Source organism: Poecile atricapillus, chromosome 7, assembly GCF_030490865.1.
Source record: "Poecile atricapillus isolate bPoeAtr1 chromosome 7, bPoeAtr1.hap1, whole genome shotgun sequence".
NCBI classification, from domain to species: Eukaryota; Metazoa; Chordata; class Aves; order Passeriformes; family Paridae; genus Poecile; species Poecile atricapillus.
Window position 1 is genome coordinate 32,756,015 of NC_081255.1, and position 243,486 is coordinate 32,999,500.

The 243,486-nt window shown below is 49.5% G+C and overlaps 3 protein-coding genes across 7 annotated transcripts; 2 read left to right on the forward strand and 1 right to left on the reverse strand.

The window, feature by feature from the left end:
• Positions 1-22,961: 22,961 nt before the first annotated feature.
• PDE4B (phosphodiesterase 4B) lies at positions 22,962-175,701 on the forward strand. Of its 5 annotated transcripts, XM_058842626.1 has the most exons (16): positions 22,962-23,056; positions 24,883-25,118; positions 112,591-112,785; positions 114,513-114,549; positions 114,636-114,706; positions 118,965-119,014; positions 145,616-145,728; positions 163,295-163,388; positions 167,057-167,235; positions 167,575-167,673; positions 167,789-167,953; positions 168,197-168,296; positions 168,926-169,080; positions 169,172-169,294; positions 170,670-170,852; positions 173,628-175,701. In XM_058842626.1, exons 1-16 carry the CDS (start codon positions 23,015-23,017, stop codon positions 173,988-173,990), a joined length of 2,205 nt encoding a protein of 734 aa, XP_058698609.1. In that variant the 5' UTR covers positions 22,962-23,014; the 3' UTR covers positions 173,991-175,701. The 5 variants fall into 5 exon arrangements, with proteins under 5 accessions (XP_058698609.1, XP_058698610.1, XP_058698611.1 ...); XM_058842627.1 differs by lacking the exons at positions 22,962-23,056; positions 24,883-25,118 and adding an exon at positions 40,916-41,166; XM_058842628.1 differs by lacking the exons at positions 22,962-23,056; positions 24,883-25,118 and adding an exon at positions 87,390-87,580.
• On the reverse strand, positions 150,756-156,528 carry LOC131580898 (uncharacterized). Its single transcript, XM_058842631.1, has 3 exons — positions 155,068-156,528; positions 154,243-154,283; positions 150,756-154,183 (listed from the first exon to the last, which is right to left on the reverse strand). The coding sequence occupies exons 1-3, from the start codon at positions 155,428-155,430 to the stop codon at positions 153,565-153,567; spliced, it is 1,023 nt and encodes a 340-aa protein (XP_058698614.1). The 5' UTR covers positions 155,431-156,528; the 3' UTR covers positions 150,756-153,564.
• Positions 175,702-185,893: 10,192 nt separating the features above from the next.
• Positions 185,894-237,088, forward strand: SGIP1 (SH3GL interacting endocytic adaptor 1). The gene is made up of 25 exons (XM_058842720.1): positions 185,894-185,947; positions 198,545-198,608; positions 202,114-202,138; positions 204,832-204,909; positions 205,803-205,859; positions 206,258-206,312; positions 207,162-207,337; positions 209,073-209,084; positions 209,561-209,572; positions 210,653-210,677; positions 211,018-211,069; positions 211,887-211,972; positions 214,471-214,563; positions 215,446-215,520; positions 218,763-219,197; positions 222,244-222,365; positions 223,150-223,276; positions 226,675-226,734; positions 231,501-231,612; positions 232,471-232,626; positions 233,956-234,088; positions 234,399-234,601; positions 235,287-235,351; positions 236,253-236,417; positions 237,066-237,088. Exons 1-25 carry the CDS (start codon positions 185,938-185,940, stop codon positions 237,086-237,088), a joined length of 2,421 nt encoding a protein of 806 aa, XP_058698703.1. The 5' UTR covers positions 185,894-185,937.
• The last annotated feature ends 6,398 nt before the right edge of the window (positions 237,089-243,486 follow it).

Below are 243,486 nucleotides of genomic sequence, written 5' to 3' on the forward strand. Positions count from 1 at the left end.
GCTGCCCAGCATTTTCAAAGGAATAAAAAGCTTCAGTGGTTCCTGCCCTTTTCCTGGGAAGGCTGGTTGGTCTATTTTAGGGAAGCCACGCTGTTTATCCATTCCCATGCAGGATTTGGGAATCTACAGCAGCCTCCTCAGCCACTCCTGAGAGTGAAAAACCTCCTGCACGCCTCCCAATGGGATTTTTGGAGAGGTGGGAAGCACATCCTTCACTGCACAGCTGCTGCTCCACGCACTTCTCCCAAATAAATCCCTAATAAAGCTGCAGGAAGCAAAGGAGGGATGGAATGCCCTGCACCCATCCCCTCCTTGCTCAGCTTCTCTGTCCCTCTTGATATCAAACCCAACAATTCTTCTACTCCTGGTATGAAATGGGGAGGGGAAGTTCCACTGCCTGATTCCAGCATCTGTTACATCCCTTTTAATTCCTGTTTATTTGATATCCATGATCTTCTTCAGCTCCTTCAGCTGGAAGGACAGAGAAGGGAGCACAAGCACTCATTAATTCTGCCCAATTAATTCATTAATTCACGGATCCCTTACAGTATCCAGGGTATTTGTTTCCTTTCCCTGTTTCCATCCTGTCCCAGTAATCTCCCAAATACCTGCAGCCTCCCTCAGTTTTCACCTGAATCCCTTTTCCTGGCACCGAGCTCTTCATGGAAGAGGGAAGATGACAAAGACATTTGGGATTGATGAGCTGAGGGCACAGAGGGGAAAAAATCCTGTGGGGAGCCGCTGGCTTTGCTTGGTGTGGGCAGTGCCAAGAAATCTCCCAATCCACCTTTAAAAGAGGGATTTTGGAGGAGGGGAAGAGGGCAGAAAGTCCAGAGTAAAGCCAGAAAATGATGGAAAATGGTCTCAGTGGAGGTTGTGAGGCTGCCCTGGAGGTGCTGGAGGGCACAGGAACCAGGACCCTGTTCTGTTTATATCAGCCATTCTCATTCCAAACACATTTCCTGCTGCTCCCTTCCTGCTTTTATGGGAAATGTATCCTTTGACAGGACCTCACCGAATCCATTTATCCTGTTCTGTTCCAGCTCTCCTGCCACATTTATCACCCAAGGATCTGAGTGCATTCAACACAACCACAGACATCTGCCAGCTTATTTCTTTTTTTTTTCCCCTCTCAGACTCCTCAGGAGAAAAACTGAAATGAGTGCAACAGTTTTCTTATTTTAGGAGGTTGGACTTTTCCCCCAGCCTCTCTCCCACAAACATTGCTGTCGTTTTTTTCTAGTAGAGAAAACAAATCCCCACAGGATCCACATCCTCAGGTCTGATCCTGAGACTGTTTTACTTTCCAGAAACAAAGCTGGACCATCCCTCCACTGCTCAGCTCTAGGGAAGGGCTCAGGAATATCGGGAATACTCTTCCTCTCACCAGCCAGCTTTTTTTTTTGGCTGGAGGATTGGGAATGTGGAAATCTTGCACCATAATGGGACAGCAATGGTCACAAATCACAGGGAAATGGGGAAAAACATCACCTGGACTGGTGAAAACTCTGTTTCAACAATGAATCCCGAAAATCCTCCTGAGTTACTGCCCAAAGTGATCCCTGTGTATCATCTCTGTGGTGTTGGCACTTAAAAAAAAAAATCATGGAATGGTTTGGGTTGGGAGGGACCTTAACCCCACTTAATTCCAAACTCTGCCATGGCAGGGACAGCTCCCACTGTCCCAGGCTGCTCCAAACCCATCCAGCCTGGCCTTGGGCACTGCCAGGGATCCAGGGACAGCCCCAGCTGCTCTGGGAATTCCATCCCAGGGTCTGCCCACCCTCCCAGCCAGGAATTCCTCCCCAATATCCCATCCAGCCCTGCCCTCTGGAAATCATTCCCTGTGTCCTGGCACTCCAGAGCTCTGGAACACGAAGCTTCACCTACAGATGTTCATTCCCTGCCTGGTTTTGGGACCTTGCCAGGAGAGGAACACGGAGAAAGGAATGTTCCCCTTCAGGGAGCAGCCTCAGCCTCGTTGTGCATTATCCTGGGAATTCCCGTGTGGAAGGCAGCGGGATCCCAGGGTAAAAGTTGGGAAGAGGGAGGAGGTGCCTCGCTGCCGCCTGCTGAGGGAGCTGTCCAGTTCCTGACTGCCCGCACAATTCCTGCATCCCCCTTTGGCCCCAAATTGTGCTGTCAGAGATGCTCCTGCCTTCGGGCAGCTTCCCTGAGGAGTCTCCCAGGAATGGGAGATTTGGCCAGGAAGAGAAGCTGGATAACCAAAAATCTCCAGGATTTCACAGAATCACGGAACGGTTTGGGTTGAAAAGGACCTTAAAGAAGACATCAAGCACGACCTCGGAGCTCCTGCGCGCGACTGCTGCGTGTTTGAGAGCTCAGAGCCGTGGGAAGGACAAAGGCAGGGAGTGCACTTTGTGCAAAGTGACCTTTCCCCAAAAAGGATTTATGGATATCAAATCCTTTGGGATGGCCAGAGCTTCTCGATAGTGAAAAAACCGGTGCCTGTGAATTACATTTGGTAACTGCAGCAGGGCAGGGAGTGCTGCAGCTCTCGGGATTCACTTTGGTGTGGATCAGGAGTGCTCAGGACCTCTGGAATATCTCAGTGCCAGGAATTACTCCTTGGAGTTGGCTTGGCAGACTCAGCAGGGGGAGAGAAGCGTAACGCGAGCCCACGAGCTCTGAGGAGTTCCTTCATTCCATCCTCCCGCTCTCAGCATTCCCTCCCAGCATCCAAACATTCCAGGAGAATGTCCGGGAAGAGAGGAGGAACCCTGGGAGCTGCAAACAGCCCCGTCCTTCCCAGCAGGGCGAAGAACTGCTGCTGTTCCCGGCTGCTGGAATTGCATCCGTGGCTCTGAAATTCGCTGCCTGAATCAGGATTGCTGATCTCTCCTGTTGCCAGGGAGTTGAGAAGCTTGGATGTGCTGCCTGAAGGCTGGGAATGACCAAGAGCAGCGTTTGGATTTCCCTGCCCTTGTAGCCTGGAAGAGCAGAGTTTCTTTCAGGTGTTTGGGAATTCTGTATCCTCCTCTAATTTCTGTTCAGTGCTTATAAATAAGAGACAACTCCTAAATATTCCAAAGATTTTCTTGAGCCTAAACCACAGGGTTTACGCCTGGAATCCAGGGAAGGATTGCAGCGACGATTTCTCTGTGGAGTTTCACAGAGTTTAACAAGTTTAACACCTTTGCACACCAAACTCTGGACCAGATTCCTGGTCCAAGGCAGCAGAGAAGGACAAAAATTCACCTCGGTTCTCCTCACTGCAGCCCAAATTTTGTCAAACGACATTTGCATGTTGAAACTTGATAGATAATTACTTTTACATTTTAAAATAAACTCCTGTATGTTATAGAAATCTCTCCATAAATTATTAACTCTTAATTTTACTGAGTTGGACAGACAATCTTTTCTCCTCTGTATGATGAGGTGGCACAGAACTTTCATTCAATATTGTTCTTTTGTCAAATAAAGAGTGTTTTATCGAGATCTGCTGTGGTCTGTTCTGTGGGTCTGTGGGATATTGAGCCACGGGACGGGACTTGAGCAAGAATCCCAACACTGCAGCCTTCTGTGCACTTTTCAGAGGCTGCAGTCATGAATCCCTGGAAAAAAATCAAAGGGTTGTGTGTCATCCACAAATAACCAGTTTAACTCTTCATTTAGAAGGTTTTATCATGAATAGATTTTATTTTTCCCTGCTGGACTCTGAGGTTTTGGGGAATCGATGTGGGTTCTTTAAACCTTTCAAATGCTGCTCCTCAGCGCTGAAGACCAGAAAATTCCTCTTTTACCACGTGAGCCAAGTCTTCGTGTTTTCCTCCAGAAACTTGGCCTTTGATGGGGACATCAAACACCCAAAGATCTCATGTTTAGGATGAAACAGACGTGACAAACCATATAAAGAGAATTACCCTTTATCTGCTGGGTGTTTGGGGTTGTGTGACATTTGACATTAAACCTTCGAGCTGAGCAGCTCCTGTTTGCCAGGGCCTCCCCAAAATCCCATCCCAGCCTGGTCCAGCTGTGCCCCGTGGTTTGTTCCTTCTGCTTCCCCCGGCTGTGGAGTGTCCTCTGCTCCAGCCAACATTCCCTGGGGAGACTTCTGCTTTCCCCTCTCCTTCTCTGCCCCTATGGATGCACCGATCCCGATCAATTTGTGTTTGACTCATTGGAATCCCAGGCCGGTTTGGGTTGGGAGGGACCACAGCTCTCCCCTCATCCCACCCCTTCCACGGGCAAACGATGCCACGCACTAGCCCAGGCTGCTCCCAGCCCCATCCAGGCTGGAATTTGGCTGGATTTGCTGCAGAGCTGCTCCCGGAGCTCGCCTTGGCTCAAAGCCGGCCGGGGGGGACCCGGGGCCGGGGCTGCGGCGGGGGAGGGACGGACGGAGCGGGGCGGGACGGACGGAGCCGTGAGGGGAGAGCGGAGCCGTGAGGGGAGAGCGGAGCCGTGAGGGGAGAGCGGAGCCGTGAGGGGGAGGAAGGAGCACACCGGAGAGGGAAGGGAAGGAGAGGAGCAGGCAGGGAAGGAGAGGGAAAGGAAGGGGCGGAAAGGCAAAGGAAAGGAAGGAAGGGGAAAGGAAGGGAAGGAGAGGAGCGGGGAGCGAAGGGAAGGCGGGCGAGCAGCCGAGCCGAGCCGCCGGCGCTCCCCGCGGGGCCGGCCCCGCTCGCTCCGCAGCGCCGGGGAAGCGCGGCCGCCGCTCCGCCGCCAGCACCGGGGCCATGGAGCGCTGAGGGGCTGCGGGAGCCTGAGGAGAACCGGAGGAGAACCGGAGGAGAACCGGAGGAGAACCGGAGGAGAACCGGAGGAGAACCTGCGGGAGCCCCCAGAGCCGCCGCCGAAGGTAAGCGCTGCCCGGCTGTGGGGCCGCGGCCGCCGCCCGGGGCCGGGGCTGAGGCGGCTCCGGGCTGTGAGGGGACCCGGCCCTGCCCGGCCCTCAGGGGGTCCCGGTGGGTCCCGGTGGGTCCCGCTCCGTGCCCGGGGCCGATGGAGCCCAAGCACCGATTCACTTGTGGGGTGTTTGCGTGGCCCCAGTTAAGTTTTGTCGTGGGCAATCACATGGCCTTAAAAGAAAAAAAATAAAAAAAAAATAAAAAATCCCGAACAAACAAGGGTCGTGGTTTGCCAGACAGCGGATATACACTTTAATCGGTTTTTAAAAATGACTTGATTTCTGCGCTCTCTGCACCTTGCAGGCTTTCTGTGTATATGTTTATTTCACCTCTGTTTTTGCCTGTATTTTTTCTGCCCCGGGTTTCTGCTGGGATCGCTCATTTTCTCCCGGCCGTGCTGAGGCGGCCGTGTGGCAGCACCGTGTTCCACACAACCGCATTCCCGGGATTTGCGCCTTCCCAGCGCCGTGGGATGGGGGCTGCCCTGCCGGATTCCCCTTCCCAGCCAGCCCAGCCCCATCCCAAACAGCTCGGGAGCGATCTGCAGCCTGGATCCTCGGAACTCCGGGTGGGATGAGCCCTCCCGGTGCTCCTCTGCCGGAGACATTTCCTCTGCATCATTTCCCTGCCATGTGCTTTGAGTCAGTTTGTTTTTCCTGAGCCTCCTTTTCCCAGTTCCGAGCCTGGTGGGAGCTGCGAGTTCCGAGAGGATCTGGGAGCTGTTCCCTCGGTGTGGCTCCACAAAGAGGAGCTTTTCCCCCTCCTCAGGTGGAGGTTGATGAGTTAAAAATCAATTCTGCTGAGGAACGAGGTGTTCGCTGTGATCTCTGGGGCTGGGATGGAGCCACGAGGGCACTGAGTTGTTTTGTGTGATGCTCAGCATCTGTTGCTACAGGAAACATCCCAAGAGATCCTCCACTAAAGAGAGAATTCCCGGTAGATCTCTCTTGTGTGAGACTCTTTCCAGCAGAATCCATACAATACCTTTTATTTTACCTCTGGAATCCTGGTATCCATAAGAAGCAGCAGTGAATAAACTGAATAATTGCGTTTGCAGGTCATAAATCCAGGGGAACAGGAACTTTTTAGGCCACCATGAGAAAGATGCTCGTTTGTAGTGTCCCTCATTATCAGCTCTGGAGAGGGAACTGATGGTTAAAGAGGTTATGAAGAAATCTGTGATCTATAAATCATCTGGAATAAAAGCTTGTTAGCACAACAAGTGCTTTCCTGGCAGATTATTCATTGGAATTCTCCTTTTCTCTTGTCATCTCATCTATTTTAATGTTTCCTTGTGCCTGCTCAGGTGCTCCAGGAACAGCTGTATCCTACTTTATTCTCGGATTTGGACATTTTAGATTCCAGGAAATAAATTTTAGTGCAGTGCTTTAATCTGAAGCTGAAACAAAGGATGATATTAAACCTTTTTGGCTGTTTTTTCCAAAAATATATTCAGGTTTTTTCTCCACCACTTCTGTATTTACTTCCCAGCTCTTCCCACGTCACATGGAAACCTCTCCTTATTCAGCATTCAAATCCTGATTTATCCATCAGGAAGCTTAACCCAGATTAGCTGAGTAATCGTCTCTGGGAACACAAGGCTCCTTTAAAAAGTCATTCCAATCAAATCCCTGGAATTTCCATATTTGAAATGGATAGCCACGGATAGAGCTGGAAAACCCTGCCTAAAATGGCAGTTTTTAATTGGAGTGGTTTGTTTTACCCAAACATCCTTTCCTTGGAATGATCCACATGGAGATGTCCCTGGGGAAATGTGGGAAATTTTAAACATTTGGGAAAAATAGTGAGAAAGCAGTGCTTGGAAACACCTTTATTTCTTTAAATTAAGTGCCTGTCTTTCCAATTTTCAAGCTTTATATGGTTCCCTCTGCAAATAAAATTGGATAATTATGGGAGTGGGATAAATACAGACTTGGCAGATGGAAAAAAAAAAGTGAAGGTGTAGGACAAATAATGAGGTGAAAAAACTCCCTTAAACTTGATGCCTGTTGCAAACAAATGAGTGGATATTTATATGAAATATTGCTTTGAAGGAGAAGGATTTTAACCTGATGTTATTACTCATGCTCTGGGTTTTTTTTTTTTTTTCCCTTTTTCCCCTTAGTTTTAAGAATGAAAATAATTTGTCAGCCTCACTTTGGGCTCCTTGCTGCAGCAGAGCTTTGGTTTCAGGTGATGCAGGGCGATGCTTGAGCTGGGCTAGGTGAATTTCAGTGGAATTTCTGTAATTCTGAAAAGAGCTCTCAGCTTCTTTTTTGGTTTTTACCAAAAAAAAAGAACAAATTGTTACCATCCTGTTGCTGCTAAAACATGCAGGGAAAGCCAGGCTGTGCTTCCCTGAGTGTTCCATTCATCTGTGAGCCCTTCCTATCCCAAATAATTCAAGGATATTGCCATTATTCAGGTTAAAATATTAGAAAGAGCTTGATGAATGGTACAGAGAAAATAAATGAAGAACTTTTCTCTTGGTTATGCAGCTAAATTGAAAAATCCAAGCCTTTGAGTTTAATTTTTAACTTCATTTTTCATTAGATGTCTAATTAGACCGAGGACCCATTTGCCAGAGTGTTCTTGAAACACAAAACTTACCAAAATAATTCCTGTCAATCACAGGAGAAACTTTGCAAAGGGAAAAAAAGGCAATTTTTAGAGAACAATAAAGATAAAATGGTTTATCCTTTGTTTTTTAGAGCAGTCTGAGAGCTGAGGGAACTTCCTGGGAGAGCAAATTATTCCATGTTTGCCTCCCGTGGAATTCCTGCACTTTCTGCTGCAGCATCTGGCACTGCTGGCAGTGATGAGAAAATAGATTAGAGGATGAGGCTGGATTAGATCCGTGCTTATTCAGGTACTTAAAAAATGTCATTTTGTACACCCTGAGTTCAGCTTTTCCTCATGTTTGGCCACTTAAGGATACACTTTGTGTATAAATAACTCAGGGGAGAAAAAGTCAGAAAATTCCCCTTTTATTTTATGCCTTTGTTTCTCCCTTTTCCCTCTGTCCATGTGGAGTTTTGTGTGTGGATTGTGGGATTTTTTTTCCTTTCCTCCATCCATTTTCTCTCCTGAATTTCTCTCCTCTCTGGAAGCCAAGCAAAGAGGGTTGTGGATATTTTTACCGATGAGGATGAAGTGGAACCAAGGCAGATCCAGGGTCTGGGAGAAGTTAAGGACAACCTTGGCAGTGCTGAAAATATAGGTTGGGAATTGGGACAGTGTGGAGCAAAGATACTGCATGGAGTGAGAGATTTTATAGAGCAAAATTGGAGAAAAAAATTGCTTATTTGGGCTAAAATGATAAAACTTGGTACCTTCAGGGCTGGACACCAGAAAAATGCTGAATTTTGGTCTGTAAACTCCCAGGGGTTTTGTGTTCTGTGGGAGAGCTGAGTTCTGCTCCGATGGGTGGTTTTGGAGGAATATTTGGAATATTCCTTTGCACACAGCTGTTGAGAACGTTCCTCTGAGCTGTTCAAGAGTTAACTCAGCCTCGTTTGCTCTCTAATTAATTTGCTGGGGGATAATTCCCCACGTTTGACCTGATTTTGGCAGCAGATTTGGTGGGAGCAGCTGCTGATCCTGGCACGGGCTTTGCCTCCCGTGCAGGAGGTGTTGGGGAGCAGCTCAGGACCACGATGAAGGCACCAAACGCTCCTCCAGGTGCTGCTCCCCTCCTCATCCTCATTCCCGGCCTGCAGGAAGTAGGACAGGGAATGTTGGCAATAAAAGGATGTTTTTTTTCACCATTTCAAGGCAGATCTTGTGGAACAACGGGCAGAGCTCGCTGTGCTACAAGAGAAAGTGTAGGAAGAGAGAAGAGGGGAAAGGGAGGTCAGCTAAAATAAATCCAAGGAAACAACCCAGCCTTGGAGACTGCAGAGAGCCAGGGAAGCACAGCAGAGAGGGAACAGCCAATAAACTGATGCCAGGGGGGGTTGTAAACCAGAGAATTCACCTGAGCTCTCCTAAATGCAAAGGGAATCTCCTGCTGTAGGAACAACCACCCCTGGGTGTTTGTGGCACAGGGGAGCTGAGTGGAGCTGCCAGAGGATTTGCTCCTCGGGATTTTTGGGATGATGTGCTTTTATTTCAGTGGTTCTGAAGCTGGAAACAAGGAGTTGACCCTTTGCTGGAGTAAATAACCAGCAGATTTTCAGTTCTGTTTCTGCCTGGGCTGCTCTGTGAGCACATCCAAGGAATTGTGTTTCTTCTGGGAGCTGAGGCAAATAAAGGCACTGCCTGGAGCTTAGAAGGAACCGGAGACCCATTGGAATTTTCTTCAATGTGCAGGAATCAGCTTTGGTGCTTAAAATCTGAAATGTAAAGAGAAAAAGGGATAAATTTCCCTTGATGGAAGAGAACCTTCCCTAACCTTGTTGCTAAACAAAGCTCAGCTTCTGAGTCACTCCCATGGATCTGGGTTGAATATTTGCAGCTTGCAGGATGGGCACTGAGGGATAAAAATCCCTCCTGAGCTTTGGGGAAGGATTAGGGCTGTGCTCCGATGGAAAAATAAATTCTTGCCATTGATTTTTGTCCCATTCATGCTTTTGTAATTCAGCAATTGCTGGAGGAAGCCACAGACAGGATCCCACTGGAATAAACAGCACAGAAAATCTGGGATTGCCAGAGCTCTCGGGAAACGTGGGGGATAAATCTGGAGAGGAGCTCCTTACAACAGGGACACTTCCAAGGGTGCAGGAATAAATATAAATACTGGGGGCAGGAACTTGGGGAAGAGAGGAATCCAAAAGGATGAATCCTCGGGATCACCGTTCCTGAGAGCAGCAGCTGAAATGATCCAGCAGCGCTGGAGCTCTCGAGGAGGAGATCAGAGTGAGATATTTGGAAACCCTCAGGGTTTCTGTTTGATGGGATTGTGCCCAAGGAACAGCAGATTCTCGGGATGCACAGCGTGCTCGGGAATACTGATCAGGAATCCCCCAGGGTCGGTGGTACCGGGGTCAGCCCACTCCTCCCTGGAGGAAAAACCATCCCATTTAACACTGGAAAAGTGTCCCTGGAGCTGCACAGGATTCCCCGGGAATTCCATCTGGGAATGGCTGCTGGTGGTTGAGTTCCCAGGAACACCAGCTGGGGCAGGAGCAGAGCAGGATGTGGGATGTTCTTGGAGAGCCTGGATTCCCAGCACTGCTCCTGCCTGAGGTGCTGCTCTTCCCACTGGAAAACTCTGTGTGGATCTTTTGGGATCCTGGGAAGAGCACGAAGTTTGTCCCACATTATCCTTGGAGAGAGGCCCCTCCAGGATCTCAGCGATGAGGGACAGGGCAGGAAAAGCAGAGCAGGATATGGGATGTTCTTGGAGACTTGGATTCCCAGCTCCTTCCCGAGGTGCTGCTCTTCCCGCTGGAAAACTCTGTGTGGATATTTTGGGATCCTCAGAGGAAAGCAGGGAGCTTGTCCCAGATTATCCTTGGAGAGAGGAGCAGAGCTCCTTTGGGGCAGGAGGAGCAGAGCTGGGGTTCCATGGGGGGAACTGCTGATCCCAAGGATTCCATGGCAGGCTCTTGTCAGGACAATTCCAAAAGAGGCTCCTCATGGCAAACTCCAGGAAAAGTGTCTCCCCCTGCCATGATTATTCATCCAAAAGAATTGTTGGGATGCCCTTTCCCACTGGTTCTTCCCAAGCTGGGGGAAAGGAATATTCCTCTGTTGTTTCTGTGGGCTTTTCCTTTCCCTTCTTTCTTTCCTCTGCATTCAATTCTCAATTCTGCATTTCCTTTCTGGAATTCATCCCAAAATTCCTATTCCAATCCCCTTTCCCTGCACTTTCCTAAAGAATCCATGAAATCTCTTCCTGTTCTTGCATTGTTTGATGTGTTATTGGTGTGTGTCCAGTTCTGGGGAGAGCTGGGCCCTTGCTTTTCCCGTTTTCCTTATTCCTGCAGGAGCCACAGGAACATCGTAGGATTTTTGTGGGCCACTGATGAATCAATTCCATAAAAAATGGAAGTTTTTCCATGCCTTTTTCCCAGAAAAGCAGGAACAAGGCAGTGTTCAAATCAAGTCAGGCAGAAAGAACTATAAACATTTATTTCACCTCATTTTTCATTTCCTTCTGGAGCCATATTCCCAGAAATCCAGTTATTTAAAATAAAAAAAAAAAAAAAGAAAAATAATCCACAGGCACTGAAAGGAAATAGAAAAATATTTTTTTTTTCATCTTTCCTTGTTTTTCTATCATCCACTCTCAGCATAAATATATTTAGTGCAAGACTCCTGTCATGTAAAATAATTGTAATTAATTCCTTGAGTCAGGACTGTGTAGGAAAATTCAGGAGGAATTTCCTAAGCACAGGATAAGGGATTTATTTAGACTCATGGAAAACCAGAGAAGCTTTATGATTAAGAAATGATGATTTACCTTTGAGTAGACTCTTCCTGACTTTTAGGAAGCTTTGGTGAGTTTTCCTGGATGAAATATCGGATTTTTTTCCATGATTTCAGGTGTGTTCCTGGTGTGGATTTTGCTGGAGAAACGGAGGCGGCATTTTTGGGGTTGTTTGTTTACAAAACAGGAACAAGCAGGAGAAATCTCCCCAAATCCTCTCATGGAATGGCAGCCAATCCCCAAAAATTCCCTTTTCCCTTCCCATATTCACTGGATGATCAAGCTGGAATATTCTTGGCTATTCTGGAATATTCCTGGCTATTTCTTTTCCCATTTTACTCATCAGAATTGTTGAATTATTCCTTTTTTTTGGTCCATCCTCTGCTGTCTCATGGATCCAACACCAATTTGGTGCTGCCCATTTGCTTCCCACTACAGCAATTCCTACATTTTTTACTTGGATAAACCAGAATCTCTTTAACTTTCCAGGAAACCAAAGCTATTTTGGTTTTTATTCTTGATATTGTGCAAGCCTGGATGGATGCTGGGAATCCTGCAGCTGCTTGGGTTTGAATTTCAGATCCACACTTCCATGAATTTTATTTTTTTTTGGAATTGTGCTTGCACTGATGGGTTTTTAAAGGGTATTTGTAGGTGTGTAACAACTGCTCTTTAATCAGAGGGATGAAATTCATGGAAATTTGTCATTTGAAATGGGAAAAAAAATTGGAGGCAGCACAAAAATATTCCTCCTGTGTTTATCTGTGACTTGGTGACTAAAGCAGTGAGGGTTTTCACACTGGAAATAGAATCAAATCGTCATTTCCATGATTTTTTGAAGTCTGAAATATCTGGAGAGGGCTTCTTTCCCAGTTGGAATTCTGTGGGCTCGGATCCTCTTCCCTTTTCCTGCAGAGGAGGGGGAAAGGAGTGTTCTCCATCTGGCTGGGGGTTAAAAATGATCCTGCAGATGAGTTTGGTTCTGCATTCCAGGCCTAAAACTGGGGAATTCTGTGGAGAAAAGAGCAGGAATGTTTCATTCCAGAGCCATCCCAGCTGCAGGAAGTCCAGGTTCTGCACTGCACCCAGTGGTTTCCATCTTTTGGGGCTGGAATTTGAAGTGGGACTTTATTTTCTTTCAGAGAGCAGGAGACACATTCCTAAAAATAAATGGATCAAGTGATATTGGAATTTTCATTTGTAAATTCTCTGGGTATCTGCCAAAATTTCCATCAGAGACCTGCAGTCATTTGTGAGGAGGCACAGGCTGTTCCCAAGCTGAGGAAATTCAGGTGGGAGGGATTTGGTGAGGGGGAGAAATTCCTTACTGAGGGGAAAGTTGAGGCTTTCCAGAGGATCTTTGGCTGTCCCTGGATCCCTGGCAGTGCCCAAGGCCAGGCTGGATGGGTTTGGAGCAGCCTGGGACAGTGGGAGCTGTCCTTGCCATGGCAGGGTGGGATGGGATTTAAGGTCCTTCCCAACCCAAAGCAGTCTGGAATTGTGGGATTCTGTGGGGTCAGTGCTGTTTGATCCCTGTGGGAATGGAGCAGGAAATGCCCTCGTCCCCTGTTCCCCTTCCCTGTTCCCCTTCCCTGTTCCCCTTCCCTGTTCCCCTTCCCTGTTCCCCTTCCCTGTTCCCCTTCCCTGCTCTCCAGGCTGAGGAAATGTTTCCATTTTCCCCATCCCATCCTATGGGAAAAGGGAAGGGAAGGGAAGGGAAGGGAAGGGAAGGGAAGGGAAGGGAAGGGAAGGGAAGGGAAGGGAAGGGAAGGGAAGGGAAGGGAAAGGGAAAGGGAAAGGGAAAGGGAAAGGGAAAGGGAAAGGGAAAGGGAAAGGGAAAGGGAAAGGGAAAGGAAAAGGAAAAGGAAAAGGAAAAGGAAAAGGAAAAGGAAAAGGAAAAGGAAAAGGAAAAGGAAAAGGAAAAGGAAATTAAAGGAAAGAAAAGGGAATCCCTCTGCTCTCTTGGGTAGAGCTGTCCCTTCAGCCCTCCAGCTCCAAAGCTGATCCAGAGGAAAACAACAGGGACACGCTGTGCTCACTGCAGCACCTCGGGACTGGCCTGGAGCCGCCCTTTGCTGCCTTTTCCAGCAGCAGAGGTTTCCCTCTCACAGCCGAGGATGTGCAGCTCAGCCCCAATAAATCACATTCCAGCTGCTCCGGCTCTGCTCCCAGCTCTGCTCCCAGAGGGCTCATTCCCTCCCTGCTGGGGTGGATTATATTCCAAGCTGTTCCCTGCTCCACATTTGCTGCGGGAAAACAGCTGAGGGCCCAGATTTTGCAGTTTTATTTCGGGCAGCTTGTTTGTTTTGAGGAAAAAACCCATTTCCTTCTATTCTGAGTTTTCAAAGGAAGGAATATCAGCATTTCCTTATCTCTGTGGCAGCAGATCCATGAGGGAAGCACCTGAATGTGGGAGCGAGCTGGGAATGAAAAACCTTTGGGAGAAGGGAGAAGGGAAAAGGGAAAAGGGAAAAGGGAAAAGGGAAGAGGGAGAAGGGAGAAGGGAGAAGGGAGAAGGGAGGAGAAGGGAGAAGGGAAAAGGGAGAAGGGAGGAGAAGGGAGAAGGGAAAACAGGAAAGGGAGAAGGGAGAAGGAAGGAGAAGGGAAAACAGGAAAGGGAGAAGGGAGGAGAAGGGAGAAGGGAGAAGGGAGAAGGGAGAAGGGAGGAGAAGGGAGAAGGGAGAAGGGAGGAGAAGGGAGAAGGGAGAAGGGAGGAGAAGGGAGAAGGGAGAAGGGAAGCTCTCCTGGGGTTCCTGATCCTGGAGCAGCCGATTAGGGCTGAGTGTAATTAATAAAGAGAAGAAATCCATGAAGTTGTTATAGTAACTGGGAAGTGAGGTTGGAATTTGTGATCCGAGTGACTCAGCTCTGGGGGAAGGGATCTGGGAGTCCATGGAGGAAGAGCTGGAGCTTCCCTTTCCCTGCTCCCTGCTCTTCCCATTCCCAGAAAACTCTGCAACAGGCCTGGACAAAGAATCTTCCAAACCCTCAGCAGGAAAACCAACTCGTGCCATCCCTCTTGTCTCTCTGCATGTCTTGTGATCCTGGAAAAGTTGGGAAAACTCTCCCCAAATAATCCATGTAGGAATTAAATCCTGCTGTTTGTTTTTTTTCCCTAGGAATACAAGAATGTCCTTTAGTTTTCCAGCAAAGTAATGTCAAATAATGAGACCTGTAAAACTCCTCTCCTGTTTCTCTTTTGGGAATTCAGGGAGCTGGGTGGGGATTTCAGGATCTGGGAGTTGTGCATCCTCTTAATCTGCGTTTTTTTTTGTCCAAGGAAAACACATCCTAATGATAAAATGGGAAAACCTGTGGAGCAGTTGGGTTGTTCCTGTGACTTGGAGAATTTTTGTGTTATACTTTTATATTTGCAGCACTAAAGAAAATATTTGGGTGTTGTTGGGATATTGTTCTTTCCAAGTATCCTCCAGTTTAGGTGGAAAAATATCCTGGATTAGCTTGAAATCCTTTTTATGCCTCAAGGCCTCAGCCTGGAAAATCCCAGAATTCCAGACTGGATTGGGTTGGAAGGGAAATAAAAAATCCTCAAATCCCCACCATCCCAAACTGCTCCAACCTGGCCTTGGACACTTCCAGGGATCCAGGGGCAGCCACAGCTGCTCTGGAAATTCTATTCCAAGCTCTCCCCACCCTCCCAGCCGGGAATTCCTTCCCTATATCCCACAGAATTCCATCCTCTGGCAGCTTTTTCCATTTTCAGTCCCTGTCATTCCCCAGAATTGGGATTTTCCTGGTAAGGCTGGACAGATCCAGGTTGGGATTCCTCATGGAACCCCCTGGCACGCTCCTACATCCCAATATTTCAAAATTCCCACTTCAATTCCCTCTGCAACCTCAGCATGGAATAATTGGACCAGAAGAGGCAGATTTTTATATGGGATGGCACACAAGGACCCTGACCTGGAGCTGATCCCTGGGAAATGAGAATTCCTTGCAGGAAGCGCTGGGATTTTGGGAGCAGGGGTTACTGAACAAAGCTCTCCTGGTTAATTGCAGCCTTTGAAGTGATGGAATTGGATAAAAACTTCCCAAAATGTTCAGCAAGAGGCAGCACAAGGATCACTTCACGTAATTAAAGGAATTTTTTGATAACTGGGAAAGAAATTACCGGGAGAAATTGGGAGAAAATGCTGGAATTGCCCCTTTCACCTCACTTCAGAGCACTTTATTTGGGAAAAAAATCACAGAATGAGCTAAATCACTTTTTCATTAAAAACCAAAAATGCTGATTGTTCAGCCTGGCATGGAAAAAAATGCAAATATTTACCCAAGAAGCAAAATATCAGATCCAGAAGGAAAGAAAACAACCCCAGTCTAAGGAAACAGGAACATCTGCTTCATCTCCGAGGAAAAATCCTGGAATAAGAGAGCTAAAACGTCCCTCTAAATCTGTTTTTTTCCCTTTAATCTCCCGTTATAAATTAGTGCTGTCCAAGATGCCACTTCAAATATCCAAAATAAAATATGGAAGCGTTTGCTGGAAAACACGGGAGCATTTCCAGAATGCCAAATGCTTTTCCTTTAATCTTAATTTCCTTTTTTTTTTTTTTTCTTTTTTTTTTATTGGATGGGCAGACAAGAATTTCAGTCTGGAAATTGCTGATATGGAAAAAAACAAACCCTGGGATAAATCAGATTTGGAGTTGACCACTGTGCTGTCATGTCTTGTTTAATATTCCTAAAGTCAGGTTTTGCAGTTTTGGGTGAATATTGAGGAAAATGTAATTTCTCTGCTTCAGAATCCTTTTCCTGGGAAGGACACAGAGGGCAGGATTTAAATTTGTTGTGCCACAAATCCTCATTTTCCCTTTTTATTTGGATTTTGCGTGTGCTTACGGTCAGAAAAGCTGGAAAAATCGGTCTGGAAGTGTTTGTTCTAATTAACCATGGAATGAGTTTTTCCTCAGGAACTGGAATTGTTGCGTTTGGGAATCTGGGATGTGGGAAAAGCAAGATTATCTTGGAATAAAAAAAACCAGGATGCTCCATCCTGAAGAGCCCTTTTCCCATTGTCGGCTCCCATTTTCTGGGTGTAAATCCTGGAATGATTTGAGTTGGAAGAGACCTTAAAACTCATTTTTTCCCAACTTCCTCCAAACCCTTTCCTTACAGGTCTCAGCTTTCCCTTGGTTTTCCAAGGTTCTCCTAAAAAAAAGTGGATTTAAAAGCCTGAAAAAAGGGGGTTTGGTGGCAATTTTTGGCTCTGCAAAGATGGAATTTTGGGTTTAAGGACTTTGAAGTTTCAGCCTGGAATTCCATGATGGAATTCTGATGTTCTTGTGGTGTTCCCAAGGGGTGTTGAGCTTGGCAAGCCCATAAAGAGGAGATTAAAAAGCCCAAAAAAAGTGGATTTTAGGGCAATATTTGTCTCTGTAGAAGCGGAATTTTGGGATTGAGGGGGTTGGAGATTCATCCTGGAATTCCATGATGGAATTCTGATGTTCTTGTGGTGTTCCCAAGGGACTTTGAGCTTGGAAAACACCAAAAAAAGTGGATTTAAAAGCCTAAAAATGAACTTGCTGCTCTAATTTTGGATTTCATCCTTCCCCACTATTCTTAGTGGTTTTTCCATCAGGAAAAATGGGCGAGGTTTGGAATATCTCTGTTTTCCAAGATTCTGGAGAACAAGGGTGGGCTCTGTGGGCTCAGGTCTGTCCTGAGGTTCTTGGGGTCATTGCGTGGCTTTGCTGCTCAGCTCTAAAATAACATTTCAAAGGAAAAAAAGGGAAAAATTCCTTCTTTTCAGACAATTTGGCTCTTCCCAGAAAAACTCTTGGAGAAGGAGATCTGGGGATTTTCAAATATTTTCTTTTGGAGAAAAAGTTCTAAAACTTAATCTGTGGGAGAGTTTAGGGAGGGAAGAAATAAATGAGGGACAGGAACCTTTTATTTTTATGTTTTATTTCTCCAGTGTTTATCCCATAATAATCCCAAGCCCAGCAAAGCTTAGGGATGATGCTTCTTTCCCAATAAAAACACAGAGGGAACATCAAGAAAAAAATCAGCCTAAAAATCTACATTACTACTATTATTATTATTATTATTATTATTATTATTATTATTATTATTATTATTATTATTATTATTATTATTATTATTATTATTATTATTATATTTTATTTTATTTTATTTTATTTTATTTTTATCATTATTATTATCTATATTATCTATATTATCATTATCATTATAATCCTTATTATATTTATATTTATAAGTATAATATTTATATTTATATTTATATTTATATTTATATTTATATTTATATTTATATTTATATTTATATTTATATTTATATTTATATTTATATTTATATTTATATTTATATTTATATTTATCTTATTTATAATAATGATAATAATAAATTATAAGCAGTAATAATAAAAAAATTGAAAATAATAAATTAAAAATAAGATAAAATAAAAATTTAAATAATAATATATTAAATTAATAAATGTATTTATAATAGAGGTTTTATGTATGATATATAATAAAATAATAATTAAATTTATAAAATAATAATAATAATAATAATAATAATAATAATAATAATAATAATAATTCTGATCTCTGAGAGCTGCTCAGCCACTCTAAAGAGTGGGAGGCTCTGCAAATAATTTGCTCAAGGAACAAGAAGGAGAAAAATTGCATCTTTTAATAGTCTGTCTCATTTTTCCCTGTAATTACCTTGGAAATCCTGATGTGGGGAACACTTGAACCGAATCCTTTGGAGCTGTCAGAGCTGATTTCTAATTTCACTTCATTTGTGCACAACAGGAGATGAGCTTTTCACAAAGAGATAAGATTAAAATTCCCTGCCATAATCAGGAAAATGGAGTTGTTTTTCTGCTCAAGCTGTGAATATTTGTCTGGAAGTTTCCAGTGAAAATTCCAGGAAAACAAATCCAAGAAAATTTCTGAAAATTTCCCTCCCAAAAATGGTGAAAATTTATAAATTGTGTTTTGTGGTGATTTGCAGAGCACATCAGCCCTAAAGACAACAAAATATGGATTTTTTTTTTAATTGGTACTGAAAGAAATGAAGAGAAATGACAACCAGGTCATCTCCTCTGCTGGAAATCCAGGAATTCCTGGAATTTCTGGGACAGACTGACTGGGATATTCCCAGCTTTAAAGCTTGGATTGACTCCAGAGAAAGAGGAATCCTTGCAATCCTCTTAATCTTGCTGATATCCCGGGAAAGTGCCTCCTAATTAAAGTTGATGCCCAGTTTTAATCATGATTAATTATTTAAAGGTATTTTTTTTGGCCATTCCCAACTTGCTTGGAATTTTCTCAAGCATCTACAAGGATTATCCCACCTTTAATGTTTTTTTACTGGTAGGAAAATTGGTTGGATTTATTCTTGGAGATGAATTTGTGGCTTTATCCCGTTGCCTGATGCCTTAAAGCAGCAAATTTGGGATTTAAACTCAGCCTGGCAATTAGGATAAAGCTCAGGGCAGCCTCGGGAGAGGCCAAACCGCAGGAATTCCTTCTCCAGAACCTTGGGAGACACAAAAGTGGGAAATTCCCTTCTCCAGAGCCTTGGGAGAAGCCAAACTGGAGGAATTCCTTCTCCAGAGCCCTGGGAGACACAAATGTGGGAAAATCCCTTCTCCAGAACTTTTGGAGAGGCCAAACCACAGGAATTCCTTCTCCAGAACCTTGGGAGACACGAAAGTAGGAAAATCCCTTCTCCAGAACCTTGGGAGACACAAAAGTGGGAAAATCCCTTTCCCAGAGCCTTGGGAGAAGCCAAACTGGAGAAATTCCTTCTCCAGAACCTTGGGAGACACAAAAGTGGGAAAATCCCTTCTCCAGAGCCTTGGGAGAGGTCAAACTGGAGGAATTCCTTCTCCAGAACCTTGGGAGACACAAAAGTAGGAAAATCCCTTCTCCAGAACCTTGGGAGACACAAAAGTGGGAAATTCCCTTCTCCAGAGCCTTGGGAGAGGTCAAACTGGAGGAATTCCTTCTCCAGAGCCCTGGAAGAAGCCAAAGTGAGAAAATCCCTTCTCCAGAACCTTTGGAGAGGTCAAACCACAGGAATTCCTTCTCCAGAGCCTCAGGAAAGGCCAAAGTGGGAAAATCCCTTCTCCAGAGCCTCGGGAAAGGCCACAGTGGCCAATCCCGTCTCCAGTTGGGTGATTACTCTCAATTAGCAAAGCTGTTAAGATCGGAATGGCAGTGATAGGAAATAAAGGCTGTGACAGCTCTGAGGGAAAATCCAGCTCATGGAATGCAGCAGAGGAGAAATGTGGAGCTGTTGGGAGGAATCCAGAGGCTGGAAATCCCAAACTTGCACGTGAAGATGTGTTTTAGGAATTTCTGTGAATGGTGGATTTCACAGCGGATGAGCTGGGCAGCTGTTTGCTGACCACTGGGCAGGAAAATGAGGCTGCATCCCGTGAATCCATGGGATTTTATCCTCCCTCTCCAGGATAATCCGAGGGATGGAGCAGCTCTGCTGGGAGGAAAGGCTGGGAGAGCTGGGAATGTTCACCTGGAGAGGAGAAGCTTTGGGATGATCTCATTGTGGCCTTGCAGGACCTCAGGGAGCTGCAGGAAAGATGGAGACAGACTTTGGACAAGGGATGGGGAGACAGGAAACAGGGAGTGGCTCCCAGAGGACAGGGCTGGATGGGATATTCCAGGGAATTGCTCCCTGTGAGGGTGGGGAGGGGCTGGGATGGAATTCCCAGAGCAGCTGTGGCTGCCCCGGGATCTCTGGAAGTGTCCAAGGCCAGGCTTGGAGCAGCCTGGGACAGGGGAGGGAGGTGTCCCATGGCAGGAGTTAGAACTGGATGAGCTTTAAGATTCCTCCCATCCCAAACCATTCCACGATTCCATGAAATCCCTCATTTCTGAGTGGCTTTTCCCAAGTTCCAGCCACTGGTTCTAATAGATGCCCTTGCTTGTATTCTGCAGAGCTCTGTGAAATCTTCCCAGCTTTTGCTGGAAATGGGAACAGCTTGGGTTTTCTGAGGAGGAGGGAATTTCTCGCAGCTGCCAGAAGCTCTGCAGAGCACTTGAGCTGTTGCTGCTCACAAGAAATGGGAAAAGGTCATGGAAAAGAACAACATTTTCCTCAGCAAATAAGTAATAAAAAGAGGAAATTCTTAGGGATGTGTCCAAGGAGGGCTGGAGCAGCTGAGGGACCTGGGAAGGGTCTGGAGAATCCCTGAGGGAGCTGGGAAGGGGCTGGAGAATCCCTGAGGGAGCTGGGAAGGGGCTGGAGAATCCCTGAGGGAGCTGGGAAAGCTCAGGCTGGAGCAAAGGAGGCTCAGGGGGAATTTCTGGCTCTGCACAAGTCCCTGGCAAGAGGGGACAGCCGGGGGGATTTGGGATCTGCTCCCAGGAACAGGGACAGGAGGAGAGGGAACGGCCCCACAGGAGGTTCAGGTTGGATACTGGAAAACAGATTTTCCCTGGAAGGGTGGTGAGACATTGGGAAAAGTTGCTCAGGGAGGTGTTGGAGTAACTCTGTCTGGAGCCTTTCCCTCCTTTCTCATTGCCCAGAGCAGCTGAGGCTGCCCCTGGATCCCTGGAATTGTCCCAGGCCAGGTTGGAGCAGCCTGGGATAGTGGGAGGTGTCCCTGCCCACGGCAGGGGTGGAACAGGATGAGTTTAAATCTCTCTTCCAATCCCAAGCATTCCATGATTTGATGGGAAGCAGGAGCCCATCTGTTCCTCCTGGGAGAGCCAGACCTGAGATTGTCACTTTTTTTTGGTGGCTGTCACCTTGTCTGAGTCGCTGCCTCTCCCTGTGAAGTTCTCATGGATTTTAAGGAGAATCCAGTTTGAATCCCAGCTCACCAATGATGCAATTCCCTGTGAGATCTGATCATCTCCTCCATCCCTTTCCTTAGAAAAGCTTCTCCAGTAATTCACAATTCAGGTGCCTGGGGTTTATCTCTGAGCATTTTCAGGGTCAGGATTTTGTTGAGAGGAAAAATCCTGCTCCAGGAACGCTGTGGAAGTGAGGGAGAAGCAGGTGTGGGACTGTGGGATGTGCCACATTGGAATTTCACTGGGATTTGTTGCTGTTTTTCACTCTGTGTTTGTGTCCTGCCTCCGTGAAAAGTGGGAGGAACTGGATTTGGAGCCTGAGAGGAGCTGGATAAACAGCTCTGCTTCCCAAACCTGCTGTTCATCCTGGGAATGGAAAAACGGGATTCTGACCCAGCCTTGGCTGTGTTTTGTGGGAATGGGGAATCTTTAGGGGTGAGGGGATCAATCTGCTCCTCACATCCCCCCGGAGCTTTAATCCTGCCCACGGAGAAGCCCAAAGGGGTGGGAAAACACACGATGGAATGTGGGTGCATATCCCAAACCTTCCCCAGCCTGCAGGTGAGGATGTGCTTTAGGAATTTCTGTCAATATTTCACACGGGATGAGCTGGGCAGCTGTTTTTTAACCAGTTGGAAAATCAGGAAAAGCAGTGCATCCATGGGATTTTACTGATAAATAAATTCATACCTTTAATTCATACCCTGCCTGGATCCCTCTGGAGTTGCTGGAGTGTTTTCCCACCAGTTTTGAAACACACGGACGTGGAACACAAAAACCTTCAGGTGGAAGCTTGGTGTGAAAAAAAATTCCTATTCCGTGTGGGATATATTCCAGGAAAATGGATCAAACACAACCGTGATTTTTCATCACAATTTATTAACAAGTGCAAAGCTTTGCTGCTGTTCAGCATTCCCTGATCCCAGACCCAAATGATCCTCTGGGATACAGAGATTTTTGGAGGATTTGGGTGCTGGAAATGTAATGTCTGCATCAATGAGAAAATGTTTATCAGGAAAAAATTCCCAGGAAGCCACTTTGGAGTGTTCTGCTCTGGTTGATTCTCCCCTGAAATGTTCATCCCAGGTGTCAGATTTTTCTGGGAAGGCACAGGAAAGGATGAGTCAGATTTGAGTGGTAATTTAGTCATGGCTAAAGGAAAAATTGGAATTTCTTCAGGCTTTGGAACCTCAATTCCCACAGAACAAAAGCTGGATTTGATCATTATCACTATTCTTCTACAAATGAATAAATAGCTCTAAAATTCTGCTGTGAGAGGAGTCAGATTTTCACAGAAAGGATCTTCTGGCTCAATCCTCCACATCCCATTTCCAGCCTGGTCCTGGAGTTCCACAAAATTCAGGAATTATTCCTAAACTCTCCTTCCTTTCGATTTTTTTCCCAAAGAATGTGTGGATTGAGGTTTAGTGGAGAATATGGAGGTGGTGCTGGTTAAAACTGGTGATTTTAAAGGTCTTTTCCTGGCCTTTATGACCACCAATATTATTTATATAATAATCCTCATTAGCATATAATTATTCATATAATTAATATAATATATAAATATATAATTATTATAATAATATATACCATTGAATATATCATTTTATATAATAAGATATAATTTATTACATATAATTACATAGATAATTATAATTCATTATAATTACATATAATTTATTATATCTTTATATACATAATTATATATTATATATAATTTTATCTAAATAATTACTACATATTCATATATATGAATTTTAAGTTTATAATCAATATATAATTGCATATAATTTATATACATAATTATATAATATGTATTTAAATATAATTATATAAATATACAGTTTAGATGTGTTTATAAAGAAAAATATGTAACAATTTTTTTTCTTTCAGGTTACCCCTCTGAAGAAATTTTATTTACCAGCAGTTTTTTATCCCTGGCTGCACTTGAATCTCGATAATGAAGAAAAGCAGAAGTGTCATGACAGTGACTGCAGATGAGGTGAGTTCCTGCTGAAAGTTTATTTTTCCTTCTTTTTCTTTCCTATTCCTTTTTTTTTTACATTGTGAAAACGAGCTAAAAAGTTGATTTTGTCTTCTTTGGTAAATATAAATAATATGGTTATAAATAAAGATGTAAATATTAATAAATATATAAATATAAATGAATAGATAAATAAATAGATAAATAAATATGTAAATATTAATATATAAATATAAATAATATACAATAAACATATAAATATAAATAAATATGGTTTGGCTTTGCTGATGGAACATCTCAGAGGATTTTTAGACAAGAAGCAGAAAATAAGAGCAGCACATTAAAAAATGAACAACTCAACTCCTGGGAAAGGTTTGGAGGAGTTTATCCAGGTTTTTTTGCTCTGGTGGTTTTTGGTCAGTGTACTGTGGGCAGGGAGCAGGGAATCTTGCTGGGATTTATGGAATATTTGCTCTGGATTCCACCTTTTTTTATGTGCAAAAATCTCAGTGCTCAACACCTGCTGTGGTGATGCATTTTTTATTTCATTATTACCCTAATAATCACCGTAATTCCCTAATAATTAACCTCCAGTTCCCATTCCCTGGGGAATTGTCTCCATTTGGAATGATGGAATTAACTGGCTGGTTTCTCCTTGGTCTCCCAAAAAAATGGGAAATCACTTGGAATGTGTAAGAAGAGTGGAAAATAAGAGTTTGGGTATCCAGGGGCACTTTTCCAATAAATAAATGTTGTTTTCCACTCTTATCCCAAGTTTTGCACAGCTCCATGGGCTTATTGACCTTGGAGGTCATTCCTGACCTGTGATTTTCTGATAATGGAGCACCACTCACCAGAGTGAGAATTTTCCTGCTTTCAGGGATGATAAAATAAAAAACAATCAGGCTGTGCCAGCTTCTGGAGTTGTGGAGTTCTCATCTCCCAGGATAGTTCTGGCTGGAGAATTGAGTTTTATCCTCGTGGAGGAAATCCTTTGTTTGCAGGATTTAGTTCTGGATTTGTGGAGTTTTCATCTCCTGGGATAGTTCTGGCTGGAGAATTGAATGTGTTTTATCCTCATGAAGGAAATCCTTTGTAGAATTTAGTTCTGAGATAGTTCTGGCTGGAGAATTGAGTGTGGTTTATCCTCATGGAGAAAATAATCTGTAGAATTTAGTTCTGGAGATGTGGAGCTCTCATTTCCTGGGATACTCTGGCTGGAGAATTGAATGTGGTTTATCCTCATGGAGGAAATCCTTTGTTTGCAGGATTTAGTTCTGGATTTGTGGAGTTCTCATCTCCTGGGATAGTTCTGGCTGGAGAATTGAGTTTTACCCTCATGGAGGAAATAATTTGTTTGCAGGATTTAGTTCTGGATTTGTGAACTAAATTCTGCAAACAAATTATTTCCTCCATGAGGGTTAGGGTTAAGGTTCTGGATTTGTGGAGCTCTCATCTCCTGGGATAGCTCTGGCTGGAGAATTGAATGTGGTTTATCCTCATGGAGGAAATCCTCTGTTTGCAGGATTTAGTTCTGGACTTGTGGAGTTCTCATCTCTCAGGATAGCTCTGGCTGGAAAATTGTGGTTTATCTTCATGGAGGAAATCCTTTGTTTCCAGAATTTAGTTCTGGATTTGTGGAGCTCTCATCTCCTGGGATAGTTCTGGCTGCAGAATTGTGGCTTATCCTCATGGAGGAAATCCTTTGTTTGCAGGATTTAGTTCTGGATTTGTGGAGTTCTCATCTCTCAGGTTAGCTCTGGCTGGAGAATTGAGTGTGGTTTACCCTCATGAAGGAAATCCTTTGCAGAATTGGGGAATTTCAGAGGTCTCTCTGTTTTCAGAACTCCCTGGATTACCTGGAATGTGGGCTCAGCAAATCCTTCAGCACCTCCAGCCACACGCTGGGCATTGACCTGTGGAGAGGCCGCAGGTGCTGCTCGGGGAACCTGCAGCTGCCACCGCTGGCCCAGCGGCAGACGGAGCGGGCCAGGACCCCCGAGAGGGACACGGTGTGCAGACCCACCACCCTGCCCCTGCTGCCCCCTCCCAGCATCGCCATCACCACCTACCACGACTGGTGAGCCTCCTTTCATTCTGCTTTTAGTCGTTCATTCCTTGCTTTCTTCCTGTTCTGCTTTCAAATTGGGGTTTTCTCCTTCTTTTTTTGTATTATAAACACACATCTAATTAGCTTCTATCTGATTAATCAGCCTCTAGCAGTTGTTGTAGCACGGATATAAGTTTATAAAACAAATTATTTTTATATTTTTTTGAAATTCTGGTTTGGTCAAAACCTCTCCTAAAATTTCTGATTCTGGTCTGAACCAGAAGATTTGTGTTCCTAACTTTGCACCCACACGAGTTCAGGGTGGTGCTAAACTCTCCCACAAAGGATTGAGGAAAAGGCTTTGACTCTCTGGATGTTTCCATCCCTGTGTGAGGAAAAAGGCCTGGAAAAACCCCTTTGGGATCCAAAGTTAAGCTCGAGATAAATCCCCAAGAAAACATCAGAGAGCTGAGTGAATTCCAGAATTGGAACTGGGGTGAGATGCCAAAAGAAGGGAATGAATCCAGAGAGAGAGAAGAGTTTTCCTGTGCTGGAATTGGATCTTATGGCAAAATGAGGATGTGTGTCCTGCCTGTCACAGGAATATTGAGGTGACATTAGTGTGACCTTAAATTCTGTGCTCTTAACACCGGGTTTAGAGTCAGTTTTAGGTTCTAGTCTATAAACACTGCACTCTCAGCTACATTTGATGATGTTCCCATCATTATTCCAAGCTGGAATCCAGGTTTCTGTTAAGCTCAGCACTCTCTGCATCTGAGCAACTGCGGAGGATCCCATAAACTCGAGATAAATCCCAAAGAAACCATCAGAGAACTCATTACAAGGGGGTTCCTCCGAGGTGAGACCCAAAATTGGAACTGGTGTCAAGTGCCAAAGCAAGGGAATGAATCCAGAGGGAGAGGTGGAAGGCAAAGCTTTGGGTGCTCTGTGCTGGGATTTTATGGCAAAATAAGGATGTGTGTCCTGCTTTTCATGGGAATATTGAGGTTGTATTAATTGCACCTTAAATTCTGCGATCACACTTGGGTTTAGGACTGGTTTTAGCTTCTAAACTTTCCTCTCTTGGCTCCATTTGCTGCTTCATGTTCCCATCATTATTCCAAGTTGGAATCAGCACTATCCATTTAAACAGCTCTAGAGGACATCCCAAATCCGTTTGTTAAAGTCCTTTGGAAAGAGTTTTCCTGCTGAAAATAGGATTTCTAAACTACCCTGGAATAGCTGAGGCAGAGGAATTGCAGGAGCTTTTGTCCAGGTTTTGTGATTCATTGCTGGGATAAATGCAACCAAACGAGTTCCCTAGTTTTAGATGGATTGGGAATTTTGGCAATAAAAGTGTTGGTTCACCTTTGTGGGCATTGTGGGGGTGGGAATTTGCATTCCTGACAGCGGGAGCCTTTCCATAGGGTGGGCTTGGAAGGATGGATTCGCTCTGAGCTTGGAATGCGCCTCTGTCCATGGTTTGGGAGAAACGCAAGGAATTGCCATGGATTTGTGATGGATTTATCTCTTGGAACACAAGAGGGCATCGCTGCTCCTCGTTCCCACTCAGCAGAATCCGTGGATGTGGATTTTCCTGGAGCGGCGTGTGCGGTCACAGCGGACCTGACAGCGCTGCTCAGGTTGCTGCTGCTTCTGTAGTGCTGTAAAATTCCCGGTTTTCCATAGGAACTGGGAGCTGCTGGTGTGACTGGGATGCAGCGCTGTCCCGGCAGCTCTTTCTGCTCCTCCTTTCCTCCCTGAGCACTTACACTGGCTGATCCTACAAAAACTGCGCTGAACATTCCCATTTTTTATTTCCATCCTAATCCTCACCTCCCTGACCGCTTATATCAGCTGATCCTATAAAACCGGGCTGAACATTCCCATTTTTTATTGAAGTTTCATGCATCGAGGGGTTCTGGACCAGGTTAGAACTGAGCTCTACCCCATTCCAGGCAGTTCTTCCCTACGGAATTCCCAGGGCCTGCCCACCCTCTCAGGGAGCACAGCCATGGAATCATGGAATGTTAAGGTTGGACAAGGTCATGGATTCAGGATAGAAATCCAACAGAGCTGCAAGCTCAGTGCTTATTTATGATCCAAAAACCACATTAATCGAAGATATAAAGGGGAAAAAATAGTGGATAAAACATGGAAGATGTTTCTAGAGACAGCCAAAAAATAAGGGAGGCTGATCCCAAAGCAGTAATTCCAAACCAGGGAAAGGAATCACACAAACCAGGTGGGATGTAATAATATTTTCTGTGGAAAAGGAAGGGAATATTCCCACAAAACAGCTTTTTATGGAAGGCAGAAGGGATAGAGATCTGGAATGGAGAAGCCTTCCAAGCTTCTTTTCCACAATTTTTGTCCCTATATTTTCATCCAAGTCGTTCAAATGCTTCCCCAATCCTGCTCTATATTTTCTAACTCCAGCTTTGTGATGAGAAATCCAGGCAGGAGGGAAGAGCGAGGGTGTGAGGAATAAATTTGTAGCTACACTTGGAGCATCCAAAAGAATTCTTTTCCCAATTTTTTTTTTTTTGCTCCTTAGCATCTCCTGGCTTAGATTTGGCAGCTGGCCGCTCATTCCCACCATTTCTCCACGTTTCCCTCAGGTGTGTGGGGTGTATTTGGATATTTTGAAGGGTTGGAAGGAAATTTTGCTGTTGAAATAAAAATGAGATTTTTATTTCATTGGATTTGGAATCCTAAATCGTGAGGAAATCAAGGCTTTAAGAATTCCATGAGGAGTTGATCTGGTTTAATATTAAATATTGGAATGCACTTCTTCAGGGATTAGAGAGGCTGATAAATATTTAGGATATGGCAATAAATACTTTATTAAAATATAGATTTGCTGCCTTATTATCCCTCATTTATGGCTTTTTTCTTCTGGAATCATTTTATTGTGGAGCCTGAAGATGAGAATCTGTAAGGAAAATATGAAGGGATTGATCCTATTCCCCACATTCACCTGGAAACCTTCCTGGAATTGGGATAAATCCACTCAGTCTCTACTCCTGTAGTACTCCCGTTGTTCTCCAGATGGTGGTGGTGGGCAGCAAACTAAAAACAGCCTTAAAAGCGAAATCAAACCGAAATTCAGGATAATTTTGGGCTCTGAGTTACTCCAAACCTTCCTCGGGAATTCTGGATTCAGCCAGAGCCGGCTCAGCCTCCCTGGGAAGCTGTTGGGAATTAATTGAGGGATTGATAAATGGGAATTAATTGAGGGATTGATAAATGGGAATTAATTGAGGGATTAATAAGTGGGGATTAATTGAGGGGTAGATAAGGAAAGTGAGGATGATAAAGGGGATGAGATTTGCATGGAGAATTAAGGATAACAAAGCTGGAACCAGGCTGGGAAAGCAAGCCGATGTTCCTTCCATATCCCATGGATGAAAGGAAATATTTGGGAAGCTTTAACAGAAATTGTTGGATGAATCCCAGAAATTCAGAAGGAGCCGATGTTTTGAAGAAATTTGTTTTTTAAAAAAATTTTCTTTTGTTTTTTCAATGTTGTTCCAGACCTTGTGATAATTGGATAAATTGGAGTTCTATTTCTTAAATAATTTCAAATTCCAGGAGATAAAACCTGAAGGAATGTGCTGCAAGCTTGGAATAAGAAAACAAAAAAATCGACAAGCTGACTTCCCATGTGGTGTGAAAAATAAAAATCCTGAAGGAAAAAAATACTTAAAACCAGGGGTTTAATTTTTATACTGATAATTAAAATTATTTAAATCACAGAATGGACATCAGCTGGTTCAAAATATGGATAATTTCCATAAATCCCATCAGTTTTTGTGCTAATGAGCGGGATCAATTATTCTGATTGAACATCATTCCCGGATTTCAAAAGCCTGTCCCACATTTCCAGGGGGCATTTCCTTACCTTGGAAAATGAGGTCAGTGGTGTTCCTCACAACATCCCATAATCTGCAGGAAAAAGAGGTTTTAAGTATTCCTTGCTGATTCTGGGAAATGTCTGTGGAAACTTAATCCTGAAATTCGGAATTCCTGGGATTTTTCTGAAGTTTCCTAACAATATCAGAGATATTTTGGAGAAATCTTGGAACAGACATGGAGGATTTTCTGCTCTGGGCTTTGTTTTTAGTCGGTGGAAATATTTCCTGGTCTGTTTATGGCTTTTTCCTGGGAATGAATTTGGGATTTGGTGGGATCTTGGAGAGCTGAGATCCCTCAAAACAGCGGGAAAAGCTGAGAATGTTATTGGGAGATGAGAGCCCTTGGATTGACTGCAGGTGGATCATAAAAATTAGAGATTAAATCCGTTTCAAATCCCCAAATAAAATAAAGTGGGAAGAACGGGCCTTGTTTGGTGTGGAAACAGGAAATTCCTTGGATTTCAGCCTCGTTGGCGCCATTTTAACTCCTCACAGAGACCTGGAGAAGGAAATGGCAGTGGAGAATTTAGGGAAACAACTTCCATAAAATTGAATGTTTCCTCATGTTGTGAAGTGCTCCCACAGGGAATATCCCACATTCCTGATGTGGTTGGGATGGGTTATTCCCAAGTGTTCCCACAGGGAATATCCCATGTTCCTGATGTGGTTGGGATGGGTTATTCCCAAATATTCCCATAGGGAATATCCCACATTCCTGGCGTGGCTGGGATGGATTATTCCCAGTGTTGTGAAGTGTTCCCACAGGGAATAGTCTTGATTGGGACAGGTTATTCCCAATATTTTGTAGTGTTCCCACAGGGAATATCCCACATCCCTAGCATGGTTGGGATGGGTTATTCCAAAGTGTTCCCACAGGAAATATCCCACATTCCTGGCATGGTTGGGATGGGTTATTCCCAAGTGTTCCCATAGGGAATATCCCACATTCCTGGTGTTGTTGGGATGGGTTATTCCCAAATATTCCCATAGGGAATATCCCACATTCCTGGAGTGGTTGGGATGGATTATTCCTGAGTATTCCCACAGGGAATATCCCACATTCCTGGCATGGCTGGGATGGATTATTCCCAGTGTTGTGAAGTGTTCCCACAGGGAATAGCCTTGATTGGGACAGGTTATTCCCAATATTTTGTAGAGTTCCCACAGGGAATATCCCACATTCCTGGCATGGTTGGGATGGGTTATTCCCAAGTGTTCCCACAGGGAATATCCCACATTCCTGGCATGGTTGGGACAGGTTATTCCCAAGTGTTCCCACGGGGAATATCCCACATTCCTCATGTGGTTGGGATGGGTTATTCCCAAGTGTTCCCACAGGGAATATCCCACATTCCTGATGTGGTTGGGATGGGTTATTCCCAAGTGTTCCCATAGGGAATATCTCACATTCCTGGCATGGTTGGGATGGGTTATTCCCAAGTGTTCCCACAGGGAATATCCCACATTCCTGGCACGGTTGGGACAGGTTATTCCCATATGGAATCGAGGCTCAGAGCAATAACCCCAAGCCGTGGCAGCGTGTGGCACTCCGGGGTTTGAGGGGTCACATCCAACATCCCACCCCAAATCCTGGAAATCTTCTATCAAAACAAATCCCAAAAATCCTTTCTATCCAACAAAACGTGGGCAGGCTGAACATCCCGAGGCCACCGCTGCCGTGTCATTCCAAATGCCAACCTATCCCAAAAATCCTGGGGAATAAAGGTAATTTTGCTCTCTCTGGCTTAACTCTGCTGTTATTTCTCAGCCAAAAATACCCAGAGAAGTGTTTTGTCTGCCTATATTTAGATTTTGGCTGGTGCCATCCGTTTCTGAAGCTCTTGCAGCTTCAAAAACCTTGATTTTTATGTTTTCTTGGAGGTCTAAATAAAAGAACGATGATTAATATGAGGTGGAGTTACCCAGAGGAATTTTAAGATGGATTAATCATAGGTCAGGAATTAAAATGATGGTTATTTTCAAAATCACTTTTTGTCCACAACTTTTATTTTATTGCTGCCACTTAATCTTTTAATTCCTTTCCATTTATTGAATTAATTGAATTTGACTCAAAATACTCCAGACAACATCCCCTTTTTGTGTGAATTGCAAGGCAATCCCAATAATTTTATTAAGGATGAGCCTGGAAATTTGGATCTGCGGGGTTTTGCCTGGAGATACAAGTGGTTGAAAACAGAAACGTGCAAAAAAAAAAAGAAAAAAGGCTTTTAATGATTCAATTTTAATTATACACCTCAATGTTGAGTGCAAAAAGACAGCTTGGGATGCGTGTGGAAGGGGAAGAAATGAGTCACCGTTAATCAGCACAAGACAACGAAGCTTCTGAAATATTTTCTTCCAACTTCACCCTCGCTAGAAGAGAAAAGAAATGAAAATTATGGAAATAGAATTGATGGAAAAGCTGAATCAGACACGAGCTTGGCAGGATTTTCTGAGTAATGATAAATCATCTGTGAGGAGAGAGCGAAGCTGGTTTGTTTTTACCTGGAGACTCTGCTGGAGCTCGGCTGCTCCAGGACCTTCATCCCTGGCAGTGTCCGAGCCTGGAATTGGGAGGGAGCTGAGCTCAAAGGGCCCTCCCAACCCAACTCTTCCACAATTCCATGAATCCCTTGGTTTCATTCAGGATTTGGTTGGTTTTGTTCAGGATTTGGTGATTTTGTTCAGGATTTGGTTGGTTTTGTTCAGGATTTGGTTGGTTTAGTTCAGATTTTGGTTGGTTTTGTTCAGGATTTGGTTGGTTTTGTTCAAGATTTGGTTGGTTTAGTTCAGATTTTGGTTGGTTTTGTTCAGGATTTGGTTGGTTTTATTCAGTTTTTGGTGGGTTTTGTTCAGGATTTGGTTGGTTTAGTTCAGGATTTGGTGATTTTGTTCAGGATTTGGTTGGTTTTGTTCAGGATTTGGTTGGTTTAGTTCAGATTTTGGTTGGTTTTGTTCAGGATTTGGTTGGTTTAGTTCAGGATTTGACTGGTTTAGTTGAGGATTTGGTGATTTTGTTCACAATTTGGTTGGTTTAGTTCAGATTTTGGTTGGTTTTGTTCAGGATTTGGTTGGTTTTGTTCAGTTTTTGGTGGGTTTTGTTCAGGATTTGGTTGGTTTTATTCAGTTTTTGGTGGGTTTTGTTCAGGATTTGGTTGGTTTAGTTCAGGATTTGGTGATTTTGTTCATGGTTTTGGTTGGTTTTGTTCAGTTTTTGGGTTTTTTTTCAGTTTTTGGTAGGTTTTGTTCGGGATTTGGTGGTTTTGTTCAGGTTTTCATGGGTTTTGTTCAGGATTTGGTGGTTTTGTTCAGCTTTTTGGTTGGTTTTGTTCAGGATTTGTTGGCTTTGTTCAGGATTTGGTGGTTTTGTTCAGGATTTGGTTGGTTTTGTTCAGGATTTGATGGTTTTATTCAGTTTTTGGTTGGTTTAGTTCAGGTTTTGGTTGGTTTTGTTCAGCTTTTGGTTGGTTTCCTTCACTTTTTGATTGGTTTTGTTCAGTTTTTGGTTGGTTTTGTTCAGGATTTGGTGGTTTTGTTCAGGATTTGATGGTTTCATTCATATTTTGATTGCTTTTGTTCAGTTTTTGGTTGTTTTCTTCAGATTCTGACTATTTTGGTTGAGGATTTGTGGGGACACAGCGATGGACATGGAGGTAGTGCTGGCTGAGGGTTGAACTTGCTGATCCTAAAATTCTTTTCCAACCTTAATGATTCTGTGATTCCATGATTTTGTAATTTCCCAAGCAAAACTCCCCCAAATCCACCTATAAATCCCATTTTTAAACATTCATGGCCACGTTGCTCCCTCAGCTTCCCAAACTCCTCATGGAGGCTCCAATGCCTTTGGATCTTTCCTGATGAGTTCTCAGTACCTACATTTGGAATATTTCCAGATTTACCTTTTGTGGCAATTCCCTGCTGGAATATTTTGAACAGAGGCCTGGATAACCCTGGGAATGCCACTGGAATGAAGCAGAGGATTGGGAACACAGGATTGTCCCGTGCTGCTGTTCTCACCCCAAATGCAGCTCCAGAGGCTTTTTACTCATCACTGGAGACTTTTTATCCCTTAAAAAATCATGGAATTTTTTATTTACTTGGACAGGCCACAGCCACCTCCTCCCTGACTCTGTTTGTGTTGGCAGTGGCACCGAGCTGCTCTCGAGGATTTTTTCCTGTGGATTTATTCCTTCAATTAAGCCATAATGGACAAAGATTTCTGGGAATTCTGACAACAAATCCTGCTCTTTCCCTGCTCCAAAACACGAGGCAGTGGCAAAGCTGGAGTTGTTGAATGGGGAATGTTGTGAGTTTTGCCTGGAATTCCTTAGGGAAAAACAGCTCTAAAAAAATCCAAATTATCAACCTGATTCTGGTTCATCTGAGGGAGCTGATAAGGGAGAGACGATCTGAGACACAAAGAAATCAAATAACTGGAATAAAACGGGAATTATGTTCTGTAAATCAACTAAGAAGTCTGGAAAAGCAGGAGGAAAATACAGAATTTGGGATTAATGGTGGGGTTTTCTGTTCTTCAGCCATTGTGGGAGCAATATTAGAGAAATTTTTGGTTTGTGAAGATGATTTCAATCATTTTGGGTGCTCCAAGATTCCTTTTTGTCCCTTTTTTGGGGCAGTTTTCCGTGGCAATCCATGCCAGGATGCAGAAATGGTGCCTGGATTAGATCCATGGGATTTTTTGGGAGTACCAAGAAGTGACAGAGCAATATTTGGGTTTCTTTTTTTTGTATTTGTCATTTTATTAAAAAATCATGGAATTGTTTAGGCTGGAAAAGTTTCTGAGCTCATCAAATCCATCCATGTCCCCATGAGCCACATCCACACAGCTCTTAAATCCCTCCAGGAATGGAGATTCCACCACTTCCAGAAAACACTTTCCAGAAAGGAATTTTCCTTTTCTCATCAAGATATACAAAATTTTCAGATGTTTTTCCATCAGCTTCTCCTTTCTCCAGAGTCATCCTGGAGGTCTCTGCCTGTGAGGAATAAATTGAATTTATTCAATAATATATTACAAATATCTTCTCAAATTAATTTGTAATCCATACCTGTGAGATGAGGAAATAATCACAATTAATACAGATTGCTCTGCCATATGGGATTACTCACTCTGGATATATAGAAGGCATTTCAGTGTTCTCTGGGAATAAATCAGGCACAATCCCAAGTTGCTAAGCAAATTCCCTTCTTACATCACGCCCTGGTGGCTTATATAATTTGATAATAAAAGTCTAAATGATATAAATTTACAATGAATTTATAAATATCAATTGATTCCCAGTTACTAAGAGGGAACAGCAGAAATACCTGTGAGAAAAAAAAAAAAAGGGCATGGCAGCGTGGTTTCAAAATTGTATTTTTTGGCAGATAAATTGTGTTTTGTGGGGGATTTAATATGGAAAAACCTGTTCCAAATCCAGTTTAGGATAAATGGGAAGGGAAAGGCACCAGGTTTGCTGTTATTGCCAAATCCTTCATGCGTGTTCTGAATGCAAATAATTTCCTTGTGCCAGGGAACACCTTGTAAAGCTCAGCTCAAACAGAAGCAGGGCATTAATTCAGGGTGAGCAGATGAGCATCCAAACCACTCCAACCTCCCAGGGAATATTTCCTAAAGATGGAATTGATTTTTTTGGGACTGATCTGGGAATTATTCTGGGCCTTCTTAGCCTTGTTGTGAACCTGGGTGTTTTAGTACCGGAAAACTCAAGGTTTAGTTCGGTTTTTGGTTGGTTTTGTTCTGTTTTTGGTTGGTTTTGTTCTGTTTTTGGTTGGTTTCCCAACCAAAAATCCTTTTCCCAAAAATTCCAGGAGCCCCTAAATCTGTGGGAATAGAGATGCAAACTGTAATTTTAAACTATTAAATATAGAACAACCTTATCTCCCAACAGGAATCTAAATAACAGTGGATTGTTATTAATTTTTTTTTTTTTTTTTTTTTTTGCCGCTCAAACATGGGGAATTTGTCATATAAACCTATAATTAGGGATGGATTCCTGCTTCTCATGCAGCAGGAAACATTCAGAGAAGGAGAAGGAAAATCCTTAAACATGTAATTTCCAGTTTTCTGTGGTGGAGCCATCCTTCAGGAGCTCTGCTGTGAGGCAGCAGATGCAAAGGCAGGTGTTTTTTTGGGATTTTTTCCTTAAAAATTGACCAGCTGAACATAATGAAACCTTCTGCTTTTGGGCTGGAAAGATTTTCCTGGGATTTCTTCAGCCTTCTATTAAAAAGAGATGATTAAGGGAGGGTTGAATAATTTTTTTTATTATTATTATTTGGAATTCCAGACTGGTTTGGGTTGGAAGGGATTTTAAGGATCATCCCATTCCCAGCCCTGCCATGGGCAGGGACACCTTCCAGAATTCCAGGTTGCTCCAAGTTCCATCCAACCTGACCTTGGGCACTTCCAGGGATCCAGGAACATCCAGGGACATCCCCATTATCTTTGGGAAACACCATCAGCATCTCTTCCCAGATTAAGGGATGATGCTCCCAAAAATTCCTTCGCTGTTCCCTTTTTATTCCTGTTAAACCCTGGAGTTCTGTTGTGTGCTCTGGAAGAGGGGATTTGCTTTCCTGCCTTGCAGGGGGATGTGGCTGATCCAAATTCCAATGATGAATTCCTATTTTTCAGGTGAAATCACCATTTTTACCCCCCAGGATGATTAAAATGCCAGTGGGGTGTTTAGGTCGAGCCTAAAATTTGCTGCTACTCTGAGGGAGCCGAATCAAACTGGGACTAGGATGGGGTGGGATTAACTGGGACTGCTCTGTCCCTGATGGAATTAGTGGCAGTCACCTGGGATGGACACAGGGCATCTCTTGGATGGGATGGAAGGGAAATAAGGGAAAATTGAATTCTATTTTGATTCATTTCCTCTCATGCTGGTCCCTTCCCTGCTCCTCTCCTGTCTTTTCCCTTTTTCCCCACTCCTGTTGTGTTTCCAGAACTGTTCCATCCCTGCAGAGGTTCCAGCTCTGTGTCACAAACACATCCTTCCCTGCAGCTTTGGGTTTCCTGGGAATATTTTCCAGCTTTTCCAGTGCTGCTCCCAGCTCTCCTTTTCCACATCCCTGCCACCTTCTCCTCCCGTGCTCCAAGCCTTGCCTGTCATTCCTTCTCCCGACATTTTCATCCACTTCCAGCTCCATTCCCTGGCTTTTCTTCTCCTGGCTGCTCCCCTTCTCCATCTTCCCATTCCTTGATGTTTTCCTTGTCTTGCTCCAGACATTTCTCTCTTTGATTCTTTTTCTTCCTCTCTCCTGTCTCCCGTTCCCGGGGTTGCTGTGATTTATTCCCGGCTCATCCTGGCAGCTCCAGCTGCTGCCTCAGGGGCTGAGCTCAGGATCACATCCCCGTCTCTCCTGTGACATTTCCATCGCAAATTTATTCCGTGCTCTGCTGCTGGCTCTGGACCCGAGTTCTTTTCCAGTACAAATGACAATTCCCGTATTCTCTGCTCTCTCATTCCTTCTCATTCCCTCTTTTTTCTCTCCTGTCACTGTGTGTTGGTTTAATCCAAGAAAACGTCGTTGTTTTATAGGGTTTGCTTTTCCTCAAAATCTCATTTTCCCACCCTTTCCCAATCCCAGACATTCCTCTTTTCCTTTTATTTCCTACTGGGAATGTGCTTTGGCTGATTTCCCTGTCTCCTCTTCAGGCTCATGTTGATCTCCCCCAGAGCTAATGGAGCTGGTTGGCTCCTGGAGTTTCTCTCCTGGAAATCCATCACGGATCCTTTCCCAACCCATTTGGCAGAAATCTCCCTTAACCAGGGACGGTGCTGTGAAATTCCATCATGTCCTGGCCCAATAATGGTTTTTTTTTCCCATCAAATGCGGTCTAATTTTAGTCTAAAAGGGATTTTATGGGTTTGAATCCTTCCCTTGTGCATCCTCAGCTTTAATAAATGTTCTGGAATTGTCCATCTCTCCTGACCTTTCCAATCCTGGGCCTGATTTAAGCCAAGGAAACCCTGCTGTGGGTGAGGAACCTTCCAAGTAATTCCAGAACTAATGAAGGAACAGCCCCTGTTACTCCAGGAGTGCACGGATATTCCATGAATTAAACAAAAAATCACTGACCAGCAATTAAAACACGCAGAGGAGATCTGTGGCTTTTATTTTCTAAAGAAAAATCTTCATTTTCACATTGTTTGGAAGTTTAATGAAGATTTTATTTTTCCTGTTAAAGAGGGAATTCTATCAGCCAGGATTTCTGGGAAGGAGACTTTGCACTTGATTAAAAATATGAGTTTCCTTGCTTGGAAAAAGAAGCCCAAAGTAACATCAGCAAAACACAATCCCTTGAAATAATTTCTCAAATTAATTTTCTGTGGGGTTGGTGGAATCCTTTTGGGATACCCTTGGGATGGATGGAACAGAAATAAGAGAGGAGAATTCCTGCCTGCTTTTACCTAAATGTGCTCTGAGGAAGAATTCTCCAATTTCTCTTCCCCTGGCTGAAAGTGCTGGGAAAATCCAACTAAAAGCTTTTCCTTTGCTACTGGAGCGTGTAGGACACTTCAGAATTCCCTTTTCCCTGGTGTTTTTCCTCCCTCCCGGCTGTTAGGACTCGGGAACAGGTAAATAATGGTGCTGCTAAAGAAAAGAGATGTCTCCTGTTGCTTAGCAATTGCTCTCAGCACGCTCCAGATCAGCTTTTGATGAGGAGTTGCAGGCTTGGAAATGTTGTTTCCCAGCCTATCAGTTATTTTAATCAAATATAATAAAACTTCCAGCACTTCCAGACTCTTCAGTGAGTTGGGAAGCGGGGATGGAATCTCACCCATTTCACTTCTGAAAGTTTCCTTAATTGTTTTTTTTCATCCAAGTGGTCTCATTTTCCTGCCAGGCACTTCCCTTCAATCGTCTTCTCTGCCTCCTCAACAATTCCTTGGTATTTCTGGTCCCTTTTCCAATGGAATCGTTATCCTGGGCTGAACAATAATCCGTGGGTGGACAGATCAGTGCAGCTCCTGGGGTGTTCAGGGAACAGGGATTTGCCTGGGAATCACTTTCATTTATAAACCTGGCCCTGCTCTCCCAGGGTCAATCCAGGCTTGGGATGAACGGATGGAAAACAGCCCTGGGAGAGGATTGGGAGCGATGCTGGGTGAGGCTGGGCTGGATCCTGCCCCACACAGGTGAGACCCCACCTGCAGAGCTGCCCCAGCCCTGGGGAGGACCTGGAGCTGCTGGAGAGATTCCAGAGGAGCCCCTGGAGCTGCTCCAGGGCTGGAGCCCCTCTGGAGCCAGGCTGGGAGAGCTGGGGGTGCTCACCTGGAGAGGAGAAGCTCCAGGGAGAGCTCAGAGCCCCTTGCAGGGCCTGAAGGGGCTCCAGGAGAGCTGGAGAGGGACTGGGGACAAGGGATGGAGGGACAGGACACAGGGAATGGCTCCCAGTGCCAGAGGGCAGGGCTGGATGGGTTCTTGGGATTGCAGGAATTGTTCCCTGGAATAGAATTCCCAGAGCAGCTGGGGCTGTCCCTGGATCCCTGGCAGTGCCCAAGGCCAGGCTGGATGGGTTTGGAGCAGCCTGGGACAGTGGGAGCTGTCCCTGCCATGGCAGGGCTGGGATGAGATGGGATTTAAGGTCCTTTCCATCCCAAACCATTCCAGGATTCCATGAACCCCCACCAGAAACTCTGATGCCCTGGGTGCTCTCTATTCCCTGCAAACACAGGGAATTCCTGCCAGGATTTCCCGATCCCAGCTTTCCTGCCAGTCAGCTCCAGTGTCTGGTTCTCACCTCCTCTTGGCTCGTCCTGGAGTGAAGCAGCGTGTCTGGCCAAGAATTCCAAGCTCTGAATCCATGGAGAATTCGGAGCTATTGGCTGCAGGGTCCTGTGTGTGTGTGTGGAAGTTGGCAGCGTGAGGGGTGGGAGCTACAGCTCCTGGGACCTTTCCCAGGGAATTTTGTCAGGGAACTGTGGATCCATTGCCACCAGGAGCTGGAAGGTGCTGGAAAACTTTCCCGTGCTCAGGATCAGCCTTTAGAGTGCTCCAAGCAACCTCATCTTGGAGGAGCTCCTGCATTCCAGCACTTCACATCCCTCCTTCCCTGTTTTCCCTGGGGAATGGAGCCTTTCCTCCTCCCCCAGGCTCCTCTCCCTCCTGATCAGGAGGGAAAAGCTTTAGGAAAAGGCACGGCAATTTCTCTAACACCGGATGTATCCTCACAAACCCCCTCCAATATCCCATTCGAGTTAGAAAGTTCACTTTTATTTCTGTTTGGAATTCCATTTTTTGTTTCTGTCTGGAATTCCAGATTTTATTTCTGTTGGGAATTCCAGCTCCAAAGCTTTTGTGTGGATTTGATTCCCCCTTCAGTTCCCAGGCTCCCCTTTGTGCCTCCCTGCCTTTGATTGGAGTATCACATCCCAGCCTACCATGTCAAAATTCCTGAATCATCCAATATTCCCATTCTGCTGCTGCCTGAACCTCTCAGGATTAAATCCCACTGCATTTCCCCTGTCTTTAAGCGAGGCTTGGGCAGATCTTTTGGTTTCTTTTGGTTTTTAAGGACTGGGAATAGGGCCCGGGGCAGCTTGGGTGGGATGTCTGGGAGCTGCTCTGAAGGGAACTTCTCTATGGAAAGGCTTGGCTGGTGCTCCTGTCAAGCGTTTTGGGATATTTGATGGAAAACCCGCTGGGATGGACAGGGATTTGCTCTGGAATTGATGCAACAGAGGCACTTTCCCTGTCTCCTCCTTCTTTAAAATCATTTATTGTGTTTGCATTTTTGGCCACCTCATTTTATCCAATTTAAAAACAGCTCCTCCCTCAGGGATTTCTTGTGCTCCTTCCCTCAGCTCCTTGGCTTTAACTTTCTTACCCGAATGTTGCTTTGTATCCTTGGAAAAGCAGAATTTGTTTTCACGGCGTTTTTATCCAGAGATAAAATTCCTGGGGGTTTATTCCGTTTTAAATAGATAGACTGTAAAAATTATTGGAATTAACTTGGCAGGGAGCTGGCAGCTCCCCCATCCTTTGATTTGGCTGAGGTTTGACCCTTCGGCTCTGCATCCCAGGAACCTTTCCGTGGAGCAGGAACCCCTGCAGAATAAAATCCCTTCCCTTTTAGCCTTTATCTCCGCTCTCAGCGCCCTCCCATCCCTCCCAGAGCCGGGCAGTGCCCGGGAGCAATATCGGGATGTTGCACGGGTCCTTCAAATTCCCTGGGAATTTTACAACGGAGTCCGGTCGTCAAAACAACCCCGAACCAATGAGCGCGGCTTGGGAGGAGCCACGGCGGTGCGGGCAAAACTAATTCTCAATGGAAGGTTGGCCTGGCAGAGCCGGGCGGAGCGGGGCGCGCCGCTCCCCATCCCCGCAGCTCCCCGTTCCTTCCCGCAGCCCATCCCGCCCGGACACAGCGGGATGCTGGAGCACAGCCACATGAATTTTTCATGAGCGGCCGCAATAACCCCGGGAGCATCTTGCCAGGGAGAATCGGGCAGATCCTCCTCCTCCCGCGGATGCTCCGGGCGGGATTTGCCTCCGGAGCGCGGTGAGCGAGCGGGGGCAGCTCCGCGGTGCCAGCACCGGGGCTCGGAGGATGCGCTCCCGTGGCCATCCCTGAGCGGGGACAGCTCGCCCAGCTCCGGGGCTCGGGGGATGCGCTCCCGTGGCCATCCCTGAGCGCTCCCGTGGCCATCCCTGAGCGGGGACAGCTCGCCCAGCTCCGGGGCTCGGGGGATGCGCTCCCGTGGCCATCCCTGAGCGGGGACAGCTCGCCCAGCTCCGGGGCTCGGGGGATGCGCTCCCGTGGCCATCCCTGAGCGCTCCCGTGGCCATCCCTGAGCGCTCCCGTGGCCACCCCTGAGCTCTCCCGTGGCCATCCCTGATGCGCTCCCGTGGCCACCCCTGAGCGCTCACAGCTCGCCCAGCGCCGCAGCGATGACGGCCAGGGAACCTTCCCGGGAAATCGCCGCTCCCGAGGCCGAGGTTTATATCAGGACTTTCAAGGAGCAGATGCACCTGGAGCTGGAGCTGCCCAAGCTGCCCGGGAACAGACCCACCTCGCCAAAGATTTCTCCTCGCAGCTCGCCCAGGAACTCTCCCTGCTTTTTCAGAAAGTTGCTGGTGAATAAAAGCATCCGCCAGCGCCGTCGCTTCACGGTGGCACACACATGGTAAGCTCTGCCGGCTTTCAAGCGCCTTTAAAGCGGGTTTCAAAGCAGTGCAGCTGTGGTTTGAAGTGGGGAGAAGGAGCGCGGATGCTCCGCGGGTTCTCCGGGCGGCGAACGGAGCAGAAATGAAAGCAGCCGGGGGATGTTTAATGCGAGGCCTCCTTCAGCCGCCGTTCTCCGGGAGAAATCCAACCCTTTATTCCCGGGAACAAAGGCAGCAGCCGGCAACTTTCCCAGGAGCGGTGTGCTTGTGTGGGAGAGCCGGGATTTCGTTGCAGAGCCCAGGAATTGGTTGCAGAGCCCAGGAATTCATTTCATGACCTGTGAATTTATTCCGAAGCCCATTAGTTCATTCTAGAACCGATGGAATAATTTCAGAACTCATTAATTCATTGCAGAACCCAGGAATTCATTTCAGAGCCCATTAATTCATTTCAGAACCCAGGAATTCATCCTAGAACACATTTCAGAACCCAGGAATTAATTTCAGAACCCAGGAATTCATTTCAAAGCCCATCAATTCATCTCAGAGCCCAGGAATTCATCTCAGAGCCTTCAGGACACATTTTTTTTCTTCACTCTCTCAGCTCAGGGTGGTTTGGGCACTCCCAGAGTTAAAAGGCTTTGAGACAGTTTTTGCTGGCTACAAATCTCCCTCTTTTCCACCTTTTTTTCCAAGGGAATCCTGGCTGAGAAGCTTCTTTTCCCTCCCCACAAACCTCTAACCCCAAACAATCAATTTGGGTGCCATTACAGCTGACTGGAGCTGAGGGTCACTTATCCTGCTTAAACCATAAAGAGCCATCAAAAGATAAAATAAAATCCAGGAAAATCCATGAGGATCTCACTGGTTCATTTCCTAAATTTCCTCTGGATGTGCCCTGCAGGATCCACCTTTAAATCCCAAAACATGCACCAGTTGAGTGTGGGAATTGAAGCAGAAAACTTTGAGTAATGTGAATTTTTGTAATCCCTCCTCACACAGTCATGTATCCATTACTTTCCCATTCCTTTAGAATTCTGGAATCCTGAAGATTGCCTGCTTTTTTTTTTGTTGTTGTTGTTTTTTTGTTATTTTTTTATTTAAATCCAAGCAGTAATAACAACCTCAAGCTGGTCATGAGCTGTAACAGCTCCAGAGAGTTCTTGGGGATTTTAATTGCTTGGTGTTTGGGGTTATTCACATTAATTCCCTGGAACATCTGTCATGGAGCTCATCTGATCCCAGCAGCCTATCCAGAGAAATGAGGGAAAGATGATCCAGCTGGGAATTAGGGGAGCAGGATGGGACCACACTCAGCATCTGTGATGTTTGGTGAACAAAAAAATTCAAATATTTCATTTGGAGATGGAACTTGGATCAACTTGTAAAGGAGGTGGGATCCCTCTAAATGGAAAAAAGGGAAGGTTTGCAACTCAGTTTTCAGAAGTTTTTAATATCAGGTGATATTAAGCTGGTTTAAGCTCAGATAAGAAAGAAAGAAATATAAAGCAGAAAGAAAAATAGACATATATATATAAGAAAGAAATATAGATAAGAAAGAAATATAGATAAGAAAGAAATATAGATAAGAAATAAATATATATATATATAAGAAAGAAATATAGATAGAAAGAAATATAGATAAGAAATAAATATATATATATAAGAAAGAAATATAGATAGAAAGAAATATAGATAAGAAAGAAATAAATATAGAAATTAAGAAAATCACTCTTAAAAGGTTCCAAGAATGTTTGAGTGTGAGCACACTCTCAACACAAACTGCACCTAAATGTCATTTAAATGAAATTATTAATTAAATAAATACATTCAATAAAAAGAAAATAAATTAAAACATTAAATTAATAATTAAAATATCTAAATTTTAAATATTTCCCTCTGCTCCAGCATTTCCTTGGAATGTCTGGAGGGTTTTCCACGTGTGCTGGGGAATTTTGGGATTGGGATGCAGGGTGTGGAGCAGCCTCACCTGTGCCCAGGGAAATGCCACTTATGTAACGTGCCCTTTGTGGGAGCTGGGATTGCCTCGGGAATAAATGGGCAGAGAACACATGGATGCCAAGCCAGGGAATTCATCCATGCCGGATTTTATGGAATCTGTAACTTTTCCAGCTTCCTGACCAAGGAACTTCCTCCCTCTGGGCGTAGAAAATCAGCATTTTCACCATGTTGATGCCATTGGTTGAGGAATCTTCTGCTCCCTTTCCTTATTTCCAGTTTTCTGCCTTCCCTCATTCCTCCTTCTCTTTGGAATAATGGCCTTTTCCAGGTCTTTTCCTGCTTTTCTGACAATACATGGTAACTTCCCTCTCCTGCTGCTGCTGATGGAATCTGTGTCACCACAGATCTTGCCCAGAAAAAAAAAGGAAAGCAAATGTTGAAGGTTTTTTTAAAGAATGAGGTCATGATTCAAGTGTTTCCATGATCCAAATGATTCTTTTCCTCAGGGAAAGGCCGTTCCCACTGGCCACGATCCACATGTCACCACAGTGACCCCCAGACCTGTGGCAGTCTCATCCCTGCCTGCTCCAAAGCCTGGATCCCATCTCCAAATGCCTCATTCCCATAAAAGAACAGCACAAAACCTCCGGAGCTTTGGGATTTTCCTCCACCTGAATCCACCAGGCTCGTTCCTGTCTTGTGTCTGAGAGTTTTGCCTCAGAGATCCCGGAATTCCACACGTTCCTTCTTCCTTTGATAATTCCCATTGTGTCCCTTGCTGCATTTTGGGGAGATTTTGTGGGGGAAAAAGCCATGGAAATTTTGGGCATGGGGAGTTTCCTCTGGAGGGCCTGGAGAGGGAACAGCATCTCCTGGAGATGGTCCTCAGCTCTTTTCTCCTGCCAGCCCAATCCCAGCACATTCCCATTCCACATCCCACAATCCGCTCTCCCTCACCCCATCCGTACCTTGATGATTCCAAAGGAATCATTTAAAAAATATCTTTGATTTTTACACCTCTTCCATCTTATTTTTGCCAAGCAGGAACTCTAAAGCATCCATTTTACCCCCACAGGAAGGTCTTTGCCAGCAATGTCTTGGAAGATCCCAAAATTCAGCGTTTTCCAAGTGCACTCTGCAATTTATAACACAATTCCTTCATTTTGCTGGATTTAGCCTCAAAATTTTCAATAGTTCTTCAAGGCCAAGGCTTGGAGCCAGCTGGGATAGTGGGAAGGGTCCCTGCCCATGGGAATGGGATGAGGTCTGAAATCCCTTTGAACCCAAACCATCCTGGAATTCCGTGAATATTTCTCCAACCTAAATAATTTATTCAGTTTTCATTTATTCAGGCTCTGCTGAGCTTTTAAAGAAAGGATTTCCACAGTATGATGTTGATTGGCTTTTCTGAATTAAGATTTTTATGGATTTTTCCCAAATTAATTCACGTTCAGCTTCATTAATTTAATAATTTTACCTCATGGATGAAGAAAATACAGGACAGAACAGAAATTAAATCTTAGCAAATTCTCCTCTGATTTTTCTCTTGGTTATCCCTCAGTGAAGCTAAAACACAGCCAGCAATTCACTTTTCAAAATATAACCCCAAATATAAACAATTTGATTTTATATCCATAATTTTTATTTCTTTTTTTTGGAAAACACTCTCTGTTTTCATGGCACAACAATTTCCCACGGAGGAATTCAGGCAGTTAAATTAAGATGGAACAATCCAGTTGAGATTTTTCCAAGCCTGGTGAGTAATAATGGAGCTCTTGAATTCCTGGGAGCTGTAAAAAATTCCATGGAGGTGAATGGAAATGACCAAATTATTGTGCTGGGTTTTGGTTTGTGATCATGGAGCCCAACATGAAAGAATTCAGTGGGATGGTGCTTCGGAAAGATGGAATTTTGGAGAGTATTTCCTTGGAATTGCTGAGGAGAACAGGAACTGATAAAATCCATGAATTTCCTGGTGGTTTGGTGCTGGTAGAATTGATCAGATCCATGAATTTCTCCCATGGTTTGGTGCTGATGGAATTGATCAGATCCATGGATTTCTCCAGAGGTTTGGTGGTGGTGTTGGAGGAGCTCAGATGTTCCTGATGGGTCCCTGGGATTGATCATATCCATGAATTTCTCTCGAGGGTTTGGTGCTTGTGTTCGAGAAGGTCAGGTGCTCTTGGTGGGTCCCTGGAATGGATAAAGATCCATGAATTTCCTGGTGGTTTGGAGCTGGTGGAGTTGGTCAGTTCCATGAATTTCTACAGAGGTTTGGTGGTGGTGGAGTTGATCAGATCCATGGATTTCCCAGTGGTTTGGTGCTGATGGAGTTGATCAGACCCATGGATTTCCCAGTGGTTTGGAGCTGGTGGAGTTGATCAGATCCATGGATTTCCCAGTGGTTTGGTGCTGATGGAATTGATCAGATCCATGAATTTCTCCAGAGGTTTGGAGCTGGTGGAGTTGATCAGATCCATGGATTTCCCAGTGGTTTGGAGCTGGTGGAGTTGATCAGATCCATGGATTTCCCAGTGGTTTGGTGCTGGTGGAGTTGATCAGATCCATGGATTTCCCAGTGGTTTGGTGTTAGTGGAGTTGATCAGATCCATGGATTTCCCAGTGGTTTGGAGCTGGTGGAGTTGGTCAGATCCATGGATTTCCCAGTGGTTTGGAGCTGGTGGAGTTGGTCAGATCCATGGATTTCCCAGTGGTTTGGAGCTGGTGGAGGAGCTCAGGTGCTGCTGGTGGCTCCCTGTGCCAACCCTGCGTGTCCTGCTCAGCTGAGGTGGCCCTGCCCAGCTCTGGCATTCCAGAACCCCAAATCCAAGCTCTCCTGGCCACCTTCTCCCAGGATTTGGCCTGGAGGAGCCGATTCCTGCATTTGGGACAAACCCAGCACCCATCACTCGTGCTGGGTGATCTCAGAGGTCTTTTCCAACCTCGCTGATTCTGGGATTCTCCAGGATGTGCTGCTGGAGCCGTTTCCACTCCTCTCCATATTTAGCAGGATGCATTCCCGTATCCCAGTGTTGGAAACACCCTCGGCTGTGCTTTGATGAGCTGCTCTGCTTGTGTTTCTCACCCTCTGTTGATGTGATTTCTTTTCCCAGTTTGGAAAAAAGCATTCCCGTGTTTCCTGCAGTTCCTCTTCCAGGCTGGGGCTGGGATTGGAGACGCTGTGTTGCTCAGCTCTCCACGGAAAGTTCCAGGAGAAACAAACTGAAGGGAGTAGGGAAAAGGATGGGGGGGAAACCAGAAGGTTCCTCACTTTTTCTCAGCTGAGCGTGTTCTCCCATCTGTCTCCATCTCCAAAGAGAATTCCTCAGTGCTTGGAGGAGGGATTGCGAAGGACACGGAGGTGAGGAGGAGACAGAAACAAGCCCACACAACAACCACAGAACCAGCTGTGCCATCCCTACATCTGCTCTCTCCAGGGAAATTGGCTCCCAGCCCTGGCTGAATCCATGGAAAACAGAAAGGAGCAACTTCCTTCATCCCCCAGGCACATATGTAGGGAAAGATGGTGTTAAAATAGTGCCCAGCTGTTCAAAATTCCAGCAAAACACAACAGATCCTTGGATTAATAATTGGAGTTTGATGGATTCAGCCATTCCCCGGCAAGGGGAGAGAGAGGAAAGGAGCAGATTCCTTCTCATAGAAATTATTTCTGGGGTTTTAATACCTTTAAATAGCTTTTAATGCCTTTAAATAAGTTTTAATCCCTTTAAATAAGTTTTTTCTAATGTTTGCAGTGTCCAAATCCCTGTGGAATAAACATTCCCAGAGGATCTGTGGTGGCTTGAGAATCCCTGGCTTCCAACCCTCGCACGTGGGCTTAACTGAAGTGAAATTTTCTCTGGCAAACATGTTTTTTCCAGGAGGTTTTCCTGCTGGATTTGGCTTTGTTGGAAGTGTTGATGTGTGGAGCTTCCCTCGTGGCAGCATCCCCACGTTTGGGCTGGGTGTTTTTGGGATGAGCACTTGGCTCATCCCGGGTGCCAGGACAGACTGTGGCAGACACGTTCCTGGTCTGGCGTCATTTAGGCACCGTGGGTTGGCTTCTCTGCAGATCTCGACATTCCTTAATCCTTTTGGGGCTTTTTTGGGTTGTTTTTTAAGCTTTTTTGGTTCTGAAGAACCCCAGTGTTTTATTTGGGTTGTCTGGCGTCGCCTCAGGGGTTCCATAGGGATCAGGGGATCGTGGAATTGTAAAACCAGGATGGTTTGGAATGAGAGGGACCTTAAAAATCGTCCCATCCGCTCCCTGCCTTCCACCAAGGACACCTTCCACCACCCCAGGTGGCTTCAGGCCCTGTCTCCGCTGCCCTGGGCAGCCTTTTCCGACCCATCACAGGTCTTTCCATGAAAAAATTACCCGGATATCCAACCTAAACATCAGCCTGAGGCTGTTCCCTCTCCTCCTGTCCCTGTTTCTGGGAGCAGATCCCAAATCCCCCCGGCTGTCCCCTCCTGGCAGAGCCAGAAATTCCCCCTGAGCCTCCTTTTCTCTCCCTGTTTTTTTTATTTTCCCTAGGATTTTCTGTGTATTCCTGACATGTTTTGTGCTGCAGCTCCATTTCCAAAAGCTTTCATCACCCCTGCAGGTAAAAACTGCAGAATGATGGACAACTTCATTTGGTGAAAGTTGCCTTCCCTAACAATAAGGGAAAATCAGCTTTTCCATGTTATTGGATCCGTTATTCCTGAGCTAACTGGAGAGGCTGAGCCTGAAAAAGCATTTCAGAGCTCATCCCACAAAAACGAGGCTTAAGGGAACTCAGCAACGTCCAAAGGCATCCAGGCCTTGTAGGTTCAAAGGTATTTTCAGATTTTGGTCCTTTAAAACGTCATAGGAAATCAAATTCTGTGTTTTTAATTAGAGTTGTTGATGCAGCAAGCCTTGGGAATGTGGACAGGCTGGAATTCTGGGGGGTTTGTGCAGGGCTGGGGGTTGGACTGGATGATCCCTGTGGGTCCCTTCCCACTCAGGGTATCCTTGGATTTTATCCTGCTTGGATAAACAGCTCCTCTTGCTTATCTTATTGGATATTATTATATTATTTTATTTATTGCAGTCTTTTATTCTCTGGGTTGTTTTATTTTTCTGAGGAAGGTGGAGAAAGAATGGAAAAGCATCAAATATGAAATGTGAGATTTTGGGAAGGGGTTGACAAGGAGCATGGGACAAGGCAAAGAGAGAAAGGGAGAAGGGCATGGAAATCCAGGTCTGGTGCTGTTCATCCATCCTAAAATTTTGGGAAAATAAGGAAAATTCACAGCATGAGAAACTTGTGTTCTTCATCCTGCCTTATCTCCAAAACCTGGGAATTTATCCTGGAATTGTGCTGGGTATTGGAGTGCTGGACAGCATTTTATGTTTTATATTTGAGTTTTTCCTTAGTGGCTGACTGAAGGAGAAAAGCACTGAAAGCAAATGGTAATTATAGAACTGGGATCACCATAAATTAATGATGGCAAGAGCTGAGTATCCGACTGTTTTCCAAAGCTTTCTCTTGTCCTTAGGGAATGTGTCCTTTTAAATCTGGATCAGCAGACTGGCTCCTCTTAGACTGTTCTGTGAGGCTGCTGGAGGTCAGGGCTGGGACGGGAGGACAAATGGCCCTGGTGTCATCTCCCCCAGGACCCAGCTCCTTCCAGCTGCTGCTGGCTCAGGGCTCCCCATTCCCAGGAGTTTCCAGCTGGATGGAACCCCTGGATCCGTTTGTAAACGAGCTCACGGGGAGGTCACAGCGCGTTCCTGAACGATGGCTTTGGGTTTGATATCAATTTCATCTGGAGCCTCCCTCAGCTCCATGGGAGATGGATAAAAGCAGCAAATGGATTTCTGAGGCAGAGCCAGGGACAGCGTTTATGGATTTGCTTTTCCTCTTAAAGACAGCTGGGAACAAAGGAGGAATTATATCCTCACCACAAAAAACCCCACAAAAACCTCAGACAGCTCCATTGTTGTGTAAGTGATACTTGGCAGACCCATAAATTTTGAGAGGAATCCATGAGGAGCAATCCCACTGTCTCAGGAGGTTTCTGTTGGCTCCGAGATCCAGGTGATCCCGTTGGGATAATGGCAAAGAGGGAACAAGAGGGAGGAGGTGGGACAAGATGCACATGGAACGAGAGCTGGGCTGATGAGCAGCTCCCACTCTGTACAAACCTGATCTGGAAGAGTTTCCCTGGAATCCAGTGGCTTGGCAAGCTCCAGTCTGGGATCCAGACTCGGCTGCTGCCGTTTTTTCCAGCTTTTTCTTCCCTAGAAACACAAAGTTCTCTTCTCCCACCCTGCCTCCAACAACAGCACCTTCCCCAATCACCCAGACTTCAGACTTTGGTTTTTCAAGCAGAGGTTGACGGAATCTGCTCCGCTGCACTTCCAAGCTGCCTCCAGAAGGAAGGAGAAAAATCCTGAAATGTCAGCCTTTGCTATTTTTGCAGCCTTTCCCAGGAAGCAGCTCCGGCTTTGCCGTCTGCATCCCAGTCGGGATCCGCCGGAGCCGATTATCCCTGTTTGCCTTGGCCTTGTCAGTTGTTGTTTAACAGGGAAAAAAGCTGCTGTAGCAACTTGGAAATGTCTCACTTGGTCAGCCCAGGGGGAACGGAACGGGAATAATCCTCAGCCGTGCTTGGAATGCATCGGGAGGTTTGGGGAACTGCCTTGAAGCTTTGGATTGGGATTTTGTGTCAATTACAGAATCCTGGAATGGTTTGGGTTGGGAAGGACCTTAAAACCCATTCCATGGGCAGGACAACCTCAGGTATCTCAGGGTGCTCATCCAGCCTATCCTTGAACAATTCCATGGGGAATCCACGGCACTGGGATTCCTTGGCAACAAGAACCAGGTCTCCAAGGGAGGTTAAGGAAAAAACATCAGGGCTCTGTGGGATGGAAATCCCTCCTGGGAAGTCGTTTGGTGGTGTTTTGTTGGGAATTCACGTTTCCTCACTAACAACCTGTGACAGGGAACGCTTGGAAGCCGCCTCCAGCCGGGCTTGAGGTGGGCTCAGATCAGCTACAATTCATTAAAAATACTTAAATTGATGTTAATCACAAAGAGAAACTTGAAAAATATCGTGACTTAAGCTCACAGATCTATTGTGTAATAACAGATGGAAAAACAAAGAATTCTCCTCATGGGCTGGGCCGACAGTTGGATTGGTCAGAGAATTCCTGTCCATCCCAATCTGGATCACTCATCCCCATCACTTCTGTCACTGGACATCATTCACACTCAAATACCATTCACACCCACATTTCAGACCAGTCTTTTTATTAATTTTGCTCTTAATGAACTTATTTTTGCTTATTATTTAATCTCAAAAGCGCAATTAAGTGGAAAACCAGGATTTGCTTCAGTGCTGGAAGGTGGGAGAGGAACATCAATAGTGGGATTTGATCTTAGAGGTCTTTCCCAACATTTCTGGTTCTGGGATTTTAAGGAGCAGGAAATAATCAAGCACAATAATTAGAGTCTCTTTATTAACGGTGTAAATAATGAGGACGGAAGCGAGCTCAGAAATATTTGGGGTTGAAGTTTTAAACACTCATTTAGAGTTTTGTGCGTGGCAATATGAGGGAAATATTCACAAACCTCAAAGAGATGGGATTTATGAGTTCAAATTTCCAAAACCAGTGACTGGACAGTCAGAACTGGTGTGAACTGGGGGGAACTGGAGAGGTCAAGCTGGAGATTCAAATCTCAGCCATTTCCTTGTGTTTTGCCTGGGTTTTATATTTATTTAATGCTTCCCACTGTATTTTATTGTTTAAAATCTAATTTTTGAGTCATTCAGGATAAATTGCTCTCCTAAACCAGGTCTTGGCTTATTTCCCATTTCTCTTAATGAAAGCAAAGAGAAAAAAAATCAAATTATTTCAACGCTTCAAAACAAACACTCCCTGTGCAATCAACACCCGGGGTTGGTTCCTTCAGATGTGATTCCCTGTGGGAATGAGTGGCAGCAGCCAATGTCACATCCCAATTCCCCCTTTGGGAAGGGAATGGGGCCGGGAAGCAGTGACACAAACCAGGAATGGCATCACCCGAGGCAAATCAGCCCGACTGGATTGTGCAAAGATAACAAGCTGAGCTCCAATTTTGCTTTCACTTCCATTCATGGCTCAAGGAAAAGGAAAAGAAGAAACTGAAGCAGATTATTAAATGTGCCTTTTAGCCCGGGATCACTCCAGGCAAAAGTTGGGATGCCTTAAGGAATCTCTGGGAAAAAAAAAAATGCGGTGCTTAGAGAGAAAAATAGAATATTTAATGCGGTTTTGTTCAGTTTAAAAGGACTGGGGGCTTGGGGAGAGCATTTGGCTAAATAGCTAATGAATAATTCAGGGCTACTAATTTAGAAACTCTGTCTTATAGATGAAAATCCAGTGGTTTTGGCTGTAAACAAAGAGAATAAACACCCAGCATTTAACTAAACAACAAATTCAGGGGTTGAAGCCTGTGGACCTTTGAAGGGCACGAGCTCTTGGCTGAGAGAGGGACAATTTAATTAGCATGGATTTTTTTTTAGTAGTCAATATTAAAATCTCTCCCCAGAAGCTGTAATTCTAATTCCATAAGATTATATTCCTAAAGCTCCAGGATTTATGGGGAGAAAAGTTTGGATCCAAGCACAGAAAGGGAACTTCAGGAGCTTCTCTCCCATGGAATTGTTTTGTAGATCCAAATATCTGAGACATTTTTGATGCTGTCTTTTGCCAGGCCTGATCTGGAGCTGAAAAACAAAGGGGAGAAATATTCCCTGGTGAGCTGGAAGCCTTAATTAGCACAATTAACAAATACAATTACCACAGAGAAAGGTTAAAAAGAGATAGGAGAGATAAAAGCAAATCTCCAAGAGGGACAAGAATGAAAGCAGGGATATTAATGTTCAATCCCAGGAACACCAACCACGGATCCAGATGCTTTTCCCAGCTCCAAGTGCTCCATTTTCATCCTGGATCTCTTGAGCTGCATTTGCAGGAATTGAAATGCTGCATTTCAGAGGAAGAATTCCTGAAACTTGGAAAACAGAGGATTGTAACAGTCACCTTTCCAGGCAGACACAGTTCTGAGGCATTTGGGATTTACAGGGGTGCAGAAACCTCCAGAAAATGTTTGTTATACTTGGGAATAACCCTTTAGTTCCCATTCCAGTCTGATCCCAATGTAGGGAATTTCCTGATGTTCCTGTTGACAAATAACCCTTTATTTACCAATCCTTTATTTATCATTACCTTTTTAGTTACTTATTTGTTGACAAATAACCCTTTATTTCCCATTCCTGTCTTATTCCAATGCAGGGAATTTCCTGATGTTCCCATTGACAAATAACCCTTTATTTCCCATTCCAGGGTAGGGAATTTCCTGATATTCCCATTTGCCATTCCCCTAGGTTGGGAATCCTGTAGTTGTAAGAGTTGAGTGGATGCTCCTGCTCCAAGAGAGAACAGCTCTAAAAAATCCCAGCTAATTTTACCTGAGACAAAAAAAAACAGCAATTCCTTAGAATTTCAGAGCTGTCCCTTTTTTTTTGGGACAGATGTCTCCTTCAAATCCCTTTTTCCTTGATTTTAGCTGCTCCAGCGGTGCCTTTGGGATATAATTTTATTAATTTGTTTATTTAGATGGTGTTGGTTTTTTTTTCCTGTGGCACTGCTCTTCCACAGGGTTTTCCTGCGGATCTGGGAGCTGGGTTGGGAGGATTTTGTGGTGCAGAATCGATGGGTGCAGCTCCACGCTCTGAATTCAATTGATGTGAGAACTGTGACTGGTTTTGTCACCAGTAATTCCTGCCTCGAGCAGGATATTAGAGAGGACAAATGAATTCAAAACAAAACCACCACCAAACACACATTTCTTATTTGACTTCCTGAATGTTCAATTAATTGTTGACAGAGATTTTTTTGGGGGGGGGTAGGTTGGGTTGGGGCTGTACTTTAAATGAAGTTTTTATGGATTGATTTTGCATGCAGGGAAGATCCTGCCCGATTTTTGAAAAGGTCACCACCGTTAATCATTTCAGGAAGGCGAGCAAATATTCGAGTAATGACTCAACTGAAAGGAATAAACGAGATGAAAAGCTTCTTAGTGCTTAATAAGTGTGATCTTGATTAATTCATGTTTTTGTGAGAAAGGTTCGATTCTCAAGCTGAAAAATAGCATTTTTTTTGTGGGTGGTATTTGGTTTTAGGGTTTTTGGCTTAATTCCACAATTAAAAAATTGGGGATTGATGAGAAGAAGGAATAACAGGTACCAGATGCAGCCATTCCTGATCTGGGATTGTCACAAATGTATTTTCCAGGAGATCATTTGGGGATGGAAAAATGGTCCCAGGTCTCACAGGAACGAGATCCCATTTTCATTCTCAGGCTGCTTTATTTGCCAGTGCTTTTAGTCATCCTTTCAGCACCACCAAGTGATTCTTGAAAATGATCCATCAGATTTCCACAGAGCTTGGGATTTATGTTAAATAGGATGTATGGATATAATTCAAATAGAGAATTAACCGTCTTTGAAGGAATTCAGAGTTACTTGTTCTTGTTTTCCTTCCCCTCACCTCAAACTCTGGGATTGCTGGCTAAATACTGAAGCATTTATCATCATAATATTCATTCACTGTATTTTTTATCATCTACCCTGTGTTTAAATGTATTTTTAATACACCAAATGATCAGGACTATTCATATTTAGTAAATACAGTGGCCTAGAAGTTGTTTTTTTTTAATAATCCACACTTCTATTCTGTATTTCATTCCATTATTCCTGGTAATACTTTTATCTTTTACCACTCTAAGATGATTTTTTTTTCTTCTTTTTTTTTGGTATTAATACCTGCAAACAAATGTTGACAATCAACATAACTATTTTAGCTAAAAGAGGGCTGTTTTCTTATCTTAATCCTTCTATATTCTAATCCCATGGGGGTTTTCTGCCAGTTTTTTATTTCCTTTCAATCCCATCCCGTTTCTCACACACATTTCAGGTGTGAGCGTTGAATTTCCGTGCTTGGAGTGTCCATATTGTTCTAATTTCTCTTGATAAACAAGGGAATTTGGAATGCTTCAGACACATGATCCAAAGAATCCAATTTCATCCGAGTGTCCTGCTGCTCTTGCATCTCTCTAATGCATTTTCCTGTAGACAATTTGTTTAGCTGAGGATTTAATCAGCTGGAACATCTATTTTTGATCCTGCTTTTACCAGGCCGGGCCTCACAGGGAGTGGATGAATTTGCACTCAAGCTGAGGTGGAAAATGTCACATTTCTAATCTTGCATTCAGTTTTTACAATTATGAAGTGCATCTTCATATTTTTCAATATTTTTAAGGCCCTGGGTTGAGCTTTTAAAGCATTTTCCCTCGTTGTGCTGCTCTAATCCTCGGCTGAACTGGTTTGGATTGGTGAGACACGTGTGGGCTCCCGCTGCTATCCTTGGATTTACGTTCCCTGCGCAAGATTAATCTCCAGGTCATCAACTTGGAGTCTCCTGAGGACAGAGCAGGAGTTTTCTGGATGTTTCTGGATTTCAGGGGCTTCACCACCATCCAGGGGTGGCTGTTCCTGTTCCTGTTCCTGTTCCTGTTCCTGTTCCTGTTCCTGTTCCTGTTCCCGTTCCCGTTCCCGTTCCCGTTCCTGTTCCTGTTCCCTTTCCTGTTCCTGTTCCTGTTCCTTTTCCTGTTCCCGTTTCTGTTCCTGTTCCTGTTCCCGTTCCTGTTCCCTTTCCTGTTCCTGTTCCTGTTCCTTTTCCTGTTCCCATTCCCGTTCCTTTTCCTGTTCCCATTCCAGTTCCTGTTCCTGTTCCCATTCCTGTTCCTGTTCCTGTTCTTGTTCCCATTCCTGTTCCTGTTCCTGTTCCTTTTCCCGTTCCTGTTCCTTTTCCCGTTCCTGTTTCTGTTCCTGTTCCTGTTCCTGTTCCTGTTCCTGTTCCCTTTCCCGTTCCTGTTCCTTTTCCTGTTCCTGTTCCTGTTCCTGTTCCTGTTCCTGTTCCCGTTCCTGTTCCTGTTCCCTTTCCCAAGGTGTGAGTGCCCAGGGAAAGGGACAGCGCTGTCCTGGTGATGCCTTAGGGTTTTATCTTTTTTATTTCTCATGTATCTGTAATCCTGCAGTTCTTTAGTGCACAGCTCCAAACTCCACGTTCCACCTTCAGCTGCTTCCCCACTTTGGTCAGACACAGCAATTCCTCTCCAGGCCTGGGCATCAAGGACTCCTCACTGCCTCAGGCCTGGGAGATGGAAACAAAAGGGAGTTGGGGGCAGCAAACTGGGGCTAAATGACTTCATGAGCTGGAGCTGGAATTGGGAAATGAACCCCCAGTATGGAAATGGAGCAGATTTATCAAAGTGTAAAAGCCGTGGTTCATTTTGGGTGCAGCCCCTGGGGGCTTTGTGTGCCCGAGAGGCACCTGAAGGCCCTTCAATAAATAGAGCAGCTTTTTATTCCCTGAACTCTGCCTGCCCTCTGCTTTTAGGTGGCCCCAAAAAGGCACCAGTGGTGTCCCAGTGAGGTGGTGGCACTGCTCTGGGGGCTGGAAGCGGCTCTGGACTCCTGTGGGATTTCATTCCACAGCCTGAGGCATCACTCAGGTCCAGGATTTGATATTTGGGACTTTGGGAACGAGCCCTGAGGTCACTCTGGATCTGGGAGAGGAGCAGCTCCAGAGGAGTTTGTGTGCAGAGGGACAACAGGAGAGGAGATGGAGCAGGAAAGGGAGGCTGAGGGAAGGAGCCACACCTTAAATATGATTGAAATGTGATTGAAACATGATACAATTTTAAACTGCCAGAATGAAAGAGGGTGGGGAGTCTCTGGAATAGAATTCTGGAGAAGCTGTGGCTGCCCCAGGATCCCTGGAAGTGGCCAAGGCCAGGCTGGAGCACCCTGGGATGGTGGGAGGTGTCCCTGCCATGATGGGCTGGCACTGGAGGAGTTTTAAGCTCCTCACTTAGCCCAGGTTGTGTTTGTCAGGTTTTTTTTGGGTTTTCTTTTCCTGGCAAACCAATATTCCAGGGCACCACGCTGTGTTTGAAGCAGGAACAGACCCAATCCAGTAATTATACCCAAAAATGTTTAGGTTCATCTCCTGTTTTTAATTGGGTTTTGGTCCCTTAGTAAGGCCCCTGTGGATAATTCTGTGGAAAAGTGCAGTGTGATCACTTTATTTCTTCATTCTCAAAATGTCTTGGGTAAACCTGGGATTCCTGGCAGTGTTTTGGATTTTAGAGAGCTGGATTTTATGAGTTTGGGGAAACAATTTCCAATTTCCTTCAATTAATACATTAAATTTGAATGGCTGAAAATATCCATAGAGTGTCCTGACAGAGTACAAGTGAAAACTGGTCCTGTTTTGTTGTTGAAATAAGAATCAGAAATTTAGCCACCAAACTTTGCATCATTGTGTGGTTTTATCTCTGATGAAAACGAGGTTGAAACCCAGGAATTTCCTACATAAATCCCAATTCCCTGTTTTGCTTCCAGCACAAACTGGCCAAGGGTTCTTTTCCGTGCCTATGGATGAGTTTTGAACTCAGCGCAGCACGAGGGGAACCTGCACTTCCCACAAAATGTTTCATTTTTAAGTTCCTTTATTATGGATGTTCACAGTCATCCCATTCATTATTTTTGGGATTTTGGTAGTTTTTCCCTGATGGAATTGATAATACTGGAGATGATTTGTATCTGTGGGAGTTTGGTGAATGGTGTGGTCAGGATTTATGGGCACTGAGTGTACCTGGCTCGTTGTTTTCCACTCAAAACCACGGAGAAAATGTTTGTGGATCTCTCTTTGATCTAACCACAATTACCAGGCTCTGGTGGAAATTATGATGGGAAAAAAAAGAGGGAAAGAATATGAAATTTGGAGATTTCTGCCTCCTTTTGGCTGCTGATCCTACCCAGAGTGGGGAATTTCCTCTTCTTGGAGGAGCGACCATCGCGTTGTTGTTTTCCGTGGGATTTTGGGATTCTCTGCAGACACCTGCCAGGTGAAGCTGCTTCTGTGCCACATCCCAGCGACCACCTGGAAGCTGTGGGGAATTCTGGGAGCCGGGAATCACGAGAGATTGATTTTCCCCCATTATTTCAGCACTTTCATGGCTGATTTTTCCCTTTGAGGAGCATGACTGTTCCGATGATTCACGGCTGCTTTCTCGGAGGCATTCCAGCAAGGAATCACAATCACAGCGCTCCTGTTGCTGCTTGTTTACCGCAGCAAACATCCACAACACAAATTGGGATTCATTAATCTGGCTGCATCTAACCAATTATAATTGTTAAATTAATTTTTGGGGGTTTTGAGCCAATTTCATGGGGATGATCTCCGTGTGCACATCACACTTCACCACTGGCCTTGTGCTGAAAGCTGAGCTGCTTTAATACTGAAATCTTGATTTTAGGCCAGCAGAGAGGATTGATATTTTTGCTTCCAGCGCTAAAAAAGAATTGTTTTGTGCTTTGTAATCTGTTACAACAACAATTTGCTTCTTCTTGCAATACATCTTTTTATTTGGCTGGCTGAGCAATATTTTCATTTGTAACCTCTGTGTCCAGAATGGAAAATGTAACACCAGAGCAGCCTGAGGAAACACCCTCGGAGCAAATAATTTGCATTTTCACAGATTAATTTTAGGAGATGCTACAGAATTTTGCTGTGAAGAAAGTGTGGCAGACAGGAAGAAGCAAAGTAAGATTTTTGTCAGAAAAGAAAAAGACAGAAATAGCAAAACATCAGGGGAGATTTAAAAATTGCTATTATTTACTCTGCAGGCAGCTTTTTTCTCTTAGTTCCATGAAAATTGCAGGAGAAGGAAACTTCTTCCCATTTAGGGCAAGGAACAATTACAAAACCTGCAGCAAGGGATAATAATCAGGATTTGGGCACTTGGAAAAGCTTCAGGGGGAGGATGGAGAGGGCCTGAGCTCCATTCCCTGGGCAGGCAGGGAGATCTTGAGCCTGAATCCTTTGTTGAGGGAGGCTGGAAAGTTTTGGATTAATTAGGACCAGCTTTGGATGGTGGGAAGAGATCAGAACATTCTGGAAATGCTCCTCACAGGGGTGGTTTTCTGCTCACAGTGGGAATTCCAGGGAACTTGTGTGGGGAACTGAAGGAATTCATGAAGCAGATCGGGTTGGGATGGATCTCAGGGATTGTCCATGGGCAGGGACAGCTCCCACTGTCCCAGGCTGCTCCAAACCCATCCAGCCTGGCCTTGGGCACTGCCAGGGATCCAGGGACAGCCCCAGCTGCTCTGGGAATTCCATCCCAGCCCCTCCCCACCCTCACAGCCAGGAATTCCTTCCCAATATCCATCTAAATCGGCCCTTTTCCAGCTTACAGCCATTCCCTGTGTCCTGTCCCTCCATCCCTTATCCCAAACCCCTCTCCAGCTTTCTTGGATCCCCTTCAGGCCCTGGAAATCCACCCCATAACCATGTAGTACAAATAGTAAAACAACAGCTCTGAACATAAAAGAACATTTCTCTTAAAAACCATTACTCATTTATCTATTTAAAGACTTTTTTTTAATGCAGTTGAGTGTAAATCTCATTGTACTCCATAAATCCAGGGAAAAGGAGCCTCTGGCAGCAGCGCTCCCACTCCCACCTCTGCCTCTCCAGGCTTTGTTGGCCCACATGGATAACAGGAATAAAAGCTGGATCCTCCCTAAAGCAGAGCTGGAGAGGGTTAGAGTGCACTGGGAAGGGAGGGTTGGAGCAGTCACATCCCTGCTTTGCCTGGAGGGTTTTTTTTTCTGTAAAAACCCATGGTTTTGGTGAATTTGTCGTGTCAGAGCTGCCTTGCACGGGCTGATTAGTTGCTGTAATTAAAGCCTGAACCTCCCTGGGAAGGCAGAAGTGCCCTCAGCTCCGCGTGCGCTGTTTGAGCTGTGGGGAGGGAAATGATCGCTGGCAAATTGATGGATCCCACTCTGCTCATTCCTGAATTCTCCAACACGGCAGGAACGGCAGCAGGGAGCAGCAGGAGAGGGGGAATTCTGCTCCTCTGCCCCTGTGCTCAGGTGAGGCTGCACCTGCAGAGCTGCCCCAGCCCTGGGGAGAACCTGGAGCTGCTGGAGAGATTCCAGAGGAGCCCCTGGAGCTGCTCCAGGGCTGGAGCCCCTCTGGAGCCAGGCTGGGAGAGCTGGGGGTGCTCACCTGGAGAGGAGAAGCTCCAGGGAGAGCTCAGAGCCCCTTGCAGGGCCTGAAGGGGCTCCAGGAGAGCTGGAGAGGGACTGGGGACAAGGGATGGAGGGACAGGACACAGGGAATGGCTTTAAGCTGGAAGTGGATAGGTTTAGATGGATATTGGGAAGGAATTCCTGGCTGGCAGGGTGAGGAGAGGTTGGGATGGAATTCCCAGAGCAGCTGGGGCTGTCCCTGGATCCCTGGCAGTGCCCAAGGCCAGGCTGGATGGGTTTGGAGCAGCCTGGGACAGTGGGAGCTGTCCCTGCCATGGCAGGGCTGGGATTTAAGATCCAACCCAAACCATTCCAAGATTCTTTGCTCCTACAACATTCCCATCCTCACTGTGACTGTTCCCAGCAGATTCTTCAATTCCATGAAGACTCAAACCCTCCAGGTCTCCTCAGTAAACTCATTTTATTTATAGGATTTTTTCCTGTTTTTTCCTGGATCAGCAGCTGTGTGTCCCTGGCCTCCCTTCTCCAAATATTCATACCTGGATTGCTGGAAAAGTTGGATTCCATTAATTCCTTCTATTGTGGACATCTCCTCTCCCTATGGGATCAAATCCCTCTCTCCAGATGGGTGGTGCTGCCACCTTTGCATTCCCCCAAGCAGGAAATTTCCCTGAAAGTCTTGTCCCTCTAAGTTATATCCATGATTTTATGGAACAGGAATGGAATTTTTTTTAAAAAAAATCCATCAGGACTGTGTCTTGTCCAGCACTGGGTTTGCTTTATTCCAATTATTGAAATGAGTGGTCTGGGGAATCCAGGAAATTCTTATTTAATTCCTTTTTTTTTTTTAATTGAATTGAAGAACTGGCGAATGGTGCAGCTCTCCCAGAGGAATTTTCACCTGGTTCCAGTGCTGGGAAATGGTTCCAGTTACTGCCTGTGTCCCCAAATTCTGTGTATCCAACTCTGTGATGCCAAAACCCAGCAGGATTTTCCTGGGCAGGATTTAATTTTGTATTTCTTCCTTACTAAAGTATAAATCTTTGTGTTGTTAATCCAATTCTTTGGTCTCTGAATAGAATAAAAGCAGCCCTTTATGTTAGGCAGGACCTGGATCCAAGGTTAATTCAAATTTTATGGATAATCCCTCACTCTGTTCTGGACACAATTGGATAGACCTTCCCAGAATTTGAACATCACCTCCTTAATAAGGTTTGATTTTGTTTAGAAAGCGTTTTAGTGGCAATGGGTGAATGTTCCCTCTCAGGTATCACCTCAGGAGTTTATTCCTTGATTGTTTTATTTGTCATTTCTTAGGACATTGTCTCCTTTGCTCCCTGGGACACTTTGTCCCTTCCCCCAGGAGTTCACCCCGTGAGGTGAAGCCATGGAATTCTCAATAAACAAATAGAAATCTGATTTTTATTTATTCTCTTATGCAAATTACTGCCCATTTCCAGGGATTCCAACAAAGCTGATTTCTTTTTGCTGTTTGCTTCTGTAATTAAATCCCTTTAAATGTCCTTTATATTGTAGGGATATCATGGAATGGGTTGGGGTAGAACTGGATGAGCTTTAAGGCCCCTCCCCAACTCAAACCAGCCTGGAATTCCTGAATTCATCATGAGATGATGAAATGAATTTAGGAATGGAGTGAATTCTGTTCCTGGGAATTTCTGTTTCCTTCCTGCTGGAATTTACCCCTCTCTGCTTGCTGCTGCGGATGCAAATCCTTCTTTTTAAACAAATTCCCTCATTCCCAGATTGGCAGGACCCCGTTGCCTGCACATGGAGCAAAGTTCAGCGCCAACAAATCCAGAGCAAGAGGAAATGATTGGATAATTCCCCAGGTCAGCAATAATGGGAACTAATTCAGGGTTATTTTGGAGATTCAATTAGGATTTGAAGTGGATCCTTTATTAAGAGCAATTTCTGAGGGTCCCCTTCTCCATCAAGCAATAATTCTTAGGGAAAAATGTTCCTGACACCTAAAACCGGACACACAAAATGGGATTTTTGAACAGGGAGCACTGGGAGTTTTGACCTTTAAAAAGACACTTTTTTTTTTTTGCCTCTTTGATATTTAAATTAAACAGGATTTTTTCTTTCTTGTGTCAAGTGTAACACTCATTAAAGGAGTTTCCAGCACCCAGGTCCTGTTCAGTTGTAAATAAATCAGAAATAAATACTGGTTTTGGGTTGAATTACCCCAAAGAGGGAATTGAATGCAGAAAAAATATCCTTTATTTTAGGAGAATGGAATCAGCAGAGCCTAATAAAAGAAATAAATGCCTACACTAAAATAATTCCTTATTTTAAGCATTTCCATGGGTGGAAATTTCCATTCTGTCCTGCAGTTGGATGTGTTTGAGTTTGATTTTGAGGTGACTTTGTGAAATGCTGGATGTTATTCCAGCCCTGGAAGAAGCAGGAGCTGCTCCTCTTTAATCACCAGGAATCAATGGATTTTACTGAAAATCCAGCAATATTCATTTCTGACAGGGGTTTTCCATAGGATCTCCTGCTTGGAATTGCTCTTAGAGGTTTCTTCCAATCAAAACAATTCCGCTGGAATCTTAAAACCTGTTTTTGTAGGAACTTTAAACCTTTAAAATTGAGGACCGTGGATGTTGTAGCAGTTTTGGGATGTTTTTCCAAGGAATTTTATTTCAGTGGAAGCTTTGCCTCCCCTCATTTACTGAGAATGGTTCCATCGGTGTCAAAACTCGGGAATTCAAGCAGATTTCACCAGAAATTAAGGAGGTTTTAACTGAATTTAATTTAAATTTTTAATTCAATCATGCCAAAGACTGAACATCTTTTACTGCAGACACATCCCAGGCATTCAGCTGACGATTAAAACCCAAATAAAAGGTGGAAAGGGCAAAAAAACCCGGCTGAAAACAGCAAGATTTGGGGTTTGGCCTTTTCAAATTTGTTTTAATTGGTTTGAACTCCGTGGCAGGGAGTGGCCTGGAGTAGGTTCAGCCCCAAATCCTTCGCTGTCACCGCCAGTTCCCCGTGACATTTAACGTCTGTCACTCGCTCATCACTTTCAAAACAGAGGTGGAGGGGGGAAAAACCGGGAAATAATGGGAAAAGCAACGGTTGTGTCAAGAAAAAACTTGAAATGCTGCGCTTTAATTATCGCCTTGTGCCGTGAAAGGCACGGGTGGGAGCCATTAACTCCAAAATAACCCCCAAAATAAAAAACAACCCGCCCCAAAGCAGCCTCCTCCAAACAGATCATGGGGAAATTGCAGGTGAATTCAGCAAGGAGAAAAATGGGAAAATTGCATAAGAAGGGGAAGATTGACTGCAGGGAAATTTTGCTGGGGAAGGACCGACAGGGAACAGAAAAATGGGGAATGTTTGGAAATTCCAGTGGAGATTTCAAATCGCGCACGAGATGCGAGGAAATGTTGTGGGGCCGACTGTGGAGATTCCTGCCTGGAAAAGTCTCTTATCTGCACTCCAGAGATGGTTTTGGGGGGTCTTAATCCAAGGAATGTTTGGGAATTCTAACAGAGCTTTGGAATTGCACACAAAGCCTGAGATATGAGCAAATATGATGGGAAAAGCGCAGGAAAGCCCAGCTGTGGGAATTCCTCCCTGGAAAAAGTCTCTTATCTGCACTCCAGAGCTGTTACTGGGGTCTTATTCCAAGGAATGTTTGGGAATTCCAATGGAGATTTCAAATTATGAGCAAATATTGTGAGGGGAAAAGCACTGGAAAGCCCAATTGTGGAAATTCCTGCCTGGAAAAGGGTGTTTTTCCTGCCCTCCAGAGCTGGGTTTGGGGGATTAATCCCAGGAATGTTTGGGAATTCCCATGAAGATTTAGACTTGCACACAAGGCCCGAGATACGAGAAAATATTGTGAGGGAAAATCCACTGCAGAACACAGGGCTGGAGATTCCTGCCTGGAAAAGGGGCTTTTATCTGCACCCCAAAACTGCTTTTTGGGCCTTAATCTCAGGAATATTTCGGCAAGATGGGAAATGAGCAGCTTTGGAAATGAGGGAAAATAGGATGAAGAACAGGCTGGAATTTCACTCCGCAGGAAAAAAGGTTCCAGGAGCTCTCCTGGAGCTTCCAGGGGTTGCTGAGTCCAGCCAGGAACATCGCTGGTTGATTTTTGTGGTGTGGAATGGGGACTGTGAGCAGTGACAGAATAATCAGGAGAGCTCGGAGCCAGCTCAGGAGCCTCTGGAAGTGCTGAGTCATTTTTTAATAATCCAATCCATTAAAATTTAATGGGATGTGGGGGGTGGGGTTAATCCTGGCTTGTCTTGGCTCATCCCCCTGTATGGGGGAAAATTTCCTTTGGATTCTTCCCGGGATATTAAAAATCAACTGCTCCCTCTATAATTCCCCCCTGGATGTGGGATCTGGACTAGGGAAGGGAAATTTCCCCTGGATTCTTCCTGGGATATTAAAAATCTGACTGTCCTCTCCAAACCCCTCCTCCTGGATGTGGGAGGTAGGGAAGGGACATTTCCCCTGGATTCTTCCCAGGGTATTAAAACACTGAGTGCCCCATCCCAAACCCCCCTGGATGTGGAATCTGGGCTGGGGAAGGGAAATTTCCCTTGGATTCTTCCTGGGATATTAAAAATCCGACTGTCCCCTCCAAACCCCCCCCCACCTGGATGTGGGATCCAGGGTTGGGAACAGAAATTTCCCTTGGATTCTTCCCGGGATATTAAAAACCCGACTGTCCCCTCCAAACCCCCCTGGATGTGGAATCTAAGGTGGGGGAGAGAAATTTCCCTTGGATTTTTCCTGGAATATTAAATCACCCTCCAAACCTCCCTGGATGTGGGATCCGGGCTGGGGAGAGAAATTTCCCTTGGATTCTTCCCGGGTTATTAAATCAATGAGTGCCCCCTCCAAACCCCCCTGGATGTGGGATCCAGGGTTGGGAACAGAAATTTCCCTTGGATTCTTCCTGGGATATTAAATCAATGAGTGCCCCATCCCAAACCCCCCTGGATGTGGAATCCGGGCTGGGGAAGGGAAATTTCCCCTGGATTCTTCCTGGGATATTAAAAATCTGACTGTCCCCTCCAAACCCCCTGGATGTGGAATCTAAGGTGGGGGAGAGAAATTTCCCTTGGATTTTTCCTGGAATATTAAATCACCTTCCAAACCCCCCTGGATGTGGGATCCAGGGCTGGGAACAGAAATTTCCCTTGGATTCTTCCCGGGTTATTAAATGAATGAGTGCCCCCTCCAAACCCCCCTGGATGTGGGATCCAGGGTTGGGAACAGAAATTTCCCTTGGATTCTTCCTGGGATATTAAAAACCCGACTGTCCCCTCCAAACCCCTCCTCCTGGATGTGGGATCTGGGCTGGGGAAGGGAAATTTCCCTTGGATTCTTCCCGGGTTATTAAATGAATGAGTGCCCCCTCCAAACCCCCCTGGATGTGGGATCCAGGGTTGGGAACAGAAATTTCCCTTGGATTCTTCCCGGGATATTAAATCAATGAGTGCCCCCTCCAAACCCCCCTGGATGTGGGATCCAGGGATCTGTGCACGGCTCAGCTGTTGCCGAGCGAGAGGCGAGGGATGCTTCCTGCGGCATTGTTGTAACCATGACTCCACGGACGTCATCCCGGGAAAATAGCGCCGGGAACATTTGTGGAACAAAGCTGAGGGTCCTCGGCGGAGCGCTGCCATATGCACGCCGCTCATTTGCATATAGATGAACTCTCCAAAATTGCAATTGGAGCCGCAGCCTGAGCCGCGGGAATCGCTGCAGGATCCAGGAAAGTGATTCCAGAGGGATGTTGGGATGGGGATGGAGCAGGTTCATTCCCAGTGATGCTCTGGCTCTGCTGATTCAGCAGCTTTGGTCCTGCCCTCTCTGGAATCATCCTGGTGGGAATTGGGATGGAGAAGCATCAGGAATGCTGCTGAAGCCGTTTTTACGGCTCTGCTGGACCTCGAGTGACCCTGCAAATAAAAACGTTGGGAAAGGGGGGGAAACACGGAAAACAGAGAGGGATGAAGGAATGCCGGTGCAGAGGGAATGGCCTGGATGGGAAGGACCAAGGGGACGGAGGCTGGAGGAGGAATGAGGATGGATGGAGGGACCCAAGGCAGGGCAGGGGTCAGCGGCGCTCAGACACCACAGCCCGACCTCCCTCCTCTTCCCCATCCCACCAAATTCCCTTCTGCTCCCTGGTTTTGTGTCCAAAAGCCGGGAAGGGGGCAGGAACCGAGCTCTGGGAGCATGTACAGGTCCTCTCTGGATCCGCATGGATCCTCTGCTCCTGGGAATGTGGGGCATCCCTCGGCCCTGCTGCTCTGCTGGAGGCACATTCCCTCTCCTTCCCAACCGCTCCGTGCCAGCTTTGGGATATTTCCCACCTGGAAGAGCCTAACAAGGTACAGGGATTGTACCTGAGGGCTCCTGTGTGCTGGTGCCTTCGGATTTATCATAAAAACCCTTAAAATTGAGTTTTTTGGGGTTTTTTTGTTTATTCCAAGGCCTCCCAGTTCTGTTCCAGTTTTCCCTGGAGTGGAATGAAAACAAATAACGGGATTGTACAGGAATGATCCCATTGGAAATTCCCAGAAAGTAAATCCCTCCTCGTTTGCAGCAGAGTTGTTTGGCAGGAGGTCAGAGCAACAAGAAATCATTCCAGGGAGATTCCCAGGGGTCCTTCCAAGCTAGAAATCATTCCAAGGAAATTCCAAGGTGTCCTTCCAAGGTCTTCCTGGAAATTTGCAGCCCACCTCCAAGGAACAGATTTTTTTTCCCTCCTTGAAGATTGAAAGTTTACCAAAAATTCCCAATTCTTTTTCCATGAAAACTGAAAGTTTACTGATAATTAACAAAAGAAATCAGCAGGAAGATTAATTATTATTTTGGATATTTGATCATTTAAAAAAGACGGAGTTATCCATGTTTGTGGATAAATATTGTTGTCAGAGCTCTTTGGTGCATAAAATAAATTGTCAGGAAATAAATTGATATGAAACAATTTTATCTTTTGCTGTCGTGAGAGGAAAAGGAAATTTTGAATACATTCCCAGATTATTTTTTTTTTGTGCTGCTCGGAGAATTCCAGGAAAAATTTACTTCAGAGAATAAATTCAGCAGAAACCCTGGAGAAATTAAGATTTCATTTCATTCCTGAGGGCTTTTCCAGTCTAAAAACTGGACATCACTTTTCCAGTCAGGAATATTCCTGTGCCCAGGTGACTTTCCTGCTCTCTTTTAAGCAAAAAGTGCATTTTTTTCCCCAGTAACAAAATCCCAATAAATCCTAAAGTAGTTATAATCCATACCATATTCCACGAGGGTGCTGCTGGTGGGATTCTCCCGGCTGGAAGGAGAATTTGGGAAGTTTTTCCCAGTGTATTGAGAGCTTCCAGATCATCTCCCATAGATCAAAGTCCCTCTTCATGGAGTGATGGGTCTGACTCATCTTCGGCTGAGTCATCCCTAATATTGAACCATCCTTCAAAGGAAGGAAATCTTGGAAAACTTTTCACTCCTGGCAACCCCCACAACAGAGACTCGAGTCAATAAATCCAGCACAAAGGAGGTGACATCAAAAGATTCCAAGTTTTCTTTGGTAAAACACATCCCAGCATGAGAAGAAAGGTAAATCCCTTCCCAGTTGTGCCAAAATCGTGGATCATCTGCGTCAAAGGGGCCGTGTCCCGGGATCAAAGCTTCCCCTCTCCATAATTTATCCTTGCTGGGAATCGCTGTTGAGTTTTCCGTAATTCTCTGGTGCTCTGCAAATCCCTGAAGGTGGAGTTTGGAGGCAGCCACGGGAGGGAGCAGGAAGAGAGGATGGGTGGGATGGGCTCACCCAGAAAGTTGGGAGTGAAGGAAGTGGCTGCTGCGGTGATTCCCTGCTGGGGATCGGCCGGATGCATCCCTGGATTGTGCCGGGTGTCGTTGGCCAAAGAGATTCCTGCCAGCCTGGAAGGAGGCGTTGGAGTGAGGAACAACCTGGGTGCAGCTCAAACATGGAATCTGGGAATGGTTTGGGTGGAAGGGCCCTAAATCCCATCCCATTCCACCCCAGCCATGGCAGGGACAGCTCCCACTGTCCCAGGCTGCTCCAAACCCATCCAGCCTGGCCTTGGGCACTGCCAGGGATCCAGGGACAGCCCCAGCTGCTCTGGGAATTCTATTCCAGGGCTTCCCCATCTTCCCAGCCAGGAATTCCTTCCCAATATCCATCTAAATCTATCCATTTCCAGCTTAAAGCCATTCCCTGTGTCCTGTCCCTCCATCCCTTGTCCCCAGTCCCTCTCCAGCTCTCCTGGAGCCCCTTCAGGCCCTGCAAGGGGCTCTGAGCTCTCCCTGGAGCTTCTCCTCTCCAGGTGAGCACCCCCAGCTCTCCCAGCCTGGCTCCAGAGGGGCTCCAGACCTGGAGCAGCTCCAGGGCTCCTCTGGAATCTCTCCAGCAGCTCCACATCCTCCTGATCCCATATTCCTGGTGCCTACAGCTTTAAAACGGAGCTGGAGTGAGTCAATCCCTTCCCAGGGATGTGTGGAAGTGGGATTTGTACTACTCCATCTGCTACCTGAGGAGGAGGGCGAGAAACGCCCTTTAATGAGGAGAACGTTGGGAAGACAAACATATGGACTTGGGAATTTGATGGATTCTTTTTTAATAGTTTGGAGCTCTCCAAGGGTGGCTGAAAGCATTATAATTCCCAGGAAAAAGGCACAGGGAACAGCTCCTTAATTGGCCTGAACAAGAGGATGTGAGTGGAAAACAGGGAGTACTGAAATAGCTTCCCGTGGTAGATTCTCCATCAGGGAAGTGGAGTTTTGCAGTTCTTCCTTCCTAAATCAACAATTTAGGATAAAAAAGCCAAGAATTTCTCAGCTGGAATTTGAAGTGTAACAGGATTGTAGAAATTTGGGGAAAATGGAACAGCTGGGGACTTCCAGCACGGTTACAAAACTCACGCTGAGCTATTTTTATTCAATATCCCAGCGAAGTGAGGTGGAATTATAGGGAAGGAGTTTGGAAACAGAACAGATCCATCAGGAATATTTATTTGCCATTTGTAGTTTTCCCCTGGCTTCCACCTTTCCTAAAAAAATTCCCTTTGGATGGGAGGTCACACCCAGCAAAGTTGCATTCCCACCTCCTGATTCTTCTGCTTCCCACCTCAAATTTTCCAGGTTTTCCCCTTTCCTTTTCTGGCTTTCCCCCAGAAATTTCTGAACTTCTTTAAACCAAAATTTTCATTAAATGCAAATAAAGCAGAGGGGTTTTTTTAAATTTAGATTTTAAGAATTCATGGAGTATTCATTCCAAACTTAGGGAATACCGCAGTGGTGGTGCCACAGAATTCCAGTGGTGCTTTCTATCCATTTATCTTCTTCCAGACCTGTATTTTTAAGGATTCTGATCCACAGGCACTAAGAGAGCTAAAATTCAATGTTTTGTTCTCTTCGAGGATTTTAACAACTTTGGCAAAGAGCTTTGCCAGGAATTATTCAATTAATAAATATATTTGGGAATCAAGGTTGGATGGGACTTGGAGCAACCTGGGATAGTGGGAGGTGTCCCTGTCCATGGCAGGAAGTGGAATGGGATGGGATTTAAGCTCCTCTCCATCCCAAACCACTCCACAAAACACAGATTTTATCTTTCCATACTAAATGTGAAATCCATGCTTTTATTGACTTGATAGATTTAGGATTTTTCCCAAATTTTTTACATTTATGGAGAGGTTCTTAATTGCCAACCACAGGATTAGATGGTTTCCTTGAGTTTCTTCCCAAAGAAGTCTGGGAAAATATAGGATAATAATTAGGTGCTATTTTCTTATCTAAAGATATAAAAAAATACACTTAAATAGATTAATATGGATGTAAAATCCTGGAATGACAAACACATCCCCAGCCAGGATGCAGCCATTCGGGAAAAACATCCCTCAGTCATGGGAAAAATGAGGAAAACGAATCCTGTGCCGTTTTTAGGCCGTCTCCAGAGAAGGGCTCATCAAATCTGCATGAATTCCATCCCAGAAAAGGCTCCCAGCTCTCCCTGTGTCCGTGTTTTTTCTGGAATGTCGTGTTCTGCACTTCCAGGCGGGGTTCAGGAGGGTCAGCGCTCCCGGCCGCCTCTGATGGATTGGGCCTGGCAGCTCCGCGGCCCCAGGGCTTCCTCGGGAGCTTCCTCGGAAAGAGGGATTAGCCTTTTGTGTCCCTCCTGCAGTTTTCCCCTGGATGTTTCCCTTTATTTATTTATTTTTTGGGTTTTTTTTTTTGCATTTTTATGGATTAGTTGGTGATTTAAGACATCCATGGGAAAGGTGGAGCTCCTGTGGGGAGCCCAGGGCTCCTTTGGCTCGTCCAGGTTGGATTTATTCCAATGGGATCCCACCAGAGAGAGCTGGGAATTGTCACAGCTGGGGGACCTGAGGGAATGGGAATGATGCTGAGAGCTGCTGTCACCATCTCTGGCACCAGAGATTCCACAGGGATTAAACCTCTGGATGGAGAGGAGCAGGATCCAGGGAGAGCTCAGAGCCCTTCCAGGGCCTGAAGGAGAGAGCCTGGGACAAGGAATGACAGGACACAGGGAATGTATTCCCAGTGACAAAGGTTAGATGGGATATTGGGAAGGAATTCGTGGCTGGGAGGGTGGGGAAGCCCTGGGATAGAATTCCCAGAGCAGCTGGGGCTGCCCCTGGATCCCTGGCAGTGCCCAACCCAGGGATGGGTTTGGAGCAGCCCGGGACAGTGGGAGCTGTCCCTGCCATGGCTGGGGTGGGATGAGATGGGATTGAAGGTCCCTCTAAAGCCAAACCATTCCCAGATTCCACTGCAGCTAAAGCAGGGAGTGCCACATTCCACATCTTTTCTGTTTTTTTTACCTTGAAAACAAATGTGAGCTTTACAACAGGTGGGGATGGATCCCGGAGTTCCCGAGCTGCTGCCTTTTCCTGGCAGAGGTTTGCTGGGAGCTGCCGTGGGATCAGCACTCCTGGGATACTTTTCAATCTCCCCTAATCAAATCCATCATCAACATAATGAATTCCCATCCTCTTCCTCTCCTGCTTCTCATGGAAAACCACCCAAAACTGCTCAAACACTCCTAATCCAGGATTTTCCCGAAGCATTCCAAGTAATTCTCTTTTGATCCAGGTGTTAGTTGCTAATTTTGATGGTGTTTTTTTTTTACTTGGAATTACCTTTTCCCAAAATGTGGGAAAGCTTTGGCAGGGAGTTCTCTTGGCATAAATTTAAACCCAGGAAAGGATTTCCCTGAACATGGAACTTTTCCTGGTTGTGTTGGAATTTTTCCACAACCGACTGTGGCTGGAATTTCACGTGAAGGGTGAACTTTGCATTCTCATTGGATTTGATGATTTTAGTTGAATGCTAATGAACCTTTAATTATCATTTCTGAAAGTTAATGACTGAGCTAATGGGCTCGGGGCTGTTCCCTGTGGTGCTCCATGGGGAATATCCAGATTCCTGCACATCCTTGGGATGAGCAGCTCCAGGCTGGGATAAACCCTGCGTTCCCCAGCTCTGGTTGGTTGAGGAGGAACGGAGGGGCAGGTGCCAATCTTTCCTCTCCATGACCAGGGACGGGATCCAGGGAATGGCTGGAGCTGGGAAAGTTTAGCTTGGATATTGGGAAAAGGGGGATCCTGAGGGAATGGTCCCATTCCCAAGGCTGCCAGAGCTCCAGGAGCGTTTGGAAAACAGGCCCAGGATGGGATTGTTGGGGTGTCTGTGCAGGGCCAGGAGCTGGAGCAGTGATCCCAGTGGATCCCTTCCAGCTGAGCACATTCCATGAGATCAGGATGGCAACATTCCCTTCTCCTCTGTCCTGGCCCCACCTCCTTCCCGTTCCTCTCCACCCCTCCGTGCTTTTCCTGAACGTGGAAGCACAGGATTGATCCCGGTGCTGGCCAAACCCAACTCCCCATCCTCATCCTCACATTCCCCATTTGTGAAACTTCCCAAAAACTGGGAGAATCAACCCCAAATTTGGAATTCTTTTCCTCCAGATCCCGGAGCTCGTTGTGCTGTCGCTCTCCTTCCCCAAGTTGTTTTCTTGTTGCTTTTCTATGGAAAAAGAGGATTATTCTGGTTGCAATTTCCATGGAAACAATTACCATAAAGTATTGATCGCCCAGGATAGATTGGGAAGCATGAAAGGATAGAGGTTGTCTCCATGGAAACATGGACATTTCGAGCTTTTTATTCCTTAAGAAAAGAATTCTTCTGGCTTTCTTTTAAACAAGTTTCTGGTCCAGTTGAAAATATTTGGGTAGTTTTAATTAAAATTGTTGGTGTAATCAAGAATCTGTTTTAATAGCATTCCCATATCGCAAGGAAAAGTCTGGAATAGCATTTTCCTAAAAAAAAATCAAGGATTTGCATCATTTGCACAGCATTTTTCACGTTGTAAAGTAGCTGAGTCACAATCATGAATTGTCCATGAAAAACAGGTCAAAAATTGGCCTTTTCCTTCTGGAATTTTGGAATTTTTTGGTAGGATTTTAGCATTTTCTAGGATTTTAATGAATTGATAAAGGAATCACCAACCTGGCACAGCTCCAGGTGGCACAGGGAGTTCAGCTCCTCAGGTTGGATTTGGTTCAGGAAGAGCTGAAGTTGGAATTCTTCTGATTTCAAATCTTTTATTCCTCATCCTAGAACCTGCTGGGGGATCTTTTAGGAACTTCAGAAATTCCTCCAGGGAAATGACGGGAGAATGGATCCTCTGGTGTTTCAGGAATGGTTGGGATGCTCAAACCTCAGATCCCAGAATCCCAGGCTGGTTTGGGTTGGAAGGAACCCTGAAGCCCATCTTGTCCCCACCTGGACATCTCCCCCTGTCCCAGGCTGCTCCCAGCCCTGCCCATCCCGGCCTTGGACATTCCAGGGATGCCTCTCCGGCTGAAAAATCCCCAAATTCACCAAGAACCCATCCCAACAGTCTGGAAACCATTCCAAGCTTTTCCCTGGATGGTTTGGTACCAGTGGAGACTTTACAGGAGCCTTTAAATGGATTTAAAAATCTGATGGAATAAATGGCCCAGAGGAAAACCCTTGGAACATCCAAATGCCCATGGAGGAGTCTGGGTTTGGAAGGAGATGGGCTGGAAGGTCCCTTCCAACACGGAATCATGGAATGGTTTGGGTGGAAGGGACCTTCCAGCCCATCCAGCCCCACCCCTGCCATGGGAATGGATTTTTTCTGTTTCCAGCTAAATACTCTTACAAGCTGATTTTTGCTTTTGTGCCTTTCTGACCGTTTTTCTGTACCAGACTCCAGTGAATATTTCATAATTCCCTTTTTCAAATCAAACCTTCAGAGCTGGCCTCACTTCCAGATCCTGCTCCACATCATTCCTTACATTTAGATCTCAATTATTCCCAGCAAATCCAATCTTTTTCCTGTTTTATCCTCCAAACCTTTGCTTTCTGTGCAGCCTTTGTGCTCTGGTTCCCTTCACTGGCACGAGAGCTGTTAAATATTTCTTGTGATATAAAAAAGTGCCTCAAATCCACATTAAACATTCCATCAATTAAAATTCCTGCTAATTGAAGGCAAAACTTGTCAGTCTGAAGGCAAAGAAGTCCATTAAGGCAGGGAAAATGGCATTTAAGAAGGAATGGGATTGTTTTGACAGCTCCAAAACAATTGCAGCTTTTTCAGACTATGTATCATTATTTTCTACTCTTTTTAAGCTTTTTTCCATGCAAATTGAGGGTGAGACCTTGCTGGGGATTTGGGAATTCCATAAAGGGGAATGTGCAAACTCCTCCTTTTCAGCAGGAAACAATCAGGCTGTGCAGGCAAAACAAAGATTTTTTTTTATATCTATTTTTTTTTTTCATTCCAAGATATTTTCTTTCCCCCCCTTTTTGGTGGTATCAGGAATGTCTGGTTTTTGTAACCTGGATTCAAATTGTTTCTGTTTGTACTCAGATTTATGGAGTTAATCCCTGACTGGAATCAAAGAATCCTGGAATGTTTTGGGCTGGGAAGGAGCTTGAGGATGATCCCAGGACAGTGACACCTTCCCACTATCCCAGACTGCTCCAAGCCCCATCCAACCTCATCTAAAACCGGGAAAACTCCGTGTTTAATTTTAGAAATGAGGGGAAAACGGGAATTACTACATAGCAGATCTGCTGGAGCAAGAGGAAGGGGGAAGTGATAGGATCCAGGAAAAGTTGAGGATGACGGAGCAGAGGAAAAGCAGGAGCTGGAAGATCCACGAGTGTGTGGGCTGGCAGAAAATGTGGATCAGCAGGAGACGGAGCAGTCTGGGATGTCAGCAGGGGTGGAGGGATGACAAGGCAGGTATTGAAAGCTGAAACCTGCCACTGGAACTGGGATTTGCTTCCCAAATTCCTGGTTTAATCCAGAGCTGGCAGCTGCTGACGTGGGGCTGAAGGCAGAGTTTGTCCTGGAGATCTGCAGGGAAAGTCAGAGTTTGTGGTGGAGACCTGGAGTGAAGGACCTGGAGATGCCAGGAAAAATCCTAACGAGTCAAACATTCCCTTTTTGTGTCCTTTTCCTGGAAAAATGCAAACAAACGGATTATGGGGAGGGCACAAAGGATTTCCCGTGCTGGGATATGAGGGGGATTTGGGCTGATGAAGTCAGGGAAGGGATCAGCCTTGGAATTTGGGATGTTCCTGCTGCTCCTTGATGCTGAGCCCACGTGGATGAGTTCCCCAAAACAGGAGCAGCAGGATCTCAACCTCTGCCCTGAAATGGGAGGAGCACTGGGAAATCTCCAGCTGGGAATTCCCGCTGGGATCACCAGCGCTGCCCTGTGGGAGCAGGAGCTGCTTGGGAAGGAGCCTCTTCAGAACCACTCATTGATCCCTAATTGAGGCAGGCTTTTCTGACAAGTTTTTCCCAATTTTTATGGAATTCTTGGTGGCTTGGGAAGTTTTTTCTCAGACTCCAGTCTGGCATTTGGTGCTGTTGGAGATTTTTCCACCCCAGACTGCTTTGGATTGGGAAGAACCTTAAAGCTCATCCCATCCATGGGCAGGGACACCTTCCATAGACCAGGCTGCTCCAGCCTGGCCTTGGACACTTCCAGGGATCCAGGGACAGCCACAGCTGCTCTGGGAATTCCATCCCAGCCAGGAATTCCATCCCAAGATCCCATCCAGCCCTGCCCTCTGGCACTGGGAGCCATTCCCTGTGTCCTGTCCCTCCATCCCTTGTCCCCAGTCCCTCTCCAGCTCTCCCTGATTTTAATCATTTGGTCCCATTTCCAGACAAAACAGTTTCCAGTTTCTTTCCCAATCCCCAGAAAATTAAACATTCCCTGGCCTTCCCAGTTTTTATGTCTAAACACATCAATATTTCTGCCTGGAATTTTCTCCTCATGTGGAAAACTTGGGAATAAAAATGAGGCTCAGGCCAAGTTTTTGTTCTCCTAAATTCAGGAATAATTCTGCAGCTGAGTCTGCTCCCCCCTGGAATTGCTCCTTGGAGGTTTCCGAGCTTCCCACTGGAGATTTTGGGGGAGTTGTTGGAAAATTTGGGTGGTGTCCATGTGGAACACGTGCGAGCACCATGAAATCATGGAATATCCTGAGCTGAAGGGCAGCCAAGGATCATTGATCCAACTCCAAAATCCCACCCTGTGCATCCCTGAGAGCGTTCCTGGAGCTCTGGGAGGTTTGGGAATGTGCCCATTCCCTGGGGAGCTGTTCAGTGCCTGACACCCTCTGGGGAAGGAATTTTTCCTGATATTTCCAAGGGAATCAACTCCAGTGGCGGAAGCGAGACAAACTGATCCTGGTTTTGTTCTTCCATGACCCGCATTTCCCTTCCCTGCACATCCACGATTTCATCTGACTCCCAGCCCTCCTTGTCACGCAGCTGGAGTCATCCACGGCACAACAGATCCTGCTATTCCCTGAAACCCACGGGAATTCCCCACAGGCAGCTCAGCATCCCCACCTTCACAAAAAATGTAAAAAACCCCCAGAATTTCAGTAAAATTTGATATTTTCTAATGGTCATTCCAGATTTGACTCCTCTCAGTAGCTGGGATGGTTCCCAGGGCATTTCTTTGGTGATGGAGAGATTAAAACTCTGTTTTAACAAGAAATTTAAGATCATTTTTTCAGCATCTTTATCCAGAAAAGCTGGAAAATTCCCTGCCCTGCGCTTCACCTCAACTGCTCCAACTCAAAAGTGTCAGGACACTTCCTTGCATTGAAAATTCCTCTATTTATGGTGGAAAAAAAACACCCTAAAATGCAATGTTTAATCCAAAAACGTGACAGGCAGAGGATAAATCTTCCTCATTTCCAAACATTTATACAAGGAAAAGGAAAATCCATTCAAATCCAAAGGAAGAATCTCCAGAGAACAAATAAAACTTTTGGGGATGTGGAAGAATTTCACTCCCAGGTTGTTTTTTTTTTTTGCTGTGTGAAACAGAAAGTTATGATTTTGTAACTCTTGTTTTTAAGATCTGTTTTTTAATTTGATAAATTTGTTTTGAATGTTTTATTTCCCCGAGTGGCCCAAGAGTCAAATTAACAGAAATGTTTGATGATCTGCTCAGTGCACAGCAAAAATACCCTGGAATTTCCAAAAAGATCCAAGGATCAAACCCAGACTCAAAATTACAGATTTAGAGAAGAAATAATTTCACAATTTTTGATATTTCTTCTTTGGACAAAACAGCAACTTCACAGTAGAATTTCAGAGTGAATTCTTTTAAATTTGAGTGAATTCTTTTAAATCAAATTTCAAATTAAAGTAAATTCTTTTAAATTTCACATTGAATTCTTTTAAATTTCAGGGTCAATTCTTTAAATTTGAGTGAATTCTTTTAAAGTCCAGGGTAAATTCTTTTACATTCCAGGGTCAATTCTTAAAAATTCCAGGGTCAATTCTTTTAAATTCCAGGGTCAATTCTTTTAAATTCCAGGGTCAATTCTTATAAATTTCAGGGTCAATTCTTTTAAATTTCAGGGTCAATTCTTTTAAATTTGAGTGAATTATTTTAAATTTCAGGATGGATTCTTCCAAATTGATCTTTTCAGGTGATTTTTAAATAGAATTCCATTGGCATCTCTTTATTGGCAGAGATTTTCTCCAGGAAAACCACCAAGGTATCATCAGCACAATGGGATTGGCCATTATATTTTCAATTAAACTCTCCAATTCCTTGATGTAATTCCGTTATCCCAGAGTTATTAGGGTTGGAAAAGAGCTCCAGGATCAATTTTCCCTCCTGATTTTTCAGGTTTGCCACCTGAAGGTTTTCTTTGATTCTCTCAGGTTTGTCACCTCATGTTTTTTTCCTTTTAACCCTGGCTCAGAGCATCCCAAATTTTCCAATTTCTTTTCCTTTCCAAAAGGCCAAGCAATTCTTTTCCTCAGCCCAATTCCGTGGGTTTATTGTTTGGGTGGATACAAAGATTTCCTCCTCCAATAATGGAGATAAGTGTGTTTTCCTTGGGATCTATTCCTAATAAAACAGTTGGGATTTCACATCTCAGGGGCTAAAAATAACCAGGCCTCGGGTTTAATTACAGAGTTTTCTTTTCCCGAGGATTGTGTGCGCTGCAGGTTGGAAGGGTTTTGTTTCCAAGGAAACAAATGCTCGGCGCTCACCGTGCATCCATCCCATGGCTCCCGCAGGGAAACGCCATTCCCGGCAGAGGGGGAGCTGGGAGGGGGCTCGGACACACCTGGATTCCCATTTTCTGGGGATTGGGAGGGTTTGGCTCCAGTTTCTGCTGGAATTGCACAGAATTCCCATTTTCCAGGGACTGGGAGGGTTTGGCTCCAGTTGCTGCTGGAATTGCACAGAATTCCCATTTTCCAGGACTGGGAGGGTTTGGCTCCAGTTGCTGCTGGAATTTAATAGAATTCCCATTTTCCAGGACTGGGAGGGTTTGGCTCCAGTTGCTGCTGGAATTTAATAGTATTCCCATTTTCCAGGACCAGGAGGGTTTGGCTCCAGTTGCTGCTGGAATTGCACAGAATTCCCATTTTCTGGAGACTGGGAGGGTTTGGCTCCAGTTGCTGCTGGAATTGCACAGAATTCCCATTTTCTGGGGACTGGGAGGGTTTGGCTCCAGTTGCTGTTGGAATTTAACAGAATTCCCATTTTCCAGGACTGGGAGGGTTTGGCTCCAGTTGCTGCTGGAATTTAATAGTATTCCCATTTTCCAGGACTGGGAGGGTTTGGCTCCAGTTGCTGCTGGAATTGCACAGAATTCCCATTTTCTGGGGATTGGGAGGGTTTGGCTCCAGTTGCTGCTGGAATTGCACAGAATTCCCATTTTCCAGGACTGGGAGGGTTTGGCTCCAGTTGCTGCTGGAATTGCACAGAATTCCCATTTTCTGGAGACTGGGAGGGTTTGGCTCCAGTTACTGCTGGAATTACACAGAATTCCCATTTTCTGGAGACTGGGAGGGTTTGGCTCCAGTTGCTGCTGGAATTGCACAGAATTCCCATTTTCCAGACAATGGGAGGGTTTGGCTCCAGTTACTGCTGGAATTTAACAGAATTCCCATTTTCCAGGACTGGGAGGGTTTGGCTCCAGTTGCTGCTGGAATTGCACAGAATTCCCATTTTCCAGGACTGGGAGGGTTTGGCTCCAGTTGCTGCTGGAATTGCACAGAATTCCCATTTTCCAGACAATGGGAGGGTTTGGCTCCAGTTACTGCTGGAATTGCACAGAATTCCCATTTTCCAGGACTGGGAGGGTTTGGCTCCAGTTACTGCTGGAATTGCACAGAATTCCCATTTTCTGGGGACTGGGAGGGTTTGGCTCCAGTTGCTGCTGGAATTTAACAGAATTCCCATTTTCTGGGGACTGGGAGGGTTTGGCTCCAGTTGCTGTTGGAATTTAACAGAATTCCCATTTTCCAGGACTGGGAGGGTTTGGCTCCAGTTGCTGTTGGAATTTAACAGAATTCCCATTTTCCAGGACTGGGAGGGTTTGGCTCCAGTTGCTGCTGGAATTTAACAGAATTCCCATTTTCCAGGGACTGGGAGGGTTTGGCTCCAGTTGCTGCTGGAATTTAACAGAATTCCCATTTTCCAGGGACTGGGAGGGTTTGGCTCCAGTTGCTGCTGGAATTTAACAGAATTCCCATTTTCCAGGACTGGGAGGGTTTGGCTCCAGTTGCTGCTGGAATTGCACAGAATTCCCATTTTCCAGACAATGGGAGGGTTTGGCTCCAGTTGCTGCTGGAATTTAACAGAATTCCCATTTTCCAGACAATGGGAGGGTTTGGCTCCAGTTACTGCTGGAATTGCACAGAATTCCCATTTTCTGGGGACTGGGAGGGTTTGGCTCCAGTTGCTGTTGGAATTGCACAGAATTCCCATTCGCTGGGGATTGGGAGGGTTTGGCTCCAGTTGCTGCTGGAATTTAACAGAATTCCCATTTTCCAGGACTGGGAGGGTTTGGCTCCAGTTGCTGCTGGAATTTAACAGAATTCCCATTTTCCAGGACTGGGAGGGTTTGGCTCCAGTTGCTGCTGGAATTTAACAGAATTCCCATTTTCCAGGGACTGGGAGGGTTTGGTTCCAGTTGCTGTTGGAATTTAACAGAATTCCCATTTTCCAGGGACTGGGAGGGTTTGACTCCAGTTTCTGCTGGAATTGCAGGGAAGGGCTGGTGGCCCCATCCCAGCTCCATGGGGTCACTCTGCTCCAAGGGCTCTCGGAAGATGTGGAGCTGCAGGAGCAGCGTTTGCAGCTGGAATGACACCCCTGGGATGAACTCCAGCTCTGCTTTCTCACGGAATGTTCAATTCCATGGGAAATAAGGAAGCCAGAGTGGTTTTATGCTTTTACAGGGTGAGAGGGCACAGGGAATGGCTTCCCACTGCCAGAGGGAAGGATGGGATTTTGGGAAGGAATTCCTCTCTGTCAGGGTGGGGAGGCCTTGGGATGGATTTCCCAGAGGAGCTGTGGCTGCCCCCGGATCCCTGGAATTGTCCTGGACAGGGCTTGGAGCAGCCTGGGATAGTGGGAGGTGTCCCTTGCCAGTGGCAGGGGTGGAAGGGGATCATCTTTAAGATCCCTCCCATTCCCAAACCATTCCAGGATTTTGGGAATAGTTTAGGAATCCTTTTATTTGCTGCAGGTGTGATGTGGGGAAGGGCAGAGCAGTGCCAGGGGGAGAGGCTTCCCAATTCCATCCCCATTCCCCTGAAAATTAGGGAAAGGGGAGCAATAAAAACTGTCTGAAAATCACAGGAATGGCCAAAAAACTTGGGAAGAGTCCAGATGCTGGAGTCCAAATGCTTTTGTGTGAGTGGAGGGGTTTTTTTGGGAAAACTTTGGGAAGAGCCTCTCTTCTCCCTGTTCCAAGATAAGGATATTTAGAGGGTAGGGAATGTAAGGGATGAGGAATTACAAATTCCTGGATTCACCATGTGTGGATGTGTGACGTGGAATATTCTGGGAATCGGGATGAAATTCCTCCAAGGACTTGAACCTCTCCCTGAAAACTGCTCTGGGAGCAGCTGATCCAGAGGGGCTCCCGGAGAGCTGCAGAGCCACTTCCCAAAGCCCTCATTTTGTATTTTGGAAGCTTATTGTTGATCCTCCTTGGAGAACAGGTGCACCCAGGTGGAATTTGAAGGGATATCCACTTTCATTCCCAACAGAGCAGATCCAAGGCTCTATTTTTCCATACCAGGCTCTGCATAACAAAGCTCAGCTTAACTGAGTGCAGCTAACTCTGGGAAACGTTCTGGCGCATCCACTCTTCCCAAATTATTTAAAAATTAGTGCGTTATGAATGTTCACAGTTTCCAAAAATCTCCAGGCTCAGCTGAGTGCACGGAGAAAGGAATATTAATGTGCTGCTGGGGGCTGGAATGGGAGCTGTTTTCCATGGAAAAATAACTGCTGTCAAGAGGAGAGGTGCAATTGAGAGGGGAGCTCCTTCCCTTCCCTTCCCTTCCCTTCCCTTCCCTTCCCTTCCCTTCCCTTCCCTTCCCTTCCCTTCCCTTCCCTTCCCTTCCCTTCCCTTCCCTTCCCTTCCCTTCCCTTCCCTTCCCTTCCCTTCCCTTCCCTTCCCTTCCCTTCCCTTCCCTTCCCTTCCCTTCCCTTCCCTTCCCTTCCCTTCCCTTCCCTTCCCTTCCCTTCCCTTCCCTTCCCTTCCCTTCCCTTCCCTTCCCTTCCCTTCCCTTCCCTTCCCTTCCCTTCCCTTCCCTTCCCTTCCCTTCCCTTCCCTTCCCTTCCCTTCCCTTCCCTTCCCTTCCCTTCCCTTCCCTTCCCTTCCCTTCCCTTCCCTTCCCTTCCCTTCCCTTCCCTTCCCTTCCCTTCCCTTCCCTTCCCTTCCCTTCCCTTCCCTTCCCTTCCCTTCCCTTCCTTTGTTGGTTTTCCAATGTTTTTGCTCCTTTACCTGTCAGAAAGGGTTTGGGAAACTGAAGATTCCCAACTTTTCTGTTTTAGAGTGAGAATCAGGGCTTGGAGTGTTTGTTAAAGGGGGATGAAGATCTTTATCCTTCCGTCTGTCCTGCTCCACGGCTCCTCGTATTCCCGGCTTTCCTTTGGATGCTTTAGGGATGTGACGCCTGGAGACGGGACCGTGGTGATGCCAGGCAGCTGCTGGTGGCCTTTTGCAAAGATTTGGAATCTTCTCCTCCTGGGATTCACCTGGGATCACCACGGCCAGGGTGGGTGTGGAGCTTTAAGTGACAAAACCTGTGGAAAATGGGATTAAACTTCCCTGGCTGCCCACAAAACCCAGGAGAACGGGAAATGTTGTAAAACCTTTCCACGCAGATGGATTTGTGTTCCCAGGAACTTGAGGGATGATGGGAATGAACATTAGGGGAGAGGAGAAAGGAGCAATCCGAGGAAAGCGCTGCTTTCCCTGGCTCCTGGCAGGAAATCGCTCCTTAAGTGGCGCTCCCGAATTGTCAGCTGCTTGTTTTAACACGAAACGTGTAAAAATCCAGCCCTGCTTCCAGGAGATGGGAAAGCTCTGGAGAGCTGCAGCTTCAGGGCTCGGAGACACGGGAAAAAGCTGTGGGGGTTAGAAGTCATAATATTATGACCTATTCCAGAGGCAGAGATTTTATTCCCAGATAAATCAGCGCTGTGGAGGAGGTGCAGGAAAACCGGGAAGGTTTGGGGGTGCTCGGATCCTTCCCAGCCCCATCCTGCTCCTTGTTCCACAGCTGGAGATCCGGATCTTTGTGTGGGGATCCAAATCCAGCTTTGGATGCTCCGGGCTGGAAATGCCACGTGGGGGTTTTTTACTCACCCAGGAACATCCAGGGGCTCGGTTTCCCTCCTGGACTGGAAGAGGGAAGAGAATTCCAGCGCTGGACATTCCTTTGGCAGCTGCTTTTGCTTTTCCAGAGGGTTTTCCTGGTGGAGAGGGACTTGGAGTCAGAGCTTGGAGATCTCAGGGAGCCTCAGGATGCTGGATAGGAGAGATGGCTCATCCCGGATCATCCCGTGCCCACACGGGTCCTGATCCACAGGGAATTTGCAGCTGGAGCAAAGGAGGCTCAGGAGGGCCCCTCTGGCTCTGCACAATTCCCAGGCAGGAGGAGCCAGCTGGGGACGGGCTCTGCTCCCAGGGAACAGCGACAGGAGAAGCAGGAAGGAAGGGTCAGTCAGGCTGGACATCAACAGGAATTTCCCCATGGAAAGGGTGGTCAGGCATTGGAAAGGGCTGGACTCCCCATCCCAGAGGTGTCCAAGGAATTCCTGGGCATGGCACTCGGTGCTCTGGGCTGGGCTCAGAGGCAGGGATTTGGCTCAGCTTGGACTCGGTGACCTTGAAGGGCTTTTCCAACCTCAGTGATTCCATGAATTCCAGAACTTTTCCCCTATTGTTTCATTCAGTTTCATCCAGAGAACAGCCAGCACTGCTGCTTCCCTAACCGAGGGAAAATCTGCATTCCAAAGTCCTGGAGCACCACAGAAATTTCACTTTAGGCCCAAAGTTGGTGGCGGTTTCTGCCCCTGGAATCCCTTCCCTGCTGGGATCCCACATCCCTGCAAACTGAGAACGCTCCAGAGGCTGGAAGGAGCCAAAGTGGAACATAAAATCCCAGCTCCCTGAAGATGCAATCAAACGGGAGGTCAGGATTTAATCCAGATGGGAACCTGGGAATGTGCCGGGAGCACGCGCTGCTCATTCCCAGCTCCCGGGGCTCGCCGTGCTCCGTCAGGGAGTGCTGGAAGGATGTCAGCGGAGCTGGTGTTGATGGAAAATAGATCCAAACATTCATTAATTGCCAGCTCAGCGAGCCCCAGACCCCTTTCCACGAAGCAGCTGCCGTCGTTGAGTCATTTGGTTGGAAACTCTTCAGGAACTTTGCAGGGATGAGATGATTTTCCATAATTTTATTTTTTTTTTCCCGTGTTTTCATTCCCTCTGCTGCTGGTACAGCTTTTCCTGTCTCTGCCCCGCTCCCTCCCCTCCCAGGCTGGTGGTTCTGGCTCTCAGTTTGGTCCCTCTGGGTGAAGGGTTTCCTTGGAAAAATTCCTGTTCCACACAGAATTCCTGGGATCCAGCGCTACCCGCCAGAAAATGGGATTTAATTTTTGGGAAGATGGGAAGTGTTGGTGAGAAGGATGGAGGTGATGTGTCTGCCTGGGGAAGGTGAAAGCTCCTGGGGGAGCTTTGGGGTTGTATTTGTGCAGCACAGGTCGGGGCTGGATTGAGAGCAGTGCCCCAGAAATGGCAAAATAATGGAAATGGAAATGGCAAATTCCCACTGAAAAATGACTTTCAGGGATCCCGTGTTTGGAAAACGTCAAATGCTGGTGCCATCTCCTGAGTGTTTGAATCCAGAGCTCTGGAAACTGAGAGGAACTTTCTGGAGAGATTCCAGAGGAGCCCCTGGAGCTGCTCCAGGGCTGGAGCCCCTCTGGAGCCAGGCTGGGAGAGCTGGGGGTGCTCACCTGGAGAGGAGAAGCTCCAGGGAGAGCTCAGAGCCCCTTGCAGGGCCTGAAGGGGCTCCAGGAGAGCTGGAGAGGGACTGGGGACAAGGGATGGAGGGACAGGACACAGGGAATGGCTTTAAGCTGGAAAAGGGGGGATTTATTTGGGATTTTGGGAAGGAATTCCTGGCTGGGAAGATGGGGAGGCCCTGGAATAGAATTCCCAGAGCAGCTGGGGCTGTCCCTGGATCCCTGGCAGTGCCCAAGGCCAGGCTGGATGGGTTTGGAGCAGCCTGGGACAGTGGGAGGTGTCCCTGGAAGGTGGCACTGGATGGGATTTAAGTTCCCTTCCATCCCAAACCATCCCAGGGTTCCATGATTTAAGGATGCAGCACCTGGCTCACCAAACCTCCTGCGGGTTTCAAGACACCCCACTGTTGGTACAGCTCATTATTCACCTGGTAAAATTCCCAAATTTCTGAAAAAAAAAATAGATTATCTGAAAATGAGGGTTTATGAGCTAATTATTGTGAGTGGATCTGAAATAAGTGCATTTTTCAGGACTTGGTGGAGAACGGTGGCGTTTATCCTAAGGGTTGGCAAAATAATATTCCTGGAGCTCTTGGGCAGCCTGTTCAGGAAGGAGAAGGGAATTAGAATTGCAAATCAGGATTTCATCATCCTCAATCAGCGTGGCCAGCAAGGAGGGATGAATGAAAAGCTGCTCAGGAGCCCCAGCAATCGCAGCCTTCCCAAATCAATAAATGGCTTTCTGCTCCCCGGAGTGCCACCAGCATGTGGCAAAAATCCCCAGGGATTTCACTCCTTGGGAAAGGGTCGATGCTGCTGAGAAAAACACACAATAAAATGCCAGGAGTGATGTGGGGGAAGCTCCTTTTGGGGTGGTTTTGGATGATCAGCTGGGGTGGTTGTGTTTTATCCCGATTATTCCATAATTAGCAATGAGGGGGAAGAAAAACATCCCTGAGAACATAATTAGGATTTATTTATTTGGGGTGAAAACCCCAATATTGCACCAGCATAGGAATTTAATCCGAGAAGACAGAGCACGGAAGAAACTCATTTTTTATTTCCTGTGCTTCTGGTTTGTCTCAAAATTCCCAAAATATCCTCTGCTGTTTTTCAGGCTGCTGTGGGAACAGGGAACATTCCTGATCCTCCACAGGATCCTGCTGCTGAGCGAGGGAATGAAGGTGCCCAGGCCCTGGAGGCCTGGAGAGTTTCAAGGCAGCAGGAGAGCAGGGGCTGCCTTATGTAACTTTGCTCAAAGATGTGGAAAAAAAAAAAAACCATTCTGGGCTGGTTTTCCGGTTTCTGTGTGATTTTTCAGGAAATGTTTGACGTTTCCCTGGAGGAGCAGCAATGTTGGGGCTGCCAGGATGGCCCGGTGGGAGGAGGCTCTCGTTAGCACGGCTTGTAAAGGCTAATTAATTAATAAGACGGAATCTGGAGATCCGAATGAACAATTTGGGGATTTGGGAAGTGTGTGGGAGGGGGAGGGAGGGAGGCCCAGTGGGTTCTGATCCCAGCCCTGGGATTTTATTCATTTCTGTCCTGTTGATCCTGCAATTCCTGCGTTTTCACCGGGGATAATTGTTGAACTGTCTAAGAAACAACAGGAGGAAAATCCCAGGGAATGATTATTCTCCTTCACACCCAGGCACCCTGTGATTATTGCCAGGCTCCCTGCAATCCTCCACGTCAAATTTGGGATGCTGGATGCTGGGAAAGGCCGGATTGTGAAGGGAGACACCTGAAAAATGAGAATGGGGAGGGAAAACACAAAAACTCGGTGTAACAGGGTTGGAAAAACCAACAGCTCATGGAAGTGGCTGCTCCAGAATTAGCAGGGAATTAATTTTGGCTTTTTCTCCAAGAACAGTGAGGAGAACGTGGCAGATGCTCATTCCACAGGGTGGGCTTTTCCAGGCATGGAAGGTGGAGGGACAGGACACAGGGAGTGGTTTTCCACTCCCAGAGGGTTAGATGGGATATTGAGAAGGAATTCCTGGCTGGGAGGGTGAGGAAGGGCTGGGATTGAATTCCCAGAGCAGCTGGGGCTGCCCCTGGATCCCTGGAAGTGCCCAAGGCCAGGTTGGATGGAGCCTGGGACAGCAGAATTCCTTGGCCATGGAATGGGGTGGGATTTAAGGTCCCTTCCATCCCAAACCATTCCATGATTCCATGATTTGGTCATGTCTGTGTATCTGTACATTTACCTCCCCCCATGGATGTTTGGCACCCTTTTCATGGATAATTCCTTGGTCTCCACAAAATTTTTCACCACTGCCAAATCCAAGTGGAGATGGAGCAAAGCCAAGGAGAGGTGAAAACTTTTGGAATATTGTTCATCCATGCTCTATCCTGATCTTTTCCTTATACCTTTAATTTTCCCCTATTTTTATAATTCTTTTTTCGATTTGTATCAATAACGTCAATAGAATAAAAATATGGATTTATGTCTCATTTCCCAGTTAGAGGAGAGAACCACACAGATTTTCCAGTCTGGAAAAGCTTTTTCTTAGCTTTGAGTGTGTCAGCTGGGGAGTCTGAGTGGGGATGGAATGACACTGCCACTCTCCCCCTTCCCTGGATTTTTAAATTGGATTTGGCATCTTAATTGCTGAAACAGCTCCTCATTCTGCCTTTCCAGCTCGGAGTTAACTGCAGGGAGTGGGATTGTGGATCCTCTGAGATCCCTGCTCCGTCCCCTCCTGCTGCTTTGGGAACAGGGAATGTTATGGATCACTGACAGCTGATGGAATTTATCCATCACCTATAAAATCCCATTTATCCACCACCTATAAAAATCCATCACCTATAAAAATCCATCACCTATAGAAATCCCCTTTATGCCCCTTTCTCGACACCTCTGATTCCAGCCGATGGATCAAATCCCTTCCTTATCAAGGTGAAACGTCTGGAGACCTCAGGGGAGGAAAAAAAATAAAACAAAAACCCCCAACCCGGGGAAGGGGGAAAGTTCCGGTGCCTGCTGCGCCTTCGGTGCCGCTGAACTTTGTCCTTGCCGAGGGGAGGAAGCGCCACCGGGTCCCCTTTGTCACCTCCGCAAGGTGCGGGTGGGGCAGAGCCCTGCCAGCATTCCCGATCCATCGCCTGGCGCCGCTGGAAGCGCTTTCCTTCCCCTCTGTCCGTCCATCCATCCCTCCCTGGATCCCTCCATCCCTCCGTCCCTCCATCCCTCCCTCCATCCCTCCGTCCCTCCATCCCTCCGTCCCTCCATCCGTTCCTCCCTGGATCCCTCCGTCCTTCTCTCCATCCCTCCATCCATCCCTCCCTCCATCCTTCCCTCCCTCCATCCCTCCCTCCCTCCATCCCGGCTCTCCCAGCCCTCCCTTTGTCCCCGGGTCCCCTCCCGGCTCCGGCGGGGGCGCGGGGGGGGCCGGAATTTCGGGAGCCGCTCCCGGGCGGATGCGGCCCCATCTCCCACCCACCCCTGACGTCTGGATGCACCAGGGAGCCGCGCCGGGTTTGATGTGGAGCGGCGGGATTTAGATCTCGTAAATCTTGTAAAATTCCATTTTATGCAGAGAGAGACAGAGGCTCAAATCCTCCGGCGCCGCGCGGGGCGAGGCTGCGGCTGGCGCGGCGGGGATTTTCCCGCAGGAGCAGCACCTGGATCGGGATGGACAGGGCTGGGAGGCCGGGCGGAGGCGCAGCCCCGCTCCCGGCTGGCAGCGGTGACACGGGGAGTGACAGAGCGGAGCACTCCCCTCTCCGCTCACACTGACCCCCGGCCGGGAGCTGCCGGAGCTTCCCTTCCCTCCCCGCTCTGGAGGGACAATCCAGGCCTTTTCCCACCGCTCCCTGCTCCTGTATCCCCTCACCTGCATCCCGGGAATCTCATCCCTGCGGATGCTCCGCGGGAGGCACCCGCCGCCGGGCTTTCTGCAGCGTCACAAAACTTTGCCTCGGCTCCGGAGGAAGGAGGGATGTGACCTGGAAAGGAGGAACAGGAAAAAGGGGATGTTGCTGCAGCTTGGAAAAGCTTTTCTTTCCCCCACGTCTCAGGATCACTGGAAGGGATTATACAAATGAGAGCAGGAAGCTGCGGTCAAGGGGGGGTGCCAGAAATAGATTGATTTTTTCTTTCTCCTGCTAGAAATGAAGAAATTTGGGAGTCCATAGAGGCTGTTCCACCCCCCCACACACTTTTTGCTTGCCAAGGCATTTTCGATCCTCTAGAAAGTGGCATCCACCTGCAAGGGAAGTTACCATGTAATCCCAAAGAATAAAAAACTCCTGGAAACATCTCCGTGCCACTGAGCCAACTCCAGAGAGAGCCAAGTTTGGAATAAGTCATGTCCTGACTCTTTTTGGATGACAGGGGAGAAGGATCAGCTGGGAAGATGTTAAATATTAATATTTTACCCAATCGCCGCCATTCGTGGATTTGGTGAGTATGCCATGGGTTTGTCTGGATCACAGCACTTCTGGTGGGCACAAAAGCTTGGAAATCAGGATTTTTCCTGGCTGAGAAGCAGCTGCTGGATGGGAACATGGATAAGGGGGTCCCTGGTTTGCTGAATATTTTCTCCCCTGATCTTCCCTGCTCAGAGTTTGATCCGAGGCGCCCTCGCGAGCGGGGACCGTGGGGACAGGGTGGGGAAAGGATGGAAAATTTCCTGTTGTCCTGGTTTATTTTCCTTCTCAGGTGTTTATGAACCTCGATTTTCCTTTAAAAAATTAATGAGTCCCTAAAACGTCCTTTGCTGGAGCGATTCCATGGTGCCACCTCGGCACCTTCTCCCTGTTGCATTTTAATGAGCAGCTGGAGCAGCTGCTGCCTCTGCTCTGGCCAGGGCAGGGGCACAGGGAGAGGGGAGGGACATTCCAGAGGCATTTCCCAGTTTGGGATCAGGAGATGGCACCAAAAGTGTATTTTATAGGTAAAAACTCTCTGGTGGAGTTCAGGGCTGGAGTCTTTGGGTGGTGTGAACTTCCAGTGTGGATAATCCATGGAATCTGTGGGGATACAGAGATAATTTCAGATTCTGGTTGTTCAAATCCTGCATTCTGTGATCTCACCTACACACAAATATTCTGGTTTTCCACCCAGTGGATTCCCTGTAATCTCATTATGGTTTTTAAGGGTTTAACCGTGGCCCTGGGATCAACCCACAGGTTATAGGAATAGAAATATCCAGGCTCTGAGCCTTGGAATGGGCTTGGGTTCTCCAGGGCACGTCCTGCTCCTCTTGTGTGCGGTTCCAGGGAGAAGAGAACGGGAAGGGAAACGCTTGGAGAAGAGGAAAAACGCAGAGCCTGTATTAAAATGATGGAATCCTGGAATGGGTTGGGTTGGAGTTCATCTCATTCCATCCAGGGACACCTCCCACTGTCCCAGGCTGCTCCGAGCTGGCCTTGGACACTCCCAGGGATCCAGGGGCAGCCACAGCTTCCCTGTGGAATCCATTCCAGGCCAGGAATTCCTTCCCAACATTTCTTCCTAACACCCAATCCAACCCAATTTTTCCCACAGCTTTCCCTGGATGTTTCACAGGAGCAGTTGTTGGTTAGGTTTGGAAAGTTCCTCCTGAGGAGGAGCCCCAGTAAACTGAAAAATAGGAATACTGGGTGGGAATTTTAATTGATTTGCCAGATTTACAAATGAAGGGAAGAGGAGAGACCTTCTGCATTAATTATGGACAAAATCAACTCCCAAAGAGCCCAGGAAGTTGTGGAAAAAAGCATTTCCTATGGAGAAAGAACCCTATTTCTGTGGCTGCAAGAGAACAGAAGTCGTTTTAGCTCTAGGAACTGACACAAACTCTGAGCAGCTCCGAAATCCCAGCAGGGGAGATGGTCAGGGATGGGGCCTGGGAGGGATCGGAGCCATCAGATCAGGCAGGGAAGTTTCAGGGTGCAGCTCAAAGGGAGCCTTGGCAAAGGTGTGGATTTATGAAGGGAGGGATAAAATTATCCCAAAAAAATTCACTTCCCCTGTGCCCAGGTGAAAGCAAAGCCAATTCCTCACCCTGTGCTGGCCTAGCCTGAGTCAGGCTGAGCCTCGCTAAACCAGACCTGTGTAAGCTGCTGCTCGCTGTTCAGAGCCCACACAGGGGGTGAGACCATCAATTCCTGCTTGAAATGTCTCCAGGGATTTCTTTCCTCTGGAATAAAGGTTTGGGGCTCCTTTGGAGCTTCTCCCTCCTCTGTCCCATCATCCAAAAGGAAATTTTTAGCTGGATTTTTCCCCCTGGCCTAGGGGGAGGTGAGGCAGGGGTTGGATTAGATGGCCTTTCAGGCTCCCTTCCAAACCATTCCATGGTTCCATGGATGGCCTTTAGCTTCCATGTTCTTCCCAAGTCCAGGAGAGGAGCCGGTGGCTCCCATCCCCGCGGGGACAGCGTGGGACCCCGGGTTTGGGGTACAGAGGGGAGGGCTCTGCTCTGTGAGCTGGGGATGGGGCTCTGGGACACGCTCTGGGGAAATGGAAGCTGGGATTGCACCGGGACAGCAGCTCCTGCTGGAGAAATGCGGGAATTTGGAAATTTGTGGGAATTTGTGGTTGTTCACGGGGCTGGCTCCAAACTCAGCCCTGGCCCCTGCTCTGGAGCTGAACTTTGTCTGGGGGGGAGCAGAAACTCTGTCCTGCTGTGAAGTGGTGGGGCCAAATCCCAGGATTTGTGACAGCTCAGGAATGTTGGAGAGGTGCTCCACAGCTCCCAGATAGCAGCTGGAGTGACAGGTCCTGCTGAGCATGAACAGATTTATCAGGGCAGCGGCACCAGGAGTCACCCTGACCTTGGCTCCCTCGGCTCCCCGTGCTCAGGCTGAGGTGTTGCCCTTGGATGTGAGGCTGGAGGGGTTTTCCATAATGTGGTACCATAACCATGGAATTACTGAGGTTGGAAAAGACCATCGAGTCCCCCAGCAGTGCCAAGGCCGCCCCGGCCCCACATCCCCAAGTGCCACATCCACAGGGCTTTGAAATCCCTCCAGGGACGGCAACTCCACCCCAGCTCTGGGCAGATGTGCCAGGGCTGGAAAGGAAGAAATTTTCCCAAATATCCAATCTAAACCTCCTCTGGGACAACTTGGAGCTGTGTCCTGTTGTCCTGTCGCTGTTCCCTGGGAGCAGAGCGCGATCCCGTCCTCGCTTCATGGACAAATTTCACCTTGGTTTTTATATTGACTTTCAAAATACTCAAGGTTTGCTCTGGGAATTAACACTCTCCAGACCTGTGGGTTAAACCTTCCATCACCTTATTTCCATGGATTTCAGCTGGATCTTAAAACCATTTTGGTTTTCCTCACGGATTAATTCCGCAGCCTCCTATAAATAGGCAGGATTTCCAACAAAGCGATGATTTATATGCAGGAGGTAGATTTGAGAGACAGAAATCTGAAATCTGTAGGCACAATTTCGAAAAGGAGAGGCCAAATATTTCTCCTGAGCTCACAAGTGCCTGGAGGAAGCACAAAGAACTCGCTGTGTCTGCAGCAGAGACAATGCCTGCCTGAGAGGGGATGGGGAGGAAAACGATGGGATTTAATTGGCAGCGTTTGGCGGGGTGGGAAGCTGGAAATGGAGGGATTCTGCTGGAGGAACGGGGCTGGTATTTAGTGACCTTTCCCTTCTCTTCAGGCTGAGTCTTTTCAAGTCGTTCCTGGCTGTGTTTTCCCGCTGCTTTTGAAAGGCAGAAGATAAGAGTTAGAGGCTGCTCCTGACGTATTTACATTTCCATATTTCCATTCATTATCTTCACTTCCAGGGAAAGAATCTGGGTCGCTTCGCTGGGATGGGAAACTTTTCAGCCGAGTTCACGGACATCTCTGCCTGTCATGCACACAGAGCTGGTTTTCCAGGCTCTTCCTCCTCCTCCTGCTCCTTGCCTTGTCCGGAGGCACGGCCCTGGCTGCAGAGAGCCCTCGGGATGAGCCTGGAGGGAGGAGCTGCTCCCCAGCCAGGCTTTGGTGTCTCCAGTGAGCATCCCGTGGGAGGAGGGACAGCCAGGGATGAGCAGGAAGGCCCAGGACAGCTTTCCCTGGCTCCAGGAGGACCTGGAGCTGCTGCAACAACTCCAGAGGCTCCAGGGCTGGAGCCCCTCTGGAGCCAGGCTGGGAGAGCTGGGGGTGCTCACCTGGAGAGGAGAAGCTCCAGGGAGAGCTCAGAGCCCCTTGCAGGGCCTGAAGGGGCTCCAGGAGAGCTGGAGAGGGACTGGGGACAAGGGATGGAGGGACAGGACACAGGGAATGGCTGCCAGTGCCAGAGGGCAGGGCTGGATGGGATCTTGGGATTGCAGGAATTGTTCCCTGGCAGGGTGGGCAGGCCCTGGGATAGAATTCCCAGAGCAGCTGGGGCTGTCCCTGGATCCCTGGCAGTGCCCAAGGCCAGGCTGGATGGGTTTGGAGCAGCCTGGGACAGTGGGAGCTGTCCCTGCCATGGCAGGGGTGGAATGGGATGATCCTTGAGGCCTTTTCCAGCCTGAAGCATCCCAAGATCCTGTGAATGCAGACTCAGCTCTCAGCATTTCTGGGGCTTTTCCCACTCTCACATCTTAGCAGGCTTAGGAATGCAGATTCCTGTTCTGAAAGCTTGATCAGGATTTCTTTCCTAACCCTCTTCTCCAGGGGCTAATAACTGGGATATGGATTTCTCTTAGCTGCAATTCCCTGGCAGATTAGGCAGTCTCAGGCACCACCATGGAAAAGGGCTTTTTTTTTCTTCTTTCCAGCAGAAAGAAACCAAATTTAATAAGGGAAATTTGGGCTTCCTGCTGACCTGGAGTTTGGCACGCACAAAGAATCCCAGAAGTTCAGGGAATTGTTCTGTTTAAACACGGCCTCCGTGGTTTCCAGCTCTGCCATCCCAGGAGCAGCTCCCCACTTGAAGGTGGGAATAACAGCAGAGATTTCCAGGGGCTGGGCCACATTCCCGGCCACTTGCTGTGCTCAGGTTCAGGTTATCACAGGATATTTATCACAGGAATTTATCACAGGATAAATCCAGGTGCCCCCTCGGTCCCAACAGGGAGCAGGGCAGGTGGATGTTGGGAATTTCTTCTGCTCCCCAGCCCCAAAGCTCAGCCCAAGTTTAATCCTAAAAACTAAAGAAAGGATTTTCTGGTGCTTTTCCCCATCCTGGCTTCCACAGGAGCCTCCTCAGGGCTTCTCCAAGGAATCCAGGTGTGGATTTCCCTCCAAACTGCAATCCCAGACCTATCACCATCATCCCAGGGAACGATGCCCTGGGAATGCTGGGTTCTGGCAGAGGGATCCAGTGCCCAGACACCACCAGGGCAGAGCTCTGGCACCAGACAGGGAACGTCTTTGCTGCTCATTTTGAGGGCAGCCACTACAAAAAGAAAGATTCTGGAGCTTAGAATTGTGGAATCATGGAACAATAGAATCCTGGAATGACAGAATCCTGGAATGACAGAATATCCTGAGCTGGCAGTGACCCAGAGGGTGGAGCCCAGCTGATATCACAGAACACCTTCATTCCATGCACTGTGAAATGTTGTTTTTTTTTAAATGAGGATTGGAAAATCATTCCCTAAACCACAGGAACTCCAGTGAAAAGAGCCTTTCCTTCACCTTCCCACAAAGCATCCTGCGCTGCCTTTCCATTGTGTTGGTTCACAGAATCCCAGCCTGGTGTGGGCTGAAAAGAGCCTTTAAAATCCTCTCAGGATTTCAAACGGGCAGGGCTGACCCTCAGCTCTGATTTTAATCGACAAACTCGATGAAGGGTGTGAGGAAAGGCAAACAAAGCAGCAAAAGGTTCAGGAGAGAGGAAAAACCCCCCGGTTTCACTGCCGGGTTTTTCAGCCTTTCCTCGCTGAGTTCAGACGTGCGGGGCTGCTTTGAAATCTCCCACTGACGTCAATGGAGCGGCGGAATGGGAGCATCCACACATCCCAAACCTGCCCTGGGCTGCTCCCAAAAATCCTCCCGACACCCAGGGAATCAGATCTGTCCAGCACAATTAACACCAGTGCTATTAGGGATGCCTTAAAGTGCCAACACTGCTCGTTAAATACCAGATTTTATTTTCTTTCTTTATTTCTTTTTCCCGAGGAGAGAAAAAAAGCAAAAATTTCCAAGTGATGAAATTATTGCTTGGCTTAAAAAGGGGTTTAATAATCATTTTATAGGGTCTATTCATCGTTTTATAGGGTTTGTTTCTCCCCCAGCCCCAATGACTTGAGTGCTTTTGTTGCTTTTTTTTTGATGTAAACTCTTATAAATAAGGCTCATTTTTTTTTTTATGTAACTCGGAATTCTAGGGCAGAAAATGCCTGCGAGCCTTTCAGAGCAGTTTCGCTTTTTTTAGCTTTTTATTGGAAGGAAAAGCCTGGGAAAAACGTGTTAATTGTCTCAATCTGGGAATGCTGCAAAGGCGCTCAGTCGGGAACCAGCCCATGACACCGAGCTGATGGATTCCTGCCGGGAGGCCTCATCCCACAGATCCTGTGGTTTTTCAGGGATTGTCCCAGTTCATCCAATATTTCTGGGTAAATCTGAGCCTGGGACAGCGTCTCCTCAGCCCCCACGGAGCAGGGGAGCGGGAAATGCTGGGAAAATGGGAATTAGTGGGGAAATGTGGCTGGGATGAGGTTTTGGGACACGGCAGGGAAAGGGAAAATCGTGGAGGGAGAAATGGAATGATGGAAAATTGAACTCCCACGTTCATTCACCCTGGTGATGAGGGAAAAACCTGGGATCCAGAGCTTGGAAAGGGATCAGGAGAGCTCTGAAAACCCACTGGATGCCCCTGGTCGGGATGAAGCCACCGCCTTCCCCTCGGAAGGTGTTCCAGAATCCTGGAATGGTCTGGCTTGGGAATGAATTTAAAGCTCATCCTGTGGGCAGGGAGATCTCCCACAGCCCAGGGTGCTCCTGGTCTTCCTGGGGGATCCTCAGTGTCCCTTGGGAATGCTGAAGAGGCTCCAATCCATGCTTGGATTCCCTTCCAAAAGACCATGGGTGGGTCAGCCGTGGGAGTTTTCTGGGGAAGAGAGAGGCTGCTCCTGGCTAACCCTGGGCTCTCCTGCCAGGTGGGAAATGGGACCTTTACAGGAGGGGAAACAAAAGGAACCAGAGCCTGGAGGCTTGGGAGGAGCAACTGGGGCTGTGGCATGGGAGCTTTGCCATGGGTTTATTCCCAAAACCAGATCCAGGGTTTATTCCCAAAACCAGCTCCAGGGTTTATTCCCAAACCAGCTCCAGGGTTTATTCCCAAAACCAGATCCAGGGTTTATTCCTGAAATCACCTCCAGGGTTTATTCCCAAAACCAGCTCCAGGGTTTTTTCCCAAAATCAACTTGGTTTCTCCAGGAATTTTCCAGGCAGATTCCATCCTGAGCAGGGGAGCTTGGCCCCGCTCTGGAATCCTCCCTGGGATTGCAGTGGGAAGTTTTAAGGAATTTTTGCTGTGCCTCCCTCGGGCTTTTATTTTTCCATGTTAATTCCAAATAAACTTGAACAATTCCGGTAAGGAGCAACAACAAAGCAAAACCTAATTCTGTGGTGGTTACCACAACTCTGAAACTTCATAAAAATTCCCACTTTTCTGCCAGAAGATTCCCACATTTCCTTTTTCTGGCCATTTAGGTTTGCCTGGATTGGATATCAGCAGGAAAATTGGGATGGCAATACAAATGGCACATGTGGAATTTGGGATTAGGGCAATTCCCTTCCATGTCCCTTTGCTTCCCAGGGATCTGCTGGATCACAGGGATTGGGGGATTCTGGGAAATGTCCCAGGCTGTGTTCCCACTCATTGTGGGAATGGTGCTCCAGGATATTCCAAGCTGATGTTTATCCCTCTTTTCTCACATGGAGGCCATAGGTGTAGGTTTGCTGGTGGAATGGGAGTGAATGAATCCAAAGGGTTGGATTCCTTTATAAAATATTTTTAGGAGCCGTGGATGAAACTTGATGGGTTGGTGATAAAAACTCCTGGAATTATTGCATTATTTGATGATTTTTTTGGGAATACAGAAAAAACAGAGGACTGGGAAAAGCGAATATGGTTGGAAAAGCTGTCCAGGTAGTGCTGGGGATTCTTGCTCCCACAGGATTGAACTTTTCCATGGATAGCTGCCAGAAAAGCAGATTTGCCCCGTTGGAAGCAGCGGATTCTGCGGCGCCTCCCAGGCTCGGGAGCGTTTGGATTTTGGGGGTTTGGGAAGCCCCAGCAGGAGCCAAACACAGCAGCTGGGATGGGTGGGATCGTTCCTGGGAGTCAGGGAATGGGGAGAGGAGCTGCCTTTGGCAGATAGGATATTTCTGGCTTTTAGGAGAGCACAAAATACAACTGGGAGTGCTGAAATTGAGGCTCCCAACAGGGGAGAGCGGGCTGGGAGCTGAGGATGAGAGTGGGCGATCCAGGAGCATCCATGGGATCCCACAGGGACAGGCAGCTACAGGAGCCTGGGATCACCCAGCCGGGAGGGATTCAGGTCTGCAGGGGGATGAGGGGGATCCTGGTGTGGAAAGTTGGAGGAATGATAAATAAACACTCGGTTTTCCGCGTGCTGGGGAAGGAGGGAGCTGGGAAGGGCTGGACGTGGGTAGCGGGAAAGGTGAAACGAGGATGAACGCAAACACGCCGGGAATAACGTGAGGAATAAAGTGGAAGTCTGGGAAGGACCCTTTGGAGCGGCAGCCTCGGTATCTAGGGCAGCACTGACGTCTTTCCTGGGAAGGCAGAGCAGCTCACAGGAGCTCCAGGCTGGAGGCAGCAAACGAGGCCGATCCGGCACGAGGCAGCCTGGAGAGGGCTGGGGACACCTGCAGGAGCCCCTCAGGGGAGAAGCCACCTGCAGAGCTGCCCCAGCCCTGGGCTCCAACAGCAGCAGCACCTGGAGCTGCTGGAGAGATTCCAGAGGAGCCCCTGGAGCTGCTCCAGGGCTGGAGCCCCTCTGGAGCCAGGCTGGGAGAGCTGGGGGTGCTCACTTGGAGAGGAGAAGCTCCAGGGAGAGCTCAGAGCCCCTTGCAGGGCCTGAAGGGGCTCCAGGAGAGCTGGAGAGGGACTGGGGACAAGGGATGGAGGGACAGGACACAGGGAATGGCTGCCAGTGCCAGAGGGCAGGGCTGGATGGGATCTTGGGATTGCAGGAATTGTTCCCTGGCAGGGTGGGCAGGCCCTGGAATAGAATTCCCAGAGCAGCTGGGGCTGCCCCTGGATCCCTGGCAGTGCCCAAGGCCAGGCTGGATGGGTTTGGAGCAGCCTGGGACAGTGGGATGGGATGATTTTTAAGGCCCCTCCCAACCCAAATCATTCTGGGATTCCAAAAGGCAATTAAAATCTCTACGCCTGTGGAATTAGCTATTGGCTACCTGTCTGTGTTCTCTGGCCTTCAGTGCCACACCAAAGTGTGTTTGCCACTCTCAGGGAATATCAGGATTCTTTGGGAATTGTAGGACAGATCCCCAAGCGGGGGAGACTGACAGAATGACAGAGCTAAGAAAGGCCTTTCCCCACCTGCCTTCACAACCTCATTTCCAAACAGGTTCTGTTCTTTCATCTCCTGTGTTTATGCACATCTCCAAGTGCGTCTGCAGCCTTCACCTTCCAGCACATTCACTGGAAAGAACACCAGGAACACCCAAAATTTCCTTTTGGATTAATAAAAACCCATTGCTCCTGCATTATCACAGAATCCCAAACTGGTTTGGGTTGGAGGGGACCTTAAAAATCCCTTTGTTTCACCCCTGATGGAGGGACACCCTGGGCTGGGACAGCTCCCACTGTCCCAGGCTGCTCCAAACCCATCCAGCCTGGCCTTGGGCACTGCCAGGGATCCAGGGACAGCCCCAGCTGCTCTGGGAATTCTATCCCAGGGAACAATTCCTGTCCCAGATCCCATCCAGCCCTGCCCTCTGGCACTGGGAGCCATTCCCTGTGTCCTGTCCCTCCATCCCTTGTCCCCAGTCCCTCTCCAGCTCTCCTGGAGCCCCTTCAGGCCCTGCAAGGGGCTCTGAGCTCTCCCTGGAGCTTCTCCTCTCCAGGTGAGCACCCCCAGCTCTCCCAGCCTCGACACTCTCTTCCTTTTGGATTCCCTGGATCCCATCCCTGGACCTGTTCCCTCATGTTTTCCTGATTCCATCACTATTTTTCTCTCTCTCAATGGTTTTACTGCAGGAGGACTCTCCTCTGCTGCCAGGACCAGAAGTGTGGGATTGGGAATAATTCCCTGAAACCCCCTGGGGTCACTTTCAGCCATGCCAATCCTGTGGGATGGCAGCAAAACCCTCCATGCTGGGCATGCCCCATTCCCTGAGTTCCAGGGAAATATTCCCATTCCCCGAATCCCAGTGAAACATCACCCAGTTTTGTTTTCATGGCACGGCCACAGCAGAGCTGACCCCTGAGCTGTTCCATTTAATAGCGAGCCCCTGCTGGCTGATTTTCCATGCAGCACACACAGGAGCAGGACTATTCTGGGATCGGATCCCGGGAACAGCCGTGACTCATCAGCTGCAGCAGCAGCCAGGAGATGAGGAGCTATTTATTACAGCTCTTCCAGGCTGTGAATTCTTCTGAGCAGCCAGTTCAGCTAGGAATTATGTAATTATTCCTCCTGGATGATTTCTCTTATTGGTTTGTAATTACAAAATCTTCGCAGCACACTCCTGGATTTTCAAATGAAATCCTGGGAATGACTCGATGTGAGGAGAAAGGAGAGATTCCATCTTGCCTCCTTTGTGTTCGTTTTGTTTGGCTTTAGCAGGGATGGGTTTGCACAAACTTCACCTTTTTTTTGTTTGGTGAAACTGTTCCGCTCGTCCTTCAGTGGTTTAGAAGTTTATAAACAAATCTTTGGGATGAAATCATCCTGTCTTGGAAGCTGGCAGGAGGGAAATTCCACACGGGAGTTCCCGGCTGGTTGGGTGGGAGAAGGGCTGGCTCTGTAGCTGCCGGAGTTGTCCTCACGCCTCCCAAGCGTTGGCTCTTCCCAGAGAGGGATGAGGAGATCCAGGAGTTTTTAGGGAGGGAGGGAGTGCTGTCCCTGTTCCCACAAACAGCCGGCACTGCCCATCCCAGGAAAAGCGTCCCCGGAGGGAGAGGAAGATTATGGGCAAAAGCTTTTTCCTAGAGGAGAGGAAAGCGGGTGTGAAGCCCTCTCTGAAGCTCCTGGTGCCACCCAGAGCCTCTGGAGCTCGGGAACATTCCCAGCCTGGAGTGTCCCTTTCCAGCCCCTGGGAAGCGGATCCTCCGCCCTGCTGCTCTGTGGAAGCAGGATCCTGCTCCGTGGCATCCAGGAGAGCTCAAAGCAGGGAACTGGGGATCCTGCCAGGCTCCCCTCGTGCTTTGCTGAGGGGCTGGATAAAGATTTCTTCCTTTTAATCCCCAATAAAAGAGAAAAAAGCCGAGTCCTTCCATTTCTGATCTCAGACCTGTGCTATAAACTCATCACAGCCTGAGTATTCCAAAAGTGCCACAGAGGGTGAGCTGGCAGAGCTCTCAGAAAGCTCTAAATCACATTTCAGTGTCCAGTTATCGTAGGGAAGTCTATTATTTTTACACTGATCGTGGATAATTTGGCTTTAATCTTTATTCTATGCTCGGTTTTGACTTTGCTGGTCAATTTTTATCACTCCCTTAGGAAGAGCTGTTTAAAGATGGTTTAGCAATGAGTTTGGAAGGAGAGATTAATTCAAAATCTGAAGGCAGTGATGGAGTGGGTCTGTCTCAGGCGCATCATTCGAGATCCTCTTGGCTGTTTCAAATTAAATTATTTTTTCCCCCAAGATCATGTAGGATCATGGAGTGGTTGAGGTTGGAAAAGCCCTTTTGGACCATTGAGTTCAACCTCATCACATCCACAGGGATTTTAAATCCCTCCAAGGATGGGGATTCCACCCCTGCCCTGGGCAGCTGTGCTAGGGCTGGAAACCCTTTCCATGAAGAAATTTTCCCGATATCCCAGGTGAATAAGGAATGAGTGATCCCATTCCTGATGCTCTGAGTCCCTGATCCCTGCTCTTGTGTTTTTGGGAACCGTTCCCTCTGCAAGTGCCTTCTCCCAGCCTTGGCATCAGCGGCTCTGTGTCCCCTGCCCAGCCGTGTCCCAGCTCCAGAAACCTCTGGAACATTCCATGGCTTGGCTGGGATCGGGGGGACAGGAGCAGCCCGAGCCCTGAACAAACTTTACAGGAAAAACCCCCGGGGAAAGATCCTGAAGGCAGCCGGGGGAAGCGCAGGCAGGAATTTCTTACACCTCATCCCTGTGTCAGCTAAAAGGAGAATTCCCAGAAACGTCAGCGCCTCCCGGCTCCTGCGAAAGCTCCGGGGGCGTTGGGTGACATCACAAGGACCGGGGATGGATTCACGGCGAGCCTGACGCCAGGGACAAGTCCAGGCTTTGGCGGCTGAGCCGAGCCTTGCAAAGCGCGGCTGGGAAAGGCGCACGGACAGGCTCGGGGTGTGACTCACTGAGCTGACACTGTTCGGGGACCAAAATCATCTTCTTCTCCTAAACAAACCTTTCCTGGTGGCCCCGAGTGGGGACCAGGTGCGATTCCGAGGTTCTGCTGGATCCCACTGGATCCTGGTGCTGGATGAAGCCTCCGGTTCCCCTGAGCTCCTCGGCAGGGCCGGGGATGTGTTGGAGGCACCAGGTTTCAGCTGGATCCCGACTGATGGCACTTGGGGACACCCCCGAGGACACCAATGGGCTGGGGCAGTGACACTGAAGGATCTCTCTGGAGATCTCTGGATCTCTCCATTTAAGTGCATCAAAGAACTCTCTGGAAAACGCAGAGAATAAATATTGGCTGAAGGAACCGAGGTGTGTGAGTGAAGGCTTGAAGTGGGGCTGGATTGAATGTCCCAGTTTCCCTCAGATCACAAAAGGCTGCTGACATTTTTCATCCATGAAGACATTAAATGGTTTGGAGTGGAGGCTGGAAGAACAAGCTGACCCCCTTTTGCTTTGCTGCACCCAAATTGTGCGGTGTAAGAATTATTCCATTAAACTCTGCCCTCACTGCTGCTCTCCCAGACCAGTTTAACTCCAGGAAAGAGAGCCCAGCTGATGGCAGCTGGAATGTGATGGGTTTATTTCAGATTAAAAGTGTTAAAAAGTGGATTCTGGCAGGAAAAAAAACCCAACAAAATAAACAACATGTTTTCCTGAAGAAACACAGAAAATTGTCAAAGCTCTAAGATAAGAAATTGTCACTTTCCATGAGATCTGACCTGGCAGCACAGCAGCTGTGGAGGATGAGTCGTGTGAGGCTGACAAAGGTCAAAGCTCTTCATCCAGCCTGGGAGGGGCTGGGGCTGCAGGGATCCACAGGCAGGGGGGACATTCCATGGATCATGGAATCATCCTGTCCCCCCTGTGCCATGGCAGGGACAGCTCCCACTGTCCCAGGCTGCTCCAAACCCATCCAGCCTGGCCTTGGGCACTGCCAGGGATCCAGGGGCAGCCCCAGCTGCTCTGGGAATTCTATCCCAGGGCCTGCCCACCCTGCCAAGGAACAATTCCTGTCCCAGATCCCATCCAGCCCTGCCCTCTGGCACTGGCAGCCATTCCCTGTGTCCTGTCCCTCCATCCCTTGTCCCCAGTCCCTCTCCAGCTCTCCTGGAGCCCCTTCAGGCCCTGCAAGGGGCTCTGAGCTCTCCCTGGAGCTTCTCCTCTCCAGGTGAGCACCCCCAGCTCTCCCAGCCTGGCTCCAGAGGGGCTCCAGCCCTGGAGCAGCTCCTTGGATGTTTTTAGAGTAAGAGATGGAGTTTCTGAGTATTGAGCAGCCCCTCATGTGAGCTTTCAATGAACTCTGGAGTTCCCTCCTCCCTCCAGAAGAGGTGGAATTTCTCAGGCTGGTGCTGCAGGGTTCCAGGCTCCCAGCTGGGGACAGTGGCAGCCAGGACTGGCAGCCCAGATCCCATCTCCCTCTGCTTCTCCAAGTTTGTAAATTTACCAATCACCTATCTTTATGCAATTTAATATCTTTTCCTTGGCTTCATTTTCTCTCCTGGTATTAGAGAAGCCAAGGAAAAGCTCTCCTGGGCATGAATGAGGAGCTGTGTAATGGCTCCATCCAAACCATTGTGCTCTGACTTGTGAATATCTATTTAATCAGTGCTTTGAAAAGAGCTGATTTGTGCTAAGTGATTTTTCTTTCTTAGACTGCAGCAAGAATCTCATCCTCTTGTGAGGATGCAGCACAGGCAGTCCAGCTATTCTGGGCTTCAATGGCTCCATTGAGCCGGCAAGAGGTTCAAGTAGCAGGGATCCATTCAGATGATTGTGGAGCTGCTGTGGGGAAGGAGCACTGCAGGAGGCTCTGCTGGGATGAAGTCCCAGGGTTTATTAACTCATCCATTCCACTCAATCAGGAGCTGGCTTGTGTTTCCTACTCCACAGATCTGCTGTGCTTTAGGAGTTAGGCCGGCTCGGGATGTGTTGGAGGCTCCCAGGTTTCAGGCTGTGCTGTTGGAGGGAGAGGAGAGCTGCCCTCAGCACGTGTGTGAGGTGGCACCTCTGTGTCACAGCAGCACCAGAGCCACCAGAGTGTCTGTGGTTATGTTCTCGGTGGCTTTTCTGCTTCCCCCTCATGAAAAAGGATCGGGGTTCACTGTGCCTTTCCTCACTGCAGGTACAGAATTTGGGTTTGTGAGTGGCGAGTGAGGGAGGCACGGATGGCTTTGGATTCAATCCCAGAGAACATTCCTTGCAAGAGCACAGCAGAAAGCCACCATGAGCGTGTTGTAAGGAACTGATCTTTCCCCTGAGCAGGGTGAGCCCTGCCCAGCTCCCCTGGCTGGCACACGATGTCCCCTGTCCCTGCTGTCCCCGAGCCCTGCCCAAACACAGCAGCACCTGGGGACAACACAAACCCAACTGCTTTGGGCCGAGTGCTCAGCACAGGAGGCTCTGGCACGAGGGCTTTGTGTCCTCTCCTTCTCCTGTTTTCTGCTCACATGATGGCCAGCAGGCCCTGGCTATCTGCGTGACATTTGCTGTCCCAGCTCAGCTGGGTGACACCGGCTATTAATAGAGGGTGTCACGTTGGATTCTGGCTCTGGGATATCAGGACAATCCCGTTGTTTGCCTCTCAGCCTGGCTCTGGCTGCTGATGGCTGCCAGGGGCTGTCAGGGCCAGCAGCCAGCCCCAGGAACATCCACACAGCGCCACAAACATTTCCTGACCTGAGAAGCCAGGGCCGGCCCCACAAGGACAAAAGGAGATGGGTTCCTGCTGGAGGCAGGGTCACCCAGAGCTGGGACACAGGGACACATCCAGGTGGCTTTGGAATGTCTCCAGAGAGGAGCTCCATGACCTCCCTGGGCAGCTGTTCCAGTGCTCTGCCACCCTCACTTCTTCCCCCTGTTCAGGTGGAATTTGTGTTTCAGTCTCTGGCCATTGCTCCTTGTCCTGTGGCACCACTGAAAGGTCTGGCACCATCCATTCCAACAGCTCCTCACTAATTTCAGGGGTTTTTATCAGCTTCTCACTAATTTCAGGTATTTTCTCTCCTGTGTTCCATCAGTGAGCTCAAACATCCCTTCCTCCCCTTTGGAGTGACCCCTCTGTGCCCCCTCTCCACAGGTCTCACCACACCAAATGTTTCCACAAATTAAATCAATATTTTTAAATGGATCCACTTTGGCCATCGATTACCTCTGCCCATTCATACTTCATTAGCTCAGGCCAAACCCTTTATCAATACCCTTTATCAATACCCTTTATCAATACCCTTTATCAATACCCTAAAACACCCAGGATGGCTCAATTCTTATTAGCTGAGGAATGAAGCTTTAACTGCAATCAGATACAGTGATTTTGTGCCAGGCCCACACATTTGTGCTTACTCACACTGCAAACTTCACCTTCTGTGTAATTAAGCAGTAATTAATCGTAACAAGTGCTCTGCTCCTATTTATTCCAAATTTCCAAGTGTCTGTGGCTGCTTTGTTGTATTGTTTGATGCTCCTGGACTTGATGAGCTGTGTCAGATTTTTGTTTTGGGCTGATTTTGCTCAGTGCCCCCACATCTCTTATTTCTTTTGAAAAGCTTTATGGTTTGGAGGAAGTGACTCCAAAACAGTGATTCCAGCAAGTGATTTTCAACATGAAACAGAGCTTCTAAGGGATCATTAATTAAGGAAGATCAAAATGAGCCCTGGAGCAGGTCTGGAGAAGATTTGCAGGTCTGGGGAACATTAACAGTGTTATTAAATGATATTTTGGGTGCCAGCAGCGCTTTATCTGTTTTCACATCAGTGAAATCATCCCAAGAGGGTTTGATTTGCTGCCTGACCCTGCCATTTGGCACAAACCACACGAAATGCGCTGCAGGATTTTTGCCCTGCCCGGATTTTTTGGCCTCACAATCATTCCTTTAAAAGGTTTTGTTCTTGCTGCTCACCACCTCTGACTTCTCTCCACGTTGCTTTTCCTTCTGCTGAATCCAGTTTGCTGTCCTGGGTGATTAAATCTCCTGTGATGGAAGAGCAGAAAATGAAAATCTGGGGTTCAGATTTTTCTGAGCCTGTTTTCCCCTGTTTTGTTTTGTGGAGGAGGGGAGGCAGTGGGGGCTGGCAGAGCTGTCCCCACCGCCTCTGCCGAGGGGTCCCTTCCGCCTCACTGGCCTTGGGAAAAATGCAAATTTATGGAAATACTGTCTGGGCTGGCAGGCTTTGTATTCCCTGGCTGGGCATTTCACAGAATTGTGGAATCATGGAATGCTTTGCATTGGAAGGGATCTTAAAGCTCATCTCATGCCATGGCAGGGACAGCTCCCACTGTCCCAGGCTGCTCCAAACCCATCCAGCCTGGCCTTGGGCACTGCCAGGGATCCAGGGACAGCCCCAGCTGCTCTGGGAATTCTATCCCAGGGCTTCCTCACCCTCCCAGGGAACAATTCCTGCAATTCCAATATCCCATCTAACTTTTGTCACGGGGAAGCCATTCCCCTTGTCCCATCATTTCTCATCCCCAGTCCCTCTCCAGCTCTCCTGGAGCCTCGTTAGGATCTCCCTGGAGCAGAGTTCCGTGAGTTGCACTATTAATCCCACCAGGAATAACATGGGCTTGGTGTTTACCCCCATCACTCCCACGGGAAAGCTGTTCAGTGCTCTGGCTGCTCTTGAGGCACAGATTTCTCTCTGATTTCCATCCTCAGGTTATTCCTGTCCATTTTATCCCCTCTTGCTTTTACACCAGCGTTGTCCCTCAGCACAAAGATCCCGTTCCCTTTGGTGGCCTTTGCCTCTGGCACTTGTGACGCCGCTCTGGGGGGAAGAGCAGGTGCCATTTCCAGCCATCCCTGTGATCCACGTGCCAAACCCCTCAGACAGAACAAACCCTTTGTGCCAAAGGGACAGGATTTTCCATCTTTCCTATTTTCCCCTGGAACAGCAGCAGGTGGCAGGTGCTGGTGATTCAGATGAGGCAACTTTTGCACTGAAATGATCAATGAGAGCTCTAAAAGAGATTGCCCTTGGAATCACACCCCTGGGCTCTGACATTTGCTATCGCAGTGTCCTTTCCCATGGATAGGAAGGATGGAGAGTGCAGGCATTTGAGAGATGTGAAGCAAGGAAAATTTTGCTGAAATGTACCCAACTGGATTAATTATTGTTAAAGGCTGAGTCTCCAAAGGATTAATGATCTGAATACCATCTTAGGACATTTCACTGTCTTTTTACTGACAGGCTCCACAGATCCCAATTATGGAGATAAATCCAAAAACCAGGTCAAATAATTATTCCATGAATCAAGTGGAAAGGCCGGATGCATTTCTGAGCACAGCAGCTTTCCACACACCCATTGCTGGACTTTTGGATACCGTGGAAGGGCTGATTGAAAACATTAGTGCAGGAAATGTGTAAATCTTCCACCTCAAAGCTGCCTGTTGGGCTCAGGTGAGATGGAAGCTCTGTGGTGTCTGTAAGTTGTCACCACAGTTGTCACTTTGTTCCTGTCTCCAGTGTGGTTGACAGCAGATGAGAGGAGCTCTGTGAAGTGGGGCTGGACGGAATGAAGCGGCTCAGAGCTTCCCTCTTGCTTTAAAAGGCAAAAGTGCCTCTGGAGTCCTGCCAGGATTTAAGGGCTGGATGAATAAAGCCTGGCTCCATCCAGCAGCCTCCTGGTGCTCCGGCTCCGTGCGGATCCGGGAACGCTTTCCTTTCCTTTCCTGGAAGCACAGGTCGTTTGTGGATGGGAGCCTGAAGGCTTGGCTTTGCCATCAGTGTGCTCTGGAAGGGAGTTAAGTGCAGATTGCACTTAGGAGGGGTAGGAGATGCTTGAAGATGCATCAATAAAAGATGGAATATAGGACTGGAATTCCCCTTCTGTTGCCAGTAATATCCCAGTGGGGAAAAGGCAGGGCTGGACCTCGTGTTCCCATTTGCTGGGTGAAATTATCCCCCCACACTGGTTCTGGGCAGGGATCAGGGCTCATCCAGAGGCAGAAGGGCTGGAAGGGGCTGGAGCCACACCAGAAGGCACCAGTGTCCCTGTCACATCAGCCTGGCCACAGCAGGCAGCCTCCTCCGGGCAACCTCCGTGTGCTGTGGATTGGGAGAGACAGCCTGAGAAGTGCTCCAGGGCTTGGCTGGAGCTGGGAGAGCTGAAGTGACACTGAACAGAGCAGGCCAGGCTGGGATGAGCACTGCCCTGTGGCTCGAATGGAAACATCCATGCCATGGGATAGCAGAGTGCCACAGAGCAGGTGCTGCCAACATCCCGTGTCTGGAGCACCGTGCAGTCCCTGTGCCACCTGTCCCAGGGCCACGAGCCAAGCCAGCACTTCCCAGCAGGGAAAAGTGGCAGTTTTCCCCCTGGGGAGACTCAGCTGGGTTCTGCCATGCAGCAAAAGCACAGCTTGTGCTGGAGATTTGGTCCTGGTGAGCTGCGGGTGGCTGGAGGGTGAGCAGAGCTGTCAGTGCTGCACAGGGAGCGGCATCACCGAATCCTGGGATATCCTGCACTGGGAGGCACCTTCCAGCTCATCCTGGGATATCCTGCATTGGGAGGCACCTTCCAGCTCATCCTGGGCATGGGCAGGGACACCTGCCACTGTCCATTCTGCTCCAAGCCTGGCCTTGGACACCTCCAGGGATCCAGGGGCAGCCCCAGCTGCTCTGGGCAGCCTGTGCCAGTCAGAGCCTGGTGTAGGAAGGGAAGCAACTGCTCCATCAGTTGTTAGCTGGGAGATTTTCAGGAGGAAAGAGCCCTTAGGAATTGGCATGGCTGCCCATGTTGGGAATGATCACACATCCATATGTCTTTCCAAGCTCTGGAAGTTAAAATAGAGGTGGGGTGTCTGCTTTGTTTGACTGTGCCTTGCATTTTCCAGAGATTAATGGCAGAGAACCATTGGAAGAGGATAAAATAGCCCAGGATTTACATTTGGAAAAATAACAACTGGATTCTAGCACTCAGGATTCCTTCTCTGGTGGACTTAACCAACCTCATGACGTTCACTTGTGACAGGATAATGTCGAGCTGCTTATCTGTAGTAAACATGAAAAGGATTACATTTTTTGGAACCCTTCGTGCTCAGAGAGAATCCAAACTCATTTCACCTCCCGCTGTACTTTTCCAACCATCTCCTGGTGGCTGCTCCAAGCAGGTGCTGGATACAATCCCTGACATTTGCTGTGCAAGCCAGGAGCCTCCCCAGGGTGCTGCTGGATGAGTTCTGGGAGCTGGGATGGCTCTGGAGACTCATTTTAATCTCGGGGCTCTGCTGAAGGTGGATTTGGGTTGCAGAGGGAGCAGCAGCGGCTCTCGGGTCTCTTTTGGGCTCAGGGTGTGAGCAGAGCTGGGGGTCTGGTTCTTTTGCCTCTGTTGTACCCATTGAGCAGGAGAACAGAAACAGAGAGTGAATTAAAGTCACAGAATGGTTTGGGTTGAAAGAGACCTTGAAGATCATCCAGTGCCACCCCCTGCCAAGACAGGGACACCTCCCACCAGCCCAGTTTGCTCCAAGCCCCATCCGACCTGGCCTTGAACTTCTTTATTCAGAGATTACAAAGTCAAGTAAACACATATTTTTGCTTTTGGATACATGCAGAGGCTTAATGATGTGTTTAGCAGCAGCTGACAGCTTCTGTTACAAACACTTCAGTCGGTGCTGCCGGGTTCCTGTGCCAGGCAGCTGTGACAGCGCTGGGAGGGGCTGCAGGGGCTGCTGCCTTTGTGTGGGGACACTGAGCTCTGGGGACTGCGGGATCAGGGAGCCACAGACCAGCTGGGCTTCCATGAGACCTTAAATCATCCCATTCCACCCCCCCTGTGCCATGGCAGGGACAGCTCCCACTGTCCCAGGCTGCTCCAAACCCATCCAGCCTGGCCTTGGGCACTGCCAGGGATCCAGGGACAGCCCCAGCTGCTCTGGGAATTCTATTCCAGGGCCTGCCCACCCTGCCAGGGAACAATTCCTGCAATCCCAAGATCCCATCCAGCCCTGCCCTCTGGCACTGGCAGCCATTCCCTGTGTCCTGTCCCTCCATCCCTTGTCCCCAGTCCCTCTCCAGCTCTCCTGGAGCCCCTTCAGGCCCTGCAAGGGGCTCTGAGCTCTCCCTGGAGCTTCTCCTCTCCAGGTGAGCACCCCCAGCTCTCCCAGCCTGGCTCCAGAGGGGCTCCAGCCCTGGAGCAGCTCCGGGGCTCCTCTGGAATCTCTCCAGCATCTCCAGGTGCTGCTGCTGTTGGAGCCCAGGGCTGGGGCAGCTCTGCAGGTGGGGCCTCACCTGGATAAAAAAGCCAGGAGCCACAGGAGGGACAAAACCAGCGGAGGGATTTGAACTTTTAAGAGGTTCCTAAGAGTAACAACGTTGGGAGAAGGTCAGGAGGAGAAGAAGGTGAGAAATGCCTGTGGAGCTGGGAGCTGTCACCCTGGGGAGCCCTGTGCCCATGCCAGGGCCGTGCTCAGTCCCATCCTGGGCCATTAAATGCTGATGGTTTCAAGCACAGCCCTTTCCACATGGAAGAATATTTAGGAAAAGCAGCAAGCTGTTCGGATAATGGGGAACAGGTGCACAGCATTAGAGAGCAGCCAGACAGTGGAAGGAACAGCATTTTTCCTCATTTATGGTTTTAAGAATCCTGAGGGATGTCTTGGTGAGATTCACAAATCTTTATGCTTAACAAAGTCTGCCCAAAACCTCTGGAAATATTTTGGAAACATTTGATATCATAAAGGTGGTCCTGTAGTTAGGAGATGGGGAAGGATGTGTTCAGGAATGGCTCTGGGGAGGAAAAGCAGATGGTGAACCTTCTCGGAGAGTCAGTGCTGTCATCCTCGGGAAAAGTGTAAATTCCCAACATAAACAAAAATCCCCGAGCCTGCCTGGTCTGCTGGGCTGAGATGTGTTTGTGTTTCATACTCCAGAGCGAGCTGTGGGGCCGTGTGGCTCTCATGGAAACCGCTTGACTGGCAGTGGCTGCTCCAGTGACTGAATTACACCTGAATCACAGTGCATTCCCATTCCTCAGTCTCTGCCAAATTTTGCCATGTTCCAAGTGCTGGTGGGCACTGCTAATCCAGGGTCACCTGGAGCTGCTGAAGGGTCTGGAGTGGAAATATGAGGAGCTGGCTTGTTCCTCCTGGAGGAGACTGAGGGGACACTCAGCAGGGTCTGTAGCTCCTCCCGAGGGGCACTGGAGGGGCTGGCACCAATTTATTCTCCCCATGACAAGGAGCTGGGCCAGGGGAAGTTTGGTTTGGATTTTGGGAAAGATTCTTCCCCCAGAGGGTGCTGGCAGTGCCCAGATCCCCAGGGAATGGCCCCGAGGCTCCAGAGCAGCTCCAGGAGCGTTTGGACAGCGCTGCCAGGGATGCCCAGGGTGGGAATGTTGGGTGTTCTGTTGGTGATTGTTGGATCGATGATCCCCATGAGTCGCTTCCAGCCCAGGAGGTTCTGTGATCCTGCGCTTGTGACAGGAACGCTGCAGCACTGGAGCGCTGGGGGCTGCTGCTCTGAGCTCTCTTTGTTTGCACAGTGACTCACAGAGCCTCGCTGTGTTTTACAATCATTTCTCCTGGCTCGCCGCTGCCTCTGCTCAGGCACAGCTTCACAGGTCCAGGGCCAGTGCCTCTCACAGCTAACTCCTGCCACCTGCTGTCTCCTTCCTTCCTTCCTTCCTTCCTTCCTTCCTTCCTTCCTTCCTTCCTTCCTTCCTTCCTTCCTTCCTTCCTTCCTTCCTTCCTTCCTTCCTTCCTTCCTTCCTTCCTTCCTTCCTTCCTTCCTTCCTTCCTTCCTTCCTTCCTTCCTTCCTTCCTTCCTTCCTTCCTTCCTTCCTTCCTTCCTTCCTTCCTTCCTTCCTTCCTTCCTTCCTTCCTTCCTTCCTTCCTTCCTTCCTTCCTTCCTTCCTTCCTTCCTTCCTTCCTTCCTTCCTTCCTTCCCTCCTTCCCTCCTTCCCTCCTTCCCTCCTTCCCTCCTTCCCTCCTTCCCTCCTTCCCTCCTTCCCTCCTTCCCTCCTTCCCTCCTTCCCTCCCAGGTTTTTTTGTGCTTTGTACTCTGCCATCCTTGATTTTAAGTAGGGAAGTTCAGCTTTCCTTTCCACTTGGACGAAGCCTATGGGGTGTGCAAGCTTTGGGGAGGACCCTCACAGCGTGTGCAGTGTTCTGAACACGGTGATGAAGTTTTTCCAGCAGAGCTCAGCAGTTAACTTCCAATTTAAAAAAAAAAAAAATAGTGGGAAATGCAGCTCTGAGAGGGCAACTTTACAATCCCATTGCAGTTCTTACAAATGTTTGTTTGGGAGATACTTTTGGCGTCAGGACTCAGTTCTGGTGGGTGTTGTGCAAACCAGGAGCAACTGGTGACACACACAAGGTTAAACTCTTGCTCTGTGTGTCTCGGGTCATATTTTCCTAACGTTGGATCATCCAAGGGGAATATTTCCCCACATCCCAGTTCTTGTAACTATTAAAAAGCGGTGACTGCAGAGTTGTTGCTGGGTTTTGAGGATCTTGCTCACAGGCTCTGGGAGTGCCTGTTCACTCCTGGCAGAGGTAACTCCAAACTCTGGAATCGGTGACTTTTGGGGGAATTTTCTGTTAACTTCTGGCTGAGCACATGGCTGGCTGAATGCTGGCTCAAGGCCAAGGGAAAAGAGCCCGAGGAGCGCTGGCGTGGCTGCGTGTTGAGCTTGAGGAAAGGAATAAAAGCACTTTTCAGTTGGATTCACCACGTGATCCGTCCAGCAGCATTCCAGGTGCTGGAACAGGGAACCAGGAGCTGGAGCAGCCACGGTATTCCCAGCTGGGCATTGGCTTCTCACCAAGGCAGCCTGGATGTGTCCAGCTCATCCCAGTGATGCAGAAATCTGGAAAACTTGCAGGATTCAGGCAAGTTCAGGCACTAATGCTTTATGTGCTCCTCGTGCCACAGTTAATGATCTCTCTGCAGAGAGGAGGGGGAGCTGGGCTCTTCCCTGCCACAGTGCAGGGATGAATGCATTAATGAATGAATTAATTAATCCAGAAAATCATTAATCTTCTGGATTAAGGAGTGGAGGGCTGGAGAAAGGCATGGCAGGGACCACAGCCTGGTGTCCTGCTGGGACAACATCCAGCATGGGACGAGGCGCTGGAGCAAGCGCTTGGCTCCTACTGCAAGGAGACAAAACCTGACTTCCAAAGGCAAGGGAATTCCTCCTGAGCGTGGCTGTGCCTCACGTGGCTCTCGGGGCCGTGGTCACACATCTGGTGTTTCTATCAGGCCCAAATGCCCGGGCAAAGGAGCCCAACCTGCTCATTTTCAGTGTTTATGAGGGGTGTCGCTCGCTAGAGTGGCCAGGCTGACTTCAGCCACAGTTCGCAGCGGCCAAGTTATGAAACCATAAGAAAGTGGGTGTAAAATGGAAAAGGTGACAAAAAGTTTAGTGCTTTCTTTTTTTTTAGTTTTTAAACAGCCTTTTATTTTGCAGCACAGCTGTTTAAAATTCACTGAACTGATACCTTGAATGGTTAAAACACGATTTGGGCATCCAGCTCCCACAAAAGCCAAGCACTCACAGATCTCACAGGATTTCAGAAGTTTGGCTCCAGAGCAGATGGGGACAGGGCTGGGCTGGAGCATTGTCACCTTGTGGTGTCTTTAGTCCCTGTTGTGCTCGTAAGACTTGGAGTGGGGTTTGGCAAATTGAACCCCAGGGCTTGTGCAAAAGGCCTTGAGGGTGGAGTGGGGTGTTTAGAATCATGGAATCCTGGAATGGTTTGGGTTGGGAGGGACCTTAAAGCCCATTCCATCCATCCCCTGCCATGGCAGGGACACCTCCCACTATCCCAGGGTGTTCCAGCCTGGCCTTGGGCACATCCAGGGATCCAGGGACAGCCACAGCTGCTCTGGGCACCCTCATCCTCACAGGGATGGATTCTCCATCATCTCCCATCTGTCCCTGCCCTCTCCTGCTGCTGTGTGCTCATGCTGAGAGCTGTGCTGAGCTGGAGAAATTCATGCTGAAGGAAGCACGAGCAGAGCAGGACAGGACCCTGCGGGGTCCTCCTTGCACACGAGAGAAACGCGCCAGCAAGCGGCTCCGGTGACCGCAGGCTGGTGACACGGTGACAGCCACGGTGGGGTGACACTGTGAGCCACATTGGGGTGACACTGTGACAGCCACGCTGGGGTGACACTGTGACAGCCTCACTGGGTGACACGGTGACAGCCTCACTGGGGTGGCACTGTGTGAGCCTCACTGGGGTGACACAGTGACAGCCTCACTGGGGTGACACAGTGACAGCCTCACTGGGATGACACTGTGAGCCACACTGGGGTGACACTGTGACAGCCACGCTGGGTGACACAGTGACAGCCTCAGTGGGGTGACATGGTGACAGCCTCACTGGGGTGACACGGTGACAGCCTCACTGGGGTGGCACTGTGTGAGCTCCGCTGGGGTGACACAGTGACAGCCTCACTGGGGTGACACGGTGACAGCCTCACTGGGGTGGCACTGTGTGAGCCTCACTGGGGTGACACTGTGACAGCCACGCTGGGTGACACGGTGACAGCCTCAGTGGGGTGACATGGTGACAGCCTCACTGGGGTGACACAGTGACATCCACGCTGGGGTGACATGGTGTGAACCTCACTGGGGTGACACTGTGTGAACCACGCTGGGGTGACACGGCGACAGCCTCACTGGGTGACACGGTGACAGCCTCACTGGGGTGGCACTGTGTGAGCCTCACTGGGGTGACACTGTGACAGCCTCAGTGGGGTGACACAGTGACAGCCTCACTGGGGTGACACTGTGTGAGCCTCACTGGGGTGACACTGTGTGAACCACGCTGGGTGACACGGTGACAGCCTCTCTGGGGTGACACGGTGACAGCCTCACTGGGTGACACGGTGACAGCCTCTCTGGGGTGACACGGTGACAGCCTCACTGGGTGACACGGTGACAGCCTCACTGGGGTGACAATGCCCTGCAAGCCCCCCTTGTGGCAGCGTGTGACACGCAGTGTGTGTTTGTCCCCAGCTTCGATGTGGAGAATGGCCCATCGCCGGGGCGCAGCCCGCTGGACCCGCAGGCCAGCTCCTCGTCAGGACTCGTCCTGCACACGACGTTCCCGGGCCACAGCCAGCGCCGGGAGTCCTTCCTCTACAGATCCGACAGCGACTATGACCTCTCACCAAAGACCATGTCCAGGAACTCATCCCTCCCGAGTGAACAGTAAGCATCAATTCAGCTCCAGGTTTACACTCTCTAAGAGCTTTCAGCGCTGCTTTAATCCTCAGAGCTCTGTTAAAAGGAGATTATGGCTGGGATTGGCACATTTCACAGCTAGAATGCATAAAACAGGTGCTGGGCCATCATCCTCTCCCACCCCATCCTTCAAATATTCCCATTTTCCCCAGAATTTAGCAGAAGAGCTTTCAAAGCTGTATCCTGGAATAACAGAGAAGTTGTGCTGTACTTTTATTTACAGTGTGCTGGTTCCCATCCTGTTTGGGGACTGTTCCCTAGAACAGCTGTTCCCAAGACTGATGGCTGAGCTCGAGAGGATCGATACCCACAGAATGTCCTGGATTCACAGCCCTTTCTTTTGAAAGACACATTTTAAAGTTTTAAAATGGCCATTAAGCTATAAAAAAAAAGTGCTCGTTAAACAAAGCTGAACTGTTGCAAAAGTTTTGTCACGGAATGGAAATCTGAGTATTAGCCAGACCCACGAGAACTCTGCGAGAAAATATCCCTGCTGTGAGTTAAAGCAGAGTAAATATTTATTGAAGGAAACACTCCAGATTTTGCAAATAGTGTTTGGTGTAAACGGTGGGTTGTAACAATTCCCAGCAGTGTGCTGGGGTGGGGGAATCCCATCATTTCAAATTCGTGGCTGTCTGCAGCTGAAGTGTCCATCCACTGTGGGCATCGAGTGGAGGCAATTTTAATTAAATTTAGACTTAATAGCACTGATACCTGAGTGAGGATGAGGGGATGATCTCTGTGGCAGCACAGCAGGGAGAATTCCTCTTTGGAAGGGTCCAGCACTGGTGGATGACTCTCCAGAGGGTCCTGTGGCAGCCTGGAGCTGGCTCTGCTGCCCTTGCTTAGAGTATCCTGTTATTAATTATGGGATTAATAATAGAATTAACCACAACGTTGCTCCTAAGAGTGCCTAAAGAGGCTCCAAAAGAGCTGGAGAGGGACAGGACAAGGGGGAATGGATTTAAACTGACAGTAGGTAGATTTAGATGGATATTGGGAAGAAATTCCTGGCTGGGAGGGTGGCACAGGGTGCCCAGAGCAGCTGTGGCTGCCCCTGGATCCCTGGCAGTGCCCAGGGTCAGATTGGATGGGTTTGGATCCACCTGGGGTGCTGGAAGATGTCCCTGCCACGGCAGGGAGTGGGATCATACAGATCATACAGAACGTTCCATACACGCACAAATACCATAACTAAAACCACACACACAAAAAAAATAAATAAAATAAATAATAAAAAAATCCCTCTTATTGCTGGCAGTGGCGTATTTTGCTCACAACTTCTGCTCAAATCTTCCATGATGAAAACAGCCAGACAAAACCCGGCGTCTGAACAAGGTTAAAGACTGCGACAGAGATCAACAAAAGCCAGGAAATTCAAAGGTGACCTTTCCCCGCACCGCTACGGTTGGTTTTTTTCCACCGTGGTACAAGCGTGAGCCTTAACTTTTGAATTTCCTGGCTTTTATTGCCTGGCGTTCCCAGTCTGAACGCTCGCTCCAGCCGCTTGTTTTGGATATACACGATGACGTTTCCATTAGGAACAAGTTTTTATGTGGTGTTAACTAAATGCTGCATGGGTCCATTCGTGAGGAAAAGCCCCTCGGGAAAATGCTCATTCCCTGAGGTGAATTTTGCTCTGTTTGAAGGTAAATTTGTACAGAAATTTACACATTTTCTCCATTTTTCCTTAGGCATGGCGACGACCTGATCGTCACACCTTTTGCCCAGGTGAGTTGGTGGCATATTGGCCTCTCAAATAAGTTTTTAAAGCATTAAAGCAGAGAAGGTGACACCTGCGGTTTTGTCTCCCTCAGGTGCTGGCCAGCCTAAGAAGCGTGAGGAACAACTTCACACTTCTCACCAATTTACACGGCACCTCCAACAAGTAAGCCTGGATTTTTTAAGCTCCTTTCGTAGCCAAGAGGGACCGAGCAGGGGCACCGAGACCGAGCAGGGAAAGCGGGGGCCGAGCAGGGACAGCGGGGCCGGGGAGCGGCGGGGCCGGGGAGCGGCGGCGCCTCAGATTCCGCCATTGCCTCACGTCCCCGCCGCGGTTTGCGCGGGACGCCAGGGGGCGCTGCCTGCCCTCCCCTCATGGCGTCCGTGCCCTCATCCCCTCATTCCTCATTCCCTCATTCCCTCATTCCCTCATTCCCTCATCCCTCATTCCTCATTCCCTCATTCCCTCATTCCTCATTCACTCATTCCCTCATTCCTCATTCCCTCATCCCCTCATCCCCTCATCCCCTCATCCCCTCATTCCCTCATCCCTCATTCCTCATTCACTCATTCCCTCATTCCTCATTCCTCATCCCCTCATTCCCTCATCCCCTCATTCCCTCATCCCCTCATTCCCTCATCCCCTCACCCCCTCATCCCCTCATCTCTTCATCCCTTCACCTCCTGACCTCATCCCTCAGGTCCTCCCTGAGGAGCAAGCGATGTGTTTCATCTCATCCACCATGAATCACAAGGGCAGTTTGAGACCCCACACCACAAAAAAATCCATAGAGGGGTTGGAGAGTGAGAAGAAAACAGAGCTGGGGAAGGGGCTGGAGCCCCAGGAGAGGCTGAGGGAGCTGGGAAAGGCTCAGGGGGAATTTCTGGCTCTGCACAAGTCCCTGTCAGGAGGGGACAGCTGGGGGGATTTGGGATCTGCTCCCAGGGACAGGGACAGGAGGAGAGGGAACTGCCCCAGGCTGAGCCAGGGGAGGTTTATTTGGATATCAGGAAGAGTTTCTTCACAGAAAGGGTTTCCAGTCCTGTCACAGCTGCCCAGGGCAGTGGTGGAGTCCCCATCTCTGGCAGGATTTGAAATCCCCGTGGATGTGGCAGCCGGGGACATGGGCCAGTGGTGGCCTTGGCAGTGCTGGGTTGGACTTGTTGATCTCAGAGGTCTCTACCAACCTAAACAATTCCATGATCTTCGTCACATTGCCACCTTGGCTATCCCAGGCATTCCATATGTGCCCAGCTCGGGGCAGAGGCATCATCTCTGTTCAGTCAAGCCGTGGTCCTGCCCTGCACTTCCACCACTGCTTCACAGAGCAGTACTAATCCCAGAACTGTCCAAACTGGAGGGGAACCAGCAGAATCGAGTGCAACTCTTAACTGGCCCGGAGAGGCACCAAACCCCCAAACCTGGTGTTATCAGCACCAGACCCTACCCAGCTGAGCAATCTCCTGTGAGCTGTCCATGGCCAAAGGGCAGACGTCAAGGGGGACACCCCAAACTTGGGGCTCTGGGGACAACGAGGATTTCCCAGCAGCATCCTGGAGCTCAGCTCCGAGAGGGCTGCCCAGAGAACTGAATCCACATCACTTCCTTTGACACTGATTGCTCTGAATGAGGAAGGTGATGCACTCAGGAGGAGGATGTTGTTTTTTCTACCTGCCGAACAGGAGAAACCACACAAACTCCTTTCTACGCCTTTGTCCGGAACCACCGTTTCCCTTTGGCTATTTATACTGAGCCAGTCATCGTCATCCTCTGGCCTGCTTGGCCCCAGGAGAGCTGCTGAGCCTCAAACCAACATCATCCATTCCTGGCAATGCACACTCACCCATCCCACCCATCCCACCCTGGGCCTGGCGGGCTCTGCTCGCTCCCACTGGCTCCAGAAGGGAAGGATGAGGAGCAGGGATGTCCCCAGTGGGACACCACAGGCTCGCTGTGCTCCAGGTGTGAGTGGCATCACCACGAGCTCACAATCTTTATTTTACATAAAGCCCAGCATTTTATCCAGGCGTGAGGTTTTTCCTCCTGTTGATTTCCCTTGGCAAATTTCGATGGGAAGGAACTGCCACATTCCAAGATGGAGGTTAATAAAAAACCAGATGGCTTAAATATTCCCTTATTTTTTTTAAGCTTTGCTTTTTTGGAAAGCTCAGGCATTTTGGCACTTCCTAATGAGGAATCTGAAATTGGACAGGGCCGGAAGGAAATGAGGGTGTAACCTGTAGGACACACAGGCATCTTACAGTGTCCTTTGGAAAACATTCCCAGATTTGATTGAGGTATAAAATTGTTTGCCCAGCCAAAGTAAAAGTCATTAAATTTTTAAACCGTCCCATGCCAAACATCCCAATCCATGGTGGAATGTGCTTCCAGGTGCTGCAGAGCTTCCCGCACGCTTTCCAAAGAGCTCTGCTGGGTTGCAGCCATGCTGCCAGCTCATGATTTTATCATCTGTCTCATGATATGTGATATTTTACTTAAACTTCTGCTCTGGGGATCATGAGAATCTCAGCTTTTATTTAACCCCTTCTCTCCTCTCTTTTTTCCTCCTCCACCGCTCCTGGCCCAAACAAGGAAAAAGAGGATGCTGTCCCTCATATTTGCTGGAAAATATGAATGTTAAGGCCCAGAGGAAAAAAAAAAAAAAATAAAACAAAACAACTGGCAGTCATATTTTTTTGACTTTTAACGTCAGGGTTCTTGAGGCAGTTTCCTGATTGGAAAAGAGGAGAGGATGATTAATGGCTTTGGAGTGCCGGAGTTTGGCAATTGCAGCCCAGGACGCGGTCGGGAGGCATCCGGAGCTGCTCCGTGTAATTCCCTGCGGCAGGAGGGGAGCACAGCGGTGCCTGAGAAAGGACAGCTTGCATCTCCAATCCTGCACCCTGCCTGCCTGGAGAACAGGATGGCCGCGTGGATTTGATGGCTCTGGAGCGGGGAATACCGTAGGGAACAGCGGCTCATCCCGTCCCACCAGCCCTAAAGGCACGTCTGAGCAGCTCAGGGTTTGGAGATCCCTGGAGATCCCTCCGTTCTGGCAGTGCTGCAGCGCGGTGGCCCTGTCGGGGAGTTTCTGGTTCTTAGAGATTCCAAGATTTAGCTTCTCAAAGGCTCAGCAGAGGCAGGTCGGGGCACATTTGCAGGGAATTGAGCGCCCAGCGCGTGTGCCCTGTGCTGAACCCGGGTCCTGCACATCCCACCAGAGGAGCCTTGGGATGCCGGGGAGGCTCCTGCCGGGAGCAGGGATGGAATCAGGGCTGGGATTGTGCTCCAGAGCTCACCCGGGCAGCGGAGCCTTCCCGGGAGCAGGGCTGGGATTGTGCTCCGGAGCTCACCTGGGCAGCGGAGCCTTCCCGGGAGCAGGGCTGGGATTGTGCTCCAGAGCTCACCTGGGCAGCGGAGCCTTCCCGGAGCACTTCTGAAGAAGCCCCCGGAGCTACAATTGCAGCACAATTGAGCCGCTCTGCCTGCTTTGATTCGAGCTTCAAAGGAGAGCTGGCGAATAATGCGTGTTGCACTTGAGTGGCTGACTCCGAAATTTGGGGTTAGGAAGGAGGCTGGCCAAGGGAGAGTGTGGGGAAATCTGGCTCCAGTTAAAATGGATCTGAAACTTCTTAGGGAAGCAGAAGCCCAAACTTTCATTTTTGGTCAGCCTGAAGTGCTGCAGTCAATCCAAACTGAAGTGTCGTGATTATGGTGTCAACTCTTTTTAACTCCTTTAAAAACCAAGTCTCTGATGATGGTTTCAGCTTGAAAAATTAAGAGTTTTGTTTGGCAAGTCTCACAGGGAACAGTGTTGACTTTTGGAGAGAATCTGCATCTTTTTCCAGTCAGACCTTGTTGGCTTGACTCAAACCAATCCTTTTCAAATAGCTTTTGGCCCCTCCAAAATCCAGGAATTGCTGCTGAAATTGTTGCTCAGAGTCCAAAAAGTGTCCTTCAGCTGTTTCAGAGCTAAACAATAGTGACTGCAGCATCCTCTTCCTCGCTTCAGGAGCAGTTCCAGCATTAACTGCAGGGTGTAAAGGAACATTTCTGACCTTTCCTGCAACATCACCTTGCAGCAGTTTGGCATCACTTCACGGTCCATTCCAACCTCTGTAGGGAAAAGCTTTATGGGAAAAGGCCTTGACTGTGGGGGAGCCACCAGAGCCTGGCCCTTGCTGCCTCCAGGTGTGTTTTGAGCATAAAGTTGCAAAGGCAGCATGGGATGGTGGCACATTTCTCATTTCCAGCTTGTGGAACAGGCAGCTCTGAACAGATCTGTCAATACTGCTCAGCAAATCTTGGTGAAGTGTTTGGGGTTTCTTGGGAGAATGGGAAAGGATTTTTAACTGAGGGAGCTGGCAGGGTTTGGAAAGATAAAATCCCACCTCTTGACAGAGAATTTCTTTATCCCTCTTAGGAGATCTCCAGCCACGAGTCAGCCACCTGTCTCCAGAGTGAACCTGCAAGGTAGGTGTGGGATTTGGGGACGGGCTGCCAAGCCAAGCGCACTCAACATTTATTGCTCAGCTCTGCTCACAGCTGCTTCTCTGCCCCCTCCTCGGTGCAGTTCTGGGTTCCTCCTGCAAAACCCATGGGAGAGAGCTATCGGGTCCAAATGTTGTTATTTTAATGGCTTGGTTTGGGGTTTCTGCTGGTGCATTAGTGCAGGAGGTGAACATGATTTTGGTTTGATAGTCATGGCCACAGTGGCTGCTGTTCTTGTGAGTCCCTGTGAGCACAGGCCTGGACAAGCCCCAGCCCATGAGCCTTGAACAGGCTCAGGCACAGCTGGGTCTTTTTTTTAATTCTGTTTATTTCAGTTTGTTTCCATGTGATCTGTGTACTCAAACCTTTCCTGGGTGAGACTTCCTTGGCTTCCTGCTGGGAAGGGGGTGCCAGGGCAAGGTGGGGTGGGCAGCACCGTGAGGGAAGGACGAGGAGGAGCAGCAGAAGCTGATTACTTAGGACAGGTTTATTTGCTTTGACACCTGGGTTTAGCCAAGCTGAGGGTCTCTAGAACCCCGCTCAGGATCAGAGCTGGCCCTACTTGCACTCATTCAAAGGTTGCTCCGGAGAGATGGAGATAAGATTTGGAGCAGTGCCCATTTGTAAGGTTTAATCTCAGCCTTTCCAATAATTACATGCTTGGAGGGACTAATAAAGCTTAATTTTCACAGCGTGTGAAGGCTGGATAACTATCATTTCCTCTCCTGCTGTGTGTTATTTATTCTCAGGGGACACACAGAGGCCTGGACACTTCCAGATTAGGTTCCTCCAAACTTGTTAATGAGAGATGGAAACCTCTGATGCAAAAACAAAACTGGACAGCACAATCTTTAACTGCTTCTCTTTCTGCCACAGCCAGCAGGAATTCAACTCATCACCTGATTTAAAGCTGGGTCTAACCTGGCTTTGAGTTTGTGCCTGTGTAAAAAGAAAAAAAAAAAGAAATCATGGAAAATTTCCTAGGCTTTCCATAGATCTGTTTATGTAACTTAGACAATCTAATAACGAGGAGAGAATGCCCTTCCAGGAATTTTTAGGTTCATTTTCTTAACACTTTGCATGGAAAAAATCACTCTCAACTTTTTAACGCTTTGGGGATATTTTTCTACATTATTTCCCGTGAGAGCTGCAGGACACTTGGTACTTATTAGCTTATCCAGACTTCTGATGCTGGGAATACATGAAAATTCCTTTAGGAATGAAGTGTTTGACACACAGAACTGTAGAGCAAGTTTTGTGTTACCTTGTAAAGGTTGGATTTGTGGCCCCTCAGGTAAATAGGTTTTTAACCATGAATCTTAACTGCTTTTAGGTGAAATCTTCAAATAAAATGCTTTTAGGTGAGTTGTATCATTACAGCTTCAGTAAATTGTGACGCTTTGTAGGTAAGAAGGAGATGCCTTTTTGTTATTAATAGGAAATTGTGTGATTTCCTACACAAAACCAGCCAATATTGGCATTATTGGAAGAAAATCCTGGGGTTCTTGGTTAAATTCAGGTCAGTGCCTTCCTCTGCCTCTTCACAGCCACTGTCACACTGAATTCCTTTCCAGCCAGCAGAAAACAAACACAGCCCTTGACTTTCTAAGGAAGTTTCCATTTAATTCAGAAAGAACAGAGACTTTTAAGGATTTTTCTTCAGTGTTTGCAGCATTTTTTTCCCCCCTCGACGGCTTCTGCTTTGGAAATTATGAAGAGAAGGAGAGATTTTCCTATCAGAACCCTTCCAGTTCTGTGCCAGTGGCTGAGAGGATGCAGAGTGTTTTTCCTGAGAAGGAAGCAGTCATGTTTTGGTTGGGATCAGGCTGCTTCACATCTCTCTAGATAAAAGACTGTATTTGGAACGAACTGGGTTTAGATTCACCAGATTTGTTGAAGGTCAGAATTTGATTTTAACCCTCTGATGTCAGGCACTGGTTCATGGCTTTCCCACTTGACATCACTGTGAGCATCTTGTGGATTTGTCATTCGTGGGGTGATTTATATCCTGTCCTGAGAAATACAGAACTCAGGGCTTAAAGCAAATGAGGCTGCATTAATAAAATTCCCCTGGAGGGAGGCAAATTACATCCAGCATTTGCACTGCAAGGAATACACGCCAGCTATTTACTCCAGCTGGAATATTCCAGGATTTTCCAAGCAACAACAGCCAAATCTGTTGCTGGTGTTGCATCACTGAGGACCCAGGCCCGTGGTGGAGTAAATGAGCTGTGGTGAAATGAGGAAATTCTTTTTTGCTTTCATTTTCTTATAAGTAGGAAAACTTTTGGCCGGGTTACTCCTGGGACAAAGGGCTTTGAAAGGCACTGCTGGTGTCACTGTGAATTTCAGAGCTTTCTTAACCTTGCAAGCACAGCCAGAGAAGGAAGGGGAATATGGATTGAACATCCTGTGTTTTGTCCTTGGTATCAGCTGAAGTAAATCTGGCAGATTTTTCCTGTTATTTTGTTATAACTGCAGCTCACAGGAACGCACAGAATCGCCTTTATGAATTAACCGAGCAACCATGCCATGGAAATACAAAGCCACAGCAAAAGTCCATCAATCCTTAATTAGCTGGGCAGGATGATGGGAATGCTGTGGGGTTCCTGCCCGGTGTGTGGTGTCCCCAGCAGCTGTGTGGGGCCAGGGCAGCACGGTGCTGCTCAGGCACCTCTGGGTTACAGCAACAATGGGAGACAGATGGTCACACACTGTCCCTCAGGGCTCTTTCTCCTGAGGTTTCTTTCTCCTGTCCCCTTTGTTTCTGCAGAGTGTGGCCTCTGCCACAGTTACTTTCTGTGACCTTTGTGCCACCTTGGGCTCAGGAATCCATCCCTTCTCCATCCAGCTCTCCCCTCCCCTGGCCCCAGTGAAAGCTCTGCGGTTCCCACCCAATGATTCAACCAATAACACCTTTAACCAGCAACAAGTCTGGATTTCCCTTCTTGGTTTTGTTTCTTCTTCCATATTTATTCCCTTTAAATTAAATCACCTTTCACTGCCTGCCACCATCAGTCAAAGCCTCTCGTTCTTCCACAAGTTTGGTACAAACTTCTCCCAGCCTGATTTGTTCCCACACCATCAGTCCTGGGATGGAGAGTGTTTTCCCATTCCTGTTTGATCCACTGTCACATTTAATGTCAGGAGCAAAGCACAGGGTTATGGATCAAACAGCACCGAGCTTTTCCCAGGCTGTGGAGGGTTTGCAGAGACTCTTCTCAAGATCCCTTGGATGCTCTCAGCACTCACAGCTCACAGCTGTGCTCTCACAATTAATGAGAGTTCTCCTCACAATTATTGACAGGGTATTGCCACAGCCCCAGCTCGGGGGGTGCAGCCCTTTGGGATTTGTCACCCCCAGCATTTCAGGGCTCACAGGATTAAAGCTTTGTTCAAATTCCTCTCTGGGGATGGGAGGGAAGGCTCGGTGTTTTTCTTCCTTGTGCCTTAGCTCTGCTTTCCTGTACCTCGGCACGTTTGTCTGCACTTCTCACATGCCTTTACACGACCTCCAAACTCGTACTCTTTCATTTTTCCTGTGGGTGTAGGACGAACACAGACTCGTGCACGAACCTTTGTGTAAAGCATAAACAAAGACTGGATAATGCTCATGCTACCGAGAGCCCCGAGGTTTGGTAGGAGTTAAGGAGCCTTGTGCATCCCAGTGAGCTCTGGGTTACAAATATCCCTGAATCCCGGGGAATTAACGCGGAGCTGCTGCTCTTGTGCCATCCTCCTCTGCTTGGCACGTGCAGAACAGCTCTGGGCACACACACAGAGGAGAGGGCTCCTTTTGAAATTCAGTTTCTTAGCTGGGAGTTCGGCTGAAGATTTGACCTTTTGATTTGGAGAGCAACCGTAAAAGTCAAATGCTTGTTGTGCTTTGGGCTTTCACAAGAGTGCAGAGGAACCACGAGTTCCTGAGCAGCTGAGCCACAGAGCTGCGTGCACAAACGGAGGCTTGTTAGCACCTACAGATATTATTTTTAAAGGATAAATGATTGATGCAGCTCAGGCACCATGCAGATTATTCAGAAACTAACCAAAACCGTGTAAGAAATCAGGTAGATAATGCACTGAACGAGAGCTGGTGAGCTCTGAAGCGATTCTTTCCGCTCACCAGATTAAAAAAGCGTTTCAAAGCGAATTTCAGAGCGGGGCTGAGGCAGCTCCAGCCATCCCGAGGCTCTTCCCGGCTCTCTGGGGGAGTTCATTCCTGCAGGGAGTCCGTACCGCGTGTTGTGCCCGCCTGCCTCGAACACACCCCCCGAAAGTTGGACTCATGCATCTTAGTAAGTATTTCAGTTATGCTATTGACGTCAATGCAGTCATTAAATAGATTGCCGGCCCTCCCAGCAGCAAACCTGTGCCAAAGACCTAGAGGCAGACACATTTTAAAAGAAGAACATCAGGTTTGCTTTTAGCATTTGGAGAGAAAAAGAGAAAAGTTTCTTCTGAAGTCACCCTTTGCAATAAGGGTGGTTTTTTTTGCTTGGTTTTCTAGGGCTCGTTTTCGGTGCAGATAATTGCTGTGTTTTATTGAACGCGCGTTTGTTGCGTTGCTGTGTGCATAAACAGCTCCAAATGAGACTAAGAAGTCACTTTTGTGACGGGCTCTGGCTGACAAGTGACACTTGTTTCAGGTCCCCTGGCTAGATTTATTTGTGTATTGAGTGACAGGAGGCATTCAGGCAAACCTGCTTAGCCTTTGACTCCCGAAATTCTGCCAGGATTGATTTCATGACATCTATATAAGAAAATAGCCTTCATTTCTCCTCGGCAGGCTCTGAAGACACACAAGCTAATCATGACTCCATAGCAACGGATAAAAACTGTTTTCCCCTCCGCCCCACCTGTGGATGTCACATGAAGATGCTCCACGTGCTGCTGCCATCAGGAGCCTGTCACTCCCCGGGTCCAGCTGCCTCCTGCAGCCTCGGCTGTGCGGGGCTCCCGGAGCATTCCCGCTGTCCTGCCGGATTCCCGAGCCTGCCTGGCACAGCCATGAGCCCCCCCTGACCGGCTCTGCTCCCTTTTCCTGCTCAGGAATGGCTCTGGACAGGAGCTGGTGATGCCTTGGGGTGGCTACCTAAACTAGAGCTGGGCAAAATGAAGAGAATAAAATTGGGGATTTATTGAAGGCCTTCAGCAGGGACCCCCTGGGCAGTGAAAGCTGCACCCAGGATGGACCATGGTCATGAGATTTAATACAGTTTAAAGTTTGGTCCATTCATGTATCAGGGGTTAATCCTCCAAATACAGCTTCAGGTAATGAAGTTTGCCTCAGTTTCCACCCCCAAATCGCTTTTGTTTGCATCACTGAGACGGTGAGGTGTCCTTGAGTTCCAGGCCTAGAGAGGAATTGTTTTCCTGGATAAAATGGGAGAAGAGCAGCTGAGAGGCCATGGAGCTTTAGAGCTGTTCACTAAAGGATCTGAAAAACATCAGCTACATCCTAAGGCACTGCTGGGAGCTAAGCCCTGGGGACGCAGGGAGGTGTCACCTCAGGCAGGTGAGGGAGCAGCTCCACCTCACCAGGAGCAGCAGGTCTGTTGTAACAGCCACAGCGAGATTTTGGACAGGTCACAGAGCCAAACCTGCGGGGTTTTGGTGAGGCTGTCATTTCACTGATGAGCCCACACTCAGCTATGCAGGATAAACCACTGCTCCAGCGGGGTTTAAATGGATTTAACTGGGTTTTTAGTGGGTTCTGTCTGGAGGGGCACGGTCCCGTTGTGTGCTGACCCCGCTGCGCTCCCATCCCGCGGCCTTGCGCAAGGGCTGATATCAGCGCTGATAAAATCTGTGTCTCCTCTGTTTGCTGCACACAGCACAGCCATCAGGGCTGCTGGGGGAGATCCTGACAGCACAGCCCTCGGCACCCTGAATCACTTCCAGATGAGACTGAGAGATGTGTCCTGCATCAGAGGGAAAAACAACCCAAACCAAACAAAACCAAACAAAACCACCCAAACCAAACCTCTGTCGAGCCGGGTTATTTTTTTAGGTCGCAGGGCACGGTCTGTGCGTGCCTAAGGGATGAACATTGTCCCACTGCTGGAGTCCTTTCAGCTTCCATGGCACGGCGTTTCCAGGCAGTGGGAATCGCAGTGGCCTCCCCAAAGCCCCCAGCACCAGCTCAGCCACACAGCTCTGGAGAAGTTTCTCCTTCCTCCCCAGGCTGGGCTCACACCATGGGACAGGGAGAGGCTGCATCCAAAATTCCCTCCCCAGGGAAATGCACTGCTCAGATCCCACAGCCAGCCCCAAAGGCCAAACCTTTGTCCTCCTGCAGGATCCAATTCCCAGTGGAAGTTGCTCTCTTCTTGTGTTTTAAAAAGTGTTTCTAAAGTGTTCCAATTCTCAGTAGCCAAACAGGTTGGTTTGTAGTTGGGCAGGAATTCCCAAATATTTTTTTTTATATTTATTAGTCTTGGTGGGAGCAGGGGTTGGTTCCAGGTTGGAGAGGAATATAAAGAGAGGAAAGTGCTGTTCCTGAAGGACAGAACTGGAATTTGCTGTTCTCTGCAGGAACAATCTGCTCACCGAACTTAATTCTACAATTACAAAATAATTACAAAGATTAAAACTTCCAGAGCTTCAAAAATCAAGGTAGAACTAAAAGAAGAAAGCAAATGGTTGCTCTGGAACTTTTCCCTCCATTCCATATGGAATTGCATCCATTCTGATTCACGCTCAGCAGTTGCCAAACAGCGACACTGAACAATGAACATATTGATCGTTTCGATGTTCAAATCACCCAGAAATGTTGTGGTTTTATCACCAGTTTCATCTCCTGATGAACTAAAAATGATTTCTGCAGCCGAGCGAGGTGTGCTAATTAATGTAACCATCATTGTGCAAGCGGGGAGGAATGTTACACTAAGAGTTAATGAAACATTTCATTGTAATATTTGCTCCAAGAAGTGCCTGTAAATGACAGCTTTAAGGATGCTATAATTGCAGTACCTTTTTTGACAGAAAGGAAACAGCTGTTAATTATTTATGGTTATTAATCAAACCTGTCAGTTTATTCAAAGTTCATTCAGTTCACTGTAAATATGTATGATTACCAACATTTAAATGTTTTAAGTAGTAGCCTTTAAAAACTATTTAAATACACCTTTCCCTGTGGGATACATTCTCACATCTAAAGGTAGCATTGGTTGGCTCTGCTGTGCATTCAAGCACTGAATCGTTTTAGGAATTCAGAATTAAAGAAAAAACCTCCAAAATCCTGCAGGGTGTTGATTTGACAATTAATATATTTCAATTTTGTAATCAGGACTGTGCCTCGGGAAGTGCCAAACACGGGCCAGGAGCAGGATCTGACCCAAGGTTTGCTGGGATCCGAAATCCCTTATTCAGTGCTAAGGAACTCCATGGTTAAAATGAATTTTAAAGGAGCTGTGCATTTTAATGTAGATATTCCAGTATAAATATCCTGCTGTCAGAAATCTCCCTTTCCAGGAGCGAATTAATCATCTGTGCATGCTAAACTCCTCCACCACACCTTCACACTCTTCAAAAGCTTTCTGAAACAGACTTTTTCCCTGGACCTCCAGCTTCCAAGCATTTGGAGAGAGGCTTTGGCTGCAGCTTGCCTTGGAGCATATTCCAGACACCCCAAAGTTTCCATTCCAAGTGGGTCGAGTGCAGTCAGACCTTCCGTGCCTCCAGCGAGTGTTTCGGGAGGTTTGTCAGGCTTAGCACTTCATACCAAAACGCTTCTGAAATGTCACATTTTACAAGCCACGTCTTTTTCTTGAAATGCCAGATATCAGGCTGACAAAAGCAGGAGTTGGTCAGAGCAATCTTTGTGTTCTCTGAAAAACCAGGGGAGAATTCTGGGAAGTGGAAAAGCCAGCCTGTTTTCCTGTGGCTCTTCCCTCCCTCCCTGCCTCATTCCCTGTACAAATTTTACAAGAAGTGACCCAAAATCGTGTCCCTGCTGCTGCTGACTGGAGAACAGGACGTTTGGATCCATGCTGGGAGCATTTGTGCTTCTCTGGGACAGCCCAAGAGGATGTGGGATAACGTCTGTTCTGTGGGGATTGTCACTGAGCACAGCGTGGGGCCGGTCCTGCTAAGAAAATTCCAAGAATAAACACACACAAGTGCAGGGTTTGTTGGAAATGGACTTTGCTGACATTTGACAGCTGTGAAATGTTTTCCTCCCTTTTCTTCCCAAAGATCCTCTTGAAGAAGAGAGCTCCAGGGAGCTGTTTCCAGTTGAACTGGAGTGTTTCTGGTTTAGACTTTATGGGACAGGATCCCCATCCAGCTCCTCCTCAAATACTGCTGGGCCTCCATCTGAACTCCAGGTCTTTGGGCAGGGGATTTCCCAAAATCCCCATTGCAGCTTCCTGGGTCTCAACTCTTACTTTTCAAGGTTTCCATCCCCTTCCAGCAGGAGCATCCCGTGCAGGTAAAAGCCAAAAAGCTGCTCCTCAGCCTCTCTAAGTCAGGAAGGAGGAACCCAAGCAGAAATGCTGCTCACACCACATTTTCCAGCATTCCAGCAGCTGCTCCCTCTTCTGTAACACTTCCAAATGTGGCTCTGAATGCTGCTAGAACAGCTCCCGGTGCACATCGCCTCGAGTGGGGAGTCATGTGCTGAAATCAGCCTGAGATCCACCAAAATGCTGTGAATTGTGCTGGATTTCCTGCTCAGAACTCACGACAGTGTGAGTGACCTTGGCCGAGGCTGACACCAGGTGCCTCTTATGCTGCTAAATCTTAAAAGTTCTGGAAAATGCCCCAGAGTATAAAACTTAGAGCAGGAAAAGTAACCCCTGGAATAATCCCCAGCAGGCTGAGCCATAGCTGACCTTCAGAGGGGAACATTTCCATTTCCACGTCCGTTCAAGCTGATATTTGAACTGGAATTGTTAATAAGAGGTGCGTTGAATGCTGACATTTTGATTTCCTCGAACTCAGATTCGAGGTGCTTAAATAAATGTATTTTGAGGGCTTTAATGAAATGGTTTTGGAGAGTGAAAGGCTGTTCTTAGCTCTGCTGGCTGCAGGCATTTGGGGAGTGGTTCCACTTTCAAGTCTTCCTGTCATTACGGGGTCACATTTGTCCCCATCTGCCCCTTCCAGGCACCTCTGTGGTGCAAAAAACCTGATTTGGGTCAGGACTGACCCCAGGTTTAAGGAATGTTGTCATTCAGGACTCAGAATCCTCATATTGGTCTAATATAGTCCAGATCTAGAAAAAACCTACAAATAAATTAATATCTGCTGTTCTGTAATATCAAATTCTGATTATGGATAAGCAGGGAATGAATCTGATGTTGTTTCCCCGGTAATTTCAGGGCAAAACTGGTGCCATGTCCCAAACACACCTTTTAAGCAGCCAGGGTGTGCTGGCCTCAGCCCACAGGTGGAGATCAGCACGTGCAGGGTTTAATATGGAACATTAAAAGCTGTCAAAACAAATGATGCTGCTCTGCAGGCTCCTGCCATCTCCCTCTTCCTCCCCACCCCGTTCCCCGTGGGACTCGCTCCGTGATTTTCAGCAGATTATTCCAAAAGCTCTACGTGCACTTGGGGAAACAGAAAGGCCAGTGAGTCACTTCTGTGCACTGAGGGAGGTGAATCCCCGGGATTAGCACGGGGATGTTTTAGCTCTGCTCTCAGCCGCTGAGCACTTTGAGTTTGGGGCTCGAGGCTCACCCCAAAATCGGAGTTATGGCGTGGGGGTGGATAAAAACCTGTGTGTTTCGGGGAGCCACCACCCAGCTCACACGCAGAATATTCTGCATTTTTAAAAGCTGGAGGATTGTGGGTTAGGAAATTGAGACTTCCCGAGCTGTCTGTGCTGGTTCTGCTCGCTGACCTCGCGCCGTGTCCCGCGTGCAATCCCAGATCTGCCGATAGCGCTGACTCACGGCTGCGATTCACAGCCCCATGGGTCCAAACAGGCCGTTTTTTGCAACATTCTGCATTCTTGGGTGACTCTGCTCCCTGCAGATATCCCTGGATTTCAGCTGGGGGATGACAGTCCTGGCATTTCGGTGAGAGGCAAACCAAGGGCACAAAGTTCAGCTGAGGTGAATTGGCGAGGTTGACATTTCCCCCTCGGATACATAAAATACCTATTGGAGGAAAACAGATTAAAATTCCAAACTAAAGCAGGTTTTTAAGCTGCTATCCTAAAGGATAATGCTTTCAAGTAATTACATTTAACTATGGGGAAAAAAAACCCCACCATTTCATTACATTTTATAATTAATATCATTGAAATGCTCACTCAAAATGTAAGGGGTGACTTTGTGTCCTCGTTCCCACAGCTTGAGCAAGGCATGGGGACACAAAGGGTGCCAAGTGTCTTAAAGAATTCCTATGGATTGTAGCTGGGATGCTTCCCGAAACCACAGTCTCAACTTTCATAATAGGAAACTTCAGGAAATTAAATTGAGAAGAAATAGAGGAAAATTTAGTGTTAAATTGTGACCTTCTAACCTTCCCAGGAGCCAAGGAACCTGATTTAAACAGGCCTAACCTTGTCCCGGTGGCCTCTTCTACATGGCTCAGGTGATGTGGGCAGCCTTGCTCTGCCCCTTCTTTAACATTTCTGAACAATTTTCCTCACAAAGAGCTAAGGATTATTAGTAAACTCTGTCTTTGCATCCAGTGCCAGTGGCCAAGGGGAGCTTTTCAGGTAGACCCAGGATTGTGCCTTGAACTTCCAGGATTCATCCCTGAGGTTCCTCCTCCATTTCCTACGCCAGCATTTATTTCACCACAAAGGACTTTCACTCCTGACAGACTCTTTAGACCTGAAGTTTTATTATCTCCAGGTTAAAACCTGATTTAATGGCTCCAGACAGGTCTGGGGATGGAGGCAACACCTGGATTTGGGGGCAGATCCAAGCGAGGACCTCTCTGCCAGACTCTTGTGAAAGGGTGACACAGAGCACAGTTAATCCTCTGCGTCTCTCAGGCTCTGGGGTTGTTTTTTCCTCTGGTTGAACTCAGATCGTTGCTGTGTGGTCTGGCTGGGGAGTTCCTTCCGTGCCATGGGCCTCTTGTGAAAGTCATCTCGAGGTTTCGGAGGAGGAGGTTTTGGGGCACCTGCAGGGGTGCAGGAGGTGTTTTTGCACAGATGTGAGGACGGAGGGAGCTCGGGATGGAGGAGTTTGGGAGCCCCTGGGCCCGGCTGGGGGCTGGCACAAGCAGAGCCCCTCTCCAGCACTGCCAGCTCCCGGAGGAATCCTCAGCCGGGCTGTGGCTGAGCCAGCTCCAGAACCGGAAGCCATCCAGCCACAGCAGCCCAGGATGGTGCCCCACCTAATTAAAGCTGTTGAAAAGCAGGGCTAATTAGTTTAGGTGGAGCACCTCGTTAGAACAAGGATGTTGCTTCCAGGATCCAAGTTGGTTTCCCCGCACGTGTGAGCTCCCCAGCGCTCTCCCACATGCAGCAAATGAGATAATGCAGTGCCCAGGTAAATCCTAGGTGGGTACTGAGGTGGTTGCATCACCATATCCTGAGTTTTCCAGGCCCTTCTCACACTCCTGTGCTCACGTGTGCTCGGGAAGAAAACACTTCTGCTCACACAGTAAAATGTTCTCGCCGTGACCCAGCCTGGCCTCGTTTAGTTCGAGAAACAAAAACACAATGTGGGCACACTGTGATTTGCAGGAAGTTGGGATTGGGATTTGAAATCCTCAGGCTCAGCTCTAGGGCTGGGCTGGAGGTTTCCTTCCCACCCAAGCCAGTGGGCATCTCCATCCCATCCTGCAGCTCTCAGCTCCTTGAGGACTCTGGGGAGCAAAGCTGTGATGGGGCTTCACTTAATTTTAAAATCCATCGTGACCTTGGAAATTCTGTCTTCAGCAATGTGTTCAAAGTGTGTTAAATTCCCTACAAAATCATTCCCAGTGTTCTCCTTGCAGCTCCCTCGCTCGTGGGCACTGCCCATCTTCTGCACTCCTTGTTAGACCCCGAGTAGGAGAATTCCTCTCTGGCTTCCCAGTTTTCCTCCTGTCCTGTGATTAAGGCAAGAATCCTCCAGGGCAAGGTGGCCAGTAAAGGGATAATGTGCCAAACCCCGAGATAAAGTTGGAACTGAGGAATCTTTCCTGTTCATTCCACAGGCCAAGATTAGATTCCGCCCCTCTTGCCATTTCTGCTTCTCCCTCTCGGTGGACCGAGGAATTCCTACTATGCAGGCAAATCCCCTTCCCAGATTCCCCGGTGATAGCGCTGCTAAGTGACATCTGACAGGATGCTTCCTGCATTTTGTTACTTCCATTTGGCACCATAAAAGCGCTGTCACTTACCCCTCTGATTTGTGGCAGCTCGGCTGCATTGTTCCCTGCAGGGGGAAGGACACTGGGAAACGGGATTGCCTTGTGGCAAAACCATCCCACCCTACAGGAGATGCTATCTCCAGTCAAAATCCTTCCTCAGAACATCTCCAGTTTTCCTTCCTCGTTAGCATTTCAGATTAAACCTTTAGGCTTATCTCCACATCACAAATTACCTCTCTGGGAAGCTTCATCAACTTCTGTCAGGCACCTTTAGGTGTTCTTGGTGTTCACGCCTCGTTTTGCACCTCATTGTCATGCGAAAGGTGCAGCAGAGCTTGGCTTTGGGAATCCTGAGCTTTCATCTCTTCCTGCAGCATCTTCAAAGCTGAGCTTTACACAGCTGATGTGCAATTGGACACATTAAAACACACGAAATGGATATAAAAGTGCTTTTTGAGTTTAATTCAGGAGCAAGACTTTTTATTAGCTGCTCCTTTCCAAGTGTTCCCAATGCTCTGTTGGAGATGTTAGTGTTGTTTGTTGTGTGGGAATGAAGATTCCTGGTGAAACGTCTTCTGCAGTGCCCACTGAAGCTCAGGTCCTTCATTCCCAGCAATATTTGGGATCTTGGAAAGACTGTACTTGAGAAGCCCCGTCTCTGCCTTTTTCAGTCTCCTTTTGAGGTGTCTGTGGGGGATATCCCAAGGTCTTCCTGAAAAACTACAGCAGCTCCTCCATCAGTTCACAGCTTCTGTTTTTGGATCCAGCTGCTGGGCTTATCCCAGAGCTTTTCCTGGCTCCTGGTTGCCTCTTCCATGCCATCCTCCTCTCCCAGGAGCACCATCCTCATCCTCTCCTGGAAGGGCTGATGCTGTTGGCACTCTGGGTGCCCTGCTGCCCACCCCAGGGGTGATGCCACTGAAGGACTGGCTCCAATGGGAAGCGCCATTCCCAGCAGGCCTGGCTAAACTGAGATAAGGAAGGCAATCACCGCTCTGTGCACTAATTGCTGGGCAGCTCTGGATCCTCCTGCAGTCAGTGGGCTGTCACTGAGCTGCCAGCCCGTGCCGGTGGCCTCGGTGACCTGATTCTCATGACCTGGGTGCTGATCCACCACCCCAACCAGTGCTGGTGGGTACAGTCAGGACTCTGCAGGTTTGTCCAGTTCTGCCCTAACCGGCTTCCTCAGGCTGACCTCTTGGGATGGGCCCCCTGGAAAAGCTTCATTTCTGCTCCCAAACATGGGCCCCCATGGCTGATGTCCTCTGCTCACCCTGGGGTGGGTCACAGGAACGGGGATCAAACCGGGGCTGGCTCTGCAAGAACTCCTCTGTTTGCTGCCTGGGCCTTCCACTCCTGCCTGCTCTCAAGACTCTGTTGTTGTCACAAGATTCATTTCATCCCACTTCAGCCACCTAAAAATTACAGACCAGGCTTAAGTGATGGCTGCTTTTTGAAGAAAAGCTCGGGAGCAAACCATCCTGTTGTGCAGGAAGATCAGGAATTCCAGTGGAAGCAGGGAGCTTCTCAGAGAGGCAAAATGCAAGGAAAGAGCAGGCAAAGAGTGAGAAAGACTGGGAGCAAGGGAGACATGGAAAACTTTGGGCATGGGGGGGGTGTTGGGCTGAGCAGAGGCTGATGGAGCTGGGAGCGGTGAGGGGGCTCCAGTGGGGGTGTGGAGTAGTGAAGGAAAATACAGAAAAAAGTGTTGATCCATGGGTGAAACAACCTAATGATAACAGTACAGGAAAGATCAAAATAGTCAGTGGTTTTTGTCTCAGTCTTCATCCCCCATCTGCTTGGGAAGATAAGGGATGGAGGACAAGGAGGGAGCAGCAGGCTGGGGACAACCTAGAGGAGGTGGAGGTGTCCAAGTCCACATCATTGGGTGAGGGTCAGGCTGGAAAAGCTGTGAGGTCGATGTGAGTCGCTCATGAAAATTGTGCTGCTTAGGAAGGTGACCACAGGAAAAAGGTGCATCTTTGAGAAGGGTGGAGCAGATTTGGGGAAGTATGGACTGGTCAGACTCTTCTCATCACTGAGAGGTCACTGAGGGTGTCCTCTGGAGTCTGTTTCCAAACACGTGAAAGACAAGAAAGAAAACTGGGAATGGTGGATGCGGAGTGGGGTGTGCAGGGAGCACCTTGGCCCCATTTCCCGCAGCATTCCCACATGGCAGCTGCTGACAGGGACTGGACACCAGGCTGCGTGTCCAGTTGGTGGCTGATGACAGTGGGGCTGTGGGGTGTCCAACAGCGCCCTGCAGCATCAGGCTGGTCCTGCTGGGGCTGGGAGGCCAGGGCAGGTGAGCTCTGGGGGTCCCTTCCTGTGGCTGGGGCAGAGGGGAGCCTCCTGCAGCGAGCAGAGAGTGGCAGCAGCTCCAGAGGGTGATTCAGCCCATCCCAGGGTGCTGAGAATAGACCAGGATCACCCTTGGAGCTCCCAGCCACTTTCCACTGCTGTGCGGGGAGCTTAGGTGATTAACTTTGGGCTGGCTAAAGATAGCCCAGCTGGGCCTCCCAGGGCAGTGACATTTCTGCAGGCTGAGATTCCTGCTCGGATTACCCCGCAGCTGGCCCGGGGCTCAGGCTCAGGGCTCGCTGTTGACTCAGAAACATCGGTGCTACTATGGCACTGAGCGGGCTCTGCTGCTCTTCTGGCCCAGCCGAGTCACTCTGCAGGAATTCCTCCCCTCGCTGGGAGCCTCTGCTTCCCAGCTGGGCCTTCTTCCTTCTTGGGATGCTGCAGCCCTTTGGTTTTGTGGCATTCTCTGCAGACGGGAGGCTTTTCCTCCTTCTCGTTCCCTGTGCTGACAGAAGCCGGGCCTTCTTCCTTCTTGCAACCATTTTTGTGGCACTCCGTGCTTCCGGGAGGTTTTTCCTTCTCCTTTTCATTCCCTGTGCCTTCTCTTGGTGAGACATCTCCTCCTGCTTCCCAGAATCTTCCAGTCTGAACCTGGATGTGTCCTGGATGTTCTTGGCGAGTGCTGTTTAATCACTGCCATGACGTCTTTAGCTGCTCTGGAGCCGTTTTTCTTGGGGCTGAGTTTTCCCAGCAGCTGGAATGGTGTGTCCCAGAAAGGACCTGTCTTTAATTAGGGAACTTAGAATGCCAGGCTCCTCAGCAATCCAGCAAAAAAAGTTCATTTTTTCCTGCTCGCTTTTGTCTGGAAAAGAGAAAAGAAAACACAAATGCCCCCCAAAACCTTGGCTGTATTTTGCCGGAGGCTGTAGCTGATGTCGAACACTCTCATCCCCAATTTCAGTCTCCCACATTATTCCTGGCAGCTCCAGCTCGCTCATTTCCTGGCATTTTTCGCAATTAGCAGTAGAAAGCTTTCACTTCATTTTTTTGTCTCTATCTTCCCCTCTCATCTCGGAACCCGGCCTGAATACAGGCCCCATTGTTCCTGCTGCTTTGGAGCCCCCATTAGGATTTCATCCGCGTTCCCCCACAGCTGGATCTCCTCCAGTGCCACCTCGGCAGTGCCCCCCTGCCCGCGGCTCCGCCAGTCCATCCCATCGCCGGGGTTTCACTTCCCAGCCCTTCCTGCCCACAGCTCGTGTGCTACCAGAGAAAAATCTACATTTCCAAAGAACTTTTTTGTTGAAAGAATAACCGGGAGACAACCCTGCGCTCGTTTGCATGCAGCGCCCGTGCCCGCTCTGGCTGCAGCATTCCCGGCTCCGGCTGGCCCCACTCGCAGCCAACAAAGAGCCCTTCCTCTCCTGCCACCTCCCCCGCAGGTGTGAGAAACCTGAGAGGGGACAGCTCGAGTGACTGGTCGGACTGGAGTCCCAAAAATACGACCAGGGGAGAAGGGCCAGGCTCGTCCATTTGTTGGGAGAGTTGCTCAAGAGCCTCGTGGCTCCACCTGTTCCGCGGGCGCTGGGGCTCTGCGCCGTTCTTAGCACATCTGCACAAAAGATATTATTAGGCTGCCTTGCACACGGTGGGGAGGAGGGGAATTGAAGCTGAAGGCTCCGTGGTTCCCATGGTTTTTGCCGGCTCCTCGTTCCAGCCCCGCGGTCTGGTGGATCCGGCGTGTCCATAAACACGTTGGGATCGGGCAGCGCGTGGGGCTGGTGCTGCTGGATGTAACTCTTCAATCCCACCTTCCTCTCAGGTGCTCCTGAGGCTTTTGTGCTCAGGAAAAAGAAAAAAAGGCTGGGAATCTGTTCTGTAGATTCCCTGGATACTGGAAGGCGCGTGGGGGATCTAGAAAGGAAAGCTGCGATTGCAGGATTTTTTTGGTGCTGTGAGGTTTGGACGTTTCGTTGCAGATTTGAAGTGAATCCCAGGGGTTGTGCTCTGTGCCTTTGATTGTTTTCCATGTGAATTTCCAAATCTGTCTAACAGGAGGATTTCCACAGGAATATTTTCTGGATCTGGTAGAACAATGCTTTAATTCAAGGAAATAGCTCTCAGAATGCACTAACAGGATACATTAAACAAATAAATCACTCGGTGTCAGTTATTCCCTCAGCATTGTGAGGGATAAATATGTAAACATGTCCACACGATCCGTGAGCAACCACAGCTCCATTAGGGAAGGCAAAGGGTGAAAGGCTCCCAGCCTGCACAAGGCCCTTTTCCATCAAGTTCTGACACGTCCTTTGTTGATAAACCTGTTTTACTCAACGTGCTCCGGGGTTTTAGAGTGATGCTAGGCACTGGGAGTAATTAACGTGGGGTAATATTCCTGCTAATGAACTTCGTGTTGTGGAGGTGATATAGCCATTTTCTGGCACTGGTTAGTAATTAATGTGGGGTGATCTTCCTGCTAATGAACCTCGTGTTGGGGAGGTAAAAGAGCCATTTTTGTTTGGGGAATGGGAGGGCCTTTGGTCATTCTGGGTCTGTGGGACTTTTATCTGAGCCATGACCATGTGGGTGACTTGGTAAATCATTCTGAGCACCCTCCTTCTCCTTCTCCTTCTCCTTCTCCTTCTCCTTCTCCTTCTCCTTCTCCTTCTCCTTCTCCTTCTCCTTCTCCTTCTCCTTCTCCTTCTCCTTCTCCTTCTCCTTCTCCTTCTCCTTCTCCTTCTCCTTCTCCTTCTCCTTCTCCTTCTCCTTCTCCTTCTCCTTCTCCTTCTCCTTCTCCTTCTCCTTCTCCTTCTCCTTCTCCTTCTCCTTCTCCTTCTCCTTCTCCTCCTTCCCCTTCCCCCATCTCTTCTTCATCTCCTCCTTTGTCATCTTTCTTTCTCTTTCTTTTTTCTTCTTTCTCCTTCCCTTTCTCTTCTCGCTCTTCTCTCTCCTCCCTTTTCCTGCCCCAGGATTTAAGACCCCACAGTTCCCAGCTGAGCCCAGGTGGGATCAGCTGCTGGATCAGTTGGGATGGACTCTCCCACCTTCCCCCCACACCAGCTCTTAGTCATGAGCAGCCAAGGAGTGAGGAATGCAAATGAGGCCTCCAGTGACATTAATGAGCTCTATCAGCTCCCAAATAATCATCTGCCATCCATCTGATCTACTCCAGCATCTGCCTGCTCTTCCGAATCTTTTGTGTTATCTGCAATAATGACAACAATTGGGACAATCTGTAATAAATAGAGAATAATTGAAAGTGGGCTGGTTTAAGGTCCTCTCATGAATGCAAACTCTGGGCTTGTGTCCTATGGCTCCACCTGGGAATTAGGGACATTTTTTAATTGCATCCTTAATGTATTTTCCAGTTGGGAGTCTGGGTCTGTGCTGTCAGACTTTTCCTAAAGCAGAGTTTTCATGCACCAGGATAAACATTTCCACCTTCCCATACCTACAGGAGAGCTCCAAAATCCTCATCTCACCCAAGAGCTGTGGTGAGGCTCATGTTCCCAAATCTGCCCCCTCCTTACCCAATTCCCTGTCACTCCTGGAGGGAAGGAACCATTTTCCCCTGCAACACTCGGATTTTAATCTTTGGGGGTTCAGGAGTGTTTGTCTGCTTTAGGTTTTGCTGAGTTTTTTCAGCTTGTCCAGCATTGGGAGAACATTTCAGTGCCACGTTGTATACACTGGATTTGGGAACAAATCCAGCATCAAAACCTCTCCAAGGCAAAATGGAGCAACTGCTCTTATTAATTTTCCTTTTAGAGGAACAGATTTTATCCTGAGTCAAAATTGTTGAGGCAAGGTTTAGATAGAGTGATAATATTTTATTAAATCACTGGAAAATGACTTTGGTGACCTCAAGTCTCAGCTGTTGTTGCTTCAAAGGCAGCTGGAGCTCGGGCTGGGAAGGACGGCCCCAAACACTGAAGAACTTTATAAATAGTCCCAATTTATTGCAGCCAGGATGCAACGAAGAGTAAATAACTTGGAAGATGTCTTATGGCACTGTAAACATGTGGAATAGGATGGATAGACTGAGTAAAGTTGGGAAAACTGCTGGAAGCTGCTTTTAACCTTCCATGGGAGATGAAAATTCCTCTTGGAATTTTTGGCAGAGTCCATCAGGGGTTTTTTCTGTTGTTGTTGTTTTTTTAAGTCTTAAGCTTCACATGCCCAAGGTTCACAAGGGAAGTTGTGATCCAATAGAAGGAATTCTTCTTTTTCCTTGCAGAAGTGAAGACTTTTACCAGTACAGTGAGCCCACAATTTGATTTTTAACAGTTAAGGAGAGCTGAGTTCGAAAAGACGTTGGCAAATATTTGTCCTCAACATTTCTTGTCCACCAGACTGGACAATCTGTTCACAACTCAATCCCACTGGGAATATTCCTCCTACATTGTGGAAAGCTGAGGTTTTTGGCAGCTGGAAAGGGAACTTCAGCTGCTCCCCACGTTTTTTAATTCACCTGGTTGGGATGTGGTGTTTTGGTCTTAAAACTCTTGTGGCTTTATGGCCTTTGCACTTCCCTCCAGAAACCCTAATGTTTTTATTTATCAGGACTGGGGTGACAAGAGAGAACCATGAGGGAATCAGGAGAGAGAAAATACACTCCACTTGAAATTTCGGCATTTGGATCTCATTTCAAAACGTTTCCTAACTGGGTTCATCTCCTGCGTCAGTGGAGGGCAAAGCCACCAATCCCTCCTGCAGGCTGGGGCCTCTGCCCACCCTCCTGCCTTGCTGTGGCACTTGGGGACACGATGGGGACACTTTGTGGGTTCAGAGAGGAACTCTGCAGCTGCAGATAACGTTGGCCTCGTGCTCAGATCCCTGCAGGCACCGAGGGGCCGGAGCTCCGCTGGGAGAAGGATGGCACCGATGGGATTTGGGGGAAGCCAAGGGTGGGAGTTTGTCCCATTAACCCCCTCCCCATCTGTGACACTTCTGGGGCCTCCCAAAAGCGTGTGCTTCTCCTTACACTGAACTGCTCCCAGAAAAGAGGAAGTTCCCCAAAAGCTTTCACTTTCCAAGTATTCAAGAGTGAGAAAAGGCCTCAAGTCTGTATTGATGAGCAGCTCTCGCTTTTCCCTCTGTACCCAGCACTGCTGAGGCCACACCCCAAATCCTGGGGTCACTTTTGGGACCCTCATGGCATGAAGGACATGGAGGGGCTGGAGCATGTCCAGGGCAGGGAACGGAGCTGGGAAGGGTTTGGAGCCCCAGGAGGGGCTGAGGGAGCCGGGAAGGGGCTGGAGAATCCCTGAGGGAGCTGGGAAGGGGCTGGAGAATCCCTGAGGGAGTTGGGAAGGGGCTGGAGAATCCCTGAGGGAGCTGGGAAGGGTCTGGAGAATCCCTGAGGGAGCTGGGAAGGGGCTGGAGAATCCCTGAGGGAGCTGGGAAAGCTCAGCCTGGAGCAAAGGAGGCTCAGGGGGAATTTCTGGCTCTGCACAAGTCCCTGGCAGGAGGGGACAGCCGGGGGGATTTGGGATCTGCTCCCAGGAACAGGGACAGGAGGAGAGGGAACGGCCTCAGACTGGGCCAGGGGAGGTTTAGATTGGATATTTGGGAAAATTCTTTCCTGGAAAGAGTTGTCCAGCCCTGGCACAGCTGCCCAGGAGTCACCATCTCTGGAGGGATTTAAAATCCCTGTGGATGTGGCACGTGGGGACATGGTCAGTGGTGGCCTTGGCATAGCTGGGAATGGTTGGACTGGATGGTCTGAGAGGGATTTTCCAACCCAAACAATTGTGTGAGAAAAAGAGAGCACGGAATGTCAGTAAGTGGGAAAAAGCCTCCAAAAAGGGGCTGTGAAGTCACCTCTGCAGTGAGAGATTCCGTGTGTTCCATCACCTTACAGGGCTGCAAAAGGAACAGATGGCAGAACCTACCAAAAATGCAGTTGTTGCAAAATGCTGGCACTGGAAAGGAGCTGCATTTCAGGACATTTGGAGCATTCCAAGTGCCAGAGGAGCAACACGAGGCCAGGCCTTGGAGGGACTGGCAGCAGCTCAGGTCTTGTGAGGAAATGTCCCCTCAGCTCCTGCTGGAGTGCCACCAGCACCAAACACGGGCTGGGACTGAAAAACTGAAACTTCTCTTGTCCCTCACTTCCCAGTTCTGTGTCAGCAATGATTTCACCCCAGCAAACACGAGCAAAGCACCGCTGTAATTTACGGGTTGGGCTTATGCAACCCCCAAATATAAACTGAAATGTGAGATGGTTGAAGACACATCCTGAAGTGTTCCAGGAGCTCAGAGCCCAAAATTGCAGGAGTGTTTCCATAAGTGCCCATGTGCCTGGGCTGTAGCAGGAAGGTGATGGAAGTCAGCCACTGTGGATGGGGTTTAGGAGCGTTCCTGGCAGGGGGAGTTGCTCTGCTGATGTCAGTGGGGCGCTCACGTTGGGTTCAGGGAAAGAACAACTCATGGGGCATCTAAACTTGTGTTTACTGTTTGTGGGAGTTGCTGTAGCAACAGCAGATAGCACCCAGGGAGAGAATTCCAGGGCACTTCATCCCTGTCCTCTGCTCTGGAGCCGGGCTGGGAGAGCTGGGGGTCACCAGCCTGGACAGGAGAAGCCTCTTGGGAGCCTCTTCCAAGGCTTAAAGAGCTCTGAGAGAGCTGGAGAGGGACTTGGGACAAAGGATGGAGGGACAGGACACAGGGAATGGCTTCCATTAGAGAATGAATTAGATGGGATATTGGGAAGGAATTGTTCCCTGTGAGAGTGGGAAGGCCCTGGAATGGCTTTCCCAGAGAAGCTGTGGCTGCCCTTGGATCCTTGGGAATGTCCCAGGCCAGGCTGGATGGGCTTGGAGCAGCCTGGGACAGTGGGAGTTCCACCCTGCCCGTGGGTGGAACTGGATGGGCTTTAAGGTCCCTTCCAACCCAAACCATTCCCTGGTATCCACGAATATTAAATATGAAGAAAGCCAGAAAATATTTGTTATTTTAAGATCATTCCCACACAAAGTTTTTAGATTGGTGGAAGAGCAACTCCTAATGGAATCTATATCTGGCTGTTATTTTGGGGTAGCTGTGGATCTTAAAATATTTCACGGGGGACTTGGAGAGTGTATTTTAATTTCACATGCTGGTTTAAAAGCAAATTTAGCTTTAGGAGTGGGACTGTAGCCTCTGCTTTCACAATTTATTTGTAAATAACCCCAAGTTGATCACAGAGAGTTTGTGCAGTTGCACACAGCCAGTGCTTCGATAAGAGTTGGGGTTTCCGGGGTGATGGGTTCAAAGTGCGTCACTTGGTGGCTTTAGGGACAGCTCTGGGTTTCTAAGAAGGGTTGAGTTGGTCTCTCTTCCTGCTGTGGGCAAGGACAGGGACTGTTCTGTGCCATTCCGTGAAATGAGCGGGAATGTGGAGCCCGAGCAGAGGGAGCCACGGCGTGGGAATGATCTTAAAATAACAAATATTTTCTGGCTTTCTTCATATTTAACATTTGTGGATACCAGGGAATGGTTTGGGTTGGAAGGGACCTTAAAGCCCATCCAGCTCCACTCCATCCAGTGGAACTTCCACTGTCCCAGGCTGCTCCAACCCCATCCAGCCTGGCCTGGGACATTCCCAAGGATCCAAGGGCAGCCACAGCTGCTCTGGGAAAGCCATTCCAGGGCCTTCCCACTCTCACAGGGAACAATTCCTTCCCGATATCCCATCTAATTCCATTCTCTAATGGAAGCCATTCCCTGTGCCCTGTCCCTCCATCCCTTGTCCCCGTGATGCTCCTCCTGCCCGAGCAGAGGGAGCAGAGCTCAGCAGCAGGTTCAGAAATGAGTGCCCGGTGAGCACGAGGAGCCTCACACCCATCAGGTGAAACCCAGAGCTTCACCAGGCTGCTCTTCAGAGAAAATGATACAAAAAATGAGATTGGGATGAGTCAAAAGCCAAAAGTATCGAGATGAGCTGCACGGGGAGGCAGGTGCTGCACCTCGCTGGGTGCCAAGGCCAGAGGGAGCTGAGGGCAGGAAAAAAGCAAATTCTGAGAGAAAATGTGAAAGGTGCTTCTTAAAATCCACTTCTGCACTGGGCCAGCAGCAGAATCACCGTTTTCCCCTTCAAATGCTCCTGTTTGCTCTATTGCTTTGTTGTGTCCTTGCCATTGGAATGCCTGGAGGTATCTTCAGTGATCACTTTGGAAATATCCCAGTTGGAATGGTGGATGCGTTGGGATCTCAGAGGTTTTGGTGCAGAGGCTGAGGCCGGTGACAGCGCTCGTGTTTTACACCAGGGAATCGCGCAGGGATCCCCGCTGCTCCCAGGATTCCTCCAGGAAAACTCCCGGGAGCCAAGCGCGGAGGCAGAAAGCGAGGGAAGGAGAGTCCTGATGCACCCTGCTAAAAATTGCTGAGAACATTGGGAATGTGTAAAATATTCCCTCTTTATTTAGCTCATCTTCTGAAACCCAAAAATAAATATAAAATGCTTACAGCCAAACCCTCAAAGCCCTCAAGTTTCCTAATTCACCTCGATATCCTTAATATGTAATAGCTTTTTTTTATTATTACATAAAACTCGTAATTATTTTTAAGTTTTATTACATAAAATTTTATTATTTTATTTGTTAAGTTTCCTATATATCTGTAAATATATATAAAAATATAAATATAAAAATAAAAATATAAAAATATAAAAATAAAAATATAAAAATATAAAAATAAAAATAAATAAAAATATAAAAATGTAAAATATAAAAATATAAATATATAAATATATAAAAATATATAAATATATAAATATATATAAATATATAAATATATAAATATAAATATAAATATATAAATATAAAGATAAATATAAAAATAAAAATATATAAATACAAACATAAACATAAATATAAATATAAATATAAATATAAATATATAAATATATAAATATACATATATAAATATATAAATATATATAAATATATATAAATATATATAAATATATAAATATAAATAATTTATTTATTAAGTTTTAATCACATAAAACTCAGATTGGAGAGTAAAGGAATATCCTGACTGTCAGCTCTGGGGAATGTGAGTGGTTCAATACCAAGAGCAGATTTCTGTTCTTGGCCCTGCATTCCCTGCTGGCTCTTTCCGAGGTGAGGGTTGCAAGTGAAGTGACAGTGGCAGCGGGTCCTGCAGACCTGGGCAAGGCTGGAAATCCCCCAAAAGGCTAAAATTAGGGTCTGGTGTCAGAGTCTCTGTGAACCTGTTCCTTCTCCTCCTCCAGGAATGCACACATGCCCTGGCTGCGCTTCCTGAGGAGTCTCAGAGCAGGAGAACACAGGACAGGAACACAGGATTTGATTTAAACACACGGGTTTTAGTTTGGCTGAAGTGGGATTTTATTTTGTTTTATTTTATTTTATTTTATTTTATTTTATTTTATTTTATTTTATTTTATTTTATTTTATTTTATTTTATTTTATTTTATTTTATTTTATTTTATTTTATTTTATTTTAATTTTTTTTTTATTTTATTTTATTTTATTTTTTATTTTTTATTTTTCATTTATTTTATCTATCCCTAAATTTATTTTACCTGTGCTGGTTTTATCAATCCCAACATTTTTTTCAACAAGTTGTTTGAGCCCTTTTGGGTTTTATTTTTTATTTTTTTTAATTATTTATTTATTTATTTATTTATTTATTTATTTATTTATTTATTCTACTTATTCTACTTAGTCTACTTATTTATTTATTTATATTCTTTATTTGTTTATTAATTTATTATTTTATTTATTTATTTATTCTTTTATTTTCCCATTTACATGATAAAATAGTTGAGAGGGAATACTCACAGGTAGAAAGGAAAATACACTGAGCTTTGTGTGATTTTGGCTGTTGGTTTTGCAGCTTTTTTGGTTATGCAGCAATGAGAGAACTTTCAATGTTTGGAGCTCTGTCAGCACAGAAAGAAAAACCCCATTAATTCCCAATGCCACAAAGATTTGGGTTTGCCAAGTCTTTCCAAAATATCTGTGCCAGGTTTGTCTCTGAATTCCCTTTGGCAGCGTTTATTTGCTGTTTGTTCTTTATTTGCTGATAATTCTCAATTATTGAGTGGAAGGTGCTGCTTTATTGATGTGGCGAGTGACAGGGAGGAGGGACAGCAGCACCGGGTGCAGCTCCTTCCCCTGGGGACACTGGGACACCACGAGGGACACGAGGGACACCACGAGGGACACGAGGGACATGAGGAACATGAGGGACACGAGGGACATGAAGGACACGAGGGACATGAGGGACATGAGGGACACCAGGGACATGAGGGATACAAAGGACACGAGGGACAAGAAGGACACGAGGGACACAAAGGACACGAGGGACATGAGGGACACGAGGGACATGAGGGATACGAGGGACACCAGGGACATGAGGGATACGAAGGACACGAGGGGACACAAGGGACATGAGGGACATGAGGGACATGAAGGACATGAGGTGGGGCGGACAGGCAGACACATCTGGAGCTCCAGCTGAGCTCCCATCAATGACAGAGAGGAGGGACAGCAGCACCGAGTGCAGCTCCTTCCCCTGGGGACACTGGGACACTGTAAGGGACACCATGAGGCACACAAGGTGGGGAGGACAGGGGGACACACCTGGAGCTCCAGCTCAGCTCCCGAGTGTGTCTGAGCAATCCTGGCCTGTGCTGTCACTGGTACCTGCCCGTAGAAACGCTGAATCCATTAGCTGTGACAGATTTATGGGATGAGCATGTGTTACCGGGATTATGAGGAGCACTTACATTCACGGGGAGATTTTATGATTCACTGGATCCTCTTGTGGAAACCTTAACTTTTACACCAGAGCTGGTCGGGTGTCCTGCTGGCAGGGTCAGGGGGCTGAGCACGGTGGGAGCAGGGACGGTGGGTTTGGGGTGCAGGGCCTGCTGGGGAGCACTGGGGTGTGGGGCTGATGGGGACAGAGCTGGGGAGCCAGGAGTGACACGGAGTGGGGCCAGGAGTGACAGGGAGCGGGGCCAGGGGTGACAGGGAGTGGGGCCAGGAGTGGGGAGCAAGGTCAGGAGTGGGGAGCAGAGCCAGGATTGGGGAACAGGGCCAGGAGTGGGGAACAGGGTCAGGAATGGGGAGCAGGGATGCAGGGATGGAGAGCAGAATCAGGAATGGGGAGCAGGGTCAGGAATGGGGAGCAGGGATGCAGGGATGGAGAGCAGAATCAGGAATGGGGAGCAGGATCAGGAATGGGGAGCAGGGATGCAGGGATGGAGAGCAGAATCAGGAACGGGGAGCAGGGATGCAGGGATGGGGAATGGGACCAGGCAGGGCTGGGGAGCAGAGCTGGTGGCGAGTGGGAGTTGCTGGGGTTAAGGAGCAGGGCTGGAGGGTTGGGGAGCAGAGCTGATGGATGTGGGGAGCAGAAGTGTTGGGGAGCAGAAGCTAGTAGGGTTGGGGAGCAGGGTTGGAGGGGAGCAGGGATGTTTGGGTTCAGGGCTGTTGGGGTTCAGGGATGTTGAGGAGCAGGGGTATTTGTTTTCAGGCTGTTTCGGTTCAGGGCTGTTTGAGTCCAGGGCTGTTTGGGTTCAGGGCTGTTGGGGTTCAGGGCTGTTTCGGTTCAGGGCTGTTTGAGTCCAGGGCTGTTGGGGTTCACGGCTGTTGGGGTTCACGGCTGTCGGGGAGCAGGCTCTGGCTGCTTTGGGGAGCGGGGCTGGCGCAGGAGCAGCATCCCGAGAGCGGCGGGGGAGGCCGATCCCGCAGCAGCCGGGGCGGGGTGGCCGCGATGACGCTCCCCGAGCCCAGCCCTGCCCGGCCCTGCCCTGCCCGTGGGGCTCTCGGTTCCCCCCGAGCGACGGGGGCCGGGCCGGGCCGGGCCGGGGCCGGCGGCGGGCGGGGACTCGCTGGCGGCGGCCGGGGCAGCGCAGCGGCGGCCGCGTGATGAGGGAGCGGAGCGGCACCTCCGGCAGCGCTGGCGGCGGCTCGGGCGGCCCCGCCATGGACAGGCAGCGCCAGCCCGACTACATGTCCGTGTGCCTCTTCGCAGAGGAACCCTACCAGAAGCTGGCCATGGAGACGCTGGAGGAGCTCGACTGGTGCCTGGATCAGCTGGAGACCATCCAAACCTACCGCTCCGTCAGCGAGATGGCATCCAACAAGGTGAGCACACGTGCGGCGCCGGGATGCGGAGCGGGGATGAGGAGCGGGGATGCGGAGCGGGGATGCGGGACGGGGATTCGGGACGGGAATGCTGGACGGGAATGCGGGACGGGGATGAGGAGCGGGGATGAGGAGCGGGGATGAGGAGCGGGGATGCGGGACGGGGATGCGGGACGGGAGGCGCGGAGCTCCCAGCCTGATCCCGAGCCTTCCTCGCGTCCGTCCGGGACGGCAGATCCGAGTCAGATGTGGTGAAGGGAGCGCGTTTACCGCCGGAGACCCGCGGACGGTGGCGTGGAGAGAGCGATCCGGGATGGAGCAGGGAGAGCTCCGGGATGGAGCAGGGTGAGAACTCCGGGATGGAGCAGGGAGAGAGCTCCGGGATGGAGCAGGGAGAGCTCCGGGATGGAGCAGGGAGAGCTCCGGGATGGAGCAGGGAACACCATCCGGGATAGTCTGGGGAGCGCGATCCGGGACATCGGGGAGAGTCCGATCGCTGCGGCAGGCTCATTTCCGAAAATTAAAGACATTTCAATTAGCGCCGGTCCCTTGGAGCCGATATGAGCAGGAACACTGTGCAAACGCCCGCATTTAGCAAATCATCACGCCAGAAGTCAATTAACTTCATTGCTTAATAATAATAACGGCGAACTGTAAACATTGTGGGTCCGGTATTTTACGGCTGTTTTGGCTTTCCGTGACGTTTTAATTTGGTTTTTAATGCGCTGGGCTGGCACCGCTTGGCAGCACACGGTGAGGGTGGGCAGGCAGGGATGGTGACAGGGAATCAGCTCCGGGGGCCGCTGCTCTGCGGAGCTTTCCGTGGGAGCCAGAGGGGAGCTGTGAGTTTCTCTGCACAGAATAAAGCGCTGAAGTAAAGCAGGAAAAGTCCGTGGTGTTGAAAGTGAGGGAAGCAGGAGGAGAGCAGAGTGCCAAGAGTATCCTGACAGGCAGCAGAGAGCGAAACGCGAGTTGTGAGCGCCTGTGTGCAACTTTTGGGAGTTGGTGCTCCCGTCCAGCATCTCCCGGAGCCCGCCCGTCCCTCTCGGCTCTCCCCGTCCGGGCACAGCTCTGGGCACAGCCCCGGTACAGCCCCGGGCACAGCTCCGGGGACAGCTCCGGTAACAGCTCCGGGCACAGCTACGGGCACAGCCCCGGTACAGCTCCGGGAACAGCTACGGGCACAGCTCCGGTACAGCTCCGGGAACAGCTACGGGCACAGCTCCGGGCACAGCTCCGGTAACAGCCCCGGGCACAGCTCCGGGCACAGCTCCGGGCACAGCTCCGGGCACAGCTCCGGTAACAGCTCCGGGCACAGCTCCGGGAACAGCTCCGGGTACAGCTCCGGGCACAGCTCCGGGCACAGACCCAGCACAGCTCGGGCACAGCTGCGGGCACAGCTCCGGGCACAGCCCCGGTACAGCCCCGGGCACAGCCCCGGGCACAGCTCCGGGCACAGCTCCGGGCACAGCTCAGGGAACAGCTCCGGGCACAGCTCCGGGCACAGCCCCGGGCACAGACCCAGCACAGCTCCGGGCACAGCTCCGGGCACAGCTCAGGGAACAGCTCCGGGCACAGCTCCGGGCACAGCTCTGGACACAGACCCAGCACAGCTCCGGGCACAGACCCAGCACAGCTCCGGCACAGCTCCGGGCACAGACCCAGCACAGCTCCGGGCACAGCCCCGGGCACAGCTCAGGGAACAGCTCCGGGCACAGCTCCGGGTACAGCTCCGGGCACAGACCCAGCACAGCTCCGGGCACAGCTCCGGGCACAGCTCCGGGTACAGCTCCGGGCACAGCTCCGGGCACAGCTCCGGGCACAGACCCAGCACAGCTCGGGCACAGCTCCGGGCACAGCTCGGGCACTCAGAACAAGCCTGGCAGCTCCCAGCCCGCACCTGCCCCTTCCAGGGCTCCCAGACAGAGCTTCCAGCCCCGCTGTGCCCCCTGGAACTGTCACAAATTCCCGTCGCATCCACGTCCTTGTCCAGTTCCATTGTTTTAAACCCAGTTTTGCCCGCCGATGTTGTTGTTTTTATGGTTTGTTGTTTTGTTTTCTTTTTTTTTTTTTTTTTTTTGCCTAATTGGAAATTACTACAATCAGAAATGCTGAATCAGAAACTGAATTTATGGGAAAAAGTTGAGCAAAGAAATCCCGTGTTGTTTCAGCTTCCTCTTCTGGTAGTGATTACCATGATGTGCAGGGGCAAAGGAAGCAGTAAAAGTTTTATAGACCGAGTTTTCAAGAAAGAAATATTATTTTTTTCGTTTGAATTTGTGTTGAGGGAACTCTGGATGAAAGTTGAGAAGGGCTCAGGCTGCACCTCCACTGTGAACAGGACGCCCTTCAATTTGAGGTTACTTTTTTTTAAAATGGTTTTTTTTTAGCTGAGTGACAAATCTGGCCTCGTGAAGGTGAAACTAAATTGCTTTTGTAGCACTTTAAAGTTGCGATTACTCGGGGTGCAGATGGCTGGCAGCTGGCTGGAGCAAAAGCTTCCTGAAACTTTGTTCTTTCATAACCCGTTTGTGAAATGTCTGCACTTTTTTTGGTCAACTTCCAGTTTCACAGTTTTCAGCTGTGAAAGAGAAGCATAAAATGGCCTCACACCTCGCTCGCCTTTGCTCTGGAGCTGTAAATATTGCCATGTTTTGGGTTGGAAAGTTTCGTTTCGATGCCTGATGGTTGGGGGGATTCGTGGCTTATTTTTTTCGAGGGGGTTTTGATGGCAGACGGAGCCTCCTGGCAGTGCTGGCTCCCTCCTGCATCTTTCTGCAGCCTCCCTTCCCCGCTCCGAGCATCCCGTCCCAGCTCCGAACCATCTCCATTTCTCACCGGTAAATAGCAAAGCCGGCAGATGTTTTGAAAACAGGATGCTCGGGCTGCGCGTTATTAAAGAAAAAAAAAAAAACACCAAAAAAAAAAACGGAAAGAGAAACAGTCTAGATAGGAAGAAAGCAAATGGGCTCGGCATGCTCCCAAGAGCAGCAGCAGAATAAACACTGACCTATCTTCCTGACCTCCGCTCTCGCCAGTTCCTGGCCCCGCGCCACCCAAGCCAAACTACGTCAGTTGAGCCTGATAGTAGGCATGGCACAGCTGTTGCAAGTGTGACTCGAATTTCCTGTCTCCTTCCTGACAGACGTAGTTTAGAAAATCCAGAGTTGCAACAACAGCGCGGAGAGAGGTGGAGAGGGAGCGCTCTCGGCATCCGTGAGCGCTGGGGGGATTCTGCGGCTACAAAAAAAAAAAAAAAAATCCATAAAAATCCCCCAAAAAAATAAAAGGAGGCAGCGGAGGGGGAAGAGCCATGCGGGACGGCAGCCGGGATTTGAGCTGATGGGGTTCGGAAGGCAGCGATTAAAACATGTGCGTATTTGCTCGTTAAGGCGGGGGTTAAGCGCAGGAGGAGCTCGGGAAGGAGCGGCTCGGCTGGAGGGGCTGTGCTCACACCGGGGACCCCGCACAGACCCCACGGACACGGGCAGAGAGGGGGAGCTCCGTTCCCCTTGGGGCTGGCACCGAGTCCTGATGCATTTCCAGTGCAAACCAGCCCAGGCTGTGTGCACAAATAACCCTGCACGTCTCATCTTTCTAATTTAGAGAGAAAGAGAAAAAAAAATAACCTGCAAAAATACCTGTTTGCAGCTGCCACGAAGGGAGTTTGTTTTTCCTAACACTGAATTTCCTAACTTCTTTTGCTGGGAGGTGATAGGGCCCTGCAGCTTTGCACTGAAACAAAATAACCTGGAAGGAGTTCTGCAGGCACTCGGGTAATGCCTGAGGGAGCAAACCACACTAATTTACATTATTGTTACATATATACTCCATTTTTCCTGCGTTTATCACCCTGCCCAGCTTCCAGCTCCATCAACTGCTGTGTCAGGAAGGATCGTGAGTCAGTGATGATAAAAAAGGGGGTATTTTCTGTCTTGGCATTAGGCAGCTGTCCTTAGCCTCACTTTGCTGCAGATGGGACCAGCTGAGTCCCCAATTCGGGATCTGGGGCAGGATTTGCTCAGTGCATCCCCTGGATCATGAGAAGGAGCAGGTTTTTCCCAGCTGAAATGCTGGCCTGGCCAGCTCCAGGTTTTTATGGGGCCATCCCATCATGAAACGGAGGGATGGAGAGCACGGATTGTTCTTCAGAGCTGCAGAGTGCGGGATGCAGCCCAAACAGAGATACCTGAGATACTCCAGGGAGCTGAGCAGCACCTCTGCCTCCCCTTCAACTCTACCTTTAGGCTAATTCAGAGATTCCTGCAGTCCACGGAGAGCAGAATTTGTCATCTCTGGGGTACTCAAAGTGTAAATAGAGTGTGAGTGGTGTCCTCTCACGACTTTACAAACTCTCTTGTCCCTACCCAAGCTGATACTTGGAGGACTCTTCCTTGCGAATCCTTAAACTGTGATTGCAGCTCTTAAAGATGTTTCTGTTATTCCCAAGCTCTGGATAACTCCAGCACAACCTCTCCGCTCTCCTCTCTCCCCTGCGAGCCGCAAGACAAACACAACCCCTCGCGTTTTCTTGGATTTCAAAGGGCGCTTGGGTCCGAGAAGCGGAGGTTTAAGCTTTAAGGTTTAAGGGTGCTTAAACAAACATCTGGCCACGAATGTAAACCGCTGGAGGTGGCGGCCGAGTGCCAGCGGTGGATGTGCCGTGCCCGCAGCCCCCAGCCCCATCCCCTCGCTACGTGATGTTTCCCTTAAGCGGTGCCGAGCTGTTTAGTCTTCCCCCGGCTTTGCGCTGCCACTTCCTTTGTTTAATCGCCGCACAAAGAGAGGTTTGTTCGCCTCGGCGGAACAAAGACACTTCCACGTCTCCTGTTTTTCCGAGGCGGGATGAATCACTGAGCTCCGCCGCTATTGCCGGGGATTTGCGTTGGGGAAGCGGCGCTCGGAGCGCCCCGGCGGGGCCGGCCGCGCTCCGCACCCCCCGCACCCCGCTCCGCTTTGACGTCTCTCTTTAACCATTCCCTGCCCGAGCAGGACCCCGAGCCGGAGACATGCTCCAGGAGGTAGGAGCTGGGTTTTTTTGGCTCGTTTTCGGGATATTCCAGCAGCTGGGGGTTATCTGGTGGTGTCCGCGGTGAGGATGTCCTTGCGCTAAAGGACGGGGCGCTGCGGGAGCGGGGTTTGCTCGGAGGGGTGAGCGGGAGCTTCCAGGGAAAGCCGCTGGATGGGGAGGGAACAGCTCTGGGTGCTGGCTCTGAGCCAGGCTGGAAACCCCTCGGGATTTGGGGAGCTGGGTCCCAGTCAGCTCCTGTCATCATAAATGGACTTTTTGCCCGTGTGCTCCTCCTCCAGTACTCGTTCCCCTCTGAGCAAATCATTCCGGGGTTGTCAAACATGCCCTAAAAGCGGGGTGGAATGTTGGAGCCAGAGATATTTTATAATGTAATGTTTTGTCCTTGTGAGTCCTCTGGGCTGTCTGTGCAGATATCTTGGTTAAACTGCTGCAGTATTTTAACTGGAATATCGGAAATATTGGATATTTTAACTGGAATATCGGAAATATTGGATATTTTAATTGGAATATTGGAAATACTGGTTACTTAATTGGAATATTGGAAAGTGGCAGCATTGGCTGTGGGATGTGTGGGGACAGGAGATGGTGTCACCATCTGGGACACCCTCCTGGAGCAAAGGGATTTTCAGTGCTGGATGCTTTCCCATCTTCTGGGATGTTGTGGGAAAAGCCCATCCAAGGGGGATCCCTTGGCCACTGCTGGTAGAGAGATCAAGGCTTTGGCCGTAGAATTTTGGTTCAAATCCTCCTCCCCAGGAGCGTTTTGGGGAGCTGTCACCCATCCTCGGGCCCACAACGGTGCCCAGGACCTTCCAGCGTGCCCTTTCACCAATTCTGGCTTTCCTGGGGAGTGATGGGGTTTTAAAAGTTCTGCATTCTCAGACTTTTACGTTATAACACGTCAGGGTGGGGCTTAAATAAATAATAGCTCAAAGGCAGGTTCAAAATGAATCATGAGCTGAGGGCAGCACTGGAGAGTGACTAAATGTGGGGAGCAGGGACCTCTCTGCAGTGGAGGGTCCTGGTGACATCACTCGGGATGAAGGAGCTGAAAAGGATTTCAGGTCAGTCCTAATCCTCATCCTGGTTTTGAGTGATTTCATGGACTCCAAACTCCTCGTTTTTATTCCCCAGTTGTGCTCCACGGGGCTGATCCAAATATTTGCATTAAGGGAAATTAATTGAGAGATGCTGAGTTATCAAAGGCAGGACAAGTCGTGGAGATGGTTTGGGATGGAGATTCACCCTCAGAGCTCTGAGAGGGAGAGATTCCCCCGATTAAAGCCTGGATTAAAGCAAACAAACCAGAAGTGCCTCACCTTGCTGCTGGTTTAGCACAGCTGGGCCAACGGCAGCAAAGGGATTCTGAGGAGCATTTGCCTATCTCTGCGTGAGAAGGAGTTTTCATTTCATTTTATCTCCATTAATTAGTGCCTCCTGTATGGGTTTGATGCTTGCATTGAGCTCATTTTCATTTTGGCAGGACCAGCTGCCACATTTTTTGAGGGGATGCTGAGCTACACCAACTTCTTCCCTTGATTTTCACTGCCCTCTTCCCAGGATTCCCTCTTTACCCCAAAACAAACTTCTGTCCATTCAAAGCTGCCAGAATCATCTTTATTTTTTAATTTTTTTTTCCAACATGGGCATTTTGGAAAAGTCTTCTCAGGGCACAAAGTTATTTGAATTTTCCAGAGCCTGTTCTCCTACTCAGGTAAAACCCCAGCTGGATTTGCCTAAATGATGACTGCAGAGCTTGATTCAAATTTAAATTAAATTCAAATTGCTGCTTCAGACGATTAACAAAATCCCATGTTTAATTGCACTGCTCTCTTGTTAAATGACAAAAGCTCAGTTAGTTGTTATTTTAGGGGTGTTTTTTCCTGATTGAGGATATAATCCAGGTTATCCCACCCCAAATTCCCAGCACATCCCAGCTCCCCGGAGGAGCAGAGAGGCTCTTTGGTTTGTGGGCTCTCCTGACGCAGTGGCTCAGCTTCCTCTGGCACCGAGGCTGTGGTTTGCAAGGGTGTGACTGACACAAGATTTGGGGCTGAGATCCGCAGCTCCTGCAGCGCTCTCTGCTCTCCGGGCCACAGATGTTGTCAGGGCTCTCTTTAATCAGCTTGGTGTCAACAAACGAGCTGCTGCAGGTTTGCATTTTGCGCTGCTGGTTCTCAGCAGCTCCCCTTGCTCCGTCTCCTTCTGCCCTCAACACATCCAGCATTCTTCCAGCTGGTGAAATTCTAAAAATGGCATTGCAGAACGAGTGTTCTGGCCTGTTTCTGCTTTTGTTTACTCGCCTCTCCTCAGAGGGAAGAGTAAAAGCAGTGCTGGGATGAGAAATTGGTGCAGACACCACCACGCTGCTCTGGGGAGTTATCCAGGCCTGGATGGGCCTTTTGTGTGGTTCTTCCTCCCAGCAGTGCAATTTGTGTTATAAAATGCACCTTCCAGAGGGGGACAGAGAGGAAATCCACATAAAACCCACCCAGATCAGCTGCAGACTCCAAATGTAGCTGCCAAAAGAATTGGGTAGGAGAGATCTTTTCTGGATATTGGAAAAGCATTTTGGGTGGAGCAGAAACCAACCTGAGCTTCCTCCAAACCTCCCTGCTGGGGTTTTTCCACCCAAGGAGACCAACAATCTGTCTTTTGTCCATCACACAGCAAGAAATAACTGTCCAGGACCAGGCTGGACAGGGCTTGCAGCAGCCTGGGGTGCTGGAGGGTGTGGAAGGGACGGAACACGATGGTTTTCCAGGTCCCTTCCAACCCAGATCTGTGTGGGCTTCTCTGAAACCCTAAACTCTGCCAATCCTGGTGTTCCACATCAATCCAGACCAATGGAAACCCGGCCCAAGGGCTTGGGCAGTGCGGGTGGAATATTGAGACTGGGATCCATGGCAGTGGTGTTGGGATTGGGATCCAGGAGAGGTGTTGGATGTTCCAGGACTGGGATCATGGATTGGGATCCAGGAGAGGTGGTGTTGGATGTTCCAGGGTTGGGATCCATGGGCAGTGGTGTTGGACTCTCCAGGACTGGGGTCTGGGTTGGTGTTGGACACTCCAGGACTGGGATCCAAGGTGGTGTTAGACTCTCCAGGATTTGGATCATGGATTTGGATCCATGGGCAGTGGTGTTGGACACTCCAGGATTTGGATCCATGGCCAGTGGTGTTGGACTCTCCAGGACAGGGATCTGGGATGGTGTTGGACACTCCAGGACAGGGATCTGGGATGGTGTTGGACACTCCAGGACAGGGATCTGGAATGGTGTTGGACTCTCCAGGACAGGGATCTGGGACGGTGTTGGACACTCCAGAACTGGGATCCGAGGTGGTGTTAGACTCTCCAGGATTTGGATCATGGATTTGGATCCATGGGCAGTGGTGCTGGACACTCCAGGACTGGGATCTGGGCTGGTGCTGGACACTCCAGGACAGGGATCTGGAATGGTGTTGGACACTCCAGGACTGGGATCTGGGCTGGTGTTGGACACTCCAGGACAGGGATCTGGGATGTGTTTGACACTCCAGGACAGGGATCTGGGATGTGTTGGACACTCCAGGACTGGGATCCATGGGCAGTGGTGTTGGACACTCCAGGACAGGGATCTGGGATGGTGTTGGGCACTCCAGGACAGGGATCTGGGCTGGTGTTGGACGCTCCAGGACAGGGATCTGGGATGTGTTGGACTCTCCAGGACAGGGATCTGGAATGGTGTTGGACACTCCAGGACAGGGATCTGGGATGTGTTGGACTCTCCAGGACAGGGATCTGGGATGTGTTGGACACTCCAGGACAGGGATCTGGGATGTGTTGGACTCTCCAGGACAGGGATCTGGAATGGTGTTGGACACTCCAGGACAGGGATCTGGGATGGTGTTGGACACTCCAGGACAGGGATCTGGGACGGTGTTGGACACTCCAGGACAGGGATCTGGGCTGGTGTTGGACACTCCAGGACAGGGATCTGGGATGTGTTTGACACTCCAGGACAGGGATCTGGGATGGTGTTGGACACTCCAGGACAGGGATCTGGGATGTGTTTGACACTCCAGGACAGGGATCTGGGATGTGTTGGACACTCCAGGACAGGGATCTGGGATGTGTTGGACACTCCAGGACAGGGATCTGGGATGTGTTGGACTCTCCAGGACAGGGATCTGGGCTGGTGTTGGACGCTCCAGGACAGGGATCTGGGATGTGTTGGACTCTCCAGGACAGGGATCTGGGCTGGTGTTGGACACTCCAGGACAGGGATCTGGGCTGGTGTTGGACACTCCAGGACCGGGCTGCAGGAGCAGGCAGGAGCAGATCCGGCCCCGCAGGGCACACGAGGATTTCTCCAGCCCCATCCCGGCCGGGCACACCTTGCCCACAAATGACACACACGGATTTTCAGGGAAGCTTTCCCCGCGAGCTGAGCCCTTCCCCGCGGCTGCCGAGGGGGATTTTCCTCCCTCGGCGCTGAGTAACACCCGGAATTCCCGGGAATGGAGCGAGCCAGGCTCGCTGTGGAGCAGCACAACCCCTCGGGCAGGCTCCTGCAGGGAGCTTCTCCTTTCCGCCATCGGGAGCGATTTGCATATTTCGAGTTCATTTGGCTGGAAATGAGCTGGAAATGCCCCAGTGCTGCAAACACTCAGCTCCAACTTCCAATTCATCACTTTTTTTTTTTTTTTTTAAAGCCCCAGCGTTGCGTAAATCCCGTCCCACCCAAGGGAGGTTCTGCCGCTCTCAGAAATGCTAAACTTCACTGTGCAGGGAGGAGGAAAAATCTGAATATTGTTCTGTCTACATCAGATAGATGTTCTCGCTTTCATGAGCAGCCACATGCTGATTTATGGCAACCTGCTATTTATTTATCAACATTTACATTGTGGATTTCTAAATTATTCTAATAACATCAGGCCAACAAGTTGGTCATGATGTTGCTCCTTTAAAGTCTTCCTTTGAACGTCTCTATAAATCAAGGCTGCTTTGATGTGAAATTGGAGATTTCATAAGGCTGTGTTTACTTTTGGGTTTCCAAAATCAGCTGAAGGGAAAACAAAAAACAAACAAACAAAAAAAAAAAAAAACCAAACCCAAAAAACAAATAGTACTTTGTATCTCATTAAAAAAAGAGTTTCTGGCGCATTAAACGCGATATTGTTTTAGGAAATTAAGAACTAGAAAGTGTTGCAAAAGAAATTTGATTTTTTTTTAATGACTGATAGTTGACTGCAACCATTTCACTTTTCTCCAGGCACTGAAATACGGCTGAAAACTTTCTCCTTTAGTGCCCTTTAGTGCGAAACAGGCTCGTGGTTCTTGGGTTTTTTTAAAATTTAAGCATTAAATGCACTTCCCATCATTCTCCATGGAGTACCTAGGAAGGAAAATCGATGGGAATTATGAAACAAATTTGTTTGCCACGGTCCTTTCTGTAAGTGATGTAACAGCAGGAAAACACAGATAAGCGGCGTTCCCGCTGTTCCAAACGCAGGAATTTTAACTCTTGACTTCCAGACTTCCCAAGAAATGCTCCACAATTCCAAACTCCAGGAGTGCAACGCAGGAATGAGATGGCAGGAGAAGGTTGGGCATAACAAATATTCCTTCAGTGGAGTGGCATTAATCCCATTTTTTGTTTAATTTGGAGCAGAGTGTGGCATCCATCCCCACCCCAGACAAAATTCCCCATTCTCTGTCTGAGCCCGCTGCCAGTGGATGGATGGATGGATGATGGATGGATGATGGATGGATGGATGGATGATGGATGGATGGATGGATGATGGATGGATGGATGATGGATGGATGGATGGATGGATGGATGGATGGATGATAGATGGATGGATGGATGGATGATAGATGGATGGATGGATGGATGGATGATGGATGGATGGATGATGGATGGATGGATGGATGGATGGATGGATGGATGATAGATGGATGGATGGATGGATGGATGGATGATGGATGGATGGATGATGGATGGATGGATGGATGGATGGATGGATGGATGGATGGATGATGGATGGATGATGGATGATGGATGATGGATGATGGATGGATGGATGGATGATGGATGGATGATGGATGATGGATGGATGATGGATGGATGGATGGATGGATGGATGGATGGATGGATGATGGATGGATGATGGATGATGGATGATGGATGATGGATGATGGATGGATGGATGGATGATGGATGGATGGATGGATGGATGGATGGATGGATGGATGGATGGATGGATGATGGATGGATGGATGATGGATGATGGATGGATGGATGGATGGATGGATGGATGGATGGATGGATGATGGATGGATGATGGATGGATGATTGATGGATGGATGGATGGATGGATGATGGATGATGGATGGATGATGGATGATGGATGGATGATGGATGATGGATGATGGATGGATGATGGATGATGGATGGATGATTGATGGATGGATGGATGGATGGATGATGGATGATGGATGGATGATGGATGATGGATGGATGATGGATGATGGATGATGGATGGATGATGGATGATGGATGGATGATGGATGATGGATGGATGGATGATGGATGATGGATGGATGGATGATGGATGATGGATGGATGGATGATGGATGGATGATGGATGGATGGATGATGGATGGATGATGGATGGATGATGGATGGATGATGGATGGATGGATGGATGGATGGATGGATGGATGGATGGATGATGGATGGATGGATGATGGATGGATGATGGATGATGGATGGATGGATGATGGATGGATGATGGATGGATGATTGATGGATGGATGGATGGATGGATGATGGATGATGGATGGATGATGGATGATGGATGGATGATGGATGATGGATGATGGATGGATGATGGATGATGGATGGATAGATGGATGGATGATGGATGGATGATGGATGGATGGATTTCCCTCATCCATCATTCCCAACGGGATTCGGGCAGGTGAGGGGTGGCTCTTCCCAGCTCTCAGAGCTGGGCATCCCGCGAATCCCAGGAAAAGAGCTGCTCCCTGCAGTCCCACTGAGGTGAGGTTTAATTGCCCCTCTGGACCTGCGCTAATTACCCAGCTAATTAAGCGCGAGTAACCCTCGGCCCAGAAGTGCTTTTGTTCTGGGGATTTCTGGGAGAGCCGGGGATGGGAGCTCTGTGTCAGAAGGGTGGGTCAGGAGCAGGGTTTATAAACACCGGAGATCTGCAGCGAGATTCCCCCATCAAAGCTGGGGCAGGATCCCTCTCCCTGCAGAGCCTCTCCAGGCCGGAGCATCCCAGCTGCTCTTTTATCTCCAGATCGCTCCTTCGATGACTCCCGGTTTTCAGCAGCCTCTTTGCATAAGGACTCCTGGCCTCGGGGAACCGCAGCTGGGCTAAATCCACTTCAAAGGATTTCCATCAGCAGCACATCCCTGCTCCCGTCTTTATTCTCCCTGTGATGCGCCAGGAACGCCTCTCCAAAGTCCTGAGGGAGCGGGAATGGCAGCAGGATTGTGTTAGTGGCTGGAGTCGGTGTGACACAGCCCGGGGCTCTGGGTGCTTCTTCCCGGCCCTCCTCAGGAGAGGACAGAATTGTCCTTTCCATAAGGAGCCAGAAAAGTGGGAATTTCCACATTAAACAGTCAGGGAGGTTTTCCCAGTCCCCATCAGGGTCACAGAATGGTTTGGGTTGGGAGAGACCTTAAAGCCCATCTCATCTCACCGTCCCAGGCTGCTCCAAGCCCCAGTGTCCAACCTTGGGCACTGCCAGGGATCCAGGGGCAGCCCCAGCTGCTCTGGGAATTCTATTCCAGGACCTGCCCACCCTGCCAGGGAACAATTCCTGTCCCAGATCCCATCCAGCCCTGCCCTCTGGCACTGGCAGCCATTCCCTGTGTCCTGTCCCTCCATCCCTTGTCCCCAGTCCCTCTCCAGCTCTCCTGGAGCCCCTTCAGGCCCTGCATAGTTGTGGTGAGGCCACCCTGAGCCCCCCAACGTGGTTGGGCTCCTAAATCTGTCAAATTTGATCATAAATTAGGCCAAATTTTCTTGCTCCACATAGAAATGAAGCACTTTTGGTCAGGATGGGGTGACAGGGCAGCTGCCAAGAGGCTCCAGGAGCTGCCAGCCCTTGGTGACAATGTCACCACCCTCCCAGGGCCCCTGACTGAGGATTTCCATGTCTGGAAACAGAGCTCAGCAAAGGAATAAAGGTGGGGAGAAGCCCTGAGCAGTGGGGGTTTGGTGTGGGACTGGGAGCGAATTTTCCCACTGGAAATCAAGGAAATTCCCACCCTCATGCATGGCTGGAGAGGAGCTGGGAGGGAAGCGTGATTCCCTGGAGCACAGGATGCATGGAATAGGGTCACTGCTGGTAATCAAAGCATGATTCAATGCTGGGGGACTTAATTTGGTGCAGATGAGTTCTGCAGTTGCTTCAGAGCAGGGAAAACAGGAAAGCCCCAGGCGATGCCGGCGCTGTTCCTCACACAAGGCTCCAGATGCTTCCAGACTCGCTGGGAACGTTGGATTTGGGAAATGGCACCTGGGCTTCATCTTTTTGGTGTTATCTGCACTCCTGCCAGCAGTTAAAGGCGCTCATGGCACGGTCCTGTGGCCACAATTTGGGCTGGAGGGAAGGGAGCGCTGAGCCCATTTCCCCATTTCCTCCTTTTCAAGGGAAACCCCCGGATTTGGGGTGAGCATCCCCTCCTCATCCTTACACTCCTAATTCCCATCTCTTAGTGAGCTTGTCAGCTCTAATTTCCTTTGGAAAGGGTGTGGGGATGATTATTAATTAGGAAATTAATGAAAATAATGCTGATGGGCACTACCGTAATTACCCGCCGGGCGTTACCGTAACCACACGCGGCGCTCCCCAAAGCCCCAATCCCTGGGTTTGCTCCAGTTGGAATTTTCTCCTCTCTCCCTGCAATCTGTTTGTTTTCCCTGTCGCTGCCGCACGGATTGAAGGTCGGGGTTGCTACAGGGGGGTTGCACATGGCATAAACCATTGATCCCTGCAGCCTGCTTGATCCCTGTGGTGCAATTCCCGGGAAACAGAGCAGCTCCAGAGCATCCAGACATCCAGGAAAAATCCCAGAACCCCGCCACGAGCAGTGCAACATCCAGGATGTTTTTGAAAGGGTTGGGGGGGTGTGTGATAAAGTGAGTCCTGCCACGGTGCCAGCACTTTTTAGGATGACAAATCCCAAGAAACTTTGCAAATGCTGTGGGAATTCCCACAGCTCCGGGAAGCTCAGCTGGGTTAGAGCCTCGCAGTCCTTTTGGCAGTGCTGGGATTCTGCTGCCCGTGGTTATAAAAGGCTGCAAAAGTGAGGGAGATAAAGGCTGCGGGGGGCAGATTCCCGCTTCCCCACGGGATCCGAGAATCCCGAGGGTTTTTCTCTGCTGCAGATGCCTGGGATGAACTTGTGCTGGTCACAACATCACTTTGTGCCTCTCTCTGTGGGGTAAAGCCCCTTCCACCGGGCTCACCCGGCTGCTTGTGAGGGAACCTGAGCGCGGTTCCTGCCGTCCTCCGCTGCCGGCGTTTCCCTGGCTCCCGGAGAAAGGCCTGGATGCAGGGAAATGCTGCAGCACACGCTGGGCTCCGGGGCTGTGGGAGGCTCACGTGTCCGGGCTGCTGCTTGCGGCTGCTGCAAAGACGTCACAGGGAGGAGAGATGGGGTCAGGGCTCCCCTCGCCTGCCAGCGCTCGCTCTGCCTCGCTCCCACCCCTGCTGCTCCTCACGCTCCTTCTCACACGTTCTGCTTGGCAGTTTCAGAAGGGATTTTGTCCCTCCTGCTGGAGGAGACCCTGTGGGACAAAATCTGTAGCCCAGCGCTGGGGGATGTGTTCCTGGGCAGACAGAGCCCCTCACATCCCAGCCATTCCTGTGTCCAGTGGGATGGCAACCTTCACATCCCTCTCCTGGCCGTGTCCCATGGGACACCAAACCAACCTTCACATCCCTCTCCTGGCCGTGTCCCATGGGATGGCAACCTTCACATCCCTCTCCTGGCCACATCCCATGGGACACCAAACCAACCTTCACATCCCTCTCCTGGCCGTGTCCCATGGGACACCAACCTTCACATCCCTCTCCTTCGTGGTTCCCATGAGACAGGATTTAAGCTGTTTGATTTACCCTGAATGTGAGGTCTCACTGTGTGATGGCTCCCAGTGCCAGAGGGCAGGGCTGGATGGGATCTTGGGATTGCAGGAATTGTTCCCTGGCAGGGTGGGCAGGCCCTGGGATAGAATTCCCAGAGCAGCTGGGGCTGTCCCTGGATCCCTGGCAGTGCCCAAGGCCAGGCTGGATGGGTTTGGAGCAGCCTGGGACAGTGGGAGCTGTCCCTGCCATGACTGGGGTGGGATGGGATGGGATTGAAGGCTCTTTCCAACCCAAACCATTCCAGAATTCCCAGTTTCTGTGGCACTGGCAGGTTGCTGTGGGAGGTGCTGTTGTCCCAGCAGGTCAGACCCCCCTTAGGTGCCATCAGCTTCCCACCTCTGCTAATCTTGAGTTCAGGAAGAGGAGAAGACAGGTCACAACCTCCTTTGCTCCAGGTGTCCAAAGGCCGAGCTGGAATCCCATCTGGATGTTCTGGAGCCGTGTCCTGCCCAGCCTGGGCTGTCAGAGGGAGCAGGGGCCGGGATTTTGGGCACGTGTCCCACAGCACGTGGGGCAGCCTCGTGCCATCTTCCCAGGAGAGCCTGGGAGCTGGGAAGGCAGCTGGAGACAGGAAAGGATTTCACAGCAAAGATGGCCTTTTTATTTTGGGAATTCTGGCCTCTGGCACGTGCTGTGTTCCCGGCACAGTCGCCAAGGACGTCCTGAGCAGCGGGAGAGCTGCACATCCCAGCGATCCCGTGCTGGGAGCACGGCACAGGGGGATTCTCTTTGGATTCTGTGTCAAGGACGGCTCCAGATTCCTCATAAAGGGATTGCTTGTCCGTTTGAAACAAAAAAACCCTGCAGAACTGATTAAATATTGAAATTTGGATGGTGAATCACAGAATGGCTGGGGTTGGGAAGGACCTTAAAGCTCATCTTGTTCCACCCCCTGCCTTGGGCAGGGACATTACGGATGCTTTCTTTTAAGAATGAATGTACGAATTCATGAATTGCAGTTAGAGATTTAAGGTGATTCTTTTTTTATACCTCTCATCTGAAGGATATTTCCCTTTGTAAAGGGACATTTTGCTGCCTTGCTGCATTTTTCCCTTTACCATGGAGGAGCAAAATCCCCCATCACAATCAAAACGTGAAAAACGCTTTTAAAAAACCCAGCTGGGAATATTTTGAAAGTCTCTATGAGGAATAGGATTAAAGCAGAGCAGGAACAGAGAGGAGACTGCTGCTTGCTTTCCCCTTATTTAAATATTCCCGCAGCTTCCTCCATTTTCATTTTTCCCATTAAACATGGCTGTGTTAGCAGAGCCGGCAAAAAAATCAGCATCACTTCCCTGATGGTCCTCCTGTGGAGAGGGGACCTCCTTCAGGAGCAGCAGCATCCCAAATTCCCCAGCGCTTCCAGGCACGCAGCTGGATCCGTGCGGATCAATTCCCGTTCCTTTGTGCATTCCCGGATCTCATCCCTCGCTCCCGGGCGAGCGCATCCACCCACGGGCGGAGGATGCGCTGCCAGCCTGGGATCAGCAGCTGCAGGATTTTGTGGCATCTCTGCCTCGGATGAACGCTGATTTTTTGGGATTGGGAAAGGATCCTCTCCCGTCGGAGCGGCGATTTCTCCGGGAGGATTTGTGCTGGCTTGCCAGGAGCTTTCCAAAATGCCTGAAGCCAATTATTTGTTATCTGTGTCTTGGGGTTACATTAAGGTGGGTTTAATTCCTGAAGGGTTATTAATTACTGAATTGTTAATGGCTGCTTTTTTATTAATTATTATTATTTTTGTGCTGGGATAAAGCCTCTGTGAGGAAAATATTCTTTAGAAGCGCCGATTTCTGTGTGTTTTGGCTAATCATGTGTGTAGTGTGCATGCAGAGTCCATGGATGTCATTTTTGGGGGGAATTCGATGATGCAGCAGTGAAAATGTTGGATTATAAAACCAGCAGGATCACAGCATAAATATTTAAGGGAATAATGCCTGAATCCCACATTTTTGCCGAATGATCTTCAGATTCAGGGCAGATTTCTCCTCTGGATATGCAGTTGTTTGTTTAATACAAAATGGAGCAAATGGAGAAAATCCAGAACAAAAGAAGGTTCAGGGGTGGGGAATCTCAAGCTGAGATAAAAAGCTGAGCTTTCAGAGACATTTACCTGAACCGTTCTCTCCTCGTTTGTGACAGTAACAATTAATGAGCATCTTTAGAGGAAATCAACTCCGGGGGCTGAAAAGAAATTATCCAGTCACGGTGATGCCGAGCAGGATGGAAATGAAACCATCTGTCGCCTCCATCCCAAATATCCGCGGAATTCTGCGGGCTGGGGGAGTCTCCCGCGCTAAGGCTGTGTGGATTTGGGACAGGATTCCATAAAAATGCCATTTTTCTCTGCTCTCCCCCTGGCAGTTCAAGAGGATGCTGAACAGGGAGCTCACACACCTGTCCGAGATGAGCCGCTCCGGCAACCAAGTGTCCGAGTACATTTCCAACACTTTCCTGGGTAAGGAATGCATCCCGAGATATTTATTTTTGCCTCAGGGAAGGGTTAAGAGCAGCCTGATTGCCCCCATTGACAGCTTCCCTCTTGGGGTTTTCGCTTTGGAGTGGCTGCGGGAAGGGGGGGAACGGTGTTTGGATAAATGTATCCACAGAGGAATTCCTTCCCCAGCCTCGGGATGTTCCTGGGAGGATTCCAGGGGATGTTTCTGGGAGGATTCCGTGGGGCTGGTGCTGGCTGCCTTATGCAATGCTGGGTTTTTGTGGTGACCTTATGGAAAGGACAAAGTCACGGAGAGCCGGCGCTGCCTCCTTCAGCTGCACCTTCCCCCCGGAGATGGGGCTCAGACTAAACCTAACCAAAATTTTATTCCTTACTTGGTGCAAATCTGCTCATTTTGCACCATAATTCAAGGAAAAAAAAAGGAATATTTTGCATTTCGTTCAATCTGTAGGAGCTCCGAGCTCCACGGACATGAATGAATCCTCTGTTCAATGTTTGCCAGGAGAAACGGGATTTTCTCAGGAAGCAGCTTCAGGATTTGTGACCATTTGCATCCCAAATGAGTGGCCTCATATTTATGGACATCCCTGAATCCAACAGCTCCAGAGGGTCTGTGGGTGCTGGGCATTGATGGCCCGGGGTTGGAACAGCCTGGAATGCATTCCCTGTGTGACACACAATTATTCCCATTAAGGATTTTAAAGTGATTCCAATATCCAGCTGCAACTGCTGCCTGCAATCCACAGCATTAATAATCCCTGGAAATTTGGAGCTGCTTTGTGGGAATACATTGATTTTACTGCTCAGCTGAAGCCAGAGCATGAATTCAAGCAGGGAATAGGTTTGATTGAGATTGGGATGCACAAAGGGGCAAATCCAGGGATTTGGCTGGTGGTCAGCTCCTCCCAGCTCCACGTGAGTGTGGAGTGGGAAATGCCAATGTGGCCACCAAAAATAAACCCCACAAACACTCAGGGCAGTGGAGCCTGAATCCCAGCAGGGGCTGATGAGCCAGAGCTGCTGCTGGGGTTGTTTTAGTCACAGAATTCCAGACTGGTTTGGGTTGGGAGGGACCATAAGGATCATCCCATTCCACCCCAGCCATGGCAGGGACAGCTCCCACTGCCCCAGGCTGCTCCAAACCCATCCAGCCTGGCCTTGGGCACTGCCAGGGATCCAGGGACAGCCCCAGCTGCTCTGGGAATTCTATTCCAGGGCCTGCCCACCCTGCCAGGGAACAATTCCTGCAATCCCAAGATCCCATCCAGCCCTGCCCTCTGGCACTGGCAGCCATTCCCTGTGTCCTGTCCCTCCATCCCTTGTCCCCAGTCCCTCTCCAGCTCTCCTGGAGCCCCTTCAGGCCCTGCAAGGGGCTCTGAGCTCTCCCTGGAGCTTCTCCTCTCCAGGTGAGCACCCCCAGCTCTCCCAGCCTGGCTCCAGAGGGGCTCCAGCCCTGGAGCAGCTCCGGGGCTCCTCTGGAATCTCTCCAGCAGCTCCAGCTCTGAATTCCTGCTATTCCCCGTGCTCAGGAGCTCCCTTGGCAGGGCAGGACAGCGCTCTGCTCATCCCCGTGCTGCTCCTCGTGTGCCTGGGGACATCAGGGTGATATCAGTGACATCAGTGACACTGGGGTGACATCAGTGACATCAAGGTGACATCCCCCATGTGAGGCCACTCAGGGCCTGGCCCTGCTGAGGGGGACAGGCTCTCCAGATCGCAGCCCGATTGCTCATCTTCATAAAAAATAAACCAAACAAACGAGGGAAGCTTTTCAAAGCTGTTTCAGGAAGTCGTGCTGCTACGGCTGTTTCGTTTTTAACTCCCTAAAAATTTAATTAAATTAAATGAACACCCAAATTAACGGGAGTCTGCAAGAGAGGAGGTTGAACCAACAAACAAAAAGAGATATGTGGGTAGGACACTCATTTATCTCCAAAGCTGGGGATGATGCAGAGATATTAAACCCAGATGATGTGATTTCATTCAGCCTTTTGATTTTATCAGGCCAAGGAGGGACAGGACACAGGGAATGGCTTCCCACTGCCGGAGGGCAGGGATGGACGGGATCTGGGGCAGGAATTCTTGCTGGGAAGGGGATGAAGCTGTGGCACAGGGTGCCCAACACGCCTGGCAGCGCCCAAGGCCAGGCTGGAGCAGCTTGGGACGGTGGAAGGGACGGAACCTGATGATCTTTAACCTCCCTCCCATCCCAACTCAGTAATTCCATGCTGAAATGAGCTGGGAAGGCTCCAGGGAGGAGCAGAGGGTCCAGCCGAGCGTTCCCAGCCAGGACAGGGCGCGGGAAGGTCGGAGATGACCACAGTGGTTTCACCCTTGGTCACACCAAGGGCCGGGCACCACCGACACCCCCGTGGGGACAAATGATGCAACAAAGCCGGGATTTCTGCTCCGGAATGGCCATTTGGGGCTGCCTTAGTCACTGCTAAGGAGATTATGGAGAGGAAAGTCCTTCAGCAAAATCCAGGGAACACCCACTGATGTCAGCCGGGCTCTGCTGTGAATAATGGCTCCTTTCCTAATTGCTGCTCGGGATTTCAGAGGGCTTTAATTAACAGTAACTCCTGCCTGGAAGCCTCTGGAAGTCCTGAAGGTGTGCAGAGGTTGTGGGAAAATCCATGGAAAACGGTTTTGGGGGAAGTAATGAGCCACTGGATCTGCGCTCTCAGAAATTCAGGGTGGTAAATAACACGTGGTTTTAAAGATTTATTTATTTACTAAAAACATCTCCACGGCCAAGTTTGGGCCCTCTTCACGTCCACTGAAAATGTGATTATCCCTGAGGATGTTATTCCAAACATATCCATAAAGGAAAAATCTTTAATAAATCACTGGCACCCATTTCTTACTGGTTTTAAGAGTTGGGGGGTATTGACCCCAAAAAGTGAAAATAGGGGAAATTGATGTGGTTTTACCTTATTCAGGGGGAAAAAAAAAAAAAAGTGTTGTTTGAACATTTTATTTCCCTGAGATAAATTTATGAATAAAAATAAATATTAAAATAAATACATAAATATAAATATCTATAAATATAGTATTAAGATTATATTATACTATATTACATAACTATATGTTAATGTAATATATTATTATATTATCATTATATGTAAATAAATAAATCTTATATAATATAATACAATACAATATAATACAATATAATACAATGCAATATAATACAATATAATTGATATAATATAATATAATAAATATAATATAATATAATATAATATAATATAATATAATATAATATAATATAATTTTCCCTTTTTTTCCCCAAAAAAACTGAGAATAAAATTAATTGGGATTTATCCCTAAGGAGAACCTGGTGCCTTTCAGGCATGGAAAATCACAGAATCATTTAGGTTGGAGATGGTGGGCTCCAACCATTCCCAGCACTAATCCATGTCCCCAAGTGCCACATCCATGCACAGAGAGACATTCCTGGACGTGTCCAGCATCCCCAAACCACGCAGTGGCTGCAGGAGAGCAACCAGAGCTTCTTTAATCAGTTTTTTTTGTGGGTTTTTTTTATTTTTGGATGCCAAAAGCAGAGCCCCCCGGGCTTGAAGCGGGGAGCAGAGGCAGCAGCTGGAGGGCTGATTCTGGGGGCTGTGCTGGGAGCTCACCCATTCCCCCCTGATCTTTTCCAGACAAGCAGAACGATGTGGAGATCCCTTCTCCCACCCAGAAGGACAGGGAGAAGAAGAAAAAGCAGCAGCTCATGACACAGATCAGCGGGGTGAAGAAATTAATGCACAGCTCCAGCTTGAACAACACCAGCATCTCACGATTTGGGGTGAAGACGGAAAAGGAAGATCACCTGGCCAAGGTATGGGAGATTCCTGCTCTTCTGGGAGGATTTGGGAATGGGTTGTTCCCCCCTGGAATTAATATCCCGGAAATGATGTGGCCATTAGAAATGCTGTAATTAATGGTAGCCCTAAAAGCATATTAAAACACATGAAAATAGGACTAAAATGAAAAGAAAGAAGGTGATGAAGGCTGAGGAGAGCAATTAAGAAACACAAAATCAGCCCTTCGGTTACTCTGTGTTCATTAAGCTCACACGTTCAGCACTTACATAATTACAATAACCATTAAATTTGTGAGCTTTTGGGAAACACAGAAGAAAACCATCCAAAGCCTTCTCTTTTTGTGCTCTCCAAAGGAACTGGAAGACCTGAACAAGTGGGGCCTCAACATCTTCAACGTGGCCAGGTATTCCCACAACCGGCCGCTCACCTGCATCATGTACGCCATATTCCAGGTGGGTAATCCCGGGATGCAGAATTCCCACTGCTTCCAGCGGTGCTTTCACACCCCATTCCTGTCTGCCTGCTCCAGCCCCATGTGACCCTCATGTTCCTGCTCTGATCCCTCAGGAGCGGGATCTGCTGAAAACCTTCAAGATCTCTTCGGACACGTTCGTGACGTACATGATGACGCTGGAGGATCACTACCACTCGGACGTGGCCTACCACAACAGCCTGCACGCTGCCGACGTGGCCCAGTCCACCCACGTGCTGCTCTCCACCCCTGCCCTGGATGTGAGTGCCCTGCTGGGCTCAGCTTTGCCCCTGGGGTGGGCACCGCTGGCTCTTCCGAGCGCTCCCTTCGCGCCGGGCCACCAGCGCTCGGAAATCTCAGCTGCTGGAATCTCTGTTTCACCTCTGTCCCGAGGCAGGGCCTCGTCCCAAAACAGCAGCTGGAAAAGTTTGTTCCCCTCAATCAGCTCCCCAGGGTGTTGAGAGGTGAAACCCCTCTGACAGGTTCCCGTTGCTCCATCCTAGGCCGTCTTCACGGATCTGGAAATCCTCGCTGCCATTTTCGCAGCCGCCATCCACGACGTGGATCACCCCGGGGTCTCCAATCAATTCCTGATTAACACAAGTGAGTTTTGTACCAAATCTCTCCCAGTTTCACCCCAAAAGCAATGGGAATGATTTTTACCCACCACAAATGAGGCTGTGCTGCCCTCTCAAAACACGGGAGCGAGACATTTTGGGATCGAGCAGGAATTAAAATGCGATCCCTGACAAAGGGAACCGTTGTGGCACAAGTTGTAAAGTCAATATTTCCTACTTGCTAACACAAACCAATTCTGCCAGCCCTGAGTGCAAACTTTACCATGAGGATTAGGGAAATAATCCTATTGCTGTTGACAACCAGGAAGCCAAATACAGGGCTTGGTGTTGTGTTCTGCCACAGGCCAGGCGTGGATCTGGATTCCAAAATCTGGGGATTGTTGTGTTTTGGGAAGGGTTTTTGCAGGATTCTGTTGCCAGTGGTTTGTAACTGAGTCGACTGAGTGTTGTTGGGGGCTGGCACTCATGGAGCTCAAAAAGAATCCCAGAATCCTAAAATCACCCGGTATCCTTGCTCCAAACCCCATCCAGCCTGGCCCTGAACCCTTCCAGGGATGGGCAGAGGGATCTTTCCCCCATTAAAACATTTCAGAACCCTGCTGGAAATCCCACATTCCCCAGGCTGGAGTCCCATGTTTGGTGTTCCCTCCCCAGATTCCGAGCTGGCCCTGATGTACAACGACGAATCCGTGCTGGAGAACCATCACCTCGCCGTGGGCTTCAAGCTGCTCCAGGAGGAGCACTGCGACATCTTCCAGAACCTGACCAAGAAGCAGCGCCAGACCCTCAGGAAGATGGTGATTGACATGGTATGGCCACGCCCTCCTCTCTCCTTCACCAAAAACCATCATTTTTTGTGGTTTCCCCTCCTGAAATCCTGGTTTTTCCCCTTCTGGAAAGGTGTTGGCCACTGATATGTCCAAGCACATGAGTCTGTTGGCTGATCTGAAGACTATGGTGGAAACCAAGAAGGTGACGAGTTCGGGAGTTCTCCTTCTGGACAACTACACGGACAGAATACAGGTGAGGCAGCCAAATTCCCTGGGTTTGGGCTCTTCTGCTCAGGATGGAGAAGCTGCTCTCCCGTTTTTACCGTGGCTTTGAAATTTGAATCGTGCAGAGAAGCCGAATTCTCAGCATCCATTTTCTTCTGCACTAAGAAAAGAAGCACAGGGTGGTCCCAGAGGTTTTAGGTGACCAGAATTGGGGTTTTTTTTGACACCTGGAACTGCAAACGTGGCACGTTCTGAGGTCAGGTTTTGAGGGATCCTAAATTTCCTTCCTGCTTTCTCCCATTTGTTTCTCCCGTTGCAACATTGCAAGAATTTCATTTGGAATTTCATATCCAGAGCAACTCAGAGCTGGAATTACTGCTGTGCTGTCTGTTCCCTCAATAATTCAATCCCTGATTTACAGAAGTGACCAGGAAATGCTGGAACAGGGTTGTGCAGTGAGCAGGACAAGATCCATCCTGCTCTGCTCTCCACTTTGATGACCAACTCCTTAACAGCAGGCTCCTGGGAAAACTCTTTAAATTTTTATTTCAAACACCCTGGTGCTGCCTAAATCCTTGTGGCCACTTAGTCAGGCCTGTGTGGACGGGATGTTACTCACCCCATAAAGTGGGAGCATTTCACCTCTTTCCCTGAGAGCTGGAAGTGGATTTTGAATGGTGGGAAGCAGCTGGATTCCCAAAGAAACCTGTGTGACATCACTGGCCCTTCCACAGCTGCACCAGCTGTGAGGCTGGAGCTGTGCGAGGGCTGGGGCAGCTGAGCTCATCCATGGAGAGGGAATCACGGAATTCCAGACCTGGTTTGGGTTGGGAGGGACTTTAAATTCATTCCGTGCCACCCCAACACCTCCCACTGTCCCAGGCTGCTCCAAACCCATCCAGCCTGGCCTTGGGCACTGCCAGGGATCCAGGGGCAGCCCCAGCTGCTCTGGGAATTCCATCCCAGCCCCTGCCCACCCTGCCAGGGAACAATTCCTGCAATCCCAAGATCCCATCCAGCCCTGCCCTCTGGCACTGGCAGCCATTCCCTGTGTCCTGTCCCTCCATCCCTTGTCCCCAGTCCCTCTCCAGCTCTCCTGGAGCCCCTTCAGGCCCTGCAAGGGGCTCTGAGCTCTCCCTGGAGCTTCTCCTCTCCAGGTGAGCACCCCCAGCTCTCCCAGCCTGGCTGCAGAGGGGCTCCAGCCCTGGAGCAGCTCCAGGGGCTCCTCTGGAATCTCTCCAGCAGCTCCAGGTCGTTAGCGTGCTACAGTGCAATGTTTCTGATATTTTTATGGTCTGTTTCATAACCAGAGAATCTTTTGGTGCAACGTTCTGCAGCTCCAGCTCAAAACCCTCTTCTCTTTCCAGCTGATTTTATGAGTTTCCTGCTGGATGTAATTGCAGGTTCTCCGGAATATGGTACATTGTGCAGACCTGAGTAATCCCACAAAGTCTCTGGAGCTGTACCGGCAGTGGACAGACAGGATCATGGAGGAGTTCTTCCAGCAGGGAGACAAAGAGCGGGAGAGAGGCATGGAAATCAGCCCAATGTGTGACAAACACACGGCCTCCGTGGAAAAATCCCAGGTAATTGGCCCTGAGCTGCAGCTTTTCCTGCCTGAGCTTGGCATTTCAAAGCAGAGACGAAATTCAGCTGCCTTTGCAGCACAATTAGGAGAGGAGCCAGCGGTTCAGAGCGTGGGTTCTGATCCACCCTGACATCCAGCTCTGCCTGGGGCTCTCACAGGCTGGAGAGGCTCTTCCAGCTCCTCTCCATCCCCCTGGGCATCTCCTCATTCCCTGCCGCTGTCCCAGTTTCCAGAGGGAGTTGGGTCCTTTGGTTCCCCGGGCTGGAAAGGGCAGTTCTGCTCCTCACCCCTCCAATACTGCCAGGATCTGCAGGATCAGGAGCTTCTCCCAGCTGGGATCCACCTCAGGATCCTGCAAAACTCTGGCTGTCACTCCTTATCCCGGACAAGTCTGCAGTGAGCGTGTCCAGTTGGATTAGAGGCTTTTGGAGCTGCTCCGTGCAGGGTGAATCCCAGAAATATTCATTTATGTCCCTGCAAAACTTAAAAGGAGCTGGATTTACTAATTTTTTGGGGGATGAACCAGCTCATCCCTAGCTCTGATTCATAAAATGGTTTCAAGGTCAGATTTTGTTCTGACCTGCATAGCACAGGCCATAAAATTTCGCCTGGATAATCTGGAATGAAACCAGGAATTTCTGTTTGTCCAAACAGATTCCAGCCTTTATATAATGCTGTCTTGGTTGTTGTTTTTGAATGACTCCAGCAAGTCATCATTGAGGTTTTTCAGCTTGAATAAGTAACAAAATTGATGATAATTATTTCCAAATGTCCTCTTGGGCTCAGCCAAGTGCTTTCAAAATTATTCACTCAACCGCGTGGTGATTTTGTTGGAAAAATCTGTCGGATTTCTTAACCCAACAAGAAACGAACCCTTCAGCCAGGCTCATCCATGTGCTCCACATGTGAGCTCCAGTTCATCCTTTGCTCCACATCTGCTCTTCCCAGAGGCTTCCAAACCTTTTTGCCGTGCAGGAAGGACGGGAATTGCTCAAAATGCCCGTCATGGGATGGCAAAGGAGAGAGGGAAGCGGTGTGTCCGTGCTGGAGGGAAACGAGGAGTGGATTGGGAAATAAAATACAAATTACATTTCAAAGCTTGAGATGCCCTCCCACTATTTCAGGACCAGTGCTGAGCCATTATTCCATGATAATTCCATGGCTGATTATTCCGTGGTTTGGGATGTTTCTAAAGGAACAACAACCTGAAACAATGATTTTAAAGAAACGATGATTAACAAGCACTGATTTTTACCAAAACTCAATATTTTGGGGTTCCAACCATCCCAAACTCTTTCCCCCCTCCACTTTTTCCCCGTGCAGCGGGAACTCCTCATCACCTTTTTGCTGGAGCTGCCTGCCCAGCCCGTTCCAATTGGATGCTCCGGGTCCTTTGGACATCCTGTTGTGTCTGAGGGAGCCGGGAGCGATTTCCAAAGCAAACATCTGCACGTTGAGCCCGGCTCCTGGGAGAGCCATTTCCCTGCTCCACACAGCGCCGTGGAGCGGGGCCGGGCCGTGCCAAGACGGAAGAATTCCAATCCCCTTTATGGCCGTTCCGCCGGCTCCGTCCTGGACGCGGTTCCTCCCTGAGTCAGAGCGTGGCGGGAGGGCTGAGCTCAGCGGAAGGGCTGACGGAGCCGCGCGTCCCTCACTCTTTCCACCGCTGGAACGTCGCTCCACGGGGGCCAGGCAGCACTCCTGGGATGAGCAGATCCACTGGCTGCGCTCTTCCCAAGGAAATCTCCTCTGGGGCGGCTCTGGCAGAGGGCAGGAGGGAAAGGGGAATCGTGGAATGGTTTGGAAAAGGGACAAACTGCACCCCATGGGAAAATACACCCAGAGATTGAACTTCAGCACACAGAGGCTGCTCCACTTGGGAGCACAGGGGTATTCCCAGCTGTCAGTCCTGTGGGAGCCTGGGATAGGGCCATGAACGCACCAGCCTTGTCCCCAGGCACCTGGGAATTCTGTCTGAGAGGAGCAGACTCTCAGTGCTGACAGTTCCAGCTCCACGGCAGGGACACCTCCCACTGTCCCGGGCTGCTCCAAACCCATCCAGCCTGGCCTTGGGCACTGCCAGGGATCCAGGGACAGCCCCAGCTGCTCTGGGAATTCTATTCCAGGGCCTGCCCACCCTGCCAGGGAACAATTCCTGCAATCCCAAGATCCCATCCAGCCCTGCCCTCTGGCACTGGCAGCCATTCCCTGTGTCCTGTCCCTCCATCCCTTGTCCCCAGTCCCTCTCCAGCTCTCCTGGAGCCCCTTCAGGCCCTGCAAGGGGCTCTGAGCTCTCCCTGGAGCTTCTCCTCTCCAGGTGAGCACCCCCAGCTCTCCCAGCCTGGCTCCAGAGGGGCTCCAGCCCTGGAGCAGCTCCGGGGGCTCCTCTGGGCTCTGCGTCCTCCTGATGTGGGGCTGGGGCAGCTCTGCAGGTGCAGCCTCACCTGAGCAGGGCAGAGGGGCAGAATCCCCCCCTTTCCTGCTGCCCTCACTGGGGGATCAGCCCAGGGCTCTGTCCCCTGAATTTCCTGCTCCTGTTTTTTGGTGAAACCTCGTGCAAGGTTTGGTTTTGGAGAAGAGACCAGCCCAAGCCAGCTCTGAGTGTGGGGGCAGCTTTGGGTGTCAGGTAATCGTGTCTGCATTGGGCTCTGCTGCTCTGGGGACTTGCTGCTGGTATTTTGCTTGTAAAATGAAAATAATACAAATTTTTCCAGCATCCACCTTTTCCTGGTCATTCCCTTGCCCTGAGCGTGTCCATCCCTTTCTTTTCCAGGTGGGATTCATTGACTACATCGTGCACCCGCTCTGGGAGACGTGGGCTGACCTGGTGCAGCCCGACGCCCAGGACATCCTGGACACTCTGGAGGACAACAGGAACTGGTACCAGAGCATGATACCTCAGAGCCCATCCCCTCCTCTGGAGGAGCGGGGCCAGGACTGCCAGGGCCTGGAGAAGTTCCAGTTTGAACTGACGCTGGAGGAGGAGGATTCGGACGGGCCCGAGAAGGACGGCGAGAGCCTGGGCTACTTCAGCAATACAGAGACGCTCTGCGTGGCCCAGCCGGGGCAGGAGGAGCCCCAGAGGGAGGCCACCATCGAGATTGTGACAGAAGACACGTCTCCTGTGGACACATAATGGCCCGGCCCCGCGGGAGTGGCTTTTAAACACTTGCGGAGCTTGCGAGCGGCCCCCGACCGCCTCGGCAGCCGGGGCCGAGGCCTCTGCCACGGGGGGACAGATCCTCCAGCTGCTTGAGATTGGAGTCAGGGTTCCAGATGGGGTAGGGAACGATTGCTCAGGAAATGCACGGGTGATTTGCGTTGTGGTTTGAGCCTCGTCAGCCGAGAGCACCGCCTGGTCCCGGAGCTGGCTTGGGTCGGGCCCGAGGCGGCGCTGACACACAACTGAGAGATTTTATACCGTTAGTTTTGGAGTTTATAGCAGTTAGACTGATAGAAACTACTGATCAATAACTCATATCCAACCTGTCCACCCGACCACCTGTCTGCAGACCTGTGTGCCTTCTTTGTAAACACTTTCATGTCTTTTCAAGAGTCTCTTAATCCAACACACGGAGCTTGGTAGTTCAAAAGCGACACAAGGTGTTTCGGAATTGACGGCTACTTTTTGGATTCTTCCTGTTACCAGAAGCAGTCTTCCTTTTTTTTCATGGGCAATACCTGTCACTTTATTGCAGTTAATCACTTTGACAGACTAAACAGAAGGGGAAACCCTCTGCTTTGCATTACTGCACCTTCGATGTGTTCCTAATCCCCCCGGGGAGCCGTCGGGAGCCGCTCGGTGCCGTCGGGCGCCGTTCCCTCGCTGGGAACAGCGGGATTTCTTTTCCTCCCCGGGGTTTGGGTTTGTGGTGAGCAGGACAGAGGGCAGGTTTTTCTTTCCCTGGCACAGCTCAGTCCATCCCTGAGTAAGCGTGGCAAGGCAGCGTGTGGCACGCCTTCCCCCTCGGCAGCTCCCTGGAATTTGCACGCTCGGATATTTGTGTTTCTCCGGCCTCTCGTCCACGTTCCCTAGGTTTAGGTCCACCATCCTCCTCCTCCTCCTGCACTGCCTCGAGCTCTACCACCTCCATTACTGTTTATAACAGTGTATTTATTACCTACTGTACATACTGTAATGTTTTGTAAGTTATTAATTTATATGAATTAGCATCGCCTGTCGGCGGCGATGTTAATGGCGTAGAAAACTCGGAATAAGAGTTGCCTTTTTTTTCTCTCGTAACCTTTTTGTATTGCATAAAGTCCAAGAACCTGAACATAGCTGAAGAGACAGACACAACCCAGCAAGGGCATTCGGGTGGCAGCCGCCCGTGGGGAGGGGACACCGCATCCCAGGGCAGCAAATTTGGGAATTTGCCAGGAATGCAGAGATTGAGGGGGGGGAAAAAAAAAAGAACTCCCCACACCCGGGCCGGCTTTTCAATGTCACAACGTTCCAATTTCTGAACAACCCAATGTGAATTTCTATGATGGAAAAAAATTTAAAAAAAAATAATATATAAAAAAAAAAATGTGAACTGATGTAATAATTGTGCTGTGAAACTTCCTCTGACAAAGCTTGTCCGGCATCGTGAGCGGTGTCAATCTCAGTTTGTAAAATATGTTTCAAGCTTTTTGGTCCAACTCGTGACTAATTAGTTCATGACAATAGCACAGTTGTGCATGATCAATGGGTTTGTTTGTCTGTTGAACACTGCATTGTTCCAGGTGGTTATTTTATTGTTCCCCAAAGTTTCACACTATGTATGTTATAGTATTCTATATTGTGTTCAGGCGCATTCTTAAGAGATTTTTATATGAAGTGAATAAATGAAAGCATGACCCAGCCTGCGGGAGGTTTTTGTCAGCAGGGCAGGGGGGGCTGTGTCACCACTGCTCGGGGCACAGAAAACGGGACCCTTCGAACCCAGAACCCTCCTGTGCTCAGCCCCAAAACCCAGAACCATCCATGGCCCAGCCCCAAAACCCAGAACCATCCATGGCCCAGCCCCAAAACCCAGAACCCTCTGATGGCTGAAATCCAATTCCTTTAGCCAAAAATCCAAAACCTCCCACAACCAAAATCCAAGACCTCCCACAGCTGAAATCCGGAACCTTCCTTTGGCCAAAACCCAGAACACCCCAGAATCTCCCACAGCTGAGACCCAGAACCCTCCTGGAGCCAAAACCACAAACCCTGCAATGGCTGAAACCCAGAACCTCCCATGGCTCAATCCCAGAGCCCTCCCACAGCCAAAACTCAGAACCTCCCATGCCCTAAACCCAGAACCTCCCATGTCCTAAACCCAGAACCTCCCATGTCCTAAACCCAGAACCTCCCATGCCCTAAACCCAGAACCTCCCATGTCCTAAACCCAGAACCTCCCATGCCCTAAACCCAGAACCTCCCATGTCCTAAACCCAGAACCTCCCATGCCCTAAACCCAGAACCTCCAAGGCCAACCCCAGTCCCTGCATTCCCAGTGGCCCCAGTGGGAGCCGTTCCTCAGGCACGGGCAGAGGAGCGTTCCTGGTGGCACAGCCACCATCCATGAGACACCAGGGGACCTCTGTGGGACACCAAGGGACCTCTGTGGGACACCAGGGGACCTCTGTGGGTCACCAGGGGACCTCTGGGACACCAGGGCCCTGGTCCTTCCTGCGGGGCCGGTGGCAGCAGGCGACAGGAAGGCGGGCGCAGACAGGAAGCGATGGCCGCGCACAGCCCGGCCCCCGGGAGCTTTCATGTCCCGGCCTGACCCAAAACAAGCGACTTTCCAGTAAAAAACATCCTGTGCCAGGCCAGGAGCTGCAGGAGAGCGGGAGACACGGGCAGGGTCCCCTGGGGGGCTCCACAGGCTTTCCCTGGATCTCATCCCACGCCCGCATTCCCACCCGGAGCAGCCACTGCCAGGCCACTTCTGTCACATCCCCCCTGTCCCAGCAGAAGGGGCTCCAGCCATCGGACCCTGGGGGATCTTCCCTGCAGCCAACCGGGGTTTGAACCTCTGAAACTCCTTGGTGAGAATTCCTTGGGAGAAACTCCTTGAAGGGCCAGTAGTGATTTGGTTTTCCCAGTGGATAAACAGAATCCCAGACTGGTTTGGGTTGGAAGGACCCCAAAGTCCCTCCAGTGCCACCCCAGCCATGGGAGGGACAGCTCCCACTGTCCCAGGCTGCTCCAAACCCATCCAGCCTGGCCTTGGGCACTGCCAGGGATCCAGGGACAGCCCCAGCTGCTCTGGGAATTCTATTCCAGTGCCTGCCCACCCTGCCAGGGAACAATTCCTGCCCAAGATCCCATCTAAATCTCTCCTTTTAATTTAAACCATTCCCCCCTTTACCCCAACTCATCCCTTCCACGTCCCTGGGCTGCGGCGGCCGCGTCTTGCCCGTGGCTCCCGGGGATGTGCAGGGATGGGAATGGGATTATTGGGGTGGGAATGGGGTTATTGGGGTGGGAATGGGGTTATTGGGGTGGGAATGGGGTTATTGGGGTGGGAATGGGGTTATTGGGGTGGGAAAGGGGTTATTGGGGTTGGAATGGGGTTATTGGGGTGGGAATGGGGTTATTGGGATGGGAATGGGGTTATTGGGGTGGAAAAGCATCGGCACTTCTGGGAGGGGAAGCACCAAAGCAGGAGAGAGCAGCAGCGCTGCTGGCTCAGGGGCAGGTGGGTGCCGGGGGTGGGGCTGCTCTGTCCTTGTCCCCTCCCTCTCTTCATTCCTGTCCCTTCCATGACCCGATTCTGCCAGGCAGCTTCCTCGGGATCGCAGGCAGCTCTGGAGCTGGGAGGAGCCGCCTTTCCCTGCTCCTTCCCCGCTGCAGAAACTGGGAAAATGCTCCAGTGGCCGCTGCACCGCAAAACCGAGCGGGACCCTCCTGTTCTCCCTCTTTTTAGGGGGGAAATCCCAGTTCAGGTGCTGGGAGCTTCCCTGGCTCAGTGTCCCCCGCTCCTCAGGGCGTGAGGATTCCCCGCGGCTCTGCTTCGCCATCCTCACATCCAGAGCTGCCGTGGGATTCTCACGGATTCCTTCGGCATCGGGAGGCGGCAGAGGGAGCGGGGATGCGGAGCTCCCTCCTCGCTCCAGAGCGGAGCTGGGTGGGCGCTGCTGCCCCTCCCTGCTGGTCCCCAGGCACTTCCAGGGACTGCCAGAGGCTCCTGCCGTGTGCGGGGTGAGGGATAGCCCGGGATGGGCACCTTCCTGGGACACTGCGTGCCCAGGGATGCCCAGGAATGCCCAGGGATTCACAGCGATGCCCAGGGATGCTCAGGGATGTTCAGGGATGCCCAGGGAGCACAGGGATGTTCAGGGATACCCAGATATGCCCAGGGATACACAGCGATGCCCAAGGATGCTCAGGGATGTCCAGGGATGCCCAGGGATGCCCAGGGATGCCCAGGGATGCCCAGGGATGCTCAGGAATGCTCAGGGATGCCCAGGGATGCCCAAGGGAGCACAGGGATGTCCAGGGATTCACAGAGATTCACAGGGATGCTCAGGGATGCCCAGGGATTCACAGGGATGCTCAGGGATGCTCAGGGATGCCCAGAGATTCACAGGAGTGCCCAGTAATGTTCAGGGATGCATTAACCCCGGGTGTCACCCAGAGCCCCCAAGTGACAGCTGGCCTTGTCCCCAAGGGCACTGTTTCCCACTGGAGCTGGGATTTCAGGGGAATTTCCAGCAGCCCTGAAGCCACCCCCGGGCATCAATCCCAGGGATGAGCAGTGGGAGCAGGCCCAGCCCTTCCCGGGGCGTGGGGACAGGGATCCCCCAGAGCTCCTGCCAGGAAACTTCTGCCCCCGAGGTCACCGCTGCTCACAGGAGCTGCGATTATTAAATCAAATAATAAACCAGCCCTGCTGCTCTTTCCCAGCCCAGCCTGCTCTCCTGGGGGTGCAGCTGGATTTCCATGCCCTTTTCCCACCCCTTTCTGTGGGATTTAGGGATGAGCGTGGCTGTTCCCACCTGCCCAGTGCTGTGTGACAGAGCCAGAACAAGGGATGGGACTAAATGGCCTCAAGTGGCACCAGGGGAGGTTTAGGATGGATATTTGGGGAAATTTCTTCATGGAAAGGGTGGCCAAGCATTGGAGCAGGGCAGGGGTGAGTCCCCATCCCTGGAGGGATTTCAAATCCGTGCGGATGTGGCACCTGGGGACGTGGCCAGTGGTGGCCTCAGGGGGCTTTTCCAACCTCAGTGATTCCAGATTTTTCTGTCCCTGCTCCTGGGCCCCGTGTCCCTCTGTTTGGGACCGACATTCCCGGGTTCTGATCCGGCCACCAGGATCAGTGCCGGGCTCTCTCCTCCAGCCGGGGGGGTTTGGGTGAGTTCACCCGGGATTCCCGCGGAGGAGAGAAGGGAAAATGTGAAGCTCCGACAGTTCTGCGGTCAAACCCGGGGAGGAGCCGGGGGCAGCGCACAGAGCGCGGATTTTACCGGAGCTGGAGCGGGGCCGAGGCTCCCGGGAGCCGCGGATTCCATGGGAAGGGAGATGGGACTCCCGGGGACACGGGAGGGACACGGGGGTGGCCGGGAGGGACAGGGCGGGTTGGGGCCCAGCTGATGGGGTTTCAGATGGGTTTGGTTGTTTTGGCTCCCCCAAATGTCCCTTTTGGGGTGACACCAGGAGCCCGAGAATTCCCAAGGTCTCGCTGTCCCCAGCTCTGCCCAGTTTCTCTCTGTGAGGGGATTTCTGTCCCCTCCTCTGTCCCTGTTGTCTGTTGGGGACACCGGCGACACCAGAGCTCCCGGGGGCACGGCAGGAGCAGGTGAGCACATCTGGCCGGCCCCTGCACATCTGGCGGGCCCCGTCCCGTCCCTGCACAGCTGCACAGCTCCATCTGCCGAGCTCCCGGCGCTGCGCAGCCGGGAAGGGCCCCGGGAACCGGGAATGTCCGAGCTGGGGACACGGCGGGGACACGCGGGGCCGGGAAGGGCCCTGCAGGGCTCGCACAGATCGGGGGCACAGCTGGAACCGCGGACAGCTGGATCCGGGCACAGCTGGATCCGGGCACAGCTGGATCCGGGCACAGCTGGATCCCCGCACAGCTGGAACCGGGCACAGCTGGATCCCCGCACAGCTGGATCCCTGCACAGCTGGATCCCTGCACAGCTGGATCCCTGCACAGCTGGATCCGGGCACAGCTGGATCCCGGCACAGCTGGATCCCTGCACAGCTGGAACCGGGCACAGCTGGATCCCGGCACAGCTGGATCCCTGCACAGCTGGATCCCCGCACAGCTGGATCCCCGCACAGCTGGATCCCTGCACAGCTGGATCCCTGCACAGCTGGGTACCTGCACACCTGGATCCCCGCACAGCTGGATCCCTGCACAGCTGGAACCGGGCACAGCTGGATCCCGGCACAGCTGGATCCCTGCACAGCTGGATCCCCGCACAGCTGGAGCCGGGCACAGCTGGAACCGGGCACAGCTGGATCCCGGCACAGCTGGATCCCTGCACAGCTGGATCCCCGCACAGCTGGATCCCCGCACAGCTGGATCCCCGCACAGCTGGAACCGGGCACAGCTGGAACCGGGCAGAACTGGATCCCTGCACACCCGGATCCCCGCACAGCTGGAACCGGGCACAGCTGGATCCCTGCACGGTTGTGCCAGAGACTCCAGGGCTGTGCTGAGGATTCCTCTGCCTTTGGTGCCCCCCAGCTCTGCCCCCTCCCCGGTCCTGTCTCCTTTTTGTTAATTTTAAGAATAATTAAATAAGTTAATAATTTCATTTTTAAGAATAAGTTAATTTTAAGAATAATTAAACGTCCTTTATTAGCAGGCCCAAAGCTGATCAGGACCTAAAGACACCTCAAATCTTAATGAGAGGCTCCACCGGCATTCCTGGAGCTCTGGAATATGTCAGGGCAGAATTTGCTCCTCTGGATTTCTTTCCACAGCTGCCAAATTTTACCTAAAGGAGGCAAAAGCTCCCTCCCAGCCCCAGGAATCCAAACCCATGGGAATGGTCTGGGCATTGGTGGAACAACTCGTGCAGCACCGACCCCCAGGCAGGCTGGGAGGCTCAGGGGGTGGATCCATTCCCACCCCAAACCACATTCCGGGCTGATGGAATGGGCTCGATAATATTTCGATAATATTTGGGGTGAGGCAGGTGGTGTGAAATGAGGACTTTGCCAGTGCTCCTGAATTCCGGTTTTTTCCCACCCTGAGAAATAAAGATGAATCAATTCTGGATGTTCTGGGGCAGCTGCGCCTCGTCCCCATCGGGGGAGGCGCTGATTGCCCCGATCAGCCCCCGGATATCAGCGGGGAGGGCGCAGGGCTGGGCCCGGGGAGGGGAGCGGAGCAGGAGGAGGTGGGAGCCCTTGTGGGGTGTGCAGGGATGGGGTTTTGGGGGCTGGATCCTGGGTTTGTGGGGCTCTGAGCAGGAATCGGCTCCTGGGGGGATGTGGGACCCTCTGTGCGCCGGGTGCAGGGGAAGCCTGGAATGAGACAGCGCCGGTCCCGGGGCTGTAAATCCCTCCCTGTGTCCCCTTTGTGTCCCCCTTGTGTCCCCAACGCCTCCGGGTCCTGCTGGCCCAAATGCGAGGTTTGGTGGCCCCGAGCGGAGCTGCTGGCACATGGGGGGGTGCTGCTCCCCCTGTCCCGCTGCTCTGTCCCGCAAATCGTCGGGTTCAGGGAATTCCTGCCCCTCCGTGGCTGTCCCCGGGGGATCGCTCATTCCAGGGCTGGATTGGGATCCTCTGGGATCCTCTGGGCGGGGGTTTGGGGGTGCAGAGCATTTTGGGAGCCCCGGTGGGAAGGTCAGGGGTGCAGCTGTGATCCCATCGCTTCCCTGGGGAGCCTCTCCCTGCTGGAATTTGTGTTCCCTGCACCCCTGGTGCCTTGAGCGGCTCCATGAGAAAGTTCTTCTTTCCCAGCGCTGTTCTCCAGCTCTCCTCCTCCTCCTCCTCTCGCTGCCGTGTCCCGGGCTGGGGGCTCATTCCCGCATCCCAGTGTCCTCCCGGGAGCAGCTGCCCGCGGTGGGAGCTGCTCTCTGTGCCGGGGAGCGCCGAGGATTCACGGAGCAGAAGGGAAAAGGCTCCGTGTGGAGCTGGGGGCAGCTGCATTCCCTGATCCAGGAGCTGCTCCAGCCCTGGGATGAGCTGGGGGCTGGCAGGGGTTGTTCCCGTGGATTCTCCAGCCCTGGGATGAGCTGGGATACTCTGGATTCTCATGGAATGCTTTGGCTGCCCAAAGCCCAAGGTGGGGCTGCCTCAGGAGCGTTTGGGGTTCAGCCTGTCCGGGTTCAGCCTCCCGGGTGCTGCCATGGGATTTTCAGGACCTGGAATTTCAGGATTGGTCCCCTCTGTGCCCTCCTGAGCTCCTGGAGGGATGGGGGAGCTGCTCCTGGGGGTTCTCCCTGAGCCCATCCTCCTTCCTTGCCAGGGACACCCTTGGAGGAGAGAATCCTGGAAATCGGCTCCAGGGAGAGCTCAGAGCCCCTTGCAGAGCCTGAAGGGGCTCCAGGAGAGCTGGAGAGGGACTGGGGACAAGGGATGGAGGGACAGGACACAGGGAATGGCTCCCAGTGCCAGAGGGCAGGGCTGGATGGGATCTTGGGATTGCAGGAATTGTTCCCTGGCAGGGTGGGCAGGCCCTGGAATAGAATTCCCAGAGCAGCTGGGGCTGTCCCTGGATCCCTGGCAGTGCCCAAGGCCAGGCTGGATGGGTTTGGAGCAGCCTGGGACAGTGGGAGCTGTCCCTGCCCTTGTCTCCTCTAATCCCAGTTTCATAGGGAAGGAGCCAAAGGCTGAACTTCCCGGGAAATCCCATCCTGCCGTGCCCAGGCCCGCGGGATCCACGCTGGGGCCGCAGCTCCGGCCTCTCCCAGCTCATTCCTCCGGGAGCAGCTCAAGGCTGCGCCCATCCCGGTTTAATTCCAGCCCATCCCGGTTTAATTCCAGCCCATCCCGGTTTAATTCCAGCCCATCCAGGTTTAATTCCAGCCCATCCAGGTTTAATTCCAGCCCATCCAAAGGGGCGTGGGGCGGTGAGAACAACCCCTGGCCGCTCTTAATGCCGGGATTTGCCAGGGCCACGTCCTGCCCGAGGCTGAGGATTGGGGTTTTATTTAGCAAATCCCATCGCGGCTCCGGGGCCGGGCTGTCACATGGAGCTGGGGCTGACTCTGCCGGGAGATGAGTAATGCGCTCCGTGACTCACTTGCTGCCTTCGCTTTTATTTTTTTTTATTTGGATTTCATTTTTTTATTTATTTTTTTATTATTTTTTTTTATATAATCTTCAGGCCCTCGCCTTCATCTGCTGCCGGCTCCTTCGGGAGCTGCCGGAGATTTCCAGCGCTTTTCACTGGAATTGTCCGAGGGAGTTTGGAAGTGAAATTGCGGAGTTTGGGAGTGGTTCTGGCTCGGGAATGGGGGGGTTTGGTGCCTCCTCCCCAGGGAGGTGGGAAGGCTCCAGCGGGACCCGGCTCTCCCTGAGCCCGCCTGGTTTTGGGATGAGCCCGCTCCAGGAGCAGCTCTGGGGTGTCCTTGGCGTGGGGCTGATTTTGGGGGGGTTTTGGCCTCGCCCCGTGGCAGGAGGAGCCTCCCAAGGCTGAGATATCCCATGGGAAAGCTGGGATGGATAAACAGCAGCCAAAGGATTCCCAGGAGTGACGGGGGGAGCTGCCCAAACCCAGCGCTGAAACGGGAAAATTTGGAAAGGATTTTTTTATCCATGGCCTGGGAAGGGATTGGCAGGGATGTCCTGGCTCTCCCTGAATGATGAAGGAATCCCAACCCTCAGGAGCTGTGGGGAGGGGGCTCTGCCCCGGATGGCCCCAGAGCCGCAGGATGGGGGATCCCAAAATCCCCAGATTTCGGTTTGGAAGGACCCCAAAGCTCATCCCATTCCCGCTTTCCCTTAGGATTGCTCCAGACCCTGTCCCAGGGATGGGAATTCTGGAGCCTCCGTGAATTTTTTGGGGGGATTGGTGCTGTTTTGGTGCGTCCAGGAGGAATTTGGGCAATTTGGAAGTTGTGCCGAGTGCCAGCCTGGGCTGAGGGGACAGAGGAGCATTCCAGGGGTTGTGCCCAGCCTGGGATTACAACCGGAATTCCCTTGGCTGTGCTGGAAACGGGGCAGGCAGGTCACAGGAGCTCCTGTGGGATTAAAGGAACCATCTGCTCAATAATCCCATCCCTGTGGCATTTCCCACCAGCTGGGCCGTGCTGAGCTCCTGTTCCCTCCCTGATTTATCCAGACCCTCGGAGGAGGCGCTTGGCTTTTGGATTAATATTTTTAAACGGGAGTGGGGGAAAAAAAATTGGGTTTTTTTGTCTTTTTTTTACTTTCTTGCTAAAAAAATTACATTTTAACGGAGCAAAAAATTGATTTTCATTCATGAAAACCACTTTTTTTTTTGTTTGTGTGGGCTTTTTTTTGTTTTGTTTTGTTTCGGATGGGAGAAATGATGCGGGCGTTGCTCCCGAGCAGGGAGAAATCCTGAGGAGCAGGTGGGGCTGCGGGGATGATCCCAAAGATGCTGATGCGGGGTGAGAGGTACAAGGGAAGTTTTTCCATCCCCGCTCGGCGGTCACGTTGAAAAACCACCCCGGGCAGCGCGGGCTGTCCCCAAAACTGCGCTGTTGTGCCCTGGAGGGGACAGGAGGGGCAGGAGCGGCTCCTCCGCGGGAGCTCACGGTGCCAATCCCGGTTTTTGGGGGGTTTGGAAGCGGGGACGGAGCCGGGATGAGGATCCTGGAGAAGCCTGGGGGGGTTTTTTTCACCTTTCCTGCCACGGGATAAAAAAATAACCGGACTTTGGGAGTTTCCCAGCCGAATCTGCCGGGCCGGGTTTAAATCCCGGTTTTTTGGATAAAACAGGAGCGATGCCGATAATTCAGGCTGAGCCTCCCCCCGCAGTGGGAACAGGTGGGGAAGGGGGTGAGGGACCCCCAAATCCCCGGGGGGCTTTTCCAGGGGGAAACGGTGCTGGGGGTGACATCGGGGGGGGACACAGGACAGGGTGACATCCCGGGGGGGACACAGGGTAGGGTGGCACCATGGGGACACAGGACACGGTGGCATTATAGGGACACAGGACAGGGTGGCACCATGGGGACACAGGATGGGGTGACATTATAGGGACACAGGGCAGGGTGACATCCCGGGGGGACACAGGACACGGTGACATTATAAGAACACAGGACAGGGTGGCATTGGGGGGTGACACAGTGCAGGGTGGCACCATGGGGACACACGACACGGTGACATCCCGGGGGGACACAGGGCAGGGTGGCACCATGGGGACACACGACACGGTGACATCCCGGGGGGGACACGGGCACAGCGCGGCCCCAGCAGCGCTCGCAGCCCCCCCGCTCCTCCCCTCCGCCTCTTTTGTTCCCCGCTCCGCTTTTCCTTCATGCCAGATTAATTCCCGGGCGCTGCTGGAAGCAGTCGGGGAGAAATTCCTCCCGCATCCTCCTTTCGGGGCTAATTGGTGGCGCCGTGACGTCAGCGATGGATTTATCCCCGGGATGGCTGGGAGAGGCTCCCAGGAGGGCCCGAGCTCTCATCCCCGCGCTCTCACCGCGCTCCTCTCCCTTTTCCAGCCGGGATTGATCCCTTTCCCCCCATTCCCAGCCCCGCGCGCTCCTAATCTGACAGCGGCCGGGAATTAATCGGGCTGGCCGCAATAGGATTAAGGGAGGGGAAGTGCGTCACGAGGTGCGGACAGGGGGTTCTGCTTTTGGGGAGGGTGGAAAAAAGGGGTGGGGGGGATAAAAAAAAAAAAAAATTAAAAGAAATCTGGGAAATAGGTTGGAGTGTTCCCGGGGGGTGTGTCGGGAGCGAGCGCGCATGTGAGGAGTGCGGGGCGGGAGGCAGCGAGCCCGCCTCGTCCTCCCTTTCTCCGAGCATCCTCCGCGATGCCATCCTGGAGGTGATACAGGCGCAGCAGCATCCATGGCCTGCCCCTAGCCGCGGCATTCCCGGCTCTTCCTCCTCCTCCTCCTCATCCTCCCGGGAAGCGCCGAGGCCGAGCTGAGAGGGACCCGCGTTCTCCTGTGGTTTATTTTTTCCAGGCTCCTCGGGAATTGAGGAATGCAATTCTGCCACCATGATGGAAGGTGGGTGATGAGCCGGGCGCGTTCTCCCGGCTTTGGGAAGGAGGAGGAGCCGATCCCGCTCCACCCGGGGTGGTCGGGGAAGGGGGGGTTTGATCCTTTCCTAAATAAAATAATAATAATAATAATTAATAATGGAATGGAATCCTCCCCTCCCCCTAATCCCGGGCAGTTCCAGCGGCAGGGTGGTGGTGATATAATATCGAGCCCGTGCGATTATTTGCAATTCCATCCCCAGCCCTGTGCGGGCGGCTCGGGCTGGGCAAATTCCCGGTTTTCCATGGAGCCGCCGCTTCCCCCAGCCCAGAGCCGGCTGCATCCGTCGGGATTCAGATCCCGAAATGATTATTTGATGCCGCGCAGAGGATGGAGCCGGGGGTGTGCAGCTGACAGATGGGATCCGGTGCTTTTCCCTGGATGGATGAGCCGCGTTTCGGGGGGAAAAGAGGAAAAATTGGAACTGGAGATGATTTTTTTTTGGTTTTAAATTTTGTTTTTTCTTGCCGTGTCGTGGAGATGCCGGTCCGGGGAGGGAGGAGGAGATGTTGGATTGGGGTTTCTTGGCATAAAAAATGGGAATGAGGAGGGAATACGGGCTCCAGGCACAGGATGCTTCAGGGAGCCGTGTCTGATCCTGTGTGGGAAAAGCCTCTGGGCATGACAGGAATTTTATCCTCTGTCGTCTGTCTCGGCCGTATGTAAAGCTCTCCTTTATTATTTATCATTTTAATTCCTCCTGGAGCAGGATGCAGGGAAAGGATGTCTTGGATTTAATTCTATTTTAGCAGAATGGCTGCTCCAGGCCTCACAAGAGCAAAATATATTGAATTTTGGGGGATTTCTGGCCCCTTGGTGGCAGCAGCAGGGCCTGGCTCTGTGGAGCCACTTCCAACCCAGGGAGCTTTCCCGGGATGACAGGCAGAAATTGGGCTGCTTCCCGGATTATCCCTGGAATCTGGGGCTGCCCCCTGCCCAAATTCACCTGGAGAGGCGCCGGGATCCATGGAAATTTTATGGATTTAAGATATTTCCCCGCTCCCGGGAATCCAGGCGTCGTCACGGCCGCGTGTGGCACATGGAACGGCCTTTCCCAGGACGGGGTTTGGACGCTTGGGTGTGAAGGAAATGAGTTTTGTCATCCTTTGGATCCCAGGAAAAGCTTTCCCTGCTTTCCCTGGTGCTGACGAGAGTCACAAGCAAACGAAGTTTTAATTTTAGCCCATGACATCAAACCCATCCCACCACAGGGGCAGGTCACGGCAGGGAAAATGCCAATAAAAACCCGGCTTCTCCCAAAATCCCAACCTTTGGGGAGGAATTCTTCTGGATAAATGGAAGCTGTCGTGTTGTAGGCCTTGGTTTGAGGGATTTTATTCAGTTTTGAGGCTGCTCGGGGGAAGTAAATTGGGGTTTTGAGGCTCTTTTGGGATTTGGGGGTTTGGGGTTTGGGGGTTTGGGGTTTTGGGATCTGAGGTTTGGGGTTTTTTTGGGGATTGTTTTCATTCCTTGAGGATTTGGGCCTGGCAGGAGCTTTGGTCACTGCCCAGCCCCAGGCTGGAGATGGATCCAGGGCTGTGGCCCATGGAATGGGAAGTGGAATCACCTTCCGTGACCCAGCCATGCATGGGGAAAAAAAAAAAAATTGGGGAAAAAACTGAAATTCTCTTGATAAAAAGGGAATTATTAAACAGCTTGAAATGTTCCCCCAGTGGTTGATGCAAACCTAGAACAGAAGTTGGGAAATCTGGAATAATTTCTGGGGTTTTTGCAGGTTTTTTTGAGTTTTGAAGTAGTTGGAAATTGGTTGGATTTGTGGGAGAGTGGAACTTCAAGATACTGCTGCAACTCTGGCCCCTTGCAGGGGTGATTTATTAATATTATTTATTTCTGTTTAATATTATTTAATATTATTTATATTTAATATAATTTGTTTGTATTTTATTTGTATTTAATATTATTTCTATTTAATATCATTTATTTCTATTTAATATTTATTTATATTTCATATCATTTATTTCCATTTAATATTTGTTTCTATTTAATATTTTCTGTTTATATTTCATATAATTTATTTCTATGTAGTATCAATTTTCCTATTTAATATTTATTTTTAGTTAATATAATTTATTTCTATTTAATATATTTTATTACTATTTAATATTTATTTCTATTTAATATAATTTATTTCTATTTAATATTATTTATTTCTATTTAATATTTTTTATTTTTATTTAATATTTTTATTTAATATTTTTATTTAATATTTAATATTATTTAATATTTATTTAATATTAAATTTTACTATTTAATATAATAGAAATATTAAATTATATTAAATAAATTATAATTATTTATACTTAGTATTATTGATTAAATAAATTTATTTAATGATAATTATTTAATATTAATTAGAATTAATTCAATGGTTTCAACAAACTCGGCTTAATTGGCGCTGAAACTTTTAAACCTGCGCAAAACACCGCGAGTTCCTTGCGGTGAGGGGTCTTAAAGGGGTTTAATTAGGGCTGTAATTAATTATTCCAATCACTTTTGGTGCTGGACACGGAGCTGGAAGTGGCGGGTGGGGCGCAGGATCCCCGGGATGCTCCTGGCTCATGGATTCCTTTGGATTCCTTTGGATTCCTTTGGATTCCTTTGGATTCCTTTGGATCCCTTTGGATTCCTTTGGATTCCTTTTCCTTGGGAAAAAAGCGAATTCTCCTCGTGGGGAAGGGCGCGGGATGAGCGATTTTTGCTGGACACGGACGTTGTGCTCAGGAGATGGAATGTTTGGTCATTCCCCTGGGAATGGAAAAGTGTTTCTTGTTCATGGATACCCAAAAATTCCCAGTGATGCCCAAAAAAACCCCAAGTGTGGGAGATATTCCCGGAGCCCAGCCAGAGGTGTCTCCAGCAGTGGGAATTCCTCCCCCTCCATGGAGGGCTGGGATGATGGGATGCAGGAACATCCCATGGATCTGGCTTCACTCAGCCCGGTGGGAAGCAGGGCTGGGATGGGGATCCAACCCCCCCGAGGTGCCTCAGGTGTGGAATGAGGGCTTTGGATGCTCCCTCGGGATTGTGAAACGCTCGGAAGCGCCGCGGGCGGGCGGTGGAGGTGAACAGCCGGGCACGGAACGGGTTGGACTCCTTTTGGAATCCTCTGCCGCGTCTCCAGGGCGTTGGGAGGCTTCCCTGAAGTTTGGGAATCGCTGCTCGGGGAGGAGCTCTGGGATGTCGGGAAGAGAGGAGCGGATGTGGCTCCTCCGGAGAAAGTCATTCCCGCTTTTCCTGCTCCCTGTGCTTCTCCAGACCCCAAAATGGGGGAGAAGCCTTCCCAGAGCGGGAATTTCTCGGAATCTCTTCAAACTGGGAAGTTTGGTCACTCGGGGAATTTCCATGGGAATGTTCTGTCCAGCTGGGAATAGTGGAAGTGTCCAAGCCCACGGCAGGGCTGGGATGAGATGGAATTTAAGGCCCCTCCCAACCCAAACCGGTCTGGGATTCTGCAATCACATCCAAACCGGGAGAATTTTCCTGGAATCTTCTTTTAGCTGTGGCCAACTCCGTTTTTGGAATGCCGGAGGCATCGATGGAACATCCCAAAATTCCTCTGTGCTGATTGAAAATTGACTTGATTTGATTTTTGGGTGGTCTTATCCCGGTAAATTTTGGTTGGAATCCAGGAAAATTTGGGGGTTTGGATTTGAGGAGGGAAATTTGGGGGTCTGGATTGGAGGAGGGAAATTTGGGGGTTTCGATTTGGAATTTTCTCCAGAACTGGGAAGGAAACAACTTTTTTGGGATGTAGGAGATGATTTTTTCCCTCTTTTTCCATGGCCAGCCCAGGGAATGCTGAGCTGGATCCATGGATTTGGCTCCTCCCATGCCCCAGGATGGGCTGAGGGTTGGGGACATCCCACCACTCTCCAGGCCAAAAATGTCCTTTAGGACTTTTGGGATGTTTTGGGGGGGCTGATCCAGGTGGGTTTGAGCTGTCAAGGAGGAATTTTGTGGAAATGAAGCCTTGGAAGTGAAAACCTGGGAAGAGAAAAAGCTCTGGAGCTCTTGGGTTTGGGGTTCAAAAATAAAAAAAAAGGAAAAACCTCAGAAATGTGGCAAAACCTAAAACATAAATTATGGCAAAACTTGGGAGGGGGAAAAAAAGTGGCAAAATCCTGGAAAAAGATGGCAAAACCTTTAAAAAAAATGGCAAAACTCCTCCTTGGGATGAGCCCAGTTTAAAATGTGCCCTTGGGAATCTGGAAGCGGCTCCCAAAGGCGGGAATTTGGGTTTTTCCTGCCAAGGCGGGAATTTCCTGTGTGATTCACCAGCCTCAGTCGGGTTTTAGGGATTGTAGGAAAAAAAATTCCAGGTGAAGTCGGGTGCTGCTCACCTTGAGCCTCCCCCGGTGCGGGGTTTTATCCGTTAAAAACGTGGATTTGGGTGGGAAATGTTGGTGTTGAGCCCCCAGAGGTGTTGGAGGTGTGAAATGGGATTGACCCGGAGTTTGTGGTGGGAATCCTGATCCAATGCTGGGATGGGAGGAACATGAAGGAAAACGGGATTTATCCAGGGTTTGTGACAGGAATCCAAACCAAATTTTGGGATTGGAGAGGAGGAAAGTGAAGGAAAATGGGATTTATTCAGAATTTGTGGCAGGAATCTCAACCTAATGTTGGGATTGGAGGAACATGAAGGAAAACGGGATTTATCCAGAGTTTGTGGCAGGAATCCCAAATTTTGGGATTGGAGGAACATAAAAGAAAACAGGATTTATCCAGAGTTTGTGGTGGGAATCCCGATCCAATATTGGGATTGCAGGAACAGGAAGGAAAATGGGATTTATCCAGAGTTTGTGGCAGGAATCCCGATCCAATACCGGGATTGGAGAGGAGGAACGTGAAGGAAAAGGGGATTTATCCAGAGTTTGTGACGGGAATCCAACCCCAATTTTGGGATTGCAGGAACATAAAGGAAAACGGGATTTATCTAGTTTGGCAGGAATCCTGATCCAATATTGGAATTGGAGAGGAGGAACACGAAGGAAAACGGGATTTATCCAGAGTTTGTGGCTGGAATCCCATTTTTTGGGATCGGAGGAACATGAAGGCAAACGGATTTATCCAGAATTTGTGGTGGGAATCCTGATCCAATTTTGGGATTGCAGGAACACGAAGGAAAACGGGATTTATCCAGAGCTTGTGGCAGGAATCCCGATCCAATACCAGGTTTGGAAGAACATGAAGGAGAATGGGATTTATCCAGAGTTTGTGGCAGGAATCCCGATCCAATACCGGGATTGGAGAGGAGGAGCATGAAGGAAAACTTGGGAAGGAGGGGATTGCAGAGCTCCTCCCCAGAGCAGTGACCTGGAAGCGCTGGGATGCTCCAAACCTGTCAGTGAGGATCCATCTGCCTCGGGAAGGGAGGGGGTGCCTCATTCCCATTTTCCCTTTTTCCCACCAGCCGATTTTTTAACTCATTTCTTTAACCCCAGGCCGTGCTTTTTCTTTATTTTCCCCCCAGCTTTGGGAGGAAAAATCCCAAAAAATCAAAAAAAATCCCCAAAAAATCCAATCCCTTGGGGGCCATGCAGGTGGATTTTTAGGGAATGAGCTTTTCCCAGGAGCACAAAGTGTGGCCCTGTTTGCTCTGCCAGCCATTGAGGAGCTCAGCTCTTTGTTTGGAAGCAAAATTCCGTTGCAGGCGGCTGTTCCTGGGCACTTCCGAAGGGTTTTCTGCTCCTTCTGTGGGAATGAAAGAGGATCGAGGCTGGAAGTGCTTCCAGCTGCTGAGGTTTTGTACTGGAATCCTCAGAAATGGATTTATTTTCATTAGAATTTCCTTTTAGGTGTTGGGGGCTTTTTTAAAATTTTAAGTTAATTTTTTTTCCCATTTTATTTTTTTTCCCGTTTTAAATTTTCCCCACTTAATTTTTTTCCCCACTTAATTTTTTTTCCCCACTTAATTTTTTTTCCCCACTTAATTTTTTTTCCCCACTTAATTTTTTTTTCCCCACTTAATTTTTTTTTCCCCACTTAATTTTTTTCCCCACTTAATTTTTTTCCCCACTTAATTTTTTTCCCCACTTAATTTTTTTCCCACTTAATTTTTATCCCCATTCCAAATTTTTTCCATTTTAATTTTTTTCCCCACTTAATTTTTTCCCCTTTCCAAATTTTTTTCCCATTATTTTTTTCCCCACTTAATTTTTTTCCCCACTTAATTTTTCCCCACTTAATTTTTATCCCCATTCCAAATTTTCTTCCATTTTAATTTTTTTCCCCTCTTAATTTTTTTCCCCTCTTAATTTTTTTCCCCTCTTAATTTTTTTCCCCTCTTAATTTTTTTCCCCTCTTAATTTTTTTCCCCTCTTAATTTTTTTCCCATTTTAATTTTTTTTTTCAATTTTTTTTTCCCATTTTAATTCCTGGAGCCAGAGATTTTGGGGCTGTCCTGTAGGAATTCCTGCACTTCTACCAACGTCTCCTCCCCAGTACAGGAAGTTTTGAGGTGGGATTGGGAAGTGGGAATTCCCCAGCACATCCCAGTTTACACTGGACTGGTGCTGACAAGGATAAGATCGTTTAAAAGCAGATTTTAAATCCTGTATTATCTGGGAAATATTCCTGACCCATCCCAGCCTTGGAAAAGCACTTCTGGAATCGGCAATTTTTAATTTGTGTTTAAATTCTGAGTTTTTGGTGTCGTTTGTGTTAAATTTTTTGGGTTTTAGGTAATGTAAGGAGGAAAAAAAAAATCTTAAAATTCTCCACCTATGCATGGTCAGGAATTTAAAATCTCAACTTGGGATTAATTTGGGGAAAACTGCAGGAATTTTGGGATAAGCTGGAGCAGGAAAGATGAGGTTTTCCAGCCTGCCCTTGCTTCAGCAGCTCCACAAATACATTAAATAAATAATATATAAATAAATATTTATATCTATATTTATATAATTATATATGTAAATTATATATAATATATAAATATATATGATATAGAAAATATATAATAAAAATATTATATAAAATGCATCTTTAAAGCAAATAAAAATAATATAAATATATAATAAATAATATAATATTTAATGCTCCATTTATGGAACTCATTAAATCTACACATTGTTATTGGAGTTAATATTAATAATTAATTCCTAATAATCATATAATTGTGGAATGGATCCTGGATTTTGGGGATTTTTGGGATGAATCCTGCTGGGGTTGCCGTGGATTTTAAGGAGAGTTTTTCTCCCAGTCCCGAGTTTTGCTTTGGGCTCAAGCCCCGCCCTGTGTGGTTTATTCCATGTGGGATATGGATCATTTCCGTGCTTTGGGGTGTATTCCCGAATCCTGGGAATATTCTGCAGCTGGAATCTTGTCCCTGAGGTGTTTGAGCAGAGCTGATCCAGCCCAGGGCTTTGTGCCTGGCTGTGTTTAATGCCAGGGAGGTTTCGGTTGGATTTTTGGGGATATTTCTTCATGGAAAGGGTTTTTTTCCAGCCCTGGAAATTCCCTGAGGAGGAATTTCAAGCCCTGTGGATGTGGCACTTGGGGACAGTGGTGGCCTTGGCAGTGCTGGGAATGGTTGGATTTGGATTTCTGGATCTTGGGGGGTTTTCCAGCCTAAAAATTCCATTATTCCAAAGCAGCCGGCGTTCCCTCACTGTGCATGGGGCAGGTTTCACCCCCAGCATTCCCAGCCCTCGGAGCTCCCGGCTCCGATTCCGTGAAGATTTGGGGAGCTGGCAAAGGGCAGAAGGCGCAGAAGGTCTGGGGAGGTCCTGGGAGCCCAAATCCCGCTGGGAATGCGGGGCTGGATCCTGCTCTGGGACAGGGGGACACAGCCCCAAACCCAGGGGTGCCCACAGAACCTCCTGGGATCCCTTCCCACCTGGAATGGGCTGGGAAAAGGGGCTGGATGTGAATTCACCCCCCTCGGGCAGAGTTCAGAGACTGAATTACCCTCAGGGCTGGGAATGAGGCTGAGTTTGGGATCAGCCGCGGGATTTTGGATCACCTCTGTCCGCTGGAGCGAGATCCTTCATTCCCACATTCCCACATTCCCATTCCTGGACTAACCCTGCTCCTCCTTAGGTGCCTTTTTACCCAAATTTCTGATCAGGACCAAACTTTCCAGCTTTTGTTTGTATTTTTCCGAGGAACCACCCCCACCCCAACAGCCAAGCATTGCTCACTTGGATTTTCAAGGATTTTCTTTCCTCGGAGCCACAGGTGAAATGCCAACAACGTCCTGCTCTGGAAAATCCCTTTTCCTTTCTTTTTCATTTCCCATCTTCCAGCAGGGAGGAGCAGCCTGGGAGAGCTGTAGCCATAAAATCATGGAATTGTTTCGTTGGAAAGGATGAGCTTGAAGCTCATCCCATGGGCAGGGACACGTCCCAGGCTGGCCTTGGGCACTTCCAGGGATCCAGCTGCTCTGGGAATTCCATCCCAGCCCTTCCCCACCCTCGCAGGGAGCGATTCCCTCCCCGTGTCCCATCTGGGATATTGGGAAGTGGCGCTGGGAGCCATTCCCTGGCTCCTGTCCCTCCATCCCTTGTCCCCAACCCCTCTCCAGCTCTCCTGGAAAGAGCTCTGAGCTCTCCCTGGAATTTCTCCTCTCCAGATGAACATTCCCAACTTCCCAAGTGCTGGATTTGCTGCTGGATCCGGGAGCACCGAGGCCAATCCCAAAGGATTTGTGCCACAACCTCTCCCGGGGCTCCTTTGGAGTTCCTCCTCCCTGGAACCAGATCCGGGATCAGGCCGGGAAAGGAGGGGAGCTGAAATATTAATGAATAATAATTAATATTAATGAGAATTAATTAATATTAATGCCACGGGGAAGGGCTCAGGTTATCCCTGAGCCGCTCCCGAGCCCTCTGGAATGCTGGGAAGGCGTTAATTAATTTAATTACCCAGCAGAAAATGGGGCAAAGTGCAGACGCTGGGCTGGGATCTTTGTGCTGCTGGGAGGGGTTTGGGGGTGCAAATTTTTTGATATCCCGAATTTTTTTATTCCCAATCCCAAAATTTCCTGTGCAAGGGAAGAGGGGTTGGTGGGAGAAGGGCAGGAATTCCTACAGGACAGCCCCAAATTTTTTATCTATTTATTGATGAGATGTGTTATTTATCATGTATTTGTATATGATATATTTTATTTCTTATATAATTATATGCGATATAAATAATGATATTTTTAGATTTTTTTTTAGGTATTATTATATACTATTATTTTCGATTTTTAAGGTATTTTTGGGGTATTTTTAGTATCTATATTATATCTATCTTTTTATATATATCTCTTTTATATATTCGTTTATATATTCATTTATATATTCGTTTATATATTCTTATATTCTTTTATATATTAGTTTATATATTCTTTCATATATTCTTTTATATATGTATTTCTCATCTTTATATTCATATTTCTAATATTTTTACTTATAGTTATATTTATTTGTATTTCTAATATTTTTATCAGCATTTCTAATATTTTTATGGGCGTTTCTAATATTTTTATTTGCATTTATAATATTTTATGGGCGTTTCTAATATTTTATGGGTGTTTCTAAGATTTTAATTGGCATTTCTAATATTTTTATTTGCATTTATAATATTTATTGGTGTTTCTCGTATTTTTATTGGAGTTTCTCATTTTTTATTTTTGTTTATAATATTTTTATTGGCATTTCTAATATTTTTATTGGCATTTCTAATATTTTTATTGGCATTCCTAATACTTAATTGTCTTTCTAATATTTTTATTAGCTATTAAATGATGCTGGTCCTTCTCAAAAGGAAAACAGAGGGAGTTTCACAGTTTTAAACAGGGAATTGTGTTTCCCTGACGGAATTTTTATGGATAACAGGGAAATAAAAAGGGTTGAAGGGGTTGGATAATGCCCTGATTTGGGGAGATTTTTGTGTTTGAGGTGAGATCCAGCGGGGCTGGATCAGCCTGGGATTGTTCCAGCAGTCCTGGAATTTCCAGCACTGAGAATTCCAGGTGGGATTTCTGTGATCCAAGGCTGGGATGTCCATGGAAAGATTTGATTCTTCCCTGGAATTTCCAGAGAATTCCAGGTGGGATTTTGGTGCTCCAAGACTGTTGATGTCCATGGGAAGATTTGATTCTTCCCTGAATTTCCAGCACTGAGAATTCCAGGTGGGATTTCTGTGATCCAAGGCTGGGATGTCCATGGAAAGATTTGATTCTTCCCTGGAATTTCCAGAGAATTCCAGGTGGGATTTCGGTGGTCCAAGACTGTTGATGTCCATGGGAAGATTTGATTCTTCCCTGAATTTCCAGCACTGAGAATTCCAGGTGGGATTTCTGTGATCCAATGCTGGGATTTTCATGGAAAGATTTTATTTGTCCCTGGAATCTCCAGTGCAGGGAATTGCAGGTGGGATTTCTGTGATCCAATGCTGGGATGTCCATGGAAAGATTTGATTCTTCCCTGGAATTTCCAGTGCAGAGAATTCCAGGTGGGATTTTGGTGGTCCAAGACTGTTGACGTCCATGGGAAGATTTGATTCTTCCCTGGAATCTCCAGCTCAGAGAATTCCAGGTGGGATTTCTGTGATGTTCATGGAAGGATTCAATTCTCTCTTATCAGGGTGAGTCTTTCCAGGAAGGTCTTGGGGTGTTCCATCCCTAAAACCTCCTGAGAGGGTTTGGGGAGCAGCAAATCCCAACACTCGGCTCAGTCCCTGCCCCTCTGGATCGGGAATTTTCCTGTGCCAGGGGACTCGGGAGCTCCTGGGAAATCCCAATCCTGGCAACCCCCACTCTGGGCCCTTTGTGGTGTCACCTCGGGGTGAATGGGGGGATTTTGGGGATTTTCTGCTCTTGGAGCCCCTCCTTTCTGCTCCCCCTTTCCCAAAAATCCCCGTTTTCCCCTCCATCCGCTGCTGGCAGATGGAATTCTTACATAACCGAGCTCCGGAGCTCATTCCAGGCAGATCCGGGTTCTGCTTCGGAGGATCCCAAACATCAGCTCAGCCCTGGGGCTCCTCCCGCTCCACTCGGGGTCTGGAGCACCGGGATTATCCAGGGGGGACATTAATGGGAATATTCCTCGGTTATTGCGGCCTCACCTGAGCCCTGGAGCCGTGGGGATGGGGAAAATGATGGATTTGGGAAAGCAGAGACATCCAGGGTGAGCCTGTGAGGTTCAGCTGCTTTCATGGAATGTATGGATCCCACAGGCTGGAATTCCTGGGATGGGGGAAGATGTCCCTGCCCGTGGGAAGCGGGAAAAGCTTTAAAATCCCCTCCAGCCCAAATCATCCTGGAATTCTGCAAAAAGAGGGAGAAGCTTGGAGAAACGCACTGTGCTCCATCTGCTTCCCAAGGGTTGTGGTGGTTCCTGGGGGCCCTGGAATTCCAGGATTTCCCCTGGAATTCCAGGATTTCCCGGCTGGCTCCAGCATCCTCGGTTGTGCAGATAAAACCAGAGCTGAGCACAACCAGGCTCGGGGTTTAAACTGGGATTTAAACCCCAGGAGGGTTTTTCCTCCTTTCACCAGTGCCCAAAAAACAGCATGGAAAAGGAGGAAATATTTGGAATAATAACTGGGAGATAAACGTTGAGTGGGAAACAAATATGGAGTGGGAAATATTAATTGTGAAATAAATATGGAGTGGGAAATATTAATTGTGAAATAAATATGGAGTGGGAAATAAATATTGATTGGGAAATAATAACTGGGAAACAAATATTGAGTGGGAAACAACTGGGAAATATTAACTGAGAAATAAATATTGAGTGGGAAACAAATATTGAGAGGGAAATAAATATTGATTGGGAAATATTAATTGAGAAATAAATATTGAGTGGAAAATAACTGGGAAATATTAACTGTGAAATAAATATTGATTGGGAAATATTAACTGGGAAATAAATATGGAGTGGGAAATATTAACTGGGAAATACTGAGTGGGAAATAATAACAGGGAAGTATTGAATGGGGAAGAAATGTTGGGTGGGAAATATTAATTGGGAAATAAATATGGAGTGGGAAATAAATATTGATTGGGAAATAATAACTGTGAAATAAATGTTGAGTGGGAAATATTAATTGGGAAATAAATATTGAGTGGAAAATTGAAAAAACTGGGAAATATTAACTGGGAAATAAATATTGACTGGGAAATAAATATTGACTGGGAAATATTAATTGGGAAATAAATATTGAGTGGAAAATTGAAAAAACTGGGAAATAAATATTGATTGGGAAATAAATATTGACTGGGAAATAAATATTGATTGGGAAATATTAATTGAGAAATAAATACTGAGTGGGAAATATTAACTGGGAAATGTTAACTGGGAAATAAATATGGAGAGTGGGATATTAAATGGGCAATAACTCTGTCCCCCACTCTGGGAGGGAGTTAATAAGCATTAAATGAACAAATAAAAGGCAGAAAGAAATGTCCCCACAACCTCCTGGCAGCTCCTCGCTGCTGGGATCCCTTTTCCCACCTCATTTATGGATCACAGCCGGCGAGGGAAGGAGGAAGCTTCGGGAGGATTTATTGGAATTTTAATATTGCCTTTTCTTTTGTGCTCCTTTCTCCCCCAGGACTGAAAAAACGCACCAGGAAGGCCTTTGGGATACGGAAGAAAGAAAAGGACACTGACTCCACGTGAGTTGATGGTTTGGATGTGGTTTGGAATTTGGGGCATCCCAGGCCGTTGTTATCTCTTTGGATGGAGTTTGAGCAGCGAGCTCATTCCAGCTGTTTCCCAGAGTGGGATTTCCTGGGAGCTGCTGTGGGGTTCTTCGTGCCTGGGGAATTTTTGGGGCTCGCTGGAAAAGGAGTCCCTGGAGTTGGAGCCGATTCAGCTCTGCAGAGCTCCTTGGAGATGTAAATTCGATTTATTCTGGTGTTCGTGCAGGTTTGGGGCAGCTCGGGGTGGGGAAGGTGCAGGGCTTGGTGCAGCACAGGGGTTTCACTTCCCAGAAAACATCTGGATTCTTCCCACATCTGGTGGGGGATGCTGGGGGTGGGGGCTGAGCCCGGCCTGGGAAGGGGCTGGAGCTCCAGGAGAGGCTGAGGGAGCCGGGAAGGGGCTGGAGAATCCCTGAGGGAGCTGGGAAGGGGCTGGAGAATCCCTGAGGGAGCTGGGAAGGGGCTGGAGAATCCCTGAGGGAGCTGGGAAAGCTCAGCCTGGAGCAAAGGAGGCTCAGGGGGAATTTCTGGCTCTGCACAAGTCCCTGGCAGGAGGGGACAGCCGGGGGGATTTGGGATCTGCTCCCAGGAACAGGGACAGGAGGAGAGGGAACGGCCTCAGGCTGGGCCAGGGGAGGTTTAGGTTGAATATTTGGGAAAATTCCATCCTGGAAAGAGTTGTCCAGCCCTGGCACAGCTGCCCAGGAGTCCATCCCATCCCTGGAGGGATTTAAAATCCCTGTGGATGTGGCACGTGGGGACATGGTCAGTGGTGGGAATGCTTGGATTTGATGGTCTCAGAGGGCTTTTCCAGCCCAAACAATTCCATGATTCTCAGCCCCCGTGGCTGTGGCCCCGGAGTTGTGGCACAGGAGCCACCACATCCTGGGGACAGCGGGGACAGGCAGCGGGGAGAGGCCCCTCCTGCAGCTCCGCTCGGCTCTTCCACATCCCGGCAGAAACTCCGAGGCTTTTCCTTTTATTCCACCTGGATTTGTTTCCCTGAGCTGTTCCCTGTCCCGGTGGGAGTAGTTTGGAGGTTTCCCATGCCAGGGGACACATCCCCAAGCCTGGCCAGCTGTCCCTGGTGGCACTGGCAGCTGGGCCGGGCTTTTCCTGCTGTCCCAGAGCACGGGACGCACGGAGCGCATCCCAAAAGAGGGATTTGCATCCCCGAGATGCATCCTGCGGATGGTGGCATCCATCCACGGGGCTGTGGCAGCTCCAGCTGGGTCTGAGTTCATCCATAATTTATCAGGATGGGCGGGAATGAGGCTCCTTTGCGTCTTCCCATGGAAAAATGGCTTTATCCAGCGCTGGGATTTCCATGGCTCCATCCCGCTGTTCCCGGCAGGCCGGGGAGCTGCTGGCAGGGACAGGAGGGATCCCAGGGCGCTGCGGAGGTCGCCGAGAGGCCACCCCGGAGGACGCTGCAATTAGCAGCAGCCGTGATTAGCACGGCGGGGTCACGGCGCGGTCACACCCCCAAGGGCTTTGGGCGATCTCCAAATCCAAATCCCTGCAGGCGGGAGGGATCGGGAGAGAAGGGAGGGATGGAAAGGGAGAAGGGAGAGATGGAAAGGGAGAATGAAGGGATGGAACAAGAGAAGGGAGGGAGGGAGGGATGGAACGGGATAGAAGGGAGGGGAGGGATGGATGGAATGGGATAGAAGGAAAGGATGGAATGGGATAGAAGGAAGGGATGGAACAGGATAGAAGGAAGGGATGGAACAGGAGAAGGGAGGGATGGAATGGAGAAGGGAGGGATGGAATGGAGAAGGGAGGGATGGAATGGAGAAGGGAGGGATGGAATGGAGAAGGAAGGGAGGGATGGAGAAGGAAAGGATGGGATAGGAGAAGGAAGGGATGGAACGGGAGAAGGAAGCCAGGGATGGAATGGAGAAAGCAAGGATGGAATGGAGAAGGAAGGGAAGGAGGAATGGGGAAGTCGGGGATGGAATGGGAGAAGGAAGTCAGGGATGGAATGGAGAAGGAAGGGATGGAATGGAGAAGGAAGTCAGGGATGGAATGGAGAAGAATGGGAGGGATGGTGGCATCTGCCACCCCCTGCAGCCACCCAGGACACCACACCAGGTCCCTGGAGCTGCTGATGGGGCTGGAATGGCTCGGCTGGAGCTGCTGCTCTTCCCCCACCTGGGGAGGCTCTCCCCAGCAATTCCAGCTGGGATGGGAGCAGGAGGCGCCACCCCCTGTGCTGGGGATTGCGCAGTGAGCAGGAACAGAAGCGATTTTTGCCACCCCTGAAGGATTTCAGGGACTTTTGTGCAAAGAGACGGAGATAAATAGAGCTGGGACACAGGTGTGGATTAATGGAGAACTTTGGGAATGACGTTATTCCCGGTGAAACCAAGGGGCTCCGAGTGACGCCCCGAGTCGGGTGTGAGCTGGTGGCGCATCCCTGGCAGCGGAGGAAATTCGGGATGTGCGGGAACCGCTCTGGAATCCGTGGGCATTCGCGCTCCCTAAACCCCTCGGAATGGTGGGGCAGCGCCGGGATGAGCTGCCCTGAGCCAGCCCAGATCCCAAATCCCATCTCTGGGGAGCCTCAGCAGGTTCCCAATCCCTTCAGCATCCTCCTGGCAGAAATAAAGCCTGGGAATTCCTCCCGATGGGATTTATGCCTCCTGCAAAAGGATGGATGCAGGGCAGGGATGTGGCTGGGACAGCGCCAGCAGCGCTTTATTTACTGATAAACCTCAAATGTATCAGCTGATAACGGGAGGGCAAAAATTCTGTGTCCCTGAGTGGGTTCCACGAGGAGCAGGAAAATCAGATGTGCTGAAAATTCCGTGATTCTGTATTAATTTTATGTGATAAAATATTGCATATTCTAATTATCATTAATATAATAACAGTGTAATACTATAAAATAATATTATATAATAAGTAGTAGAAATATATTAAATTAAATTTTAATTGAATTAAATATAGATATATAATAAATATTATTATATATTACAGTTTTATGATATAAAATATAATATTTTATAATTTATATTATATATTATACATGTATAATCTAATATAATATATATACAATATAAGATATACTATTATATATGGCATAGTATATAATATATATTATTATATATTACAGTTTTATTATATAGAATATAAGATAATACATATAATATTGGATAATATATATTTTATTGTATATATTGTTATATATTATACTATATATAATATATAGAATATATGGTACAATATATATAATATTGTATACAGTATACTGTATATTATATAATTATAATAATTATATCTCTATAATAATTATAGAGATAATTGTATCTCTATAATATCTCATTATATTCTATATAATAAAACTTCTATATAATAAAATAAATAATAATATATACTTTTTGCTGCCATTAATTAATTTAAAAAATAACTTAATTAATTGGTTAATTGGGTGCACTTTGGGCACTAACACAGCTCCTTTTTCTGTTCTTTCCAGAGGCTCACCAGACAGGGATGGCATCGTGAGTATTCCCCCTCCAGTGCCACCTCCTCTCCCACCTCCATCAGCATTTCTCAACAGTTTTCTGTTTAATATAGAAAAGAAATGTAAAATCCCGGGTTAAAAAAAGCACCAAATTCCAGGTTTCCTATAAAAATCTCCAGAGGGAGACGTGAGAGAGGCAGCAGGAGCCGGTGTCCCGCTAAAGCCCAGCTCCTCATCCTCGTTTCCACTCCTGCTAATTGGCTTGGGCCGGATTTGCTGCCCGAGGAGTTCAGGGGAAATTGCCAGAGCAGCTGTTTCCAACCTCTATTTTTATTTTCTATATTAACCTGAAAACAAGGAGACGTTTGTGGTTTTGGTTTGGTTTGTTTTATTTTAAATTATTGCTGCTTTTAGTCCTGGTGTTAGAAACGTCCCTGCTAGAGATGGGCCCTGTCTCTTTTAGTGTTGGGCACCAAAAATATGCTGGGTTCAGACTGGGCTTTATTTCTTCAGCAAATCCAGATTTTAGAATTTCACCTCAAAATGAAGACGAGCCCCTTGCAAGGCTCAGCAGAGAGAGCAGTGCTGGGGTACCTTTTAAAAAGATAAAAATTTTGGGGGGGCCAAGCTGCTCCTTGCAAGGAATTGTTTTGGTTTTCCCCCCAGTCTGACCCAAAATCCTCAGCTTGGGGCCCTCCCTGCGTGTTTTAAGCTGCTTGTTAGGAAATTGGGATTAAAGTAAAGGTAGTGCCTTCAGCAGGGCTCTGCTCAGCAGTGAGAAATTGATAAAGAGCAGGTTTGGGTTGGATAAACTGATAAAGAACAGGTTTGGATTGGATAAATTGATAAAGAACAGGTTTGGGTTGGATGAATTGATAAGGAACAGATTTAGGTTGGACAAATTGATAAAAAGCAGGTTTAGGTTGGATAAATAACAGGTTTAGGCTGGATGAATTAATAAAGAGCAGGTTTAGGTTGGATTAATTAATAAAGAACAGGTTTGGGTTGGATGAATTAATAAAGAACAGGTTTGGGTTGGATAAATTAATAAAGAACAGATTTAGGTTGGATAAATTGATAAAGAACAGGTTTAGGTTGGATAAATTAATAATAAATAACAGGTTTAGGTTGGATAAATTGATAAAGAAAGGTTTAGGTTGGATGAATTAATAAATAACAGGTTTAGGTTGGATAAATTAATAAAGAACAGATTTAGGTTGGATAAATTGATAAAGAACAGGTTTAAGTTGGATAAATTAAGAAAGAAAAGTTTAGGTTGGATGAACTAATAAATGATAGGTTTAGGTTGGATAAATTGATAAAGAGCAGGTTTAGGTTGGATAAATTAATAAAGAACAGGTTTAGGTTGGATAAATTAATAAAGAACAGGTTTAGGTTGGATAAATTAATAAAGAGCAGGTTTGGGTTGGATGAATTAATAAAGAACAGGTTTGGGTTGGATAAATTAATAAAGAACAGGTTTAGGTTGGATAAATTGATAAAGAACAGGTTTAGGTTGGATGAACTAATAAATGATAGGTTTAGGTTGGATGAACTAATAAATGATAGGTTTAGGTTGGATAAATTAATAAATAGCAGGTTTAGGTTGGATAAATTAATAAATAACAGGTTTAGGTTGGATAAATTGATAAAGAACAGATTTAGGTTGGATAAATTAATAAATAACAGGTTTAGGTTGGATAAATTGATAAAGAACAGATTTAGGTTGGATAAATTGATAAAGAACAGGTTTAGGTTGGATAAATTGATAAAGAACAGATTTAGGTTGGATAAATTGATAAAGAACAGATTTAGGTTGGATAAATTGATAAAGAGCAGGTTTAGGTTGGATAAATTGATAAAGAGCAGGTTTAGGTTGGATAAATTAATAAATAGCAGGTTTAGGTTGGATAAATTAATAAATAGCAGGTTTAGGTTGGATAAATTAATAAAGAACAGGTTTAGGTTGGACAAATTGATAAATAACAGGGTTAGGTTGGATAAATTAATAAAGAGCAGGTTTAGGTTGGATGAATTGATAAAGAGAAGGTTTAGGTTGGATAAATTGATAAAGAACAGGTTTAGGTTGGATAAATTAATAAAAAAACAGGTTTAGGTTGGACCTCAGGAGGAATTTCTCCAGTAAAAGGCTGCCCAGGGAGGCTTGGAGTCCCCATCCCTGGAGGTGTCCAAGGAACACCTGGATGTGGCGCTTGGTGACAAGGTGGGGATGGGGCACAGCTTGGGCTGGATGATCCTGGAGCTTTTCTCCAGCTTTAACTCCGTGAATATCCAGGGAACATCCCCAGGCCGTTCCCTCTTCCAGCAGAAATCCCATGGGCAGCTTTTCCCGCCCAGGTGTGGGCAGAGGGACCTCGGCTGTCCTCTCCAAGGATGCAGAAATGCAATTTTTAGGGAATAAAATGAAGCTGCTGAAGGTGTTTGAGGCAGAGGGATTGCAGATGGAGACATTTGGTATCATTTTTCATCCTCCAGAGCCTTTCCCAGGTCATTTTTGCTGGCGTGGGCAGGAGGCAGATCCTGACTGCTGAACAGAGCCCACAGGAAAATCCGCCTTTAATCCTGGGGGAGCCCCAGCTGAGCCCCCCTTTCCTGATAAACCCGTGTTCCCTAGTCCCTAAAACTTGGTTTTTTAAAAAGAAAAAACCCCAAAATCCCGGCTGAGGAGAAGATATTTTAACCCTTTTTCTGCCGCCCCCACCCTTGCAGCAGCCCAGCCCTCATCCCAATGATCCAACTTCCAATAGCAAACCCGAGGGCACGCGGGAAGGAGGAAATAAAAACGGGGTAAGGAAAAAGGAGCTCGGCTCCCAGCTCCCACAGGGGTGTGGAAAACAGGGAATCACCCTCGGTTCGGAACCCAGAGTTGTAGGAAAAGCACTTCAGGGTCAGCCGGGCTGATGGGAACGGGGTTAAATACAAATGGATGGGGGAAAAGCAGGAATCCCGTGGAACAGCGCCCAGAATTCCCACGGGACGGAATCCAGAGGAGGTTTTCCCACAGCTGAGCTCCCAGGGAAGCTGCTCCATCCTTGGGAGATGTGGAGTGAGGGGCTGCATCCAGGCCTGGAGCAGGGAGTGCATCCTGCCAGACCCTCGGCAGGGAGCTGGGATGGGAATGCTCCCTCTGGAAGCTCAAGGGAGCTGGATTATCCCGTTCAGGCTCCCAAAATTGTGGTGGCCGTGGGACTTTGGATGGGTTTGGGTGCTCAGAGCCAACCAGGAAAGGGTTCCAGAGGTGAAGGATGCCCAGAGCCTCTTCCAAAGGGAATTCCCTGGATCCCAAGCAGCAGTTCTTGTGTGTGTCAGTGTTTCATGGCATGGACTCATCCCAGACCCTTCCCACTGCTCCATCCCCAATCCACAGCACTTGGCATGTGGGATAATGGGATTGAAATTCTTCCTGGGGTTGCCCTTTCTCAGGGAAGGGCTTTATCTCCCAGTAAACATTTCCTGATGGAGCTTCCCAAGGGCTGGAACATCCCAGAGCACAGAGAAGCGGACATTTCCTCACTTTTCCCTAAGGAATGGTGGATGTCCACCTAATGAATGTTCAAAAAACCCCCTCCTTCCATCCTTCTGGGGTGGGAGAATTCCAGAGATGGGGAATGCTGTTGGATTTCTGATGTGTGCCGCGTTCCTGCTTCCTCCATTTAAACCACGGGAATTTTCCTTTCCAGAAGAAAACCAACGGAGCCCCAAATGGATTTTACGCGGAGATCGACTGGGACAGATATGTGAGTGTCCCCTGGAGCTTCCCTGCTGCTTCCCATGGGGATCCCGGGCTGTTCCCACACTCATTTGGGGCTCTTTGGGTGAAATCAGCTCTGTCCAGACACCAATTCCACCCCTGCAGATCAACCAGAATTCCCAGGAATGAGCTGGCTCTGGAGAGATCCATCCTGGCCCACAGGCTGTTGCAGTTTATCCAGAGAAAACTCTGGATTATAAACAAGGATTAAAACCTTCCCTTCTACAAAACAAATGGTGGAATTTGAGGCACCCTTTACTCTGAGGGCTTGGGCTGTGCAGGAGGAAACACCTGCTCCAGCTTATCAGGAATGAACATTCCTAATTTTCCTGGATTTTCTAATTTTTTTTCTGTGTTTTTTATTTTTTTTTTTCCCCTATCCAGAACTCCCCGGAGCTGGATGAGGAGGGATACAGCATCCGACCCGAGGAACCGGGAGATATCCTTTGGATTTGGCTTTGCCTCTCGGGTTCCGTCCTGAAACGGGAGCTGGGGTTCGCAGGCAGGCTCTTCTCATTTCGTTATTTTTATTATTTATTAGTGATTATTCCTATTTCTTTCCACCTTTGGATTTTCATCTGGAGCTGGCACTCCGCAGATGAAGCTGAATTCCCAAGGGAATTCCCTGAGGTGTTGGGATTGTCTTTGATTGACTGCTGTGGAGTGAGGAGCAGGGAGAATGCTCCATGGAGACCGGGATGTCCATGGTTATCCTGAGGAAAAGGAGGAGCAGGGAGAATGTTCCATGGAGACCGGGATGTCCATGGTTATCCCAGAGAAAAGGAGGAGCAGGGAGAATGCTCCATGGAGACCGGGATGTCCCTGGTTATCCTGAGGAAAAGGAGGAGCAGGGAGGAACTCCTGGCTCTCAGCTCCGCTCCCAGGGAACAGGCACAGGATGAGAGGGAATGGCCTCAAATTCCAGGGCAGGTTTAGGTTGGATATTGGGAAAACATCCTCCTGGAAAAGGCTGGTGAGGCACTGGAGCAGTTGTGGAGTTCCCATCCCTGCAGGGGTTTGAAATCCACAGGGAATGTGGCACTTGGGGACACGGGCCAGCGCTGGGGGACCCGATTGTCTCACAGGGCTTTTCCAAGCTGGACAATTCCATGAAATCCAGGCATGGCCAGACCCCCTGGGCTGGATTTATCCCCTGGCAGCGACAGGCCCAGCACAGGAGCTCCTCCCCCAGTTTGGGGTCAGCATTCCGGGACCACCGAGATCCCCTCTCTCCATCCAGCCAAGCCGGGGATCCCTGAGGAAGGAAAATCCCTTAACTGTGCCCTACCTACCAAAGGAAAGCACTTCTACTCCTCCAGCGAGTCCGAGGAGGAGGAGGAGGCGCACAAGAAGTTCAACATCAAGATCAAGCCCCTGCAGGCCAAGGACGTCCTGCGCAGCGCCGCCACCGTGGACGAGCTCAAGGCCTCCGTAGGCAACATCGCGCTTTCTCCGTCCCCCGTGGTGAGTCCCTGCGCCCTTCCCGCTCCTCCCAGCTCCCGGGAATCCCGCAGGGATCGGCCCAGGCTCGGTGGGAGCTTGGTTGATGGTTTGGAATCCAGCATCGGGGTCCTTCTCCAGGGAGGTGGCTGCGGGTGCTGCTCAGGAGGGTTGGAATGATGTTTCCAGTTTGAAATGTCATAAAAATTCCCTTTCCTGCTCAGAAAAGAGATTGGGATGTTTTATTCCCTGGGGTTTTTTTTTCGTCCCTCTTCGCATTTTTTTCAGTGAGGAAGAATGGGAATTTCAATCCAGGGGAATTTTCGATCATCACCATTCAGGGTCTTGCCCTGATTCCCAAGCCATCTGTGGGATTTTCCACAGGATTTTAGAGGGGTGTTTCCCGCCCTGGAGGTGGATCCGGGTTCCTGGAAGGAAAGGTCGTTTTTCCTTAGTCCAGCTTGGCATAAAGATTGCCCCACTCCGCTTTTCCTGAGGCTTGCTAAGATTCCTGTTGGCTCATCCCATGAAAACGTTGGATTCTGGGATTTCAGGAGGTTTTAGTGTGGCTTTTGATGACTTCCCAGACAAAGCTTTCCATGATTTATAAATAACCTGGTCTGAAGTGTGAATGACTCTCCAAGCCAAACTGAAATAAAATCCCTGTGTTTTGTTTCTGCTTCCCAAACCAGGGAGTTTCTGTTTGTTGGCATCCCAGGATTGGAAATGGCACTTGGATGCTTTGGGAAGCACCAAAAAAAAGGGGGAAAACCCAACCTCAAAATGAACAATTTAATAATGATGATAATAATAGTAATAATATAAATATTAGGAAAACCAAATTCTGGTGGAATGTGCATTTTGCCAAACGTGATTTTTGTCTCCTCTTTTCCGTGGGGTTTTTCCTGCCGGGGTTGGGGGTTTGCCGTTCTTTGGGAAGGGGTGAGGAGGATCCCAGCGTGGGATGGGCTGAGGGATTTGGGTGCTGGGTTGGAGGGGACGCTGCTGTGCCTCGGGGTGATCCCTGGGGCTGCAGCCGGAGCCTCCCTGTGGAATGCGCTCAGGGAAAAGCCCCTGCCAGGCTGGGCAGGAGGATCCCAAATCCGTGCAGCCAAGGGGAGCAGATGGGCTGGGGCGTGGAGCTGCTCTGGATCCTGGCACGGGCCAGGGAAGCACCAGAGCTGCCTGCAGGGATCTGGCATCCGCAGGAATCCCGGGTTTCGCTGCCAGGTCCCTGCCCTCATCCCGGGCTTGTCTTCCCTCCAAACCCGCTGCAGAGCCCTGCTCCTGCACCACATCCCTGCTGGGAGGGAGATCACAAATCCCATGGATTGGGACCTAAAATCCCATCCCATTCCACTGTCCCAGGCTGCTCCAGCCTGGCCTTGGACATCCCCAGGGATCCAGGGGCAGCCCCAGCTTCTCCGGGCAGCCGGTGCCAGGTGCTGTGTCTGTAGTCACCCTCATTCCCAGGGTTCTCATACCAGAACTGCCCTGGGAATTCTGGTGCCTCAGCTGGGAATGGCCAGGGAATGGAATTCTTTCCATAACCTGGCTCAGACCCAACTTTTATATTCCCAAACGCTCCCTGTCCCTCCGGTCTTGCATGTGATGGGTGAAGCTGGAGCACTCCTGTCCCTCTGCTCTGCTGCGTCTTTAACCCGACACAAATCTTCGATTCCTCCTTAGGGAAATAATCCCTCACCTTCTCATCCTCTCTCTTTTTTTTTTTTTTTTTCCTCTCCCTGCCTTCTTTTAGAGGAGAAGTCCGGTAAGAAAAGCCATTTTTATCTCCTGGAATGTTTGAACCCAGCCCTGTGTGCTCTTGTCCTGTGTCTAGAGCTGAGATGTCGAAAGCAAATAGCAAATCCTGCCCTTGTAGAACGGAGTTTAATTTCCTTTATCGCTGGCTTAGAGCATTTTAAAATAGAATGTGTAAAAATAGAGCTGGGCTTGGCTCTGGGGGTGCAGTTTGGGTCCAGGAATGTGCACAAGGTGCCCAAGGGTTTGGTTTTACCTGGATCGAGCACATCCAAAGGTAGGAGAAGGCAGGAAAATCCATCCGTGGGGCCTTGGAGTTTCTCCTAGAGAACTCAGCTTCCAGCGGGGAAATCCTCCCATTTCCCAGGATTTGGGTCGTCCTGGGGGGCTCTCCCAGGGGGACCCATGGGCTGTTGGGGATCGTGGGGTGCTGACCTGTCACTCTCTGACCAGGTGTCTCTTCTCTCCCCTTCTCGCTGACCGCAGCGGCGCAGCCCGGTAAGAGCCCGCTCCTGGGAACGGGAATGGGGTCCTGGGGCACACCGGGGCTCTGGGGTGGGCATGGGGCGTGGGGACAGTGGTGTCACACAACCCACGGTGTCACACACCCGGCGGTGTCACACACCCCACGGTATCACACACCCCACGGTATCACACACCCGACGGTGTCACACACCCAGCAGTGTCACACACCCGGCGGTGTCGCAGAGCCCGTGGTGTCACACACCCCAGGGTGTCACACACCCCGTGGCGTCACACACCCCACAGTGTCACACACCCCACAGTGTCACACAACCCGTGCTGTCACACAACCCGTGCTGTCACACAACCCGTGCTGTCACACAACCCGTGCTGTCACACACCCGGCGGTGTCACACACCCCACGGCAGTGTCACACACCCCACGGCAGTGTCACACACCCCACGGCAGTGTCACACACCCCACGGCAGTGTCACACACCCCACAGCGTCACACACCCCACAGCGTCACACACCCCACAGCGTCACACAACCCATGCTGTCACACACCCTGCGGTGTCACACACCCGGCGGCGTCACACACCCTGCAGTGTCACACACCCGGCGGTGTCACACACCCGGCGGTGTCACACACCCGGCGGTGTCACACACCCCACAGTGTCACACACCCCACAGTGTCACACACCCCACAGTGTCACACACCCCACGGTGTCACCACGGCCACAGCGGCACCTCCGTCACACAAAGGGGTCCCCAAGGATGGGAAGATCTGCGCTGGTTCTGGTTCTGGGACGTCCCCGCTGCCACGGTTGGGAGGGTTTGGGTTGTGCTCCACGAGCCCTTGGCAGTGCTGGTCCCCATTCCCAGAGGGATTTAAAATCCCTGTGGATGTGGCACTGGGGACAGCTCCACAGGCAGAGCCGCCAGCCGTGGCTTGGTGCGGCTCACAGCTGCTCTGTAGGGTTTCCTGCAGGGTTTTCTGCTCCCTGGAGTTCAGCCACCTCCAGGAAATGTCACCTCTGCTGGGCTGCTTTGCTCCTGGGGTGCCAAGCACCCGTGTCCCCGTGCATCCCACTTATCCCTGTGTTTCTCCTTCCAGGGGACGATCAAAAGGAATTTATCCAGTGAGTATCTCCTGCAGCCTGTGAAAACCACACTCTGCACCTGCCAGAGGGGTTTGGGAGAGGCGGGGGGGGGAAAGGAGTGAGTTCAATTTGGTTACAAGTGGTCCTGGCAGAGCTGGTGGCTCCCAAAAGTTTTCCTTGGAGAAGGGTGTGGGGGACATCCTTGGGATACCAGTGCAGTTCCCTGGTTTAGCTCTGTGCAGAAATAAATGGGAATTAAAAGCAGGATTTTCCTGCCGGGCTCCGCAGAGCGGGGTGGGTGGGACAGCAGGGGGGTCCGGGGGGACAGGAGGGTGCTCTGGAATGGGAATGACTCTCATCCACGTCTGTCCTGCCCCAGGTGAGGAGATCACGCGGCCCCGGCGCTCCACGCCCACGCCAGACCCCGCCAGGTCAGTGCAGGGTGGGATCATCCAAGCTTCGGGCACCTCATCCTGGTCTGGGTTTGGAACGTCCCCACTGTGCTTGGTGGGAAGCTCGAGGGGTTAGAAGGGATTTCGGGAAGGAATTGTTCCCTGGCAGGGGGAGGAATAGAATTCCCAGAGCAGCTGGGGCTGTCCCTGGATCCCTGGCAGTGCCCAAGGCCAGGCTGGATGGGTTTGGAGCAGCCTGGGACAGTGGGAGCTGTCCCTGCCATGGCTGGGGTGGGATGAGATGAGCTTTAAGGTCCTTTCCATCCCAAAATGGGGATGGATTTTCCAGGATTTTGGCACGACTGAGGGGCTGATGGTGGCTGGGATGCTCAGTGTCCATCCCTGCTCTCCACTGAAAGCTCCAAGGACATTCCCTGTGGGAAGCCACCTTGAGCCTGATCCGTACAGAGAGCTGGCTGAGCCTGGGGGGGATGTATTGATTTAGGACAGCAAACCTGCAGGTTTTTATGGAAAAAAGCCAAATCTCACTGGGAATGTGCCCTGTGCAGCTGCAGGGTTCGACTCAAGGTTGAGCACGGTCCAGATCTCAAGTATTTAATTTTTAAAAATCCTTTTCCACAAAGTTTTGACTAATCCTAAAGCAGCTCAGAGTCCCAGCAGCTCCGTGGTGCTACCGCTCTCCTTCCCCTTTTACCCACCGGGGATCCTGTCTTTGGCCATCCTGGCTGGTCTGGGATAACAAAAACTCCTTGAAACTGTTGGTGTTTGCCCCAAAGACGGGGCTGGAGCACAAACCCGCCCCTCACGGCCTCTCTGTGCTGCTCTCACCCCACAGCAAGAAACCCACCGAGGATCCTGCGGCGCTGGCCCCGCTCTTCGGGCCCCCGCTGGAGTCGGCCTTCGAGGAGCACAAGTTGGATGGTGAGTCTGGGGCCGTGGCGAGCGACTTTGGGGCCGTGGCGAGCGAGTTTGGGGCCGTGGCGAGCGAGTTTGGGGCCGTGGCGGGCAAGTTTGGGGCCGTGGCGAGCGACTTTGGGGCCGTGGCGAGCGACTTTGGGGCCATGGCGGGCGACTTTGGGGCCGTGGCGAGTGAGTTTGGGGCCGTGGCGAGTGAGTTTGGGGCCGTGGCGAGTGAGTTTGGGGCTGTGGCGAGTGAGTTTGGGGCCAGCGTGACTTTTGGGGCCATGGTGAGTGAGTTTTGGGGCTGTGGAGAGTGAGTTTGGGGATGGGGTGAGTGAGTTTTGGGGACAGTGTGACTTTTGGGGCTGTGGCAACTTTGGGGCCAGGGTGTGCGATTTTGGGGCTGTGGCGGGTGAGTTTGGGGCCATGGCAACTTTGGGTCCGTGGCAAGTGACTTTGGGGCTGTGGAGACTTTGGGTCCACGGCGATTTTGGGGCCGTGGCGGGCAACTTTGGGACTATGGCGAGTTTGGAGCCAGGGTGTGCAATTTTGGGGCCAGGGTGACTTTGAGGCCAGGGTGATTTTGGAGCCAGAGTGATTTTGGGGCTACAGCAAGTTTGGGGCCAGGGTACACAATTTTTGGCCTGTGGTGGGTGATTTTGGGGCCAGGATGACTTTGAGCCATGGTGATTTTGGGGCCAGGGTGTGTGATTTTGGGGCCAGGGTGATTTTGGGGCCAGGATGACTTTGAGGCCATGGTGTGTGATTTTAGGGCCAGGATGACCTTGGGCCATGGTGAGTTTGGGGCCAGGGTGTGTGATTTTGGGGCCATGGTGACTTTGGGCCATGGTGATTTTGGGGCCGTGGCAGGTGATTTTGGGGCCAGGATGACTTTGAGGCCATGGTGTGTGATTTTGGGGCCAGGGTGATTTTGAGGCCATGGTGTGTGATTTTGGGGCCATGGTGACTTTGAGCCATGGTGATTTTGGGGCCATGGCAGGTGATTTTGGGGCCAGGATGACTTTAAGCCATGGTGACTTTGGGGCCAGGATGACTTTAAGCCATGGTGACTTTGGGGCCAGGGTGTGTGATTTTGGGGCCAGGGTGACTTTAGGCCATGGTGATTTTGGGGCCAGGGTGATTTTGAGGCCAGGGTGATTTTGGGCCCGTGGCAGGTGATTTTGGGGCCAGGCTGTGTGATTTTGGGGCCAGGGTGATTTTGAGGCCATGGTGTGTGATTTTGGGGCCAGGCTGTGTGATTTTGGGGCCAGGGTGATTTTGAGGCCATGGTGTGTGATTTTGGGGCCAGGGTGACTTTAGGCCATGGTGATTTTGGGGCCAGGGTGACTTTAGGCCATGGTGGCATCTCCTGTCAGGGCCGTGGGAAGGTCCCCAGCCCCAGCAGGGATCCCCACCCCTGGAGGGACCCCAAAGCTGAGTGGATGTGACACTCGGGGACACGCTCGGGGTGGGTGCGATGGGCTCCGAGGCTTTTCCCTGCCCAATTCCCTGATTCCCCGATTCCCAGGCCCCTGCAGGAGGAGGGAACAGCCCAGGCCGGGGTTGAAGGACGGGTTCCAGGCCGGGTTAACTCGGGCTGGGTGGAAACAGAGCAAGTGCTTAAGTCAATTAGTTAATTATGAGGTCTGGGAGAGCTGCTGACAGGGAACAGCTCAGGAATATCACAACTCAGGATTTTCCACTCAAACCATCGCTCTGGAGCAGGGGGGATTCTGGAGCCCTCCATTCCTAGGAAATGCCATCTCAAAAATGCCATTTTTGCCCCTCCTTTAGCACTTTTCTCCTTCCAGGTCTGATTTTTCCCAGCTTTCCCAAAGCGCAGCAGCCTTGCAGGACTTGTTTTCCCCAAAACCAACCCCATCCATGCCCAGAGATCTTTTCCTCCTCTTCCTCCTCCTCCTGGATCCTCCAGGAGCTCAGGGAGAGGCCTCTGCCCCGGTAGCCTCGTTATGTCCCGTCATTAACAACTCCGCTTAATTCTTTTCATCAAAGCAACGTTTGTAAGCGGTTCTCTGCGCAAAAAAAACGCCAAGAAATCCAAATTATACATAAAAATACAATTTTTTTTTCCCTCCCCCTTTATTCCCTGGGAATACAATTTTCATTTTAATACCTGATGGTTTTTTGGGGTTTTTTTTTGTTGTTTTATTTTGGTTTTTTGCATATCCTAAAATTCCAGGCCACTTTTGCCGTCAATACAATGTTTTCCTTCCCACAATCAGCCTCCAAATCCATCCCTGGAATTGTTTAGTTTGTCAAGCAGCATAAGTGTCAAACTAATTGTGCATCCTGCTCCAAAATCAGACAGGATTTTAATTACCCACCATTACAGAACCCCCTGTCTTTAATTAATGAGGTTTCTGTCGCTGTCTGGGCCCTCTTTTCCCAGAGCCTCAGTGTCTCATCTGTGTTTTTGCGTAACTGGAGGAAAATATTTGGGTTTTTCACTTTTAAAATGTCACTTTTCGCTTTTAAATGTTTGTTTTTGATTTTTACAGCTGCTCTGGACCAGCCTGAGATCTGGGGGTCGGTCCAGCCCGCCAACACAAACGTAGAGTCCCCAAAACTTCCGAGACCTTTTCCAACTGGAAGTAAGTGACCACAAAAAATAAATCAATATATCCAGAAATCAGTTCAACTGTTTGAGTTCTCCTCATCCAGGCTGTGTAATTCCATAATATTTTAAATTAAAGGGGTTTTTGGGGTTGTTTTTTTTTTTCCCTTCCCTGCTTTGTTTGGGTTCCAGGGGGGTGGAGGAGCACGTGGGATTGATGAGGGATGGAGGGATGGGATGGATCCTCATCCTGCACTTTCATGCCGCGGTTTCTTGGCTGGAAAAGCTGGAAGCACCAGTTTTTTTCCAGGAAAACATCAGGAAGAGCAGCACAGCCCCGAATCCCTGATTTTATTTGGAGCTTCCCCTCTGCCTGGGGGGGCTAGGGAACCATTTCCTTCCAGAAATGCCCCTGTAAAGCGCTGCTGGTTAATTAGGCGCTGTTAATTAGCCCCAGCATTCCCGATCCCGGATTCACATCCCGGATCTAGGTGGGATGAGCACGGGAGAAAGGCGGAGGCAGCTCCGTGCCTCAGGGAATCCAGGTTTAATTAAAACTCTAATTTAGGGGTTCGAAACAGGAGCGCAGGCTGAGATGTAAAAATTAAAAAAGGGGGCGAAATTCCATCAAACCCAACAAAAAATGACTTCCCACTGCCAGAGGGCTGGGATGGGTGGGATGCTGGGGAGGAATTCCTCCTGGTGAGGAGGGTGTGGGGAGGGATGGGATGAAATTCCCAGCGGCTGCTCCATCCCTGGAAGTGCCCAAGGCCGTTCCCAATCACGCTGGTATTATTGGTATTATTGATATTATTGATATTATTGATATTATTGTTATGGATATTATTGGTATTATTGATATTCCATGGGATGTGCCGCTCTCCAGCTGATCCCGTCCCCTCTCTGTGCTCTGTTCCAGCCCCTCCGCCGCTCCCCCCGAAGAACATCCCGGCCACGCCGCCGCGCACCGGCTCCCCCCTGCCCCCGGCCATCGGTAACAGCCCGGGGGTGGCACCGGGGGACGGGTCTGTCACCAGCCCGGGGGTGGCACCGGGGGACGGGTCTGTCACCAGCCCGGGGGTGGCACCGGGGGACGGGTCTGTCACCAGCCGGGGGTGGCACTGGCAGGGACAGGTCCCATCCCCAGCCCGGGGGTGGCACTGAGGGGACAGGTCCTGTCCAAGCCCGGGGGTGGCACTGAGGGGACAGGTCCTGTCCCAGCCCGGGGGTGGCACTGAGGGGACAGGTCCTGTCCCAGCCCGGGGGTGACACTGAGGGGACAGGTCCTGTCCCAGCCCGGGGGTGACACTGGAGTGGGGGGACAGGTCCCATCCCCACCCCGGGCAGGGACAGGTCCCATCCCCACCCCGGGCAGGGACAGGTCCCCATGGCTGCATTTTGGACACGGATTCGGTCCCTTTGCTTCCCCTCCCCTCGGAATTCAGGGAATTCCAGAGCGGGCTGGCTCGGGAGGGTTTTATATCCTCTCCATTTCCCGCGGGCAGGGACAGCTCCCACTGTCCCAGGCTGCTCCAAACCCCTCCCAGCCTGGCCTGGGACATTTCCAGGGATCCAGGGGCAGCCACGGCTTTGTGGTGTTTTGGTGGATGCTGCAGCAGAAGCAGCACAGAGGTATTTTTGGCTCCCAAGCTGGTCTCACCCCGGTGAAATTAATGTTCTTTACACCATCCCTGCCTCTGGATCAGTCACTCTGGGAATGCAGTGCGGGATTAGCTTTAATATCCCGCTGGAAACTGGGATATATTCCCAGCTCCAGAGCCCTGGAGCAGCCCTGCAAGGCTGTGCTGAGGAAGGAAGAGGGTGGGCAGGCTCTGCCTGTGGCAGGGAGCTGCTCCCGCATTCCCTGCCCCCCAGATTCCTACTGAAAGGTGGGAAAAACCCTCCAGGTAGTGCAGGGATGGGAAATTGTGCTGGGAATGACAACCCGAGGGCAGGGATGGAAAGGTGCTGGATGTAGCCAGAGGACATCAGGTGCTTCCAAGCATATAATTCATGGTGCTGGCTGATGGAAAAGCGGGATTTGGGCAGGGAAGGCAGCGCCCTGGGGATGAATCCTTGGCTGTGAAGAGCTCCCCTGCTGTGTCCATCTCATCTGTGCTCCCATATCCCATTGTCCTGCTTGTGGGAGCAGGGAATGCCGGGCAGGGTGTCCATGTCCATGGAGCCATTCCCAGCAGGGAATGTTGGGCAGGGTGTCCATGTCCATGGAGCCATTCCCAGCAGGGAATGTTGGGCAGGGTGTCCATGTCCATGGAGCCATTCCCAGCAGGGAATGCCGGGCAGGGTGTCCATGTCCATATCCAGCCATTCCCAGCAGGGAATGCCCAGCAGGGTGTCCATGTCCATGGAGCCATTCCCAGCAGGGAATGCTGGGCGGGGTGTCCATGTCCATATCCAGCTGTTTCCAGCAGGGAATGCCGGGCAGGGTGTCCATGTCCATGGAGCCATTCCCAGCAGGGAATGCCGGGCAGGGTGTCCATGTCCATATCCAGCTGTTTCCAGCAGGGAATGCTGGGCAGGGTGTCCATGTCCATCCATATCCAGCCATTCCCAGCAGGGAATGCCCAGCAGGGTGTCCATATCCAGCCATTCCCAGCAGGGAATGTTGGGCAGGGTGTCCATGTCCATATTCAGCTGTTTCAAGCAGGGAATGCCCATCAGGGTGTCCATGTCCATCCATATCCAGCAGGGAATGCTGGGCAGGGTGTCCATATCCAGCTGTTCCCAGCAGGGAATGTTGGGCAGGGTGTCCATGTCCATATCCATCCATATCCAGCCATTCCCAGCAGGGAATGCCCGGCAGGGTGTCCATGTCCATATCCATCCATATCCAGCCATTCCCAGCAGGGAATGCCCGGCAGGGTGTCCATGTCCATCCATATCCAGCCATTCCCAGGAGGGAATGCCAGCTCCCTTGCTGGGCTGTGCCTTGTGTCTGTTCCTGCCTGGTTTAGCAAATCCCTGTTTTATCCCCCCCTCCCACCCCCAATGCACAACCGCGGGTGGATCCCCAAAACAGAGGAGCAGGGATGGGGTGATGCTGCCACAAGGATCCCAGAAGGGCATTTAGGGTTAGGATCTCCCTTCCCTGGATGCAAAACGCTTGGCTGATGGATCTCTGGTGGTTCTGGGGATGTTGGTGTGTGGTGGCTCAGTGAGCAGAGCCCTGAAATCCTGATTTGTGTGCCCTGTAATCCCGATCTGTGCCCTGAAATCCCGATGTGTGTGCCCTGAAATCCCGATGTGTGTGCCCTGAAATCCCGATCTGTGCCCTGAAATCCCAATCTGTGCCCTGAAATCCCAATCTGTGCCCTGAAATCCTGATCTGTGCCCTGAAATCCTGATCTGTGCCCTGAAATCCCGATCTGTGCGCCCTGAAATCCCGATCTGTGCCCTGAAATCCCGATCTGTGTGCCCTGAAATCCTGATCTGTGCCCTGAAATCCTGATCTGTGCCCTGAAATCCCGATCTGTGCCCTGAAATCCCAATCTGTGCCCTGAAATCCCGATGTGTGTGCCCTGAAATCCCGATGTGTGTGCCCTGAAATCCCGATCTGTGTGCCCTGAAATCCCGATCTGTGTGCCCTGAAATCCCGATGTGTGTGCCCTGAAATCCCGATCTGTGTGCCCTGAAATCCCGATCTGTGTGCCCTGAAATCCCGACCTGTGCCCTGAAATCCCGACCTGTGCCCTGAAATCCCAACCTGTGCCCTGAAATCCCAATCTCTTCCTGCTTGTGGCTGGAATACATTCCCTGTGGCTGGAATACTCTCCCCGTGTGCATCCTGTGCTGCATGCCCAGACTCCAGCATGTCTAAATATATATATTTATTACCTGAGTGTTTATAAATATATATAGAGAGCGAGTGGGGCGTGCCAGGGTGCTGACTGCACACCTTTGACATCTGCTGATAATTCTGAGTTGCTGATGAGGATGTGATGCTGTTTAGAGGACAGAAAAAGGCCGTAAATTCAGGGGGAATTTGGGATTCTCGGCTGGCTCGCGGTGCACGCTCCCTCCTCCAGCCTTTGGATCCCGCGGGATTCATTCCATGTCTCACCTGGCTGTGGTGGTGGAAACCTTCTTGCCCATGAATTATATAAATCTAAATAGGAAAAGGTGATTTTAGAGCTTCTCCCGTAGAAGTAGAGCCCGTAGAGAGTAGCGCAGCCCTCTCTTAATGCTCGGTGTAAAATAAACCTCCTCTGACCACAGGAGGGGACCAGGCAGCAGCAGAGCCCAAACGGGACAAACTCCCGTCCATCAATGACTTGGACAGCATTTTTGGCCCCGTGCCGTCCCCCAAATCTGCTGCTGCCACCGCAGAAGACAAGTGGGTCAATTTTTCCGATCAATCCCCGGAAAACGCTCCTCCGGAATTGTCGCCCCGGGAAAAAGCTCCGTCTCCTCCGGCGGCCGCGGGCAGCCCGGCCGAGCATCCCCGCCCGCTGCCCTCGCCGCTGCAGCTGGAAGAAGCTCCCAAGAAGCTTTCCGAGCAGCCCCACCTTAAGGATGATTCCGCCGAGCCCGTCGCCTCTCCTAAAGATTTTGGGCCGGCCCAAAGAGCCACCCCGCCGCCCCCTCCGCCGCCCACCTACCGCGCCGTGGTCTCGTCCCCCGGGCCGGGCGCCGGCACGGGGAGCACCAGCGGTACGTGCTGTGAGCTCGGGTGTGCTTCGCTGTGGCCGTGGTGTGTCCCAGCCAGCCGTGCCGCGCTTCCAGCCTGTGTCCTGCGTCCTTCCCTGCGCTCCCGTGCGGCTCAGAGCTTCCCCCAAAGCTCCCCGGAGCCGCCCATTCTCCCACCCCAAAATCTGGCGCGGGGTTGTTGTTGTTGTTGTTGTTGTTGTTGTGGTCTCCGTGGGAATGGAAATGTTCCAGGAGAATCGTCTGGGTGAGCCTCAGGTGCAGGGTTTGGGTTTTTGGGGTGGTTTTTTAAGCGCATCCTCTCATCCAGGTGATTCACGGGTGTGAACGGCGCTCGGTTCCTGCTGGGATGGGGGGATGCGTTCCGGGGTGAACCTCTCCCGCGGGAGAAGCTCTGCCTGCCTTCACCTGCTTAATTATAACCGCTCATTAGCGCAAACGAGCTGGGGGAGGCTGAGTTTACTCACAGGAGCTGCAGCCTGAGCTTGTTCTTTCAGGGCCTGACGCCGGCTCAGCCCCTGTGCTCCCACCCAAGGTGGTTTTTTGTGGGAATCACCCCACGGAGCCTTGAGGAACCCTCACTGGTGGTGGGATGGGGTGGGGTGTGCAGCCCCCAGCTCCGTATCCAAGCCCTGTCGCCCTCCTCGTGGGAGCCTGGAATTTGTGTCCCTTTCCTGGGGGTTTTGTCACTTCCAGGAGCGTCCCCTGAGTGTGGCTGGTGCTGCAAGTGTGGCTTTGCTTCAGTGCTGGTGGCTTTTCTGTGCTGGCTCGGGGGGTGGGTGGGGTCCCTGTGGGGGCTGCAGGGTCCAGCCTGAGCTGGACCTTCTCCAGGAGCTCCCAGGAGTGGGAAACACCGGGATTCATCCGGGCTCTCCCAGCCCATTCCCTACTGAGCACAGGATGGAGAAGCACCCGGGGCTCTCCACAGATGGATGGATGGATGGATGGATGGATGGATGGATGGATGATGGATGGATGATGGATGATGGATGGATGGATGGATGGATGGATGATGGATGGATGGATGATGGATGATGGATGGATGGATGGATGATGGATGGATGGATGATGGATGGATGGATGGATGGATAGATGGATGGAATCCATGGATGGATGGATGGATGATGGATGGATGATGGATGATGGATGGATGGATGGATGATGGATGGAATCCATGGATGGATGGATGATGGATGGATGGATGATGGATGATGGATGGATGATGGATGGATGGATGATGGATGGATGGATGGATGATGGATGGATGGATAGATGGATGATGGATGGAATCCATGGATGGATGGATGGATGATGGATGGATGATGGATGGATGATGGATGGATGGATGGATGATGGATGGATGATGGATGGATGGATGATGGATGGATGGATGATGGATGGATGATGGATGATGGATGGATGGATGGATGGATGATGGATGTATGATGGATGGATGATGGATGGATGGATGATGGATGGAATCCATGGATGGATGGATGGATGGATGGATGATGGATGGATGGAATCCATGGATGGATGGATGGATGAAGGATGGATGATGGATGGATGGATGGAGCAGCCCCGCTCAGTCTGTCCCAGAGGATGCACATCCCTTCTCCAGGAATTATCTCCTGTCTCAGTCTGGACTGCTTTGCCTCCCTCTGCACCTCGCTGTTCCCAGGGCTGGGAATCCAAAGTGTGGCCACAGCTGCACAAAAAGGGTGCAAACCCTCCAAAAGCTGCGTCAGATCCAGCACCTGCCCCGCTCCTCCTGCCTTCCCAAGGCTCTTTTTTGGGTGCTGTGGAGCAGGGCTCCCCCAGGATCTCCCCCTGCCCTCAGCTCCCCTGGCTGCCACCGGGTCAGGCTCACGCTGGAAGGGTTGGGTTGGAAGAGATCCCAAAGCTCGTCTTGTTCCAACCCCCTTCCAGCACCCCTCGTTGCTCCGAGGCCAGCATTCCAGCAGATTTCACATTCCATGCTGGTTTCCACATGCTGTCAGCTTCTGGTGCAGGAAATACCCATCCCCTGGGTGGAAGCCACAATCTCCCCGGGGCTTTGGCCACAGAACCCGCCCAGGGAGGCTCCATCCTGCGACACTGAGCCCTGCAAGGTCATTTTCCCCTCAGTCTTTCCCATTTTGAAAGGCTTTCATTGGGGGAAGGAAGGAAAAATTCAAACGTTGGTTCCCAAATTAGGCCTTGAAATAAAAGCGGCTTGAATTTTGGAGTTGTGCGAAGGAATGACTGGAATTTATTCCCTTTAATCCAGGCCCTCTCTTGTCTGAGCCTGCTCTCCTTCACCTCTTCTTGTTTCTATAAACCCAGCTTTGATCTCTAGCTCAGATTAAGCAATCACCCAAAAAACATAGGAAATTATTCTCTTGGAAGTGGGAAAACGATGAAGTCGTCAGCTCATCAGTCTGAGCCAAGCACGGAGCTGCTGCACTCCAGGGAAGCTGTCCTGGGCCAGCTATCCTGGGAATGAGCTGGGATCTCCCTCCCATTCCTGCTGCCCTTCACGTCCTGGTGCCACCTCCCTGCGGCTCCAGCTGCTGCTGGAACTCTTCTGGAAGGAATTCCTGTGTGTGGAGCGGAGCAGGCTCCTGGAACCCCCATGAAGCTCCTGTTGCCTTTTCCATTTGATCCCAGGAATTCCCTTTGCAGCAGGGCCAGGGCCCGTGTGAGCCCTGGGATCAGCTCCCCCTCTTTGGGAGACTCTTCCAGAGGCTTGGGAGCTGTGCTGTGCTCCCAGAAATCCCAGAACCTTCCTCTCCCTTCTTTGCTGGGCCAAAGCTTTGCCCTGTGATGAGAATCCCTAATTCCCAGCAGGTTCATCCATCACCCTATCCCTCCTGCCCCTATTTTTTGGGGAAAGCCGTAAAACTCCTCCCGTGCCGACTTTCCGGAGGGAACCGGGCATTGAGCAGCCCCCGCCAGGAATCCACGGGCATCGACCGTTCTGGAACGTTCTGTGCACATCTCTGGGGGTGCTCTGGGGCGGGCAGCAGTGGGGCAGAGCCTGTGGGGCGCTCACAGCTCCCGTTTGTTGCAGGTTCCTCGTCCCCGGCTCGTCCTGGAACGCCGCTGGCCACGTGTGGCACCCCCCCGCCGCCACCGCCCCGACCCCCGTCCCGGCCCAAGCTGCCCCCTGGCAAACCCCCCGTCAGCGATGTGGTACGTGGGGAGGGGCGGGGGGCATTCCCAGGCTGGAATCCCGGGATGGGATGGGCTTTTCCAGGGTTTGTCCAGGGTGGGAATTCCCTGTGGGAAGGGCAGTGCCAGCCTGGTGGTGACAGCCACCACGGGCCAGGGTCAGGGCAGGGGATGGGGTGGGATGGGATGGGATGGGATGGGATGGGATGGGATGGGATGGGATGGGATGGGATGGGATGGGATGGGATGGGATGGGAATGTGCCCCAGGGAAGGGTTGGGGGGCAGTTCCAGCTGTCCCAGGAGCGGTGCCTGGCTCAGGGGGTGCCCAGCCCCTGTCCCGTGTGCCACCCCAGCTGCCTCAGGTAAGCCAGGAGGGTTTTAGGGGTGATGATGAGGGTATAAAATGATAAAATGACTCGTTATTAGACAAATTCTGTTGGATTCTGTTGATTAAATGACCCCAAAAGGATCCCTAAGGACCTGGGGAGCTGGCACCTGCTGGGCACCGCTCCCTTCCCCATGCCCAGCCCATTCCATCCACCCCACAGCCCCTGGAGCTCCCATCCCCGGTGTGGATGGCTGGGAATTCCACACCATGCTGGGGATCACCTCATTTCCCAGCTCCAAGCTCAAATGCCATCAGCATTTTGTCATTTACCCGATGACAGCTCAAATCATTCCCATTTTTCCTCTGGAACACCAGCAGAGCAATCAGGAGGGCCCAGGCAAAATTGTGTTTGTTTGACGCGAACGTTTCCGCGCGGATTTCCCTTTAACTTTGTGTTCTTTTATGTTTCTCTCCAGTCCAGGCCTTTTAGCCCTCCCATCCACTCCTCCAGCCCTCCTCCGATAGCACCTTTAGCCCGTGCTGAAAGTACTTCTTCCATCTCTTCCACCAATTCCCTGAGCGCAGCCACCACTCCCACCGTCGGTAAACACACACAGCGCTGCTGTTCTTTCACCTTTCCTGCGCCCTCGGATCATTCCTGAGGCCTTTGCACTCGCTGGGTCCTTCTCTGGGGTCGGACTCGTTTGTTTTCATCGGGGTTTTAGATGCCAAAAGGGATTCCAGGGGGATCCACTGCCAGGGAAGTTTGTCCAGATGTTGTGGGAAATGGATGTTTGGTGAAAGTCAGGGGAGTTATGATGTAAAATGTGGTTCTGGGGTGTAAAACGGGGCAAAATAAGCTTTTTTTTTGGCAGGGGATGCTTGTGCCTGGAGGGGAGTGGGGCTGGAAGCCAGACCTGGGGGTGCAGGAATATTGAATCTCTTGGAATGTCTTAAATTCCCATTTAGAGCAGTAAGAGGAAAAGGGGTCTCGGAAAAGCCTTTTCCCAGCTTTGGCACGTCCTAGGGCAGAACCAAACTCTGCCCTTTCCTTCTGGAGGCACATCCCGACAAAAAGTGGGGTTTGCCAAAACCCCGGGGCTGAGACGAGGAATGGGAATCGAGTCTGGCTGGCAGCTCCCAGCTCCAGGCGCTGGGTCCCCCCACGCCTCCCTCCTCCCTCCCCTCTGTCCCCTCCCGTCCCCTCTGTCCCTGCTGCCAGCGCTCCCCCTTCCTCCTCCTCCTCCTCCTCCTCCATCCCTGCCACCCCTGGCTGCCGTCCCCCCGCTTCCCGCAGCTCCATCTCCTCCCAGGATCACCTCCCTCCTCTGTCTTCTCTTCCCAAGCCTCTGGAAAAGCCTGGTGGGAGTTCCCGTGCGCTCGGCCACCGCGCTGGCCGCAGCGTTTGTCGCTGCTGTCACCCTGGGGAGCGGTGGCACTGCCACCAAGGAAGGTGACACCGCTGTCCCCGCGCTGCCGGTGGCCCCGAGCCCTCCCAGTGGCTTTGCTGGAGTCTCCGAGCGCGTCTCCATCCTGTTGTTGCTTCACTCTCAGGTGTTGTGGGTGCTCGTCCCTGTTCCGGCTGTCACTGTCACAGCACCTCGCTGGGGAAATGTCACCTGGACAGAAATGTCACCTGCACAGGGAGCTGGGAAATTGTCACCTGGACAGAAATGTCACCCAGACAGGGAACTGGGGAAATGTCACCTGGACAGGGAGCTGGGAAATTGTCACCTGGAGAGAAATGTCACCTGGACAGGGAGCTGGGAAATGTCACCTGGACAGAAATGTCACCTGGACAGGGAGCTGGGAAATGTCACCTGGACAGAAATGTCACCTGGACAGGGAGCTGGGGAAATGTCACCTGGACAGGGAGCTGGGAAATTGTCACCTGGACAGAAATGTCACCTGGACAGGGAGCTGGGAAATGTCACCTGGACAGAAATGTCACCTGGACAGGGAGCTGGGAAATTGTCACCTGGACAGAAATGTCACCTGCACAGCGAGCCCTGTGCCGTGGGCACCGCCGGTGGCACCGCTGGTGGCTCTGAGCAGTGCCTGAGGGCACGGTGGCCACAGGGACACGGCTTTAGGGGAGGGGACAGCCAGGCTGAGGCCAGGCCCGGTGCCAGGGGCTGTGGGAGGCTGGGAGGGCGATGGGAGCGAGCTGAGGGCTGCTCCTGCCACCCGAGCCCAGCCTCTCCCTTTGGATTTCTTTTTTTTCCTCTCATGTGTTTTTTGGGAACAAAAGTTGCTGTTTGGTGATTTAATGAGCTCCCCGTGCTGAGCAGAGGGGCAGAAGTTGGGGTCCCACACCCTCCGTGGAGGTTTCCTGGGAGGAGAGCCAAAATCCGGGCTCTGGGGTCACCCCTGACTGGGGAACTCCAAAGGGGGCAGCCAGGAGGAGCATCCCAGGTTTTGTAGTGTTGCACTTCCAGCTCCATGCACAGGTTATGCTGAGTGGGAAGGGATCAATGGGATCATGGATCCAACTCCTGCCCTGCACAGACCCCCCCAACATTCCCACCCTGGACATCCCTGGGAATGGTGTCCAAATGCTCCTGGAGCTGCTCTGGAGCCTCGGGACCGTTCCCTGGGGATCTGGGCAGTGCCAGCCCTCTCTGGATGAGGAACCTTTCCTGCTGGAATCCAACCTAAACCCTGGGAAAAGCTGTTTGGGGCAGAGGCAGAGAGAGGCGGGGTTTGGGATCTGCATTGTCCCCACCCAGGGTGAGCATCCAGGAAAACCCACAGCAGAGGAGGGAGAACTTCCAATTCCCAAAAGAGGAGGAGCTGGGGTGGGAGGCGTGCAGGGATGGGATCAGGGACCGCTGCAGGTCCCGGGGGGCTGGGACACCCCGATCCAGCCGGGGCTGGAGTCTGTCTCCACCTCATTCCCCGTCTCCCGTTCCCTGCGGCAAAGTCTGATGGAGTTTGTCCGGGAGCACGGGGAGGGATGTTCCATCTCCGTGTCCTCCGTGCTGTTCTGGTGTGCTTTCCTCGTTGGCTGCATGTCAGTCTGGACAATTCCTGGCAGAGCAAGGAGCTGTTTGATTCCCGTGTCGGTGCCTTTTCCGTCATTTCTCTGTCTCTGCGTTGACACGAGTGCGCTGCTTGGTTTCACTTGGGATCCGTGTTTTCATTCTTTTTGTGTTCTTTTTTTTTTCTTCCTTTCTTTTCTTTCTTTCCTTTGCGTTTCTTCTGCTTGTGTTATCAGAGGATGATGCTTTTATTGACAAACTGCCCGCGTTTGAAAGGCGCAGTGAAACGCCGGCAGGTACTGTACTAGCAGGGAAATTTCCAAGATTTTCCAAAGAAATCCGCCTTCGGAGCGGCACCCACCGCTCGCAGCACCTTGCATGACAGTTTCTCAGTGACTCAAAGGACTTGGAGGTGGAAGGTTGGCACCTCCCGAATTCCAAAAGGTTCATTAACAGCTCGAAAAGCTGTTTTCCCCCCACTCACACCCCCCCGATCCCGAGTTATTCCAGCGTGGCGGCTTTGGAGGAGGTGGGAGCGCAGGGTTGTGATGGGAAAGGGAGGACTCCAGCTAGGATCCGCTGCTCTGTGTGTGTGTGTGTGTCCGGTTCTCTGCAAGTGTCGTGTCCTGAGATGCGAGTGCGAACGTGTCACTGTCCCTGGGTGTCACCGCGGCGTGGCACCCGGAGCAGCATCCCGCCGGGAATGCTGAGGAGCGCAGGCACAACCCGCCAGCAGCCGACAAACCTCTTCTACCGTGGCCAAAAAACCAAAACCCCTCCAAAGCGCTCAGCCAGCGGGCAGAACGACTCTTCCATCTGGGCTTCCATAGCTTTGCTTCCCGCTTTGCGTCCCGAGCCAGCGGCCGGTGTCACATCCCTGTCCCTGCACGTGTGACCGCCCCGCAGCGCCTCGCCCCCTCCCCGTAGCGACATTAATGACCTGCTCTGTGACTCACACTGTGTCCTTCTCTCTCCCTCTCCTTAACCTTTCCCATCCCGCTTCAACTCCTGGCCATACAGAGAATGAACAGCCTTCCCTCGTTTGGTTTGACAGAGGAAAGTTTTATTTGACTTTCGAAGGTAAGTAGTGCAAAGCACAGCCGGTAACCGCTCGCTCCCCTCGCTCTCTCGCTCCCGGGGTTCCCTTCCGAGGCTCCATCCAATCCAGCTTTCCAGGCTCCATCCAATCCAGCTTCCCGTGAGGAATGCTATGCCCACTTGGATGGCATCGCCGGTCCCACCGGAATCGCTTTTGGTTTGATTTGTGCCATTTGTCCCGCTGATCTTTTTTCTTTTTACTCGTTGATTTCCTTTGCCAAAAAAAAACCAAACCAAACAAACAAAAAAATAATGCGACCCAAGCAAACAAAAAAAACCCAAAGGAACATTCCGAATATTCCCAGACGGAGGTGAAAACCAGGGAGCGGAGCCGCTTGCACTGCCGAGGAACTTGACTCTGCCAACCAGGACTTCTCCCCCCTCTCGCTCCCCGGAGCGGGCTGGGTGCGGTCGATCCAAACCCAAAAGGTGTCGGATCCCCTCCTCCCATCCCAGATTTGGGCAGGAAAGGCTCCGGGAATGCGCTGGCAGCGCCGGCACCACCCCGGAGCCTCTGCCAGGTTGTGCTGCTGGGGCGCTCGCTCGGAAGTGCCGGAGGATCTTGGGTCGCTCGTGGATGAGGCGCTTTGGGGAGGGGAAAACCTCGGTTTGGGGCCGATGGCGCCTTCTCCGAGCAGTGTCACATCCCAGAGGGACAGAGCTGGAGCGGCCGGTCCTGCCGGGAGAGCCCCGAGGCTTTGGGAGCTCCATCCCGCAGGCACCGAGCCAGCATTTCCCCTGGAAAAGCGGGAGGAAAAGCGGGAGGAAAAGCGGGAGGAAAAGCGGGAGGAAAAGCGGGAGGTTTGCTCGGAGAGGGGAGGGATTCCCTCAAATCCCCAGGGAGCGCCTGGAAGTGGTTGTGGAGCCTGCGGGTCGAGCTGGGGGTGGCTCCGTGTGACATTCCCAAAGTGTTCCCTCCTGAAAAGGAGTGGCCCAGGGTGGCACTGCCCAGCTGGGGATAAAAGGAATGGCCTGGGATGGCACTGGCTGGCATGGGCTGCTCGGGATCACGGAGCAAACCCGTTTTCAGTGATGGCTGAGCAGCAGCAGAAGGCAGGGATCAAGGACCAGGGCTCGTTAATTTTCTCCTTTTTCCTTGGCCCCAAGGTCCCCACTCCAAAAATTCCCACTTCGCTGTCCCCACTCCAGCAGACCCAGGAGGGGTTGTGGAGGAGTTGCTCCCTCCTGGTGCCCAAATTCCTGTTTGGGTTTCCTTTCTCAGGAAAGCTCTGTTGGGAGCTCTGAGAAGAGCTGAGCACAGCAGGGACAGCGTTATCCCTCAGCAGGAATATTCCAGCTCCACATTCCCGCTGCTCGGTGCCTCCTTCCTGCCCCTCGCTCAGCCCAGCGGCAGCGCTGCGCTTTTGGGGGTCCTCTTGTGCCTCGGAATCTGAACCTTGGACTGGAATTCTTGGAGCTGGTTCTGGTGGTGTGAATGGTCTGGAGCACGGGGTGGGATTATCCCGGGAATGCAGGAGTGTGGCACTGCCTCCAGGATCATCCCATAGCTCAGCAAGGAGCTGTCTCACTTCCACACGCTGGATTTCCCAGTTTATCTCTAAATATTTAATCCCAGCTCAAAATTAAAAAAAAAGATAAATGTCATGTGCAGGGAAGCGAGAGGAAATGGGCTGAGTTTGGTGTCTGGAACTCAGGGCATGGAATGCCAGAAGGGAAATGATGGTTTCTTTCTGGATTTGGGTTTTTTTTTGTGGCAAGATCCATGTGGTTGATGAGCACGGGGCAGTTTGTCCTGAGTGGAAGGAGCTGTGGCGATGCTGTCGTGCAGAATCATGTTCTAGGACCCCCTGGTTACTCCACCGCTGCATTTTCCACTTCTTGCAGGGAAAAACAAGGCAAATTAAGCTGATCTGCTGCTTATGGCTGGATCCAAAGCTCCATAAAGTGGATTTTTTTTTTTTTCTCTCTGTTATTATCAGGTCGTTTGTGCAAATGAAATGTTTATAAGAATGGATTTTGAAGCAGGAGCTGGAAAGGCAGGTTTGGGGTGGAGCTGTGCCACAGTGACTGGATTTGTCTTTCAGGTTTCTGGACAATAATTGCAATGCTTATAGTAGTTTATACATTTATTTTTTTAGTGAAAAACCTGAGCATAAAAATGAATTTATTCTCAGGAGCCATGAAGGGAAGGATTTGTGGATTCATGAGGGAAGAGTGGAGGGAACTGAGCACCCCAATTCCACCCATGTGGTGTTCAGATCATCAGAAATGAGGATGCTCTGTTGTGGTTGGACTCACATTCCCACATCCCAGCTGAGCCTGGGGATCCGTGAGATCTCCCTGCTCACTCCTGATTCTTCACCCTGGAGAATCAAGGATGCAGAGGAAGAAACAGAGATGAAAAACGAGGAGTGTGGTGGTGTGGGAGAGCCCTGCCCCACATTCCATGCCCTGCCACGGGCTCCAGGCTAAACCCAGCTGGAATTCGTGTGGAATTTGGGAGTGGGGTCTTTCCTTCTCCAAGGAACGATGATCCCATGGCCAAGCCCTTCCCTCCAAGGCTCCTCTGCTGGTTGATAGCCCCGGTTTCCCCCTCCACATCCAGACTTTGAGGATGTTTTTCCATCTGTATTTCCGGGCGGATGCAGTGGGAATATCCCGGGATGTCGGCTGGGTTTGGTGCTCTGAGGGGTCTGGAGCTCTGGGAGGGGAGCAAGGATTTGCTGCCAGTGGTGTCTTTGGGCAGGGTTTGTAGGAAACGTGGTGTCCCCAGCCATGGGGGTCTGGGGTGTCCCGCGGTTCTGGGGAGCTGCCCGTGCCCTCACCTGGAGCTGTGTCTGTTCTTCACTGGGAATTCCACCAGGGAATATCCCGGGCTGTGGCCTCAGGAGGCTCTGGGCTCGTTAGGATAATGAATGTGTGTGTGACACGGGTCTGGTGTGTGTGGGTGAGGTGTTCCATCCCGGATACACTCCCTGAGCATCCCCATCCCGGGCTGCAGCTGGAATCTCTGATTCCCCTGAGCCTCTTGGGATGTGTGACACCTGGGGCTGCTCCAATTTTTTACACTTTTAGACCTTGGAAGGGAAAATCCCTCATCTGCACCTCGAGGAAGGAGCACTGGGATTTATCCATTAACCCTCAGGTGCCTTGGAAAGGTGTGAGGATCCCTCCTTGCCGGTGGAAACCATCATTTCTCCCATTAAAATACCCAAACTCAAAGTGTAATTGAAGTGACACAAGTGCTTCCCCCAGGAGATGTTGCAAATCCCAATTCCCTGCCCCCAAACCCCTGTTATTCCCAGGGTGCAGCAACGGGAAGCAGCAGGGAAGGAAGGGAAAGGATCATTTTTGAGGATGGCCCAAGGAGAGGAGCTCCCCAGGAACGTGACACCCTTTGCTCAGCTTTGCTTGGGCAAATATCCCGATATCCCTTATCGTCTCTGCCTGGGGAGGTGCTGCCCTTCCCAGGGCTGGAGTTGGAATTCCTACGGCTTTGGAATTCCGACGGCTCTGGCTGGAGCTGGCAGGGGCTCACACACTCCGGGAAAACCTCGGGCTGGATCCATCCCTTCTCCCAGCCTGGCAGCAATGGTGATGGAGCGAGGCAGCCCCTGGACAAGCTGCCCCTCTGGGGTCCTTTGCTGTTCTTTTTTAGCTGCTTTGGGGTGAAACAATCCTCGTGCTTCACCCGCTCTGCAGGACAGGGGGTCAAAAAAAGGCTCCAAAATGGGGCATGGCAGGGAATAGGTGAGGCTGAAGGGCGGTGCCAGGGCAGGGGGTGATCTCTCCAGCGGTTTTTGGGTGTCTGTGGGATCCTTGGACATCTTTGGGTGCTTTCCATGGGGAAGAGGGTGGTGGGCACCACCTTGGTCTGGGCATGGGACTCGTTGTCCCCGGGAGGGTTTCCAGCACACCTGGAGCTCCTGCGGAGCACTGCGGTGACGATTTCATCCTCAAACTTTGTCTTTTGGAAACAACAACTCCTGGCCAGCAAAGGGAAACCTGTGTGTGATCCTGCAGGGCTGAACTATTTTAGAGCCTGGCAAGTGTTGGTGGATGCACAGCACCACCGAGGCAAACTTTCCCACTTTTCCAAATCGTGGAATCCTAGAACGGTTGGGTTTGGAAAGAACCTGAAATCTCTGCTGGTTCCAGCTTCCACCATCCCAGCTGGCTCCTGTCCAAGCTGGGCACTTCCAGGGATCCAGGGGCAGCCACAGTTTCTCTGGACACCCTGTGCCAGTGGCTCTGTTTTCCCAGGTTTCCGACGATCCGCAGATTTCGGGCGCTGAGGTTTCCGCGGAGCGAGCGGGGCGCGGAGCTGGCAGGAGAGCAGAGCAGAGTGTGCCGGGGATTGCAGGACCCCCCTCAGCTCCGGGGGGGGACATCAGGGGGCCGCTGCCACCACCCCGATCCCCAGGGGCAGCCTGAGCCCCCCGGCTGTGCCACAGGGAACCCCCCCAGCCCCTTTTTGCGGGGCCCAAAAAGCGACTGCAAAAACTGTCATGCAAAGGCTGCCGTGCGTGGCAGCCCCCGCATGCTGCTCCCGCCTGGCCACCTCCATCCATCCTTTTCTTTGCTTGCTTTTGGCAGCGGGGGCGGGCGTTGGGCGGCGTGCTGGGGAGTGGGAAAAAAAGATCATTTTTTGTGAAAAGCCTCATCCAAAGCCTGGGGGATTTTTAATTTTATTTTTTTTTTGTTGGTGATTTGCCCATCGAGTCAGGCTGGGGGGCCGGGCAGTGGGGGCTGGCAGGTGCCAAGGGGACATCTCTGCTCTGTTGCAGGCTCGTCACGAGGCCCCAGCCCCCTGACCATGGGGGCACAGGACACCCTGCCCGTGGCCGCGGCCTTCACCGAAACCGTCAACGCCTACTTCAAAGGCGCTGACCCCAACAAGTAGGTGCTGACCCCCGGTTTCGGGGTGTCCCTGGGTGGGTTTTGGGGTTTGGAGGGGGACAGGAGGTGGTGGGGTGTTAGGGGGCAGCTGCAGTGCCCCATTTGAAGGTGTTTCTGCTGGGGGAAAGGGAGGTGAGGAGTTTGTGTGAGGAACCCGGGGGTGTGGACGCGATTTTCTGAGCCTGAGAGAGTTCCAGCCTCTCGGTGGCTGATCTGTTTCCCAAGGGAAAGTCTTTTGGGAAACTTTTCTCTCTCAAGGACTGTTTTGTAAATAAGATTTTAGTTCTCAACACAAAGACAGATGTTCTGAGATGTTTTTCCTCTTGTCCCAGCAGCGGGATGAGGGAGGTGGTGTTCCTTGTACCGATCAGGTTAACCTGTATAGGAACACCTCATAAAAAGGGTTGAAAACCCCAAAATAAAGGCTTTTCTCCTCCTGAGGAAATAAAACCTCGGCTGCTGTGATATGAAACCTCACTTCTCACTTTGTGGGATGACACAGGGGCCACAGCCTTCCCCTCCCATGCCGAAACGGGATGGCATTCCAGCAGAAACTTGGAAAGCTTTCCCACCTGTGCTTTTAGACCCTCTAAAAGATAAAACCCAAAAGGGCAGACCGAGGACAAATTAATTTCACCAAAACACTGAATAACAGCAAAAAATAAGAAGCTTTAAACAGGGCAGTGATATTTAAGAGGATCCCTGTCAGCCCTTGTGCTGTTTCTGCTCTCTCTGAGGCCAGCAGAGCGCAGGGTGGGGAGGGGGGACTGTCCCCACACCATCCATGGTGCTTTCCCTCCCTCTCTGCTGCATTTTGAGCCCCCTTTGCCCGCCCTGGCTCTGCTCTGGGCGCTGCAGGTGCATCGTGAAGATCACGGGGGAGATGGTGCTGTCCTTCCCGGCGGGCATCACCCGACACTTTGCCAACAACCCCTCTCCGGCCGTGCTCACCTTCCGCGTGCTCAACTTCAACAGGCTGGAGCACGTCCTGCCAAACCCCCAGCTCCTCTGCTGGTAAGCCTTTCCCTCAGCAGCTCCCCCGGGGAACGCGGGATTCCAGGAAATCTGGGTGTTTGCAAGAGTGCGTGGCCTGAGGTGTCTTCCTTGGAAGGTGATGTTGGGAATGAAACCCTCAAACCCTCAAATGCTTGGTAAAATCCCAGAGTGGTTTGGGTTGGGAGATCATCAGGATTATTCTGATAGATGTCAGGATTATCCCACGGGCAGGGACACCACCCAGGCTGCTCCAAACCCATCCAGCCTGGCCTTGGGCACTGCCAGGGATCCAGGGACAGCCACAGCTGCTCTGGGAATTCTATCCCAGGGCCTGCCCACCCTGCCAGGGAACAATTCCTGCAATCCCAAGATCCCATCCAGCCCTGCCCTCTGGCACTGGCAGCCATTCCCTGTGTCCTGTCCCCCCATCCCTTGTCCCCAGTCCCTCTCCAGCTCTCCTGGAGCCCCTTCAGGCCCTGCAAGGGGCTCTGAGCTCTCCCTGGAGCTTCTCCTCTCCAGGTGAGCACCCCCAGCTCTCCCAGCCTGGCTCCAGAGGGGCTCCAGCCCTGGAGCAGCTCCGGGGGCTCCTCTGGGCTCTGCGTCCTCCTGATGTGGGGCTGGGGCAGCTCTGCAGGTGCAGCCTCACCTGAGCAGGGCAGAGGGGCAGAATCCCCCCCCTTTCCTGCTGCCCTCTCTGGGGGATCAGCCCAGGGCTTGGGGAGCTCTGAGTCGCAGTGCAGATGGATCAGGAGAAGCTGGAGCTGTGTGGGAGGGAGCCAATAGAATATAGAATGTATAATGTGTAATGTATAATACATAATATATGACGTATAATATATCATGTATCATGTGTAAAGTATAATGTACAATGTATAATATATATTAAAATTATAATTATAATGTATCATAATGTATAATATGTATTATATAATATAAAATTATAATGTATATTATTTAATAAATAATTATAATATATAATGTTTTATATAATATTTTATACTTTATATTTTATCTATACCATACCATACTATACTATGTTATATTATACCATACTATACTATACTATGATAATATAATATAACATAACATAATATAACATAATATAATATAATATAATATAATATAATATAATATAATATAATATAATATAATATAATATAATATAATATAATATAATATAATATAATATAATATAATATAATATAATATAATATAATATAATATAATAATAAATAAAATAAATATAATAATTTCTAGAGGCAGGACTGAGTGCAGCCCCTGTGCTGTGCAGAGCAGCTCTCTCCTGGCCAGGCAGGTTATCCCAAAGCTTCCTTCTCCTCTGTGCAGTGACAACGTGCAGAGCGACTCCAACTCCAAGGAGTTCTGGGTCAACATGCCAAATCTGATGACTCACCTAAAGAAGGTATCGGAACAGAAACCTCAAGCCACCTATTACAATGTGGATATGCTCAAGTACCAGGTAGGGGTTTCTTTTGTGAGATAAAACCGTGCCCAAAAAAAAAATTAAAATAAATAAAAATTAAAAATCTTGTGCTGATTATGGCTGTAAAAAATGGTGTTTCCCTAGTGCAGAGTGGAGCTAATGTGAGGTGGGGGCTTGGTGTCCCACTGTCCCCTCAGTGTGGCTCTGGGTTGTCTGGCTTTAAGCCCAGTACTAAATGCAGCGGGAATTCAAGGTCTTGCCTCCGAATGCGATGTCCGCGTCTGTAAAACGGGATTTCACCCTTCAGCCCTACGGAAACTAAATGTTTTTTCTGTCATTTTGGAAGGTATCTGCCCAGGGTATTCAGTCTACTCCATTAAACCTTGCAGTGAGCTGGCGGTGTGACCCTGCAAGCACTGACCTGCGCATCGACTACAAATACAATACAGAGGCAATGACCACACCGGTAGCTCTAAACAACGTCCAGTTCCTCGTCCCCGTCGACGGAGGAGTAACCAAACTTCAAGCTGTGCTTCCTCCTGCTGTCTGGTAGGGATTGCTCATCCTGGCCCACCCTGGAATTCCCATCCTGCTGCAGGAGGGTCTGTGGGTGGGAGCCGGGGGCACGCTGGGGACCCAAATATTTGACTGCATTCCCATTCCCTTTCTCTTGGCATTCCCACAAGGAAATGGTCAGAGATGAAGAGATGTGTGCAGGCAGCAGAGCATCAGCCCTTATCTTGTGTTTTGGCTGCTTTATCCAGGGTTTAGAGGGATGCACAGCCAGGCCCTGGCACAGGGTGCTCAGAGCAGCTCTGGCTGTCCCTGGATCCCTGGAAGTGCCTGGATACGGCTTGGAGCAGCCTGGGATAGTGGAAGGTGTCCCTGCCCTGGCAGGGAGTGGGACTGGATGAGATTTAAGATCCTTTCCAACCAAAACACTCTGGGATTCTGTGGAATTCTGGGATTTTGTCGCTGCCCTAGGCACTGGCACGTTTCCACGTCTCTTGCCCATTGCTCACCTGCAGCTCTCATAACAATCATACAATTGTTTCCTTTGGAAAAGCCTTCCAGCCCATCCATGAGCCCAGCACAGTGAAACCCAAATTCAAGTTCCCAAAATTTCCACTCCAGAGCTGCTCCCCTCAGCCAAACCCAGCCTTCAGCAAAATTCCAATTACTCCTTGGCAACGTCTTGATTCCTACAGAAACGCTCTTCTCCGTGTGTTTGCAGGAATGCCGAACAGCAAAGGATATTGTGGAAGATCCCTGATATCTCCCAGAAGTCAGAAAACGGAGGTAATCCTGCAAATCCTCACATCATTAACTCAGAACCCTTCAGTCAGACACCGACCCGCCGACGCTGCCGGCACACAGGCCCAGAGCCCCAGATTCCTGCTGGGGCTCGCTGGGGACAAAACTATTTCATTTTGGAGCTTAAAAAGCAGGGCTGTGTGCCACCAGCGCTGCTCTGCCAACCAGCCTGGCATCCCGAGGGGCATTCCCACGCCGGGCTGATGCGCTGGTTTGCCAAGCCCTTGGCTCCCGGTATCGAGGCCCAGCTTGCATCCCTGGATTGTTGTCTCCCACCAGAGCTTTTCCACGTGGAAAGCCGTTCCTAGAGCTGGGATGTGTGGAAAGGGGGATGCTGCTGGGAGGATGAGGTGGTTTGGGATGCACCCCACTCCGTTCTTAGCGCTGGGATGTGTGGAAATCAGGATGCTGCTGGGAGGATGGGGTGGTTTGGAATGCTCCCTGCTCCGTTCCTAGAGCTGGGATGTGTGGAAAGGGGGATGGTGCTGGGAGGATGGGGTGGTTTGGGATGTGCCCCGCTCCGTTCCTAGAGCTGGGATGTGTGGAAAGGGGGATGCTGCTGGGAGGATGGGGTGGTTTGGGATGCGCCCTACTCAGTGCCAGCACTAGGATGTGTGGAAAGCGGGATGGTGCTGGGAGGATGAGGCGGTTTGGGATGCGCCCCGCTCCGTTCCTAGAGCTGGGATGTGTGGAAAGCGGGATGGTGCTGGGAGGATGGGGTGGTTTGGGATGTGCCCCGCTCCGTTCCTAGAGCTGGGATGTGTGGAAAGCGGGATGCTGCTGGGAGGATGGGGTGGTTTGGGATGCGCCCCGCTCTGTTCCTAGAGCTGGGATGCTCCGAGCGCCGCTCCCGCTCACAGGGGTCTCTTTGGGGTCTCCATCGCAGGTGTGGGGTCGCTGCTGGCGCGGTTCCAGCTGTCGGAGGGGCCCAGCTCGCCGGCCCCGCTGGCCGTGCAGTTCACCAGCGAGGGCAGCACCTTGTCCAGCTGCGACATCGAGCTGGTGGGCGCCGGCTACCGCTTCTCCCTCATCAAGAAGAGGTTCGCGGCAGGTGGGTGCCGCGGCTCCTTCGGGATGGTCCCCGCAGGTCCCCGCGGTGCTGGGAATGCGGCTGCCGGGGGTTTGGTGGCTGCTCAAGGCCACAGCTGTGGGGACAGAGGGACAGCATGAAATAAATCCTGCTGCCGCTTCCCAGCCTCGCGTTTCGTGGCTCATTCCTGCTCCCGCGTGAAAGGCGAGGGCTGAGATCTCCAGGGCATCTCCTGCAGGAGCTTTGGCCTCGTTGCTGCAGGGAATAACGGGGATTTTTCCTGGTGTTCATTGCTGCAGGAAATAACAGGGATTTTCCTTCATGTTCATTGCTGCAGGGAATGAGGATTTTTCCTCATGTCCATTGCTGCGGGGAATAATGGGAATTTTTCCTGGTGTTCATTTCTGCAGGGAATAACGGGAATTTTTCCTGGTGTTCATTGCTGCAGAGAATAACAGGGATTTTCCTTGTGTTCATTGCTGCAGGGAATAACAGGGATTTTTCCTCATGTTCACTGCTGCAGGGAATAATGAGAATTTTCCTCATGTCCATTGCTGCAGGGAATAACGAGGATATTCCCTCGGGCCACAGGGCTGGTGGAGGTGGGCAAAAACTCCTGGGAATCAGGGCTGCTCCCTCCCCCCAGCTGATTTCTGATCCCATTTCTAGGTAAATATTTGGCGGATAACTGATGGAAGCTTATGCAAGTCTATGGAAAATACTATGGAAAATACCCAAGGACTGCTGTGCGTGGAACGGGTTTTAATTACAGTTTAAGGAAAATGAACTAAATCCTGCACTCGGGACATTTCTGTTGGAAGTGTCGACAACTTTCAGCGTTTTTTTTTCCTTGGAAAACACCGTCTTGACCAGTCCTCCAGTATTTACTTCTAGATGTAACATTGTTAATGGTTTTAAAATGTAATTATTGTATTTGTAAATTGTACTCATTCCAGTAAGGCTGTATTTTGGCAGTTAGACACTTGAGTTTTAGCATTTTCCCATTCATGAAATGGATGTAATTTAAACTGTGGTATATAAATCTAATAGTAGTACTGTTGAATGGCACAATGCTTACAGAGGTAGATTGCATTTTGTCAATATATACAATTTAAATACGATACCGGTAGCTGTTATGAAGGGGGTGCCTCAGCAAAAGAGAGTTCAGTAGAGCCCACAGGCTGATTTAATTTTCCTTCAGTCCTTAGTACGTCTCACAGCGATCAATAAAAAGCTCAACCTTCAGGTTCAGCTGGTCTAAGTCCAGAAAAATATTGATGGAAAAGTGGAGGTTCCTAGGACAGTCTCCCAGGCAGAAAATATCACTTCTGCAAGGAGCGTTTACTCCAAATTTCCAGCCCCCTGCTCTGTCAGAGCTGCAGATTCCCTGCTGGAATTTCAGCAGCTCTTCCCTGCCCCATGTGTTTTGCAGGGACACGGATGAGGAAGGAAGCACAGAGAGGCTGGGTGCTCACTCTGAGCTCACAGCACCGGCATAAAACCAGTTTTATCCCTTCCTTCCTTTCCTTTCCTTTCCTTTCCTTTCCTTTCCTTTCCTTTCCTTTCCTTTCCTTTCCTTTCCTTTCCTTTCCTTTCCTTTCCTTTCCTTTCCTTTCCTTTCCTTTCCTTTCCTTTCCTTTCCTTTCCTTTCCTTTCCTTTCCTTTCCTTTCCTTTCCTTTCCTTTCCTTTCCTTTCCTTTCCTTTCCTTTCCTTTCCTTTCCTTTCCTTTCCTTTCCTTTCCTTTCCTTTCCTTTCCTTTCCTTTCCTTTCCTTTCCTTTCCTTTCCTTTCCTTTCCTTTCCTTTCCTTTCCTTTCCTTTCCTTTCCTTTCCTTTCCTTTCCTCCCTGGAATTGCAGCCGCACCTGCTTCTCTATTTTAGCGCTCAGGTGGCTCGGAGAGATGGGAAAACACATGGAAGTGCTGGAGAACGGGGGACGAAATATTGTCCCTGTGCACTTTTCCCTGTCCCACTGTGCTCATTCCCGACTCCTGGTGAGAGCTGGTGGCACTCCTGCTGCTGCAGCTGAGTCAAACAGGAGAATTTGGCAATATTGAGAGGGAAAATGAAGGAATCTTTGTGGAATTAAACAGAGATGCACAGGAGCATCCATGGAATGGGGTGCTGGGACTTTGGGAATGTGTAAGATGACAAAAAGTGCTGATTTTACAAGTGTTGCCAGGCTTAGGGTGGTGCATTTTACATTGGAGAGCAGCCTGGGCATGTTGGGAAGGGCTCACGGAGCAGTTTGGTGTAGGAAAAGGGAGATCTGTGCCCATCTGAAAAGAAAAGAAGGAAATGTGGGGATATTTCAGGTGTGAGGCGGCTGCCAGGCTGAGACTGGGGGGTGAGCTGTGAGTTGACAAAAGGCAGCAGCAGGAAAGGAAAAGCACAATTCACTCCTGCAGCTTCCCACACCCTCACAGATTTTGGGAGAGCACTCCCCACTGTTCCACTCCATGAATGATTTCCCCCCTGAACTGGAAATTTGTATAAAGTGTGTAGCTCACCCCTTTCTGACACAGAAATATGGGGCAAACCCCAAGAGTCAGGTCTATGCTGTGTACAATTGTTCCAAACCCATCCTTCCAAAAGAGATCCAGGGCAGAGACCTGAGAAAAAAAAAAAAAAAAAGGATTTATAATGTAAATATTACCAGAAGATAGAGATTTTACTTTATATTTCATTTGAAAGACAAGGTGTTTACATTAGCATTGGGTTTTTTTGAGTGCTTTTTCAACAGAAAAACCCATAACCCAAAGCTCCCAAGCTCATCCCTTTTGAGCTGGTGAACACAACAGAGGTCACTTTTTTTTTGGGATGCAGCCCTTGTGGCCTGGAGAGAGAGAGATGGGAACAGTCTGGGACATTTTGTCCTATTTCTGGGGCGTGTGGGATGTGCCAGCACTGCCAGCCCCACAGGGACACGGCTGCAGCCACTGGCAGGTGACACCAAGCCTGTGACACTGGGACCACAGGAGGAGATTTAGGACAGGTTTTTCCATGCTGCTCTTGCCAGTTTTTGGGCACAGTGTTTAAAACTTGCAGGTTTTTGGGCACAGTGTTTAAAACTTACAGGTTTTTGGGCACAGTTTTTAAAACTTGCAGGTTTTTGGGCACAGTGTTTAAAACTTGAGGGGTTTTGGCAGTGTCTTCTCAGAGTGCCCCGGGGCTTTGTTGGGAGTTTGGTGAGAGCACCTGGCCCCAGAGAGAGGCCTGGAGTGTTCAGGGCACTCAAACTCTGCAGGCTTCACCTCGGTTTTTAGGTGAAAATCGGTGTATTTTCAGGGAATTCACCTGCCTGGGGCTGCCTGGCCACTCGAAGGGAGCAGGGAGGTGAAATGGCAGGGATTTGGTTTCACACAGATCCCAGACTGGTTGGGGTGGGGAGGGATCTTAAAAATCACCCAGAAACCTCCCAGCCTTGGCAGGGACAGCTCCCACTGTCCCAGGCTGCTCCAAACCCATCCAGCCTGGCCTTGGGCACTGCCAGGGATCCAGGGACAGCCACAGCTGCTCTGGGAATTCTATTCCAGGGCCTGCCCACCCTGCCAGGGAACAATTCCTGCAATCCCAAGATCCCATCCAGCCCTGCCCTCTGGCACTGGCAGCCATTCCCTGTGTCCTGTCCCTCCATCCCTTGTCCCCAGTCCCTCTCCAGCTCTCCTGGAGCCCCTTCAGGCCCTGCAAGGGGCTCTGAGCTCTCCCTGGAGCTTCTCCTCTCCAGGTGAGCACCCCCAGCTCTCCCAGCCTGGCTCTTGGAGCATTCCCAGAGGGAAGCACCACAGCTCTGTTTCCCAGCAGGGTTTTTCCAGGTCAGGCTGAGGCTGGAGAAGGAGCTCAGCCCTCTGGCACTGCCCCTGAGCTCAGCAGCACCGGATCCATCCGAGGAAACAGGAGGATAAATAACGCAGGCATTCCATAATAAAAATGTGGATGCATGCACAGAAAGGCTTTAGTTCCCTTCCTTCCACTCACCTTTCCCTTCAGACCTCTCCCCAAGGAATTTTCCCTGGGAATTTGGCAGCCCACACCTGCAGGGTTGAGGTCCTGCTGACAGAGTGGGAGTTTTTCCCCACGGACACCTTCAGACTTGGAATTTTACACGGTGGGAGCAGGAGGTGATTTTTCTGCCACCTTTCTGCTGTTTGGTGCAAACAGTCCCAATTCTCAGCCAGCTCACAGTGCTCCTCACAGGAGACATTTCAGAGCAGTTTCCTGCTTTAACAATATTTCTTAATAACTCTGAAATCTCTCAATTGTAGGAAAACCCAGCAAATAATGAGCTTTTCATTTGGTGTCTGCATTTGTTCATAAATATCACTGCCCTGTTTAAGTCTTCTTTTTGCTGTCATTTGGTATTTCAGTTAAATTCATTTGTCTTCACTCTGCTCTTCCAGATTTTATCTATCATTTTTTAAGACCTAAGTGGGAAAAATCCCTGGAAGTTTCTGTTGGAATGCCATCCCTTTTTAGCCAGGCAAAGCAGGCCTGTGCTGCTCTCCAAGATTCCTCCAGCAGGAGCATCCTAAAAAAAAGAGTCACCGCCTCTTTCTCCCAGCAAGAGCATTTTTCAATGGCTGGAGTGCACTGAAAAGGTGACAGATTTTTAATTTACCTAAGAGAGAATCAAACTTTCCCCCCCTCCCCCATTTTGTTGCTTTTATATGAAAATATCTTCATTTTGAAGCTTGTCATGACCAAAATAAGCAACATCACCCTGTTGTACTTTCCTGGTTAGAAATTACCGCCTCAAAGATTTCATTTCATAGCCAGAATTCTTCTGTTCCTCTTTCCCTCACCATTTCCCAAGGAAATGAATCCGTGTAGAGCTGGGGAGGTTTTATGATAATCAGGATTATTCCAGTCAGGATTTTAATTCTTGTTTCACTGCGAGGAAAAGGTTTGCAGGAATACTCCCTGCTCCTTCCTGGCTTCCCTTGTCCCTCTAGGAGGGATGGTGCTGCTGGCAGTGGTTCTTGGAACCACAAATGGATGGCGGGGATTCTCTTCCAAGGTTTGGATAAGCAGGATGTGGTGGAACACACCAGATCCCAGCAGGGCTTTTGGGATCCCTCATTCCTCATCCCAGGTTTTCTGGGGAAACGGGAATTGCTGTGGGTGTGCTGTCCCTGTGTTGGGGCAGGAAGGGGGTTTTTCACTCCCAAATGTTGTAAGGTTGTTGAAATCCCCTGGATGCTTGGGTGACATAAAACAAAGGGAGATGTGTGGTGGTTTGAGGCAGGAATTGAGCCGGGATGTGCCAGGAAGCTCCCAGGGCTGGCAGGAGAAGGGCCCAGGATGTGGGACAAGCCCAGTGTGACCCCCCCAGCAGTGAATCAAATCTCCCCAGGTATCACCCTGGGCCATTGAATGAACTCCCTCGTGTATAAAATGTTTATAAATATTTGTGGATGAAGATACACAGGTCTATTTTTAAGATTTAAGTTAAATAAGTTAATGAATGGCTGGCCTTTCCTGCCTAAACGTGCAATGAGATATATTATACCTTCAGTCCACGATGGCCTAGGTTCTGCTTAGTCTGTGATGAAAACTTTGCTGCTTTCCTACTCTTCTCAGAGAAAAAAAAAATAAACTATAAAAGACGTACAGGTTTGTTGCACAGGGACTACTGCAGCGAAGCTTTGTATTTGACCACTGGTAATATGAATGTGTTGTATTGACTTGTTGAAGATAATCATGAAACAACATATTTTAAATGTTACTTGCCTTATAGATTAGAGTACGACTATGTGGATATCATTTTTGTAAATACTGTTTTTTATAAATGTCTCTCCTCCATCCTCCCCGTCACCCATTTCACCGACTCTCAAATATGCAATTATTTACCATGCAGAGCGTTGTGACAAAGAAATCCCCACATCAGAACAAAGTTTATTCATTCTATACATAAGAAACACACAAAATACCCAACTGAGTTGCAATTTAAATGTGATTATTATTATTTTTTTCCTTGAAAATAAACAAAAAATGGTAAAACATTTCTTTTACTGAGCGAGTTTTGATTCCACGTGCGGGAGCAACCGGAGGAGTGGGCAGAGGGATTGGAGGCTGGCCCAAAAAAGGACTTCTTGTCCCAAAAAAGGGTCCCTGTTCCAAAAACCATCATTCCTGATGGAGTTATGTGCAGTGTCCCAGCAAGGGAACGGCTTGAGGGCGGCGTGTGGGGACACACGAGGATCCACAGGGACCGTGGGGACATGAGGGATGTGGGGACATGAGGGATGTGGGGACATGAGGGATGTGGGGACGTGAGGGATGTGGGGACATGAGGGATGTGGGACACGAGGGATGTGGGACACGAGGGATGTGGGGAGATGAGGGATGTGGGGACGTGAGGGATGTGGGACACGAGGGATGTGGGACACGAGGGATGTGGGGAGATGAGGGATGTGGGGACACAAGGGATGTGGGACACGAGGGATGTGGGGACATGAGGGATGTGGGGACATGAGGGATGTGGGGACATGAGGGATGTGGGACACGAGGGATGTGGGGACATGAGGGATGTGGGACATGAGGGATGTGGGGACATGAGGGATGTGGGGACATGAGGGATGTGGAGACATGAGGGATGTGGGGACATGAGGGATGTGGGGACATGAGGGATGTGGGACATGAGGGATGTGGGGACATGAGGGATGTGGGGACATGAGGGATGTGGGGACATGAGGGATGTGGGACATGAGGGATGTGGGGTTGGGGGACCCATGGAAGCCATGGGGACACTTCAGGGCTGTAGGGACACGGGAGGTCTGTGTGGATCCACAGGGATCACGGGAATCTCTGTGGGACATGGGGACATTTGGGGTGGCCGTGGGGACCTGAGGAGGTCACAGGGACCCTCAGGAGAGGGAGCTTGTGGGGACATTTGGATGGGGCCACCTGGAATCTTTAGGTTCCTTTAGGAATCTTTAGGTGGAATTCTTTAGGGGACATCTGGGAGCTGCAGGGACCTGGGCAGGCTGTGGGGACAAGTTATGGGATCATGCAGGGACCTGTGGGAGCTGTGGGGACACAGAGGGACCTGTGGGGACACAGAGGGACCTGTGGGAGCTGTGGGGACACAG

Coding starts and splice junctions, on each gene's coding strand:
- PDE4B (XM_058842626.1), top strand. CDS start 23,015: ATGAAGAAAAGCAGAAGTGTCATGACAGTGACTGCAGATGAG. Junction 119,015..145,615: donor CTCCAGAGTGAACCTGCAAG/GTAGGTGTGGGA, acceptor GCCTCTTCGCAG/AGGAACCCTACCAGAAGCTG. Junction 167,236..167,574: donor AGGAAGATCACCTGGCCAAG/GTATGGGAGATT, acceptor TGCTCTCCAAAG/GAACTGGAAGACCTGAACAA.
- LOC131580898 (XM_058842631.1), bottom strand. CDS start 155,430: ATGAATTGGAAGTTGGAGCTGAGTGTTTGCAGCACTGGGGCATTTCCA. Junction 154,284..155,067: donor GCCGGATCTGCTCCTGCCTG/CTCCTGCAGCCC, acceptor AGTGTCAAACAC/ATCCCAGATCCCTGTCCTGG. Junction 154,184..154,242: donor GTGTCCAACACCAGCCCAGA/TCCCAGTCCTGG, acceptor TGTCCAGCACCA/GCCCAGATCCCAGTCCTGGA.
- SGIP1 (XM_058842720.1), top strand. Junction 210,678..211,017: donor GATCAAAAGGAATTTATCCA/GTGAGTATCTCC, acceptor GTCCTGCCCCAG/GTGAGGAGATCACGCGGCCC. Junction 235,352..236,252: donor CCAGAAGTCAGAAAACGGAG/GTAATCCTGCAA, acceptor TCTCCATCGCAG/GTGTGGGGTCGCTGCTGGCG.